This window comes from Urocampus carinirostris, chromosome 8, assembly GCF_059441175.1.
Source record: "Urocampus carinirostris isolate Australia breed hairy pipefish chromosome 8, RoL_Ucar_1.0, whole genome shotgun sequence".
In the NCBI taxonomy this organism is placed as follows: Eukaryota; Metazoa; Chordata; class Actinopteri; order Syngnathiformes; family Syngnathidae; genus Urocampus; species Urocampus carinirostris.
Window position 1 is genome coordinate 7517899 of NC_142356.1, and position 248706 is coordinate 7766604.

Below are 248706 nucleotides of genomic sequence, written 5' to 3' on the forward strand. Positions count from 1 at the left end.
AATCAGGCTCATTTTTCTGTTTTTTTTATAAATATAGTCTTTTCTTTTTTTTGTCTTCCGTATAGAACTCCCTTATTACCCAACACATATAGTGCTCTTTCCGTGTTTGTAAACAAGTGTGATGTAGGCAATCTGTGCGTGCATTGTTGAAGCAAAATGGAAGAATTCATGTCAGTTTATTGCAGCCCTTTGACAAAAGGATCACAGGAACTGCTCAAAAACTGTCAGCAAGATAGAAACAATTATAGTCACCAAAGTCAACAACCAAAATGTTCTTTTGATAGACGTAGTCAAGCTGTGTGTGCATTGTTGAAGCAGAATGGCAGAATTCATGTCAGTTTATAGCAGCACTTTGACACAAAAAGATCATAGATAGGAACTACTAGGAAATACCACAAGGTTTGTGCTGTCAGCAAGATTGAAACTTAGTTATAGTCACCAAAGTCAACAACAAAAACGTTATTTTGATAGACGTAGTCATGCTGTGTGTGCATTGTTGAAGCAGAATGGCAGAATTCATGTCAGTTTATAGCAGCCCATTGACACAAAGATCATAGATGGGAACCACTTAAAAATACCACAAGGTATGTGCTGTCAGCAAGATTGAAACTTATAGTCACAAGTCAACAAAAACATTCTTTTGATGAACTTAGTCAAGCTGTGCTTGTATCGTTGAAGCACAATGGCAGATTTCATGTCAGTTTATAGCAGCCCATTTGACACAAAAAGATCATAGATAGGAACTGCTCAAAAACTGTCAGCAAGATAGAAACAATTATAGTCACAAGTCAACAACAAAATTGTTCTTTTGATAGACGTAGTCAAGCTGTGTGTTGAAGTAGAATGGCAGAATTCATGTCAGTTTATTGCAGCACATTAACACAAAAAATATTGTAAATTAAAGATAGGAACAGCAAGATAGTGGCTTTATTTTAGTCTAAAATCCAACAAAAAAACAGTCTTAAACGGTGTTGCATTTTTCTCTCTCAGGGTGCTGGTAAATCGAAAACTCTGTCTCAACGGAGCTTGAAAAATGCTTGAATTTTGCTATTAAAAGGTGTACGAACCCTGTCTTAAGCAACCGCGGGGGGATACAAGTTTAAAGTTTTGTTGATATGGGACACAGGTTCTGACATTTTTTCTTAATACAAATACTTTACTAAATCTTATCACAATGCGCCGAAAAATGAGGCGGTTTGGCGTTGTCAAATATATGATGTGGCTTTCTCAAAGTAAAAAATAAATAAAATATATACATATATATATATATTGCAATTTTGGCTCTTTGTATCCAGAAGGTTCCCGACCCCTGCTCTGTAATATGTATTATGCTGTACTCAGGATTGTGTAGGGTTACTTTAACTTGATTACTTTCAATTACTTTTGGATGACTCCAATACCAAATATGCTAATAAAAGACAAAAGAAACTAAATATGAATGAAATGACTAAATTTTGTGCAAGCTTGGGGAGTAACGGAATTCATGGAACAACAAAAATGATGTTGGCAAGCTGTTTGGATTTATTTTCATTTTGTTTCTGTCGCATTTTATGTTCGTTTTGCCGGAGATCAAAGCCAGGAGACAAAGCTTACCACGTGTTGTGAATCATCATTTTATTCATATTTAGTTTCTTTTGTCTTTTTTTTTTAGCATATTCGCTATTGGAGTAATCCAAAAGTAACTGAAAGTAATCAAGTTAAAGCAACCCTACCCAACCCTCGCTGTACTGCAAATGGGACTCAATCCAAGATGGTCTCTACTTTTCGATGACTAGAGACGATACCAAATCAAAACAGTGTTGCATCATGGGAGTTTTCGCTGCACGGAACGTCGTTTGCCGATTTCGACGATCCTTTTGATGAAATGTCTTTTTCACTTTTATCAAACAATGAGATGTTAGCATGCACGAGAAGTATCTGAACATGGTGCTTGCGCATGCCACAAATCCATTATCACTTCATACATGTGATCCATGTTTTCAGCATTTGATATGTCGGCACTTTTTCTATGATATTGAAAAAAAGGGGTGGGGAAACTCATGGAGTCACGGGCCGCATTAGGGTAAAGATTTTACATAAGGGGCCCCGGCAAGCCCCCCAGAAAAAAATGGCTGATGTGTTAAATGGTTTATATATGCTGATACAGCAGGAGAGGTTTTAAAGTCACGGCCCGGGGGACGATTGTGTGCCCCCAGGAGGATAGTTTAAGGCTCCTGCCTTTATATGAAAATTAAAGGGACAGTGTGATCTATTTTCCCACTAGATGTGGTTGTATTCTAGTGCTAAAAGCAGAGCGGAAGAACACCAAATCTGGAGACTTGAAGTGAACAAAATACACCTTATTAGCAGTGTCTGAAACATCTGCCTGGAAGCCCAGGGCGTGCATCTTTTACGTCGGGCGTAAAACTTACAAAACCTCTCAGCCCAGGTGGCCGACAACTTTATCAAGAAAAAGACCCCCTCGAAAGATTTTCGTTCAAATCAGACGTTTGCTTTATTCCGATTTCGAAATCTTCGTTGGGTTTGGAAATTTCGGAATTTTCGGCAGCCAATTAGAAGCCTGTATCGAATAACTTTGCTTCCAGACTCTCCTGAACATTATAAGGTCGTGGCTTTGCGTATCTCTTTCCAAAGTAGACTGAGAACACCAAAAAATGTATAAGTGGTTGGGAATCGAGCCAAAACCTCAGCCCCAGAAGAAATATTCAAAAGAAGCTAACACAATTTATGACGCTACAAAACGTAAACGTACATTAAAAGCATCGTTTTTATTTCTAAATTTTCAGACGGGATGGAATGGTAGCTTGTTTGCTTTATTCTGATTTCGGAATGTTCGTTCGGTTTGGAAATTTCGGTTGGTCTACAGCCAATCAAAAGCCTGCCTTGAATAACTTCGTGCATCCGGACTTTCACGAGCGTTATAAGGTCGCACATTTGCATATCATTTTCCAAAGTAGGCGCACAGAGAACACAAGAAAAATGGTTAAGTGGTTATCAAGCCAGAACCCCAGCCCCAGAAGAAATATTCAAAAGAAGCTAACACAATTTATGACGCTACAAAACGTAAACGTACATTAAAAGCATCGTTTTTATTTCTAAATTTTCAGACAGGATGGAATGGTAGCTTGTTTGCTTTATTCAGATTTCGGAATGTTCGTTCGGTTTGGAAATTTCGGTTGGTCTACAGCCAATCAAAAGCCTGCCTCGAATAACTTCGTGCATCCGGACTTTCACGAGCGTTATAAGGTCGCACGTTTGCATATCATTTTCCAAAGTAGGCGCACAGAGAACACAAGAAAAATGGTTAAGTGGTTATCAAGCCAGAACCTCAGCCCCAGAAGAAATATTCAAAAGAAGCTAACACAATTTATGACGCTACAAAACATAAACGTACATTAAAAGCATCGTTTTTATTTCTAAATTTTCAGACAGGATGGAATGGTAGCTTGTTTGCTTTATTCTGATTTCGGAATGTTCGTTCGGTTTGGAAATTTCGGTTGGTCTACAGCCAATCAAAAGCCTGCCTCGAATAACTTGGTGCATCCGGACTTTCCCGAGCGTTATAAGGTCGCACATTTGCATATCATTTTCCAAAGTAGACGCACAGAGAACACAAGAAAAATTGATAAGTGGTTTTCAAGCCAGAACCTCAGCCCCGGAAGAAATATTCAAAAGAAGCTAACACAATGTATGACGCTACGAAACGTAAACGTACATTAAAAGCATCATGGAAAGAGGATTTCATGTGGCTTGTAGCAAACATTGCATGAATGAAGATGAGTAAATACTGATGGCAGACGGAAAACAGCGATGTCATATACATGCAATGAATGTTATACGTAGATTTATAATAAACTATATTTTAAAGTGTTGTTCTGTTATATATTCTGATTATCAATCCTTAATACTTTGCAACAATGTTTTTTTTTGCGAACAGTCATCTTATTGCGTTTCAAGTTGTGAAAAATTGGTAACTTTTTGTCACGAGTTTCAGAAACTGATTATATATAATTGCAATTACCCAAAAATGTTGCCATATTTGAATATTTTTATGGGCCACACAAAAGAACACGTATTTATTATTAATAGTAGTTTTTTAACATAGTGTATAAATATATAATCTGACCATTTTGATTTGTGCCAGATTAAAACTCCGTATGTTGCCCCTGGGCCAGTGTTTGCCCACCCCCTGTTTTTTGGTCATGTACTTTTTTAGAGTTTTGTATTAAAGTACACCGGCTACTCTGGGATACATCACAAATAATAATACTAAAAATGATGGTTATCATAAAAACTGGCTTATATGGTTATATCTATTTTGTTGTTGTTGCTGAAAGTGGACAGAAAGCTCTTGTCAAGTGATGTACTCTGGATTCCAAGAAGGATTTATGATTATTTTGTATCGTTTTTAAATTATTACGTTTAATAATGTGTTTGCACTTTTTGGTTGTTCTGTAGTAAAACCCCTTTTCCCCCATTCTTTGGAAGGATAAAATCATTTTTGAAGAACTAAACTCTCGCTCTTTTTTGCTCTTCTGTGCTTTGTGTTTATGCTTAAAGGGACAGTGTGTATTAATTGATCACTGCTTTTCGTAGTGAAACTGAAAATGAGTGCTACAAAGCACAAATTACAGAGTCTTAAAGTGACCAAACTGTCACATTTTCCTCACATTTTTTGAGGGGGTGCAGTGCTTTTGCTAGGCTTTTTTTTTTTTTTTTTCAAGCACCCGTAGTAGCAAAATGGCCGACAATTATATCAGTTCCTTTTAGACGAGATTTATGTTGTGTCAAATCAATGCAAATTGGTTTATCCACAAAAACAACACTTAAACTGAAAATGAGTGCTACAAAGCACAAACTACAGAGTCTCAAAGTAATCAAACTGCCACATTTTCCTCTCATTTTTTGGGGGGGGGAGTGTGCAGTACTTTGCTAGGTTTTTTTTTCTTCATTCGAGCACCCGTAGTAGCAAAATGGCCGACAATTATATCAGTTCCTTTTAGACGAGATTTATGTCAAATCAATGCAAATTGGTTTATCTACGAAAACAACTTATTCATATAATAGTTATTTTTTTCAAATCAATGTTTTTAATGACGTTTTTCTACTACTAGGAGGCATGTAAAAATACACACTGTCCCTTTAAGAGGGGAATGTTTTTATTCGAGTTGAAGTTTTCTCATTAGGGTGACAGCTTGAGTTTTTCTGGAGTAAATTAAATTAATTTAAGAGGTGTACATTCTCCCAACCCACTAATCACGCTCCATAAATCATCACGTTTGAAAATATTTTATTTTGCTTTATATTCAGGGTTGGGTAGGGTTACTTTTACTGGATTACTTTCATTACTTTTGGATTACTCCAATACCAAATATGCTAATAAAAGACAAAAGAAAGTACTGGTAAATATGAATAAAATGACCAAATTTTGTGCAGGCTTGGGGAGTAACAGAACACATGGAACGGCAAAAATGATGTTGGCAAGCTGTTTGGATTTATTTTCATTTTGTTTCTGTCGCATTTTATGTTAATTTTGCCGGAGATTAAAGCCAGGAGAGAAAGCTTACCACGTGTTGTGAGGCATCATTTTATTCACATTTAGTTTCTTTTGTCTTTTATTAGCATATTTGGTATTGGAGTCATCCAAAAGTCATTGAAAGTAATCCAGTTAAAGTAACCCTACCCAACCCTGCATTTTATGTTCGTTTTGCCGGAGATCAAAGCTAGGAGAGAAAGCTTACCACGTGTTTTGAGTCATCATTTCATTCATATTTAGTTTCTTTTGTCATTTATTAGCATATTTGGTATTGGAGTCATCCAAAAGTAATTGAAAGTAATCCAGATAAGGTAACCCTACCCAACCCTGCATTTTATGTTAGTTTTGCCGGAGATCAAAGAGATCAAAGCCAGGAGAGAAAGCTTACCACGTGTTGAGTCATCATTTTATTCATATTTAGTTTCTTTTGTCTTTTATTAGCATATTTGGTATTGGAGTCATCCAAAAGTAATTGAAAGTAATCCAGTTAAAGCAACCCTACCCAACCCTGCATTTTATGTTAGTTTTGCCGGAGATCAAAGAGATCAAAGCCAGGAGAGAAAGCTTACCACGTGTTGAGTCATCATTTTATTCATATTTAGTTTCTTTTGTCTTTTATTAGCATATTTGGTATTTGAGTAATCCAAAAGTAATTGAAAGTAATCCAGTTAAAGTAACCCTACCCAATCGTGTTTATATTATGTATAAATATTGAATCTCTATATGCAAATATTATGTTTATCAGGGGAACAGAATGCATTAGCTATTTAGCATAGGTTACTATCCTCCGCCATTGAGTAATTTTCCTTCGCGAATGGATTCATGTTGTATTCCTTTTAAAAGCCTAGTGTGCAGTATTTGACCACTAGATGGCACTGTTGTCTAATGTGAATAAGAACCAGTGCCACGGGAATGAACAAGACGTCAGACTAGAAATACAAATTTCTCGACCTATGATTTTTTTTTTCCAATAAGAATTAACGTTGGTATGAAAGTTCGGGTAGTTGTGCTTTTTTTAGTCAATGTTTTCTATTTTTTCTTTTTTTTTTACTGGAAGTGTTTTGTACCGCCAAGAAGCACTAGATACTACACACTGTGCCTTTAAGAAGGTCTTCTGGTGGAAATAGCGGTTGTATGTGCCAATGCAAGTGATGCAGAAGACAATGACCTTCATAATCTGCAACTAAGTAGCGAAATACCACGCACAGTTTCCTTTTTTTAACATGTCACAGTACCCGTTACCAGGAAGAGTAATTGAGCTCCAGTAACACTTTCATTAGTAACACCAACCAGAGGTGGGTGGTAACAAGTTACATTTACTTGAGTAAGTTTTGGGGCCTTTGTACTTATCAGAATATTTTGAAATCACTGTATATTTGATTTTTACTTGTAGATTAATGGAATAAAACCGCACTCTTACTCTGCTACATTAAACCCGTTACTCACATTTATTTAATATTATTATTTTTGTGACGCCCTTAATCACAAAATGTCTCAAAGGACTGCACAAGTTACAATGAGACCATCCCCTGATCTAAAACCTACATAAGGGCAAGGGAAAACTCAAAAATATCGGCATAAAGAAACTGAAGAAAGCTTGAGAAGGGGCCTCACAAGTGATAGTCCCCCTTCCAGGATGACCAGGGTGCAATGGATAGATAGATAGATAGATACTTCATTCATCCCCGTAGGGAAATTCACACTTCCAGCGGCATCCTTTTGTTGTTGATTAACGGATTAACAGGATGGCCTCAGGGTGCTGTGTTGTAGTTTAGATATAGCGGAGTAGATGACGTCACACGCTAGGCCAAAAGTTCAACGTCCCTGCAGCAGATGGGAATCTTTGTGCCCAGGGTTACACCGCCTCAGGTTCACGTAGATAGCGAGTCCGCCTCCTCTGCTTCCCGCAGGCTTTTGTGTCTCTATCTGTCCTAACAGCGCTGAAGCCGGGTAGCTCCACGTTAGCGTCCGGGATGCTAGACGTGAGCCACGTTTCCACAAAACACAGCAAACTGCACTCCCTGTACGCTTTGATTTTTTTCACCAGCACATTCAGTTCATCGGTCTTATTTGGTAGCGAATTCACATTTACGATTATTATGGATGGTACCGAAGGCTTATAACGCCACTAGCCGCTTAGCCCACACCTTAGCTCCGGCTCTGCATTCACGATAGGGCCCCCTCATCACGCCGGCACAGGAATTCAGGGCAAGGAGTTGATTCCTCGAATAAACGCATTTTTGTGCATTAAAACCCATAGGATAGAAAGTAATCCAAAGTGTAGTTGTCAAACGGGACGAAAAACACAGAAGATAGAAGCAGACGCTTAAAACAATAAATCACAAAAAGAGCGAAAGGCTGCTACTCGCGGCGGCGCCTAAGATCGAAACAGATTTAAATAGATTTAGCATTGGGTAACAGCACACAAAACCTACCGAGCATCGATCAAAAAAAAATGGAATTTCACTTTACGACCCCCCGCCTCAGAACATCCAATCATGGGGTCTACTTTCCATCACCTTAATCTACATAATGCGATCACAAAGACCGCCATCCAAGGCCAATGCGACATCCGACAAACATTCCCTCCACTTTCAGCGGTATCGCCGTCGCTGTCCGTAACCGGCGGTGCCGCCGTGGTTATTTCTCGCGGCGTTCCCACGCAAAGGCCGACGTTTCCTTCCCTGTCTACGGAAGACAGCACCACTCTTTCTTCGCAGCAGGAACTCCGGTAGGAGGCTACGATGACCTCCTTGCCCATGGTCCCGACAGCCGGCACGGTATCCAGGGTGCCATTGCCTTCCAAGACCGTGACGTTGGCTATGCCGACTCCGTTCACGCCGTCGGTGATGTTGACGCTGAACAGCCACCGGGTGGAGTCGCACGCCGACGAAGAAGAACAGTTTCCGCTTATGCGAGCTGCCTCGCACATCGGGGGCAGGACGTCGGTCACCTGGAGACAGAAAATCACCCCGAACTCAAAACTTAAACTGTAGACCTGACTTGGACTTTTGTGTCCAGGATGTGAAACTTGTGTTGGACTTAAAATTTTGGAACTGGTCTCATCTCATCTCATTAGCTGCACCGCTTATCCTCAGTAGGGTCGCGGGGGTGCTGGAGCCCATCCCAGCAATTATTGGGCAGTGGGCAGAGGACACCTTGAACTGGTTGCCAGCCAATCGCAGGGCCACAGGGACAGACAACTCGCTCGCCCATTCACACCTAGGGACAATTTGGACCGGCCAATCCACCTGAAATGCATGACTTTGGAATGTGGGAGGAAACCGGAGTGCCCGTAGGAAACCCACGCAAGCACAGGGAGAATATACAAACTCCGCACAGAAAGTCCGGTGGCTGGATTTGGACCCACACAGGAGGTTCCCAAAGACTTAGAACTGTGTCGCGCACGCGCTAACCACTGCGCCGCCGTGCTGCCCTGGTGGACAGGTCAAGAACTCCAAATTCAACTTGCGACTGAAGGATTGCATACATTTTACTATAAAGGATTTCATATGATTAAATACAAGTTACATTTATCGAGTGCAATGAAGATTTTCACCGGGTAGGCTGAAGTTCAATGACAGGTCACGCTGTTCCAAATGCGCAATGTTTTGGCTGGTGAATTTTGATAACAGGCAGGGTTGGGTAGGGTTACTTTAACTTGATTACTTTCAATTACTTTTGGATTACTCCAATACCAAATATGCTAATACAAGACAAAATAAACTAAATATGAATAAAATTATGACTCACAACACGTGGTAAGCTTTCTCTCCTGGCTTTGATCTCTTTGATCTCCGGCAAAACTAACATAAAATGCGACAGAATCAAAATGAAAATAAATCCAAACAGCTTGCCAACATCATTTTTGCCCTTCCATGTATTCCGTTACTCCCCAAGCCTGCACAAAATTTTGTAATTTTATTCATATTTAGTTTCTTTTGTCTTTTATTAGCATATTTGGTATTGGAGTCATCCAAAAGTAATTGAAAGTAATCCAGTTAAAGTAATCCTACCCAACCCTGATAACAGGACTCTGATGAAGGACGTCAGGCATTGTTTTGATAAGCGCTCTGGTGTTATGAGTTTTTCAGACATCGAGGCGAGAGGGTGGACCCTACGTGGGGGTTTTCCTGGCACGCCCATGGGAGGAGCCGAAACACCAGCTTGCGGAAAAAAACGTGGGCAGAGGAAGAAAGGCAGAAGGAAGTGAGAAGATCGAGAGAGAAGGCTTGACGGAGACTCGAGCGACACTAATTCGGCTAATTCGATGGATTTCACTTAGTCAAATTATTAAAGAAATGCCGGTCCCTTGTCATTATTTTCCCATCAAGAAACGAGCGCGTATTGTTAGGAGAGTGCAGGTTGTGTTTGGTTAATGGAGTCAGGTAACTAATTAGAACAATTTGGTAAACGACACATTTTAATATATTTAATTCCTGACACGACCAAAATTCGTGGACCTGACTTGGACTCATGTGTCAAAGTATTGTGACTCACATTGCACTGGGAAGCTAAAAATTGGACCTGGACTTGAGACTTGACTTGCTACCTAAATATGTGGACCTGCCTTGGACTTTTAACTTGTCTTGGATTTGGAAAACTGAAAATTAGATCCTGGACTCATGGTCAATGGGTCAGAGACGTGAGACTAGCAACCTGAAGACGTGGACCTACTGCAACTCAGACTTGTGTGTCAAAGCTTCGGGACTTGTGTCAGATCTGGAACCTAGAAACTTGTGTTATGGGTGAATGAGTAAAAGACATAAGATTAAACTTACAATATAAAGACCTGGACTTGTGTGTCAAAGACTTAAGATTTGAGATCGATTTGGAAACTAAAAATTGGACCTGGACTTGAGACTTGACTTGCAAGTTAAAGACGTGTACCTGACTTGGACTTGTGTGTCAAAGATTTTTAACTTGTGTTGGATTTGGAACTGAAAATTAGATCCTGGACTCATGCTCAATGGGTCAGAGACTCGAGACGAGCAACTTAAAGACGTGGACCTACTGCAACTCAGACTTGTGTGTCAAAGCTTTGAGACTTGTGTCAGACCTGGAACATAGAAACTTGTAATATGGGTGAATGAGTCAAAAACTTAAGGTTAAACTTGCAACCTAAAGACGTGGACCTGACTTGGACTTGTGTTGGATTTGGAAACTAAAAAACTAGATCTTGGACTCATGGTCAATGGGTCAGAAACTTGAGACAAGCAATCTATAGACATGGACCTACAGTAATTCAGACTTGTGTGTTAAAGACTTGTGAGTCACTTGGGCTTGTTAGCTAAAAATTGGACCTGGACTTGAGACTTGACTAGCATCCTAAAGACCTGGACTTGACCTGGACTTGTGTGTCAAAGATTTTAAACTTGTGTTGGATTTGGAAACTAAAAACTAGATCCTGGGTTCATGGTCAATCAAAGCCATGGACCCGACTTAGACATGTGTGTCAAAAACGTGAGGGTTACATTAGATTTTAAACTAAAAATTGGATTTGGACTTGAGATTTGACTTGCAACCTAAAGACGTGGACCTGACTTGGATATGCATTTAGAGCGGCAGTGTCCTAAGTATGGCATTGGGGGCCATTCGACCATTTCTAGCAGCCCACTGCATGTAGTGAAAATAAAACCTGGAACAGTATTATGTCATACGGCAGAAAGGTTTTCTTATCATGGGAAATATTTTTATAAGTTTTGGTTTTGGTTCTGACTGACCCGGCCTTCGCAGACAGCCACGTTTCCGGCGTTGTCCACGGCAACCAGCTCGACCGTGTTTGCGCAGCAAGAGGCCTGGTAGTCTCCCTGGACCACCTCTTCTCCGCTATCCCGGACCAAGGTGCTGGTACGAAGGGTCCCGGTCCCTTGACGAACGGCGAGGCTGGCGATCCCGGTTCCGTTGACTCCGTCCCTCACTTGGACCACGAAGACCCACTGGGAGAAGGCGCAACGCGATCGGTCGGCCGGGCAGTTGGCAAACGTACGGACTGTCTGGCACAAGGGCCTGGTGAAATCGAGGACCTGCAGACGTGGAAGGGAAAGATTCGAGACCTGTGTTTGACTTGGAACATAAATACTTGGACCTGGACCTATGGGTGAATGGGTCAAAGACTTGAGACTTGTCTTGCAATCTAAGGAATTTGACTAATGAGTCAAACATTTGAGAAACTTGGAGTAGACTTGGAACTTGATTTGTGTGTCATTGGGTCAAAGACTCACAACCTAAAGCTGTGGACCTGACTTGGACTTGTGTGTCAAAGATTCAAGACTTTGTGTTAGACTTAAAAGACTTAAAAGACGAGACTTAAAATCAGAAGCCTCAGACCTAAATCTATGGGTCAAAAACTTTTCAATTTTATTTGCAACTGGGATTAGTGAGTCAAAGATTTGAGAAACGACTCGCAATTGTGGGTCAAAGACTTGAGAAATGTCTTGGAATTGGATTCTGAAGACTTATGGCATACTTGGTTCTGGACTTCCAGGTCAAAAACTTGAATGTTGACATGCTAAAGACTTGGACCTCTGGGTCAAAGATTTGGGAAACGTCTTAGACTTGGTTCTAAAGATTTAGAGTGGACTCAGACCTGGACGCATGAGTCAATGGATCAAAGACTTGTAATTTCTAACCTAAAGACGTGGACCTGACCTGGACTTGTGTGTTGAAGATTTTAGACTTTTTGTTGGCTTTAGAACCCAAAACCTTGAACCTAGTTTATTGGTCAAAAACTTGACATTTTAATTGCAACCTAAAGGTTGGACTTAGTGAGTCAAATATTACAGAAATGTCTTGATCTTGGGTCTTAAAGGCGTATGGCAGACTTGGTTCTGGACTTCCAGGTCAAAAATTTGAATTTTGACATGCAACCTAAAGGGGCCAAAGACTTGGGAAACGTCTTAGACTTGGTTCTAAAGATTTAGAGTGGACTCAGACCTGGACGTATGAGTCAATAGATCAAAGACTTGACTTGGACTTATGTGTCGAAGATTTTAGACTATTTGTTAGACTTAAAACCAAAAACTTGACATTTTAATTGCAACCTAAAGGTTGGACTTGAGTCAAAGATTAGAGAAATGTCTTGGTCTTGGGTCCTAAAGACGTATGGCAGACTTGGTTCTGGACTTCCAAGTCAAAAATTTGAATATTTACATACAACCAAAAGACTTGGACCTGTGGGTCAAATATTAAGTAAATGTCCTAGACTTGGGTCTTAAAAACTTGGCCCTGGACGTGTGAGTCAATGGGTCAAATATTTGTAAACTGCAACCTAAAGACATAGACCTGACTTGGACTTGTGTGTCAAATAATTGAAACTTGTGTTGGACTTAAAAGCTTGGATCTGGACTTATATGCCAATGGGTCAAAGACTCTAGATTCAACCTGCACCTGACTTGGACATGTGTGTCTAAAACCTGAGAGTCACATTGGACTAGAAAGCTAAAAGTTTAGACCTTGACTTATGAGTCTATCAAAGACTTTGAGAAATGTCTTGGACTTGGTTCCTTGAGACTTGGATTAGACTTTGACCTGGATTTATGAGTCCACAATCAAAGACTTGAGACTTACAACCTACAGACCAAGACTTGTGTGTCAAAGCTTTGAGCCTTGTGTTGGCTTTGGATCTCCAAAACCTGGACCTGGACTTCTAACTCAATGAGTCCGAAGACTTAATGCTTTACTTCTGGTCTCACCTGAGCCACAACGGAGAACCTGAGGACCACAAAGTTGACGTCGGTGGCATCTTCGTTCTCCGCTTCAATGGTTAGCGTCACGATACTTCCGGATATTGCGTTTTCCGGCACGGCGAGCCCGACGCTGCCGTTAGCTTTTCCTCCGTCGCCGATGGTAACGGTCGCCGGCGCCGATATATTGAAACCGCGATCGTCGGTAGCCAGCATCCTGAAGGTCCCGTTTGCCATTTCGTCAGGGAGTCCTCCTTGGGTGGCGGTGACGGTGAATGGAATGGCGATGGCGGATCCCGGTTCGATGCTCGGGGAGCTGACTTGAGCCTAAATAGGACAGAATTTGATTTTTATTTTACTATTACTGTATTACTATTCCGTCATTTAAAGAAATAAAATACGTTTTTTCCTGTTTCATATCAATTTTTTAATTACTCAATTATTTTTCGTAATGCATATATAATATACAGTATAAATATTTATATCTCATATTTTCTTTGGTTCTTTAACTCGTTTTTAAAAATACTTTTAAAATGACGTTATTCATTGTTTATTTGTATTTTTTTAATAATTATTTTGCTGTATTTTGTTGTGTTGGAGTAAAAAATACATTGTTAAAGAAGCAGTTAAATGAATATAAAACTTATGATTTTTCTATTTAGATATTTTCATTATTTATTCATTTCTTATGAAACGTTTATCACTTTGGCTTTAAATGTACAATTTCATTCAGAATAATTTCTGTGCAAAAAACATCTACAAATATATACAGTATATATATATATTTTTTTTTTTTTAGATATTTATTATTATTATAATTGAAACTTATTTTGGAATATTCTCCACTAAAATGAAAAAAATTAATGAGCAAACATTTTAAAGAATATTTGGCCTCATTTTTGTTTATTTGTTGATATATTTTTATGTATTTTATTTAATGTATTTATTTTTAAATTTTCGCTAGGACTTTTTTTTTTTTGTATATTTTTTTTAATAAAATAAAAAATGAGAACAAATTTATACAAATATTTTATTTTTATTTTTTTGTTTATACATATGAATGTTTTTTTTACACATTATATAGCCATGTTGTAACTTGAAATTAGAAATATAATTAACAATATTTTTCAATAAAATCAAAATGTACAAAATAAATGACCAATAATATTAACAATATTAATTAAACAATTGTGTTTCAAGAGTGAATAGATTTGTATGTGTTTTATTTATTTATTAATAATTAAAAACGACTTGGAATGTAAAATTTGTTTTGGAAAACATTTGCACGAAAATACCAAAAATACAATATCTATCTTTTATACATTTATTTTTATTTCATTTTTCAATTATGCATTCTAGATATTAATTACATTACCTGCATACTTATTTTAATATTTAAAAAACAAATATATTTTATTCATTTAATATAACATCAGATAGAATTTATAAAATATAAACATTTAGTTAAAAACAAACCAAAATTCAAATGAATAATCCCATACCAAAACCAAAAATCCAACAAAAAAAACATGGAACTTTGGACGTACAACGACAGAGATGTTAGACGTGGTTATTTGAGTGGAGGCCTGCCGCTGGAACATGTTCGATATCAGGTTTCCGTCTTCTCCCGTCAATCGGACCACAAATTCCCCGACCGGAACCTGATTGAACCTCACCACGTAGTCACCACCTCCTAATGACTGAAACAAACAAAAACATTTCTACCGGCAATTTCTGGAGTCAGGATCGGCGGATTTGTCTGGTTGAATTTAATTAAAATACTATATTTTGCGCAGAATGAGGCGCACCAGATAAAAAGGCGCACCCTGCAAAAAATTGTCCTTTGTCTTATATTAGGCGCACCAGACTATTAGGTGCATGGAATTGAAACTACAGTGAAGCAGGAAATACTATATTTTTTTGTGCGCATATTATACACTTACGGGATATATTAATGCAAAGATTGATCAGTCCACATTTGTCGCTGACCAAAATCACAAAACATTGTATACAATGGAAATCGAACCCGAGACACGGTGGTAAGAGAAACCTAATCACTGGACCACAATTTATACATGTGCATTATATGGTATACTACCGTATTTGTGCAATGATAGATCATTTGAAAACATCAATCACCAAAATCACAATACATTGTATATATATCGGAAATCAAACCCAGGACACTGGGGTGAGAGCGCCGAAACCTAACCACCGGAACACTATGTATACGTGTGCATTAAAAGGTATACTACAGTTTTGTGCAATGATTGATCATTTGAAAACATCAATTACGAAAATCACAATACATTGTATATATATCGGAAATCAGACCCAGGACACAAGGGTGAGAGCGCCGAAATCTAACCACCGGACCACTATGTATACGTGTGCATTAAAAGGCATACTACAGTATTTGTGCAATTACTGATCATTTGAAAACATCAATCACCAAAACCACAATACATGATATTGCCATTTTGATCGATTCTCTGTGTTAATAAATTGTGTGTGTTATTTTAATAAATTTTTAGGGGAATAGTAATTCATATCAGAACTCCAAGAACTCAAAGTAAAGTGATTATTTTTTTTTATCAGTGTAGGAATTTCTAGTATCCTTCAGAGAAGAAAAAGGTTTATGGTGGCGCACAAGCAACACCTAGAGGCAAATTTATTAACTTTTTGCAGAAAAGAATAATCCGTTTCAATCCTACCAATTTTCAAAATTAAAGCTAGGAAAATCCCTACAATGCATTGAAAAAATATATATATTTGTCATGCACCTGCAAGGCTCCGTTGATCTCCATCGGGCCAGAACCGTCGTACAGTGTGACCGCGCCCACTCTGACTCTCTCGTTTTCTGTTGTCGTGACAACCATAGTTGCGTTACCTCCTGGGAATATGCACAAAAGTGTCAAACGTAAAATGTCACTGTCGGAAAAATATCAAACTATTCATATTATTTCCTCTACGAATAGTTTTGATTATGTTTACAGGACAGAAAAGAACGAAACGTATTGTTCTTGAAACATGTGGAACGCATAGTAAAATGGAAAAGTGCAGGATAATTGACGGTGCTGAAGTCAGCTCAACCGCATTGATAATAAGAAAAACTCAAACAAGGAAATATAAAAAATTTTCAAAATAAAAATGAAATCAAAAAATTGTCATGATTACCGACATGCACCTGTGCCCTCTCCTTTGGCGCCAACTGCCTCGGACTCTGATTGGCTCCCTGTCCCTATTTAAACCCACTCCTATCTGTCCCCTGTTGTCAGTCCGTCTGCAAAACTCAGTTTACACTAGGCAAGCCTTTTTTGACCCTGACTCCCACCTGTCCTGTTTTTGCTCCCGTCTGTATACGGCTACGACCCGTTTTGATCCTGACCACGTCTGCTCTCCTGTCCCGACTTACGACCCGTTTTTGATCCCGACCACGTCTGCTCTCCCGTCCCGGCTTAGGACCCGTTTCTGACCCGACCACGTTTTTGCTCTCTTGTCCCGGCTACTGACCCGTTTTCCGTTCCCGACACCGCCATCGCTCGCCACGGAAGTCCTACTTCCGCGTTCAGAGCGACCTGCTTCCCTCGTCCAGCGATCATCGGATCATGGGGGCAACCCTTTCCTTTCTTCAAATAAAACTGAGAGAAACGTAACGCAAGTGGGTCCTGTCTCTGTTCTGGTCCTGACAATAATGAAATATTATCCATATATACTATTCTATTAGGCAGCACGGCGGCGCAGTGGTTAGCGCTTGTGCGGCACAGTTCATGTCATGGGAACCTGTCGTGGGTTCAAATCCAGCTCCAGACTTCCTGTGCGGAGTTTGTATGTTCTCCCCGTGCTTGCGTGGGTTTCCTCCGGGCACTCCGGTTTCCTCCCACATTCCAAAAACATGCATTTCAGGTGGATTAGCCGGTCTAAATTGTCCCTAGGTGTGAATGGGCGAGCGAGTGAGTTGTCTGTCCCCGTGTGCCCTGCGATTGGCTGGCAACCAGTTCAGGGTGTCCCCTGCCCACTGCCTGGAGATGGCTGGTATAGGCTCCAGCCCCCCCGCGACCCTAATGAGGATAAGCGGTACGGCTAATGAGATGAGATGAGATGAGACTATTCTATTAAACTGTATTCATTATATTATTTATCGATTTACAATTATATTTGATCCTATTTTATCTATCACCTTTTTTGATGGTTGACAATATTACCCGGTTTGTTTTCTTTTGTTGGCAGATTATTTTTTCCATTTCAAGTATTATTTTTAGTATTTTTTTACCGTTATATTTTAAGGAAAAATGTTTTGGTTCTCCACCAATTCTGTGTGTGACTTCTGACCTGTGAGAGGACGTCCCTCCTTCAGAAAGAAGTCTGCAACAGGGCCTTGTCTTTCTTCCACGAGGTTGTAGATGAAGTTCACTGGACTTTGACCTGATGTGAAAGACAATATTTTACTTGCATAAATATATGGTATACATATATATATATATATATATATATATATATATATATATATATATAACAGAGAAAAAAATAGAGATACAGGGAAAGGAAGTGGGAAGAAAGAGTAAAACGTGAAGGAGAGAAAATGAGCAAGAAAAAGAGAAAAGAGATATTGAGAAAAAGAGAAGATTTTTGTTATTATTTTTATTATTGTTTGTTAATGCAACATCCTTTTCAGCCTGGTCATCCTGGAAGGGGGATGACCTCAAGTGCGGTCCCTTCTCAAGGTTTCTTCATTTTCCTCATGTTGAGGTTTTTGAGTTTTTCCTTGCCCTCATGTAGGTTTTAGATCAGGGGATGGAGTCATAATAGTCTGTAATAGTCTGTGGTCTGTGCAGCTCTTTGAGACTCCTTGTGATTGGGTGTCACAAATTAACATGACTTGAGGTTTTTGAGTTTTTCCTTGCCCTCATGTAGGTTTTAGATCAGGGGATGGAGTCATAATAGTCTGTAATAGTCTGTGGTCTGTGCAGCTCTTTGAGACTCCTTGTGATTGGGTGTCACAAATTAACATGACTTGAGGTTTTTGAGTTTTTCCTTGCCCTCATGTAGGTTTTAGATCAGGGGATGGAGTCATAATAGTCTGTAATAGTCTGTGGTCTGTGCAGCTCTTTGAGACTCCTTGTGATTGGGTGTCACAAATTAACATGACTTGACTTGAGGTTTTTGAGTTTTTCCTTGCCCCCATGTAGGTTTTAGATCAGGGGATTGTGTCATGATAGTCTGGAATAGTCTGTGGTCTGCACAGCCCTTTGCGGACTCCTTGTGATTGGGTGTCACAAATTAACATGACTTGAGGTTTTTGAGTTTTTCCTTGCCCCCATGTAGGATTTAGATCAGGGGATGATTTAATAATAGTCGGTAATAGCCTGTGGTCTGCACAGCTCTTTGCGGACCCCCTTGTGATTGGGTGTCAGAAATTAACATGGCTTGACTTGAGGATTTTGAGTTTTTCCTTGCCCTCATGTAGGTTTTAGATCAGGGGATGGTGTCATAATGGTCTGTAATAGTCTGTGGTCTGTGCAGCCCTTTGAGACTCCTTGTGATTGGGTGTCAGAAATTAACATGACTTGACTTGAGGTTTTTGAGTTTTTCCTTGCCCTCATGTAGGTTTTAGATCAGGGGATGGAGTCATAATATTTTGTAATAGTCTGTGGTCTGTGCAGCTCTTTGAGACTCCTTGTGATTGGGTGTCACAAATTAACATGACTTGACTTGAGGTTTTTGAGTTTTTCCTTGCCCCCATGTAGGTTTTAGATCAGGGGATGGTGTCATGATAGTCTGTAATAGTCTGTGGTATGCGCAGCCCTTTGAGACTCCTTGTGATTGGATGTCAGAAATTAACATGACTTGACTTGAGGTTTTTGAGTTTTTCCTTGCCCTCATGTAGGATTTAGATCAGGGGATGGTTTAATAATAGTCGGTAATAGTCTGTGGTTTGCACAGCCCTTTGCGGACCCCTTGTGATTGGGTGTCAGAAATTAACATGACTTGACTTGAGGTTTTGGAGTTTTTCCTTGCCCTCATGTAGGTTTTAGATCAGGCGATGGTGTCATAACAGTATGTAGTTTGCAATAGTTTGGAGTCTGTGCAGCCCTTTGAGACTCCTTGTGATTAAGGGCCAAACAAATAAACTTGACTTGACTACTCAGTTGCACTCTCTCGTCAGTAACTTACGGTGGATAGATATTCCAATGATATCATCACATGCCACGTTCACTTCCACCAACCTGTAACCTTAACTGCATAGGGAGCGTTGGAATTCACGTCTAATTCCCAAAGTCCGGTCGGAGCGCTTTCGTCGAGATTGAGTCGCCGGAGGTTACCGGCCGAGCTCAAAGACGCCAAAGGGCCGCTCGACACGCTGGAGTTCTGAGTCACACCTGCCGAAATGTTGCGGAGAATCACAATTAAAATCGTCTTTATTGTCTTTGATAACAACATTGTGTAACTGTTTAAATCCAAGCCAAAAAACACACTTCTACTCTAAAGCATATGAACAGGGTTTCGTAGGGTTACTTTAACTGGATTACTTTCAATTACTTTTGGATTACTCCAATACCATATATGCTAATAAAAGACAAAATAAACTAAATATGAATAAAATGATGACTCACAACACGTGGTAAGCTTTCTCTCCTGGCTTTGATCTCTTTGATCCCCGGCAAAACTAACCTAAAATGCGACAGAAACTAAATGAATTGTGCCCTGCGATTGGCTGGCAACCAGTTCAGGGTGTCCCCTGCCCACTGCCCAAAGATAGCTGGGATGGTCTCCAGCACCCCTGCGACCCTACTGAGGATAAGTTCAGATAATGGATAGATAAATCGTATTACTTACTTATTACTTATAACATTTATGGCATGTATGTGATATCGCTGTTTTCCACCTGTATTTACTCATCTTCATTCATGCGATGTTTGCGTTGCGTCGTCTTCTACAAGCCACGTGAACTCCTCTTTCCACGAAGCTTTTAATGTACGTTTACGTTTTGTAGCGTCATAAATTGTGTTAGCTTCTTTTGAATCTTTCTTCTGGGGCTGATTTTGGCTTGATTCCTAACCACTTCTCAATTTTTCTTGTGTTCTCTATGCGTCTGTATTGCCAAACGAACTGAAATTCCGAAATTTCCAAACAGAAAGAAGATTTCGAAATGGGAATAAAGCAAACGTTTGATTTCGAAAAAAATCTTTAAAAAAGTTGTCGGCCACCCGGGTGGAGACGTTTTGTAAGTTGTACACCTGACATAAAAGATGCATGCCCCGGGCGTCCGGGCTGACGTTATTTCAGACACTGATCACACAAATAAATCGTTAAAAAATCATGCATTGTGATTTCTGGATTTTTTCTTTTTTAGTTTATCTCTCTCACAATGGTTATGCAGCTACAAGGAAAATTTCAGACCCTTCTATGATTTCTAAGTGGGAATTTTTTTTTTGTTTTTTCTTGAAAAAGTTGTCGGGCACCAGGGCAGAGATCTTATGTAAGTTGTACTCCCGACGTAAAAGATGCCGGGCGTCCGGGCAGACGTTATTTCAGACACTAGAATAGGCAATTAACATGACTTGACTTGAGGTTTTTGAGTTTTTCCTTGCCCTCATGTAGGATTTAGATCAGGGGATGGTTTGATAATAGTCGGTAATAGTCTGTGGTCTGTACAGCCCTTTGCGGACTCCTTGTGATTGGGTGTCACAAATTAACATGACTTGACTTGAGGTTTTTGAGTTTTTCCTTGCCCTCATGTAGGATTTAGATCAGGGGATGGTTTATTAATAGTCTGTAATAGTCTGTGGTCTGTGCAACCCTTTGAGACTCCTTGTGATTGGGTGTCACAAATTAACATGACTTGCTTTGAGGTTTTTATTTTATTTTATTTTATCTAAAAACGTTTGCAAGTTAGCACTTGGAGATTAGCCGACGTCATGCTAATGTTTGTGTACATGATAGATGCGTGTTCTGCCCAGCTACCTGCAGAGCTATTGAGGTTGAACGTGAGAGCTGAATCTCCCGTGATAGAGATGATTATGTTTTGTAGTGAGCTGTCCACCAGGAAGGAGAATCTTTCAGGCTGGCTGCTTACTTCTTGGAAAACGGTAACCTGAAAAGGAATAAATGTACAGTAAATGAAATAAAATGTAAAAGAAAATACAGTACAGTATTCTGTCCTGCATTCTGATTGGCTAAACAGTTTCTTAGCTTATTAATAGTTGATAGTAAGCATTGTTTCAGTGTATAAGAGTATTTCATTGTATACAAGTGGTGGGTTGCGTGGTTTGAGGTGTCCTTGGAAGTTTAAAATGAGATGTTGTACTAAGCATGTGTTAATTTCAAAAATGAATGGAATTATTCATAAGCGGTTAACATATGAAGAAGTATTTCATTGTAATTATGTATTTCCTATTTTAGTCATAGTATTTACAGTCTAGTGACCAGCTCGGTGGCCTTGGGGGTATGGCTCCCGCCCCGAGACTGGGAGGTTATGGTTCAAGCCTCGGCCGAGTCATGCCTAAGACTTAAACATTGGTACACGTTGCCTCCCTGCTTGGTGTTCGGCATTAGGGGTTGGAATTGGGGGGTTTAGTCACCTAATGACTCCCAACATCTTAGTTAGGTTGAGCGAGGGGGCCGGGAATCCCCTCCTCTGAATCAATCTCCCAAAAAGAGTCAGAAATGACTCTAGCCACCTCCCACTAGGGGGATATGGCTGTGGTATATATAATATATATATAATAAATGTGTTAATAATGCCCCACTGAGTTCAAAGAGCCTTTATCGATTTTTCCCCACCATGCTTATCTGCTCTTATCTTACTTTTACCCTCTGTGGTTAGGCCACAGAGCACATTGAGGTAAAGGTAAGGAGGTGGGGGAATGGGGGCGAGGAGGGTCATTTCACACGCGTGCTTGGGGTTTTCTTTTATTCCAGGATGAAAATGGTGAAAGTAAGAAAAGGACTGTTTCAGATAATCCAAATGCCAACCCAAACCCCTCCAAAAGAGTTTATTCGAGCGCGTCTAAGAACTTCACAAATCTGTGCGCGCAACAATATCTTATAATGATGAGTTCCGCCAGGAGATGGCATCAGTAAGTAAAATATTTTGAAGTTACGGACACCACTTTTAACGATTAAAACAATGAAGGTTTCTATTTTACAGATTTTGCCTATCTATGATTCAACAAGGAATTACTGCATGTAAATATATCTACAGGATGCACAATTACTTTTTATCCTACGCAAACCAATAACCGATAAAATCCTGATAATCCGATAAACAATAAAGTTTCTGTCATGATGGCTGATTATTTTCACCTGTGCCCATTTGTTTGGCACCGGACGCTGCTGGCCTCCTGATTGGTTCCCCGTCCTACTTAAGCTCTGTCCCGTCACTAGCCTGTTGTCAGTCCGTTAGCGAACCTCTGTTTCTACAAAGCAAGCATTTTGACTCTGACTCCCGTCGGTTCCGCTTTTTCACCCGTTTTCCACTCGTCCGTTCCTGATTTCTCCGTTTGTCTCCGACTACGACCTGTTTTTTGACCCCGACCACGTTTTGATCTCCTGTCCCGGCTAACGACTCGTTTTTTTTTTTTTTATCCCGACCACGTTCTGCTCTCCTGTCCCAGCTATCGACTTGTTTTTTCCGTCTACTACACTACTATCTCCCGCTCCAGAAGATCCACTTCCGCATTCGGAACATGTTCCGATTGTGTGAGTGGCTTGCTTCCCGCGTCCGGCGAGCACCGGATCGCGGGCGCTGCCTTTCCTCTTTATCTCAATAAACTGGTGATTAACGTTACGCATTCCGTTCTCGTCGTGACAGTTTCTCTCTTGGAAACTGATACAAATAACTTTCTTTGGAGTAATCTGTGAATTAATCATCGATGGGTATTATCCAAGACCGCAGCATCTCTGTGATTGTCAAAGTTAATATCGTTCGCTAGCTCATAGCATCCATTTGCTGTTGAAGTAGGAGTGACTACTTAGCTTGCTAGTTAGTAGCATCAATCGGCTTACAATCTTGGAGAGCTTTATTATTTTTTAGCTTACTACCTTGATTTTGTTGGTTCATTTTATCTCAATTATTGATTTAACTTTGTTTGCTAGCTTTAGCATGGATTTATTTATAAGCTAGTTGCCTAAACTTTGTTTGTTAGCATTAGCATTTGTTTATTCTTATTCTTATTGCTATTTTTTGTTCTGTTTATTAATCATCTTTTTAAAATTTTCTTTCTTTCTTTAATTGAGTTAGTATTTTTTTTAATTCGCTTCCCCCCAAAAATGAAAAATAAAAAAGAATGAAAAAAAACTTTTAAGAGCAAGTAAAATAAAATATGATGTATAAAAAAAATCTAAATAAACAATTGAAATAAAATCAAATGAAAACCTGCTCAAAATTTCTTGTAGTTTTATAAGTAAGTGTCTCATATTTTTTTATTGACAATTACAATAACATTACACAGCTGTCTCCGAAACATAGTGTTAGAGAGACGAGAATTTTATTCATAAATCAATTAATAATTACTTTGTCACTAACAACTATAATGAAAATATGTATTAAGGAGTACATATTGTAGAAAATGCAAAGGATTATGGGTATTGCGTGTTCATGATGCGAAAATAGGTCACTTTTAGACATGATACGAATAATCCAACACTTGCCTTGGCCAAAAAAAAACATTACTTATTCTTATCAAGTAGCATTAACTTAGCTGTCCGCATTAGTAGCTATGATCAATAAAAATGAATATAAAAATGCTACATTAGGCGGATTCAATTGGCCAATTATGGTTGTGATGGTCTCTCATTTCTCCATTTACCGTTGCAGCTTCTGAAGAATCCGCAATAACGCTCGTAGCCAGTCTAAGATCGGCCTTCCTGACTTCAATGGTTTGACCTCCAGAGGCTCTGGCAAGGTCACGGTAGAGCTGAGCATCCGATTGGCTCACGACTCGTCTGCGCCGACTCGACAGAACGTCCGTCAGCACGAATGTTACCTGAAAATAGTTTCGTTAAGAACACCGGTTATAGTTGTACATTGAGCGTTGTGGTAAATACCGTAAATTCCGGACTATAAGCCGCTACTTTTTTCCCAAACCTTCAACCCTGCAGCTTATTCAGTGATGCGGCCAATTTATGTAATTTTTTCTACAAGTTCGGTATGTTATTTTTAACAGACTTGTTTATTGTGTTGCGAGCGGGTAGCTAGTAGCGTTTTGCTACCCTTCACTGGCACGGTTTGGGATGAAAGTTATAATATTATAATTAAAGCTTTGAAAACTCTCTCGGTGTACCATCTTTCTTTTTTTGTATTTATTTGAGACACTTATTCTGATATGTTTTGTGAATTAAAAAAGAGGGGCGGAGAAAACGCGGGCTGACGGGAAGTGGGGTAAAGGTGAGTGAGACCTGTTGTCGCGGCGGACAATAGTGGATATATATCTTTCCCACCCTTACCTTTGGCAATGTAGACTTTTTTTTCCTTGGATTAGTTTCAACAGGTACCCGGACTGGTCTGCATCAAACGTTAAGTACCGGTATCATTTTCCGTTCATTTTACCGGCTGTGGTTTTTGGACTGTGTAGTTTATATTCAGTTACAATCGTGGGACTCATGGCCGGGTTTGGGCTAATTTTGTGATAGTGTTACAAGTTTTAACGTGGGCGCATGCGGCTTATATACAGGTGCGGCTTGTGTAAGTACAAAATCGGTTTTCCTCTCAAAATATGGTGGTTTATAATCAAGTGCGCTCTATAGTCCGGATTTTACGGTAAATATAATACTTGAATGCAGATTTATTGTAACTTGTTTTATAATTGACAAAAACACAACCTATAAAACACATTTACAAAAAAAAAAAAATTGGATTTGTTTGCTGACAATACTGTAATTTTTCACATTTTGAGAGACCAAACGGCCAAATTTTTTAATAGAAAATGGTAGAAAATTGTTTAGTTTACGAAATTAACAATAGAGAATTGTCATGATTCATCTGTGCCCGCTCCTTTGGCGCAAACTGTCTCGGACTCTGATTGGCTCTCTGTCACTATTTCAACCCATTCCTATCTGTCCCCTGTTGTCAGTCTGTCTGCGAACCTCAGTTACACTAGACAAGCCTTTTTTTTCGATCCTGACTCCTGTTTTTTGCTCCTGTCTGTCCATTTTTGTCCCCGACCACGTCTACTCACCTTTCCTGGCTTACGACTCGCTTACGACCCCGACCACGTTTTTACTCTCCTGTCCCGGCGACTGACCCGTTTTTCCATTCCCGACACCGCCATCGCTTGCCACGGAAATCCCACTTCCCCGTTCGAAGCGACCTGCTTCCCGCGCCCAGCGATCACCGGATCGTGGGGGCAACCCATTCCTTTCTTCCAAAAAAACTGAGAAACGTAACGCAAGTGGGTCCTGTTTCCGTTCTGATCTTGACAGAGAATAATAATTGAGTTTTGTAGATTTTGGTTTGAGAAAATGTTATAGAATAAATCTAATCTATTGTTCTTTTCTTGGTTTACAAAGCCTCACATTATAAGACACATTTAATTTATTAAGTTTTATGTCAACAAAATCTGACTTTGTACAGTATAATTGAAAACAATTGCATGGAATCCACTCTCGGATAATTTTCCTTTCAAGGAATATTTTATGTATTTTTTGTAGTTTTCTTTTTAAAAATGTTAACGTTAAGTAAAATAAAACATAAATGTAAACACATGAACGTCCCGAAAAAACATTTTACCTTCTAGTATATTTTCCCCTTTTTAACAATCCCCCCCACCCTTTTTAAATTTATATTTTCTGCACATTTTTCTGATAAAGACTATTTGATCTATTATGAATTATTCCAAGGAGGATTTTACTTCAAATATTTAGGTTACTGTATGACAAAAATAATTTGATTTAATATTATAATTTGATATTAATATTAATAGATGCATATTTAAAAACATTACATTTATTCCGTTAAATAAATTATTATAATATTTTAAAATGAATATTTATTGTATAATGTACTAATTTTATCATAATGCATTTGTTTTTCATAAATTAATTTATTGAATGGACGAAGTCTTTGTTGAGGAAGAAATGTGAAACCGGAAGTTCATTGCTTGTCCGGAAATCAGCACCCAGCACTGCAAAATAGATTTTCGGTTCTTCTATTTCGCTCAATTAACGTCTGTATGTAAAAATGTCTTTAATAAAGATGTATTAAACTCGATTTGTAGTGAATTGTATGTTCTTTTTAAATTTTAACTGTATGGCAATCACGACAGGTAGCCTCGATTATTGCCCAGTGTTCTTGTGTCTGATTTTGTTAGCAGTATGCTACTAGCGAGCAATCATTTTATAAACTGGATTTGTATTGTCTAATGTCCTCATTATCCCGCAATATCCTCTAATTTATTACTATTTTTAATCACTTTATTTGATCTTGGTTAGATGGCATTAGTGCCCTATCTAATGGACGAAGTCTACATTGTTTAAAATGACTCAGAGCACATAAGAAAACTTAAAACCGGAAGTTAATCGTTCGTCCGGTAATGAGGCGCTAACACTACGATGACGATTTCCGGTCCTCCATTTTAACTCAATTTATGTACGTAAGTAAAAATATCTGTAATAATAAAAAATATTTAAAAAAAAAACGAAGGCTAATTTGTTGCTGAGTTTTGGTTGTTTGTTGTTAGAATAAAGTCAACAATTACGGCTAATTGTTAGCATGGGCTAATTCTGTTGTAGTCAACTGTACTGTGTTCATGTATTTGATTAGCGGGGAATGCTAACAGTGGGCTAAAATAATCTGTCGGATTTTGTCATTCCAAAATATCCAATCAAAGCTAACTTCCACATTTAATACTCTGAGATTATTATTTCATAAACAACAAAAATTCACACTCTGAAAATTAGTTTATGAAATTAATGTCACGACCGCTAATTATTAGCATTGGCTAATTGTACAGTGTCCATGGCTCTGATTACATAATGTTTAGCTAAATATAAGGCTTTTTTCATTCAAATTCATTCTACAAATACTACTACTTTTGAGATTATTATTTCATACAATATACTTATTTTCCCACACTCGAATTGGTTTATGAAATTTGAATTGAATGGCATAGGCTTGACTGTCAATTTCAGTTTTGATTGTTTACAACGAGATTAGACCTGGCACTGCAGAAAAAACATAAGAAAACTACTTAAGGTAAAAAGAATATTAGGATAAGTAGGCAATATTTACAAGGTTGTGATTGAAGACTGGCCTAAATTGTAAATGCATCAGGAATTAGTGCAATGACATGAGTAGCCAAACCGTGCCAAAAATAGCAATAAATGTATATGACTATATATATATTTTTCTATACATAAGCAATATATATTTTTCACGGTTATGTGTAGTCAAGTCAAGTCAAGTCATTTTTATTTGTATAGCCCTTAATCACAATAAGTCTCTAGTAACCGGGGTGGAACTGAATTTCAAAAAATGCTTACCACAGACTTGGTGCTCTCAATGAGAGCAGTGATGGTGTTCTTAAGTTCTGCGTCTTTTGCAGGTGCATCAGTGAAAACAAATATCTCTGATGAGGATGGAGCAGTGGTGAGAGCAAGCTGTTGGCCAGAAATGGTACATTTTGCTTCACAATTATTTTCCATTTTGAAGAAATCGCATGTAAGCCGAGTATTGTTGCATTTTGTGATGTATAATATTAGGGATGCTCTCAGTGTTCTCGTTTGCCCACGCCCCTGCGTCCTAGACGCATTATTTTTGCTGGGGACGCATTGCGTCCCCGGGATGCAACGTTTTTGACACCAAATTGTCATTATTACCCAATTACTTTTTTTTTTTTTTAACAAAGATTTACCGCACTCCAAACTTTTCGTCAGGCAGATCCGCCATTGTTGTTTTGGTCTCGCGCCGATCTCGGCAAACGAGACCTCGTTGCTTCGAGATGACGTCATTGTTGTGGCGGTTGTCGAGTGAAAGAAGTATGCCTCCGAAAAAACAGTTGGTATTAGGTGCAAATCAACAAAAAATTGGTCATTTCTTCAGTGTCGGTAATAAGTTAAACATAACACAGAAAGTGGTAACACCGGCAATAATTCCGGCTCGAAAAAACGGCGGAGAAATTCTTCAGAAGACCGCGAAGGCAAGGAAAACACGTGTTTTGAAGCGAACGATTTGACGAAAGAAAATAAACAAAAGAATACTAGCAAGAAAAGGACTTTTCTGCCAAAATGGACTAAATTATATTCCTGGTTACGCGACGAGGAGGATGATAACGGATTGGACCTTGAGAAGGCATTACAACTATGGCAAGACCGCAAACCACGAAGAATATATGAACTTAAAAATCTGAAGCTATAACTGTTTTGTATTACCAATTAACTGTGATGATTAAAACTTAATGAAAATATAGAATAATATAATTATTTCAGCAATAATATTTTGTATAATGTACAATATTGTTGTGGACTGAAAAATCTTGAAGTGATAACTGATTTGTATTACCAATAGACTGTGATGATTAAAACTGAATGAATATATAGATTTATATTATATATTTGTCACCGATTTACAATTTCAACCGCGATAACACTAAATTTTGGGGACCCATAGATCTCTGTTGGGACTCAGATTTATGAGCATGCTAGTCCCTGGGACCCATCACTTTTCACAGGTAAAATGAACACTGTGCTTTGGAATGAAAATTTGGGGCCGAAACCCAGGTTTTGTGTGGGTTTCAGACGAGGGGATGCTATAATGGTGGTCTGTGTAGCCCTTCAATACTCTTTGTGGTGCAGGGTAAACATCCATAGATTATTCATTCGGAAAGAGGGAAATCATAGTTTAAGGGGCTGTAGTAAATTCATAATCCCAAAGGTGAGAACCACCAGGAAAAGTTTGCGTGTGTCTGTGTGTGGAGTCAAACTTTGGAACAATTTTCAAGACGAGATCAAACAATGTCCAACTATTCACTATTCATTTAAATACAAAAAAAACATTACTGGCGGAATACAGAGATTAAAAAAATGGGGTATGAGTGATACGAGAAATTGGGAATAGTGCGTCCAGAACTATGGTTAAATTTGTGTTATTGTTGCCATTGTTGTATCATAACTGTTATTATTAATATTATTACTATTGTTATTATTATAATTGGTGTATTTAATTGGGAAGATGAAGGGGTAGGGAATATAAGCATTTGCTTCTTACTACCCCTTTTTGAACATATTATGTAACATTATTTTGTTGTTGAGTTATTGCTTTTGTTGTTTTTATTTTAATGTTCGAAATAAAGTTTTCATTCATTCATTCAGGGTCAGAGTAACACATGAAATTTTGACAAAATGTCTTGCTGGTAAAAGCTTGGCAGAGCTCCTCTATTTCCTTCTCATGTGCAACATGAAAAGTATAAATAGACATGCCCCCAAATCAAAGCCAGCTTCACAAGGCTCGCCTCACTTTTGAAGTGACGTCATCAGGACGACAATTCGGTACATCTCTGGTTCAAAATATTTTATGCACCTGAAGTCCAGCCAAACTCATCTCTGGGTTGTCGCCTCCGCCGTTGGCATTCAGCTGATTGAGCCGTTGTCTGAATATGTCTGGATCTGTCGTCACTAACGCAGGTCCCACATCTGCAAAAAAAGATGTATTTTGTGTTACAGATTTATATATAGGCAGCACGGCGGAGCAGTGGTTAGCGCGTGTGCGGCACAGTTCTAAGGTCTTGGGAACCTCCTGTGTGGGTTCAAATCCATCTACCGGACTTCCTGTGCGGAGTTTGTATGTTCTCCCCGTGCTTGCGTGGGTTTCCTCCGGGGCACTCCGGTTTCCTCCCACATTCCAAAGACATGCATTTCAGGTGGATTGGCCGGTCCATATTGTCCCTAGGTGTGAATGAGCGAGCGAGTTGTCTGTCTCTGTGTGCCCTGCGATTGGCTGGCAACCAGTTCAGGGTGTCCCCTGCCCACTGCCTGATGATTGCTGGGATGGGCTCCAGCACCCCCGCGACCCTACTGAGGATAAGTGGTGCAGCTAATGAGATGAGATGAGATTTATAAATTTATATATTTTTTATCAAACATAGCAGTAAGGCTTTCATTGTTTAAATAAGACTATTGGTTCAAATAAAAAGGAAATAACAACCGTAATAAGATATGCCCTTTGCAAAAGCTAACATTTCATCACTACGGAAGCTAGCTTGTCCTGGTGGTGCTTTTAGCACTTAACTTACCTCACATAACTGAACCCTGCAAGTGATGATCGCCCTGTCCTTTCATGAAGACATCTTTCACTTTTCTATTGTTTCCTTCTCAATCCGCTTATGCTAGTCACTAGTCTGCAGGCTATGGATCACGTCTAGCTGCTATTGTTACTGTTTTATTCTTCAGTGCCACCTGCCTTCCACAGCTGAGCCCTTCTTTTTTTGATGGTTGCTGAGTCCTGCTATTTGGGCATTTTGCACATTTTTCTCCACTGTTTCCTTTTCTAGCCACTCACATTAGGTACTTGGCTACAGGAAATGGCTCACCTCTAGCCTATATTGTTATTGTTAGCTTCTTCAGCTTCAAGTTCTGTGATTCAGGCTTCTGGCGCTTATTATTGTTACATTTTATTTTTACATTGTTCCCCTTCACTTGTATCTTGTTCCATGATTCAGGGTCCTGACGCTTGACAAATTATGCTTTGCACTTGCAATCTCTTACTTGCTTTTTTTCACAGCTTCTCCCGATATTGGTTAAAAGTGGCCAAATACACAAGTTCCGATCAACTCCGGCTATTTTCTATTTTCGGCTGGTCCAGGTGTATTCAGCTCACCAAGTCTTCTGTTCTGTCCTATTCTATTCTCATCTCACCTCATCTCATTAGCTGCACCGCTTATCCTCAGTAGGGTCGCGGGGGTGCTGGAGCCCATCCCAGCAATCATCGGGCAGTGGGCAGGGGACACCCTGAACTGGTTGCCAGCCAATCGCAGGGCACACAGGGACAGACAACTCGCTCGCTCATTCACACCTAGGGACAATTTGGACCGGCCAATCCACCTGAAATGCATGTCTTTGGAATGTGGGAGGAAACCGGAGTGCCCGGAGGAAACCCACGCAAGCACATACAAACTCCGCACAGTAAGTCCAATAGCTGGATTTGAACCCACATAGGAGGTTCCCAAGACCTTAGAACTGTGCCGCACACGCGCTAACCACTGCGCCGCCGTGCTGCCCCCTGTTCTGTTCTGTTCTGTTCTGTTCTGTTCTGTTCTGTTTTGTTCCGTTCCGTTCCGTTCCGTTCCGTTCCGTTCCGAGTTTTAACAACCTATATTCGTAAATTATTATACTCTGTCACTTTAATCTTATGTATTGACTACTAAAACCATTGTTAACTTGTGTAACAAACGTACTAAAACACTCTTGAGTCGTCTTAAGCCCGTAGAGGCAAAACGGTAAATTTTGTGGCGACGCAGCCTACCTGGATCATTGAAGGGTACCAATATGTAGGCCGTGGGTTCCCGCAAGCTTCCCCTCCTTTGGTTTATGATTTCAAAAGCCACTCTTCTGGCTTCGTTGATGTCTTCGGTCATGCTGCCCGTGGTGTCGATTACATAGCACAGCACGGTTGACTGGGAAAGGCCCACCAGTCTGCGGCGATACGAAACAAAAGAATATGGAATAGGTTCTCAAAATGTCGCTTTTTCGTGCCGTCTTTTACCGTAGAAAGTTCCTGTCTCCTGAAGCTAATCGGATGTCCTCCAGAAGATCCATAGATGCATTGACAGCCAAATTGGCTGCTTTAAAATGAAGGTAGCCGTGACGAGAACCAATCAGGTCCTTATTGATGCCCCCGATCGGTTCACGTTCACCTGTCCGGTCCGGAGGGTCTCCGTAGCTGCATTTTCCTTGAAGAAAAAGAAGCTATTTAGTCTAGCGATTTAGTTCATGTGATTTAGGACTTAAATGGTCCTAAATGTTAAAAAAAATCTCAGCGTTCCTCACAGTTACCTTCTGGCTTTTCTGTGGAGAACGGATTAAAGTAGCCAGAGGTGAGAAGACCTTCCACCCGCACCGGAAACAAAATGTTGTTCATGCAGTTGTCTCCGTTACAGTTTCTGCAGGTGGACGTATTAAGATCTGCAAATAAAAATGAGTAAAAAAGCATTTTTAGCAGAGCCATCATTGTTGCGTTCCACTGTTTTCAGTAGGGATGCGTTATAACATTTTTTTCCCTGTCGACAACCAATAAAATCCTGCTTTTGAAGACCATTACCGAGAACTAAGAATACTTCAGATCTTGACATATAAGCTTTTAGTCACTCTTCCGCCCCTCTCTGTGTACTACCTGAAATCCATAATATAAACTCACTTTCACTTTTCAAAAACCTAAGTGAAAACCCAGCTACTCTGGTCGGCTTATGTTTTTTAATTGGTAGCCATATATTTTGATTTTAACATTGTTTTGTTATTCCTAGTTTTTAGTTACCGTAAATTCCGGACTATAAGCCGCTACTTTTTCCCCAAACTTTCAACCCTGCGGCTTATTCAGTGATGCGGCCAATTTATGTCATTTTTCTAACAGCCGCCAGCGGCGCGCGAGTACCAAAGGTAAGATTTAGACCGGTGGAATATATCCGCCGAGGAAGACTGCAACTTCTTGGCTTGACTAGCGGCGAGAAATCTTTCACTAAAACTGGCCGCATGCGAAAGGCAACTTTTTCGCAAGTCTGCCAGTGGATCCTGACAGCGTGGGGCAGCATCAAAAAATCCAACATCACAAACGGGTTCCGAAAAGCCGTGACGGAGAGGAGGGCACACCAGCGACGGTGACCGCCCGAGTGAGGCTGCGGGAGTGTGGGACGACGTTTATATGACACTGTTTCTTTCCGACACTGAGGAAGACGACTTTGATGGCTTCAGTTGTAAGGAGGAAGATGAGGACAGTTTATCGTGATTTTTACAAGTACGGTATGTTTTTTCAACAGACCCGTTTACTGTGTTGCGAGCGTGTTGCTAGCGTGTTGCTACCATTAACTGCCCTTTCAGGCACCGTTTGGGATGAAAGTTATATTATTATTATTATTATTATTAAAGCTTTGAAAACTCTCGGTGTACCGTCTTTCTTTGTAAATATGTGTAACCGATGTATAATATGTATTTTCACCTGTATATATTTGTAATGTATTTATTTGAGACACTTATTCTGATATGTTTTGCAAATTAAAAAAGAGGGGCGGAGCAAACGCGGGCTGACGGGAAGTGGGGTAAAGGTGAGTGAGACCTGTTGTCGCGGCGGACAATAGTGGATATATATTTTTCCCACCCTTACCTTTGGAAATATAGACTTTTTTTTCCTTGGATTAGTTTCAACGGGTACCCGGACTCTGCAGGTCTGCATCAAACCTTACATAGTATAGTATCATTTTCCGTTCATTTTGCCGGCTGGGAATTTTGGACTGTGTACTTCAATGAAGGACATTTAGTTTCAACCGCGCGACTTGAAGTCAAACGTACGATTAGCCTGGGTTAGCTTTAAGTTTACGTTAAACATTCAGTAAACATTCAGGGTGTTGGAACGGATTAAAACGATTTACATTATTTTTAACGGGAAAAATGATTTCGGTGATCGAACAAATCGGTTTTCGAACAGGGTTCTTGAACGGATTATGGTCGAGAACCGAGGTTGCACTGTATAGCCTAATGAGGAACCGAAATGCTTTAAATTTTCTAACAAGTAGTGTCGGCTGATTGAATATCATAGTGTTGCATCAAGTGGCTACTATATATTGTTATTGATCGGGCTATTAACGGTTACTTCATATTTGGCAGTCGACAAATGTAATACCTGCCAAATTCTCAAGAGGTTGGTCAGGTAAGATCAAAACGTCGTAAGGCTCCGTGTTTCTCAACTCCACCCAGTCGCTGCGGCTGTAGAAGTCCTTTCAAAACAAGATTTTCATGCACATATTTTAACCATATTGTTTTTCATATTGTAGGAGCCAAAATGTATTGGTATCATTACCTGCTATTCTTGTTTGTCCATGTAGTGGTGCTCATTTATTTGTATGTGTATCAAGGTAGGAACACTTGTATTGTCAGACAGGTATCCGACCCGGAAGGCCGTGAGATTTTAATCGCTAGCTATTTTAAGTTTAGCTGTTGTCCCTTTGGCCCGTGTTTCTTTTGGAATTAGCATTTAACGGAAGTCAAGTAGAATAAAAATGTTTGTTTTAGTTAACCAAGCCCTCCTTTTTGGTTGGTCATGCACAATATTGATTTTTTATTTTTTTTTCATTTTACCTGAAGCGTATGAAGCACGACTCCGAGGATCAAACGTCCTGCAACAAAGTTCTCCATTCTCACACTGGCCTTCACTGCAGACATTCCTTAAAAAGTACAAAGGGAAGAGAGTAAGTGAAAGACTTCATTGCACGTGCTTTCCCCCCCAATTCCAGTTACTACACCTGACTGCAAGAAATACATTCTTGATTGATCTACTGATTACAGCTATTATTTTTCCTATTTGACTTTGTTTAATGTTTACTTTTCAATTGAAATAAGAAAAGAAAAATACCTAAATTGAGAAAAATGATAAAGGGTAGCTACTTTTGCTAATTTTAGGATTAAAAAAAAAACCCCGCACTACCTGTTCAGAAATAAGAAAATGTATGCACAGTGAATTGTTTGCATGGCAAAGATTGTTGATTTTGCACGTAATATTTGTATTTCATGAGAAAAAATTGTAAAAATGAAACATATTTTTCAGATTCCCCCGCAAAAAAGAAAGAAAAAAAATCAGAAAAAGCCATTTAAAATGGGCATAACTTTCTGCCTGGGGAATATTTCACTTCACTGCAAGAAAAAACAAAGTTCTACCGGCACATACTTGTGAGTATTGTTTTTCATATTGTAGGAGCCAAAATGTATTGGTATCATTACCTGCTATTCTTGTTTGTCCATGTAGTGGTGCTCATTTATTTGTATGTGTATCAAGGTAGGAACACTTGTATTGTCAGACAGGTATCCGACCCGGAAGGCCGTGAGATTTTAATCGCTAGCTATTTTAAGTTTAGCTGTTGTCCCTTTGGCCCGTGTTTCTTTTGGAATTAGCATTTAACGGAAGTCAAGTAGAATAAAAATGTTTGTTTTAGTTAAATAGTCTCATTACTTCCAGGTGACCTATTAACAACAATAAGTGTCCCCAATCACTTCAGGTAACATTTAGTGTGTCAGTGTTGCTCCACCCGGCGTATTAGATATCTCAGTAGTTCTACAACACTTTTTTGAACATTAGTTTTAAATGTATTTTTCAGGTAAATTAAAAAATAAATGTGGAAAAATAGCAGAGGGTAGATCATTTTTGGGATTTTACAAAAAAAAAAATCGAGAAAAAATACAGGAAAAATCTTCTGCCAGGTGTTCAATAAAATTTCACTTGGAAAGATGACCATCTTAACTATTTTACTTTCTATTAATCCTTAAATTTCTTAATGATTTTTTTTTTACAGTGAACCCTCCTTAAAACTGTTCTCTTTTCGCGGTCTTGCTACTTCGCTGATTTGTAGCGTGCGTTCTGATTGGCTAAACAGTTTCCCTGCTTTAGTTCACATTGATGATTGAAACTATTATTTGACAGTGCACGTTACTTTTATATTTTAATAAAATGCTTAAACTCATGAAAATGCTTTATTCTTCTGTTTGAGTGTATAACAGAGCGTTTAATTGTAGAATAAATGAAAACAAGGTTTCTTCTTCAGGATGTTGTTTTTGGAATGTAACCCCTGCAATAAACAAGGTCCCATTTATTACATATTTATCCAGGAGTACCATGCCTGATTTTGTTATAAACAATGTTCACTACATCAATATGAAAATTAAGACAATTCCTAAACTAGTTCACTGCATAGAAATGTGGTCTTATTAAAAATAGAGTAGATAGCACCATCTGACGGTTGTAATAGATTACAGTGGGACCCCGCTACTTCACGGGTTCAGAGCTTCGCGGGTCTAAAAAATAATAATAATAAAATGAAAAAAAAAAAAAAGAACACTTTTTTTTGTTACTTTAACTGGATTACTTTCAATTACTTTTGGATTACTCCAATACCAAATATGCTAATAAAAGACAAAAGAAACTAAATATGAATAAAATGATGACTCACAACACGTGGTAAGCTTTCTCTCCTGGCTTTGATCTCTTTGATCTCCGGCAAAACTAACGTAAAATGCAGGGTTGGGTAGGGTTACTTTAACTGGATTACTTTCAATTACTTTTGGATTACTCCAATACCAAATATGCTAATAAAAGACAAAAGAAACTAAATATGAATAAAATGATGACTCACAACACGTGGTAAGCTTTCTCTCCTGGCTTTGATCTCTTTGATCTCCGGCAAAACTAACATAAAATGCGACAGAAACAAAATGAAAATAAATCCAAACATTTTGCCAACATAATTTTTGCCGTTCCATGTATTCCGTTACTCCCCAAGCCTCCACAAAATTTAGTCATTTTATTCATATTTAGTTTCTATATCTATCTATCTATCTATCTATCTATCTATCTATCTATCTATCTATCTATCTATCTATCTATCTATCTATCTATCTATCTATCTATCTATCTATCTATCTATCTATCTATCTATCTATCTATCTATCTATCTATCTATCTATCTATCTATCTATCTATCTATATCTAATATCTAGGTATTACTCAGTGTCCTCGTTTGCCCGCGTCCCTGCGTCCTAGACACATCATTTTTTGCTGGGGACGCATAGTGTCAAATCAACGTGCGTCCCCGGGACGCAACTTTTTCGACACAAAATTGTCATTATTCCCCGATTACTTTTTTTTTGTTAGCAAAGATTTACCGCACTCCAAACTATTTGTCAGGCAGATCCGCCATTGTTGTTTTGGTCTCGCAGTTCGAGTTTTCGTCTGCACGCCGATCTGCTTCGAGATTACGTCATTGTTGTGGCGGTTGTGGAGTGAAAGAGAAGTATGTCTCCGAAAAAACTGTTGGTATTAGGTGCAAATAAAAAAAAAGTATTTTCTTCAGTGTCAGTAATAAGTCGAAACATAATACAGAAAGTGGTAACAACGGCAATAATCCCGACACGAAAAAACGGCAGAGAAATTCTTCAGAAGATCGCGCAGGCAAGGCACGTGTGTTGAAGCCAACGATTTGACGAAAGAAAATAAACAAAAGAATACTCCTAGCAAGAAAAGGACTTTACTGCCAAAATGGACTAAATTATATTCCCGGTTACGCTATGAGGAGGATGATAATGGAGGCTACATGTTCTGTGATCCGTGCACTCAGCAACACAACAACACCAGCTTATGAAAGTGCATCTTACCAAACAATTGGACCTTGAGAAGAATATATGAACTGACAAATCTCAAGTGATTAAAACTGCATGAATATATAGACTAATATTTCAGCAATATTATTTTGTATAATGTACAATATTTTGTGAACTGAAAAATCTGAAGTGATAACTGCTTTGTATAACCAATAAGTGTGATGATTAAAACGGAATGAAATGATAGATTTATATGATATATTTGTTGCCGATTTAGAATTTCAACCTCGATAACACTAAATTTTGGGGACCCTTAGATCTCTGTCGGGACCCATAGATTTTTGAGCATGCGAGTCCCCGGGACCCATCACTCTTCAGAGGTAAAATGAACACTGAATTACTGTATATTTTCTGCAGTGTTTATCACGACAGTCCCCATGACAGCGAAGACGGTACCTTGCGTGATGACTCTACGTCCTCCCGGGAAGGCCTCGTCGTTGAAATGTCGCTCCGGACTCAGAAGTAAGTCTAAATCCACAAGTCCGTTGAGAAAGTTCATATTGGAAATTGCTTCAGTGAAGAAGCGACTGGACAAAATTGTGCTCGAAGAGTTCATGGAGGACGCGCAGGCCTGCTGCACTTGGTCGATTGTTAAACTGTCATCAATCTGATGGGAAGAAATATAGATTTTGACACTGCAAAATCCTAGAATCCCTCGTTTTACACCGGGGTAAAAAGAACCAGAAGTAAAAAGCTTTTTTTATTTTACAAATAATAAACAAATAATTTACGACAGTATACACTAAAACAAAAAATAACCCCCTTTTTTTTTTTACAAATAATAGTATTGTTTTTTTAAATTGTTTTCATTTTTTACAAGTTACTAATTTACTTTCAAATAATAATAATAAACAGGAAGAATTTTTAGCCAATCAAAATGCAGAACATGATGCACAATGCGAAGCGAAACCGTGAAAGGTAAACTGCGTTTTAGAGCGGGAGTACTGTACATATTTACCAGTACTTAATGAAGCTTACAACAATGAATTAAAATTATTAAAACAATTTGAAAATAAACAATTGAACTGTGTTTAAAATAAACAAAATGATTTAAGGCAAATTTACTAACAAAATAGTGAAATAAAAATAATGTGAATACATGGAGGATTATCTGCCACTGATACTATATATATATATTTATATATCTCATCTCCCGTACCGCTTATCCTCATTAGGGTCGCGGGGGAGCCCACTCCAGCCATCTCCGGGCAGTGGGCAGGGGACACCCTGAACTGGTTGCCAGCCAATCGCAGGGCACACAGGGACAGACAACTCATTCGCTCATTCACACCTAGGGACAATTTGGACCGGCCAATTCACCTGAAATGCATGGGAGGAAACCGGAGTGCCCGGAGGAAACCCACGCAAGCACGGGGAGAACATACAAACTCCGCACAGGAAGTCTGGAGCTGGATTTGAACCCACGACAGTTTCCCATGACATGAACTGTGCCGCACAAGCGCTAACCACTGCGCCGCCGTGCTGCCCATATACATATATCTTTCGGTTTTTGTCTCTATTTTTTAGACAGGATGGAATGGCAGCTTGTTAAAAACGTTTGCTTTATTCCGATTTCGAAATGTTCTTTCGGTTTGGAAATTTCGTTTCGTTTGGCAATTTGCATACTCTGCAGCCAATGAGAAGCCTGCATCGAATAACTTCATGCTTCCGGACTTTCCCGAGCGTTATAAAGTTGTGCATTTGCATATCATTTTCCAAAGTAGACGAACGGAAAACTCAAGAAGAATGGATACGTGGTTAGAAATCAGGCCAAAACCTCAGCCCCATAAGAAATATTCAAAAGAAGCTGACAAAATTTATGACGCTACAAAACGTTAACGTATATAATAAAAGCATCGTGGAAAGAGGAGTTCAGGTGGCTTGTAGCAAACATTGCATGAATGAAGATGAGTCAATAGAGGTACATACTGATGGCAGATGGAAAAAAGCGATGTCATATCCATGCAATGAATGTTCTAAGTAGATTTATAATAAACTTCATTTGAAAGTGTTGTTCTGTTATATATCCTGATTATCAATCCATCGTACTTTGCAACAATGTTTTTTTTTTTTTTGCGATTCGTCGTCTCTCTTGTGTTTCAGGTTGTGAAAAGTAGGACAGGCAACTTTAAGGCTGGGCACACACCTTTCAGAGTTGTCTGACCTGGTGTCCGCTAACTTTTTCTCATGATTTTCAGACACTTGAGATTATATATATATATATATATATATATATCAATTTACCCCAGGGGATTTCTGATCAAAGCTCTCTTGTTTGTCATTTGGTCTGTCTGCATTCCTATAGTCAACATGTCACAGACATGTTAAATTTCCACAACAGGTTTTTAACATGCCAGACCTCTGTGCGTTTCCTTAAAATTTCCTTCTCTATTTTTCTCTCTTTGGCTTCCTCGAGTCTGAGATGGGTGGACCTACATTGGTATTCACAAAACCAGTAACTAATCTCAACCCGCAACTATTTTCGTACAGGACTCTCAGAAAATGAGAATATGGTGATGAAGTTCTTTATTTTCTGTTATGCAATTATAAGTCATGTAAAATGTCATACAACTCGGATTTCTTACATATCAACTGAAAAACTGCAAATCTTTTATTGTTTCGATCTATCTCATTTTGGCCCAAACGACAATATTAGAATATTAGGACAGAGTATACTAGTATGCTATAAACCAGGGATCTCCAACCTTGTTAATGCCGAGACCTCCTTTTTGTTACTAATTTGCGCAAAGGGCGCCCAGTTTGATACGCATTTCTAAAATATCAATTTATCCTGTTATTACTATGTTATTACTAGTTTATAAGTCAATTATTTGAAGTAGGGTTTCATAGATTCCCTAGATATTACTAGAAAATTCCAATAACCCAGCACTGGTGAGCAATTTTCTGAGCAGGTCCCCGGGCACTTTTATATATTAATATTAAAACAATCTAAAGCTTGCAATTGCTTATTTGATTTGTAACGATTACAGAATGTATGATTTTTTTTTAAATGCATTACGGAAAATAAAGAACTATGGCACAATTTTCTCGTTTTCCGGAGATTAAAATAAGAGATATATTTTATTAAGCATGCACGCTAATTATCAGGCCGATAGTTATTGATAGATAGATACTTTATCCACACTTCCAGCAGTATCCTTGTGTTGAAAAATAAAATAATAGAATAAAAGATATAGAATACAAAAATACCCTGTACAATGTGTTGATATAGAGTATTTATGCTACGAAAAATACACACTGTAATAAAATTAGTGTAATATGCAAATGTGGGGGTGGGGTTTAATGTGGGCTTTTAATCCCACGGGTGGGGTTAAAGAGCCTCAAGGCATGAGGAAGAAATGATCTCCTCAGTCTGTCCAGATAACGGGCGAAACTGTTTTCAGCCCATTAGCAAAAAAAATAGATAATTAGTCATTTTTAACAGTGAAGAAGCTTTTAACAGCTAAGATAATGCCAATTAACAAGAATGAGTGGTATATTTCTCATGGCCAAGGCATGTGTGATTTAAAGTAATGGAGTAATCATAATTTTGTCTTGATTCGGATACATTTTTTTTAAATCAGGGGTGTCAAACATGCTGGCCGAATCAAGGCCCACCAAGGGATTGCACTCGGCCCAAAGACGATGCTGAGAGAGTACAAGATAAAAACGAGCTATGATATGTCAGCTTGATGTTGCCAAAGCCAGGCGCCACTCACAAAGACACTGTAGTACTCACTCTCTCTGAATCTCTGTCTCTCTCTCTCTCTCTCTCTCTCTCTCTCTATATATATATATATATATATATATATATATATATATATATATCTCCTGCTTTGTCTTTCTATTCTTTTTCCCTCTCTTTTAAATCGTCTCTCTTTCTTTCCCTGACTATTTCTTCTTTCTTTCTCTTTCTTTTGTTCTTTCTTTTTCTCAGTCTCCTTCTCTTTTTCTCTTTCTATTTTTTTCATCTGTTTCGTTCTCTTTACTCTCTTTTTTTCTCATCTTCTCTCTCTTTTTGTCAGTCTGTCTCTTTCTGTCAGTCTCTCTCTGGCTCTCTCCTGCTTTGTCTCTCTCTGTCTCCCTCTTCGCTCTCTTTTAATTCTTCTCTTTTTCTTTCCCTGACAATTTCTTCTTTCTCTCTATTTTGGTCTTTATTTTTCTCTGTCTCATTCTCTTTTTCTCTCTTTCTCTCTATTTTTTCATCTGTTTCATTCTCTTTTCTCTCTTTTTCTCTCATCCTCTCTCTCTTTTTGTCAATCTGTCTCTTACTGTCAGTCTGTCTTTTTCTGTCAGTCTCTCTCTCTCCCTCTTTCTCTCCTGCTTTGTCTCTCTGTCTCCCTCTTCTCTCTTTTAATTCTTCTCTTTTTATTTCCCTGACTGTATTTTCTTCCCCTCTGTTTTTCCATCTGTTTCATTCTATTTTCTCTCTTTTTCTCTCATCCTCTCTCTCTCTCTCTCTCTCCCTCTCTCTTGTCATTTCTCTTTATTCTATTAGTTATTTTTGGCTGTGTGGCCCCTTAGCTAAAATAATTTTGACACCACTATATTTAAAAACAGCACCATACAAAAATTGAAGAAGCAGGATTTATTCGAGCGCCAGTAGACAAGAAAAGATTATCGCGCATCCCAACCTTTCACCCGATCATTCGAAACTCCGCGAGCACCCGTCGCGACCGGCATTTTTCAACTTACAGTCAGACTGAAGTTCCGTCCCTCTCCGGCGGCCAGGTCCCGGCAGACCTCAGCCGTTTTCCGAAGAACCGCCCTGGAGGTGATCGCTCGGTGAGTGAGAGACTCCCCATCGGACGCCAAAAACGGTTTGAAGCTTTGAGTTTGTCCTGCTAAAGCCAAGACCACTAACAGCAGCCACCAGTAATTGCCACTCATCGTGAGTGCAAACTGAAATCACAAAAGGAACCTTTTTAAAATCGAGTCTTCATGTTGTAAATATCATACCTGTCAAGCTTCAGGGCTCCATGTCCTTACAAAATAATCTTACACCACATTTTTTATTTATGTCGTTTAACATATTATATCGTACATGTGTTTCGTGATATCATATACACAGTGTAACCTCGGTTTTCGAACGCCTCTCAGTGTGAACAATTCGGAGTCCGACCAAAAATGTAGAGAAATTCTTGCTTCGAACGCCGGTAATGCGCGAGTATGTACGCTAGGGTGCCATGCTGAGCGTGTACGAAGTGTTTTAGCCCCTTATTATGCCTCCGAAGAAAGTCAGTGCAAGCGGCAAAGTTGCTACAGGTGAAAAAAGAAAAGTAGTGTGTACAACTATTGCATTTAAGAAAGAAATAATAGCCAAATATGAAGGAGGTGCGAGCGCCTTCTGCTGACCACCACAAAGGTAAGAAATCCTATTCACAAGATTACGATACCGCGAACGTACGATTAGCCTGGGTTAGCTTTAAGTTTACGTTAAACATTGAGGGTGTTGGAACGGAGCCCAACATTGAGGGTGTTGGAACGGAGCCCCCTTTCCAATGAACCGCTCACCACTTGTTGTGGAGACCCGGGTGCTAAATGACTTGTAAACGACCTGATTTTTTTATTTTTACACGTTCGTGTTAGCGTAATCTTTCGTACGGAAGATTACGATAACGCGAACGTACGATTAGCCTGGGTTAGCTTTATGTTTACGTTAAACATTCAAGGTAAACATTCAGGGTGTTGGAACGGATTAAAACGATTTACATTATTTTTAATGGGAAAAATGATTTCGGTGATCGAACAAATGGCTTTTCGAACAGGGTTCTGGAACGGATTATGCTCGAGAACCGAGGTTCCACTGTATTGTTAATGAACATTTTGTTGTGAGATACTGAGTTGCTCGACATGAATGAGGTTTATTATAAAAGAAGTTCAAAAATGAAGTTGCTTGGACGTTCTCTGTAGAAGGAAAAATTACATGCAAATATAATTAAGTAGAATAATAAATTTCCTATTACAAATTAATTCATTTTCTGCATTAAATTATTGTTGGTAATATACTCATTAAAGGGATCACCACAAACCTGTCTTTTTTCATTTTCTCCTTTTATACTTCCTTTTTTTCTTAACTTCTTTATACAACATAATCATTTGTAATATAATGCATCAAAGCAAGTGAGCCGTTTGACAACCGGCTCTCTTTAATGAGTTGAGCCGAAAAAGCTGGTTCTCTAAAAAGAGACGGACTTCCTTTCACTACATCAAACCGCTCGCTTCGTTTGTAACGAAAAAAAACTATATCGAGATAGAGGCTACCACGGCGAACTCGTTTGACTTGATTGATTTGCCGTTTCGTGATAGTCGGTGTACACCGGATGGTCCCCATAATTGACAAAGTTGCGTTTTTCCGTACGGATTTTCTCGTACGTCGTACGCGTCTTAAAATGCATAATAAACGTACGGCAAAAACGTACAGGTTGACAGGTATGAAATATGAAAAAGCAAACTCACCTCTATCTGTTGAAGCGGTAGAGGATTCAGATTTTGAAACGCTTGGACGACATGGCGATGCCTTAGCGATCCTCCGAGCCGTCAGTCTTTGGCTGTTAGATGAGGTGAACTCCAAGTTCACTCTCAACAGACGCCTTGAATGTGAATTGCGTCACGCAGATCACGCCCTCGCTTGTCAACAACACCGTCATTAGCTAATTAGCTATAACAGAATCATTTGAGACAAAGTGAAACCTTGAAGGCTGGGGTGTGGCTCACCCCGTTGAGGAACTATTCATAAGGAAGTAGTCCTGCCGTTTCGTTTTGGGAACCACATTACAAAGATTTCCAACAGTGGCCTTGCAAACTACGACCTAAAATTCACCAGCTACACGACAATCTCACATTGCAATCCGTATGGATCGATGTCGGGAGTCTACTGTACTACGTTTTGTCAGGAACCGGAACAGGATCAGGACCCAAATGCGTGATGTTTCTCACACGAGCTTTTATTTTACGGGAAATGGACGTCATGCACATTAGGCAAGAGTCTGGCGTGGAAAGACCGGAAGCCAGAGACCGACGAGATCGATAACGAATCAGGATAACGAAAATAAACAGGAGGAACTAGACGGGAACAAAAACTGGAGAAACTAACAAACAGGACAAAAACAGACGGAAACAAAACTGGAACCCGAAACTAAGCAGGACAAAAATAAACGGGAACAATACTGGACTTCAAATACCAACAGCAACCAATTGCCTGACCAGATATCGGACAGATGGGGTGGATACCGGACAGGATTGATATTAAAACAGGGTATCGAGATTAAACAGGACAAACTAGACGGGAACTAAAACTGGAGAGATTAATAAACAGGCAAAAATAGACGGGAACAAAACTAGAAACCGATATTAAACCGGACAAACTAAACGGGAACAATACCCTACAGGAAATACCAACAGGACCGAGTCAGAACATACGTCTTGCGGGGCAGAGGTTCGATGACGAACTGACAAAGGAAGAGTGAGAGCACTGGGCTTGAATAGACGGAAAGCCAATCCGTCAACGAGCAGCAGATGGCCCCACACGGGCGGGGCCAAGTGGGCGCCCTGGCAACCGAGGCAAGTTTTCTTGATGCAGGATTTCTTTGTTAAACTGATAGCAAGTATACACAACAAAACAAGATTAAGCACCATCTTTATTGGGAGAATTATGTTGATGCTAGATTGCAGAGTGAAATCCATATACAGAACACCCAATTTGCCAATACAAACAATGAAGTTAAAGAATGAAAATAGCAATGATTTTAGCAATAGTAAGGCATTTCCCGTCATATAAAGACCCCGTTATTTCCAAAGTAGAAGCACTAGAACAGTGATCCAGAGATCAAATGAACTGCTCAAGATGTTCCCTCCATTGGGCGTAGTATTCATGATCACACCCGGTACAGTTGAGGTAGGTACTCTGGTTGGTACTCCGGTCGGTGCTCTGGTAGTCTCATCGGGGCTGGACTCTCTTATTGTAACCCCGCAAATTCCGACATTCCCCACATTGTCCACCAGGGACAGCTCCACTCCGTCTTCGCAGCAGGAAGACCGGTAGCTGATCAAGGTGAGGTTCTCGCCATCAGGCCCGACCGCCACGCTGGTGTTGAGGGTACCGTTTCCTCCGCGAACGGCGATGCCGGCAATGCCCGTACCGTTAACGCCGTCTGTCACTGTTGCGTTAAATTCCCAGTTTAAGGAGTCACAGGACGAGGAGGAGGAACAGTTTTCGGTTGTACTGACGTCCAGGCATACTGGTCTGGTAATGTCGGTCACCTGGAGGAAAAAAAAGGACATTAAACCCTTTTTTTCGCGGGTGGTACGTTCCAAAACGTCCTGCGATAGTCAAAACTCGCCAAGTAGAACCTTCATTCATGCACTTATTGTCAAGAACCAGAACAGGAGGAGAACCCAAATGCGTGACGTTTCTCACACAAGCTTTTATTTTACGGGAAATGGGGCAGTCATGCACGTTAACCCAAACGCCAGTGATTTGGCGATCGTTGGGCGGAAGACGTAAGGCAGCTGTCTGGTGTGGAATGACAGGAAGCCAGAGATTGATACCGATTGCCCGAGCAGATATCTGACAGATGGGTGTGATACCGGACAAGACGGGGCAGACAGGATTGATATCAAACGCTGGAGATCGAAATTAAACAGGACAAACAAGACTGGAACGAAAATGGAAACGGATATTAAACAGGACAAAATAAATGGGAACAATACCGGACAGGAAATACCAACAGGAAACAGGACAGAGTCAAAACCCACGTCTTTGTCGTGATGGACTGACAAAGGTAGATTGAGAGCACTGAGCTTTAATAGAAGGAAAGCCAATCTCTCAATTAGCTACAGCTGGCGCCACACAGGCGAGGCCGATTGGGCGCCATGGCAACCGTGACATATATATGTCAAAAAAAATAATTGTATAATCCTATAAAAGGACTGCATGTAACATTAGGTGCCTCATTATGGTAAAAACTCTTTAATTGAAAATAAACAATATTAACTTTGTAAAATAAGCAAAAAAAATACACGAACTGTAATATAAAAGTGCATTTTTAAAAACTCGTAGGTCAAGAAATTTGTATTTATTTCACATAACTTGAGTCTCACCTAGTGGGGGGGAAATAGAAGAGCAATGGTATGGTTTGGTTGTAGTTTTGCACGCTTTCTTGTGCCTTTTCACACTTGTTTTCGGTTGCACTTCACAATACAGCCACGTCTAGTGGTCAAATATACACACTATCCCTTTAATATGAGTTCAGCCCATGCATATTAGTGATTCGTTTTTCACTGATTGATTGATTTTAGCGTTCATTTTTGATGTTTTTTTTAATTTTTGGATCTTATTTTGAGTAGCAAAAATATATGTCATTTTCTTCATGTTGTCCTCAGGTTTTTGAGTTTTTCCTTGCCCTCATGTAGGTTTTAGATCAGGGGATGGTGTCATAATAGTCTGTGGTTTGCAATAATCCGTGGTCTGTGCAGCCCTTTGAGACTCTTTGTGATTAAGGGCTATACAAATCAACATGACTTGACGTCTCGTCTCATCTCATCTCATTAGCTGCACCGCTTATCCTCAATAGGGTCGCGGGGGTGTTGGAGCCCATCCCAGCAATCATCGGGCAGTGGGCAGGGGACACCCTGAACTGGTTGCCAGCCAGTCGCAGGCCACACAGGGACAGACAACTCGCTCGCTCATTCACACCTAGGAACAATTTGGACCGGCCAATCCACCTGAAATGCATTCCTTTGGAATGTGGGAGGAAACCGAAGTGCCCGGAGGAAACCCACGCAAGCACGGGGAGAACATACAAACTCCGCACAGGAAGTCCGGTAGCTGGATTTGAACCCACACAGGGAACCCACAAAGACCTTAGACCTGTGCCGCACACGCGCTAACCACTGCGCCGCCGTATGTCATTTTCTTCATGTTGTCCTCAGGTTTTTGAGTTTTTTCTTGCCCTTATGTAGGTTTTACATTAGGGGATGGTGTTATAATAGTCTGTGGTTTGCAATAATCTGTGGTCTGTGCAGCTAGAGACTCTTTGTGATTAAGGGAAATACAAATAAACATGACTTGACTTGACTCATCCTGAGGTTTTTGAGTTTTTCCTTGCCCTCATGTAGGTTCTAGATCAGGGGATGGTGTCATGATATACTGTGATTTGCAATAATCTGTGGTCTGTGCAGCTAGAGACTCTTTGTGATTAAGGGAAATACAAATAAACATGACTTGACTTGACTCATTCTAAGGTTTTTGAGTTTTTCCTTGCCCTCATGTAGGTTTTAGATCAGGGGATGGTGTCATAATAGTCCGTGGTTTGCAATAATCTGTGGTCTGTGCAGCCCTTTGAGACTCCTTTTGATGAAGGTAATACAAATAAAAATGACTTGACTTGACTCATCCTGAGGTTTTTGAGTTTTTCCTTGCTCTCATGTACGTTTTAGATCAGGGGATGGTGTTATAATAGTCCGTGGTTTGCAATAGTCTGTGGTCTGTGCAGCCCTTTGAGACTCCTTTTGATGAAGGTAATACAAATAAAAATGACTTGACTCATCCTGAGGTTTTTGAGTTTTTCCTTGCTCTCATGTACGTTTTAGATCAGGGGATGGTGTTATAATAGTCCGTGGTTTGCAATAGTCTGTGGTCTGTGCAGCCCTTTGAGACTTCTTTTGATGAAGGTAATACAAATAAAAATGACTTGACTCATCCTGAGGTTTTTGAGTTTTTCCTTGCTCTCATGTAGGTTTTAGATCAGGGGATGGTGTTATAATAGCCTGTGGTTTGCAATAATCGGTGGTCTGTGCAGCCCTTTGAGACTTTTTGTGATTAAGGGCTATACAAATCAACATGACTTAACTTGTTATCCCAAAATAATAAAACTACCTGATGAAATTACAGGGTTCCCGTAAATCTTTGAAAAGTCTTAATAGGCATTGAATTCATTATTTTAAAGTAAGGCCTTAATTGGCATTTAAATGTCTTAAATCCAATTTTTGAAAGTCTGTGTTTTTTAGCAGGAACATTTAAAATGTGATTTAAAAATAGAATTAAAATAAATATTTCTTTAAAATAGCCTCTAATTCACATGTTTTTTCGTATTGTTTGTTCAACTGTGTGTGTTTTATCAGCTTGGTCTTAAATTTGATTTCAACGATTGAAACGTCTTGAATTTAACTAGCCTTAAGTTCTAGGAACCCTGAATTACTTGCCTGTTCCACTCATCATTTCACTTTGAACTTTATGGTTTCAGGTATAACGTGTTGCGCAAGGTTATTCCTTTCTTTCTCTTTCTTTTTCTAACAATAATGTGCCACCTACTGCAAAAACGTTTGTTTTTTCTTCCGGTTTTTCTTTAAATTATTATCCTAAAAATAATCGTTTTACTTCAGGACACTCCATTTAACGTCACATGACACTTTGTCGCCATCACGTGGACGTTATGGAAAACTGCATTTACTTTTCAGGCAGAGGTCAGCAACCTAAAATGTTGAAAATGCCATATTGGTCCCCAAAAATAAATAAAAGCGCTATAAATGCCTTATAGGGAAGGAAACACTTTCATCCTGGAAGGGGGATGAGCTCAAGATTTCTGCATTTTCCACATGTTGAGGTTTTTGAGTTTTTCCTTGTCCTCATGTAGGTTTTAGATCAGGGGATGGTGACATAATCGGCTGTGGTTTGCAATAATCTGTGGTCTGTGCAGCCCTTTGAGACGCCTTGTGATTAAGGGCCAAACAAATAAACATGACTGTAAATCTATATCCATTGAAAAACGATATAAATCTTTCCAGTTTGTGTTCCTACAAAAACCATATATTTTTCCATCATCAAACCTTTTTGAAACAGCGATACAGCAAGCGATTACTGTATTTGGAAAAACAATAACATTAGAACCCTGGGATATGGCGATAGCGTAAAGACTGCGAACATGGGTGATACAATACTGGATTATTTTTACTATAATTACTAGCAATGGGGCCTGAGACTTGATGTGATGCTAAATTGAGAAGCAAATACAAGATAACCATGGAAACAAAACTTGTAATGATCAAAAAATCTAAAGAAGTCACACAAATCAATGACTTTCCCTAATTTGCTTGGTTTTAACCAATCGACAATCGGGATTAATATTAAAAATCAAGAAGCGATTAATTCAAGTTATGACAATCCTTTTTCAAATCAGAAGTTTTCAAATCAGTTTCCTTTTTTTTAATCCGTCATTGTCGTCTCTTCCCCTATTTTCATCCACCTGCTACTCCACTAGACATGCTTCTCATAGACTGGACCAGAGTGCACTCTGATTTTAACTTTGTTTTGAACCTCTTTAGCTCTATTTTTCAAAGTCCGAATACTCGGTCTGTTCCAGAAAAAGAATGCGTGGCAAGACATCATAATTGTCTTTCGCTTTTAGAGCATGTTTGGAAACAAGTGTGATGTAGCAAAGTTGCGTGTGCACTGTTGAAGCAGAATGGCAGAATTCATGTCAGTTTATAGCGGCCCATTTTAGACTAAAAGATCGTAGACAGGAACAGCTCAAAATAGCACAGCAAGGTAGCGACTTTATTTTACTCATAAAAGTCAACTATGAAAAAAAAACCATTCTTTTGATCAACGCTGGATTTCTTCCTTTGAAGGTACTGGGAATATTTTCAAAAATGGGCCTTGAAGGTGCTTAAAAAGTGCTTGAATTTAGCCATTTAAAAAGATGCCGTATCCCCGGGTTCTGGGTGGGTGTGTGGATCCCTCTACCACTATGTTCGTAGGTGGGGTATTTCCTGTCTTGGGCAAGTACAGCCTGGCGGGGCTCATCCCTCTCCATGTCACAGTTGCTATGGCGGCCAATTGGTCCCCTTCGTGTGGCGCCAGGTTCTGTCACGGTTGCCATGGCGCCCAATTGGCCCCGCCCATGGACACCAGCTGAAACGCGTTGACAGATTGCTCCCTGACTACTTAAACGCTGTCTTGTGAGTCGCCTGGTGTCGGAGTGTCTGCGAAACTCCTGCTAATTTCTGTTGTGACACGTCAAGCCCTGTGAATTCCAGTTTTTGCCTGTGTTTTACTCCAGTTTTGTTCTCGATCTGTTTGATTTTGACCACTTCCTCGTTCCGATCAATCTACTTCTGCGACCAACGACCCCCGGTTCGAGTGTGCGCTCATTCCTCTTCTCCCCAATAAACCATGAGTAACGTTCCGCGAGTGGGTTCTGCTTCCTGTTTCCTGTCCTGGTCCTGACACTCCAGGCCATCAAATTTTTCAACCCGGTTTCGAACCAGGGACCTTTCGCGTTCTAGGTTCTATGTTAAATATACTTGTTGCTTTTGTCTTACCTCAGCGTTGACTGAAAAGCGAAGCACGGCATAGTTGATGTCCTGGACGGTCCCGTTTTCCACCATGATGGTGAGCGTCACGTCCGAACCCGACTCGGCGCTTTCAGGAACAGTTAACGTCACGGTGCCGTTGACTTTGCCGCCGGGCTCTGCCGGCGCCTCCACGGATAGGGGCGCCGTGGTTCTGTAGCCGCGGTCGTTGTTTGCGACCACCTGTAAAATCCTGTTTCCGCCGGCTTGCGTCGTGACAATGAAGTTGATGGAGACAGCGGAGCCGGGTTCTATATTGGTGCTGTTTGCTTCAGCCTAGAGAAGAAGAAAACATTTTGAAGTAGATTTTATGTTTTGTGTCCCTTACGAAGAGGGGTGTCTATTTAGAGGTCAGAGGAAATGATTGGATCTATTCGCTGGGTTCGTACAGGTGCTTGAAATCCTTAACATTGCTTGAATTTTGTTATGTTTCTGTCATGATTACTCATTGCACTCACCTGTGCCCGCTGCTGGTTACCTGATTGGTTCCCCCTCCTATTTAAGCTCTCACTCGCCCTTTGTCAGTCCGTCAGCGAACCTCTGCTTCCACAAGGCAAGCACTTTGATTTCGAATTTTCGGTCCCGTTTTTTTAATCCGTATACCACTCGTCTGTTCCTGATTCCCCGTTTGTCTCCGGCTACGACCCGTTTTTGACCACCGACCACGTCCTGATCTCCGACCATGCCCTGATCCCCCGCTCCGGCTATCGACACGTTTTTTTTCCCGTTTGACCGCGCTACGATCCACTTCCGCATTCCGAACACGCTCCGATCCCGTGAGCGGCTTGCTTCCCGTCCAGCGAGCACCGGATCGCTGGCGTTTGTTTTTCCTCTATATCTCAATAAACTTGTGAGTAAATGTTACGCATCTGGGTCCTCTTCAGTTTCTTGGTAGCCTCGGTCTATAAACCACGTATTAAATGAAAAAAAAAAAGAAATGCATGAAAATGACGGTGACACCCCTGCTCTATTGGCTTGTCATTATGGTGTTATGACACAACTGTTCGCATCCAGAAGGACAGCTCTATTTAGAAAAAACGTCTCTTTTGGCTCGGCTCACTGAAAAGAGCCAGCTCTTTCAGCTCCCCAGATTTTTATTTTTTTTATGATATATTATCAAAATAATAAATATTATGCACAAAATTATTTAGTAATTAGTAATTTCATGTGCATGGTATAACTGAGAATACATGACATAAAAAATATTCACTGATCTACAAAAACTAATTTGTAAATACAAACAGTTTCTAGTTTTTTTCACAGTGAACAGATTTTAAGTTGAACTCAAAAATATAATCTTAAAAATACAGCGTTAAGATAACTAACACGATATTAACGAAATTAAATGCTGGTTTATGATGAGCATTTACCATAACACAGGTGTTTGTGGTAGGCAGGGGGTGCAGTATACGTATACTTTTTTTAATACGTTTTTTTTTTTCATCATCTCAAATGTGTAAGTCATAAAACAATTTTTGTAGGGGGAAAACATGAAAAAAAGACAAATCTCATTTTTCTCATTTTGCCACTTATCCAGAGCGTCTCGGTCACTGATAGGTAACAATAACGTCATCGGAGATTGCTAATGAAAATGAAGTTATTAAGGAATAATGTCATAGTTGCCATGGCGCCCAATCGGCCCCGCCCGTGTGGCCCCAGCTGCGGCTTGTTGACAGATTAGCTTCCCTTCTATTTAAGGTCAGTGCTCTCACTCTCCCTTTGTCAGTCCGTCAATGAACCTCTGCACCCGCAAGACGTGGGTTTTGACTCGGTCCTGTTTCCTGTTGGTATTCCCTGTCCGGTATTGTTCCCGTTTATTTTTGTCCTGTTTATTATTCTCTCCAGTTTTCGTTCCCGTTTAGTTTGTCCTGTTCAATTTCGATCTCCAGTGTTTGATATCAATCCTGTCCCGTCCTGTCCGGTATCGACCCCATCTGTCCGATATCAACTCGGGCGATTGGAATCGATCTCGTCGGTCTCTGGCTTCCTAGCATTCCTTGCTAGACCGCTCCCTAACGTGCATGACTCCCCATTTCCCGTAAAATAAAAGGCTTGTGTAAGAACGTCACGCTTTTGGGTCCTGATCCTGTTCTGTTTCGTCAAGAAGGAATGCTAATCTGAGCAAATCACCAAATTTGGGCTTCTTGACACCTTTGGGCCACATCCGGCCCACGGGCCACTATAATGGCCCGGCAGATAACTCTCAAACTACAGATCCCATAATGCAACGCTTCAGCTGCCTGCAAAACGTCTTGGAAAAGCTCCCACATCACTCGAGTTAGCAATAGCCTGACGAGCGCAGCCATTTTTAAAACTATTTACTGACAAAGAAGACCAGTCGAAAAAGGAGACCTGACAAGTGCATTAACAGTCATTCTTTAGTTTTAGGAACACCAAGTGGCTAACTTCTATCTATTGCAATATAATGGAAGACTAAATGGAAAAAAGCAAGGTGACTATTCTGTTGCTGTGGCCTACGCGGATGCTAAACCCTCACGATGGCCGAGCAAACAGTTGATTCGGAAAAAAGCGCCTTTCAAATCCGATGGGCTTATAGATGTTTACTGAAATTCCCGGTTAACCTATTTGCTAATGTGACCGTATTTAGGGAATATCATGTAGAACGGTACTACAGAACAAAACATTAGGATAAACTGAAAAACCAGAACGGAGAGCAGAAGATACAGAAAGTTGAAGAGTTAAAGTAGAATCTGAACATCCAGTAGATGTTTTTCACCAAACAGGATCCTGTCAGGAACCAGAACAGGATCAGGACCCAATCGCATGACGTTCTCACACAAGCCTTTATTTTACGGGAAATGGGGAGTCATGCACGTTAGGCAGCCGGTCTGGCGTGGAAAGACGGGAAGCCATAGACCGACGAGATCGATAACGGATCAGGATAACGAAAATAAACAGGAGGAACTAGACAGGAACAAAAACTGGAGAAACTAACAAACAGGACAAAAACAGACGGAAACAAAACTGGAACCCGATATTAAACAGGACAAAAATAAACGGTAACAATACCGGACTTGAAATACCAACAGTAAAAGAGGACTGAGTCAGAACCCACGTCTTGTGGGGCAGAAGTTTGTTTGACGGGCTGACAATCGAAGCAAGAAAGCGCTGAGCTTTGTATAGACAGAAAGCCAATCTCTCAACCAGCCGCAGCTGGCGCCACACGGGCTGGGCCAATTGGGCACCATGGCAACTGTGACACACACGGGCAGGGCCAATTGGGCACCTTGGCAACCATGACAGATCCTGAAGTGAAAAGCACAATTTTTATTTAAATTCCCAATTTTTGTATAGCTTCGACAGAAGATAATTTTATGGAGACAGAAGATAATTTCATGGAGAGCGCTGAGCTTTATATAGACAGAAAGCCAATCCCTCAACCAGCCGCAGCTGGCGCCACACGGGCTGGGCCAATTGGGCACCATGGCAACTGTGACACACACGGGCGGGGCCAATTGGGCACCATGGCAACCATGAGAGATCCTGAAGTGAAAAGCACGATTTTTATTTAAATTCCCAATTTTTGTATACTTTCGACAGAAGATAATTATGGAGTGCAAAATATTTTAAGTCATTTAATATTTAAGTTTGTTTATTCTGGAAAAATATTACTGTTATTTTTAAATTCAAATTTATTTTGAAAAAAGCCTTAAGTTTAAGTTTATTCAATAAAAAACTATTTTGCTCGGCCCAGGACCTAATGTGTGGTTTGAGTTTTGGACCTCTATGTAATTGAGTTTAACACCCCTAGGTTACACAATCATTTCATGACCAATTAAAAACGTGCAGATGTTTTCTTCCAAGATTTTTGTTCCAAATAAAACTCTTTTAAATGAATATATAACTAGTTTGTTCTCACCGTCACTGAGATGTTGGAAGTCTTAATTTGAGTAGAGGCCTGCCTCTGGAACCTGCTCACAGTTGACCTAGAAGATGGCTCTCCATCCAGGCCTCTCAGTAGAACGATGAAGTCTCCTCTTGGAAGGTCATTGAATGTCACCAAGAACTTCAAATCTCCTACTGACTGAGGAAGCAAAGACAGATGGATTCAAAACCACACAATGGATCTATATCTGTGCGTCTATCTAGCTCTATGCATTCAGATCCATGCATTTACCTCTATGTATATAGCTTTAGCTCTCATCTATTTAGCCCAATGCATCTAGCTTTAGCTCTATCTCTATGCATCTACATGCAATTTTAGCGTTACGCCAGCTATATCTATCTAGCTCTAGCTCTGGCTCTAGTTATAGCTATGTAGCTCTAGCTTTCTAGCTCTTACTAGTATTATTTTTTTAAGATCCACTCCATTTAGCTACGTATATGCATCTAGTACTATTGATTTAGTTCAATGAATTCATTTAACACAATGGATCTACATCTGTGCGTCTATCTAGCTCACAGGTGTCAAACAGGCGGCCCGCGGGCCAGATCAGGCCCGCTAAGGGATTGAATCCGGCCCGCGAGACAACGCTCAGAGAAGCGCAAGAGAAAAACAAGCTGCAGGTTGAAATATGTCAACTTGATGTTGCCAAAGAAAGGTGCCTCGAACAAAGACACTGTACTTGTATTTCTCTCTCTTTCTCTCTCTCTCCCTCTCTTACTCTTTCTTTCTTTTCCACCCCTTTTCTCCCACTCTGTCCGTCTCTTTCACTCTGTGTCTCTCTTTTTCTCTTCCTTTGTTGCTCTTTGTCTCTTTCTCTCCGTGTCTTTTAACCTCTTTTGCTCTAACTTCCTTTTTCTTTTTCTCTCTCTCTCTTCATACCCTTCGCGCTTTCTTTTCTCTCCTTCTGTCTATTCATTTTTCTTTGGATTTCTTTCTTCCTCTCCCTTCTTTCCCCCCTCTCTCATGACTTTTTATCTTTTGTTTCTCACGCTCTCTCCCTCTTTCTCTCTTTCTTTCTTGGTCCCGCCCTCTCTCCTTTTTCCTCCCTCTCTCTCCTTTATTTATCTCTCTTTTTTTTTTCCCTTTAATCTACTAGTCCGGCCCCCGACAGAATGTTTGTTCTATCGTGTGGCCCCCGAGTTAAAATGAGTTTGACACCCCTGTCTTAGAAAATGTTGCTCTCATGGCATCATGCTATTGGTTGAACTACCTCCCACAATGCCTTTACCTTTCTTCATTCAGTTCAGAATTTAGTGTGCTTTATACAGACTTTGCGAGTCGGCGATACAATACTTGTTTTATTTTAGTGTCCCAGGATCGCAGTGATGCTAAAGGGAGAAGCAAAACTTGTATTGATAAAGAAATACAAAGGCACATCAATACCTACCTTCGCTAAGCTTCATGGCCATAACCAATTGACAATTGGGACAATTGTCAAGAATAAGAGGAGGAATAAAGCAACTAAGTCTTCTGAGGAAATGACAATCCTCGCAAGGGGGAAATTCTAAAATCAATTTTAATTCCGCATCCACCCACTAACCCCACTGTACCAGTCATGTTACAACAAAAATTTAAAAAAAACATTTTCCTTCTCATGTGTTTTTATAATGTTATTTAACCATTTTCATAAGTAGTACGTACTTTCTATATATTATTTGTATTATTTTATCTGGTGTACCTGGGCGGCATTACTTAAATACCATTGGTTCCTATCCTGTACTATATGGTAGGTTAACTCTTACGGCTTAAAGTCACAACCTGAGGGTCTACTGTCATTTGATACCTCCCTGGGTGTGACCTCAGCTGATTTCACTCATGGCCACTAAAATATTTTGAGTTTAACGCTCTATTTAGAGCCCGTGTTTTGTATCAAACATACCTCCAACGTTCCGTAAACCTTCCTTGGGCTTGAAGTGTCGCACAGTGCGACTTGTGTGACATTAATGCTCTCGCTTCCCGTCGCTGTGATCAGCAGGGTGGCATTACCATCTGAAAATCAAATCCAATTTTATTGCCAATTGATTGGAACGGAAGAAAACAAAAGACCGGAAAAAATGATACCTGAAAGCGGACGGCCTTCCTTCTGGAAGTAGCCTCCATGGGCTCCATCACGGATCTCCACAACATTGTAGAGGAAGTTAATTGGACTTTGACCTGATGATAACAACACAATGCAATACATTTTCACAATGGTCACGATTTGCATAAAACCATACACTTGTTAAAGGTAATCCCAAAATCTTAAACGACCAGATTGTGAGGAAATAGTACATTATACATCAACTAGATTACTTTCAATTACTTTGGATAATAATATGATGACTCACAACACGTGGTAAGCTTTCTCTCCTGGCTTTGATCTCTTTGATCTCTGGCAAAACGAACATAAAATGCGACAGAAACAAAATTAAAATAAATCCAGCTTGCCATCATCATTTTTGCCGTTCCATGTATTCCGTTAAATCCCAAGCCTGCACAAAATATAGTAATTTTATTCATATTTAGTTTCTTTTGTCTTTTATTAGCACATTTGGTATTGGAGTAATCCAAAAGTAATTGAAAGTAATCCAGTTAAAGTAACCCAACCCAACCCTGTACAGTGAAGAAAAGAAGAGTATTATTTCTCCCACTTAGAAATCATAGAGGGTCGAAAATCTTCCTCGTAGGTACATGTCCATTGTGAGAGAGATAAACTAAAAAGAAAAATCCAGAAATCACAATGCATGATTTTTCAACAATTTATTTGTGTGATCAGTGTCTGGGATAAAGTCTGCCTGGACGCCCGGGGCGTGCATCTTTTACGTCAGGCGTACAACTTACAAAACGTCTCCACCCGGGTGGCCGACAACTTTTTCAAGAAAAAAACCCCCCATCTCAAACGTTTACTTTATTCCGATTTCGAAATCTTCATTCGGTTCGGAAATTTCCGTTCGTTTGGCAATTTGCATACTCGGCAGCCAATCAGACGCCTGCATCAAATAACTTCATGCTTCCGGACATTCCCGGGTGTTGTAAGGGCGTGCATTTGCATATAATTTTCCCAAAGTAGACGCACAGAGAACATAAGAAAACTGAGAAGTGGTTAGGCCAAAACCTCAGTCCCAGAAGAAATATTCAAAAGAAGCGAACAAAATCGATGACGCTACAAAACGTAAACGTACATTAAAAGCATCGTGGAAAGAGGAGTTCACGTGGCCTGTAACAGACGACGCAACGCAAAGTGTTCTGTTATATATTCTGATTATCAATCCTTAATACTTTGGGTTTTTTGGGCAATTTGTCGTCTTATTGTGTTTCAAGTTGTGAAAAATGGGGTAGGATACTTTATGGCTGGGCAGGCAACTTTTCAGAGTGCTTAAAGGTACAGTAAATGGTTTATTTGTTCTTTTACCGTCAACTTTTTTTCATGAGTTTCAGACATTGGTGTGATATAGCTGCAAATAAGTATTTGAAAACTTAAGAAAAGGTGTCAATCGAAAGGGAAGCGTCAAACTACCATAATGGGAATAATTTAACGAGCCTGTTTATTTGTAATCGGAGATAACGTGACAAAACGATCGGATTCCAAGAGGCAACGTCCAACGAAGCAGAAATGTTTATCTGCTGGCATTAACTCCAGGCTGGTCGACCCAAAAGCAAGCAGAGAAGCAGCCAGGCTAACCAGGAACCCAAAATAACCAATGCAAAGCCGGCCGAAAACAAATCAAAAAACACGGAAAAACAGGCACTAACGCCAGGCTGGCGAACCAGAAAACATGCAGTGAGCAGCCAGGCTAACCGAGATCCAGCAACAAAAAGCGGCAATGGATATGGCAAAACCGTCCGGGAATAACCAAACCAAGGGACACAGCACTAACACCAGGCTAGCCGATCAAATAACACGCGATTAGCAGCCAGGCTAAACTGAAACCAACTACAAATAGTGACAACAGCTATGGCTAACAACGTGTATTTGGCCGAGAATAAATAAACCAAGGAACATAGAAAAAGTGGCGCTAATGCTAGTCTAGCTTATTACAAAACACGCTGTAAGCAGTCTGGCTAACCGGGAACAAAAATGAAAATCGGCAACGGCTACAGTGATAAATACGAAGCTGGCTAGGAATAAACCAAGGGACACTGCAAAACCCGCGCTAAGACCAGGCTAGCTGATCAAAAAACAAAGGGTGAGCAGCCGGGTTAACGGGGAAGATCAACTCAAGATTGCCACTGCGTCGGCCAATCAAAAACACACAACGTAGAGCCAAGTAGAACAACACAGCCAATGAGCGCCAACCGGAAGAAACAAAACAGGAAAGCCCTTGGCAGGCCTGACGCTAACGGAGCTAGCCATATAAAACTCTACCAACAGCGACACACGCGGCAAAAAACAGAAACGAGAAGCCACAATCGCCTGCCCACACGCAGAAATGAGTGGTATGCAATTGCTGTCTGTTTCGGAGCTGGCCTCACATGTTGTGTTAATGGGATTCCCCAATTTTCTACTACCTACCTGTGACCTTAACTGAGTAGGAGTCGGATGAATTTAGCTCTATTTTCCACAGTCCCGTATCGACATTGAAGAGCTTCAATCGTCGAAAGTTGCCTGTCTGGTTCACAGAAGCCAGCGGTCCACTGGCCATACTGGAGTTCTGAGATACACCTGCAAAGGTGAGAACGGGGTAGTCTATAGCCACCCAAAACATTTGGTGCACTCAAACAAACCAACAAACAAACCTGTGGAGCTGGTTAGGTTAAAGGTGAGTGATGGGCTCCCCGTGATGTAGATAGTTACGTTGAATAGTGAGCCATCAAGGTCAAACTCAAATTCAGAAGAACTTCCAGAAGTCTTATCTGCTTGAAAGACCGTCACCTGAAAGACACGTTTTCATACAGCATCATGCTATTAGCTGAATTACCTCCCACAATTCCTTTCTCTTTTCATGTAGTTCGGAAACTCGAGTGTTTTGTACAGACTTTGTAAGGGGTGTTATAATAATCTATTCTTATTCATGTATTCCCTGTGGGTCCCAAGACTTGCAGTGATGCTAAAGAAAGAAGCAAAACAAATGAAAAGCATGGAAATGAAGGCCACGATTGTCAAGAAATATGAAAAAAACAACAATCGTAACCCTCACGAAAGGGGATGTGGCCGTAACCGATCGATGATCGAGACTATTACTAAAAATAAAGAGGCGATTAAAGTAAGGAAATCTAAGGAAAAGACAATCCTCTAATCCAATACTTTTAATATTAATTTGCAGTCTCCGCTCCCCTGTGCATCCACCCACTAATTCCGCTGTACCAGCTCTAGTGTCGTCAAACGAAAGGTAAATCAGATATTCATATTTACTTTACACTTCCATTTATTAATTATATTATTGAATCATATATATGTTTATTACACTTACCATGTGGATCCATGTAAAACACGCACCCCAAATGTTAAAAATTCAATATAAAATCTTCAACTTTTTCTCTGCCTAAACTTTGCAAATCTGGAACTGAACCGGGGTTATAATATTGCTAAGAAGAAGAAGAAAAAAAAAAAAAGTGTCAATTACAATCTTTTAAAGTAGATGGCGATAATACCCTGTTCGATCTCTTTTACCTGTTCAGTCAATCGAAGCGTTTGAGAGGGACCATATCTCATTTTATTGTGATTTTGTTGGTTCTATTTCTTTTTTCAGCCGATATGAATGAGTCCCAAGCGAGTTGGTGATAAGGGGAAGGAAAAGTAGAAAACAGTGACAACTACGATCAAGTTGCAGAAGGAAATAATCGCAAAACACGAAAATGGTGTCTGAATGTCGGCCATTGAAACGCTGCTTAAAGGTACAGTAAATGGTTTATTTGTTTTTTACCAGAATATTAGAATATATGACTTACATGATTTGCCCGCTCCTTTGGCGCCAACTCCCTCGGACTCTGATTGGCTCCCTGTTCCTATATAGACCCACTCCTATCTCTCCCCTTTTGTCAGTCCGTCTGCAAACCTCAGTTAACACTAGGCAAGCCTTTTTTCGACCCTGACTCCCACCTGTTTTTTGCTCCTGTCTGTCCCCCAGCTTTGACCCGTTTTTGATACTGATCACCTCTACTCTCCCGTCCCAGCTTTCGACCACTTTTTGTCCCCGACCACTACTACTCTCCTTTCCTGGCTTATGACTCGGCCCTGACCACGTTTTTGTTCTCCTGTCCCGGCTACTGACCCGTTTTTCCGTTCCCGACACCGCAATCGCTCGACACGGAAGAACCACTACCGCGTTCTGAGCGACCTGCTTCCCGCGTCCACCAATCACCGGATCGTGGCCGCAACCCTTTCTCTTTCTTCCAATAAAACTTGTGAGAAACGCAACGCAAGTGGGTCCTGTCTCCGTTCTGGTCCTGACAAGTATACATGGTACTTGCAGTTGTTTTGGTTTTGCGAGTCATTTTGTTTATAAAAAAAGTGATCTAGGCTTTAAACTGCACAATCCTTTCATTGGATAAAATTGGTAATTGGAAAAGTTTTCTTGATTTGGGTTCGAGCCTTATCATTAGCTAGGAACAGCGGCTCCTCAGGTCAGACTAGTTGAAAACCAACATTATAGATTACATCTGAAAGGGCCAACCACAATTGTTATTGTTTGAGTTTTAAAAGCGCCGACCAATCAGAGGCAAGTTTTAATGATAGCACAAGGCTAAACTCCGTAAACATAGTCCCAGAGTCAACAAACGAGAAGGAAACGAAGCTTGCACCGAAGAAGGGCGGTACATCACTTGTTTGGACCTATCCGGCACACCTTACCTTGATAAAAATCAAAATCCTTTTTTTAATGTCCTTCAAATTCTGATACATCATCGGCCACACCTAAGAGGTGTTTCCTTTCTATTTATATCTTTTAGGACGACGACCTAAAAACAGATTTGTGGAATCTCTGAATTATCCTTTCAGAATATTACCACAGCGCTGCCCGAGGAGTCCTCGATGACACTTGTGGCAAAAGCCAGATCCGCCTTGCTGACTTCGATGGTTTGACCTCCACTGGCACGTGCAAGGTCACGGTAGAGCTGCTCTTCTGTTGGGCTCAACCTTCCCAAAAATGGCGGACCTACGGGGCTTCTTCTGCGCCTGGCTAAGACATTTGTCAGCAGGAAGGTCACCTAAAGGCACCATGGAGATAAGAATGACAGATTTAGGCACAATTTTAGGAGAACCTACATTCACGCAACAATTTATGCACACTCGTTTCTTGATGGAAAAGATGAACAAAAATAGCCGACATTTTCACACGGGGGCAGATTTAATTTCTTTATTAATTTAATTAAGTGTACTCCATCGAAAATGGCCGAATTAGTCGAATCAGTGTCGTCGGAGTCTATGTCAAGCCTTTTCTGAAGTCCTCCAGCTTTTCTTTTCTCGGCCCACGGCATTCCGCAAGATGGTGTGCCGGCTCCTCCCATGGGAGTGCCAGGGAAGCCCCACCTCGCCTCAACGTCTGGAAAACTCAAAACAGCAGAGCCTTTCTCCAAACATTGCCTGCCGTCCTCTGTCATCAGGGCCCCTCCGCGTCTGGATGCGCTGATTATCTTATCAGCCTCACGTCCCATTCCCGCCATTCCTGTAAACAATATTTTCTACCAGACCAGGGTGCCCTGAACTTTCACTGCTCATTGAACTTTAGCCTACTCGGTGAAAATCTTCATTGCACTCAATAAATGAAACTTGTATTCAATCGTATGAAATCCTTTATAGTCAAATGTATAAAATCTTTCAAAAGTTTGGATGAGAATACTATACGAGCTGATGCTGGCGGTAAGCGGTCACGAGCAGCTTCTAGTGGTCGTCTCTGGGACTGCTCATGAACTGTTTTTTCCTTTCTATCGCAAGCAAGATTTTTGTCGCAAATAAAACTCCCGAAATTCTCGCGTTTTGAGGTGCTCGTATAAAGACGTAGCCCTATATGCAGGGTTGGGTAGGGTTACTTTAACTTGATTACTTTCAATTACTTTTGGATTACTCCAATACCAAATATGCTAATAAAAGACAAAAGAAACTAAATTTGAATAAAATGACTAAATTTTGTGCAGGCTTGGGGAGTAACGGAAAACATGGAACAGCAAAAATGATGTTGGCAAGCTGTTTGGATTTATTTTCATTTTGTTTCTGTCGCATTTTATGTTAGTTTTGCCGGAGATTAAAGCCAGGAGAGAAAGCTTACCACGTGTTCTGAGTCATAATTTTATTCATATTTAGTTTCATTTGTCTTTTATTAGCATATTTGGTATTGGAGGAATCCAAAAGTAATTGAAAGTAATCAAGTTAAAGTAACCCTACCCAACCTTGCCTATATGACATTTTGCTGGAAACACTCACCACAGATTTTGTGCTCTCGATGAGGGCTGTGACGGTGCTTTTCAGGCTCCTATCTTTTGCTCCTGCGTCAGTGAAGACAAATATTTCAGAAGAAGGTGGCGCAGCTGTCAGGGCAAGCTGTAAGGAGGAAAAAAAAATCTTAAATGATAAGTACCGTATTTTCCGCACTATAAGGGCGCACCCCCAAAAAATAGTTTTTGGTCCTATATTTTCCATACATAAGGCGCACCGGATTATAAGGCGCTACAATGGAAACGTCAACAAAACAGTCAGATAGTTCAGTCCAACTTATTACCCCCTTAACATTCCCAAAGCTTGCAAAGAAGCAGACATGTACGGAAACAGTGTCCCCAATCACTCAAATGCATCGTTCCAAATTTCATTCAGAAGGTAAAAGTCTTGGGATTCAAGAAATGCCAAACATTCCTTAGTTTCCATTTTATTTTTTGCTGGCAAAGTAAGAATTTTATTGTGCAGGGAAACGGGGTTCGTTACTGTGCATATGATAATAAACACTTTGAATTGAATTTAGTTTAAAAATTGACTCATCACAGAAACATCAAGATCGTTCTAAAACAAGATACCGGGAAAATATAAAGCCGCATAGCTCACCTAAGTTCTCTTGCAGCCATCACGTTCAATAATGATACGTAACCATGGTCTTCTTACAACCGTGAGTGTAGTAAATCCAGGAAAGTAAAATATTTACAAATACAGAATAGTAAAAAATGTTTTCTCTATTCCGTAGTGCAACCCAACGTGCGATTCACATTCATCTTTTTCGGCCAATCGCAGGCTTTGTTTTGCCCCTTTAGCCTATGCGAGCCTGTAAATGATAAAAAGGATCCGCCCCCTTTACCTCCGAATAACTTTAGCCGATAGTGATCGATTCAAATGGTGATTGACACATTGGTTAGGAAATGAAACGCCGGTATATAAATCCCAGCATACATCGCGGACGACTTCGCCTTCGGGGGAAAATCGAGTCGGCGGCTGCTTGCCTTAGTTGCAAGACTTTGCGACTTAATATTGATCCATATATAAGGCGCACTGTATTATAAGGCGCATGGTCAGCTTTTGAAAAAAATAAAGGCTTTTAGGTGCGCCTTATAGTGCAGAAAATACGGTATATTGAACCTTCGATATAACACGGTTCGTTTGTCACAGTACCGGAAATTCTTTGATTTGCATGGTGCATTGTGTTCTGCATTCTTATTGGCTGAACAGTCTTTTAGGGCCGCAACTACCGACGATTTCAATCATTGACCAGTCACCGACTATTGAAACAATTAGTCGTAAATAAAAAACACAAAACGTTTCTATCACTATAGACCAAAGTCAGGTTTGTTAGCAGCACTAGAACGGTAAATAAAACATATGATGTGCATTTTGTCAAGTACATTCAGTGTTTAACTGCAAAGTCTGCAACAAAAGTACATAAAGATTCTCAACGGATTAAAATCAAATGGCTTGAGCAACTGACCATTCTCGTTTTTAATGTTTTACGAAGAACGTTTGTTTTTCGGACTATATTAATTCATTTTCTAATACTTATATTTTGTCGGGAACCGTCTAGCACAGGAGTGGCCAACCCGGTCCTCAAGAGCCGCATGTTTTGTGTTATGATTACCGATGTGAATCACCTATGCCCACTCCTTTGGCGCCAATTGTCTCGGACTCAGATTGGCTCCCTGTGCCTATTTAAACCCACCCCTATCAGTCGCCTTTTGTCAGTCCGTCTGCAAACCTCAGTGAATACTAGGCAAGCCTTTTCGACCCTGACTCCCGCCTGTCCCTTTTTTGCTCCCGTCAGTCTCCGGCTACGACCTCTGTTGATCTTGACCACGTCTGCTCTCCTGTCCCGATTTACAACCCATTTTCGATCCAGACCACGTCTGCTCTCCAGTCCCGGCTTACAACCCGTTTCTGACCCGACTACGTTTATGCTCTCCAGTCCCGACTATCAACAGAAAGATCCACTTCCGCGTTCAGAGCGACCTGCATCCCGCGTCCAGCAATCGCCCGATCGTTGGTGCAACCGTTTCTCTTTCTTTACTAAAACTTGTGAGAAACGTATGTAATTGTGTCCTGTTTCCGTTCTGGTCTTGACAGGTTTGGATTTTGGAGGTTTCTCTTCCCCCAACTCAGGTGATGCAACCGTCCCCTGTGCTTTCTCTTCAAATATTGGTGCATCACCGTGGTACTGCTATGATACGCGAGGTCAGCTTCAAAAACTAGTTTTGGCACTCGTACTTGATGTTAACTGTCATTTCTGTATGTTACTGCTCAGGACAAAGATGCTATCGTACACGAGGGACACAGCAGGGATATGTAGCGATGCCTCACTCTGTTGAAAAAACGTGTCTGGTGAATATAGTCGACAATGGAAATCATTGTCTACTATTTGTGTTATTGATTTTCGTCAACAACATCGACTAATTGTTGCAGCCCTACAGTCTTTCTATGTGACAAAAGGCAGCTTAAAATGGTGTTTGGTGTGCAAAGATTTAAAGATGGTTCCGTCACGGAGGCAATGGTGCACAATTGGCCATGTGGTGCCAGCTGCGACTCGTTGACATATTGGCTTCCCTTCTATTTAAGCTCAGTGCTCTCACTCACCCTTTGTCAGTTCGTCAACGAACCTCTGCTCCGCAAGATATGGGTTTTGACTCTGTCCGGTTTCCTGCCCGTGTTTCCTGTCCGGTATTTTTGTCCTGTTCATTATTGATCTCCAGTTTCATTCCCGTCTAGTTTGTCCTGTTTAATTTCGATATCCTGTTTTGATATCAATCCAGTCTCTCCCGTCCTGTCCGGTATCGACCCCATCCGTCCGATATCTGCTCGGGCAATTGGTATCGATCTCATCGGCGTCTGGCTTCCTGTCCTTCCACGCCAGACGGCTGCCTAACGTGCATGACTCCCCATTTCCCGTGAAATAAAAGGCTTGTGTGAGAAACGTCACGCAATTGGGTTCTCATCCTGTTCTGGTTCGCCTGGAAAAAGGATATTTCGTTTCGGTTCCATTCAGTTGAATTACGATTCGGTATGAAGTGAGTTCAGTTTGTGATGAGTCATTTTATTTTTGTTTTTTTCCATGACTGATTTGAATTAATGTTGCTAAACCGGTCTTATACGTGTGCAGGTTTTTCACACCTTCCTCCGGTGCTATGAAAATTGTGATAAGTGACAACCCAAAGAATTCTATCAATTTTTTAATTGAACGTAACTACCTGCAGTCCACTCAAGCTCAACTCCAGTGTGTCACCGCCTCCAGAAGCAGTCAAGGCGTTGATCGCGCTTTTGAATTCGTCTGGATCCGTGGTTTTTAGCAGAGGTCCAACACCTGCCCAAAAAAAAATAAAATAAATGCTTTACCATTATTATTCCGTGCGAAAATTTCCAATAAATCTAAACCATTAAGGGATTTGGGTTCCAGAGATTCTAAAACATGTGCTGTTGAATTTTGCTACAACTGCAGGCTTGTAATATTATTTAAGTGGAGTCCAGAGAGCAGAGAATTACAATTATTTAAACAAAAGGAAATAAACACCAAGAGGAGGTAAAAGAACCTAAAAATCGACCCTAAAATGAACAAGTAACCAAAGCAGTGATTTTAAAACATGCGTAATATTGTTTTGCACAGTTTTTGTCTTGCGATATTATTTTTGAGGAGTCCAGAGAGAAGGGATTTACAATACTCTAAGCAAGTGGAGATCAAAATGCACGGGAAGCTAGCGCAGCAATTTTAAAACTGGTGTCATGTGATCCACCCCCCTGGCCCACTTAGCGCATATGCTGCTGAATTTTGCAACAACCGCTGCTAATATTCTTCACAGGTGTCCGGAAAGCAGGGAATTATAATCCTCTAAACAAGAGGACAAGCACCTTAAAGTCAACCCCGAAACGCAAAGGTATCCAAAGCTCCCATTTTAAAAACAGGTGGAATATGAACCCACCCTGTCACGACCAGCACACAGGGTAGACCCAATCGCGTAACGTTTTCTCACAATTTTATTGAAAGACAGAGGAAGGGCTGCGCCCACGATCCGACGTTCGCTGGACGTTTCAGGGCAGCCCTTATTGCCTCGCCCCAAAACATAAAAACAAGATGCAGGGAGATCTTGACGGGAGAGGGAGAGCCGTTTATTTATCTTCGTCAGTGTCCAAAACAGAGTTCTCATTCGTCTATGAGACAATCAGCTTTTTTATACCCTCAGACAACATCTCATGTTGCTTAGCGCGTCCCCTCGCAATGACGCACTTGTTTTTTCCTCAATATGCATGGTTTCTGGGAATTGACAATGTTTTTCAGAATGTTTTCGTCCTCTTTCGATTCTCCAAAGTTACACAATTTCCAAGAAAATCGTTGGGGTCGGCCTGACATCTAAACTCCTATCAGCTTGCCAGGGGAATGTCGTTATTTCGCAAGCTAATCCAAACCGAGCGGGTGTTTTTATTAATAACACTTGCTGACATCTAAACTCTGGAAAAACAAGCCTGGAATTTCCCGTTTTAAACTGTGTTCTCCTTATGTCAAGCTCGACTCCCAATAAACCACAACAAACGCGGGAAGCAAGTCGCTCTTGGACTGCGATCCAAACACGGAAGTGGATCTTCCTTTGCGAGCGATAGCGTTGTCAGGGACGGAAAAACTGGTCGGTAGCAGGGAGTGGGAGAGCATAGCATGGTCGGAAACGAGTCATAAGCCAGGACGGGAGAGTAAAGGTCATCGGGATCAACAAGAGGTCGTAAGCCGGGACGGGAGAACAGACGTGGTCAGGAGCAAAAGAGGTTGTAGCCGGAGATAGACGGGAGCAAAAATGGGACAGGTGGGAGTCAGGGTTGGAAAAGACTTGCCTAGTATACACTGAGGTTCGCAGACGGACTGACCACAGGGGACAGACGGGACTGGGTTCAAATAGTGAAAGGGAGCCAATCAGAACCCGCGGCGTTTGGCGCCAAATGAGCTGGCACAGGTGATTCCAATCTGTAATCATGACACATCCCCCTGAATTTTGCAACGGCTGCAGGCTTGGGATATGGTTTTTGGGAAATCCGGAGAGCAGGGAATAACAATCATCTAAACGAGAGACGATAAAACCATGCATCTGCAGGCTTAATTTGCAACTCTAACAGCCATTGCAGCAAGTTTTATGACAAAATTGGGGTCATGTCAAGTAAGTGTGTGTAACTGCATGCCTGGATCATTGAAAGGAACCAGAATGTAGAACGGAGGCTCCTCTGCAGTTCCTCTCTTGCTCTCGATGATGTCAAAAGCCACCCTCTTCGCTTGGGCGATGTCGTCGCTCATACTGCCAGTGGTATCGATGACAAAGCACAGCACAGAGGACTGGGAGATGCCCATCAGTCTGCAGGAATGCAAGACAAATAGCCGATAGTTGTCCTCCTCTTTGTCCTGATCTCATCCTGAAACCAGCAATTGTTTGGAACCTTACCGTAGAAAGTCCTTATCTCCGATGGCTCTTCTGATGTCCTCCAGGAGCTCCATAGTAGCAATCACTGCCAAATTGGCAGCTGGAATGTGAAGCGAGCCATGACTGGATTCAATGTCATCCTTATTAATGCCCCCTTCTGGCGGCTGGCTGCTCGTCCGGTCGAAAGAACCTCCGTGGCTGCATTTACCTTAGTGCACAAAATGAGATTGTCAACTCACATCTCAGAGTGCTGTGACTGTACACCCGGGGATATGGCATATACTGAAAAACAACAGAGACTGTATGTTGAAGGTGCTGTATCTGAGTCAAATCAACCTGAAACCTGTCACGGTTGCCATGGCGCCCAATTGGCCCCCGCAGTGTGGCGCCAGCTTCTGTCACGGTTGCCAGGGCACCCAATTGGCCCCGCCCATGAACACCAGCTGAAACTCGTTAACAGATTGCTCCCTGTGACTACTTAAACGCTGTCCTGTGAGACGCCCTTTGTCAGAGCGTCTGCAAAGACAAAGGGTATCTCACAAGCCCTGTTAATCTCTGTTTTCCCTGTGTTTTTGCCCTTGTTTCGTGAAGCCCTGTGAATCTCCATTTCTTTCCTGTGTTTTTGCTCCTGTTTTGTCGGAAACGAGTCGTAATCCAGGACGGGAGAGTAGACGTAGTAAGGATCAAAAATAGGTCGTAATCCGGGACAGTGGAGCAGACGTGGTCGGGATCAAAACTGGTCGTAGCCGGAGACAAACGTGAGCAAAAACAGGAATGGCGGAAGTCGGGGTCAAAAAAAGCTTGCCTTGTATCAACAGAGGTTCACAGACAGACTGACAACAGGAGAGTAACAGGACTGGGTTTATATAGGAACAGAGAGCCAATCAGAGCCCGCAGCAGTTGGCGCCAAATGAGCGGGTTTCGGAGCAGACCTTATTGCCTCGCCCCAGAAATATAAAAACAAGATATAGAGGAATCTTGGCAGGAGAGGGAGAAGCCGTTTATTTCGTTAGTCAGTATCCAAAACAGAATTCTCATTCGTTTAAGAGACAATCAGCTTTTTTATAGCCTCTTGAGCAAAAACATTCTTAGTGCGTCCCCTCACGTTGACGCACTTGTTTATCTCAAAATGCACGCTACCAGGAATTTACAATGTTTTTTCCCAGAATGTTTTCGTCCTCTTTCGATTCTCCACAGTTTGACAATTTCCAAGAAAATCGTTGGGGTCAGCCTGACACATCCAAATTCCTGTTCCAAGCTAAGCAGAATGTTATTACTTGGCAAGCTGACATTTAAACTGGGGAGAAACAAGCCTGGGATTTCCTGGAAGCTCAACACGGGCATAGGTGATTCACATCGGTAATCATGACATTTTCGCCAAAGAGCTACCTTCCGGTTTTTCTGAAGAGGTGACACTGAAGTAGCCAGATGTGAGAAGCTTCTTTTCCAGCACGTCAGGCAAACTGTTGTCCTCGCAGTCTGGTTCTGTACAACCTCTACATGTTGGAACATCTGAGCCTGCAAAAGTAATGAGGGAATGATCAGAATCATCGCATCCAAATGTTGATTCCATATTGATTTTGGACAATAAATAATTGCCTCTTAGTCAAGTCAAGTCATCTGTCCTACCTGCTAGGTTCTCCAATGGTTGATCGGGTCTGATCAAAGCACCGTAAGGGCGCGTGTTATTCAACTCCACCCAATTGCTGTGGCTGTAGAAATCCTTGAAGTACATTAGTGTATTAATACAATAGCTAACACTTTGACCGTGCCAGTTGTTTTTATATTAGCATTAGCATTAACGGCTTCCCAAATTAATTATATCTCCAAGCAAAGTCATTGCTTAATTCACCTGCAGAGTGTGAAATATCTGTCCAAGTGTTAGACGTGCTGTGATGAAGTTGGCCCGTTTGACTCTGGCTTTCACGGTAGACACACCTGTTTAGTGAAACAAGACCAGAAAAATGTTAGAGGTAAATTTAAGGAAATGTAGTCATCAACAAATGAACCCAAACCACAGTTCCAAACTGTCACAAACCAGGAACAGAGACAGGACCCAATAGCGTTCGTTTTATTAAGAAAGAGAGCAGTGCTTGCATCCACGATCCGATGACCGTCGGTCAAGGGTAGCAGATGGCAGGAACGCGGAATTGGCACTTCCTGTCGTTGACAGCGAGAAACAGGTCGATGGCCAGGACGGAGGAGCAAAAGCAGAAACGGGTCCAGAAAAAGGTCGGCAACAGGTATCCGGCAGGAAAACAGGGCAGGATAATGTTGGAGAGTTCAAAAGCTTGCCTAGCTAATATCATAGGTTTGCAGACGGTCGGACGCTGGTAATAGGGAGCCGGGGGGGGTTTAAAAAGTGTCAGGGAGCCAATCAGCGACCAGGGCCGCTGGCGCCAAAGGAACGAGCACAGGTGCCTCGCATCAGTAATCATGACACAAACCACAAACAGAACCCGCAAACCCAACCTAGCTTGAACCTCAAGCCAGACCAACAAACCCAACTGATGAACCCAACCCGACAAAAAACCCAACCCAAACTGCCCTACAAACCCAACTCTACCAACAAACCTATCCCATCAACCCTACACAACCAACACACCCAAACCAACCCACAAGCTCAACCCAACTTTTCAACCAAACCAACTATCCCTATCCTACTTACCGAAACAACAAACCCAACAGATTAAACAAAACCCAAACAGACCCGAGTCAACCCACCAACCAACTTACCCAACCCAACCAATAAATACAACCTAAACCAACCCAACCCTACAATGAAAACCCACCCCACAAACCAGACCTAACCAACAAACCATATCCCACCCTACCTAACCCAGCCAATAAGCCCGATCTAACCTGGTGCTACTCTACAAACAAACCCATCCCATAAAACCAACAAACTAAACCAAACCTTAAATCAAACCAGAAAACCCTACCCTGCCTACTCGACCAACAAGACAAATCTATTTCACCCAACCCCAACTCACCAACTCAACCCACCAATCAACAAACCGAACCCAACCAATAAACACAACCTAAACTGACCCAACTCTACCAACAAACCCAACCCACAAACCCAACCAACAAATATGACCTAAACCAAACCTCAAACCTAACCAACAAACACAAGAATTATTGTTACATTGCACTGTTTTTCTTCATTGCATTATTATTATTATTATTATTATTATTATTATTATAACTTGGACCCATTTTTCTAAGCACTATGTTGTATGTTGCCTATTCATCCTGATAGTCTTTTCTCTTTTTTCTCTTCAACGTCTTTATATGACATGTTTTACCCTGGGTGCCATGTCTAATCTCAATGCCAGGGTTGGGTAGGGTTACTTTAACTTGATTACTTTCAATTACTTTTGGATGACTCCAATACCAAATATGCTAAAAAAGACAAAAGAAACTAAATATGAATAAAATGATGACTCACAACACGTGATAAGCTTTCTCTCCTGGCTTTGATCTCTTTGATCTCCGGCAAAACTAACATAAAATGCAGGGTGGGGTAGGGTTACTTTAATTGAATTACTTTCAATTACTTTTGGATTACTCCAGTACCAAATATGCTAATTAAAGGCAAAAAAAAACTAAATATGAATAAAATGATGACTCACAACACGTGGTAAGCTTTCTCTCCTGGCTTTGATCTCTTTGATCTCCGGCAAAACTAACATAAAATGCAGGGTGGGGTAGGGTTACTTTAACTGGATTACTTTCAATTACTTTTGGATTACTCCAATACCAAATATGCTAATAAAAGACAAAATAAACTAAATATGAATAAAATGATGACTCACAACACGTGGTAAGCTTTCTCTCCTGGCTTTGATCTCTTTGATCTCCGGCGACAGAAACAAAATGAAAAAAAAAAAAAACAGCTTGCCAACATCATTTTTTCCGTTCCATGTATTCCGTTACTCCCCAAGCCTGCACAAAATTGAGTCATTTTATTCATATTTACTTTCTTTTGTCTTTTATTAGCATATTTGGTATTGGAGTCATCCAAAAGTCATTGAAAGTAATCCAGTTAAAGTAACCCTACCCAACCCTGCCTGTTGCATACCATGTTTGGCAACCTTGATATAAATAACAATAAAGACAATTCTAATTCAAGTCTACAAAAAAACCCCACCATCCCAACCAACCAGCAATCTCAACCCAAACCATCCCACAAACCCAAACTAACACAAACCTAACCAACGAACCCAACTCATGCACTACCTGACCCAAACGACATAAACCCCTTGAAAAATCTTTGAAATCACTTTGAAAAAAAAATCTCGGCCTACTCTTAAAACTAATTCATCCGTCATTTGACTGAGAATATTACCTGAAACATCTTAAAAAAAGGGGGCGGGGACTAGTGCATGGTTTGAGGGTATGTTCAAGTCAATATTTGAAGTGTCGGAGATTTTTGAGCAAAGCGTTAACAATAAAGTTCAAATGAATCAATTACAGCAGGCTGATGCGCTAGCAGCTAAGAATACAATTCGGGTCATAAGGTCCGTACAGCTATGATTTAGTATACTTTACCATTCCTCTGTATTTTTCTTAGATTTTATTTTTCCGGTTGTTTTTGTTTACCTGATTGGACGTGTGGGAGATAAACTCCCAAGGGGAGGATATGTTGTGGAATAAAAGTAGAAACATCTGGAAGGTGCGTAACTGACAGGACTTTGGCCGGGTCAGGGCGACTCCAACTATTTGCTTAACTGATAAGAATTTGGACTCCAACTATTTACGTAACTGATGAGAATTTGGCTGGGTCAGGGCAACTCCAACTATTTCTGGGAAATCGCTGACCGAACACAGTATAAATGCCACTGTCGCCCGGACAAGTCGGAGAACACGACTGAATGTTTGGATGAAATAAACAACGTGTCCCCTCTCATTTCAACTCTCTCTGGTCTGTTGTGTATGTTTTGGGGCGGGACTGATAAACGTCTTGTTTCGAAACAACCTGTTGATAAAATACTTCCCAAACAGGGAAACACAATTTAGAAGAACACAGGAATGGTACATGGTCTGCATTTATAAAACGCTTTTCAAGTTACTTAAAAGCACTTTACGATGTGCTTCACACTTACCCATTCACACACACACTCACACGTCAGTGTCTAGAGGAAGCCATGCAATCTACCTACCTGCCTATCGGGGCCAAACAACTTTTTTAATGATATATTTTCATCCGGGCAGCACGGCGGCGCAGTGGTCAGCGCTTGTGCGGCACAGATCATGTCATGGGAACCTGTCGTGGGTTCAAATCCAGCTCCAGACTTCCTGTGCGGAGTTTGTATGTTCTCCCCGTGCTTGCGTGGGTTTCCTCCGGGCACTCCGGTTTCCTCCCACGTTCCAAAAACATGCATTTCAGGTGGATTGGCCGGTCAAATTGTCCCTAGGTGTGAATGAGCGAATGAGTTGTCTGTCCCTGTGTGCCCTGCGATTGGCTGGCAACCAGTTCAGGGTGTCCCCTGCCCACTGCCCGGAGATGGCTGGGATGGGCTCCAGCCGCCCCCAACCCCCCCCCCCCCCTCCCCGCAACCCTAATGAGGATAAGCGGTACGGCTAATGAGATGAGATGAGATATTATCATCCATCCATCCATTCATTATCTGCACCTCTTATCCTCAGTAGGGTCGCGGGGGTGCTGAAGCGCATCCCAACTATCTTCGGGTAGTGGGCAGGGGACACCCTGAACTGGTTGCCAGGGCACACAGAGACAGACAACTCACACCTAAGGACAGGTTTTGGATCGGCCAATGAACCTGACATGCATATTTTTGGAATGTGTGAGGAAACCGGATTGCCTGGAGGAAACCCACGCAAGCACAGGGAGAACATGCAAACTCCACACAGGAGGTTTGATCTCATGACCTCAGAACTGTGCCGCACACGCGCTAACCACTGCGCCGCCGCGCTGCCCTCCTCTAATCCAATGCTTTGAATATGAATTTGCAGTCTCCGCTCCCCTGTGCATCCACCCACTAATTCCACTGTACCAGCTCTAGTTAACTCCACACAGGAAAACTTGTAACCGCTCAGCTGCCATGCCGCCTGATATATTATCAATAACAATGAAAAAATGATGCAACAAAATTCTTTCGTAATTCGTCATTTCCCTGAAAAACGCACGAAATATGAATGAAAATATTCGCAGATCCCCCAAATTTGTAAAATAGAGAACAATTAAAGCTGTACCTCGCTTGATCACGTTTCGTCCACCGTCGAAGCTCTCGTCGTCAAAATGGCGGACCGCACTCAACAGGAATGCGACATCCACTTCGGCGTTGCTCATGTACATATCGATAATGGCACCGGAAAAGTAGATTCTGGACAGAATTGAACCGGATTCTTCCGAGGACAAGCAAGCTTCGTATACTTGGCCGGCCGTGAGACTGTCGTCAATCTGGGGGGACAGGAAGTCATGTTTTAGAGCAGGGGTGTCAAACTCTTTTTAACTCGGGGGCCACACGATACAACAAGCATTCTGTCGGGGGCTGGACTAGTAGATTAAAGAGAAAGAAAAAGAGAGATAAAGAATTAAGAGAAAGAGGGAGGGAAAAGGAGAGAGGGCGGGACAAAGAAAGAAAAAGAGAGAGAGGGAGAGAGCGTGAGAAACAAAAGATAAAAAGTCGTGAGAGAGGGGGGAAAAGAAAGGGAGAGGAAGAAAGAAATCCAAAGAGAAATAGAAAAACAGGAGAGAAAAGAGAAAAGAAAGTGTGAAGGGTATGAAGAGAGAAAGAGAAAAGAGAGAAAAGGTAAAAAGAAAATTAGAGCAAAATTAGTTAAAAAAAACACAAAGAGAGAGAGAGAAAGAGAAAAAGAGAGACACTGAGAGTGAAAGAGACAGAGAGTAGGAGAAAAGGGGTGAGAGAGAGAGAGAGAAAGAGAAGGAGAGAGAGAGAGGGAGAGAGAGAAAGAAAGACGGGAGAGAAATAAAGACGAGAGAGAGAGAGTGAGAGAGAGAAAGACAAAGATGAGAGAGAGCGCAAGACAGAAAGAGAGAGAGAGAGAGACAAAGATGAGAGAGAGAGAGAGTGAGACAAAAACAAGAGAGAGAGACAGACAGAGACAGAGAGTAGGAGAAAAGGGGTAGAAGAGAGAGAGAGAGAGAGAGAGAGAGAGAGAGAGAGAAAGATGAGAGAGGGACAGAGAGAGAGAGACAAAAAGAAGAGAGAGAGACAGAGAGTAGGAGAAAATGGGTAGAAGAGAGAGAGAGAGAGAGAGAGAGTGAGAGAGAGAGAGAGAGAGAGAGAGAGAAATACAAGTACAGCGTCTTTGTTCGAGGCACCTGGCTTTGGCAACATCAAGTTGACTTATTTTAACCTGCAGCTTGTTTTTTCTTGCGCTTCTCTGAGTGTTGTCTCGCCGGCCGGATTCAATCCCTGAGCGGGCCTGATCTGGCCCGCGGGCCCCCTCTTTGATACCTGTGTTTTAGAGCGTAGGATTTCCCCAATTTTCTTAATTTAAAGCCTTACTGTGGAATATTTGACCACTAGATGGCACTGTGTTGTCTGGTGCAAGCAAGGACGAGTGCCACAGAGCACAGTGTGGCTACAACCTAAGTGAGGGTGTAAGAAATACAAATTTCTCAACCTATTTGATTTTTCTTTGTAATGAAAATTAACATCGATACGATAGTATTCAAATCAATGTTTTATAAACAGGATGAAAGTGTTTTGTACCACTAGGAGGCACTACATATTACACACTGTCCCTTTAAGGGTTTGTGTCAGGCACAGTAGTCTTCCATGACACGGCGATCCCACCGTATGTTTTAACTTCATAGTGTGTAATTTCATGAACCGGACCAGGATCAGGACCCAAACGCGTGACGTTTCTCACACAAGCCTTTTATTTTACAGGAAATGGGGAGTCATGCACGTTAGGCAGCGGTCTGGCGTGAAATGATAGGAAGCCAGAGGCCGACGAGATTGATATCAATTTCCCGAGTAGATATCGGACAGATGGAGTCGATACCGGACGGGACGGACAGACAGGATTGATAATGAAACTGGATATCGAAAATAAACAGGACAAACTAGACGGGAATGAAAACTGGAGAGAATAACAAACAAAACAGAAATAGACAGGAACGAAACTGGAAACCGATATTAAACAAGACAACGATAAACGGGAACAATACCGAACAGGGAATACCAACAGGACCAAGTCAAAACCCACATCTTGCAGGGCGGAGGTTCGTTGACGGACTGACCAACGATGAGTGAGAGCACTGAGCTTAAATAGACGGAACGCCGATCTGTCAATGAGCCGCAGCTGGCGCCACACCGGTGGGGCCAATTGGGCGCCGTGGCAACCGTGACAGTGTAATACGATGTTTTTTCAGACCCTCTTTTTGGAATTTTCCATACTATACGACAGGGGCCATGGGCCTTTTTGACCCAAAGAGCCATTACAGCAAAAATTTTTGGATTTTTTTGAGAGAGAGCCTCACCATATATTCAACAAAACTGCTAAACCTGGTCTACAGACAAAAGCTAATTCCTCAGCACATTTTATTTCAATGTGTAACAGTTGTGTCCCATATCAATATAAATCTACTACCTAAAATTTGTCTCCCTCCTTCAATTACTTTAGACTGTTGAGGCGCATTTTTGTCCCAAACAATGGTTTCAAAACGAAGTGCGAGCAAAGTTTGTTTATAAAAATGTCACAAAATTCTGCAAACGAGGATACCAACGTGTGTACCTTCAGTGCAGCTTGCGTGCGTCCTGTCCTGTGTACAGCTCCGCCCATTCCTCTCACCCAATCAAATTGTACTGTTGAGTCCGTCAACTTTTTTGAATATCTGTGGTAAATATCTGCTCTGAAACTGTTTGTGCACCGCGTAGCGCTCAATGCAACCAATTGTCCATACAAGGTATCGAGCGGAGAACGGTATTTCCAGTTATTCCCTCGTTATGTTACCAATTCTTGTCTATATCTACACCTGTAACCTAAAGACTAGAGCATTTATTCATTCATTCATTCATTAGCTGCACTGCTTATCCTCAGTAGGGCCGCGGGGGTGCTGGAGCCCATCCCTGAACTGGTTACCTGTCAATCGCAGGGAGCACAGAGACAACTCACACCTAGGGACAATTTGGACCTGCTAATTAACCTGACATGCATGTTTTTGGGATGTGGGAGAAAACCCACGCAAGCATGGGGAGAACATGCAAACTCCACACAGGAAGGCTCTTATGACCTCAGAACTGTGCCGCACATGCGCTAACCACTGCGTTGCGTGCTACCCTGTATACTTAATTTTTTTTATATACTTAAAATTAAAACAAATAATAGAATTTAGCGATATACATATTACTTTTTAAATCATGCTTTAGTTAGATTTTCAAAATAAAACAAAATAACATTTTGTAAAATAAGAAAAATAATCCATAGAATTTGCCAAATTGGCCATATATGTTTGACCTATTCATCTTTGAAAAATAATAAAAAGAAATTCATTGGTAAGTGTGTGATTTTGTGATTTCGATAGGCCATCGTGATTTTCTAGGAAATTCAAAAACTAAAACCAATGTAAAGGAAGGGTTTTATATTGATGTGTTCTTACTGGTATAAAATCATTACCATGATCAGTTCCATATATTTTACTTGCATTTTTTTACTAATCAGCTTTTAAATTATTGTCACGGTTGCCATGGCGCCCGATTGGACCCGCCCGTGTGGCGCCAGCTGCAGCTTGTTGACAGATTGTCTTTCCGTCTATTTAAGCTCAGTGCTCTGACTCTTCATTTGTCAGCCCGTCAAACCTCTTCCAAGCAAGACGTGGGTTCTGACTCTGTCCTGTTTCCTGCTGGTATTTCCTGTCCGGTATTGTTCCTGTTTTTGTCTTGTTTATTATCGGTTTCCAGTTTCGTTCCTGTCTATTTTTGTCCTGTTTATTATTCTCTCCAGTTTTCGTTCCCGTCTAGTTTGTCCTGTTTAATTTCGATATCCTGTTTTATTATCAATCCTGTCTGTCCCGTCCTGTCTGGTATCGACCCCATCCGTCCGATATCAACTCGGGCAATTGGAATCGATCTCGTCAGTCTCTGGCTTCCTGTCTTTCTATGCCAAACTGCTGCCTAACGTGCATGACTCCCCATTTCCCGTAAAATAAAAGGCTTGCGTGAGAAATGTCACACGTTTGGGTCCTGATCCTGTTCCAGTTCATGACAATTCTATAAATTATTTAAAATCTAAAAGTTAAAAGCTAAAAGTCTGTTGCGCTTGACTGAGCCTGTTTTAATCCAATTCCTAATTGTCAAATGTGTAACAACATAGTACCGTATTTTCCGCACTATAGGGCGCACCGGGTTATAGGGCGCACCCCCAAAAAATAGTGTTTGGTCCTATTTTTCCATACATAAGGCGCACCGGATTATAAGGCGCTACAATGGGAACGTGGACAAAACAGTCAGATAGTTCAGTCCAACTTATTACCCCCTTAACATTCCGAAAGCTTGCAAAGAAGCAAATACGTGTCTCAGACAGATACGGAAACAGTGTCTGTACGATGTCACTCAAATGCATCGTTCCAAATATCATTTGCAAGGTTAAAGTCTTGGGATTCAAGAAATGCCAACCATTCCTTAGTTTCTATTTTCTTTTTCGCTCGCAACTTTACTGTGCATATGACAATAAAAACTTGGAATTGAGTTTAATTTAAAGAAAGACCCATCACACAGACATCGAGATCACTCTGAAACAAGATACTGGGAAAATATACAGCCGGAGTAGCTCACCGAAGTCGTTGCGTTCAATAATAATGCACAACCATGGTCCTCTTATATCCGTGAGTGTAGTAAATCCAGGAGAGTAAAATATTTACAAATACAGAATAGTAAAAAATGTTTTCTCTATGCCGTAGACAACCAAACTTGCTATTCACATGCATCTTTTTCAGCCAATTGCAGGCTTTGTTTCGCCCCTTTAGCCTATGCGAGCCTGTACATGATAAAAAGGATCCGCCTCCTTTACCTCCGAATAACTTTAGCCAATAGTGATTGATTCAAATGATGATTGACACATTGGCTAGGAAATGAAACGCTGGCATTGTCATGTCTTGCATGGTCGCCATGAAAACCAGCTGGCCCCGCCCCTTGACACCGCCTGACACAGATTGTCTTAATGACGTGTGTGATTCATAAGGGCTGGTTTTAGGTCTGCCGGTCGCGAGATCATTATTCTGTTCTGCATCGTTCTGTTTTGCTCTGTTCTGTTCCGTTTGATTCGAGGAAGATCTGTCATGCCCGTTTGTTCCGAGTTAGTGCCTTAAGCCTGTTTTGTGAGTATTACCTAGTCTGAGTTTCTGATTGCCTGTAAGCCTGTTTTGGTTTTGTTTTTGTCCCTGCGTGTTGGACAACTTTTATTGTCTAAATAAAGGTAACTGCTTATCTGTACATCTGTTGGTTTTGTTTGACTTTTTTGCACTACTGGCAGTTCTTTATAGCTAGCCACCCCTTGCACATCCGTTCTCCAGTGTTATTGTTATTGTATACTTGTTTACCTGACTGCCCATTTTGAACATCTGGTTAGCTGCTCCTCTTGCACTCTTTGCACTACTGTGAAATACTATACATAGCCATAATTATTTAGTATAATATTAGTACTCAATACTCCAACTCAATACAACATTTTATTTATATCTGTACATTCAAGGAAACTGTGCGGGTCAGATGTATCGACATTTCGTTCTGTACTAGAATGACAATAAAGTAGATCTGAATCTAAATCTGAATCTGATCGTTACGAAACTCAGTTCACACTTCTTGCCTCCCGGTCCGGTTCCTTGACAGGCATATGTATCCCAGCATACACCGCGGACGACTTCGCCTTTGGGGGAAAATCGAGTCGGCGGTTGCTTGCCTTAGTTGCAAGACTTTGCCACTTAATATTGATCCATATATAAGGCGCACTGTATTATAAGGCGCATGGTCAGTTTTTGAAAAAAATAAAGGCCTTTAGGTGCGCCTTATAGTGCGGAAAATACGGTAGTCACATTGTAATAACACGATACTACTTTTTGTCACCCCATTAAAAGAAGTTGCTTTCAAAGTAGCGTATTTTCCGCACTATAGGGCGCACCGGGTTATAGGGCGCACCCCCCAAAAATAGTTTTTGGTCCTATATCTTCCATAGATAAGGCGCACCAGATTATAAGGCACTACAATGGGAACGTCGACAAAACAGTCAGATGATTCAGTCCAACTGATTACCCCCTTAACATTCCCAAAGCTTGCAAAGAAGCAAATACGTGTCTCAGACATATACGGAAACAGTGTCCGTACGATGTCACTCAAATGCATCGTTTCAAATATCATTCGGAAGGTTAAAGTCTTGGGATTCAAGAAATGCCAACCATTCCTTAGTTTCTATTTTCTTTTTCGCTCGCAACTTTACTGTGCATATGACAATAAACACTTGGAATTGAGTTGAATTCACTCAACTCATCACAGCAACATCAAGATCGTTCTAAAACAAGATACCGGGAAAATATAAAGCCGCATAGCTCACCTAAGTTCTCACGTTCAATCATGATGCGCAACCATGGTCTTCTTACAACCGTGAGTGTAGTAAATCCAGGAGAGTAAAATGTTTACAAATACAGACTAATGAAACATGTTTCTTTATGGCGTACTTTAGCAAGGTTGCTATTCAGTCATCTTTTTCGGCCAATTGCAGGGTTTGTTTTGGCCCTCTAGCCTATCCGAGGCTCCGAATAACTTCAGCCAATAGCGATCGATTTAACGGATGATTGACACATCTTTTTCGGCCAATTTCAGGGTTTGTTTTGGCCCTCTAGCCTATCCGAGGCTCCGAATAACTTCAGCCAATAGCGATCGATTTAACGGATGATTGACACATCTTTTTCGGCCAATTGCAGGGTTTTTTTTGGCCCTCTAGCCAATCCGAGGCCCCGAATAACTTTAGCCAATAGCGATCAATTCAAATAATGATTGACACATTGGTTAGCCAATGAAACGCCGGTATATAAATCCCAGCATACACGGGGAAAATCGAGTCGGCGGCTGTTGCGTAAGTTGCGAGACCTTGCGAATTTAATATTGAGCCATATATAAGGCGCACTGAATTATAAGGCGCATGGTCAGCTTTTGAAAAAAATTAAGACTTTTAGGTGCGCCTTATAGTGTGGAAAATACGGTAATAAGTCAGAGGGGGCCAATATTTGTGCAATGTCTACTTTTTGAAATGTTTTATTTGTTTTAGAATTGTTTTTATGGAGCCTGAAATATGGCAATAGGTCCCAACCTTCTTGGGGGGCAATACTTTTGCAAGGCACTGTATCACGGAAATTTTTCCCTTGAATTGTATAATTGTACTTCTCATAATAATCCCAGGGCAGCACAGCGGCGCAGTGGTTAGCGCGTGTGCGGCACAGTTCATGTCTTGGGAACCTCCTGCGTGGGTTCAAATCCAGCTCCAGACTTCCTGTGCGGAGTTTGTATGTTCTCCCCGTGCTTGCGAGGGTTTCCTCCGGGCACTCCGGTTTCCTCCCACATTCCAAAGACATGCATTTCAGGTGGATTGGCCGCTCCAAATTGTCCCTAGGTGTGAATGAGCGAGCGAGTTGTCTGTCCCCGTGTGCCCTGTGATTGGCTGGCAACCGGTTCAGGGTGTCCCATGCCCACTGCCCGATGATTGCTGGGATGGGCTCCAGCACTCCCGCGACCCTACTGAGGATAAGCGGTGTAGTAATGAGATGAGATGAGACAATAATCCCAACATTTCTCAATTCTTACAGTCAAACTGAAGTCCCTTCCCTCGGCGGCGGCGACGTCGCGGCAGACCTCGGCGGTTTTTCGCAGCACCGCCCTTTCGGTAATGTCAGCGTGCGAGATGGATTTGTCCGATAACAGAAGAGGTTTGAAGCTTAGACTTGGTCCCGTGAAAATGAAGATTGTGGCCAGGAGTGCCCACTTGGTCCGCATGATGAAGACCCTGAAATCACAAGAGTTTTAGAAACAACGGAAACAACGGGTCAGTCGCCGGGACAGGAGAGCAAAAACGTGGTCGGGGTCGGAAGCGAGTCGTATGCCAGGAAAGGAGAGGAGACGTGGTCGGGGTCAAAAACGGGTCGAATCCCAGGGATAGACGGGAGCAAAAAACAGGTGGGAGTCGGGGTCCAAAAAAGGCTTGCCTAGTGTTAACTGAGGTTCGCAGACGGACTGACAAAACGGGATGGATAGGAGACAGGACCCACCTGTGTTGTGTTTCTCACAAGTTTTATTGGAAGAAAGAGAAAGGGTTGCGCCCACGATCCGGTGATTGCTGGACGCGGGAAGAAGGTCGCTTTGAATACAAAAGTGGATCTTCTGTAGACGCGGTCAGGATCAAAAACGGGTCGAAGCCAAAGGACAGACGGGAGCAAAAAACAGGTGGGAGTCAGGGTCAAAAAAAGTTGCCTAGTGTTAAACTGAGGTTCGCAGACGGATTGACAAAACGGGACGGATAGGAGACAGGACCCACTTGTGTTGCGTTTCTCACAAGTTTTATTGGAAGAAAGAGAGGGGGTTGCGCCCACGATCCGGTGATTGCTGGACGCGGGAAGAAGGTCGCTTTGAATGCAAAAGTGGATCTTCTGTGTGATGGCGGTGTCAGGAACGGAAAAACGGGTCTGCAGCTGGGACAGGAGAGCAAAAACGTGGTCGGGGTCGGAAGCGAGTCATAAGCCAGGAAAGGAGAGAAGACGTGGTCGTGGACAAAAAGAGGTTGAAAGCCGGGACGGGAGAGTAGACGTGGTCAGGATCAAAAACGCGTCGAAGCCGGGGGACAGACGGGAGCAAAAAACAGGTGGGAGTCAGGGTCGAAAAAAGCCTTGCCTAGTGTTAACTGAGGTTCGCAGACGGATTGACAAAACGGGACAGATAGGAGACAGGACCCACTTGCGTTGTGTTTCTCACAAGTTTTATTGGAAGAAAGAGAAAGGGTTGTGCCCACGATCCGGTATTGCTGGACGCGGGAAGAAGGTCGCTTTGAAGGCAAAAGTGGATCTTCTGTGTGATGGCGGTGTCAGGAACGGAAAAACGGGTCTGCAGCTGGGACAGGAGAGCAAAAACGTGGTCGGGGTCGGAAGCGAGTCATAAGCCAGGAAAGGAGAGAAGACGTGGTCGGGGACAAAAAGAGGTTGAAAGCCGGGACGGGAGAGTAGACGTGGTCAGGATCAAAAACGCGTCGAAGCCGGGGGACAGACGGGAGCAAAAAACAGGTGGGAGTCAGGGTCGAAAAAAGCCTTGCCTAGTGTTAACTGAGGTTCGCAGACGGATTGACAAAACGGGACAGATAGGAGACAGGACCCACTTGCGTTGTGTTTCTCACAAGTTTTATTGGAAGAAAGAGAAAGGGTTGTGCCCACGATCCGGTATTGCTGGACGCGGGAAGAAGGTCGCTTTGAAGGCAAAAGTGGATCTTCTGTGTGATGGCGGTGTCAGGAACGGAAAAACGGGTCTGCAGCTGGGACAGGAGAGCAAAAACGTGGTCGGGGTCGGAAGCGAGTCATAAGCCAGGAAAGGAGAGAAGACGTGGTCGGGGACAAAAAGAGGTTGAAAGCCGGGACGGGAGAGTAGACGTGGTCAGGATCAAAAACGCGTCGAAGCCGGGGGACAGACGGGAGCAAAAAACAGGTGGGAGTCAGGGTCGAAAAAAGCCTTGCCTAGTGTTAACTGAGGTTCGCAGACGGATTGACAAAACGGGACAGATAGGAGACAGGACCCACTTGCGTTGTGTTTCTCACAAGTTTTATTGGAAGAAAGAGAAAGGGTTGTGCCCACGATCCGGTATTGCTGGACGCGGGAAGAAGGTCGCTTTGAAAGCAAAAGTGGATCTTCTGTGCGATGGCGGTGTCAGGAACGGAAAAACGGGTCAGTAGCCGGGACAGGAGAGCAAAAACGTGGTCGGGGTCAGAAGCGAGTCGTAAGCCAGGAAAGGAGAGGAGACGTGGTCGGGGTCAAAATGAGGTCGAAAGCCGGGACGGGAGAGTAGACGTGGTCAGGATCAAAAACGGGTCGAAGCCGGGGGACGGACGGGAGCAAAAACAGGTGGGAGTCAGGGTCGAAAAAAGTCTTGCCTAGTGTTAACTGAGGTTCGCAGACGGACTGAAAAAACGGGACAGATAGGAGACAGGACCCACCTGTGTTTCGTTTCTCACAAGTTTTATTTATATTGCTCCCACGATCCGGTGATTGCTGGACATGGGAAGCAGGTCGCTTTGAACGCAAAAGTGGATCTTCTGTGCGATGGCGGTGTAAGGAACGGAAAAACGGGTCTGCAGCCGGGACAGGAGAGCAAAAATGTGGTGGGGGTCGGAAGCGAGTCGTAAGCCAGGAAAGGAGAGAAGGCGTGGTCGGGGACAAAAAGAGGTCGTAAGCCGGGACGGGAGAGTAGACGTGGTCAGGATCAAAAACGCTTCGAAGTCGGGGGACAGACAGGAGCAAAAAACAGGTGGGAGTCAGGGTCGAAAAAAAGGCTTGCCTAGTGTAAACTGAGGTTCGCAGACGGACTGAAAAAAGGCGACAGACAGTAGTGGGTTTAGATAGGGACTGGGAGCCGCTGTCTAACGTTTAATATTTATTTTAGTGTTTACATTTTCAGTGAGTTTGTGTCAAGATCAGAACAGAGACAGGAGATAAAAATTGCCGGAAAAAAGTCCGCCCTAACATATCCCCGGCTAATTTGGTCTGGTCAGATTCCGATGTCAGGTAGGTAGGTAGGTAGGTAGGTAGGTAGGTAGGATGATGTCTAAATAGATGTCTAGATAGATAGATGTCTAGATAGATGTCTAGATAGATAGATGTCTAGATTGATAGATGTCTAGATAGATAGATGCCGAGATAGATAGATAGATGTCTAGATAGATAGATGGATGTCTAGATAGATAGATAGATGTCTAGATAGATGTCTAGATAGATAGATAGATAGATAGATAGATAGATAGATAGATAGATAGATAGATAGATAGATAGATAGATAGATAGATAGATAGATAGATAGATTGATAGATGTCTAGATAGATGTCTAAAAAGTTTGATAGATTGAAAGATGTCTAGATAGATGTCTGGATAGATTGATAGAAGTCTAGATAGATTGATAGATGTCTAGATTGATAGATAGATGTCTAGATTGATAGATAGATAGATGTCTAGATAGATAGATGTCTAGATAGATGTCTAGATAGATAGATGTCTGGATAGATAGATGTCTAGATAGATAGATGTCTAGATGTCTAGATAGATAGATAGATAGATAGATAGATAGATAGATAGATAGATAGATAGATAGATAGATAGATAGATAGATAGATAGATAGATAGATAGATAGATAGATAGATAGATAGATAGATAGATAGATAGATAGATAGATAGATAGATAGATAGATAGATAGATAGATAGATAGATAGATAGATAGATAGATAGATTGATATATGTCTAGATATATAGATTGATTGATAGATGTCTAGATAGATTGATACATGTCTAGATAGATTGATAGATGTCTAGATAGATTGATAGATGTCTAGATAGATAGATAGATGTCTAGATAGATAGATAGATGTCTAGATAGATTGATAGATGGATAAATTGATGGAAAGAGTTTGGAAATGGGATGATACCTGAGTAACAGAACAGTTTTTTCTACAACCAATACGGGTGGTTGAATGGATCCCTTAACCGTTTCCAGGCCAAGATGTATTTCCACGCGGTCTCGATAAATATACAGCAAGCAAAAATCTCACCTGTGTCACACTTGCTAACTGGTCCTGTGGCTTCGGTCGCAGCGGTCCGTCCTCCGTTGCTGGATCGTGTGATATGCGTGTTTCCATTATCTCACCTTGTACTTGAGGTATGTGTGTATGGGCGTGTGCACTCATTTCATTGGGTGCCCTCATTCTTGTACAGAAAGCGAAACTATTGAAAACAAAAGGCTGTCGTACTAATACTAGGAGCAATATAGTAGACGGAAAAACTTAAGCAGGCCCAAAAAAATCATTGGCTCCTCTCTGCCCAGCCTGGAGGACATTTCCGGCTTGCTATACCGCAGAGCCATCGTTACAGAGCTGACAAATACTAAGAATTTTGCACAGTGACAATGTCACGGTTGCCATGGAGCCCGATTGGCCCCGCCCGTGTGGCGCCAGATTCACAGATTGGCTTTCCGTCTTTTTAAGCTCAGTGCGCTTTCTCTTGTTTTGCCAGTACGTCAACGAACCTCTGCCCCGCAAGACGTGGGTTCTGTCACGGTCCTGTTTTCCTGTTGGTATTTCCAGTCCGGTATTGTTCCCGTTTATCTTTGTCCTGTTCAATATCGGTTTCCAGTTTTGTTTCCGTCTATTTTTGTCCTGTTTATTATTCTCTCCAGTTTTTGTTCCCGTCTTGCTTGTCCTGTTTATTTTCGATATCCTGTTTCATTATCTATCCTGTCTGTCTGTCCCGTCTTGTCCGGTATCGAACCCATCTGTCCGATATCAACTCGGACAATTGAAATCGATCTCGTCGGTCTCTGGCTTCCTGTCTTTCCACGCCAGAATGTTGTCTAACATGTCACGGTTGCCATGGCGCCCAATTGGGCCCCGCCAAGTGGTGTCAACTTCTGTCACGGTTGCCGGGGCGCCCAATTGGCCCCGCCCATGGACACCAGCTGAAACTCGTTGACAGATATCTCCCTGTCACTACTTAAACGCTGTCCTGTGAGTCGCCTTTTGTCAGAGCGTCTGTGAACCTCCGTTAACACTAGGCAAGCCTCTTTTTGACCCTGACTCCCACCTGTTTTTGCTCCCTTTTTTGACATGTCAAGCCCTGAGAATCTCCGTTTTTCCTGTGTTTTTGCTCTTGTTTGGCCAAGCCCTGTGAATCTCCGTTTTTCCCTGTCTTTTTGCTCCTGTTTTGCTCTGACCACGATCCGTTTGATTTTGACCACTTCCGCGTTCCGACCAATCCACTCCCCGCGACAAGCGATCTCCGGACCGAGTGTGCGCTCCTTTCTCTTCTCCCCAATAAACTGCGAGTAACGTCACGCGAGTGGGTTCTGCTTCCTACTTCCTGTTCTGGTACCTGACAGAACGTGCAAGACTCCCCATTTCCCGTAAACAAAAAGGCTTGTGTGAGAACGTCACGCGTTTGGGTCCTGATCCTGTTCTGGTTTCTGACAGACAAAGGTAAAAGTAAGAAATGGCATGTTTTAAATACAGTCCAAACGCCTACTGAAACCCCTAAAACAGGGGTGTCAAACATGCGGCCCGGGGGCCAGATCAGGCCCACTACGGGATTGAATCCGGCCCACGAGACATCGCTCAGAGAAGCGCAAAAGAAAAACGAGCTGCAGGTCGAAATATGTCCACTTGAGCCTCGAACAAAGACACTGTACTTGTATGTGTTTCTCTCCCTCTCTCTCTTCCTCCCTTTTCCTCTCTCTCTTTTCCTCCCTTTTCCTGGCTCTCTCGCTCTCCCTTTTCCTCTCTCTCTCTTTTCCTCCCTTTTTCTTTCTCTCTCTCTTTTCCTCCCCTTTTCTCTCTCTCTCTTTCTCTCTTTCCCTCCCTTTTCTCTTTCATTGTCCCACCCACTCTCTTTTTCTCTCTGCTTTGTCTTATTTTTTTCTCTCTTTTTCTTTCTCTCCAATATACTAGTCCGGCCCCCGACAGAATGTTTGTTCTATCGTGTGGCCCCCGAGCTAAAATGAGTTTGACACCCCTGCCCTAAAAAGTACTCGAATACACCGAAACGCAGCCAAACACAGTGAGCTAGTTTCATTTTGAGAACACGTGTTAAGTATTGGTATTTTGTGCATTTTATTGTCTCTCTTGCCGATAAACTGATTGCAGAAGAGTCAGCAATACGGGGTAGGCGACGTTAAAAATAATGAGAACTATAACTGATCTAAATCATCATCATTGTTTAGGGAGCTTGTTTTATTCCTATTTTAAGTATTTATTGTTGTTCGGATCGATGTTTTATTCATATTGTGGGTATTCTGGAATGTGTGGCAACAATGAATAGAGTTACTCCGGATGAGAAAATATTTCAGTAGTGAAATCATTCGGTGTTCGAAAATCGAGTACCCAGGTATCTCTAAATATGGTAAAACTGTTGGCAACGGAGGAAGGCTTATGATTACGGTTCGAGGATATTTCGAATTCCTACCTCGATTATACGAGGCAGTGTCACGGTTGCCATGGCGCCCAGCTGGCCCCGCCCGTGTGGCACCGGCGGCTCGTTGACAGATTGGCTTCCCTGCTATTTAAACCCAGTCCTGTCACTCTCCTTTTGCCCCTCCGGCAACGAACTTCGGACCCGCAAGTGGTGGGTTTCGACTCGGTCCTGTTCCTTTTGGTATGTCCTGTCCGGTATTGTTCCCGTTTATTTTGTCCTGTTTAATTTCGGTTTCCAGGTTCGTTCCCATCTATTTTTGTCCTGTTTGTTATTCTCTCCAGTTTTCGTTCCTGTCTAGTTTATCCTGTTTAATTTCGATATCCTGTTTCAATATCAATCCTCTCTGTCCCGTGCTGTCTGGTATCAACCCCATCCATTCGATATCAACTCGGGCAATTGGTATCAATCTCGTCGGCCTCTGGCTTACTATCATTTCACGCCAGACTGCTGCCTAACGTGCATGACTCCCCATTTCCCATAAAATAAAAGTCTTGAGTGAGTAACATCACGCGTTTGGGTCCTGATCAAGTTCTGGTTCATGACAGGCAGTGCACAAGGACCACACAACACCAAAACACTTATCGGGAGGGTTGGTTTATTGACTAGGATGGTTTCTGATACCGTGGCACGTGAATCGACGGAAAGTTTTGCGTTTAGAGCACAGGTGTCAAACAGACGGCCCAGATTAGGCCCGCCAAGGGACTGAATCCGGCCAGCGAGACAACACTCAGAGAAGCACAAGAGAAAAACAAGCTGCAGGTTGAAATATGCCAACTTGATGTTGCCAAAACCAGGTGCCTCTCATAAAGACACTGTACTTGTATTTATTCCCCCCCCCCCGTCTCTCTCTCTCTCTCTTTCTTTTTGTCCCACTCTGTCTCTGTCTGTTTCACTCTCTGTGTCTCTCTTTTTCTCTTCCTTTGTTGCTCTTTGTCTCCTTCTCTCTCTGTGTTTTTTAACCTCTTTTGCTCTAACTTTCTCTCTCTTGTTTTTGTCTCTCTCTCTCTCTCATCTTTCTTTCTCTCTCTCTCTTTCTCTCCCTCTCTTCCATCCCTTTTCTCCTACTCTCTGTCTCTGTCTGTCTCTCTCTCTTGTTTTTGTCCACTCTTTCTCTCTCTCTCTCTCTCTCTCATCTTTCTCTCTCTCTCTTTCTGTCTTGCTCTCTCTCTCGTCTTTCTTTCTCTCTCGTCTTTGTCTTTCTCTCTTTCCTTCTCGTCTTTATTTCTCTCTCTCTCTCTCTCTCTCCCTCTCGTCTTTCTTTCTTGTCTTTTCTTTCTCTCTTTCTCTCTCTCCCCCTCTCGTCTTTCTTTCTTGTCTTTTCTTTCTCTCTCGTCTTTCTTTCTCTCTCTCTCTCTCCCTCTCTCTCTCTCTCTCTCTCACACCTCCTACTCTCTGTCTCTTTCACTCTTAGTGTCTCTCTTTTTCTCTTTCTCTCTCTCTCTTTGTGTTTTTTTTAACATATTTTGCTCTAATTTTCTTTTTTCCTTTTCTCTCTTTTCTCTTTCTATCTTCATACCCTTTGCACTTTCTTTTCTCTTTTCTCTCCTTCTGTCTTTCTATTTCTCTTTGGATTTATTTCTTCCTCTCCCTTTCTTCTCCCCCTCTCTCACGACTTTTTATCTTTTGTTTCTCACGCTCTCTCCCTCTCTCTCTTTTTCTTTCTTTGTCCCGCCCTATCTCATTTTCCCTCCTTCTTTCTCTTATTTCTTTATCTCTCTTTTTCTTTCTCTTTAATCTACTAGTCCGGCCCCCGGCAGAATGTTTGTTCTATCGTGTGGCCCCCGAGTTAAAATGAGATGTGATGTTTATACCGGCGTTTCATTTTGGTCGCGCCGTAAAAATATTGTCAGACATTAAACTTGTTCGTGCTCTAGATAAGGTTGGGGACCCCTGATATACCGTATTTTCCGCACTATAAGGGACTCCTAAAAGCCTTTGTTTTTTTCAAAAGCTGACCATGCGCCTTATAATACAGTGCGCCTTATATATGGATCAATATTAAGTCGCAAAGTCTTGCAACTAAGGTAAGCAGCCGGCGACTCGATTTTCCCCCGAAGGCGAAGTCGTCCGCAGTGTATGCTGGGATTTATATCCCGGCGTTTCATTTCCTAACCAATGTGTCAATCATCATTTGAATCAGTCACTATTGGCTAAAGTTATTCGGAGGTAAAGGGGGCGGATCCTTTTTATCATTTATAGGCTCGCATAGGCTATAGGGGCAAAACAAAGCCTGCAATTGGCCGAAAAAGATGAATGTGAATCACACGTTGGGTTGCACTACGGCATAGAGAAAACATTTTTTACTAGTCTGTATTTGTAAATATTTGACTCTCCTGGATTTACTACACTCACGGTTGTAAGAAGACCATGGTTACGTATCATTATTGAACGTGATGGCTGCAAGAGAACTTAGGTGAGCTATGCGGATTTATATTTTCCCGGTATCTTGTTTTAGAACGATCTTGATGTTTCTGTGATGAGTCTATTTTTAAACTAAATTCAATTCAAAGTGTTTATTGTCATAAGCACAGTAAAGAACCCCGTTTCCCTGCACAATAAAATTCTCACTTTGCTGTCCACACAGTTGCCAGCAAAAAATAAAATGGAAACTAAGAAATGTTTGGCATTTCTTGAATAAAGTTATTAGCTAAAGTTATTCGGAGGTAAAGGAGGCGGATCCTTTTTATCATGTACAGGCTCGCATAGGCTAAAGGGGCGAAACAAAGCCTGCAATTGGCCGAAAAAGATGCATGTGAATAGCAAGTTTGGTTGTCTACGGCATAGAAAAAACATGTTTTACTATTCTGTATTTGTAAATATTTTACTTTCCAGGATTTACTACACTCACGAATATAAGAGGACCATGGTTGCACATTATTATTGAACGCAACGACTTCGGTGAGCTACTCCGGCTATATATTTTCCCAGTATCTTGTTTCAGAGTGATCTCGATGTTTGTGTGATGGGTCTTTTTTTAAATTAAACTCAATTCCAAGTTTTTATTGTCATATGCACAGTAAAGTTGCGAGCGAAAAAGAAAATAGAAACTAAGGAATGGTTGGCATTTCTTGAATCCCAAGACTTTAACCTTCCGAATGATATTCGGAACGATGCATTTGAGTGATTGGTGACATCGTACTGACACTGTTTCCGTACATGTCTGAGACACGTATTTGCTTCTTTGCAAGCTTTGGGAATGTTAAGGGGGTAATCAGTTGGACTGAACTATCTGTTTTGTCCACGTTCCCATTGTAGCGCCTTATAATCCGGTGCGCCTTATGTATGGAAAATATAGGACCAAAAACTGTTTTTTGGGGGTGCGCCCTATAACCCCATGCGCCTTATAGTGCGGAAATTACGGTAATTAATATCATTAAATTTCAAAATTACTCTAAACATCCAAGCATCTTTGATTTCAATCCAAACAGCCAAGCAACAGGATGGATACACAATTCTTCACAATTTATTTCCAAAGTGAGAGCGTGAAAATAGCGGTCCAGACCCATAGTGATGCGCTTATGACTCGCCCTCCGGCAGACACGGTGGTAGCATTCACGGTCTCTGTAGTTCCAGGTGCAACAGTGCTCGACTGTCTTACCTGGCCCACGCAAATTCCGACATTGCCCACATTGTCCACCACCGACAGCTCCACTCTCTCTGCGCAGCAGGAAGCCTGGTAGGACACCACAGTGACGTTTTCGCCACCGGGTCCCACCGTGGTGGTCATGTTAAGGGTGCCGGTTCCCTCTTGGATGGTGATTCTATCAATCCCGGTCCCGTTTACACCGTCGGTCACGTTGGCCACAAATTCCCATTGGGTGGAGTCACAGAGCACCAGGGATGTACAGTTGGCTGTCGTACTGACTTCCTGGCACAGTGGTCTGTTGACATCAGTCACCTGGAAATACAGTCGAGTAGTTATACAGTGAAGCTAAAGCACACATGTGACCTAACTACGTGACGACACCATGACGGACAATAGTGACCCGTAGTAAACAGTGGACAAGTCCAATAAACTGTGGCCAACAACAACAAAAGCAGATATACAGTGGAACCTCGCTAGTTCCCGGTTCCACTTTTGCGGGTTCAGAGCTTCGCGGGTCTAAAAAAATATACCTTACTTTCTCAATAAAAGCATTTATTGACTTGACGCCATTGAGCGTGAGCTTATGTCAACTGAGGACACGGTGTGGACACTCTTATTGTGAAGGGGAGGGGGAGGCCCTGACACAATGCTTAGTCATGGTGAGTTACCGCTTCACTCACCCCCACCTCCTTCAACTCCTCCCACCTCACCCCTTTCTTATGTGGCGCTCGTTTATCATGGAGGAACTCGGTGATGTAAGTATACTTTTCATCTCAAGTTTGACTTTATTATACCAAAAGCGAGCGGTTGTTTATACTACCTAAACACGGCTAATTGTGTGTGGTTTCGTGTATTTGTTGTAAAAGCCGTTCGATGCCGCTAGCTAATGTCACGGTCGCCGTGGCGACCAGTCTGCCGCGCCCCCGAACTCAAGCTGTAGCAGATTAGCTGATTGCTGGTCTGCTACTTAAGGCTGGGTTGTGGGTTTGGCGGGCGCTGGCTCATTACACATTCCCCGGTCTGTTATGCCTTGTCCTGTTTTTGTTTTTCACATTCCCCGGTCTGTTATGCCTTGTCCTGTTTTGGTTTTAAACATTTTCCGTCTGTTATGCCCTGTCCTGTTGAGTTCGTGCCGGAGGAACTCTGTATTGTTCTGTTTTGTCCCGGAGTATTGGGCGACTTTTATTTTGTTAAATAAAACTTATGATCGTCAACGCATATGAGTTCTCCCTTCCTGCCTCCTGCCTCCGTTCTGGTCCGGTCACCCCTTCCACTCCACCACGCCTCGTGACAGCTAAAGTATGTTGTTATTGTCAGAAAGTAGCTCTTTCACTTTCAATAAAATGAACACAGACCATTTTTTAACTGTTGTTTCCCAAAACGCTTCACAAACACTCCTCAAATATCACATTTTCACCGTTTTTCTTTTCAATATGTAACCGGTAGTGTTAACAAGCGAAATAAATGAAATAGCTGCATGTGGTTGAGAGCGGTTAATACAATCATACTGAATGGTTGGTAGTGGTTTCGCCGCAGTCCTATTCCGTGTAAATTGATGATGTAAGACATGGCTACACTTGTGGGTCATGTTTTGGTACATTCAGTTCCAGTGTGAAGAGTTCTGGATAGATCACCCAATAACTCCTTGCCATCATGCCAGCGATCACTTCGGTTTAATGGCGGGGGGGTATACTGTATACCTGGATACATTTTTTTAAGCATTTTTAAAGGGCCGCCGCTACTTCGCGGATTTTCAGTTTTCACTGATGGTCTTTGTCCCCATTAACCGCGATAACCGAGGGATTACTGTACTATTCAACGCCATTGACAATGACTAGTGAAGGATTTTATACATTTTACGATAAATTCAAGTTACATCTATTGAATGCAATGAAGATTTTTCACAGAGAAGGCTTAAGTTCAATGACAGGTCACGCCGTTCCGAATGCAAATGTTTTGTTTAGTTCTGTTGATAACTGGACTCTGACGGAGAAGGAAGGAAAGACGCAGGTGGCCAGGTACTGATTTGATAATCGCTCGGGGTCCAGACATCGAGGAGTCTCTGACCCGCCCATGGGAAGAGCTGACACGCCAGCTTGGGAAAAAGGCGTGGGCTGGAAGAACATCAGAAGATGGGAGAAGATTGAGGTAAAACGAGAGAGACACTAATTCGGCTAATTCGATGGAGTTCACTTAGTTAAATTGCCCGTCTTTTCGCAAAAAGAAACGAGCATGCATTGTTAGGTGGTGTTTGGTTAATGGAGTCGGATAACTAATTCGAACAATTTGGTAAAGGGTACATTTTAATAGTTTATTTCCTAACACTAGTCAAACAAATGTTGTGCAGCTGTCTGATGAGGTGGCTCACCTTGTCGGAAAGCACAAAGAGCGCTATTCAGACAAACTGAGGATAGCATTAGCTGGGCTAGCTACCAACCTATAGAGTCTTCCTCCTGTAATAGCCACACAACAAATCCTCCAGTCTGCCTGAATTCAGATTTGATATTTTTCATACGATCAAATACAAATTACATTTAAATGCAAAAGATATTCACTGGCTGAGCTGTGTGGCAGGTCATTGCGACCTAGTGGAGGATGATGTTTACAGAAAAACAGCAGGAACTGGGACAAAGGGCTGATATGATAATCAGCGCTTCCCGGCGCAAGAGGGGCCCTCGTGACACAGGGGTCCAGACATCGAGGCGACGAGGTGAAGCCCATGGGAGGAGCCGGCACGCCAGCTTGGGAGAGACGTGGGTCGAGAGAAGAACTTCAGAAGATCGGAGAACGAGAGGGACGGACGAGAGAAAAGGCTCGACGAAAGCTCGAGCGACAATAATTCGGCTAATTCGATAGAACTCACTTAGTTAAATACTTTAAGAAATTAAATCTGCCCCCGTGTGGAAATGCCGGTCTCTTGTCCGTCTTTTCACAAAAAGAAACGAGCATGCATTGTTAGGGCAGGATGTAGGTTGTGTTTGGTTAATTGAGTCAGATAACTAATTCGAACAATTTGGTAAACGATACATTTTTAATATACAGTGGAACCTCGCTTTTCGAACGCCTCTCAGTTCGAACCAATCGAAGTCCGACCCAAAATTTTGAGAAATTCTTTCTTCGCTGTTCGGTCAAAAAAATCGGAGTTCGAACGCCGGCAATGCGTGAGTGCGTACGCTAGGGTCCGATGCTGAGCGGCGTTTTGGGTGTAGATGGCTCTTTTCCTGACCAACTGTTATCGCGTGCGGACGTGCTTCGTTTTGCTTTCGCTTTTAATATAGGTGTACAAAGTGTTTTAGCAAAGTTGCTACAGGTGAAAAAAGAAAAGTAGTTCGTACAACTATTGCATTTAGGAAAGAAATAATAGCAAAATATGAAGGAGGTGTCCGAGTGTCTGATCTTGCCTGCGCCTTCTGCTGACCACCACAAAGGTAAAAAATCCTATTCATAATTCTTTTCTTTATCCTTTTTTTTAATTTTCACACGTTCATGTTAGCGTAATCTTTCGTACGGAAGATGACGATAAAGCGAACGTACGATTATTCTGGTTTAGCTTTATGTTTACATTTAACATTCAAGGTAAACATTCAGGGTGTTGGAACGGAGCCCAACATTCAGAATGTTGGAACGGAGCCCCCTTTCCAATGAACCGCTCACCACTTGTTGTGGAGACCCGGGTGCTAAATGACTTGTAAACGACCTGATTTTTTTATTTTTGCACGTTCATGTTAGCGTAATCTTTCGTACGGAAGATTACGATAACACGAACGTACAATTAGCCTGGGTTAGCTTCATGTTTACGTTTAACATTCAAGGTAAACATTCAGGGTGTTGGAACGGATTAAAACGATTTACATTATTTTTAATGGGAAAAACGATTTCGGTGATCCAACAAATGGGTTTTCGAACAGGGTTCTGGAACGGGTTATGGTCGAGAACCAACAGCGTCTTACCGTCCGTCACGGCTCTCATTCTGCCAGAGAAGACAACGTGACGTCACAGACAAAGGTTCAATGACCAGTAAACTGTTCTCCTACCTCTGCAGCAATCGAAAATCTAAGGACGACATAGTTGACATCCGTCGCCGCCTCGTCCTCCGCCTCTATGGTAAGCGTGACGTCTGTTCCCGATGCCGCGTCGTCGGGTATGGTTAGGGTCACGGTTCCGTTTCCTTTCCCTTCGCTGTCTGTGTCTATGGTGACGGAACTGGGCGAGGTGGTGTCAAAGGTGCGGTCGTTGGTAGCGCGCACCGTGAAGGTTCCGCTGGCCGTCTCGTTGATGACTCCGTTGCTCGTTGAGGTGACGGTGAAAGGCACGGACACGATGGAGCCTGGTTCTATGCTGGTACTGTTGGCTTCAGCCTGGAAGTGGGCAGGGTTGGTTAGGGTTACTTTAACTTGATTACTTTCAATTACTTTTGGATTACTCCAATACCAAATATGCTAATAAAAGACAAAATAAACTAAATAGGAATAAAATGACTACATTTTGTCCAGGCTTGGGGAGTAACGGAATACATGGAACGGCAAAATGATGTTGGCAAGCTGTTTGGATTTATTTTCATTTTTTTTCTGTTGCGTTTTATGTTAGTTTTGCCGTAGATCAAATAGATCAAAGCCAGGAGAGAAAGCTTACCACGTGTTGTGAGTCATCATTTTCTTCATATTTAGTTTCTTTTGTGTTTTATTAGCATATTTGGTAATGGAGTAATCCAAAAGTAATTAAAAGTAATCCAGGTAAAGTAACCCTACCCAACCCTGCAATTTATGTTAGTTTTGCCGGAGATCAAAGAGATCAAAGCCAGGAGAGAAAGCTTACCACGTGTTGTGAGTCATCATTTTCTTCATATTTAGTTTCTTTTGTGTTTTATTAGCATATTTGGTAATGGAGTAATCCAAAAGTAATTGAAAGTAATCCAGGTAAAGTAACCCTACCCAACCCTGCAATTTATGTTAGTTTTGCCGGAGATCAAAGAGATCAAAGCCAGGAGAGAAAGCTTACCACGTGTTGTGAGTCATCATTTTCTTCATATTTAGTTTCTTTTGTGTTTTATTAGCATATTTGGTAATGGAGTAATCCAAAAGTAATTGAAAGTAATCCAGGTAAAGTAACCCTACCCAACCCTGCAATTTATGTTAGTTTTGCCGGAGATCAAAGAGATCAAAGCCAGGAGAGATAGCTTACCACGTGTTGTGAGTTATCATTTTATTTATATTTAGTTTCTTTTGTCTTTTATTAGCATATTTGGTATTGGAGTAATCCAAAAGTAATTGAAAGTAATCCAGGTAAAGTAATCAAGCATCAATAAAACTGAGTAAACGAACGCTACTGGGTCCTGTCTCTGTTTCTGGCTTGTGACAACCACAGCACAATATCTAGCCGCAATGATGTTCCCTGGGGAACTGCAACTGCCTTTTTAGGTCGACTTTAATATTGCATTCACTGACCGGTGAGAAGAGCCTTCCCAAGTTTGATAGGTGAGGGTCTGTTTTTGCCAGCATTTTTGCCAGCCTTTGCAAAGTGAATGATGTGTCTTGATGGGGGAGCTGGGTGACTGTTTGCTATCTGTCTGCAAAGCTTTGACTATGTCTGCCAGCTTCTTCAGGACAGTATCATGCCGCCATCTGTAGAGGCCTTGGGACAGTGCTGTTTGGCAGCCCTAGAAGATGTGCTAAAGGCTAATGTTAATGGTACAGCAGAGGGGGTTGATCGCATCCCTGCCGAACCACAGGTGGAGGTTTTGGGGGTAGGGTGGTGTGATGTAGGTTGCCTGGATCAGGAAGATGAGCCTAGCTTGAGGGATCTTCCATAGGTCGAGCCAAGACATAGGCCTGACCATGAACCCTTCCCATGTTGTCCAGCTGCCCTGTCTGCTCTGGGAAACCGCTTTGACGGTATGGCGTTCCTACGCCTACCTTATCACTTCCGTCACAACCATGGTTTTCCTTTCCTGCCTGGAAGCCTTTGACCAGAAGAGGGAGGCATCGCCCCACCCGAGGCCTGCTCGCCCTACTTGGACCCTGACGATCATCTCGGGTGTTTTAGCTTGCCAACTGCCAGCTGGATCTCTTCTTCCGCCTTCCACCTCCTTCCTTTTCGAACTTTGGTGCGCGCTGCCCTAACCAGATGGTCGGAGGACTCTCTCAACGCCAAAACCATCCGGGCCTTCTCCTTCTTTCATCCAAGGCTGATGGAATGCAGCTGCACTTAGAGTATGTTCAGACCGAAGAGCCCCATGTCTGTGAGGCATCTTAGTAGTCCCTGCCACTTCCTAATAAAACAGTCTGCCAGCCAGTCCAGCTTGCTTGCCAGTGAGGAAGGGACCTCACTCATCTTCAACGGCCACATCATCTGATGTTATAGTATGTGCTGGTAACAACATACTTTGGATTTGCCTGGGAGCTGGTTCTGATGGATCCTGGCTAGGCAAGCTTCTTCTTCACAGCCTCTCCCGCCTGCTTGTCTGATAGCTCTGCTGTGTAGGAGCACCCCAGGCTTCGAATGTTTTTCTTTGATAATAGCGAGATCTTTTCTCCCCCTGCAGTGAAGATATATAGTCATCCCTGATACCTTTCCTTAGGGACAGGCTTAAACCTGCTCTGGAGCCACATATGGGTCTTTGGCATCTCTAATGGCTCCCTGGCACTTTTTCCATTTGATAATGGAAAAATAAGTGGTTTGAGTAGGATAGAACTGGAAAGTAAATACAGTTTTCCATAACCTCCACGCAATGACATCAAAGTGTCATGTAAAGTAAAGTGGATTGTGTTCGTTTAATCATTTGTAAAAAAAAAATAAAAGTTCTCTGACTGCGATGGTTGAGTTAGTCCTGTTGTTTGCATGCATACCCATTGGTAATCTGATTACTAGTGTGCAGGCGCAGTTGTCCTCATCGGGAATATATGTAACTGTATGTAGCATCCTACATGCCCACACACTTGTGTAAATATTGTGTAAATTATAACCTTTATCTTCTTTGTTTTCGTTTATCCTCACTGTAATATGTGAACCTGGAGTGCTACGTCCAATTTTGTTGTCACAATATGTTCTACCCATTTTGCAACAATGACAATTAAGGTATATTCTATTCTATTCTATTCTATTCTATTCTATTCTATTCTATTCTATTCTATATCTATTGCTCAAAGCACTGTGGGACTTGTTGCTTCCCCTTGCTGCATGCCGGTTTCCGATCAAGGGGATGCCGTGATTGTGGCCTCTGCAGTCCTTTGAGACATTTTGTGATTAAGGGCTATACAAATACATGTGACTTGACTTGTAGGAGAGACGAATGAAATGCGCAAACTTATATGTATTGTATATGTAATGAAAACCAGCTCAGTGGCCTTGGGGGTATGGCGCCCGCCCCGAGACTGGGAGGTTGTGGTTCAAGCCTCGGCCGAGTCATACCTAAGACTTAAACATTGGTACCTGTTGCCTCCCTGCTTGGCGTTAGGGGTTGGAATTGGGGGGTTTGGTCACCTAATGACTCCCAACACCTCAGTTGGGTTGAGCGAGGGGGCTGGGAATCCCCTCCTCTAAATCAATCTCCCAAAAAGAGTCACAAATGACTCTAGCCACCACCCACTAGGGGATATGGCTGTGGTATATATATATATTGTCTTCTTCTGGTAGAAGTTGATCTTACGGCCAGAGAAATGCTGGAAGTCTTTATCTGAGTGGAGCCCTGCCTCTGGAACGCGCTCGGGGTCGACTTCGATAACGTGCCGCTCTCGTCGCCTCTCAACCGGACCACAAAATCACCCGCCGGAATGTCGTTAAATGTCACCAGGAAGTTAGAATCCCCGAATGACTGTGGAGAAAAGGAAAAATTCAACGTTAACACAGCACATATGCCTGAAATGCGTTAAATCTGCATCCAGCATGAAGGATTTTATACATTTGACTATAAAGGATTTTATACGATTGAATACAAGTTACATTTATTGAGTGCAATGAATGATTTTCACCGAGTAGGCTAAAGTTCAATGAGCAGTGAAAGTTCAGGGCACCCTGGTAGAAAATATTGTTTACAGGAATGGTGGGAACGGGACGTGAGGCTGATAAGATCCGACGACGCAGAAAGGCCCTGATGATGGAGGCATTGTTTGAGAAATGCTCTCAGCTGTTTTGAGTTTTCCAGACATCGCGGCGAGGTGGTAGAGCTCACGTTGGGGCTTCATTGGCACGCCCATGGGAGGAGCAGGCACACCATCTTGCGGAGAGGCGTGGGCCGAGAGGAGAAGGGTAGAGGACTTGAAGAGAGGGCTTCCCAGAGACTCCGACGACACTAATTCGACTACTCCGGCCGATTTCGATGGAGTTCACTTAGTTAAATTGTTAAAGAAATTAAATCTGCCCCTGTGTGAAAATGTCGGCTATTCTTGTTCATCTTTTCCATCAAGAAACGAGCGCGCATTGTTGGGTGAATGTAGGTTGTTCTTGGTCAATGGAGTCAGATAACTAATTCGAACAATTTGGTAAACGATACATTTTAATAATTAATTCCCAACAAGCAAATAAGTGGAGATGATGTGAGTATTCCACTTCTGTAATCAGGGAGTTTTTCAGGCAGTGTTTCCCATACCATTTAAAAACCCTAGCAAGCAGCCAGGGTTTGATTGCTCCCCACCAGGGTCTCTTGTATTAAAAAGAAAAAAAATGTTGTTTTCCCATATTTCCCCATAGGAAGTGCAATTTGCTGTGTTTTACGGAAATGTGGCTCACGTCTAGCATCCCGGACGCTAACGTGGAGCTACCCGGCTTCAGCGCTGTTAGCACAGACAGAGACACAAAAGGCCGCGGGAAGCAGAGAGGAGGTTGACTCGCTATCTACGTGAACACGAGGCGGTGTAACCCTGGGCACAAAGATTTCCATCTGCTGCATGGACGTCGAACTTTTGGACTAGCGTGTGACGTCATCCACTCCGCTGTTGCTAAACTACAAACACAGCACCCCAGGCCATCCTGTTAATCTTTTAATAATCAACACAAGGATACGACTGGAAGTGTGAATTTCCCGACGGGGATGAATAAAGAATCTATCTATCTATCTCTCTATCTATCTATCTATCTATCTATCTATCTATCTATCTATCTATCCATCTAGACATCTATCTAGACATCTATATACCTATCTATCTATCTAGACATCCATCTATCTAGACATATATCTATCTATCTAGACATCCATCTATCTAGACATCCATCTATCTAGACATATATCTATCCATCTAGACATTCATCTATCTAGACATCTATATATTTATCTGTCTAAGTTTTCGACTAGCAATAATCGCGCCTTAGATAGACCTCATAGGCTACGATACTGCCTATCTAGACATCTATCTATTTATCCATCTAGACATCCATCAATTTATCCATCTAGACATCCATCCATCTATCTATCTATCTATCTAGACATCTATCTATCTATCTATCTATCTAGACATCTATCTATCTATACATCTATCTATCTATCTATCTATCTATCTATCTATCTATCTAGACATCTAGACATCTATCTATCTATCTATCTATCTATCTATCTATCTATCTATCTATCTATCTATCTATCTATCTATCTATCTATCTATCTATCTATCTATCTATCTATACATCTATCTATCTATCTATCTATCTATCTATCTATCTATCTATCTATCTATCTATCTATCTATCTATCTATCTATCTATCTATCTATCTATCTATCTATCTATCTATCTATCTATCTATCTATCTATCCATCTATCTATCACATGTTTTTATCATTTCAAATTGCGTACGCCACATAATTTTTGTATGTGAAAAAAAACCCCAAAATAATTTGTGCACTCCCCCGGACACGACCCCCTGGACTGTCCACCCACAAGGCTCTCAAATAATTCCTTGGGAAACACTGTCAGGAATGTCAGTTTTTCAGCGTTGACTGTGTCGTATTTGCTCAAGAAGGTTATCCGGCATACCTGCAAGGTACCGTTGACCTCAGTTTCCCCTGAGCTGTCAAACAAAGTCACTTCTGGATTCCGTACGTCGCCACTTCCAGCCATTGTGACCAGGAGAGTGGCATTACCACCTAAAAAATGCAGAATGAAACAATTATCTGATTAAAACGGGATAATGGTTAAATGAAATGAGATGATATTTGACCTGAAAGAGGACGTCCCTCCTTTAAAAAGAAGTCCCCATGGACTCCTTTATCGGATTCCACGAGATAGTAGATGAAGTCCACTGAACTTTGACCTGGTGTCGATATTTGCACTGGTCAGAAAAGGAAACGGAAACTCACTTTTTCCTAATCCTGTACTACTAACCTGTGACTTTAACAGAGTAAGGGTCATCGGAATCGACGTGGATTTTCCACTGTCCCGTTTCGCTGTCGTCGTTGAGGGTCAATCGTCGCAGGTTACCGGCCGAACTCAAAGACGCTAAGCTGCCATTAGATTCACTGGAATGCTGGGATACACCTGCGAAACAAATACCGTAAATTCCCGACTATAAGCCGCTACATTTTTCCCAAACGTTCAACCCTGCGGCTTATTCAGTGATGCGGCCGATTTATGTCATTTTTCTAACGCCCGCCAGCGGCGCTCGAGTACAAAAAGTAAGATTTAGACCGGTGGAATATATGCGCCGAGGAAGACTGCAACTTCTTAGCTTGTGCACAAATTAAATTAGCGTAGACATATCCTCATCATGCAAATTTAAAAAAGAAAGGCACATGACGCAGCTTTCGAGCTAAACGCAATCGAGCATTCCGATAAAGAAGGAAACGAGCTACTGCACGTAAACTTTGCGAGCGTGTTGCTAGCGTGTTTTTGAATAAGGGAGCGTGGGACGACGTCTATATGACAAAGTCTCTTTCCCATACTGAAGGAGGACGACTTTGACGACGTCAGTAATAAGGGGGAAGATGAGGACGGTTTACCGGGATTTCTACATGTATGGTATGTTTCTTTGAACAGAGCCGTTTACTGTGTTGCGAGCGTGTTGCTAGTAGCGTTTTGCTACCCTTCACAGGCAAGGTTTGGGATGAAAGTTATAATATTATTATTAAAGCTTTGAAAACTCTCTCGGTGTACCGTCTTTCTTTGTAAATATGTGTAACCATGTATAATATGTATTTGCAACTGTATATTTTTGTAATGTATTTAATTTAGAGACTTTACTGATATGTTTTCCACGGGCGAATCAAAAAGAAGGGGCGAAAACAACGGGGGCTGACGGGTGGTGGAGTAAAGGTGAGACGTGTTTGTGGACGCAGCGGACAATAGTGGATATATATTTTTCCCATCCTTACCTTTGGAAATATACATTTTTTTCCCTTGGATTATTTTCAACGGGACTCGGACTCTGCAGGTCTGCATCAAACCTTAAGTACTGGTATCATTTTGCCGGCTGTGGCTTATGAACTGTGTACTTTATATTCAGTTACAATCGCGGGACTCAGAGTCGGGTTTGGGTTGATTTTGTGATTGTGTTACATGTTTTCATGTGGGCGCATGCGGCTTATATACAGGTGCGGCTTGTGTAAGTACAAAAGCGGTTATCCTCTTAAAATGTGGTGGGTGCGACTTATAATCAGGTGCGCTCTATAGTCCGGGATTTACGGTAGTTACTGAAAATTCCGGACTACAGAGAGTGCTCCTTATTGAATGCTGCATGCAGAGATTCAGGTACCTTGACTCCACACACAGACACACACATACTTTTCCTGGTGGTTCTCACCTTTGGGATTATGAATTCACTCCAGCCCCTTACGTTTTAATTGCCCTCTTTCCATAAATTATTCATCCGGAAAAGAGGGAAATTATAAATGCGGGGTTGTTGTATCCCGGGGGTCTACAGTAGGAGGGGGAAAACACACATTCTTACCGGTGGGACTGGTTAGATTGAAGGTAAGGGACGGACTTCCTGTGACGTAGATCGTAACCTTTCGTAGTAAGCTATCCAAAGTAAAGGTTATATTTTCAGGCTTGCCAGGGTTCATCACCGTCTGAAAGATAGTCACCTGAAACAAAGCAAGTTTTTCACATTTCCAGCAGCATCCCTGAGCTGAGAACAGTACAATAATAAAGCAAAAAGAATACAATATACAAATACCCAGTGTGACGTGCAAATGCCCACTGTAGCGTGTTATATAAAATAACTAAATAGTGCTACACAGAATACATATTGCAATAAGATTCGGTAATATGCAATGTAGGTGGTGTAGTTTAATGTGGGCTTTTACTCTGCCGGGTAGAGTTAAAGAGCCTCATGGCATGAGGAAGAAAAGATCTCTTCAGTCTGTCCGTAGTACAAGACAGTGACAGCAGTCTGTCGCTGAAACTGCTCTTCTGTCTGGAGATAATGCTGTGTAGTGGATGCGATGGATTGTCCATGATATGATCGCAACTTTTTCAGTGCCCGTCTCTCAGCTACTGTTGTCAGGCTGTCCAGCTCTTTGCCCACAACAGAGCTCGCTTTCCTAGCCAGTTTATTGAGACGAGAGGCATCCTTCTTCTTGACGCTGCCTCCCCAACACGCTGTCGCATAGAAGAGGGCGCTTGCCACTACTGTCTCATAGAATATTTTCAGGAGCTTTTTGCAGATGTTGAAGGAGGCCAGCCTTCTGAGGAAGTAAAGTCGGCTTTGCCCTTTCCTACATAGAGCTTCTGTGTTGGCAGTCCAGTCCAGTTTGTTGTCCAGCTGCACACCCAGGTATTTGTAGGTCTGGACAAATTCTACACATTCTCCTTGGATGGTTACAGGAACCGGGTGAGTTCTGGTTCTCCTGAAGTCCACCACCATCTCCCTGGTCTTGGTGGTGTTCAGGTGCAGGTGGTTTGCGTCGCTCCATCGGACAAAGTCCTGAATCAATTTCCTGTACTCCTCCTCCTGCCCATTTCTGATACATCCCACGATCGCAGTGTCGTCGGCAAACTTTTGCACGTGGCAGGACTCAAGAGTTGTACTTAAAGTCCGATGTATATAGAGTGAATAGGAACGGAGAGAGCACGGTCCCCTGCGGAGATCCTGTGCCGCTAACCACGGTGTCCGATGTACAGCCCCCCTGTTTCACATACTGGGGTCTGCCTGTCAGGTAGTCAGTAATCCATTCTATAAGGTGTGAGCTAACTCCCATCTCTGTCAGTTTCCTACTCAGTAGCAGAGGCTGTATGGTATTGAAGGCACTGGAGAAGTCCAAAAATGTAATCCTCACAGCCCCCTTAGCCCTATCCAGGTGAGAGAGGGATCGGTGTAACATGTATAGAGGTAGTATGTATGTAACGGGTGTAGTAATAACTTTTGTTTTATTAAAATTCCTGCTGAAATATGTTGTATAGTTTTTGGTAAATGTCCTGCAATGATGAGTCCAACAGTGCCATCTGCTGGTATGGGGTGGGGTTTGGTTTTGGCTTCTGACATGTGACCGGGAGGCGGGGTTTGTTGGCAGTTTTACCAGAGAGAACCGCAATGGTAAGACACATATTTTGGTGCTCCACAAAATAAGTTAATTTTAAACGTTATAACCCCAGCTGACAAATCTCTCAACATGCACAGTAATGTGATTGATATTGTCAAGCTGTTTAGGTTTATTTTCGTTTTGTTTCTGTTTTACTAAATTATGAATTCCCCTTGTAGAGATGAAAGAGATCAAAGCCAGCAGAAAAGCTAATGTTGTGACTCATCCATTTGCAGGTAACTTGTACCCGTTTTTATACTCATTATTGTTTTTATTTCTATTTTCTCATATACATTAAAAAAGGATGATGTTGGTTAAAATTCAGACGAAAGAAAAATATGTTGAATCCATTGTAAACGTTAAAAATCCACTATACGATCTCTTGTTAAAAGTATCTTGTTAAAATGTAAAGATGTAAAAATGTATTTTCTGTAAAGTGAAAAGAAAGCTCTTTGATATGTTTTGTTGGCAGTCTTACCAGAGAAAACTGCAATGAGATCAAAGAGATCAAAGCCAGCAGAAAAGCTAATGTTGTGACTCATCCATTTGCAGAAACTGTAATAATAAAAACCTCATCATCCAGTCCAGCGTGAATGTGGATCTTTGGTGGGACACGTACACCGCGGTTACATGTATATTATCCATTTTAAGACGTGTACGACGCACAAGATAATCTGAACGGAAAAACGCAAATTGGTCAATGATGGGTACCATCCGGTAAACACCGACTATCACGAAATAAAGTCAAACGAGTTTGCCGCGGTAGCCTCTATCTCGGTATTATTTTTTGTGTTGCATAAGAAGCGAGCGGTTTGATGCTACTGTGCGCAGGCGTCTGCCGCCCGGGGATTTCCCATCATGCATCATTCCGAACAGGGGTTGATTGAATACATTTGAAATACACGTGGTCTTAAAAAACATCGGATTTCATGTGGTATTTGTGTAGTGAAAGGAAGTCCGTCTCTTTTTCAGAGAACCGGCTTTTTCGGCTCAACTCATTCAAGAGAGCCGGCTCTCCAACGGCTCACTTGCTTTGATGCATTATATTACGAATGATGATGTTGTATAAAGAAGTTAAGAAAAAAAGGAAGTATAAAATGGTTTAAATCCGGCCCATAAGACAACAGTGAGAGAAGCGCAAGAGGAAAATGAGCTGTAGTTTTAAATATTTCCACCGGATGCCACCAAAGCCAGGTAACACTTGCAAAACAATTGTGGTAGTATTTCTCCATTTCTCTCTGACTTACTTCTTTTTTATTTATTTCTCCCTCTTTTTCTTTCTCCTGTTCAGTCTCTCTTTCTCTCTCATTTTCTCTATTTCTCCCTCACTCTCTCTTCCTTTTTCTCTGTCTTGCTCTCTTCCTATTTTCTCTCTCTAATCTACACTTTAAATTCTCTTTCTTTCTATTTTTCTCTTTCTTTCTCACCCTCTTTCTTTCCCTTTTTTGACCTCTCTCTCTTTCTCTCTCCCTCTCACCTCACTTTGTCTCTTTTTCTCCTGCTGACTCTTTCTGTCGTTTCACTTCTCTTATTCTTTTTATCTTTCTCTTTTTTCACTTTCTTTTTCTCTCTATATTAATTTCCCCCTTCTTCTCCATTCATATCTCTATTCTGCTCTCTCTTTTTCTCTCACTGTTACTCTGTCTCCCTTGTTCTCCCTATCTGTTTATCGCTCTCTCTTTCCCTCTCTTTTTCTCCCTCCCAAAAATGATGTTGGCAAGCTGTTTGGATTTATTTTCATTTTGTTTCTGTTGTTTCTTTTTATGTTAGTTTTGCCAGAGATCAAAGAGATCAAAGCCAGGAAAGAACGCTTACCACGTGTTGTGAGTCATCATTTTATTCATATTTAGTTTCTTTGGTCTTTTATTAGCATATTTGGTATTGGAGTCATCCAAAAGTCATTGAAAGTAATCCAGTTAAAGTAACCCTAACCAACCCTGCATTTTATGTTAGTTTTGCCGGAGATCAAAGAGATCAAAGCCAGGAGAGAAAGCTTACCACGTGTTGTGAGTCATCATTTTATTCATATTTAGTTTCTTTTGTCTTTTATTAGCATATTTGGTATCGGAGTAATCCAAAAGTAATTGAAAGTAATCCAGTTAAAGTCACCCTACCCAACCCTGTTTGCACTTACCAGGGCGCTGGAGGTGGAATCTTCGATGACACTGGTGGCCAGAACAAGATCCGCCTTGCTCACCTCGATGGCTTGACCTCCAGAGACTCTGGCAAGGTCACGGTACAGTTGCGCGTCTGCTTGATTCAGCGCTCTTTTGCGCCGAGTGCTCAACACATCGGTTAGCATGAAAGTCACCTGGAAGGAAGACGGTAAGAAAGTCAACTTGGCACATAAAACCTATTTGGTCCTCACGATGGGTTGATTAACTCAAGGTTTTGTTTGGCGTAATGTAACCCGATCTCAGTGGTACGTCTTCATACGAGCACCTCGAAACATGAGAATTTTGGGATACCTAATCCAGTTCACCAGCAGTCCCAAAGAACCAAGGGGTGTCAAACTCATTTTAACTCGGGGGCCGCACGATAGCACAAACATTCTCTTAGGGGCCGGACTTGTAGATTAGAGAGAAAGAATGTGAGAAACAAAAGATATAAAAAGAAAGAGAGCGAGAAAGGAGAGAGAGCGAGAGAGAAGGAGAGAGCGAGAGAGATTGAGAGAGAGCGAGAGAGAACGAGAGAGAGCGAGCAGGAGATAGCGAGAGAGAGCGAGCAGGAAAGAGCGAGAGAGAGCGAGAGAGAGCGAGAGCGAAAGGGACCAAGAGCGAGTGAGAGAGCGACAGCGAGCGCAAGGGAGCAAAAGAGAGAGAGAGAGAGAGAGAGAGAGAGAGTGAGAGAGGGAAAGAGAGCGAGAGAGCGAGCAGAGAGAGAGAGAGAGCAGGAGGGAGAGCGAGAGAGCGCGAGCAAGAGAGAGAGCAAGCGAGAGAGAGAGCGAGCAGGAGAGAGAGAGCGAGAGCAAGAGAGAGCGAGCAGAGAGAGAGAGAGAGAGAGAGAGAGAGAGAGCAGGAGGGAGAGCGAGAGAGCGCGAGCAAGAGAGAGAGCAAGCGAGAGAGAGAGCAAGCGAGAGAGAGAGCGAGCAGGAGAGAGAGAGCGAGAGCAAGAGAGAGCGAGCAGAGAGAGAGAGAGAGAGAGAGAGAGAGAGAGAGCAGGAGAGAGGGAGCAAGAGAGAGCAACAGAGAGAGCAGAAGAGAGAGCGAGAGAGAAGGAGAGAAAGCGAGCAGGAGAGAACGAGAGAGAGTGAGAGCGAAAGGGACCGAGAGCGAGTGAGAGAGAGCGACGGAGAGCGAGTGCCAGAAAGCAAGAGAGAGAGAGAGCGGGCGAGAGAGCAAGCAGAGAGAGAGAGAGAGAGAGCAGGAGAGAGAGAGAGAGAGCAGGAGAGAGAGTAAGAGAGAGAGCGAGAGCAAGAGAGAGAGAGCGAGCAGAGAGAAAGAGAGCAGGAGAGAGAGAGAGAGAGCAGGAGAGAGAGAGAGAGAGAGAGCAGGAGGGAGAGTGAGAGAGCGAGAGCAAGAGAGAGGGCGAGCGAGAGAGATAAAGCAGGTGAGAGAGAGCGGGAAAGCGAGAGAGGGGGAAAGCGAGAGAGAGATTAAGAGGAACAGAGAAAAAGAGACAAGAGAGTGAAAGAGAGATAAAAAGTGAGAAAAAGGGAGGAAAAGGGTGAGAAATAAATAAATACAAGTACAGCGTTTGTGAGAGGCACCTGGTTTTGGCATCATCAAGTGGACATATTTCAACCTTTAGCTCGTTTTTCTCTTGCGCTTCTCTGGGCGTTGTCTGGCGGGCTGAATTCAATCCCTTAACGGGCGTGTTCCGGCCCGCGGGCCGCCTGGTTGACACCCCTGGTCTATACAAATAAACATGACTTGACACCACTAGGGTATCCTACCACCAGAGGGCCCCAACCAGGGCTTGAACTGGGCACAGTTGTGTCCATTCACCACACACCGTTAATAGGATATTTTGATATGCACACGTCGGTCGGACCATTGTCATTTCATTGTTTGTTTCTTGTGTTTCTTTGATACTTTACTCATTGCGGTTTCCATTTCCGTCGATTAAACTTTGTCAGGTTTGGTTTTTGTTAGTGGTTTACTTTTTGGACATTTTGTTAGTTGCTTTGCTCCCACTTCTTTGTTTGCTACTTTGGCACTGGTTTTGCAGCTACTTCCCCCACATGGGTCCATACACTTTAAACTAAACACGTCCCTTCTTATTGCCAACATAAGCTTGTCCAGTTTGCGCAAGCAAACTACTATGTGCAATAAAAAGGCTTTAGTTTTTGTGTGTACGTTCATTTCAAGTGAAGGTAACTGTCATGATGTGAAGCACCTGTGCCCGCTCCTTTGGCGCCAACTGTCTCGGACTCTGATTGGCTCCCTGTCCCTATTTAAACCCACTCCTTTCTTTCACCTGTTGTCAGTCCGTCTGCGAACCTCAGTGTATAATCGGCAAGCCTTTTTCGACCCTGACTCCCGCCTGTCCCGTTTTTGCTCCCGTCTGTCTCCGGCTACGACCCGTTTTGATCTTGACCACGTCTGCTCTCCCGTCCCGACTTACGAACAGTTTTTGATCCCGACCACGTCTGCTCTCCCGTCCTGGCTTACGACTGAATAAGATTACTAAATTTTGTGCAGGCTTGGGGAGTAACGGAATACATGGAACGGCAAACATGATGTTGGCAAGCTGTTTGGATTTATTTTCATTTTGTTTCTCTCGCATTTTATGTTAGTTTTGCCGGAGATCAAAGAGATCAAAGCCAGGAGAGAAAGCTTACCACGTGTTGTGAGTCATCATTTTATTCATATATAGTTTCTTTTGTCTTTTATTAGCATATTTGGTATTGGAGTAATCCAAAAATAATTTAAAGTAATCCAGCTAAAGTAACCCTACCCAACCCTGCATTTTATGTTAGTTTTGCCGGAGATCAAAGAGATCAAAGCCAGGAGAGAAAGCTTACCACGTGTTGTGAGTCATAATTCGTTTCATATTTAGTTTCTTTTGTCTTTTATTAGCATATTTGGTATTGAAGTAATCCAAAAGTCATTGAAAGTAATCCAGTTAAAGTAACCCTACCCAACCCTGCATTTTATGTTAGTTTTGCCGGAGATCCAAGAGATCAAAGCCAGGAGAGAAAGCTTACCACGTCTTGTGAGTCATCATTTGATTCCTATTTAGTTTCTTTTGTCTTTTATTAGCATATTTGGTATTGGAGTAATCCAAAAGTCATTGAAAGTAATCAAGTTAAAGTAACCCTACCCAACCCTGATTGCGCCCCCTTGTTAATGATTGCAAATCCTTTTTAATAAGCGATAATAAACCTTACAAACACAGTGTGGCGCCTATTTACTCACAGCATGACAAACTATGTAGAACACTATACCACTATAAGCAATCTACAATGATGTTGTCCTCTGCTGCTAGTGACCGAGACAATCAGGATTAGAGCTGTGGAAAACGAATCGTTTGTCAGGTACAGGTATGCGATCTGTGTGGAGTTTGCATGTTCTCCCCGTGCTTGCGTGGGTTTCCTCCGGGCACTCACCTCCGACTTGGTGCTCTCTATAAGTGCAGTGATGGTGCTTTTCAGGTGTGCGTCTTTCGCAGGAGCATCGGTGAAGACGAATATCTCCGATGAGGGTGGAGCAGCAGTAAGAGCTAGCTGTTGGACAGACATGGAATCGTCCAAAATGATACAGACTGCGGTTAGTTTTCGATTGAATACCGTAAATTCCGGACTATCAGCCGCTACTTTTTTCCCAAACGTTCAACCCTGCGGCTTATTCAGTGATGCGGCTAATTTATGTCATTTTTCTAGCGGCCGCCAGCGGCGCTCGAGTACAAAAGGTAAGATTTAGACCGTTGGAATATATGTGTTGAGGAAGACTGCAACTTCTTGGCTTGTGCATAAATTAAATTAGCGTAGACATATCCTCATCATGCAAATTGCAAAAAGAAAGGCACATGACGCCGCTTTCAAGCTAAAAGCAATCGAGCAGTCCGATAAAGAAGGAGCGAGCGTGTTGCTAGCATGTTTTGAATTAAGGGAGCGTGGGACGACGTCTATATGACAAAGTTTCTTTCCGACACTGAGGAAGACGACTTTGATGGCTTCAGTTCTAAGGAGGAAGATGAGGACGATTTACCGTCATTTTTAAGTACGGTATGTTTTTTTAACAGACCCGTTTACTGTGTCGCGAGCGTGTTGCTAGTAGCGTTTTGCTACCCTTCACAGGCACGGTTTGGGATGAAAGTTATAATATTATTATTAAAGCTTTGAAAACTCTCCCGGTGTACCGTCTTTCTTTGTAAATATGTGTAATCATGTATAATATGTATTTGCAACTGTATATTTTTGTAGTGTGTTTATTGGGATTTATTTTGGACACTTGTTCTGATATGCCTTGCACAGGCCAATTAAAAAGAAGGGGCGTAACAAACGCGGGGTGACGGGAAATGGGGACCGGTAAAGGTGAGAGTTTGTGGATACGGCGGACAATAGTGGATATATATTTTTCCCATCCTTACCATTGGAAATATACACTTTTTTCCTTGGATTACTTTCAACGGGACCCGGACTCTGCAGGTCTGCATCAAACCTTAAGTACCGGTATCATTTTCCATTCATTTTGCCGGCTGTGATTTTTCGACTGTGTACTTTAAAAAAAGACATTTAATCTCAATCGCGGGACTTACTGTCCGGACTGGGTTAATTTTGTGTTTGTGATACATTCTTTTAATGTGGGCGCATGCGGCTTATACACAGGTGCGGCTAGTGTAAGTACAAAATCGGTTTTCCTCTGGAAATGTGGTGCGGCTTATAATCAGGTGCGCTCTATAGTCTGGAATTTACGGTATATTTGTTCCCTTTGGTAAATTCACTTCCACTGTACCAGGAAAATAGCAGAATGACAAACATAACAATAAACTGACTGTTTAGAAGAGTGATGGCAGAGGGGATCAGGCTTTTCCCAAGGGGTCCCCTCCTGAATATTACATTTATTAATAATAATGCACTTTCTTTCTTACTTAAAAAAATAACTCATAGTCTGGTTGCGCGCAATACACGAGGTTTTACCGTATTATCGCTAACCCATGTTTGCAATTGTCAAGACCAGAACGGAGACAGAACCCACTTGCATAACGTTTCTCACAAGTTTTATTGGAAGAAAGAGAAAGAGTTGCGCCCACAATCCTGTGATAGTTGGACGCAGGAAGCAGGTCGCTCTGAACGTGGAAGTGGAGAGGGATGGCGGTGTCAGGAATGGAAAAAACGGGTCAGTAGCCGGAACAGGAGAGCAAAAACGTGGTCGGGATTGGAAGCAAGTCGCAAGCCAGGAAAGTAGAGGTGGTCGGGGACAAAAAAGGTTGAAAGCCGGGACGGGAGAGTAGATGTGGTCAGGATCAAAAACGAGTCGAAGCCAGGGGTCAGACAGGAGAACAAAACAGGTGGGAGTCAGGGTCGAAAAAGGCTTGCCTAGTGTTAACTGAGGTTCGCGGACGGACTGACAAAAGAGGACAGATAGGAGTGAGTTAAAATAGGCACAGGGAGCCAATCAGAGTCCGAGGCAGTTGGCGCCAAAGGAGATTCACATCGGTAATCATGACAGTAATGGGGTAATGACGTCGAGAGTATCCGGTATGTGGATCTCATTCAAAAAGGAATTGGGATTTACGTGATTATCACGGCGGCGCAGTGGTTAGCGCATGTGCGGCACAGTTAATGTCTTGGGAACCTCCTGCGTGCGCTCAAATCCAGCTACCAGACTTCCTGTGCGGAGTTTGTGTGCTCTCCCCGTGCTTGCATGGGTTTCCTCCAAGCACTCCGGTTTCCTCCCACATTCCAAAAACATGCCTTTCAGGTGAATTGGCCGGTCCAAATTGTCCCTAGGTGTGAATGAGCGAATGAGTTGTCTGTCCCCGTGTGCCCTGCGATTGGCTGGCAACCAGTTCAGGGTGTCCCCTGCCCACTGCCCGATGCTTGCTGGGATGGGCTCCAGCACCCCCGCGACCCTACTGAGGATAAGCGGTGTAGCTAATGAGATGAGATGGGGAGATGAGGTGATTATCAATCTTTGGTCACAGTACCAGAGAAAAATGTTGATATGTTTGATCTTGATTTCGAAATTCCTAGGAACGTATAAAAAAACCTATGCTTTGTGTGCGATAAGATGTTTCAGTACTCAAACAAATCTGTAGTGGAGTACTGTGTATGGTTCTAACCAATACAGATGCTTATGGAATGGATTACCTGCAAAAATATTACTCTTGTATCTACATTGTATATCCTTTTGTCACCTGCAATCCAGACAAGCACAACTCAGGGATGTCTCCACCTCCACTGGCAGTCAGCGCGTTAATGCTTTCTTTGAATTTGTCCGCGTCCGTCGTAAGTACGAGAGGTCCGAATCCTGCGAACGGTAACGTTATCACCTTCGACTCCGAATCGACGAAACGCCGATGAGTACCTGGGTCATTGAAAGGAACCAGTATGTAGGCCGAAGGTTCCTGCGGGGTTCCTCTCTTACTGTCAATGATACTGAAAGAAACTCGTTTTGCTTCTGCGATGTCATCGCTCATGCTGCCCGTCGTGTCGATCACGAAACACAGTGCGGAGGACTGGGAGAGGCCCATCAATCTAAAGGAAGGAGAGAGAATGGAAAAGAATATTTGGACTTTGTGCCTTGAAAAATATTCCATAATCCATTATCCCACTTCGCATACTGCTGGGAGTGGGGACCCGGCAAAGTGCATTTATTAGGGCCTGGTGTCTCTCGTTTGCAGTTCTGTCATTTACAAAGTAAACTGCACTCGTGCAGCCGTAATCCGTTATCTCCCGATCGCAAGTTGCTGCGAGTGCGGACCGGCATATCGCCTTTTTTTCGGGCCTGGCAACCCTTTTTGGTCGTTTATCTAATAAAGAGTGAACTGCACTTGTACGGCCGCGATCCATATTGGTCCGAGCGTTACACCAGAAGAGCGCACTTTTGTCATGCCTGGCAACTCTTTTTGGTCGTTTATATAACAAAAAGTGAACTGCACTCGTATGGCTGCGATCCATATTGGTCAGAGCGCTACACTGGCAGAGCAGACTTTTGTCATGCCTGGCAACTCTTTTTGGTCGTTTATACAACAAAAAGTGAACTGCACTTGTATGGCCGCGATCCATATTGTTCCGAGTGTTAGACTGGCAGAGCGCACTTTTGTCATGCCTGGCACCTCTTTTTGGTCGTTTATAGAACAAAAAGTGAACTGCACTTGTATGGCCGCGATCCATATTGGTCCGAGCGTTAGACCAGAAGAGCGCACTTTTGTCATGCCTGGCAACTCTTTTTGGTCGTTTATATAACAAAAAGTGAACTGCACTTGTATGGCCGCGATCCATATTGGTCCGAGCGCTACACTGGCAGAGCGGACTTTTGTCATGCCTGGCAACTCTTTTTGGTCGTTAATACAACAAAAAGTGAACTGCACTTGTATGGCCGCGATCCATATTGTTCCGAGTGTTAGACTGGCAGAGCAGACTTTTGTCATGCCTGCCACCTCTTTTTGGTCGTTTATAGAACAAAAAGTGAACTGCACTTGTATGGCCGCGATCCATATTGGTCCGAGCGTTAGACCAGAAGAGCGCACTTTTGTCATGCCTGGCAACTCTTTTTGGTCGTTTATATAACAAAAAGTGAACTGCACTTGTATGGCCGCGATCCATATTGGTCCGAGCGCTACACTGGCAGAGCGCACTTTTGTCATGCCTGGCAACTCTTTTTGGTCGTTTATCTAACAAAAAGTGAACTGCACTTGTATGGCTGTGATCCATATTGTTCCAAACGTTAGACTGGCAGAGCAGACTTTTGTCATGCCTGGCAACTCTTTTTGGTCGTTTATATAACAAAAAGTGAACTGCACTTGTATGGCCGCGATCCATATTGGTCAGAGCGCTAAACCGGCAGAGCGCACACGTCATGCCTGGTGAGGGATTTTATACATTTGACTATAGGATATAGGATTTTATACCATTGAATACAAGTTACATTTATTGAGTTTAATGCTGTAGTTATTTACTGACTGTGCCTTTATTCAATGAGCAGTGAAAGTTCAGGGCACCCTGGTAGGAAATATTGTCTACAGGAATGGCGAGAACGGGACGTAAGGCCGATAAGATAATCATCACATCCGACGATGCAGAAAGGCCCTAATGACGGAGGACAGCAGGCATTGTTTTGAGAAACGCTCAATGCTGTTTTGAGTTTTCCAGACATCGCGGCGAGGTAGTGGAGCTCACGTTGGGCTTCATTGGCACGCCCATGGGAGGAACCGGCACACCATCTTGCAGAGAGGCGTGGGCCGAGAGGAGAAGGCTAGAGGACTTGAAGAGAGGGCTTCCCAGAGACTCGGACGACACTAATTTGACTAATTCGGCTGATTCGGCCATATTCGATGGAGTTCACTTAGTTCAATTGTTAATGAAATTAAATCTGCCCCCATGTGAAAATGTTGGAGAGATGCAACTGTATTCATAATCGCTGAAGGATTTTATACATTTGACTATAAAGGATTTTGTACGATCGAATACAAATAACATTTAATGCAAAAGATATTCACTGGCGGGGCTGTGGTGCGAGGTCAGTGCAGCCTTTTGGAGAATATTGTTCACAGGAATGGCGGGAACGGGACGTGAGGCTGGTCAATCATTGCTGTGGGAGGGAGGAAATTCAAGAGCCACTTTTTAATATGGCATTTAATTGATCATTTTTCTTAATTTTAACATTTTACATTAATACATTTTACTTTCGGGCAGCACGGCGGCGCAGTGGTTAGCGCGTGTGCGGCACAGTTCTAAGGTCTTGGGAACCTCCTGTGTGGGTTCAAATCCAGCTACCGGACTTACTGTGCAGAGTTTGTATGTTCTCCCCGTGCTTGCGTGGGTTTCCTCCGGGCACTCCGGTTTCCTCCCACATTCCAAAGATATGCATTTCGGGTGGATTGGCCGGTCCAAATTGTCCCGAGGTGTGAATGAGCGAGCGAGTTGTCTATCCCTGTGTGCCCTGCGATTGGCTGCCAACCAGTTCAGGGTGTCCCGTGCCCACTGTCCGATGATTGCTGGGATGGGCTCCAGCACCCCCGCGACCCTACTGAGGATGAGCGGTGCAGCTGATGAGATGATATGAGACATTTTACTTTCTATTTCTGGGAAAACATACGGGAGCCAAAAAACAGGAGGAAATCAGAATCGGAGGGCTTGCCTAGCGTGAGCTGAGGTTCGCAGACGGACTGACAACCGGTGATAGAAAGACGGGGGTTTAAAAGTGACAGGTAGCCAATCAGCGTCCGAGGCAGTTGGCGCCAAAGGAGCAGGCTCAGGTGCCTCGCGTCAGTAATTATGACAACTATAGCATTTTAGCCAAAGCTAATTCTCAATGTCCGTTATCCCCATTCCAGGATGACCAGGCTGTAATAGATGATGCATTGGGTGCCAATTCATAAAACGTAGTCAACATAAACAATAAACGTAGGGAATGTGTGAGTTGTTCCTGACCAGTTACATCTCATCATTTGGAACTCTCTGTCATTATTGTGTTTAAACCGTACCTTAGAAAGTTCTGGTCTCCCACAGCTATCCGGATGTCCTCCAGTAACTCCACAGTTGCGTTCACTGCCAGATCTGCTGCTTCGTGGTGAAGCGAACCGTGGCTAGATCCCACGTCGTCCTTATTGATGCCCCCGATCGGATCACGTTTACTCGTTTCGTCAAAAGAACCTCCGTGACTGCATTTACCTTCAAGCACCAGAAACATAGGATTTTGTCCCTCCATCGTAGAGAGGCAACTTCTTACCAAGTTACCTTCTGGTTTTTCCGGTGAATGGAGGCTAAAGTATCCAGAAGTTAGAAGCCCTTGCTGCAGTACGTCCGGCAGAATGTTGTCGTCGCAGTTGCCATTCGTACAGTTTCTACAAGTGGAAATATTTGGGCCTAAAAGCAAATTGGGTTAGTGAACCACACAGTGCAATAGCGAGCAATCAAAGATACGGTTTTTAACATCTTTCAGAGATGGATCTCATAGGCTTGGCAGGGCTCTTTGTAAATATACAGCCGAGTTTTGTTTACAGAAGACCCCGGGATACAAAATGAACCCGTTCTGAGACAAAGTGTAGATGCTGTATAGTAGGGGATAGAAACCTATGCTAATGCGTAGTGAAGTCATATACTATTTTATACGCTGTTTTACTCCACTCATACTCAAAAATACTTGTTCTAAAATCTGACTTCAGTATTTGAGGGCAAACTCTGAGAGAAGGATGTCGTAAAACTGTGTTTTAGAATGTGTGTTTGGTTTCTGTTTGTGCAGATAACAATGATTTGTCACTTCCTGGATGGGGGGTTAGAATGTGTGTGTCGTGACCCATTCTGTCCTGGGGCCTCTCACCCTTTTCCCAAGCTTCAAAGGACAATTGGGATAATTGCATCAGCACGGCGCGGACCAATCAGCCAGAGGCTTGGTCACGGGGAGTGGACATTTGATCACCATGTGCCATAAAAGTGGGCAACTCGGAAGCCCTTGCCGCTCGCTGTTTTCCTACACACGATTGCAAGGAAGAAAGATCCGATGTGTTTAACTCTTTGATTCGGCTAAATAAATTAACAGGTGGACAATACTCGGCTCAATAACTTCTCCGGCTTCTGGACAGACTCCAACTATAAGGGTTTGGACAAGAGAAATGTCTTCGGAGTCAGATTATAGATGAGAAATGTTAAAACCTTACAGTAGCTAATGCGTAGCTAATGCGTAGCTAATGCGTAGCTAATGCGTTCAGGACCCCCGGCACCCCAGATAACAAAATAATACTACATTTTTCAGACTAAAGGCGCACCTCAAAAACAAATATTTTCCAGAATTTTAAAAGTGCACTTTATAATCCACTGCACTTTATACACTGGAACTACGTTAAATAAAATTAAAAAAATACATAATACAATTAAATGCTTCTAGGTCTTCGAAAGTTTTTAAAAACCTTCCATGTGACACACCAAATATGTATTCAGGATTCGCACCACCCCTACCCCCCCTTGACCTGTTAGGCAGTGTTCCCTCTAAGCTGCGCACTGCTCGCACATTCTCAGCGCACGAGAAAATCAATTACTAATTATGAAGCGACTTAAGTCAAAGTTACAGTGCATGAAGGTACAAATACACGGGTTCCCCTGACGTTGTGTCCTAAATGCGGTATTTTGACTTCGAGTCGAAGTAGAACGAAGTTGAGTAAAGTTAGTAGAGTTTGTCGAGAAGCGGCCTCTTCGGCTCGGCTCACTAAAAGGAACCGGCTCTTTCGGGTCCTAAACGACTCTTCGGGTTGTTTTTGCTTCTTTCATCCCAACGTGACCAAATGTTATGTAAAATTATGCACAAAATGACTCAAAGGAAGGGGGGAATAGAACAAAAAAGAAAGAATACAAAAATGAAAAAGTAGTGAAAAGCTGGGAAAAAAAGAAACAAAAGGAAGAGAAAAAAAGAAGGAAATATTTAGAAAAAAGCCAGAAAAAAAAAGAAAATAAAGAAACGTAGGAAGAAGTAAATAGAGAACAAAAAGAAAAAAGGAACAGGTCGGAAAAAATAAACACAATGAGATTTTTTTTAAAGAAATTAAAAAAAAAAGTAGAAAAAAACAGGGAAAAAAGAAGAAAAAGTTTGTGTTGCATTCAAATCATTTCCAATGATATCAAGTGAATCTTGTTGCCAAAATTGTACTTCCACTAAAAATGTGACTAAGTACAGTTCTGTATCTTACAACCGACTCAATAAGCCCCCAAAAATGTTCATATTATGCGACAAAATATATCAGGAAATAAAAAGAAATGCATATCTTGTGAAAGAATTGTAAGAACAAAACACGTTTGTAAGCATGAGTCAATTCATTCAAAAGAGAAAAATCATTTCGCATTGCTGGAAACTCAGCAAAATGTAACTTGATGTCAAATTTTGGACATGTTTGATCATGACTCAGTTGCCACACTTGGGATTGCTGTTGCTCACTGTTGTTTCAAGCGTTGCTCACCGATTTTGTGTGAACGCTCAAACCCGTACGAAACATGACAGGGAACATTGCTGTTCGGTATGCTATAGGAGCCCTGATTGTGTCGGAACCGGTTCGAAAACAGGTCACGCTTCGCTAGTTCTGTCGACTTACAAGTGACATTAAAGTTGACAGATGCTTTAAGAAGTTTTATTAATGTTTACAAAAGCATTCGAACAAAAGTAATCGTCGCTATGGGAAGCATGTCTGTAGAATAAACATGAAAATCCTACCTGCCACATTGTCAATGGTTTGGTCAGGTGTGATCAGGGCCTTGTAAGGAGACCTGTTGCCCAGCTCCACCCAGTTACTGTGACTGTAGAAGTCCTGTGAGTAATGGACATGGGAATTGTATCCGTTAGACCACAGCTGTCAGACGGGGGGCCCGCAGGCCAGATCGGGCCCGCTGAAGGATTGAATCCGGCCCGCCGGACAAGGCTCAGAGAAGCGCAAGAGAAAAACAAGCGGCAGGTTGAAATATGTCAACTTGATGTTGCCAAAGCCAGGTGCCTCGAACAAAGACACTGTACTTGAATTTCTTTTTTTCTCTCTCTCTCTCTCTTTTCCACCCCTTTTCTCCCACTCTCTGTCTCTTTCTCTTTCACTCTCTGCATCTCTCTTTTTCTCTTCCTTTTTTTGCTCTTTGTTTCTTTCTCTCTCTCTCTGTCTTTTTCCCTTATTTTGCTCTTACTTCCTTTTTTCCTTTTCTCACTTTTCTCTTTCTCTCTTCCTACCCTTCATGCTTTCTTTTCTCTTTTCTCTCCTTCTGTCTTTCAGGCCCGCTAAGGGACAACAAGCAGGGAAGCACAAGAGAAAAACAAGCTGCAGGTTGAAATATGTCAATTTGATGTTGCCAAAGCCAGGTGCCTCTCACAAAGACTCTGTACTTGTATATATTTCTCTCGCTCGCTCTCTCTCTCTCTCTCTCTCTCTCTCTCTCTCTCTCTCTCTCTCTCTCTCTCTCTCTCTCTCTCTCTCTCTCTCTCTCTCTCTCTCTCTCTCTCTCTCTCTCTCTCCTCTCTCTCTCTCTCTCTTCCACCCCTTTTCTCCCACTCTCTGTCTCTTTCTCTTTCACTCTCTGTGTCTCTCTTTTTCTCTTCCTTTTTTTGCTCTTTGTCTCTTTCTTTCTCTCTCTCAGCCTTTTTAACTTCTTTTGCTCTTACTTCCTTTTTTCCTTTTCTCGCTTTTCTCTTTCTCTCTTCCTACCCTTCACGCTTTCTTTTCTCTTTTCTCTCCTTCTGTCTTTCAGGCCCGCTAAGGGAAAACAAGCAGAGAAGCGCAAGAGAAAAACAGGCTGCAGGTTGAAATATGTCAACTTGATGTTGCCAAAGCCAGGTGCCTCGAACAAAGACACTGTACTTGTAATTATTTCTCTCTCTCTCTCTCTCTCTCTCTCTCTCTCTCTCTCTCTCTCTCTCTCTCTCTCTCTCTCTCTCTCTCTCTCTCTCTCTCTCTCTCTCTCTCTCTTTTCCACCCCTTTTCTCCCACTCTCTGTCTCTTTCTCTCTTTGTGTCTCTCTTTTTCTCTTCCTTTTTTTGCTCTTTCTCTCTCCGTCTTTTTAACTTTCCTAACTTTAACTTAAAGTGTGTTCCACTTCACGATTGTGTCCCAGTTATTGTTGATGCTTCACAAGAAAGGACAGTTTTAAATCTTTATGTTTGAAGTCTGAAATGTGGCAAAAGGTCACAAAGTTCCAGGGGGCCAAATAGTTTCGCAAGCCACTGTTTTGGAGAACTTGGAAACAGACTTTTTTGTGGAGCTGCGAAATACACGATTCACACGGATTTTTCTTTTTAACGGTACTGGATAAATTGAAATATTCGCTTTAAAAAGTGCTTGAATTTGGCCACAAATCCTTTTGAATCGTATGCTGGAAAAGACAGTCGGTTTGAAACTGGCCTGAAGTGTGTGGCAGATGCGTCCAAGGGCCCAGCGCCCTGAGAGGAAGTTCTCCAGTTTCACACTGGCCTTCACTGCTGAGACACCTGCACAAAACAGCGAAGGAGGGAAAAAACTGAAAATGATGCAATGACTAAGACAAAAAAGAAAGTATTGTGGTGAAAGATAGATAGATGTCTAGATAGATAGATGTCTAGATAGATAGATGTCTAGATAGATAGATAGATAGACCTCTAGATAGATGTCTAGATAGATAGATGTGAGTCCATCTAGACATCTATCCATCTATCTATCTATCTATCTAGACATCTAGATAGATAGATAGATGTCTAGATGTCTAGATAGATGGATAGATGTCTAGATAGATAGATGTCTAGATAGATGTCTAGATAGATGTCTAGATAGATGTCTAGATAGATAGATAGATAGATAGATAGATAGATAGATAGACCTCTAGATAGATGTCTAGATAGATAGATAGATAGATAGATGTCTAGATGGATAGATCTAGACATCTATCTATCTATCTATCTATCTATCTAGACATCTAGATAGATAGATAGATGTCTAGATGTCTAGATAGATGGATAGATGGATAGATGTCTAGATAGATGGATAGATGTCTAGATAGATGGATAGATGTCTAGATAGATGTCTAGATAGATGTCTAGATAGATGTCTAGATTGATGTCTAGATAGATGTCTAGATAGATAGATAGATAGATAGATAGATGTCTAGATAGATAGATGTCTAGATGGATGGATGGATGGATGGGTAGATAGATGTCTAAATAGATAGATAGATGTCTAGATAGATGGATAGATGTCTAGATAGATGTCTAGATAGATGTCTAGATAGATGTCTAGATTGATGTCTAGATAGATAGATGTCTAGATAGATAGATAGATGTCTAGATGGATGGATGGATGGATGGATGGATGGGTAGATAGATGTCTAAATAGATAGATAGATGTCTAGATAGATAGATGTCTAGATAGATAGATGTCCGGTATGCATCGTCACAGTTGTTTCCATCCATATCTGTCACGGTTGCCATGGCGCCCAATTGGCCCGCCTGTGTGGCGCCAGCTGCGGCTCATTGACGGATAGGCTTTCCGTATATTTAAGCTCAGTGCTCTCATTCTTTCTTTGTCTATCTGTCAACAAACCTCTGCCTCGCAAGACTTGGGTTTTGACTCGGTCCCGTTTCCTGTTGGTATTCCCTGACCAGTATTGTTCCCGTTTATTTTTGTCCTGTTTAATTTCGGTTTCCAGTTTCGTTCCTGTCTATTTTTGTCCTGTTTATTGTTCTCTCCAGTTTTGTTCTTGTCTAGTTTGTCCTGTTTATTTTCGATATCCTGTTTCATTATCTATCCTGTCTGTCCTGTCCGCTATCGACCCCATCTGTCCGTTATCTACTCGGGCAATTGGTATCGATCTCATCAGCCTCTGGCTTCCTATCATTTCATGCCAGACTGCGGCCTAACGTGCTTGACTCCCCATTTCCCGTAAAATAAAAGGCTTGTGTGAGAAACGTCACGCGTTTGGGTCCTGATCCTGTTCCGGTTCTTGACAATATCTGGTGTAAATCTATGCTTTAGCCAAGCCACACAGGAGCAGGTCTTGTAAACACACGGGACTTTTGCGATTGATCATCCTTAATTTAATGTTGAAAGTTCAATGCGGAAACAAAATCCATTTACGTAATGACGCCATTCCCATTTCAACAATGTAATCGGAATACCAGCAAAGGACATGGCTGCGGGGTTATTAGTCTGTCTCTAAGGATTATAACCATTCATTCGGAATACTACAGATATCCAATAACCCGTTTCCGGGACAGTAGAGCAAAACAACGTGGTCGGGATCAGAAACAAGTCAAAGGCCAGGTGAGGAGAGTAGGCGAGGTCAGGATCAAAGAACGGGTCAAAGCCGGGGAACAGACGGGAGCAAAAACAGGTGTGAGTCAGGGTCGAAAAAGCTTGCCTAAAGTAAACTGAGGTTCGCAGAAACGGGTGGGTTTAAACAGTGACAGGGAGGCAATCAGAGTCCGAGGCAGTAAATTTCAACCTTGTAATCGGAATACCCGCAAAGGCCAGGGATAAGGGGTTATTAGTCTGTCTCTAAGGATTATAACCATTCATTCGGAATACTACAGATATCCAATAACCTGTTTCCGGGACAGTAGGGCCAAACAACGTGGTCGGGATCAGAAACAAGTCAAAAGCCAGGTGAGGACAGTAGACGAGGTCAAGGATCAAAAAACGGGTCAAAGCCGGGGAACAGACGGGAGCAAAAACAGGTGTGAGTCAGGGTCGAAAAAGCTTGCCTGAATAAACTGAGGTTCGCAGATGGACTTAGAACAGGTGACAGAAACGGATGGGTTTAAACAGTGACAGGGAGCCAATCAGAGTCCGAGGCAGTAAATTTCAACCTTGTAATCGGAATACCCGCAAAGGCCAGGGATACAGGGTTATTAGTCTGTCTCTAAGGATTATAACCATTCATTCGGAATTCTACAGATATCCAATAACCTGTTTCCGGGACAATAGAGCAAAACAACGTGGTCGGGATCAGAAACAAGTCGAAAGCCAAGTGAGGAGAGTAGACGAGGTCAGGATCAAAAAACGGGTCGAAGCCGGGGAACAGACAGGAGCAAAAACAGGTGTGTGTCAGGGTCGAAAAAGCTTGCCTAGAGTAAGCTGAGGTACGCAGATGGACACGTTACAGAAACGGGTGGGTTTAAACAGTGACATGGAGCCAATCAGAGTCCGAGGCAGTAAATTTCAACCTTGTAATCGGAATACCCGCAAAGGCCAGGGATAAGGGGTTATTAGTCTGTCTCTAAGGATTATAACCATTATTTCGGAATACTACAGATATCCAATAACCTGTTTCCGGGACAGTAGAGCAAAACAACGTGGTCGGGATCAGAAACAAGTCGAAAGCCAGGTGAGGAGAGTAGACGAGGTCAGGATCAAAAAACGGGTCAAAGCCGGGGAACCGACGGGAGCAAAAACAGGTGTGAGTCAGGGTCGAAAAAGCTTGCCTAAAGTAAACTGAGGTTCGCAGAAACGGGTGGGTTTAAACAGTGACAGGGAGCCAATCAGAGTCCGAGGCAGTAAATTTCAACCTTGTAATCGGAATACCCGCAAAGGCCAGGGATACAGGGTTATTAGTCTGTCTCTAAGGATTATAACCATTCATTCGGAATACTACAGATATCCAATAACCTGTTTCCAGGACAGTAGGGCAAAACAACGTGGTCGGGATCAGAAACAAGTCGAAAGCCAGGTGAGGAGAGTAGACGAGGTCTGGATCAAAAAACGGGTCGAAGCCGGGGAACAGACGGGAGCAAAAACAGGTGTGAGTCAGGGTCGAAAAAGCTTGCCTAAAGTAAACTGAGGTTCGCAGAAACGGGTGGGTTTAAACAGTGACAGGGAGGCAATCAGAGTCCGAGGCAGTAAATTTCAACCTTATAATCAGAATACCTGCAAAGGCCAGGGATACGGGGTTATTAGTCTGTCTCTAAGGATTATAACCATTATTTCGGAATACTACAGATATCCAATAACCTGTTTCCGGGACAGTAGAGCAAAACAACGTGGTCGGGATCAGAAACAAGTCGAAAGCCAGGTGAGGAGAGTAGACGAGGTCAGGATCAAAAAACGGGTCGAAGCCGGGGAACCGACGGGAGCAAAAACAGGTGTGAGTCAGGGTCGAAAAAGCTTGCCTAGAGTAAACTGAGGTTCGCAGATGGACAGGTTACAGAAACGGGTGGGTTTAAACAGTGACAGGGAGCCAATCAGAGTCCGAGGCAGTAAATTACAACCTTGTAATCGGAATACCCGCAAAGGCCAGGGATAAGGGGTTATTAGTCTGTCTCTAAGGATTATAACCATTATTTCGGAATACTACAGATATCCAATAACCTGTTTCCGGGACAGTAGAGCAAAACAACGTGGTCGGGATCAGAAACAAGTCGAAAGCCAGGTGAGGAGAGTAGACGAGGTCAGGATAAAAAACGGGTCAAAGCCGGGGAACAGACGGGAGCAAAAACAGGTGTGAGTCAGGGTCGAAAAAGCTTGCCTGAATAAACTGAGGTTCGCAGATGGACTTAGAACAGGTGACAGAAACGGGTGGGTTTAAACAGTGACAGGGAGCCAATCAGAGTCCGAGGCAGTAAATTTCAACCTTGTAATCGGAATACCCGCAAAGGCCAGGGATACAGGGTTATTAGTCTGTCTCTAAGGATTATAACCATTCATTCGGAATTCTACAGATATCCAATAACCTGTTTCCGGGACAATAGAGCAAAACAACGTGGTCGGGATCAGAAACAAGTCGAAAGCCAAGTGAGGAGAGTAGACGAGGTCAGGATCAAAAAACGGGTCGAAGCCGGGGAACAGACAGGAGCAAAAACAGGTGTGTGTCAGGGTCGAAAAAGCTTGCCTAGAGTAAGCTGAGGTACGCAGATGGACACGTTACAGAAACGGGTGGGTTTAAACAGTGACATGGAGCCAATCAGAGTCCGAGGCAGTAAATTTCAACCTTGTAATCGGAATACCCGCAAAGGCCAGGGATACGGGGTTATTAGTCTGTCTCTAAGGATTATAACCATTCATTCGGAATACTACAGATATCCAATAACCTGTTTCCAGGACAGTAGGGCAAAACAACGTGGTCGGGATCAGAAACAAGTCGAAAGCCAGGTGAGGAGAGTAGACGAGGTCAGGATCAAAAAACGGGTCGAAGCCGGGGAACAGACCGGAGCAAAAACAGGTGTGTGTCAGGGTCGAAAAAGCTTGCCTAGAGTAAACTGAGGTTCGCAGATGGACAGGTTACAGAAACGGGTGGGTTTAAACAGTGACAGGGAGCCAATCAGAGTCCGAGGCAGTAAATTTCAACCTTGTAATCAGAATACTCGCAAAGGCCAGGGATACGGGGTTATTAGTCTGTCTCTAAGGATTATAACCATTCATTCGGAATACTACAGATATCCAATAACCTGTTTCCGGGACAATAGAGCAAAACAACGTGGTCGGGATCAGAAAGAAGTTGAAAGCCAGGTGAGGACAGTAGACGAGGTCAGGATCAAAAAACGGGTCGAAGCCGGGGAACAGACAGGTGCAAAAACAGGTGTGAGTCAGGGTCGAAAAAGCTTGCCTAAAGTAAACTGAGGTTCGCAGATGGAATTAGAACAGGTGACAGAAACGGGTGGGTTTAAACAGTGACAGGGAGCCAATCAGAGTCCGAGGCAGTAAATTTCAACCATGTAATCAGAATACCCGCAAAGGCCAGGGATACGGGGTTATTAGTCTGTCTCTAAGGATTATAACCATTCATTCGGAATACTACAGATATCCAATAACCTGTTTCCAGGACAGTAGGGCAAAACAACGTGGTCGGGATCAGAAACAAGTCGAAAGCCAGGTGAGGAGAGTAGACGAGGTCAGGATCAAAAAAACGGGTCGAAGCCGGGGAACCGACGGGAGCAAAAACAGGTGTGAGTCAGGGTCGAAAAAGCTTGTCTAGAGTAAACTGAGGTTCGCAGATGGACAGGTTACAGAAACGGGTGGGTTTAAACAGTGACAGGGAGCCAATCAGAGTCTGAAGCAGTAAAAAAACATACCTTTTGTGATGATGTCCCTCCCTCTCTGGAATGCTTCTCCATCAAAATGATGCTCCTCACTCGACACCGATACCAAATCCACGTTGGCGTTACTGAAGTACATGTAAGCAATGGAAGTATGGAACAAGACGCTGGACAGAACTGACGCGGTATCGTTGGACGAACAAGCTTCTTGCACTTGTTCAACCGTGAGAAGGTCGTTTATCTGCCAAACAGAAACAGAAAAACTGTTTTTCCAGCAGTTTGAGGTCCTAAAAATCCTGTCCTTACGGTCAGACTGAAGTTCCGTCCCTCTGCTTTGGCCATGTCCTGACAGACCTCGGCGGTCTTTCGGAGAATGGCCCTTTGGGTGATGTCCCGGTGGGAAGACGAGTTTCCACCGGGGGTAAAGAGAGGTTGGAAGCCTAGTGCCGGGCCTAGAATGGCAAAGACTGCAGATAGGAGCTGCAATACCGATTGGCTGTTTCTCATGATGATCTTGGGCGGGGCCGGGAAACCTAAAACGAAGAAACATAGGACAAAATCTTGGAAAAACTAGCAATACAGTAGACCCCAGGATACTCGGGTGTCTCAAAACCTCAAACTCTGCGATGTTTTGACTCCAAGATATCCGTCTGATATTGGTCGAAGTCAGATAAAATGCCGGTCTGCCACACTGCATTATGAAAATGCCCATGTTATATGCTGAATTACCTCCCATGATGCCTTTCTCTTCATTCAGTTCAGAATCTCGTGCGCTTCTTGTAATATTAGCCAGTTGTCAATTCATGTTTATTTGTGACACCCTTAATCACAAAGAGTCTCAAAGGGCTGCACAGACCACAGATTATTGCAAATGACAGACTATTGTGACACCATACCCTGATCTAAAACCTACATGAGGGCAAGGAAAAACTCAAAAACCTTAAAATGAGGAAAATGAAATTGTCGGTAAAATCCAATCTTCATTGGACTCTATTTTTTCACTTTGTGTGCCAAAGCTTGCAGCGAGACTACAGGATAACCAAAAACATGATAACCATGGAAACAGAGCTTGCGATTAACATGAAATACAAAAAAAGCACACCCATTGTTACCCTTGTGAAGTTGCATGGCCGTAACCAATCAACGATTGCTACTACGTAAAAACTATTGTTTTTCAAATTTTCTTATGTTATTTTAATGTTTTGATCCAGGGTACCCGGTGTTAGGAACGCATAAGCTAATTTCGATGGGTTTTCAACACCCGCTATACAGCAATTTAAATTTGCAATCCTATAAAATAATCAGAATTTCTTGGAAAGTAACCGTTCTTATTTATCAGAACATTTTGAGTTTATATTTAAAATCTCTCGAGAAAAATCAAATTTTCAGTGTCAAGCTGTGTAATGCAGTATTAAATTTATCTTAAGTCACTTTATGTAGTTAGCAATAAAATGATAACCATGGAAACGAAGCTTGCAATTATCAAGAAACAGAAACACCAAATACTACAAATCTTCTGTAATTTACTACGCCAGTTCATAGCAAATTACTAAATATATATTTTCTACGAAAACTACAAAAAAGAAATAAGAAATCAAACACTGTTCCTTTTTGTGCTGGAAATGTTTCTTCTTATAAAACCCTTGATTGTTACAAATATTTAACAGTATCTGTCTTGTACAATAAAGCTTCAGGTGCGGAAAACTGGTTGGTAGCCGGGACTGGGATAACAAGGCGTGGTCGGGGTCGGAAACGAGTCGTAAGCCAGAACGGGAGAGTAGACGTAGTCGGGTGACAAAAAGAGGTCGAAAGCCGGGACGGGAGAACAGACGTGGTCAGGATCAAAACGGGTCGTAGCCGGAGACAGACGGGGGCAAAAACGGGACGGGTGGGAGTCAGGGTCGAAAAAGGCTTGCCCAGTATACACTGAGGTTCGCAGACGGACCGACAACAGGGGACTGACAGGATTGAGTTTAAATAGTGACAGGGAGCCAATCAGAACCCGGAGCGGTTTGCGCCAAATGATTCTCATCGGTAACCATGACAGAAGAAGGCACATGCAATGTTAACGAACATGGCCGTAACCAATGGATGATTGTGACGATTACTAAAAACAAAGTGGCAATAGAAATGGAAAATATTTAAAGGGCATGACACCCGAAGTAAGCGGAAGTTTTAAAACCAGTATTTATTTCAATCGGTCGTCTCCTCCACCTCTGCATCCACCCGCGACTTCAACGTACCGGCTCTAGTCACGAACATAAGTAAAATACAATTTTTCATTTTCTGCTTATCCAATCAAACATACCGTATCATAGAATAAACATCCTCACCTGAAAATGCTCTTGTTCTCAGAAATCTTCAGAAGTTATGGCTGCTTGAATCTCCAGCATCAAGGCGGGTCAGTTGTGAAATGCCACTCGTGTGTTATCTGCGATTTTGTGTGCGTGTTGCGTTTGAGGCCCCATTGTTTTCTTGTCTTCAATTCAGAGACTGATGATAAAGGACTTTACCCACACCCTCTTGGTATACATTTTTCTAAGTATACACATCGCCGGATTACTATGTAGACTTTTGGATTTTAGTGCTGATTCATCATTCATTTCTGGTACTGTGAATTAAAGTACATTTTCAGGTCCTTAGCTCTGGTGTATATTAAATAGTAATAACTGAATCTTGACTTTATATATTGTTTCAAATAATAATAAAAAACATACGTATCTCAAATTATTGGTCCCCGTCCACGGAACCTTGGACGACCATTTTGTGAAGCTAGCTTGTCCCGGTGGTGCTTTTAGCACTCAATGACCACAAACTTTCCAGAGTCCCTGTGTGTGATCTTCGCTGAGCCCCATCATTCAGGCATCTTTCGCTTTTCCACCACTGTTTCCTTCTCTAGCCATTCATGTTGGCAGTGTCACAGGCAGGGTTGGGTAGGGTTACTTTAACTTGATTACTTTCAATTCCTTTTGGATGACTCCAATACCAAATATGCTAATAAAAGACAAAAGAAACTAAATATGAATCAAATGATGCCTCACAACACGTGGTAAGCTTTCTCTCCTGGCTTTAAACTCTTTGATCTCCGGCAAAACGAACATCAAATGCAACAGAAACAAAATGAAAATAAATCCAAACAGCTTGCCAACATCATTTTTGCCGTTCCATGTGTTCCGTTACTCTCCCAGCCTGCACAAAATTTAGTAATTTTATTCATATTTAGTTTCTTTTGTCTTTTATTAGCATATTTGGTATTGGAGTAATCCAAAAGTAATTGAAAGTAATCCAGTTCAAGTAACTCTACCCAACCCTGCATTTTATGTTAGTTTTGCCGGAGATCAAAGCCAGGAGAGAAAGCTTACCATGTGTTGTGAGTCATCATTTGATTCATATTTAGTTTCTTTTGTCTTTAATTAGCATATTTGGTATTGGAGTAATCCAAAAGTAATTGAAAGTAATCCAGTTGAAGTAACCCTACCCAACCCTGCATTTTATGTTCGTTTTGCCGGAGATCAAAAGAGATCAAAGCCAGGAGAGAAAGCTTACCACGTGTTGTGAGTCATCATTTTATTCATATTTAGTTTCTTTTGTCTTTTATTAGCATATTTGGTATTGAAGTCATCCAAAAGTAATGGAAAGTAATCCAGTTAAAGTAACCCTACCCAACCCTGACAGGGACAAGTTAGCTTCGCAAAATGGTCATCTGGGCTCCTGTAATAGTAAAATGGCCGCCAAACACATAAAAATAGATTGAACATCAGTTTCATCAACATCTTTTTCCAAGATCGACTGTCTTCTGACTTAAAAACCGCTGTCCAGGTTTCGAAGAAACTCGGTGAAAAGGGTGCGGCTGCCGGCATTGTTGGAAAATGTTCAGCCTACTGTATCGTTTTTTGTTTTTTTCTCGGTGAGGCAAAAAAAATAACCATGCCCTGTTGCAGCTATCAGGTATGTAGCGCACCTGAGTTATTGACGAACATGCTAAGAAAACACGGGTAACAAATGTGAAATACTTGTTAGCGTGTTGAAACTGCAGAAGAAGCATTCTAAGCTACTCAAACAATTATTTGAGACATTCTATTCAAACGCTGTGACTGATGGCTTTGTCCGAGGGATGGAGAAAGAATCCTACTCCCCGGTGAACAATACAGTAACTTGAAAATGAACAGTCACACAAAATGCATTTCTATTTAGGAGGGTTTGTTTTGTTTCCGTCTCTAATTGGTACATTTGGTTTTAATCAACTAATTGATTGTCAGAAAGCCAATTAAGAGAGAAAGAGAGAGAGAGAGAGAAACTGAGAGACAGAAACAGAGAGAGAGGAGGTAAAGAAAGAACAAGAGAGAGAGAGACAGAGAGAGAAGCAAAAAGAGAACAAGTGAGAGAGAGAGGGACAGGGAGGGAGAGAGAAGGAAAAAGAGAGAACAAGGGAGAGAGAGAGAGAGAGAGAGGAGGAAAAAGAGAGAACAAGCGAGAGAGAAAGAGAGAGAGAGATAAAGAGAGAGAGAACGAAAAAGAGAGAACAAGGGAGAGAGAGAGAGAGAAGGAAAAAGAGAGAACAAGCGAGAGAGAAAGAGAGAGAGAGAGAGATAAAGAGAGAGAACGAAAAAGAGAGAACAAGGGAGAGAGAGAGAGAGAGAGAGAGAAGTGAAAAAGAGAACCAGGGAGGGAGAGTGAGGGAGAAAGAAGGAAAAAGAGAGAACAAGCAAGAGAGAGAGAGAGAGCGAGAGAGAAAGAGAGAGAGAGAGATATATAGAGAGAGAACGAAAAAGAGAGAACAAGGGAGAGAGAGAGAGAGAGAGAGAAGTGAAAAAGAGAACCAGGGAGGGAGAGTGAGGGAGAAAGAAGGAAAAAGAGAGAACAAGCAAGAGAGAGAGAGAGAGAGAGTGAGAGAGAGAGAGAGAGAGAGAGAGAGAGAGAGAGAGAGAGAGAGAGAGAGAGAGAAGGAAAAAGAGAGAACCAAGGAGGGAGAGAGAGAGAAGGAAAAAGAGAGAACAAGTGAAAGACAGAAGGAAAAGAGAGAAAAAAGGAGAGAGAGAGAGAGAGAGAAGGAAAAAGAGAGAACAAGGGAGAGAGGGAGAGAGAGAAAAGGAAAAAGAGAACAAGCGAGAGAGAGAGAGAGAGGGACAGAGAGAGAGAGAGGGGGGGAGAGAGAGAGAAGGAAAAAGAGAACGTGAGAGAGAGAGAGAGAAGGAAAAATAAAGAACAAGGGAGAGAGAGAAAATGAAAAAGAGAGAACAAGGAAGAGAGAGAGAGAGGAGGAAAAAGAGAGAACAAGGGAGACAGAGAAGGAAAAAGAGAAAGCAAGGGAGAGAGAGAGAAGGAAAAACATTATTTTATACTATTTTACAGGAATAAATAATATCATATATGTATTTTCTTTTATTTTAACATATTTTCAACTAAAATAAATTACAGTTGTTTTACTTTATTGTATTTTCCCTATGGCTCACAAAACTTTCAGTGATGCTAAAGGGAGAAGCAAAATCATGACAACCATGGAAACAAAGCTTGTGATTTTCAAGAAATATAAGGACGGAACTCAAATTGCTATTTGCAAGGCCTTCGATCGGGACTATCATTAAAAGTAAGCGATTAAGGCCAGGAAATCTTCTAAGGACATGGCAATCCTCCCAAGTGGAAGTTTTAAAATCAGTTTTACTTATGCATCCACCCGCTACTCCACTCTACCAGCTCAAGCCCTTTTTTTCATAAAACAAGTAGACAAATTGTTTCATTTTAACAACATTTATTTTCAATGTATTGACATGCGTCGAGAAATTAGGTTACATATCGGGAATTGATTTTCTCCCGATGTTTCTTCACGATACCGAAACCGTCTCCGATACAAATAACGATAAAAATTGTCATGACGACGCACCACAATCCTCCCGCCGGCGATGCCGATATCCTATGCGCCGTGTTTTTTCGCACGTCGTGCACGCAGTGGAGGTCGCTCTCCAACGCGTACGTAACATCGCAACCTCCTCGAAAAACTTCGTAAACTCAGAAAATATTCGTACGGAGGAACCAATAAGACCCGCCGATCCGACTCCAAGGCGGAGTAACGTCGGATATCGGCACCGAAACACGTCTTCATCGCGAAACACGTCGAATTTCTTTCACGAATGTTTTTAGCATATGTTGGGATTAAAGAAGCAAAAACAACCCGAAGAGCCGTTTAGGACCCGAAAGAGCCGGTTCCTTTTAGTGAGTCGAGCCGAAGAAGCCGGTGCTCGACAAACTCTACTAACTTTACTCAACTTTCGTATGCCGTTCCTCTAAATAGCGTGTCGGGTAACACGATGGGTTCCGGGTTGCAGACGTCGTCAACCTGTGGATAATGCTAAAGAAAAGCGGACAATGCTAGCTTAGCATTTATTCACTCGATACTTTTTCGGGATGCACGATAACTGTCGTTTCCCGGTAATGACCAATGAAACCCTCAAGCTGGAGACCGATACTTCTTACCGATACTTCTTACCGATACTTCTATTTTTTTTAACTCTTTTACTGCATTTTGTATTTTGGATATAAACTAGGCAAAAACAAATTATGATTTGTTTACCTAGTTTGTTTTCTTATTTTATTTTGAAAAAATGTCAGACAGGAAGTGATGTCACATAGGGAGCCATATTGGGTTTGTCTATATTTTCCATTGTCCTGTTCAACAGCAGGGCCGGACAGCTTTCGCTGGTTTACCCCTGCCGCGTCATACGGGTGCCCTGCCCATCCTTTGAAAAACAAACTGTACTCTTAGTCTGCTACGTTAGGCTACATCGAAGCGGTTATTACGCAACTTAAAGCACCCGAATTTTTTTGAGTCCTTCGCTGGTTTTTTGTTCTCTCCGGTGCCACCGTATACTTAATTTTTTACGATATACTTAAAATTGTTCTTATTTTACAATATTCTAATAAGTAAGAAAAATAATAAAATATAGTAATATACATATTATAACTTTTTAAATCATGCTTTAGTTCGTTTTTCAAAATAAAACAAAATTACATTTTGTAAAATAAGAAAAATAATCCATAGAATTTGCCAAACTGGCCATATATATTTGACCTATTTTTCTTTGTAAAAAAATAAAAAGAAATTAATTCGCAAGTGTGTGATTTTGTGATTTCGACAGGCCGTTGTGATTTTCTAGGAAATTCAAAAACTAAAACCAATGTAAAGGAAGGGTTTCATATTGCTGTGTTCTTACTGGTATAAAATCATTACCATGATCAGTTCCATATATTATACTTTTTTTTTACTAATCAGCTTTTAAATTGTTGTCACGGTTGCCATCGCGCCCAATTGGCCCCGCCCGTGTTGCGCCAGCTGCGGCTCGTTGACAGATATTATTATTATTAGATTGGCTTTCCGTCTATTTAAGCCCAGCGCTCTCACTCCTCCTTTGTCAGCCCGCCAACGAACCTCTGCCCTGCAAGTTGTGGGTTCTGATTCTGTCCTCTTTCCTGTTGGTAGTTCCTGTCCAGTATTGTTCCCGTTTATTTCTGTCCTGCTTAATATCGGTTTCCAGTTTCATTTCAGTCTATTTTTGTCCTGTCTATTTTTCTCCAGTTTTCGTTCCCGTCTAGTTTGTCCTGTTTAATTTCGATATCCTGTTTTATTATCAATCCTGTCTGTCCCGTCCTGTCTGGTATCGACCCCATCCGTCCGATATCAACTATTGGTAGCGATCTCGTCAGTCTCTGGCTTCCTGTCTTTCCACGCCACACCGCTGCCTAACGTGCATGACTCCCCGTTTCCTGTAAAATAAAAGCTTGTGTGAGAAACGTCACGCATTTGGGTCCTGATCCTGTTCCGGTTCATGACAAATCTTTAAATTATACAAAATTATACAAAGTATGTAAATTGTGCTTGACTGAGCCTGTTTTGATCCAATTCCTAACGATTAAAAGTGTAATAACATAGTAATTACATTGTAATAACATGATCCTACTGGTTCTGAAACCATATTTTGGTCACTTACCCCATTAAAAGAAGTCGCTCTTCCGTTTCCTTACTTTGGTTTTGCAGCCTCCAGTACCTCCTTCCCAATTTCTTTTAAATGCTATAAAATGAAAGTAAAAGGACAAAAACACAACATGGCGTTTGCCTAAACAAGTTTGTTTCGAAATACGTCGAGCTGTTTCGAAATACGTCGAGCTGGAAAGGCGGACTTCAGGTAAATCCTGTTTCCTGAGATTTTTTTTGTCTTCCTTTTTTTGCACGGTATGTTTCTGTCCTAGCAAGGAAAAGCGTGAAGAGGAATACTCATGGATATAAATGCATAAGCAAGAATTGACAAAATCCAACCTTGTGTTTCAGATTTAATGCCACAAAAAACATGAGGAAAACAAAATTCCTCACAAAACATGCGCCGGTTCTTTTGATTCTACTATCTGGTTTTGCTTTGTACCGAGACCCGTTTTTCATACTGTGGTGGCCTCAAGATCCTGCTCAGGTGAGTCCGCTTTAGAATTCAGTTTTTCAGTTTGGAAACGAAATCCAACAGAAATGGGTCCAAGTACTGGAGTTCTCCAGATGCGTACTGTCCCTTTAAGGTTTTTGTTGAAAAACTACATGTGAGAAATAGGCTTCAGATTAGGGTTTTAAACTCAATTGGGGGTTTCAAACTACAGTAGAGTGTAATATTTGGGCTTTAATGTCAGGACCAGAACGGAAACAGGACCCACTTGCGTGACGTTTACCACAAGTTTTATTGAAAGAGAGAGGAAGGGCTGCGCCTACCATACGGTGTTCGCTGGGAACGGGAAGCAAGTCGCTCTCGTACTGGGATTGTGATCCGAACGAGGAAGACAGAAAACTGGCCGGTAGCTGGTACTGGGAGAGCAAGACGTGGTGAGGGTCGGAAACGAGTTGAAAGCCGGGACGGGAGAGCAGACGTGGTCGGGGTCGGAAACGAGTTGTAAGTAGGGACGGCAGAGCAGACGTGGTCGGGATCAAAACAGGTCGTAGCGGGAGGCAAGCGGGAGCAAAAAACGGGACAGGCGGGAGTCAGGGTCAAAAAAGGCTTGCCTAGCATACACAGAGATTCGCAGACGGACTGACAACAGGGGATTGATAGGAGTGGGTTCGAATAGTGACAGGCAGCCAATCAGAACCCGCAGTGGTTGGCGCCAAATGAGCAGGCAGAGGTGAATCGCATCGGTAATCATGACATTTAAAGTGTATTTAGAGTTTCCGGCTAGGATTTATAACCAGGCTTAAAATTTCGGTTTGAGGTTTTAAACTGGATTTAAAGTTTCGAACTTTTTGAAACTTGAGTTTCGGCTTCAATTTAGGGGTTTAAAAACAAATGTAAGGGTTTTAAATTCAATTTAGGGTTTCCTACTAGGATTTAAAAGTAGATTAATATTAGGGTTTTAACGAGTATTTAGTGTTTCCAGCTAGGGTTTAAAACTAGGGTTTCTGCTTCAAATTAGGGTTTAAATCTTAAATGATGGTTTCCAACTAGGGTTTAAATCAAGGTTTCTACTTCAAATGAGGGTTTTAAACTGAAATTAAGCTTTCTAACTTGTGTTTAAAACTGGAGTTTAGGCTTCAAATTATGGTTTTGAGCTGGATTTAGGGTTTCAATCTTGGCGTTTGAAACTTGGGTTTCGGCTTTAATGTAGGGTTTTAAAAACAAACTTAAGGCTTTTAAATTCAATTTAGGGTTTCCTACTAGGATTTAAAAGTAGATTAATATTAGGGTTTTAACGTGTATTTTGGGTTTCCAGCTAGGGTTTAAAACTGGGATTTCTGCTTCGAATTAGGGTTTAAATCTTAAATGATGGTTTCCAACTAGGGGTATAAAACCTAGGTTTAATCTTAAAATTAGGGTTTTCCACTTAATTTTGGGTTTCAAACTAGGATTTTAAACTATAATTAGGGTTTCCACCTAGGGTTTAAAACCGGGATTTAGGCTTTATGTAGGGTTTTGAAGTTAATATTCGGGTTTTAAAATACATTTAAGGGTTTCGAAATAAATTTAGCGTTTCAAACTATGGTTTGAAACTAGGGTTTGGGATTTTTATTAGGGTTTTAAAGCCTTTTTAAGGTTTCCGGCAAGGGTTTGAAACTGGGGTTTCTGCTTCAAATAAGGGTTTTAAACAAAAATTAAGCTTTCCAACTTGTGTTTAAAACTGGAGTTTAGGCTTAAGGTTCTGAACTGGATTTAGGGTTTGAACCTAAGGTTTGGGTTTCATATCAGGGTTTTAAACCATATCAAGGGAATAGGGGGTTAGAGTTTCAAACTGGAATTAGGGTTTTAAATTGAAATGAGCGTTTCCAAATTGGGTTAAAAATAAATTAAAATAATGTCATGATTACTGATGTGACTCAGCTGTGCCCGCTCATTTGCCGCCACCCGCCATGGGTTCTGATTTGCTCCGTCAGTTTTTGAACCCAGTCCTGTCTGTCCCCTGTTGTCAGTCCATCTGCGAACCTCAGTGTATACTAGGCAAGCCTTTTTCGACCCTGACTCCCACCTGTCCCGTTTTTGCTCCCGTCTGTCTACGACCCGTTTTGATCCTGACCACGTCTGCTCTTCCGTCTTGGCTTACGACTTGTTTCTGAGCCCCATCACGTCTGCTCTCCCGTTCTGGCTTACTACTCGCTTCCGACCCCGACCAAGCCTTGCTCTCCTAGTCCCGGCTACTGACCCGTTTTTTCCGTCCCTGACACCGCCAACGCTCGCCACGGAAGACCCACTTCCGCGTTCGGATCACAATCCAAGTACGAGAGCGAATTGTTTCCCGCGCCAGCGAACACCGGAGCCCTTTCTCATTCCTCCAATCAAACTTGTGAGAAACGTAACGCAATTGGGTCCTGTTTCCGTTCTGGTCCTGACAAATACGGGTTTAAGCTTCAAACTAATAAAGTTTTAAACTGAATGTCATGTTTCCAACTAGATTTAAAACTCCAGTCTGGATTTCTATTTTTGGTTTAAAACTGATTTTAGGGTTTTCGTCCCAAACTAAGGTTCTGGACCGGAAACCCGGTTTTTAAAGCGAGTTTAGGGTTTCCGGCAATTTTTATAACTGTCCCGGGTTTCTCATTCCAGAGATGGAATCTAGTGCCTCTGGACATGGCGACGGAATCCATCGACGACAGGTTTGACGGCTGCCGCTCCGAAATCGCCGCCGTAATGGACGCCGTCGGGGCTTCGGAGCGCCGCAACGACAAAAACCTCCGATCCGCTTGGACCCGATCCCTAAAACTCTCGAAACCGTCCTCGCACGTGGATCTGAAACCGGAACACTCTGCGGTTCTGCACTTTTACACCGAGACCAGCGAGGTCCGCCGCCGTTTCGGCGCCCTGATCAAAGACGGAAAACGCAAATACGGCACTCACCGATTCCCGTTCCATTTTTTGTACTTCTATCTGACGGACGCCGTCCGGCTTCTGCGTGGGACTCGAACGTCCTGCGGGTCGTTTTACTTCCGGACCTCGGACCGCTACGAGCTCCGCGGGACCGAAATCCGCTTGGGGACTTTTGTTTTAGCAGCATCCAGGAAACAGGATTTTTCGTCCAATGGGAACACGTCTTGCTTTGAGATTCGTAGCTGCCTGAGCGCCGATGTGAGCTCATATTCGGCTGAGAATCGGGACGGAATCGCGTTAATTCCGCCTTACGAAGTTTTCTCCGTTACCGACGTCGTGAGGGACGATCCCTGGTGCGAAGTAGTTTACCGATTACGAAGTTCTGGAAAGTTCTGGAGCGATCTTAACTGTAGACTTGATCCTCAGCGAATCAGGACGTTTGTACCGTTTGTGTGAGGCTCTGGGTTTCAGGAAAATGAACTGAATATTAGTACTGACTCCAAATACTAGTATTTATTTTTTTTTACTATTGAAAACTGTAATAATAACAAAAGCAAAAACAATATTGATAAACTTAAATGTGTTGATGTGGATGTCACGATTCTGTCACTTGCCCTCACCTGGGCTCACTCTTTTAGCTCCAGCTGCCACTCGTTCCCTAAGTATCCCTCTCCCTATTTAAGCACTTCATTCTCATTCACTCTTGGTCAGTCCGTCAGCGAACCTCAACGCATGCAAGTCAAGCCTTTTTGACTCTGGCTCCTGTTTTGGTCCGGACCTGTTCCTGTATCCTGCCTGATTCCGTCCCCTGTTTCCTGTATCGATCCCTGACCACGCTTCGTTGTCCTGGCCCGGCTACCCAACTTGATCCGATCCACGATCCACGCTCCGTTCTCCTGTCCCGGCTACCCGACCTGCTCCGATCCACGTTCACGTTCTGCTCTCCAGCCACGGCTGTCCGTCTCTACACCTGTCACCGGCCGCGGGGTTCCTGTTCCACCTGCCCAGCGAGCACTGGATCGCTGTTTTTTCCTCTTTCCTTGATCCCCCCGATCCCTTGATAAAGTGTTATGTGGAACGTTACGCATTTGGGTCCACTATTTGTTCCGGTCGTGACAATGGATCAAGACCGAGAAACAGAAAGTCATTATCACAGCCCAGAAAATCATGGGCAGCTCTCTGCCCAACTGGAAGACAATGCCAGCTAATTCTAAAGTAATTGTGTAATGCTGCGTAACTTTATTACTTTATTACAAAATTTTGCGTTTCCAACTAAGGTTTGAAACCACAGTTTGGGTCTTTTATTAGGGTTCAAAGTATTTAGGGTTTCTGGCTAGGGTTTAAAACTGGAGTTTAGGCTTTAAATTAAGGTTTTAAACTGGATTTAGGGTTTGAAACTAGGGTTTGAGACTAAAGTTTGGGTTTCATATTAGGGTTTTATACAGTTTTAAGGGTTTACAGCTAAAGGTTTATACTAGAATTTCAGCTTCAAATTAGGGTTTTAAACTGAAATGAGAGTATTTCCAAACTGGGTTCAAAACGGTTTAAAATGAGGTCTTTGGCTTCAAATTGATAAGGGTTTAAACTAAATATAGGGTTTCCAACTGGTGTTAAATGTAGAGTTTACGCTTTTATTTTTGGTTTAAAACTGAGTTTTTGTCTTAAACTAAGGTTTTGGACCGCAAACTCAGGGTTTTAAAGCGAGTTTAGGGTTTCCAGCTATGTTTTTTATTATTTCTAAATGAAAAATATCGAAAATACTTCTTAAAATAATCAACTTTCGCTGGAAAATCGTATTCCTAATTATTTTTTCGTGTTCTTATTTCGTTCATAAGTTCTATTAAGGAATATCTTTTAGCGTGTCAATTCGGGTTTTAAACTGAGAAAGTGTCCTAATCCTAATTTCAAACCAGGATTTTAAACTGAAATTAAGGTTTTGTTTAAAGGTTAAAATCTAGGGTTTGAAACTGTTAAGAGTTTCACATAATGCCCTAAAATAGGAACCTCATATATTATCTAAAGAAATCTAAATACATAATACTATAATATAAAAACTACTAGAGAAATATTACTACAAAAATAGGTTTACAACATAAAAACTGAAAATTACACTAATAGGGATACTACAAAAATACTACCCCAAAAAAAACTACAGTAACACTGTACTACAAAGGCACTACAGAAATACGACAAATATACAACAAACATTTTCATACGGAAATTCAACAAAATACAACAGAGATAGTACAAAAATACTAGAAAATACTACAATCTTAAAACTTCTACGAAAATACTACATATATCCTAAAAAGAAATCTACTTTCGAAATACAACAAAATTACTACAGAAATATTAAAAAAAAGACTAGTATCAAAATACTACATAAAAATTACTTCAGAAATACTACAAAAATAGTACAAAAATAAAACTACAGTCACACTACAAAAAAAAATTACAGAACTTAAAAAAATACGAAAAAATAACCTTAAAAAAAACCTACAGTAATACTCCAAAACTAAATAACAAATGAAGTGCTTAAAACAGATACCTCATATACTTTTTTTTTGTTCTAAGTGTTTAAAAACCAATTTCATGAAACTGATCGATTTCAAAAGAAGTATTTGCAACAGTTAATGGCCGCTTTTTCTTTCTTTTCGCGTGATTTTTAAGCCAAGATTGCACATTGTTCGATCACCACTAGAGGGCAGAAAAGCACTGCACATAAATAGGTTTCAAAATAATGCACGAGTTGAACATTTTCATTTCCGCTCGCTTTTCGGTTTGAATAGCAAACCCAAGATTTGAAAAGATCACAACCTTTATTGTGAAAAGCATTCATTTGAATTATTCCATCAATCATTATTACAGATAAAGGTTCATCTCATCTCATTAGCTGCACCGCTTATCCTCATTAGGGTCGCGGGAGGGCTGGAGCCCATCCCAAACATCTCCGGGCAGTCGGCAGGGGACACCCTGAACTGGTTGCCAGCCAATCACAGGGCACACAGGGACAGACAACTCATTCGCTCATTCACACCTAGGGCCAATTCACCTGAGGCAACCCACGCAAGCACGGGGAGAACATACAAACTCCGCACAGGAAGTCTGGAGCTGGATTTGAACCCACGACAGGTTCCCATGACATGAACTGTGCCACACAAGCGCAAACCACTGCCCCACCGTGCTGCCCCAGTTCATAGCGTTTAAATGGACGGTGTTGACATTCACTGCCCCCTCGTGGTACAAAAACCATTCATTCAGTACAAGTACAATTATAATTATTAAATATGAGTATAAATATGTATTATTCTATATGTCTTTATTTGCTACATTAAACAAAATTGCTAATGGAAAGGAATATTTTAGTCATTGTATTAACATATTATTTTACTTGGCTTTATTTGCTAATACATTTGCTCATATCTATTTTTCTATTTGTACATTTGTTTTCTATAATACTTATTAGATTTGTTTTCAAGTTTACTATTTAATATATATGTATGTGAAAAAATATTGCAATCATATTTAATATTGAATATTTTTTCTCTTTATTTGCCATAAAACTTGATCGTCTATATCTGATACACAATTCTTTAAGTAAAAAAATGCACAAATAACTCTTAAGCATAGAATATGTATTTAAAAAAAAAAAAGGAAAATCCTTAAAGGGACAGTGTGTCATATTAAGTACCACCTAGTGGTATTGTAAAACTCAAAAAACAACATTGATTTTAAGACTACCAAAAAATACTAGAACTGTCATACAAATGTTATTTATGCATATAAAATATGTATATATATATTTATAAAAAAATATAGTTCGAGAATTTTTTTCTCCTTTTGTTTTTTGGAATCCCTACCATAGGTCGCCGCCATGTTTGTCTGTCAACTTGCTGCTACACGTTGCTCTGTGGCACTGATTTTTGTCTACATTCGACAATACAGTGCCATCCAGTGGTCAAATGAGTGGCTAGAAAAGGAAACAGTGGGGGGAAATATCTATCCATCTATCTATATATCTATTTCTACCTCTCTCACTCTCTATTTATATATCTCTCTCTCTCACTCTCCATTTCCCTCTCTCTCTCACTCTCCATTTCCCTCAATCTCGATCTCGTTCTCGTTCGCTATCTCGACCGCTATCTCGTTCGCTATCTCGACCGCTATCTCGTTCGCTATCTCGATCTTGTTCTCGACCGCTATCTCGATCTTGTTCTCGACCGCTATCTCGATCTTGTTCTCGACCGCTATCTCTCTCTCTCTCTCTCTCTCGATCTTGTTCTCGACCGCTATCTCTCTCTCTCTCTCTCTCGATCTTGTTCTCGACCGCTATCTCTCTCTCTCTCTCTCTCGATCTTGTTCGACCGCTATCTCTCTCTCTCTCTCTCTCGATCTTGTTCTCGACCGCTATCTCTCTCTCTCTCTCTCTCTCTCTCTCTCTCTCTCTCTCTCTCTCTCTCTCTCTCTCTCTCTCTCTCTCTCTCTCTCTCTCTTCTATCTCTTTCTATCTCTAGGGCTTTAAAAAGGTCAAATTACAAACAGGAAACACAACAATGATGAAAAAAGCTGAAATGTACAAAATGTATAAAGTCAAGGGGTTCAAAAAAGGGTCTTAAACCGAATTAAGGGTTTCCAAATACAGTACAGAACTAAAGATTGAGCCTCAGAATTAGGGTTTTCAAATAAAATCAAGTTTTCTGGCCATGGTTTTAAACTGATTTTAAGGTTTCTGACAAGGGTTTAAGACCTGGGTTTGGACCTCAATTTATGGTTGTAAAGTTATGAATTGGAGATAAGGTATCAAACTATGGTTTAAACAAGGGGTTTTGTCTTATAGTAGGGTTTTAAACTGGCTCTTGGGTTTAAAATTGGTGCTTGGACCAGGGTTTGGGCTTCAAATTAGGGTTTTAAAGTTATTAATTTGAGATAGGGTATCAAATTATGGTTTAAAACAAGGGTTTTTGTTTTATAGTAGGGTTTTAAACTGACTCTTGGGTTTAAATTTGTTGTTGTTTTAATGAGGGTTTGGGCTTCAAATTAGGGTTTTAAAGTTATGAATTTGAGACAGGGTTTCAAATTATGGTTTAAAACAAGGGTTTTTGTCTTATAGTAGGGTTTTAAACTGACTCTTGGGTTTAAAATTGTTTTTTTAACGAGGGTTGGGCTTCAAATTAGGGTTTTAAATATATGTTTCCCAACTATGATTTTGAGGTTAAAATGAGGGTTTTTATTGGGAAATCATGGTTCACGGACCCTTTAACCACTTGGGTCGTCGGGGAGACACTGAGGACACAACTGCTAACTTCTGGATTCTGTTCTCTTTTATTGATGTTACCCAATGCAAAATCCATTACACCCTGGTCATCCTGGAGAGGGGATAGCCACTTGTGAGGCCCCCTTCTCAAGGTTTCTCATTTTCCCTGTGCTGAGCTTTTTGGGTATTCCCTTGCCCGCATGTGGGTTTAAGATCAGGGGATGGCGTCATTGTAACGTGTGCAGTCCTTCTTGTGATTAAGGGTTTCACAAATAAATGGGACATGACTCGACTTGATTGGGAAATAGGGTTTTAAACAGTAGATACGGGTTTATATTGGGGATCAGGTTTCAAATCATGGTTTTTGACCAGATATTCAAACTTGGATCCAAACTAGCCTTAAAACCCTAATTTTTTTGCCTTTTCAGTACGGCAAAGCGCTCCCTTTGAGTTGGCAGAGGCTAACCGAGGACCCCACCCCGAATCCGGCGTACACCGGCTCGCCGAATCGCGCTTTGAAGCGATGGATGAGCTCCACGGCGTTTTCCATGACGGAATAAAACGCCAGGACGCCTCCGGCGTGGTCCAGGTAGACCCCGATCCGCGATGCCCGGGGCGCCGCGTTCAAGTCCCGGTCCGTTTTATCGTGCCAGGCGGAATAACCCGAGTCGGAGCAGAGCAGGCTCCAGGATTTGCTGTTATATCCCAGCAGGCTGTGCGAGTTTTTGCCCTTGCGGCTGATGCTCTTGTAGGCCACGCCCACCGAAAACTCGCCAGCCCACTCCGCCTCCCAATAGAAGCGAAAACCCGTCAGGGGTTCTTTGCACAGGACCTGAGAGAAACCGTCGAAGCGGTCCGGGTGCTCCGGGTAGAACTGGATGGTTTTCTTGCGGGTGACTTTCTGGTTCCCGTCAGACAGGAACAGTTCTTTGTAGGCCGTGTTGGGGTCCAGGGACAGCTTGCAGGCGTCTGAAGGCGGAGGTCAGGAATAAATAATATTATCCGGAAGAAAAATGATTTCGTAATGGGTTGGGGTTTGAAACTTGGGTTTAGGTGACATATTAGGGGTTTCCTATGCAGGAAGGGTTTGAAACTAAGATTTTGATCCGAATTAGGGTTGTAAAGAGAACCTAGGGTTTCTGGCTAGGGTTTCAAACAAGGGTTTGGCTTAAAACTGGTGGTTTTCACTAAAAATGAGGGTTCCCACTAGGGTTTGGGCTTGAAATGAGGGGTTTAAATTGAATTAGCAGTTTCTAACTAGAATTTTGCCCCAAAATAGGGTTCAAAAAGTAATTTAGGGTCTCCAAATAAGGTTTCAAACGAGGGCTGGGCTTGAAATTTGGGGTTTTAACTAAAAATAGGGGTTCCCACTAGGGTTTGGGCTAGAAATGTGGGGTTTAAACTGAATTACCAGTTTCCAACTAGAATTTTGCTCCAAAATTGGGTTTAAAAAGTAATTTAGGGTTTCCAAATCAGGTTTCGAACAAGGGCTGGGCTTAAAATGTGGGGTTTTAAATGAATATGGGTTTTTACAATTAGGGTTTGGGCTTCAAATTAGGGTCTTAAATCGAATTCAGGGTTTCTAACTGAGGTTTCAAACAAGTTTTGATCCGAAACTAGCATTTAAAAACTTATTTTGGGTGTTCAAGTTTAAAATTAGGGTTTGGGCTTCAAATTAGGGTTTAAAATGCTTGTTAAGGAATCAAACTAGGGTTCGAACCTGGGTTTTTGGCTTGAAATTAGGGTTTTAAACTCGAACTTGAATTCAAGCTTTGTATTAGGGTTTTAAATTGCAATTGAGGGTCCAACTCATGTTTAAAACAACGGTTTTGGCTTAAAATCAGGGTTTTAAAGTGAACCTAGGGTTTCTGGCTAGGGTTTCAAACAAGGGTTTGCTTAAAACTGGTGGTTTCAACTAAACTTAAGGGTTCCCACTAGGGTTTGGGATTGAAATGAGGGGTTTAAACTGAATTACCGGTTTCCAACTGGAGTTTCAAACCAGAATTTTGCCCCAAAATAGGGTTCTAAAAGTAATTTAGGGTTTCCAAATCAGGTTTCGAACAAGGGCTGGGCTTAAAATTTGGGGTTTTAAATGAATATAGGTTTTTACAATTGGGGTTTGGGCTTCAAATTAGGGTCTTAAATTGAATTCAGGGTTTCTAACTGAGGTTTCAAACAAGTTTTGATCCGAAACTATCATTTAAAAACTAATTTAGGGTGTTCAAGTTTAAAATTAGGGTTTGGGCTTCAAATTAGGGTTTAAAATGCTTGTTAAGGAATCAAACTAGGGTTCGAACCTGGGTTTTTGGCTTGAAATGAGGGTTTTAAACTCAAACTTGAATTCAAGCTTTGTATTGGGGTTTTAAATTGCAATTAAGGGTCCAACTCATGTTTAAAACAACGGTTTTGGCTTAAAATCAGGGTTTTAAAGTGAACCTAGGGTTTCAAACAAGGGTTTGCTGAAAACTGGGGGTTTCAACTAAACTTAAGGGTTCCCACTAGGGTTAGGGATTGAAATGAGGGGTTTAACTGAATTACCGGTTTCCAACTGGGGTTTCAAACTAGAATTTTGCCCCAAATAGGGTTCTAAAAGTTATTTAGAAAACAGGCGTCTGAAGGTGGAGGTCGGAAATAAATAACATTATCCAGAAGAAAAATGATTTCATAATGGGTTGGGGTTTGAAACTTGGGTTTAGGTGACATATTAGGGTTTTCCATTGCAGATGGGGTTTGAAACTCGGGTTTAAAGGGAACCTGGGGTTTCTGGCTAGGGTTTCAAACAAGGGTTTGGCTTAAAACCGGTGATTTAAACTAAACTTAGGGTTTGGGCTTGAAATGAGGCATTTAAACTGAATTACCGGTTTCCAACTGGGGTTTCAAACAAGAATTTTGCCCCAAAATAGGGTTTAAAAAGTAATTTAGCGGTTCCAAATAAGGTTTCAAACAAGGGCTGGGCTTAAAATTTGGGATTTTAAATGAATATAGGGTTTTACAATTAGAATTTCTAATTGAGGTTTCAAACAAGTTTTGATCCGAAACTAGCATTTAAAAACTAATTTAGGGTGTTTAAGTTTAAAATTGGGGGTTGGGCTTCAAATTAGGGTTTAAAATGTTTGTTAAGGAATTAAACTAGGGTTTGAACCTGGGTTTTTGGCTTGAAATGAGGGTTTTAAACTCGAACTTGAATTCAAGCTTTGTATTAGGGTTTTAAATTGCAATTGAGGGTCCAACTCATGTTTAAAACAATGGTTTTGGCTTAAAATCAGGGTTCTAAAATGAAACACGATTCCTGTTCTATATTAGGGTTTTTAAAGCGAAACTGAGGTTTTTCTAACAGGGGGCAAAGTCGGGGTTTAAACTTAGTTTAAGGTTTCCAACTAGGGATTAAAATTAGGTTTTGGTATTCAAATTAGGGTTTTAAATTGCTGTGAAGGGATCAAACTAGGGTTCAAACCTATGTTTTGGCTTCAAATTTGGGTTTTAAACTCAAACTTGAATTCAAGCTTTGTGTTAGGGTTTTAAATTGCAATTACTTCTTCACAGGCAGCACAGCGGCGCAGTGGGTAGCGCGTGTGCGGCACAGTTCTAAGGTCTTGGGAACCTCCTGCGTGGGTTCAAATCCAGCTCCCGGACTTACTGTGCGGAGTTTGTATGTTCTCCCCGTGCTTGCGTGGGTTTCCTCCGGGCACTCCGGTTTCCTCCCACATACCAAAGACATGCATTTCAGGTGGATTGGCTGGTCCAAATTGTCCCTAGGAATGAGCGAGCGAGTTGTCTGTCCCCGTGTGCCCTGCGATTGGCTGGCAACCAGTTCAGGGTGCCCCCTGCCCACTGCTCGATGATTAGTGGGATGGGCTCCAGCACCCCCGCGACCCTACTGAGGATAAGCGGTGCAGCTAATGAGATGAGATGAGATTTCTTCACAATGTGCGCGAGGCACCGGAAAAAGAAATTATTTTTTTAATGGTTATTGTATCAGTCTCCAAAATCTAAATGTTATGGGTGAGTTTACAAAATACAAAGCTGAAAATGACTCACATTTTAGGAAGTCCGATCTTGTTTTTGGCTCCTGAAAGTCCACCCTGTTGGGAACTGTATCAAAATACCAAACATCATTTTTCATATTCTCCATCTTGTATTTTTTTCACGAGTACCTTTCAACCGCCTGTCTCCATTTCTCGGCAAAAGGATGTAGACTGGAGTTTCGCCCACTGTCGAAAGGAAAAACCCCACGCGTTTATTTATCCTCTTTTATTTTGAAAGGACTAATGGTCTCAACCTGTCTTGGAGATTCGACCCAGTTCCTTCTTGCAGATGACGTCCAGATGTTCTTTCATTTCTATGGCGCTTTTGCTCATCTCGCTGAAGGAGAACTGAGGGTTGATGAGCACTTTGGGCACCATGGGTTCAGGAGGGATGGACAACGTCGGAAAATTCTGACCACATTTCAAAATTTGAGTTAAGAAAATGGGAAAAGGGGCAGCCAACCACACAAATAAACTCAATGGAGTGCAGTTCATACGGTGTCTAAAAATGTTTTCAGTCATTCTTTATGTCATGTCCAGCATGGTCGCCGTGGCGACCGGCTGGCCCCGCCTCCTGGGCACCGGCTGTAGTAGATCATCTAATCTGCGTGTGTGCTTTTTAAGGGCGGGTTGTGGGTTTTGCCGGTTGCTGGTTCATTGCGTTTTCTGTTCTGTTTTGCTCTGTCCTGTTTTGTTTGATTCGGAGGAAACCTGTGTTTGCACGTTTTGAGTAAAAGCCTGTTTTGTGAGTATCCCTAGTCTTAGTTCCTGTTTGCCTGTTTTTGTTTTGTTTTGTCCCTGAGTGTTGGACGACTTTTATTTCCTTAATAAAAGTATCTGATCTCCCTTCCTGCCTCCTGCCTCCGATCTGGTCCGGTCCCGTGACACTTTAGGGCATTTTCCCCACTATTTAACATCAACAACAAATTCTGTTTATTTATTTATTAGTTATTATTTTGCATGCACAAAAACCTAATAAATTCAAACTTTATGGTGTTCATGCCTGTCTGCTAAAAGTCATTTTAATGCCGCTCTGCTGTTGGTTTGCAGTTCTCCCACAATGCCTTTCTCTCTTCATTCAGTTGAAAATATCATGTGTTTCGTAAAGACTTGAGTCTGTGATACAATACTGTGTTTTTGTACTATATTCATTCGTTATGGCCCTGCGATTGGCTGGCAACCAGTTCCGGGTGTCCCCTGCCCACTGCCCGGAGATGGCTGGGATGGGCTCCAGCCCCCCCGTGACCCTAATGAGGATAAGCGGTACGGCTAATGAGATGAGATGAGATTCATTCGTTATAGTTCCAAGGCTTGCAGTGATGCTAAAAAACCCAATTTCATGATAACCATTGAAATGAAGCTGAAGATAATGAAGAAATAAGAAGAAGGCACATGCATCATTACCCTTACTGAAGAATATAACTAGCCAATCAACAATTGGGACTATTTTTAAGTATAAGGTGGTTATTAAAGCAAGGGTTTAGCTTTTAAATTTGGGTTTAAAAGCACATTTAGGGTTTCCAAATAGGGTTTCAAACTACGGGTTGGGATTCAAATGAGGGTTTTGAACCAAATGTAATCTTTATAGTTATGATTTCAAACCAGGGATGGGGCTTCACATTAGGGTTTAAAATTCAATTTAGGGTTTACAAATTGGGGTTTTAAATTGTGGGTTTCTAATTAGGGGTTTAAAACTAAGGTTTGGGCTTCAAACAACAGTTTCAAAGACAATAAAGGTTTCCTGGAAGGGCGTTATACTAGGGTGTAAATATATTAGGGCTTAAAAGTAAATTCAGGGTTTACAAATTGGGGGTTTAAACTGAATTGTGGGTTTCCAGTTAGGGGTTTAAAACTAGGGTCTGGGCTTCAAATAACAGTTTCAAAGAAAATAAAGGTTTCCTGTATGGGCGTTATATTAGGGTTTGGTCCTCATATTAGGGTTTAAAGGTTAATTTAGGGTTTCCAACTAGGGTTTAAAAATGATTTTGGGCTTCAAAATTGGGTTTTGAAGCAATTTTAAGGTTTCAAACCAGGGTTTAAGCCTTATATGAGAGGTTCTAAGTGAAAATAAGGTTTCCAACTAGAATTTGGGTTTCAAATTAAGGTTTTACACAGAGGTTGGCGTTTCCAACTAGAATTTAAAACTAGGGCGTGGGCTTCGAACAGTTTCAAAGAAATTCAATGTTTTTGTTTTAAAGCAAATTTAAGGTTTCTGGCTAGGGTTTCGAATCAGATTTTTTTGCCTCATGTTTGCAAATGGAAGGTATTAGTGAAATGTCTTAATGACATGACAGTCCTCACAGTTGGAAGTTTGAAAATCAGTTATGGGTGCCTAGAGAAGGAAACAGTGGACAAATCCACTGTCTTCTCCTCTTCTGTCTCTTGTTTTTAAACACAATTTCTCTCTGCATAAATACTGTAGATTCGATCTGCAACCTCAGTGTTTAAATCTAGGCTTAAAACACGCTTCTATTCTATAGCATATGAATAACCTATATTTTATGTTGACAATATCTGTGTATTACTTGCCCTCATGTGGGTTTTAGATCAGGGGATCGTGTCATAACAGTCTGTGGTTTGCAATAATCTTTGGTCTGTGCAGCCCTTTGAGACTCTTTTTGATTAAGGGCTATACAAATAAACATGACTTGACTTGCATCCACCCGCTACACTCGTGTACCAGCTCAAGTCAACTCACACCAAAGGAAAATAAAATTCCATTTGTTCTTTACTATTGTGAATATTAATAATGCCAGTCAATACTATATACTTACTATATACTGTTTTGGTTATGATGTGCGGTAGCGGAGGTGGCTCTAATTACTCACTTCAGAACAGATCCTGTGGATTTACTGCACTACCATCGAGAAACCTCGATGGTTTTTAACGATTTAATTCGTGTCAATCTCCAAGAAGAAGGCGAGCACCTGCAAGAAGTGTATGTTGTCCTGCGTCTCCAGGATGTGCCTGAGCTCGGCGTCTCTCCTCCCGAGTTCCAGGATCTCCTGCTCCAGACGTTCTACGTAGCCGTCGGCCTGCGTCATGGCCGCCTGCACGTTGGCGGCGATGAGCGTCCGCATCTCCGATTTCCAACGCTCGGCCGCCTGAAGCATCTCGTGGAAGGTCTTGTCGCTCTCCGCTTGGGCCCGTTGGCCAGAACTCTGTGGTAGAGCACGGGGTCAGCGGGCGGTGCCGAAGCAGATGACGGCGATGCTTACTTTCAGGACGTCCACGTTGTGCTTGAGTTCTTGGAGTTCTTTGGTGCGTTCCTGGATCAGGTGATGGACTTCGGATTGGGTCACCACCAGGACTTTCTGACGGCAGTGAAGAAGTGGAATCCTTTTTTGATCTATCTTTGATTCGTACATTCAGAATGACTAAAAAATCACTATGAGGATTAACATATGTATCTCAGGGTTGAGTAGGGTTACTTTAACTGGATTACTTTCAATTACTTTTGATTTACTCCAATGTCAAATATGCTAATAAAAGACAAAAGAAACCAAATGTGAATAAAATGATGACTCAAAACACGTGGTAAGTTTTCTCTCCTGGCTTTGATCTCTTTGATCTCCGGCAAAACTAACATAAAATGCAGGGTTGGGTAGGGTTACTTTAACTGGATTACTTTCAATTACTTTTGGATTACTCCAATACCAAATATGCTAATAAAAGATAAAAGAAACTAAATATGAATAAAATGATGACTCACAACACGTGGTAAGCTTTCTTTCCTGGATTTGATCTCTTTGATCTACGGCAAAGCTAACATAAAATGCAGGGTTGGGTAGGGTTACTTTAACTGGATTACTTTCAATTACTTTTGGATTACTCCATTACCAATTATGCTAATAAAAGCCAAAAGAAACTAAATATTAATAGAATGATGACTCACAACACGTGGTAAGCTTTCTCTCCTGGCTTTGATCTCTTTGATCTCCGGCAAAACTAACATAAAATGCAGGGTTGGGTAGGGTTACTTTAACTGGATTACTTTCAATTACTTTTGGATTACTCCAATACCAAATATGCCAATAAAAGACAAGAGAAAATAAATATGAATAAAATGATGACTCGCAACACGTGGTAAGCTTTCTCTCCTGGCTTTGATCTCTTTGATCTCCGGCAAAACAAACATAAAATGCGACAGAAACAAAATGAAAATAAATCCAAACAGCTTGCCAACATCATTTTGCCGTTCCATGTATTCCGTTACTCCCCAAGCTTGCGCAAAATGTAGTTATTTTATTCCTATTTAGTTTCTTTTGTCTTTTATTAGCATATTTGGTATTGGAGTAATCCAAAAGTTATTGAAAGTAATCCAGTTCAAGTAACCATACCCAACTCTGTATATTTGTATTTGTCTTGATTACTGCCTCGGACTCTGATTGGCCCCCTGTCACTTTTTAAACCCACTCCTTCCTGTCACCTGTTGTCAGTCCGTCTGCAAACCTCAGCTCCCGCTAGGCAAGCCTTACGACCCTGACTCTCTCCTGTCCTGATTCCTGTTTGATTCCTGGCTCCGACCCATTTTCTGCACTTGACTACGTTTTTGCTCCCCCGTCCCGGCCACCGATCTGTTTTTCCCCGCTCTCGACACTGCCATCGCTCATGTATACTACCCTTTTCCTTCCTTCCTAATAAAACTAAGAGAAACACACGCAAGTGGGTCCTGTCTTCGTTCTGGTCCTGACAGTATTTGGAGAATAAACCACATATTTCAGTATGTTTTGTAGTAAAATAATGAAAATAATAACCAGTAAAACACTATAAACAGTTATATTAAAAATATACCAATTTCAAGTTATCTTACAATTAAATAAGAAAAATATGATATTAATAGTTTTAATATACAGTGTAGCCTAATATTATAATTTACAATAGTTGACTAGAAAAACAAAATTAATCAACTCATTTTATTTTCAAATAAAGTAAAACATTAAAAACATAATATTTTATTTGACCAAACAATATATACAAATATTTTTCATGCACATATAAATAAATGACTACAAGTTATTTTATTAGAAAAAAATGCTTGTTTTTAAGTAAAATATAATGGTAAAATATTATATTAAATTAGAATATTTTTCTTATTTCACCAGGAAAAATTTAAAAATATTTGTGTGATTAGCAAAATAAATCACTATAAATTTTTTGGGGGGGAAATAAATGTTTCTTAACTAATTTTGTGTTTAAGAAAAATTTAATAGTATAATATTATATTTAATTAAAATATTTTTTTTGTTTTCCCATATGCATAAATCGATGCAGTTTGTGTTTTTCTCTTTAAAATAAAAAGTCAGCGAGAGAAAAGCTGTAAGTACAAAAAGGAAAGTTGACTGTGAGGGCTGGCACTTCCAAGACAAGTGGAAATCAGAGTAATAAGCAGGTAGGCGCGTTACATGGCTGACTCCCTGTTAGTGTGTGAGTGTGTGTGTGTGAATGGCTAGGTGTGAAGCACATTGTAAAGCGCTTTGGGAGTCTAAATTGATTTGAAAGGCGCTATATAAATGCAGACCATTTACCATTTCACCGGGAAAAATAAACAAATGTTTGTTTAGCAAACTAAATGACTATAAAAGATTTTAGTTGAAAAAACACAAATTTACAGTACAACGCGTAACATTTAATATTTCATTTTTAATTTAAAAAAATCTAATTTCAATATATTTCTGAGAGTTCTTATTTAGAAAAACCTCAATATACATTATTTTACTAACATATTAATTATTTTACTATACTGTATATTTTTTAACTGTATTTCATTCGCTATGGCTCCCAAAGACTCGCAGTCGGAGAGGCATGATAACCATGGAAACAAAGCTTGTGATTATCAAGAATTATGAAGAAAGCATTGGAATCGCTAGTCTTGCAAATATGCAAAGCTATGACCAATTGACGATCATTACTATTATTAAAATTAAGAGGCAATTAAAGCAAGAAAATCCTCCCACGGAGAGGTTTTAATTTTATTCCACCGTCTCCTCCCTTTCTGCATCCAACCACTACTCCACTTCACCAGCTCGAGTCAAAAATCCTTTGTCGAGGTAAACTCTAGACACAGAGGGAGACACATTTTCATATTTCCGTTACATGTTCTGACTCCTCCCCCCTTCTGCATCCACCCGCTACTCCATCGGACCAGCTCATGTTGTTTTTTTTTCTCGGCGTGTATATTTTATAACCTAACCTGTTTATCCACGCGTTCCTCCTCAGCCGACGCCACGTTGTGCCCCCGGTGCTCCCGCACGGTGCACAGCACACAAATGCACATCTGGTCGGAGCGGCAAAAGAGCTCCAGGCCTTTTTCGTGCTGGGGACAGATTTTCCTGTCCAAGTGTCCCGTCTCGTCCACCAATTTGTGTCTTTTGAAAGTGGAGGACTCGTAATGAGGTTTGACGTGCGTCTCGCAATAGTAGGCCAAGCAAACCAAACAGGATTTGACAGCTTTTTGCCGCCGCCCCACGCAGAAATCGCACAAAGACTGGCCTTGCATGTAAGGGAAGGGGGCCAGGTCCCGCAGGGGGCGCCGGGGTTCCCCCAGGTGCACGTCCGGGAGGAGGTCCCGCTTGAGCACCGGCCTGGGAGTGAAGGTGGCCCGGCACTGGGGGCAACTGTAGACCCCCACGTGGTCCCACTGGTCCCAGTAGATCTTGATGCAGTCCAGGCAGAAGGTGTCCCCGCAGGGGATGGTGCAAGGGTCTCGGGGGGCTTCGGCGCAGAGGGGGCACGGCATTTCAGGGGGGTTGGGGAAACTGGACTCGGCCATCTTTTTTTCCCTCTTCCTTTTAAGCGAGTCGGAAAATGAAACCAATAGAGGAGAAGTGACTCGGGAGAGCGTCAGGCCGGTTTTTAAGCTGACCTTTCCAAGGGGGAGGTTTTGTGTACACTTCAAACTCAAAAATCACACCAACCCCCATCCCAAAAAACGTACAGGTTCTCCCACTAATCCAGTTTAAAACATTCAGGAAAATACCTAAATGGTCTGCATTTCTATAGCGCTTTTCAAGTCAATGAAGACCTCCCAAAGCGCTTTACAATGTGCTTCACACTTAGCCATTCACACACACACTCACACACCAATAGGGAGCCAGCCATGCAACGCGCCTACCTGCCTATTACCGGTACTCTGATTTCCACTTGTCTTGGAAGTGCCAGCCCTCACAGTCAACTTTCCTTTTTGTACTTACAGCTTTTCTCTTAGTGACTTTTTCACACACACACTCACACACCGATAGGGAGTCAGCCATGCAAGGCGCCTACCTGCTTATCGGAGGCATAAGGGATTCAATGTCTTACCCAAGGACACTTCGACATTTAACACGGAGGAGCCGGGAATGGAACCTGCAACCTCTTGATCCCAAGACGAACGCTCTACCTCCCGAGCTAATGCTTTATGCTAATGCCTTATTTTTTCACTAACAATTGAGGGTTCATGGGGGAGGAGAGTTTAACATAAATGAGAACACCACCGTAAAACAAGAAACATTAAACATGACAATGCAGCAGCTTCTCTACTCAACCGAATGGTTGAGTGGTTAACAAGTCCTTTCTCAATGTTTCGTCATTTTACTCATGTTGAGATTTTTTTGTTTTTCTTTGCTTTTACTTTGACATATGACACGGAGGAGCCGGAAATCGAACCTGCGACCTATGGATCCTAAGACGAGTGCTCTACGATATTGCTAAGATACATATGAATAGTACTAATTGGCTATTTATTGACATTGCATAATAATTGGAAAAAATTGAATAGTCTTTATCGTCATTGTCATTGTAAACTGGGCATGAGATTAGACATGGCCCTCCGGGGCAAATAAGGAGACTTTAAAGGGACAGTGTGTCATATTTAGTGCTTCCCAGTGGTATAAAAAACATTTGAATATTAAGCAAAAATACATGAACTATCATAGCAATTTAGAAAAAGAGAAATGAATTGATATGTGCTTATTTTGAATACAATCTCAAAGATTTATTATCATTTAAATAATTGTTATTTCACTGAAAAATATTTTTCCAATTTTAAATAATATTTTTCTTACTTTTCCTGTTTATAATTGTATTTTTAACAATCTCACAAAAATGATATAAATAAAAATCATGTTTTGCTCCCCCAGCACGTCATTCTTGGGTTATTTGAAGTATATTTTTTGATATTTTTCCAGAAACACAAGATTGAAGGTTGTTTTTTTTCTAAAAAAACAAAAAAGGGAAATCTTTAACAGCAAATTTCAGAATTTTGTGTTCAATTCCAAAAACGAAGCAGCAGAAGGTGACAATAAAAAAGAGCTTAGAGGCTAACTGTAGCTTGCAACAAAGTGCCGAACATGAGTGGCTAGAGAAGGAAACAATGGATGCCAGAAACATGGAAACTCAGTGACTATCACATGCAGGGCTCAACTGTGAAAGACGAGTAATTGACACCGAACGACAAAGTGGTAGAAGCCAACAATATCAAATAGCGGCAAGCTGCATGCCTCAATCTGTATCCAAACAGCCCACATGAGTGGCTGAAGAAGGAAACAGTGGCAAAAAAAAGTCGAAGAATCACAGGACTTGGCAACGCTTAGCAGTGGAAGGCGAGTGGCACTGAGAGACAAATTTTCATTTTTTTACTAAATTTGAAAATTTGAAAAAACAAAATCCAACAAAATAATAATAACAACAAATAAACCTCCTTAAAATGAGAAAGAAGCATTTTGTGAACTGTAATAATTGGAACCTTTAGCTGCCTGTAAAACCAAAATTGTCAGCAAGCTCTCACTATCGTCGTCGTAACAATGTCAAAAATGATTGACGGTGAAAGTGCTTTTTCGAGTGACGCCGTTGAATAATTCACAACTGGAGGTCTTGCTAGCTTAGAAAGAAGCTGTAGCATTACGAGAAAACACGCTACGTAAGCTCGAAGGATACCCCTTGGCGGAATTCAGAAGCCTTTTTCCATTTTGACTTGCATTCGTTGGTCAGAGCTGGTGAAAGATCTCAAGAATAAATCAGGATGAAGTAAGCCTCGGGCCCTGATTCACAGAATTCAGCAACAGGAGTGGCTGGAGAAAGAAACAGTGAAAAAAAGTCAAGTATGACATGCACCAAATGTCATAACTTGGCATTTCGTTCTGTGTACATTGTTACACAGAATGACAATACAAGGAAATTATTATTATTGTTATTATTATGATCAGCTGTTGAAGGCAAGTGAAAATGAAGGACGATGCAATATTTTTTTGTGCAGGGCAGCTTAGAGTAATAAAAGCGGCAAGAAGCTAACATGGGTGGCAGGAGAAGGAAACTGTGGAAAAATAAGTGAAAAAATTACAGGACTCTGCGACATTCAGTTGTGGAAGGCAAATGAAACTGGAGGAGCAGCCTACTATAACAATAACAAGTGGTGAGTCGTAGCATGCAGCCAATTCTTTTACATGGGTGCCTAGAGAAGGAAACAGTGGACAAATGGTCAAAGAATCACTGGACTCTGAAACGTTCAGCTGTGGAAGGCCAGTGAAATTGAAGGACAATGTCATCTTTTTTGTACAGGGCAACTTACAATACCAATAGCGGCTCCCAGCAGGCCATAGCTTGCAGGCAAGAAACTTAACATGGGTGGCACGAGAAGGAAACTGTGGAAAAATAAGTGAAAAATCACAGGACTCTGCGACATTCAGTTGTGAAAGGCAAATGAAACTGGAGGACAAAACAGGAGCAGCCTACTATAACAATAACAAGTGGTGAGTCGTAGCATCCAGCCAATTCTTTTACATGGGTGCCTAGAGAAGGAAACAGTGGACAGATGGTCAAAGAATCACAGGACTCCGGGACATTCAGCTGTGGAAGGCGAGTGAAATTGAAGGACAATGTCATCTTTTTTTTTACAGGGCAGCTTACAACACCAATGGCGGCTCCCGGCAGGCCATAGCCTGCAGGCAAGAAACTATCATGGGTGGCAGGAGAAGGAAACTGTGGAAAAATAAGTGAAAAATCACAGGACTCTGCGACATTCAGTTGTAGAAGGCAAGTGACACTGGATAATAAAACAGGAGCAGCCTACAATAAGTGCCTAACAAGTGGCGAGTCGTAGCATCCAGCCAATTCTTTTACATGGGTGCCTAGAGAAGGAAACAGTGGACAAATGGTCAAAGAATCACTGCACTCTTGGATCTTCAGCTTTGGAAGGCAGGTTTCACAGGAGGACTAGGCAGGAGCAGTTAACAATGGTGATTAGCGGCAAAAGTAATAGCCTGCATCCAAGCGGTTAACATGGGTGGCCAGAGAAGGAAACAATGCGAAAAAAAAGAAAGATGCTTAAATCATGGGTTACAAGCACGACTTGCTGTAGAAGACGAGTGACACTGAAGGAAGAAGCACAAGCATTTAACAATAACAATAGTGACTATCAGCAAGCTGTAGCCTGCAACCAAGTGGCTAACATGAGTGGCTAGAGAAGTAAACAGTGGGGAAAAAAGTCAATTAACCTCAGGACTTGGTAGCGCTCAGCTATGGAAGGTGAGTGGCACTGAAAGACATAGCAGGAGAAGGTTACAATAAAAATAGCATCTAAAGTCTAACATTGCCTGGAACAAAGTGGCCAACATGAGTGGCTAGAGAAGGAAACAAAGGGGAAAAAAATGGATGCCAGGAACAGGGAACTCAGTGTCCATCACGTTCCGGGCTCAAAACTGAAAGATGAGTAATTGACACCGAACGACAAAGCGGTAGTAGCTAACGATAACAAATAGCAGCTAGCTGCAAGCCTTAACCTGTAGCTAAGCAGTTCACATAAGTGGCTAAAGAAGGAAACAGTGGCAAAAAAGTCAAAGAATCACATGACTTGGCAACGCTTAGCGGTGGACGATGAGTGGCACTGAAAAAAAAGCAGAAGAAGGTGACAATGAAAATAGCGTCCAGAGGCTAACCGTAGCCTGGAAAAAAAGTGGCCAACATAAGTGGCTAGAGAAGGAAACAAAGGGAAAAAAAATGGATGCCAGAAAAAGGGAACTCAGTGACCATCATGTCCGGGCTCAACACTGAAAGACCAGTAATTGACACCGAACGACAAAGCAGTAGTAGCTAACGATAACAAATAGCAGCTAGCTGCAAGCCTTAACCTGTAGCTAAGCAGTTCACATAAGTGGCTAAAGAAGGAAACAGTGGCAAAAAAAGTCAAAGAATCACATGACTTGGCAACGCTTTGCAGTGGAAGGCGGGTGCCACTGAGAGAAAAAACGGTAGAAGCTAACAAAAACAAATAGCCGCTAGCTACAAGCCTTAACCTGTAGCTAAGCAGCTCACATGAGTGGCTAAAGAAGGAAACAGTGGCAAAAAAAGTCGAAGAATCACATGACTTGGCAACGCTGTGCAGTGGAAGGCGAGTGGCACTGAGAAACATAGCGGTAAAGGCTAACAATACCAAATAGTGGCTAGCGGCAAGCCTTAACCTGTAGCCAAGCAGGTCACATGAGTGGCTAAAGAAGGAAACCGAGGCAAAAAAAAGTTGAAGAATCACAGGACTTGGCAACGCTTGGCGGTGGAAGATGAGTGGCACTGAAAAAAAAGCAGGAGAAGGTGACAATGAAAATAGCGTCCAGAGGCTAACCGTAGCCTGGAAAAAAGTGGCTAACATGAGTGGCTAGAGAAGGAAACAAAGGGAAAAAAATGGATGCCACAAACAGGGAACTCAGTGACCATCACGTGCCGGGCTCAACTGTGAAAGACGAGTAATTGACACAGAACGACAAAGCGGTAGTAGCTAACGATAACAAATACCAGCTAGCTGCAAGCCTTAACATGTAGCTAAGCAGTTCACATGAGTGGCTAAAGAAGGAAACAGTGGCAAAAAAGTCAAAGAATCACAGGACTTGGCAACGCTTAGCAGTGAAGGCGAGTGGCACTGAGAAACATAGCGGTAGAAGCTAACAAAAACAAATATGTGCTAGCTGCAAGCCTTAACCTGCAGCTAAGCAGCTTACATGAGTGACTAAAGAAGGAAACAGTGGCGAAAAAATCGAAGAATCACAGGACTTGGCAACGTTTAGCAGTGGAAGGCGAGTGGCACTGAGAGACAAAGCAGTAGAAGCTAACAAAAACAAATAGCGGCTAGCTACAAGCCTTAACCTGTAGCCAAGCAGCTCACATGAGTGGCTAGAGAAGGAAACAGTGGCAAAAAAGTTGAAGAATCACAGGACTTGGCAACGCTTAGCAGTGGAAGGCGAGTGGCACTGAGAAACAAAGCAGTAGAAGCTAACAATAGCAAATAGTGGCTAACTACAAGCCTTAACCTGTAGCCAAGCAGCTCACATGAGTGGCTAAAGAAGGAAACAGTGACAAAAAAGTCGAAGAATCACAGGACTTGGCAACTCTTTGCAGTGGAGAGGAGTAGCACTGAGAAACAAAGCGGTAGAAGCTAACAATAGCAAATAGTGGCTAACTACAAGCCTTAACCTGTAGCCAAGCAGCTCACATGAGTGGCTAAAGAAGGAAACGGTGACAAAAAAGTCGAAGAATCACAGGACTTGGCAACGCTTAGCAGTGGAAGGCGAGTGGCACTGAGAAACGAAGCAGTAGAAGCTAACAATAGCAAATAGTGGCTAACTACAAGCCTTAACCTGTAGCTAAGCAGCTCACATGAGTGGCTAGAGAAGGAAACAGTGGCAAAAAAGTTGAAGAATCACAGGACTTGGCAACGCTTAGCAGTGGAAGGTGAGTGGCACTGAGAAACGAAGCAGTAGAAGCTAACAATAGCAAATAGTGGCTAGCTGCAAGCCTTAACCTGTAGCCAAGCAGCTCACATGAGTGGCTAAAGAAGGAAACAGTGGCAAAAAAAGTCGAAGAATCACAGGACTTGGCAACGCTTAGCAGTGGAAGGCGAGTGGCACTGAGAAACAAAGCGGTAGAAGCTAACAATAGCAAATAGCGGCTAGCTGCAAGCCTTAACCTGTAGCCAAGCAGCTCACATGAGTGGCTAAAGAAGGAAACAGTGGCAAAAAAAGTCGAAGAATCACAGGACTTGGCAACGCTTAGCAGTGGAAGGCGAGTGGCACTGAGAAATAAAGCAGTAGAAGCTAACAATAGCAAATAGTGGCTAGCTGCAAGCCTTAACCTGTAGCCAAGCAGCTCACATGAGTGGCTAAAGAAGGAAACAGTGACAAAAAAGTCGAAGAATCACAGGACTTGGCAACGCTTAGCAGTGGAAGGCGAGTGGCACTGAGAAACAAAGCAGTAGAAGCTAACAATAGCAAATAGTGGCTAACTGCAAGCCTTAACCTGTAGCCAAGCAGCTCACATGAGTGGCTAAAGAAGGAAACAGTGACAAAAAAGTCGAAGAATCACAGGACTTGGCAACGTTTATAGACAAAGCGGGAGCAGCTAACAATAATAGCAGCTCGCCCACTAGTGGCAAATTTCTATTTTCTCATTCAAAGCACCCCTGGCGACGTTTGAAGCCGGTTCAAATCCCGTGGAGTGTCGCCTGCCGCCATTTATTCCACTTTAGCGCCGCGTTAACATGCGCGGGTGCCCTCATCCTGACGTCGCCTAATTTCTCTCCTGTTTATTTTGGAAACACGGGCCGACGGGAAAATCACACGGAAACTGCTCGGCATGCTGGGAAAAAAAAGGTACAATATCAAGAGCCCCAGGTCTGTGTTAAGTAGCGACCCCTAGTGGTGTAATAATACCATATTTATTTTTATCAGGGGTCTCAAAGTCAATTGAGTCGGGGGCCGCTGAAGCTAGGGTCTGGGTGAGGTGGGGCCTAATGGGGTTTTCCATTAAAAACAGTGCTGAGAAAAAGATGAAGCTGTTCTTAAAGGGACAGTGTTTTATATTTCTCCACTAGATGTCACTCTAATGGATAGTGCAAGCAAAAAGGTGTCCAAGGAAGAAGACAGACTACGGAGACTGAAAGTGAGTAAAAAGTAGCCTTGATCTTTCATTTTTTTACTTGATCTAAAAGAAAGATAAAAAGAAGGGAATATGGAAGAAAAAAGAAGTAAAAGAGGTAAAAAAGGAAAAGGAGAATATAAAAAAGTAAAGGAAAAGGAAGCAAAAAAAAGAAAGGGAAGAAAGAAATTAAAAAGAAAAAAGAAAAGAATGGAAAAAAAGAGTGATTTTTTTCCTTTTTTTACTCGGTGTATTCTTCTGTTCATTTTTCTTTTCTTTTTGTGCTTTTTCTTTCCTTTTTTATTTTCTTTTTTTCATTTCAGTTTTTTTTCTTTCTTTTTTTTTCTTCTTTTCAAAAGTAACATTATGCGTTTTGGTCCCTTGATCTTGTCCTGTTGCTGTTTTTAGTGTTTAATGGCGACTTAAGTTTCACATCGGAATCCTCCTGTCATTCAGGCCTCTTCTACCTTTTTCTACGGTTTCCCTCTCTAGCCACACATGTAAACCACTTCTATAGCTCGTCTACAGCCATTATCGTTAGCTTCTCCTGCTTTGTCCTGCAATGTCACTTGTCTTTGTCTTGCGTGGCGCAGACATAAAAGCGAACACCCAGGCATGTTCCACTGTTTTTCTCATTGTTTCCTTCTCTAGCCACTCATGTTAACCTCTTGGATGAAGGCTATGGCTCCCTGCTAGCTGCTATTAGTATTGTTAGCTGATTTTTCAATGTTTTTTGATGTCATTTGCTTTCAACAACAAACGAACATCACTAAATCCTGTGATTCCGCTATGTTACACTGTTTTTCTCATTGTTTCCTTCTCTAGCCACTCATGTTAGCCTCTTGGATGCAGGCTATGGCTCGCTGCTAGCTGCTATTAGTATTGTTAGCTGCTTTTTCAATGTTTTATGATGTCATTTGATTTCAACAACAAACGAACATCACTAAATCCTGTGATCCCGGTATGTTACACTGTTTTTCTCATTGTTTTGTTCTCTAGCCACTCATGTTAACCTCTTGGATGTAGGCTATGGCTTACTGCTAGCTTCAATTAATATTGTTAGCTTCTCCTACTGTGTTCTTTAATGTCACTTGCCTCTCAGAGCTGGTCACACAAGCGGAAATTTCAAAGTCCTGTGATTCAGGCACCTTGCGTTTTTTTCCACTATAACATTCTTTAGCCACCTATGTTAGCATCTTGGCAGCAGGCTATGACTGGTTGTTAGCTGTTATTGTCATTGTTAACCACTCTGTGTTGGGCAAGCAAAGCTTGATTTGTCATTCATTTGATTGCAGCTTCTGCCACTTGTAATCTTGCACTTTTGTGACTACTGTTTCATTCTCTAGCCAGTCACTTTAGCCACTTGGTTGCAGGCTATGGCTTGCCACTAGCTGCTATTTGTATTGATGCTGCTCCTGCTTTGTCCTCGAGTGTCACTCAAGCCAACATGGACATGTTCCCTGATTCAGGCATTGATTACTTGTTATTTCTTGCTTTTTTTCTACGGTTTCATTCTCTAGCCAGCCACTTTAGCCACTTGGTCGCTATGGCTTGCCGCTAGCTATTTTTGTTGATGCTGCTCCTGCTTTGTCCTTGAGTGTCACTCAAGCCAACATGGACATGTTCCCTGATTCAGGCATTGATTACTTGTTATTTCTTGCTTTTTTTCTACGGTTTCATTCTCTAGCCAGCCACTTTAGCCACTTGGTCGCTATGGCTTGCCGCTAGCTATTTTTGTTGATGCTGCTCCTGCTTTGTCCTTGAGTGTCACTCAAGCCAACATGGCCAAGTTCGCTGAGTTCCTTGATTCAGGCGTCTAGTGCTTGGGTTTTGTTACTTTTTTCGACTGTTTCATTCTCTAGCCAGTCACTTTAGCCACTCGGTCACTACGGCTTCCCGATGGCTGCCTTTTTTGTTGATGCTGCTCCTGCTTTGTCCTTGAGTGTCACTCAAGCCAACATGGACATGTTCCCTGATTCAGGCATTCATTACTTGTTATTTCTTGCTTTTTTCTACGGTTTCATTCTCTAGCCAGCCACTTTAGCCACTTGGTCGCTATGGCTTGCCGCTAGCTGCTATTTTTGTGGATGCTGCTCCTGCTTTGTCCTTGAGTGTCACTCAAGCCAACATCGCCAAGTTCCCTGATTCGGGCATCGATTACTTGTTATTTCTTCCTTTTTTCCTACTGTTTCACTCTCTAGCCAGTCACTTTAGCCAGTTGGTCAATATGGGCTTGCCGCTAGCTGCTATTTTTTGTTGATGCTGCTCCTGCTTTGTCCTTGAGTGTCACTCAAGCCAACACAGCCAAGTTTGCTGATTCAGATATCGATTACTTGTTATTTCTTGCTTTTTTTCCTACGGTTTCATTCTCTAGCCAGCCACTTTAGGCACTTGTTCGCAGGCTATGGCTTGCTGCTGGCCGCTGTTTTTGTTGATGCTGCTCCTGCTTTGTCCTTGAGTGTCACTCAAGCAAACATGGCTAAGTTCCCTGATTCAGGCATAGAGTACTTGTTATTTGTTGTTTTTTTCCTACGGTTTCATTTTCTAGCCACTCACTTTAGCCACTTGGTCGCAATGCCTTGCCGCTGGCTGCTATTTTTTTTTAATGTTGCTCCTTTTTTGTTCTTGAGTGTCACTCAAGCCAACATGGCCAAGTTCACTGATTCAGATATCAAGTACTTGTTATTTCTTGCTCTTTTCCCACGGTTTCATTCTCTAGCCAGCAACTTTAGCCACTTGGTCAATATGGGCTTCCCGCTGGCCACTGTTTTTGTTGATGCTGCTCCTGCTTTGTTCTTGAGTGTCACTCAAGCCAACATGGCCAAGTTCGCCGTGTTCCTTGATTCAGGCGTCTAGTGCTTGGGTTTTGTTACTTTTTCTACTGTTTCATTCTCTAGCCACTCATGTCAGCCACTTGGGTGTAAGCGATGCCTCCCTGTTAGCCACTTTTATTATTGTTAGTGGTTACTGCTTCGTCCTTCAGTGTCTAGTTACACACTGTAACTTTATAAGTCAGCAATAGCGTCAGTGGGATCGGTCAAGGTCTGAAGCAGTTAATCCAGAAGCAGAACAGAACCGGATCTGGATTCAACAATTTGTGTTTGCGGAACATTTACAACGGTGACAAATTTGTTTCGATGCAAACGTGCTTCTCGCTGGAGGCAAAGAGGTGGGCGGACCAAAGCGCATGAGTCACGGGGAGCATGTGGGCCGGCAGCCGGGACGGGACCGTGGAACGGACTCTCTGAAAAGCAGCCAGGGAGGAGGCGGGGCCGAAGCAGCAGATGTCGAGAGAGGAAATGGAAGCCCAAAGGAGGGCGGGGCCGACTTCTGCAGATGACGGCACAGATGGAAGGAAGGTTCTGTCCTGGAAAAAAAAAACACTAAGGAGCCTTCAATCTTTTAGAACGAATTGGGTCAGGGTTTTGGTTTTAGCTATAGTAAGGGTTTTGAGCAACTGGTAAGTTGTGTCTTGTGCTAGGGTTTTCTAGTTGGAGCTAGCACTAGGGTCAGAGTTTTGGTTTAACTTTGGAATAGCACTGATATATCCAATGGTAAGATGCCTATATTGTTCTCACAGGGTTGGTAGTTCAACCCCCAGTCGAGGCAGTACAAGTACTAGGGTTTAGGTTGAGGTTTTGATTGGAGTTTGGGTTAGGCTTCAATGATTTTACCATGACTGGTAGCTCAATGAGAAAACATTTTGATTCTTGCACACAGGGTTGGTGGTTTGATTCTCTGTCAGTTTGATTAAACTTCTAGGTTTACTGGGTTAGCGTTGAAGGTAAGATTAGCATTTTGGTTGAACATAGGGTTAGTGTTTTGGTTGGAGCCATGGTTTGGGCTTTGGTTAGGGCTTGGGTTAGGGTTGTGTTGGGAGATAGGGTTTGGGTTTTGGTTGGTGCTATGGTTAGAGTTTTGAGCAAAAGGGATATCACAACTGGTAAGCTATGTTTCTTCTGCGCACAAGGTTGTGGGTGCTTGGGTTATGCTAGTTGGAGCTAGCATTAGGTTAGTGTTTTGGTTTAACTTTGAAATAGCACTGATATCTCCAATGGTAAGATGCCTATATTGTTCTCACAGGGTTGGTAGTTCAACCCCCAGTCAAGGCAGTACAAGTCTAGGGTTTAGGTTGAGGTTTTGATTGGAGTTTGGGTTAGGCTTCAATGATGTTACCATCACTGGTAGCTCAATGAGAAAGCATCTTGATTTTTGCACACAGGGTTGATGGTTCAATTCTCTGTAAGTTCCATAAAACCTCTAGGTTTACTGGGTTAGTGTTGAAGGTAAGTTTAGCATGTTGGTTGAACATAGGGTTAGGGTTTTGGTTGGAGCCATGGTTTGGGCTTTGGTTGGAGCTTGGGTTAGGGTTGTGTTGGGGGACAGGGTTGGGGTTTTGGTTGGTGCTATGGTTAGGGTTTTGAGCAAAAGGGATATCACAACTGGTAAGTTATGTTTCTTCTGCGCACAGGGTTGTGGGTGCTTGGGTTATGCTAGTTGGAGCTAGCATTAGGTTATAGTTTTGGTTTAGCACTGATATCTCATGGTAAGATGCCTATATTATACTCACAGGGTTGGTAGTTCAACCCCCAGGGAAGGCAGTACAAGTACTAGGGTTTAGGTTGAGGTTTTGATTGGAGTTTGGGTTAGGCTTCAATGATGTTACCATCACTGGTAGCTCAATGAGAAAGCATCTTGATTTTTGCACACAGGGTTGGTGGTTTGATTCTCTGTCAGTTTGATGAAACTTCTAGGTTTACTGGGTTAGCGTTGAAGGTAAGGTTAGCATTTTGGTTGAACATAGGGTTAGTGTTTTGGTTGGAGCCATGGTTTGGGCTTTGGTTGGGGCTTGGGTTAGGGTTGTGTTGGGAGATAGGGTTGGGGTTTTGGTGGGTGCTATGGTTAGGGTTGTGTTGGGTGATAGGGTTGGGGTTTTGGTTGGTGCTATGGTTAGGGTTTTGTTGGGAGATAGGGTTGGGGTTTTGGTTGGTGCTATGGCTAGAGTTGTGTTGGGAGATAGGGTTGGGGTTTTGGTTGGTGCTATGGTTAGAGTTGTGTTGGGAGATAGGGTTGGGGTTTTGGTTGGTGCTATGGTTAGAGTTGTGTTGAGAGATAGGGTTGGGGTTTTGGTGGGTGCTATGGTTAGAGTTGTGTTGAGAGATAGGGTTGGGGTTTTGGTTGGTGCTATGGTTAGAGTTGTGTTGGGAGATAGGGTTGGGGTTTTGGTTGGTGCTATGGTTAGAGCTGTGTTGGGAGATAGGGTTGGGGTTTTGGTTGGTGCTATGGTTAGAGTTGTGTTGAGAGATAGGGTTGGGGTTTTGGTTGGTGCTATGGTTAGAGTTGTGTTGAGAGATAGGGTTGGGGTTTTGGTTGATGCTATGGTTAGAGTTGTGTTGGGAGATAGGGTTGGGGTTTTGGTTGGTGCTATGGTTAGAGTTGTGTTGGGAGATAGGGTTGGGGTTTTGGTTGGTGCTATGGTTAGGGTTGTGTTGGGAGATAGGGTTGGGGTTTTGGTTGGTGCTATGGTTAGGGTTGTGTTGGGTGATAGGGTTGGGGTTTTGGTTGGTGCTATGGTTAGGGTTTTGTTGGGAGATAGGGTTGGGGTTTTGGTTGGTGCTATGGCTAGAGTTGTGTTGGGAGATAGGGTTGGGGTTTTGGTTGGTGCTATGGTTAGAGTTGTGTTGGGAGATAGGGTTGGGGTTTTGGTTGGTGCTATGGTTAGAGTCAGACATGGGGACTTGAGACTTAGTGACTTGGACTCGAGTCGACTCGAGTCGCTGTTTTTATGACTTGTGACTTGACTTGGACTTGGCAATCTAAGACTCGGGACTTGACTTGACTTGAGCCACGATGACTTGAATGACTTGCGTGTTCATATATATATATATATTTCATTATTTAAATAATGTTGACAATTACAGTACGGGATGCGGGCTGAGAAACGCTCTCATGTCACGCCCACTCTGCCCATGCGCCACACACCTCCACGGCAACCACCTGAAGTCAGCATGTCTGCTCCGAGGGTAGTAACTTTTGGCTTCAAAAACTTCTGTGAAGAAGGTAAACGGCGAACAGCGCAGTGCAAATTTTGCAACGGGAAAATTTCGGACAGCCAGACCACCACCTCAAATTTCATCCGACATTTGAAGAGCCATTCTGCCCAGTAAGTGTTTGTCAGTGTTAATATCTGTTTGTCAATGTGTTAATATCTGGTGAGTTGGATGTTGGCTAATGTCTGTGAATATTGTCATTCACCCAGGTCATTTTATCCATACAGTTTAGTTGTAGGCAACTGGACTTCTAATTTGAGCTTGAGGAACTTCCATGAGGAACATCTACAGCTCAATCTCTAAAAAGTCCAGTTGCTTACTCTTTGGTTGTTAGCTAAGAGTGAGCGGCAGGGCGATTTAGCCGCTGCACAGGGGGGTTTCAGTTTATCATTGTGACATTCTTATGCAGAGACGAGAGGTTATCGTAACCTGCGTCAATGATGCTTCATTCATTTACTTTTATAAACATTGCAGTATGTTTGAGTAAAACGAATGCATTTGTGCTCATAGTGCCTCGTCTATCCTACAACGGGTAACGCAAAAGACAAGCCAGGCATATTGAGCTAGGAGCTACGGATAAACGGGCTGTCTAATTGAGAAAATAGGGTAGGCTAAGCGGTGAAGTTGAGAAGGACACGTGCACTGTACATGATCAAAAATCAGGGATGTGATTTGACCAAAGTGAAATTATCTGAAAATTAGGCGGGGGTCTGGGGGCCGCGGGCACCCAGCTAGGTCCAGGGCAGTGCCCTGGTGGGGGGAGAAGTGGGGCGAAGCCCCCCGGAGGTCATGGGTTTTCCGTGTTTTTAAGTACTTTCAATGCACTCAGATGACAAAGAAATAGACAAAACAACAGCATACATTTTCAATGTATTTTGAACTATCCCATATAAAATTACAGTTTAAGTCAACTCAAAATCAGTCACATTAAAAAACATTGGACTGCCTTTGCTATTAAAAACTATCACTGAGAATATCATCATATCTAACTCATGTGATTACTAAGTTAACACATAAATCATGTTGAAGAGTTCAAATTTCATGAACAAATAATTGTATCATGACCAAATGAAAAGTAACTCATATTAGAACATACCATAAATGTCTTTGTTATAGAAGAAGATGTTATCTATAAATGAAAGTACTGTAGTGGGTTGTACATAATTCACCCACGGAACCATTGTTTAGTTAGCGAGTTCCTAGGGGGACTCTTAATTCGGCCGGTTCTAGCCACTCTCGTGTTTGTTTTGTTATCGCCAGTTTAAATGTCATTAAAGCAGCTTTCGTTGGCACCTTTGTTTGACACTCCGCTTACGACTCCCGTCTCTGCTCGCTACATTGGATCACGTCGGGGTCACCAACATTTGTAGATAATTCCTTCTCTAACCAGTCCGATCGAAACTTGTTTTTTTACGATCTTAGCAATTTCTTTAACTCGCGGAGCATCTTTGCGTTCGATCTCGGACATCTTTCTTTAAACACTCGGCAAAAACGTGTGAGAAATGAACAATGGCATACTCCTACGCCTTTATAAGGAGCGCGTTTATTGGTCAACACGGAGACTTCAACCAATCGCAAGTACGTTTCATTTCAGTTACGGAAACACTAAAATGGAACGCTGTCGAGACGAAATCGTTTTTTTTTACCATTTAAAAGAATCGGAAATTTTAAAATTTTATTTTTGGAGCGAAAGCGGAATTCCGCGAATTAGCGGAAAAATCACATCCCTGAAAAATGTGTCTTTGCCTTAATGTTATAGTCTCAATCTGCATATAATTTGGAAGTGTTGGCAAAAGGGCACCTTCCACGATTGGGGAGAGTGTGGGGTTGGCGGCAGCTGCAGGGGGATCCGCTCTTTTTCACAGGCATGCTGATCGTACATAGTCAAGTCAAAGTCAGTTTTATTTGCCAGTTCCTTCAAATGTACTTGACATAAAACGGAATCGAAATTACGTTCCACACTGTCCTATGCGTAGACATTGACAACAATAAAGTGCAATAAAAGTGCAACAATAAAGCCTGGCTATCGCGACTATTAATAAACTGTGATAAACGTGTGATAAACTCATCACACGAGTTTAGTCTGGCCAACCATCCGAGAGGCTGCGTTGATCAAATGCCTCTGTGTACTACTGGACTATGCTACAACCAATCAGACTACAACGTCATCACGCTAAAACCGCCTCAATCGTGCAGGCTAGATCAAAAGTTATGCCAGTAGTCTCCAAATCAAATAGTGACAATAATGTTAATCCAATCTTATAATTAAGACCACTAAGTCGACAATTATGGAAGTTTTTTTTGTAGTTTTTTTTTAGTAACTTTTTAGTATAAAAATAAATATTAGCTCATTATTTTCTTTAAAAATTTTGATTTCATGGTTGGAAATGTTAAATAAATTGTTTTATTTATTAACTATCACATGGTTAAGATATACCAGCTTTATGAGCATAAAAAAGTAAAAAAATGTGGTAAAAGCTTCAGTTACAGTTGATTTGATATTAAGTAATATCATCCAGAAGATAGATAAAAAAAAATACAGAAAGTTTCAAACAACTGTTTTTTTAACCATATGTCATGATTTCATGTCTGCCCAACCATACAGGACATCTCATTCTTGTTTTTGCATCTGCTTCACAGATATGCAGAGTATGAAAGGACAAGAAACGCCTGCACTGATACTACACAGCCTGCAATATCACAGTTCATCCAGTCTCGTCCTCTGGAAGCATATTCAGCAAATCATCCCAAACAGAAGTCCATAACCAATGCTATTGTTACAGATCTTGTGATTGGATGTAGCATGCCCCTTTCAATGACGGAAAATAAACATTTCAGGCACTTCATGTCTGTGGTCGACTCCAAATACCAGCCTATCTGCCGCAGAACAATAACTTCAACAATAGAATCACTTGTTGCAGACATGCAAGAAAAGATCAAAGTGATTCTTGCTGGTGTAGACCATGTGTCGGTTACCATAGACATTTGGTCAGATAGGAGGATGCGCGGCTTTTTGGGAGTCACTGGCCATGTCTTAACAACCTCAGAAGGAGTCATGCTGAAGTCATACCTGCTGGCATGCAGCAGATTCAAGGGATCTCACACAGGAGAGCGCATTGCTGAAGCCTTTGATTCCCTGTGTGAGGATTATGGCATTCGGAAAAAACTCGACTTCATAATCTGTGATAATGCTGCGAATATGAAGCGAGCATTTTCAGTCTGTTTTCCGAAGGATCAAGATGACGAAGTAACCGATGATGACAATCTGGATGATGAAGAATTGTGGGAAGACCTCTCCAGAGGTGACTGGGAGACTGTGGACCGCACAATCAACAGAGGAAGCCCTAAACGTCAGCAATGCTTTGCGCATACTCTGCAGTTAGCTGTTGGTGATGGTCTCAAGGATGCACGGATCATGAACAGTTCCTTTGCAAAATGCTCCAAGCTTAGCTCTCTCTTGCATACATCCAGCACCTTTAAAGATGCGTTTGAGGAGAAGTTTGATCAGCGAGGGATACCCGCTGCTGTAAACACACGGTGGAATTCAACTTTCCGACAAGTCAAGGCAGTGCTCTCATTCAGTCACCAGGACTTGTGCAGTGTTGTTCAGAACACGGGACACAGTGAGCTGGTCTTCTCAATTAGGGAGTGGAACTTGATGAAGGAACTTTGTGATGTGCTACAGCCATTTGCAGAGGCCACTGATCTTACTCAGGGAGAGAAGATTGTGACGATTAGCTCTGTCCTCCCCTGTGTATTGTCTCTTAACCACCACTTGGAAAGACTCAAGCCGCAAGTGCGCTTCCTGGGAAGCATGATCCATAGCCTGCAATTCTCTTTGAAGAAACGGTTCCGGGGAATCTTCGTTAATGTGAAGATGTTGTCAGCTGCATCAGGGGAAGAGCTGCCATTTGCAGACCCAGTCTACATCAGGTCAGCTGTCCTGGACCCGGCTTTCTCCATGATGTGGCTTCAGCATGATGTGCTTGTCACCGATGATGTCAAGAATAACATTGTTGACATGGTAAAAGGTCAGTGGATTTTTTTTTTTTAACGTGATGTACACTTAGGCGTGTCACCATTATCAAATTATGGAAATGTAATTCAAAACAGTTATATGAGTATTATAATCCATTTTAGAGATGATTTTGCAAGCGTATCAAACTGTGGATGTTCAATTTTGAATAATGCTCATGAGATCTTACGCTTGCCCTTTTTTTTCTTTGTTTTAATTAGATCTGATTCTACGTGAGGTGCAACCTCACACAACATCCCAGAGTCCTGAATTCCTAGAGGAGGAAAGCGAAAGCCAGCAAGAAGACAGCACTGGCCTATTCTCAGGCTACAAAAAACGCCGCAAGCAGGACCCAACCACCAACCCAGAGACACAACTAAATAACTATTTTTCTCTTTGTTGTGGGCAGCCTTGTCTGTCCTTCTGGGACGCAAACAGGGCTGTCCTCCCTGCCCTTTTTCCTGTTGCAATGAAAGCTTTGTCAGTGCCAGCCTCAAGTTCCCCAGTGGAAAGAGTCTTCAGCCATGGTGGAATCATTATGAGACCCCATCGAGCTCGGCTTGCAGATAAGACCCTGTCTAATCTTCTATTTTGCAAATGCAATACCTTGTAAAAAGGGAATGACTGATGGATATACAGTGACTGAGTGAGTGAGTTAATTTGTGTCATTGTGAGTGAGTGAGTGAGTGAGTGAGTGAGTGAGTGAGTGAGTGAGTGAGTGAGTGAGTGAGTGAGTGAGTGAGTGAGTGAGTGAGTGAGTGAGTGAGTGTGTGTGAGTGTGTGAGTGAGAGAGAGAGGAGAAATGTAACAAAGTTTAATAATAATAAGCTATTTGTTTTAGCTGTTATTTGTTTCCTCATAAAAAGGGATTGACTTATGGATATACTGTTTGAGTGAGTGACAGAAAGCGTGTGAGAGAGAAATCTGCAAAGAAAAGAGCAAGAGAAATGTGACAGTTTAATCCTCTGTAAGTTAGTATTTGTTTTAGCTGTTATTGTTACTTTGTAAAAGTAAAAAAAAAGTAAAAGTTTGGGTTTCGATCTACAGATCACTTTTTCTGTCAATAAATACCAAATACTGACGATATCACTGTTTGTTTGAGTCTATGATGTATTTTACTGAACATGAGTATTTAGGATACAAATATTTTATTACAGGTTAGGCACATTAGCCAAGGATGATTACTTGATTTCTTATATATTGCCTTTCACTTTATTAAGATCAGATTCTGAAGCTAAAATTACAACAGTACGCCAAAGGTGACTTGACTTGGACTTGACTTGACCTATTACAGGACTTGACTTGACTTGACTTGACACAGCCTGTGACTTGACTTGACTTGACTTGCCCAAGAAAAAAATACTTGGGACTTACTTGAGACTTGCACATGTGTGACTTGGTCCCATGTCTGGTTAGAGTTGTGTTGAGAGATAGGGTTGGGGTTTTGGTTGGTGCTATGGTTAAGGGGCCGGTCACACAGACATTTACGGCTGAATCACGGCTAAAATTTTGCGTTTTTTTTTGCCCGTGGTTGCCCGGGATCGAAAATGCGCAAAATTTGACAACCCGCCGTTCGTCTGTGGTATGGCCGGAAAAAAGACGCCGGCGACTGTTCCGCTTCCTCTCATCGCGTCATTTGCGCGTCATTTCCGTGTTTAGACCACGTGTATAAATACTGCCGAGCAATCATAACAGCGAAGTCCCGCGAAGCTAAAAATAGCAAACTATGGCACCGAAGCACCAAGGACTACCACAAGAAAAAGTCAGCGTGGGAGATGAAAGCACAGGAGATCGGGGTCTCGTACATGCATCTGCATAACTGGTGGAAGAACGTCAAAGATTGGTTCGTAAAGCTATCCAAGAAGACGAGTGGCCAGGCAAAAAAGCAATTGACGGATAGGGATAAGTGGGTGCTGAAGAACATTGCCTTCTACAAAAGTAAGTACATGTTATCACATTTATTTTTTTGTAAAGACATTCAATATATTTGTACGCTTCAGTAAACTTCATGATAATACAGTTTATTAAAGTTCATTTAACTTTATTCCGAAACTAAATTGCAAAACTATATTCAAAAGGTATATTCTAAGAAATTGTTGAGGTGATTAAATGTATGCAATGTCTTAACATGTTTTAATGCAATATGTCAATATGCCATTATATTAAACAAATTTTTAACTTGTTTCAGGTTCGATCCACACTGAGGCTCCAGACACCCTCATCAATCTGCCACGTGCCTGCTGCCATGCGCTGCCATCACTGGAAACTCCTGACTCCATGGCAAGCCAGTCCAACATCCTGGAAGAGATGGAATTTGCAGCAGCGCAAGAGGGCTCGACCATGTGTAGTCGCCGGCGCAAGACCAGAAGGAGGGATGAGGAGAGCCTGGATGAGGAGGCCTGGATCCAGGAACTAAATTCCACCATGAGGGCCAACCAAGCACTGCTGGAGAAGCTGGTGGAGGAGAAGTGTCAGGCTCAGTCAGACCGAGAGGCCTTCATCCGCTTTGTTGCTGACACGCTCCGCACTGCTCCCCAGGAGCAGTTCTCTGCCATGAAAGATCTCTTCACGGATATTATGCGTGATGGAGGACAGAGTCAACATTACAGCAGGCGTGACACTCAAGGGCCTTCTTCATCGTGGGCCAGACCGGGCCCCTCAGCGTCTGCACCACCAGGCTGCACAGCCTCCTCACAGCCCTACTTCAGTAACAGCCAGTATTACCTGCCCCAGCCCAACTATGACCAGTACAGCCAGTGGCGGTATGGTGGTGTTTTTCTGCAGCAGCAGGCTCCCCAGCAGCAGCAGCAGCACCAGGAGGATGCTACGGAGTATGTTTGATATTTTTCTGTTACTGTGTTTTTCAGCTGTGGAAGATGGGCTATGTTATGCCTTGCTGTTTACTTTGCTGTTTACTTCATTACTTTTGATAATTTTGATATGATAATAAAGTTGTTGTTAAATTGTTAACAATTGTTTGTGTTTCCTTGGTAAATAAAAGGAAGTGTGTGAATTGTGTGCAATAAAAATGTGAAAAAAATATTACAGTAATAAAATAGTAAACCTCAAAAAACAAGAAATAATACTCAGATTAAGATTTATGTCTAAATTGAATGTTTAGTTATTGTCATTTCAAATTAGCCAATATGTTATTATTGTAATAGTTTATCATTTTTAATTTATTATCTTGTTATGAAATGTATTGTCAAGAAATAAAAATGGATTAAGACGAGGTCACTACGGTGACGGGGATCCATTTTCAAATCTTGACTGTGAATGTGTGGTCCGCAAATTGCGCTATGACCGTGCTCGTGATTACCCGCTGCTATTTATAGCGTCGTAACCACGCCCTGGCCGCGGCCATAGCACGTCATTTTCGCGTCATTGCCTCGTGTTGACCACGTGTGCGGCACGCGGTTTAACACGTTCTCAAACTTTTGAGCAGCTCAAAAGTTTTGAACGCGGCCGACCACGTGAAAACTTCCGACCGCGAGTAAAGCACAGCTCTATCTCGTCTATATGGCGGTCTCAAAACGACCAACAGCGCCCAACGGCATCTGCTTCACGGCCAGAAATTTCTGGTCGTGGTTCAGCCTCAACACGCTCGTGAAAGGCTGTGTACCCGCGCTCTGAAGAATTGAGCAGGGTAAAACTTTTTCGCGCTGCCACCCGCGCGCGAATATCCGAACTCGTGTTGAGCACCGCTGTATCTCGTCTTAATGGCGAACTCAATGCGTCCAATAACGTCCGCCTCAAAGGCAGAAATTTCTGGCCGTGATTCAGCCGTAAATGTCTGTGTGACCGGCCCCTAAGGTTTTGAGCAAAAGGGACATCACTGGTATCTCAACTGGTAAGATGTGTGTCTTTTGCACACAGGGTTGTGGGTGCTAGGGTTTTCTAACTTGGAGCTAGCATTAGGGTTAGAGTTTTGGTTTGACTCTGCAAAAGCACTTGTATCTCAGATGGGAAGATCCCTGTATTAGATTCTCAGGGTTGTCAGTTTGATCCCCAGGCAAGGCAAAACAAATTCCGCTCCGACTCAAACCTGCAGCTCCAACCAAAACCTTGCTTTAAGTTTGTATCCGAGTGAGTTTTGGGTGTGTTGGAATTAAATATCAAAATGTACCGTTTACCAAATTATTCAAATTAGTTATCAGACTCCATTAACCAAACACAACCTACATTCACGCAACAATTTATGCACGCTCGTTTCTTGAGGGAAAAGATGAACAGGAAGCCGACAATTCCACACGGGGGCAGATTTAATTACATTAACAATTTAACTTAGTGTACTCCATCGAAAACGGACAAATTAGCGAAGTTAGGCGTCTCTGGGAAGCCTTTTTCTCAAGTCCTTTAGCTTTCTCCTATTTGCCATCTTCTCCCTGCAAAATTGCGTGCCGACTCCTCCCATGGGCGCGCCAAGGAAGCCCCCTGGGCTTCACCATCTCGTAGAATAGTCCCGATGTCTGGGGTACTCAAAACAACAACGAGCGTTTCTACATCATCAGGGCCTTTCTGCGTCACCAGCGTTTGGATGTGCTGATTATATTATCAGCTTCACGTCCCGTTCCCGCTATTCCTATAAACAACATTTTCCACCAGGGTGCCCTGACCTCGCACCACAGCCCAGTCCTTTGCATTAAATGTAATTTGTATTCAATCGTATAAAATCCTTTATAGTCCAATGTATAAAATCCTTCAGTTGGAACTAGGATTAATGTTTTCAGTTGCAGCTCAAGCTAAGCATTTGTCAACAGTAGCTCAATGTGTATTCTCCCTGATATCTGCACACAGGGTTGCAGGTTAGATCCCTGTTCAAGCCAGTACAAATTTGAGGTTAAGTGGGTTAGTGTTGAAGCTAGGGTTTGTGTTTTGGTTGGACATACAGTTAAGATTTTGGTTGGAGCCAGGGTTTAGGGCTTTGATTGGAGCTTGGGTTAGGGTTGTGTTGGGAGATAGTGTTGGGGTTTTGGTTGGTATTGGGCAAAAGGGACACCGAGAAATGTTCTGAACCGGTTAATATATCTAGAATACACACACAGGGTTGTAGGTTCTGTAGTTATGAATTTTGGTTAAGCACTGTAACAGCCCCGGTAGCTCAAATGCTATGATGCCTAGCGATCAAACATCTTAAGGATTGTATGTTCAATCTCCCGTCAGGCCAGTACAAATTCTTGGGTTATGTTCCAGTTAAAGCAAGGATTAGGGTTTTAGTTGCTCCAACCAATAAAAGCAAATCTGAGAATGTCTATCAACTTGATTGGGATTTGAATCCAGAAATGAGTGAGTGAGATACAGGTAGCTTAGCGGTTAAGCTACCAACACTTCAAGGTAACATTATTACACTCACAGGGTTGTGAGAACCTCTAGGGTTATGGTTTAGGCTAGAGCTTGGGTTACGTTCAGAGTTTTGGTTATTCACACCGGTAGCTCAAATGGTCTGATGCCTGTGATCAATGCATAGGGTTGTGAGTTTGATTTCCAGTCAAGGCAGTACATTTTCTCGGGTTACGATTCTGGTTGCTCCAACAAAACGCATAGTCCTAGCATGTGTATTGCTTTAGCTGGGAAGCAAACCCCCAAATTTGTAACTCCAGTACAAACATCTGACCATTTAAGCTACCACTGCTATTACATATTGTAGCTAGCTCGCTCCTACACTGACCAACAAACAGTGGCTCCAACCCTAGCCACAGCAAAACCCCTAAATCCAACCCAAAACATAGGTCCAATGAAAACCCTTCCTAACCAAAACCCAACATCCAAAATTTGTACTGTATAAAACCCAAAACCTTATGAAGGAAGCCTACCAGTATTCTGACCCCAATAAAAACTAATCCTAGCCGTAACGAAAATCCTGACACAGGTTCCAACATTAACTAATAAAGGATTTTATACATTTGACTATAAAAATTTTTATATGGTTGACTCAGTTTAATGCAATGAAGATTTTCACTGAGTGGGCTTTAGTTCAATGTACAAGGTCAGAGCAGGCTGTCCGAAATGCACAATATTATGTCTAGGGAATTTTGATAACAGGACTCTGACGGAAGCCAGACATCAAGGCGCTGTGATGTGAGAACAACTGCTTGGCACGCCCATGGGAGGAGCCGAGACGGCATCTTGCGTGGAGACGTGGGCCGATAAGAGAAAGCTAAAGGACTTCAGAAAAAGGCTTCACACACACTCCAAAGTCGTCACTTCGGCCTTCTTCGATGGATTTAGTTTTGTTTGGGAAAATAAATCCGCCCCAATATGCAAATGTCGGCTTTCCCGATCATTTGTTCTCTCGAGAAACGAGCGCGCATGATTGTTTGGTGAATGTAGGTTGTGTTTGGTTAATGGAGTCAGATAACTAATTCGAAAAATTTGGTACATTTTTGATAATGGCTCCAACACCAGGCCCCTAACCCAAGGAATTGCACTGCTGAATTACTTTTGCTAGTTTTAAGTATTGTTAGGAATTAACTATCAAAATGTACCGTTTACCAAATTGTTCGAATTAGTTATCTGACTCCATTAACCAAACACAACCTACATTCATCCAACAATTTATGCGCACTCGTTTCTTGAAAGAAAAAATGACCAGGAAAGCCGACATTTTCACACGGGGGCTGATTTATTCACAACATCAGAACTAAGTGTAAAACAGGAGATGGCTGAAGTGACGTTGGAATGTGTGTGAAGCCTTTTTTCTGAAGTCCTTTAGCTTTCTCTTATTGGCCCACGTCTCCCCGCAAGATGGCGTCTCGGCTCCTCCCATGGGCGTGCCAAGCAGTTCTTTTCTGCCCAACGTTCTCACAACACAGCGCCTTAATGTCTGGCTTCTCAAAACAACGCCTGCCGTCCTCCGTCAGAGTCCTGTTATCAAAATTCGCTAGACAAAATATTATGCATAAGCACGGCGGCGCAGTGGTTACCGCGTGTGCGGCACAGTTCTAAGGTCTTGGGAACTTCCTGTGTGGGTTCGAATCCAGCTACCGGACTTACTGTGCGGAGTTTGTATGTTCTCCCCGTGCTTGTGTGGGTTTCCTCCGGGCACTCCGGTTTCCTCCCACATTCCAAAGACCTGCATTTCAGGTGGATTGGCCGCCCCAAATTGTCCCTAGGTGTGAATGAGCGAGCGAATTGTCTGTCTCTGTGTGCCCTGGGATTGGCTGGCAACCAGTTCAGGGTGTCCCCTGCCCACTGCTCGATGATTGCTAGGATGGGCTCCAGCACCCCCGCGACCCTACTGATGATAAGCGGTGCAGCTAATGAGATGAGATGAGATAAGAAAATATGATGCATTTCGAACAGCCTGCCTTGTACATTGAACTAAAGCCCACTCAGTGAAAATCTTCATTGCATTAAACTGAGTCAATCGTATAAAATCCTTTATAGTCAAATGCATAAAATCCTTTAGTATAAATGATTAATTCACTAAACTCGAAACTAAAATAAATCCCATAAATGAAGCTATCTTTTAACGCTTATAGGGTAAAACTTTTTGCTATGCAATACAAACAGGAGCAAAAATAGCTGAATAGCAGCATGTTTGATGGACGCTAACAGACAGAAGAACAGCTGAGTGATGTCATTCATGGCGCTGGGTGGTACTCCCCCCCCTTTCCTATTTTCCTCTTTCCACCCTCTCTGCACAGATGCCGTCATTGCTAAAGAGCTTTGGGAGTGGCAGAAGAGAGAGAAGGAAGCCGGGGAAGAAAAAAAAAAAGGAAAGAGCGAAAGCGGAGGACGAGAACGTGGAGCGGCTGCAGGCGATTCCCGGGAATATTTTTGTTTGAAAATTCTGCTGAGGAGCATCCTGCAGCGGCGGCAGGTACGATTTCCGGGGGCTGATAAGATCGGGGAACACACAGTTTATTTTCAATGTCAACAAACACAAATGACGCAGGTGAGGGTTTACGCTGACACCTGTTTTTCTGTTATATACATGCGCGTTCAAACTTTCTTGTTTGTTTGGTTCTGAAATATTCCAGCAGGCTCATTTCTGTGATTCTCAGAAATCTCTGGGTGTTCTAGAGCGTGTCCTATAAACAGAGACACCAATTCAAATTTTATAAAAGGATATACAGAAAAATAATCTGTGATAAATCATATAGGGAAACGGAAGGAAGTTTACTAGTTTACTAACTGAACAAAACATCAAAGGAAGAAGACACAGGGTATGTTGCAATACAAACTAGTTCAAACTGAACGAAACAAAAAATAAGGAGGACAGATGAAGGATAAAATAACTCCGTTGGGTTACCGACGTTATCCTGCATAAATAGCACAAAACATGAAAGGAAGACAACCTAAGAAACATTCTCAAACGTGGACAAAACAACAATGAGACTACCATGACAACAAAACCATCTCTGAATAAACACCAACATGACTGAAAGACAATGGAGGATGTGTTGTGACAGTAACTCTAATTGAACAAAACATTAAAGTAAGAAGACACAGGGTATGTTACAATTCAAAATAGTTCTAACTGAACAAAACAAAAAAAGAAGGAGGACAGAAGGATAGAACAACTATACCGGGTACCCGACATTAACTAGCTCAAATAGCACAAAACATGAAAGAAGGACACCCTAAGAAACATTCTCAAACGTGGACAAAACAACAATGCGACTGGCATGACAACAAAACCATGAAATAAAATCAGGTGGACTAACACTAACTGAATAAAACATAAACGGTAACCTAAAACAGGTTGGAAAAAGCTTTGAATGAACACAAACATGACTGAAAGACAATGGAGGATATGTTGGGACAGTAACTCTAATTGAACAAAACATAGAAGAAAGACAATGCATGTTATGTTGGGACACTAATTAAACAAAATAATCACAGAAAGGCACTACTGGATAGGTTGGAAAAATCAACAATACCTAACTGAACAAAACATGAAACAAAGACAATACAGTATATTCTGGAACACTAGCTCTAACCAGACAAAACATGGATAATAGACAACTGTCTCTAACTGAACAAAAACATGACAACAAACAATGGAGGATATGTTGAGGCAATAACTCCAAATTAACAAACCATCGAAGTCAACGCAGGTAATGGTAGAGCAAACTCAAATTCAACATAAACATAAAAAAGACAACAAAGAATATTTTGGAACATAAACTATCTTCCTGAACATAACATTAAACATAGACAATGTGAGATGTGTTTGAACACTAACTCTAATTGAACAAAACATGAAAGGCAGACAATGCAGGATATAGTGAAAAAACAACTATAAATGACTGAGCAAAACATGAAGAGGAGACAATGCAGGATATGGTGAGAAAAATAACTAGAAATACCTGAACAAAACATGAAAGGAAGACAACGCAGGATCTGTTGGGAAAAAAGTAACTGTAGTATAACACAATATTAAAGTAAAATAATGCAGGGTATGACTGACCACATCTTACTAGATGAAACGTAAAAGACAAGGCAGGATATGTTAAAAAACAACTAACTGTAACAGAACAAAACATGAAAGTAAGCGGACACAGATTATGCTGGCAAAAGTAACTAGCTCAACATTAACAAGACATGGAAGAGGATAATGCATAAAATAAACATAAAATAAAGACAAGGCAGGATATGTAAAAATAATAACTGTAACAGAACAAAACATGAAAGTAAGCGGACACAGATTATGCTGGCAAAAGTAACTAGCTCAACATAAACAAGACATGGAAGAGGATGATGCAGGAAATCTGCCATGACAGCAAGACCAATCAAATTCCGCTGGGAGGACCGAAACACAGACTATGACAAAAAGAACAGAACATGAAATATTAAGAAAGGCGACTGAATGTCAAATAAAAACATGGAAGAAAAACTGCTCAGAGCGCAATAAAAGATAGTACGAGGACAAAGAAGGCCCGCTGCAGACCGAGGGTCCATTTGGAAAATTGACTTGATTGAATTAAACTGGCCGTCGTCCAGGAAACACAAGTGATGGATGTGGCCATGAAAAAAAAAAAAAGGAAAAAAAAAATCTTGCTCGACCAAATAGACACGCCAATCAAATTGTTGCGCATTTTTGCAAACTTAGAGAGTGGCTAGAGAAGGAAACTGAAAAAAGCCCATCATACAGGAAACATAACAGTGATGGATGTGTCCATGCAAAGAAAAAAGAAAAAGAAAACTCTTGCTCAACTCAATCAACATGTCAATCAAATTGTTGTGCATTTTTGCAAATTCAGAGAGTGGCTAGAGAAGAAAACTGAAAAAAAGCCTGTCATACAGGAAACAGAACAGTGATGGATGCGTCCATGCAAAGAAAAAATTAAAATAAAACTCTTGCTCAACTCAATCAACATGTCAATCAAATTGTTGTGCATTTTTGCAAATTCAGAGAGTGGCTGGAGAAGAAAACTGAAAAAAAGCCTGTCATACAGGAAACAGAACAGTGACGGATGCGTCCATGCAAAGAAAAAAGAAAAAGAAAAATCTTGCTCAACCCAATCAACACGCCAATCAAATTGTTGTGAATTTTTGCAAATTCAGAGAGTGGCTAGAGAAGAAAACTGAAAAAAGCACGTCATACAGGAAACAGAACAGTGATGGATGCTTCCATGCAAAAAAAAGGAAAAAAAAAATCTTGCTCGACCCAATCAACATGTCGATTAAATTGTTGTGCATTTTTGCAAACTTAGAGAGTGGCTAGAGAAGGAAACTGAAAAAAAAACCATCATACAAGAAACAGTACAGTGATGGATGTGTCCATGCAAAAAAAAAAAAACTGAAGGCGATTTACACATCAATCAAATCCCCAGAAATGATTGCAAACTTTGAGAGTGGCTAAAGAAGGTAACAATGGAAAAAACTGGTGGATCATTGTAATTGTTTTCAAATCACATATTTTTAAAAATATTACTCGGTCATTGATGCAAAGTCCTGATGTTACCAGTCTCTTTTAATAAAAAAAAATACATAATTTGGCAAAATGTCCCATAATTACAATATAACACCACTGTTTCCTTTTCTAGCCACTCATGTTACCCATTTGGCTGCTGGCTATGGCTCACTGCTGGCTGTTATTGTTAACTGCTCCTGCTTTATCCTTCATGGTCACTCGCCTTCCACAGCTGGTCGTTGAAGCAAATTTAGCTGAGCTCCAGGAACCACTGTTTCCTTCTCTAGCCACTCATGTTTGCCACTTGGCTGACGTCTATGGCACACCACTAGCCATTATTGTTTGCTTCTCCTGCCTTGCCTTTAGTGTCACTCGCCTTACACAGTTGCTAATGCAAGCAAATATCGCTGAGTTTTGTAATTCTTTTACATTTTTTGGTTCACTTTTTCCTTCTCTAGCCACACATGTTAGCCACCTCGCTGAAGGCTATCTTCGCGAGCTGTTACTATAAACTGCTCCTGCTTCGTCCTTCAGTATCACTTCCACAGCTGGTCTTGCAAGCAAACATCGCTGAGTTCTGTGATTCTTTGTCGTTTTTCCCCACATTTTCCTTCTCTAGCCACTCGTGTTGGTCACTTGGCTGAAGGCTATGGCACGCAGCTAGCCATTATTGTTAGCTTGTCCTGCTTCATTTTTAGTGTCACTTGCCTTACACAGCTGGTCATGCAAGCAAGTGACAACAAGTTCCGGGATTCTTTAACTTCTTTTTTTTACTGTTTTCCTCTCTAGCCACTTATGTTAGCCACTTGGCTGCAGGCTATGGCTTGTTGCTGTTTTCAACCTCCTTGGAAAATGTACTTTTTGGTGTAGTTTTATATACATTTTCTTCACCTATCTTAGGTATTGCTGTCTAACTAAGGAGGTTTCTATATGTATCTTTAAATGTGATTGTATTTGATTCACTTTGGTTCAATGTGTATTCCCTGAGTTACAACTCAAATTTTAAGTTACTTTTATAAAATTTTTGACATGTTTGGCTGGCATCTGATTACTACCGCACCTAACGGCCATTTTGCCAGGGTAGCTCTTCCTAGCAAGCCATTTACCACACACAGCCGAGCCCTACATCTTTTACTTATTTCTCCACTGTTTCCTTTTCTAGTCACCCATGTTAGCCACTGATTCCCTGTGCAGCCCTTTGAGACGTTTTGGCAATAAACGAATTGGCCATTTTTTGTACATGTTTGCGAGCATGTCGACATCGGAGGTGAAAGCGACTTTCTACAAATTCGCCGTCCATCTCTTACTTATTTCTCCACTGTTTCCTTTTTTAGTCACCCATGTTAGCCACCGATTACCTGTGCAGCCCTTTGAGACGTTTCGATGATAAACGAATCTGCAATTTTTTTGTAAATGTTTGCTAGCATGTCGACATCGGAGGTGAAAGCGACTTTCCACAAATTCGCCGTCCATCTCTTACTTATTTCTCCACTGTTTCCTTTTCTAGTCACCCATATTAGCTACCGATTGCCTGTGCAGCCCTTTGAGACGTTTTGGCAATAAACGAATTGGTCATTTTTTGTACATGTTTGCTAGCATGTCGACATCGAAGGCGAAAGCGACTTTCCACAAATTCGCCATCTATCTCTTACTTATTTCTCCACTGTTTCCTTTTCTAGTCACCCATGTTAGCCACCAATTGCCTGTGCAGCCCTTTGAGACGTTTTTGACGATAAAGGAATTGGTCATTTTTTTTCATGTTTGCTAGCATGTCGACATCGAAGGTGAAAGTGACTTTCCACAAATTCGCCGTCCTTCTCTTACTTATTTCTCCACTGTTTCCTTTTCTAGTCACCCATGTTAGCCACCGATTGCCCGTGCAGCCCTTTGAGACGTTTCGATGATAAACTAATCGGCCATTTTTTGTACATGTTTGCCAGCATGTGGACATCGGAGGCGAAAGCGACTTTCCACAAATTCGCCGTCCATCTCTTACTTATTTCTCTACTGTTTCCTTTTCTAGTCACCCATGTTAGCCACCGATTGCCTGTGGAGCCCTTTGAGACGTTTCGATGATAAACAAATCGGTCCTATTTTGTTTATGTTTGCTAGCATGTCGACATCGGAGGCAAAAGCGACTTTCCACAAATTCGCCGTCCACGGCGATACCAAAGCCACGGGGACGGAGATGAACGGCAAAAACTTCGCCAAGCTCTGCAAAGATTGCCTCGTGGTGGACGGCAAGAACGTCACCACCACCGACGTCGATATCGTCTTCACCAAAGTCAAGTGAGGATTTTCAATGTCCGGAAGAACTGGGAATTTGTTGTCGAATCTTCCTGAAATAGAATATTGTTTACAGAAGAGTCCCTAGCTTACGATTTTTTCCACGTTAGAATGTGGAATACGATGTTTTTTCAGTCCCTTGTCATGCCGTTTTCCCCCTATATTATATTATAGTCACAAAAGTGAGTACATCCCTCACATTTCTGCAGAGTTTTTATGATAGCGTTTAATAGATAGATGTCTAGATAGATAGATAGATGTCTAGATAGATGTCTAGATAGATGTCTAGATAGACAGATAGATGTCTAGATAGATGTCTGGATAGATGGATGTCTAGATGGATAGATAGAGATAGATGTCTACATAGATAGATAGAGATAGATATATAGATGTCTAGATGGATAGATAGAGATAGATGTCTAGATGGATAGCTAGAGATAGATGTCTACATGAATAGATAGAGACAGATATATAGATGTCTAGATGGATAGATAGAGATAGATGTATAGATGGATAGATAGAGATAGATGTCTAGATGGATAGCTAGAGATAGATGTCTACATAGATAGATAGAGACAGATATATAGATGTCTAGATAGATGTCTAGATAGATAGATAGATGTCTGGATAAATGTCTAGATAGATAGATGTCTAGATGGATAGATAGAGATAGATGTCTACATAGATAGATAGAGACAGATATATAGATGTCTAGATGGATAGATAGAGATAGATGTCTAGATGGATAGCTAGAGATAGATGTCTAGATGTCTAGATAGAGATAGATGGATAGATGCCTGGATGTCTAGATAGATGCCTAGATAGATAGATAGATGTCTAGATAGATAGATAGATAGATAGATAGATAGAGATAGATAGATGTCTAGATGTCTAGATAGATGTCTAGATAGATAGATATATGTCTAGATAGATGGATAGATGTCTAGATAGATAGATGTCTAGATAGATAGATGTCTAGATAAATAGATAGATAGATGTCTAGATAGATATCTAGATAGATGTCTAGGTAGATAGATGTCTAGATAGATAGATGTCTAGATAGACGGATAGATAGATGTCTAAATAGATGGATGAATAGATGGATAGATAGATGGATAGATGTCTAGATAGATAGATGGATAGATAGATGTTTAGAAGCAGAAATGGCTCCAGAAACAGGTCGGCAGCAGGTATCGGGTAGGAAAACACAGGGCAGGATAATGTTGGATTGTACAAATCTTGCCTAGCTGAGAGCGTAGGTTCGCAGACGGTCTGACAGCCTTCCCTTGGGTTTAAAACGAGTCAGGGAGCCAATCAGCGACGTAGGGTTTTGATCGTATTAGCTGACTACTATGAGTTTCTAGCGCCCACTCATTTTTCACCACCACAGAACAGATTTATGTATTATCCCGGGGGTCTCCTGTATGACAAATCCCGGAAAAGATTGGAACACGGGGAAAGTGCCACGCTCCATTCCATCGCCTATTCTCCATCCCACGTTAGCGAAGGAAATCCGATCGTAAATCCGTGTGGGATCCTCGTAGCGACCTAGGTGTCTGGCTTTCCTCAGGTCCAAGTCGGCTCGTGTAATCACGTTTGAGCAGTTCGACGCGGCGATGGCTGAGCTGGCCTCCAAGCGCTTCAAAGGCAAGAGCAAAGAAGAAGCCTCGCAGCTCCTTTACGCTCTCCTGGTCGGAAAAGAGCCCGCCAACGCCGGAATTACCGTAAGTACGGCGCTTTTTGCTACGCTTTACCCTCCTTCACCAAAAAATTGGTGCCCCGGGTGAGGGAACGCAGAAGGGAGTAGCATACCTGTCAAGCTGTCGTATTTTCCCTTACAAAATACAAAATAATCTTACACCATATTTTTTTCAAACGTGTAGTTTAACATGTTATATTGTACATGTATTTCGTGGTATCATATACAGGGTTGGGTAGGGTTACTTGAACTGGATTACTTTCAATTACTTTTGGATTACTCCAATACCAAATATGCTAATAAAGTACGAAATTAACATTTCAATGTGGCACTCCACACCGAAAAGGTTGCTGACCCGTGGTCTATAGAGTCAGACTGACGGATACAAGAAAATGGAAACAATTTCAAGCACTTCGCCCAGAATTCAAGGATTTTCCTGACCTTGATCAGCATTTTCAAGGATTTCAAGCACCCGTACGAACCCTGCATAGTCTAGTAATGTGTTGAATGTGTCTATTAGAAAAACGTGTTTACGCTCCTGGAAAAGGACGTAACTAACAATGTCCGTTATATATATTCAGGGTTGGGTAGGGTTACTTTAACTGGATTACTTTCAATTACTTTTGGATTACTCGAATATGCTAATAAAAGACAAATTAAACTAAATATGAATAAAATTAATAAATTTTGTGCAGGCTTGGGGAGTAACGGAATACATGGAACGGCAAAAATGATGTTGGCAAGCTGTTTGGATTTATTTTCATTTTGTTTCTGTCGCATTTTATGTTAGTTTTGCCAGAGATCAAAGCCAGGAGAAAAAGCTTACCACGTGTTGTGAGTCATTATTTTATTCATGTTTAGTTTCTTTTGTCTTTAATTAGCATATTTGGTATTGGAGTAATCCAAAAGTAATTGAAAGTAATCCAGTTAGAGCAACCCTACCCAACCCTGCATTTTATGTTCGTTTTGCCGGAGATCAAAGAGATCAAAGCCAGGAGAGAAAGCTTACCACGTGTTGTAAGTCATCATTTTATTCATATTTAGTTTATTTTGTCTTTTATTAGCATATTTGGTATTGGAGTAATCCAAAAGTGATTGAAAGTAATCCAGTTAAAGTAACCCTACCCAACCCTGCATTTTATGTTAGTTTTGCCGGAGATCAAAGAGATCAAAGCCAGGAGAGAAAGCTTACCACGTGTTGTGAGTCATAATTGTATTCATATTTAGTTTCTTTTGTCTTTTATTAGCAAATTTGGTATTGGAGTAATCCAAAAGTGATTGAAAGTAATCCAGTTAAAGTAACCCTACCCAACCCTGCATTTTATGTTAGTTTTGCCGGAGATCAAAGAGATCAAAGCCAGGAGAGAAAGCTTACCACGTGTTGTGAGTCATAATTGTATTCATATTTAGTTTCTTTTGTCTTTTATTAGCAAATTTGGTATTGGAGTAATCCAAAAGTGATTGAAAGTAATCCAGTTAAAGTAACCCTACCCAACCCTGCATTTTATGTTAGTTTTGCCGGAGATCAAAGAGATCAAAGCCAGGAGAGAAAGCTTACCACGTGTTGTGAGTCATAATTGTATTCATATTTAGTTTCTTTTGTCTTTTATTAGCAAATTTGGTATTGGAGTAATCCAAAAGTAATTGAAAGTAATCCAGTGAAAGTAACCCTACCCAACCCTGATCATATATATTGTTGATTAACATTTTGTTGTGAGATCCTGAGTTGCTCGACATGAATGAGGTTTATTATAAAAAAAGTTCAAAAAAGAAGTCGCTTGGACGTTCACTGTAGAAGGAAAAAATACATGTAAATAGAATGAAGTAAAATAATACATTTTCTTATTCAAATTATTATTTCATTTTTTGGATAATGTTAAATTATTGTTGGTGATATACTGATTAAAGGGATCACCACAAACCTGTCTTTTTTCATTTTCTCCTTTTATACTTCCTTTTTTTCTTAACTTCTTTATATCTCATCTCATCTCATTACCTGCACCACTTATCCTCAGTAGGGTCGCGGGGGTGCTGGAGCCCATCCCAGCATCATCGGGCACAGCATCATAATTCTTAATATAATGCTTCAAAGCATGTGAGCCGTTTGAGAGCCGGCTCTCTTTAATGAGTTGAGCCGAAAAATTATGAATTCATTATCTGCATTAAAATATTGTTGGTAATATACTGATTAAAGGGATAACCACAAACCTGTCTTTTTTTCATTTTCTCCTTTTATACTTCCTTTTTTTCTTAACTTCTTTATACAACATAATAAGTCGGAATATAATGCATCAAAGCAAGTGAGCCGTTGGAGAGCCGGCTCTCTTTGATGAGTCGAGCCGAAAAAGCCGGTTCTCTAAAAAGAGACGGACTTCCTTTCACTACACAACTACCATGTGAAATCCGAGGCGGCAGACGCATGCACACAGTAGCATCAAACCGTTTGCTTCGTTTGCAACGAAACAAAAAACGATACAGAGATAGAGGCTACCGCGGCGAACTCTTTGGACTTGATTTATTTGCCGTTTCGTGATAGTCGGTGTATACCAGATGGTACCCATCATTGACAAATTTGCGTTTCTCTGTACAGATTTTCTTGTACATGGTACACGTCTTAAAATGCATAATAAACGTACTTTGTACGGCAAAAACGTACAGGTTGACAGGTATGAAGTAGGGAGAACTGATCTTGATAAATGTAGAAATAAATGTAGGAAATATAAATAAATACTTAGAAATATATGCCATAATATATAGATTTAGGTATAGTGTGATTCATTTGACATGAATAAAATATATTGGTTTGTTTATTCGGTGTGTCGTGTATTTCGGTAAGTATTTTGTGTAATTTAAATATTTTGGTATCCATTTTGTTGTGTTTTTTTGTCATTTATCTATTTCTATATTTATTTCATTGTGTCTTTTGTCATTTATTTTGGCGCTTATTCAGTTAGATATTCATTTTGTTGCACATTTTGTCTTTTATCTATTTTGTGTATTTTGTTTTGTGTTTTATTTTTTTTCTCTGAATTTATTTTGTCATATATTTGGTCATTTGTTTATTTTGGTATTCATTTTGTCGTGTATTTTGTCATTTATTTATTTCGGTATTTAATTTGTCGTGTATTTTGTTGTGTTTTGTCTTTTGTTTCAGTTTTTTTTTTTCTCAGATATTTTGTCATTTATAATTTGTAATATTCTTTCGTCTATTTTGTTTTGTGTTTTATCTTTTTTTCTCTGAATTTATTTTGTCATATATTTGGTCATTTGTTTATTTTGGTATTCATTTTGTCGTGTATTTTGTCATTTATTTATTTCGGGATTTAATTTGTCGTGTATTTTGTTGTGTGTTTTGTCTTTTGTTTCTGATTTTTTTTCTCATATATTTTGTCATTTCTTTGTTTTTGTATTTATTGTGTCGTGTATTTCATGTTTTATTTATTTTTGTATATATTATTTTTAATATTCTGTCGTGTATTTTGTTTTGTGTTTTATCTTTTTTCTCTGAATTTATTTTGTCATATATTTGGTCATTTCTTTATTTTGGTATTCATTTTGTCGTGTAGTTTGTCATTTTTTTTAAATTTATTAATTTTGTTATGTATTTTGTCGTGTAGTTTGTCATTTATTTATTTCGGTATTTAATTGGTCGTGTATTTTGTTGTGTGTTTTGTCTTTTGTTTCTGATTTTTTTCTCATATATTTTGTCATTTCTTTGTTTTTGTAATTATTGTGTCGTGTATTTCATGATTTATTAATTTTTGTATTTATTATTTTCAATATTCTGTCGTGTATTTTGTTTTGTGTTTTATCTTTTTTCTCTGAATTTATTTTGTCATATATTTGGTCATTTGCTTATTTTGGTATTCATTTTGTCGTGTAGTTTGTCATTTATTTTTTTTGTATTTATTTTGTTGTGTATTTTGTCATTTATTTATTTCGGTATTTAATTCGTCGTGTATTTTGTCTTTTGTGAGATTTTTTTTTCTAGTATATTTTGTCATTCATTCATTTTAGTATTTAATTTGTCGTATATTTTGTAGTGTGTTTTGTGTTTTTTTTTCGGATTTTTTTTTCTCGTATATTTTGTCATTTCTTTGTTTTCGTATTTGTCGTGTATTTTATGATTTATTCATTTTTGTATTTATTATTTTTAATATTCTGTCGTGCATTTTGTTTTGTTTTTTATCTTTTTTCTCTGAAGTTATTTTGTTATATATTTGGTCATTTGCTTATTTTGGTATTCATTTTGTCGTGTAGTTTGTCATTTATCTATTTTGGTATTTAATTGGTCGTGTATTTTGTTGTGTTTTTTGTCGTTTTTTTCCTAGATTTTTTTTGTTCTCGTATATTTTCCCCATTTCCCGTCAAATAAAAGATTGTGTGAGAACGTCACGCGTTTGGGTCCTGATCCTGTTCTGGTTCTTGACACTCTTACCCTGAAACCGAGGAGGACGATTCATATTTAGGGTTCACAAACAAAGACGATCAGATCCACCATAGTCTGCACGCAATTGATTTACCGGATTCTTTCCCTTCTTTTCGTTCAGAAACCGAAGAAAGTGGCGGCCGTGGACCGACTGACGGACACGTCCAAATACACGGGAACTCACAAGGAACGTTTCGACGAATCGGGAAAAGGAAAAGGAAAAGTGGGACGCGAGGACATCCCGGATAGCAGCGGCTACGTTGCGGCTTATAAGGGCAGCGGCTCCTACGACGAGAAAGTCAAAGAAGCGTAACGGGAAAGCATCATAGACGTAGAACGCACGCTTTCGTTTGTGCCTTATAGCGTAGAAGCAAAACGGCATGTGCTTTATTTTTGGAATGATTGAGTATTTATACGCAGGGTTGGGTAGGGTTACTTTAACTGGATTACTTTCAATTACTTTTGGATTACTCCAATACCAAATATGCTAATAAAAGACAAAAGAAACTAAGTATGAATAAAATGATGACTCACACCACGTGGTAAGCTTTCTCTCCTGGCTTTGATCTCTTTGATCTTCGGCAAAACTAACATCAAATGCGACCAGGGTTGGGTAGGGTTACTTTAACTGGATTACTTTCAATTGCTTATGGATTACTCCAACAACAAATATGCTAATAAAAGACAAAAGAAACTAAATATGAATAAAATAATGACTCACAACACGTGGTAAGCTTTCTCTCCTGGCTTTGATCTCTTTGATCTTCGGCAAAACTAACATCAAATGCGACCAGGGTTGGGTAGGGTTACTTTAACTGGATTACTTTAAATTGCTTATGGATTACTCCAACAACAAATATGCTAATAAAAGACAAAAGAAACTAAATATGAATAAAATAATGACTCACAACACGTGGTAAGCTTTCTCTCCTGGCTTTGATCTCTTTGATCTTCGGCAAAACTAACATCAAATGCAGGGATGGGTAGGGTTACTTTAACTGGATTACTTTCAAATGCTTTTGGATTACTCCAATACCAAATATGCTAATAAAATACAAAGGAAACTAAATATGAATAAAATGATGACTCACAACACGTGGTAAGCTTTCTCTCCTGGCTTTGATCTCTTTGATCAAAACTAACATCAAATGCAGGGTTGGGTAGGGTTACTTTAACTGGATTACTTTCAATTGCTTATGGATTACTCCAATACCAAATATGCTAATAAAATACAAAAGAAACTAAATATGAATAAAATGATGACTCACAACACGTGGTAAGCTTTCTCTCCTGGCTTTGATCTCTTTGATCTCCGGCAAAACTAACATAAAATGCAGGGTTGGGTAGGGTTACTTTAACTGGATTACTTTCAATTACTTTTGGATGACTTCAATACCAAATATGCTAATAAAAGACAAAAAAACCTAAATATGAATAAAATGATGACTCACAACACGTGGTAAGCTTTCTCTCCTGGCTTTGATCTCTTTGATCTCTGGCAAAACTAACATAAAATGCAGGGTTGGGTAGGGTTACTTTAACTGGATTACTTTCAATTACTTTTGGATTACTCCAATACCAAATATGCTAATAAAAGACAAAAGAAACTAAATATGAATAAAATGATGACTCACAACACGTGGTAAGCATTCTCTCCTGGCTTTGAGCTCTTTGATCTCCGGCAAAACTAACATAAAATGCGACAGAAACAAAATGAAAATAAATCCAAACAGTTTGCCAACATCATTTTTGCCGTTCCATGTATTCCGTTACTCCCCAAGCCTGCACAAAATTTAGTAATTTTATTCATATGTAGTTTCTTTTGTCTTTTATTAGCATATTTGGTATTGGAGTAATCCAAAAGTAATTGAAAGTAATACAGTTAAAGTAACCCTACCCAACCCTGTTCATACGGGGTCAAGCGACGACGCCATCGGAGAATTATATAGCATTGCTAGTGACGAAGAGTAATTGCATTACTCGAATTTTTTTTGTAATACAGTGGACCCCCGGAATACAACATGAATCCATTCTTAGAATAAAATTGCCGTACAGCCCTGGTACCTGAAGGATTTTATACATTTTACTATAAAGGATTTTATATGATTAAATACAAGTTACATTTATCGATTGCAATGAAGATATTCACTGAGTGGGCTTCAGGTCACGATGTTCCAAGTGTGGAATGTTTTGGCTGGGGAATTTTGATAACAGGACTCTACCGAAGGACGTCAGGCATTGTTTTGATAAACGCTGTGCTGTTTTGAGTTGCTCCAGACATCGAGGCGAGGGGGTGGACCCCACGTGGGGGCTTTCCCTGGCACGCCCATGGGAGGAGCCGGCACACCAGCTTGTGGAAAAAACGTGGGCCGGGGCAAGAAAGCAGAAGATCGAGAGAGGAGGCTTGACAGAGACTCAAGCGACACTAATTCGGCCATATATTCGATGGAGTTCACTTAGTTGAATTATTAAAAAAATTAAATCTGCCCCCTTGTGAAAATGTCGGCTATTCTTGTCCATATTTTCCCATCAAGAAACGAGCGCGCATTGTTAGGCCAGAATGTAGGTTGTGTTCGGTTAATGGAGTCAGATAAGTAATTCGAACAATTTGGTAAACGGTACATTTTAATATTTATTTCCTAACATACCCTAGATAAAAAAAATAGTATAACTAAGCACTACTTGTTTCTAATAGACATGGATGTGATTAAACCTTATATATAAATATAGATGTAAAGAAAAACATTTTTTTGCCTTTGGTGTGATGTGACTAGAGCTGGTACATTGGAGTAGCAGGTGGATGCAGAGAGGGGGGTAGACAGGGATATGAAAACGCAGCACTATTGATTGGTATTGTACAAAACACTACACATTTATCAATCTTTTTGATCGTTTGAATGTTTTTTTTTTTTTTTTAATTTCACGATTGTTGCTTGGTTACAGCCATTTTCCTTAGTGTAATAATATATGTGCCTTTTTCAGATTTCCTCATCAAGTCATGCTTTGTTTTCAAGCTCAGCATGTTTTTGCTTCTCTCTTTAGCATCACTGTAAACTTTGGTACCAGAAGCTAAAAAAGTCAAGTTTTTTTGTGTAGGATTCTGAACTGAAAGAAAGGCATAGTGGGAGGTAGTTCAGCCAATAGGATTTTAAAAGTTGTTGAACAATAGCAGCGAAGCATCTCAGGAATATTTTGTTGCCGATGAGGAAAATACTGAAAAACTTCCAGATGGTAACGTAGAAATATTATAAGCTAGGGACGCTGTAACCCGGGGGTCTACTGTATTCATTTACGATGTTGAATTCCCAAGAGAAGGCGAGAAGGATTTTCCCTTTATCACATTTTTATTGCATAGGCGCAAAGGAAATGTACTTTTTTTGCAGCGTGCCAGAGTTAAAAGCTAGGAAATGAGCTAATTTTCTTTAAGAGCTTCACACTTTAGCCTTCAAGTTGAGATAATGGATTGCGTAATACTACTTATGTGGATTTGAAATATGCGGAATGGAGTTAATTGGAATTATTCTAATGAAGTATAATTGCAATAAAGTATGAATTCAAAGAAGCTGTTATCCTTTTTTGTATTTTTTCCTTGCTTGACAGATTTATTATAAGCTGCTGCGTACTGTCTACTTACAATGAGAGCTGGTAGGTGGCTTACACTATATATGGACGGATACAACTGGGGATACAACGAAATGTGTATGTCCCATAGAAATCAATCAATACGGTACATATTATGCTTTTTCTTGTAGAGAGTTATGTGTTTCTTTTGTCTCTGTACTACAAGTCCCACAGTGCTTTGGGGCACACATATAAGGAAGTGATGCACGCAGGTACATTAATTCTTTTTTTTGCGCGATTGAATATATAGAAGAAATAAATAAAAAATACAATTTATAAATATGAATATAGAAAAATAAAACGAAAATAAATCACAAAATAAAGTTACAAATATTATAAAAAAAATTATATAAATGTTTCTTATTTACAAAGGTTCAAAATAGAACCATAATCGTTACTGTAAGCAAGCGGAATAAAAACAAATATTACTGTCACGGTTGCCGTGGCGCCCGATTGGCCCCGCCCTTGTGGCGCTCGTTAACAGATTGGCTTTCTGTCTATTTTAAGCTCAGCGCTGTCACGCTCCCTTTGTGAGTACGTCAACGAACCTCTGCCCCGCAAGACGTGGGTTCTGACTCGGTCCAGTTTTCCCGTTGGTATTTCCAGTCCGGTATTGTTCCTGTTTATTTTTGTCCTGTTTCATTATCTAACCTGTCTGTCTGTCCCGTCCTGTATTGACCCCATCCGTCCGATATCAACTCGGGCAAATGGAATCGATCTCGTCGGTCTCTGGCTTCCTATCATTTCACGCCAGACCGCTGCCTAACGTGCATGACTTCCCATTTCCCGTAAAAAAAAAAAGCTTGTGTGAGAACGTCACGCGTTTGGGTCCTGATCCTGTTCTGGTTCTTGACAATTACACTATTTAAAACAGAGATTGCTAGCATTTTTTATTTCCGATACAATCATTCTTCTTTGCAAGTGTGTAATAACTAAATATAGAATTGCAAACTTTTAATAAATGAAATAAAATGTCATTGCAAGCATGTGATAACTGAAAATAGAAACATTCTTCATGGCAGTCATATAATAATCCAAATAAATTAAAAAAATATTTAATACTTAAAATACCTGGAAATAGAATTTCAAGCATATGATAAGTAGTCAATATATTTATATATATATATATATATATATATATATATATATATATATATATATATATATATATATATATATATATATATATATATATATATATATATATATTAAGCCCACAGCAAAACAAGGGGTGAGTTGCTGTGCCATGTAACCCTTCATCAACATTCACTGGTTTACCCCCTCGGCATCATATGCCTTCACACCAGTCATTGTTAACTGTCCTACGCCATTCACAACTAGCACACACCCTGCACCGGTGTATTACCTAAAAATACAAGCATTCTGCATAGCAAGCATTTAACAGAAACATTTTCTCATTGCAAGCATAAGCATTCTTCATTGCAAGCGTATTTACTAAAAATAGCATGGTAAGTATTTTACAACTAAAATAAAAACAATAACGATATATAATAGCATTATTCATTGAAAGTGTTTAAAAAGAAACACTTCATTATTGCAAGCGTTTCACAATGAAACATACAAGCATTCTTCATTGCAAGCGTATTTACTAAAAATAGCATGGTAAGCATTTAATAGCTGAAATAAAAACAATAACGATATAAAATACCGTTCCTCATTGAAAGTATTTAAATGGAAACTTTTCATTATTGCAAGTGTTTCATAACGGAACATACAAGCATTCTTCATTGCAAGTGTATTTACTAAAAGTAGCATGGTAAGCATTTAATATCTAAAATAAAAACATTACGATATATATAAACGTTCTTCATTGAAAGTGTTTAAATAGAAACATTTCATTATTGCAAGCGTCTCATACGAAATATACAAGCATTCTTCATTGCAAGGGTATTTACTAAAAATAGCACGGTAAGCATTTAATAACTAAAATAAAAACAATAACTATATATAATAGCATCCTTCATTGAAAGTGTTTAAATGGAAACATTTCATGATTGCAAGCGTTTCATAACGAAATATACAAGCATTCTTCATTGCAAGCGTATTTACTAAAAGTAGCATGGTAAGCATTTAATATCTAAAATAAAAACATTACGATATATACAAGCGTTCTTCATTGAAAGTGTTTAAATAGAAACATTTCATGATTGCAAGCGTTTCATAACAAAACATACAAGCATTCTTCATTGCAAGCCTATTTACTAAAAATAGCATTGTAAGCATTTAATAACTAAAATAAAAGCAATAACGATATATAATAGCGTTCTTCATTCAAAGTATTTAAATGGAAACATTTAATTATTGCAAGAGTTTCATAATGAAACATAAAAGCATTCTTCATTGCAAGCGTATTTACTAAAAATAGCATGGTAAGCATTTAATAACTAAAAAAAATAAAATAACGATGTATATACAAGCGTTCTTCATTAAAAGTGTTTAAATAGAAACATTTCATTATTGCAAGCGTTTCATAACGAAACATACAAGCATTCTTCATTGCAAGCGTATTTACTAAAAATAGCATGGTAAGCATTTAATAACTAAAATAAAAACAATAACGATATATAATAGCATCCTTCATTGAAAGTGTTTAAATGGAAACATTTCATTATTGCAAGCATTTCATAACGAAACATACAAGCATTCTTCATTGCAAGCGTTTTTACTAAAAATAGCATGGTAAGCATTTAATAACTAAAATTAAAAACGATATATACAAGCATTCTTCATTGAGGTGTTTAAATAGAAACACTTCATTATTGCATGCGTTTCATAACGAAACATACAAGCATTCTTCATTGCAAACGTATTTACCCCGGTACTAAAAATAGCATGGTAAGCATTTACTAACTAAAATTAAAAACGATATATACAAGCATTCTTCATTGAGGTGTTTATATAGAAACACTTCAACATTGCATACGTTTCATAACGAAACATACAAGCATTCTTCATTGCAAGCGTTTTCACTAAAAATAGCATGGTAAGCATTTACTAACTAAAATTAAAAACGATATATACAAGCATTCTTCATTGAGGTGTTTAAATAGAACCATTTCATCATTGCAAGCGTTTCATAACGAAACATACAAGCATTCTTCATTGCAAGTGTATGCTCACTAAAAATTGTTTTCATTCTCAAATCATTCAAGATTTAGTTCATAGATCAAACTTTTGCAATGTAGCGTTTATCGCCAGTCACAAAATTTGGAATCCAGCTCGGAGGCCGTGCGGTCGAGTTACAGCCGAGTTCTCACAACAAATTCACGGTTGCTAGGCGACAAAACACATGAAAACAAGCCAACACCCTCGTGAAGGGAGCCAACTTCCGCTGCATCACTGCTGGACAAGGTTCAAGTTCATAAATTTGCCGCGTTTCACCCCAAAAAAGATCGTTAAAAAAAAGGACCTGCACCGGCTGTTATGAACTCCAAGGTGACCTATAAAAATCGAGTCCTTTTGGGGATTCTTTGTCATTCGGTTGGCGATCATTCCCGAGAGTGAGGCTGTACTTGTACACCAGACCCCTGCCTTACGGTGTGGAATAAGATGATTTTTCGAGAGACGAAAGACAGAAATGAGAAAAAGAGAGAAAGAGAGAAAAAAAGAAAGCAAGAGAGAAAGAAAGACAGAAACAAAGACAGAAAGAAAAAGAAAGAAAAAGAGAAACAGAGAAAGAAAGGAAAAAAAGAAAGAAACAATAACAAAGAGCAAAAGAAAGAAAGAAAAAGAAAGAAAGAAACAAAGAGAAATAAAACCAAAGAAAGAAAGAAAGACAAAAGAGAAAGAAAGACAAAAGAGAGAAAGAGAAAGAAAGAAAGAAGGAGAAACAAAGAGAAAGAAAGAAAGAAAGGAAGAAAGACAGACAGACAGAAAAAAAATGAGAGAGACATAAAGAGAGAGAAAGAAAGAAAGAATTAGACAGAGAAAGAAAGAAAGAAAGAAAGAAAGAAAAAAAGAAAGAAAATGAGAAAAAAATAAAGAGAAAAATATAGAAAATGAAAAAAAAGAGAGAAAGAGACTGAGAAAGAAAGAGACTAAGAAAGAAAGACTCAAAAAAAGAAAGAAAAAAAGAGAGAAAGAAAAAGAAAAACAAAACAAGAAAAAAAGAAAAAAAAGATAGAAAGAGACTGAGAAAGAAAGAAAGAGACCGAGAAAGAAAGAATGAAAGAAAAAGAAAGAAATACAAAGAAAAAGAAAAGAAAAAAAGAGAGATAAAGAGACTGAGAAAGAGACTAAGAAAGAATGAAAGAAAAATAAAGAAAAAAAAGAAAGAGGGAGAGAGAGAGAGAGAGAGAGACTGAGAAAGAAAAAAAGAAAAAAAAAGAAAAAAAAAGAGATAGAAAGAGACTGAGAAAGAAAGAGACTGAGAAAGGAAGAAAGAAAGAAAAAGAAAGAAAGAAAAAGAATAAGAGAGAGAGAGAGAGAGAGAGACTGAAAAAGAAAGAAAGAAAAAAGAGAGAGGGAGGGAGGGACTGAAAAAAGAAATAAAAAAGAAAGAAAAAGAAAGAAGGAGACCGAGAAAGAAAGAAAGAAAGAAAGAGACCGAGAAAGAAAGAAAGAGACCGAGAAAGAAAGAAAGAGACCGAGAAAGAAAGAAAGAAAGAAAGAAAGAAAGAAAGAAAGAAAGAAAGAAAGAAAGAAAGAAAGAGAAAAAAAATCCTCAGAATCAATTGCCATATGTTTCAGAACATATTAATGTTGTCTCTCACCCCGTATTGTATTTGTTCTAGGTTTAACGGACTGTATTGTTGCTAAAGAGTCATTTGATTGAAAGCATTGAAAGCAAGATGCTTTAACGATTAAGCCTAAAAATAAACTTGAACGGCTATCATTGATGAATCTGTCGTTTATAAAGACTATCAAGTAAACTTTCAGGCGATTGAATAAAAGCGTGTATATGCCTATAGCTTCGTTCTGCCAGCAGATGGCAGCATTGGTAAACAATTTGGTACCTTGACGGATCAAGTGAAAAAAAGGAGGGGATAAAGAAGGGCTGTCGAACTCAGGGGCCACGTGGTAGAATAAGCACTTTCACCCGGGCCACACTAGTCGGTTGGAAGGAGAAGGAGAAGGGAGAAGGGAGAAGGGAGAAGGGAGAAGGGAGAAGGGAGAAGGGAGAAGGGAGAAGGGAGAAAGGAGAGAGAGAGAGAGAGGGAGAAAGAGAAAGAGAAAGAGAAAGAGAAAGAGAAAGAGAAAGAGAGAGAGAATGAAAGAGTAAGAGAAAGAGAAAGAGAAAGAGAAGAAGGAGAGAGAGAGAGAGAGAGAGAATGAAAGAGTAAGAAGAGACAGAGAGCAAGGCAAAGAGAGAGAGGGAAATAGCGAAAGAAAGAAAGACAGGCAGAAAGGGGGGAGAGAAAGAAAGAGACGGAAAAGCAAAGTATAAAAAGAGACAGAAAGAAAAACAAGAGAGAGAGAGGGAGAGGGAAAGAGGTAAAGGAAAATAAAAATAAAAACGAGATAGAGAGCAAGACAAAGAGAGACAGGGAAATAGTGAGAGAAAGAAAGACAGGCAGAAAGAGGGGAGAGAAAGAAAAATAAAGAAAGAGAAAGCAAGAGAAAAACAAAGAGAGAGAGAGAGAAAGAGAGAGAGAAAGAAAGTGAGAGAGACAGAAAAAGCGAAATAGAAAACAAGAGAAAAAGAGAAAAAAAGAGTAATAGCAAAGAGAGAAATTCAGAGGGAGAAAAAGAGTGAAAGAGAAAAAAGAGGATTGGATTTGCATCTAGCTGTTAGCACTAACTTGTTAGCGTGGAGTCGTTAGCGTTAAAGTCATTAGTGGTTCGCGCCCCGGCCGAGTCATTCCTAAGACTTAAAAAGTGGTCGGCGGCGCCCTCTGTTGGCTGCGGCTGCATCGGCTCGCTGCAACGGGTCAGGTGCAATCGACATTTCGTTCTGTGTACATTGTTACACAGAATGACAATACAAGGAAATTATTATTATTATTATTATTATTAGCATGAACCCGTTACCATTTAGTCGTTAGCATCTACTCATTAGCATCTATTTGATAGTATCTATTCTTTGCATCTACTCCTTGGCATATAGTCGTTAGCATAAAATCATTAGCATCTATTTGTTAACTTGTCATTGACAACTACTCATTAGCATGTAGTCCTTAGCATGTAGTCATTGGTATTTAGTTGTAAGCATGTCGTCGTTAGCATGTGGTCTTAGCATCTACTCGTTAGCATATAGCTGTTAGCATCTGCTCGTTAGCATCTGTTCATGAGCATCTACTCATTAGCATGAAATCGATAGCAGATAGCCTTTAGCATGTAGCTCATTGTTTCTGTGCTGAGAGAAAGAAAGACAGGCAGCATCTATTTTTTGCATCTACTCATTGGCATGTAGTCGTTAGCATATCTCCATTAGCATCTACTTGTAATCTTGTTGTCATTGTCAACTACTCATTAGCATGTAGTCCTTAGTATGTAGTCATTGGTATTTAGTCGTAAGCATATAGTCATTAGCATGTACTCTTAGCATCTACTCGTTAGCATATAGCTTTTAGCATCTGCTCGTTAGTATCTGTTCACGAGCATCTACTCATTAGCATGAAGTCGATAGCAGATAGCCTTTAGCATGTAGCCCATTGCTTCTGTGCTCAGAGAAAGAAAGACAGGCAGCATCTGTTTTTTGCATCTACTCATTGGCATGTAGTCGTTAGCATATAGTCATTAGCATAAACTTGTTAACTTGTTGTCATTGGCAACTATTCATTAGCATGTAGTCTTTAGTATGTAGTCATTGGTATTTAGTCGTGAGCATATAGTCGTTAGCATGTACTCTTAGCATCTACCCATTAGCATAAAGCCGTTAGCATCTACTCATTAGCATCTATTTGATAGCATTTATTTTTTGCACCTACTCGTTAGAATGTAGTCGTTAGCATATAGTCAGTAGCATATTTTTGTTAACTTGTTCATTGGCAACTACTCATTAGCATGTAGTTGTTAGCATGTACTCTTAGCATCTACTCGTTAGCATATAGCCGTTAGCATCTGCTCGTTAGCATCTGTTTACGAGCATCTACTCATTAGCATGAAGTCGATTGCAGATAGCCTTTAGCATGTAGCTCATTGCCACTGTGCCGACAGCACTGTTAGCATTGACTTTCCCCTAGCTAAGCTAGCCCCAGCTAAAACAGGCTACAAGGACACGTAATGGCAAGTGGAACCATTATCTACCAGAACCACCATTGCTAACCGGCTACACGGAAGCATTTCAGAAAAGAAGCAGTCGGAAGAATTCTTCAAAACCTAGAAATGAAAATTGCTAGCTAGCTAGCTGGGTCCAAGTGTGAAAATTACCATAGGAACAGAAGTCAAGTGCTATTTTTAGACATACTAGATGGAATTTGGCACTTTTATTCCAATTTACATCCATTACCATTTGCGGCCACTCGATGGCGAGCTATCAATTTCCATAACTAGCCAAGCGTCAGATGCCTTAACTGATCGGGTCAGGAGTAAGAAACCTATGGCTCGGGAGACGCATGCGGCTTTTTAACGCTGCTGAGTGTCTCCCTGGCGCGTTTCCAAGAATGTTTATAACAATACAATAACAATTTTTGTCCTAACATGGTTTTGTAGGACAAACATGACAGAAAGACTCGACGTTTTCCAAATATGTAAAGAAGAGAAAAATTTAGTTTCTTTTGTCTTTTATTAGCATATTTGGTATTGGAGTCATCCAAAAGTCGTTGAAAGTAATCTAATTAAAGTAACCTTACCCAACCCTGCATTTGATGTTAGTTTTGCCGGAGATCAAAGAGATCAAAGCCAGGAGAGAAAGCTTACCACGTGTTGTGAGTCATCATTTTATTCAAATTTAGTTTATTTTGTCATTTATTAGCATATTTGGTATTGGAGTAATCCAAAAGTCATTGAAAGTAATCTAATTAAAGTAACCCTACTTAACCCTGCATTTTACGTTCGTTTTGCCGGAGATCAAAGAGATCAAAGCCAGGAGAGAAACCTTACCACGTGTTGTGAGTCATCATTTTATTCAAATTTAGTTTATTTTGTCATTTATTAGCATATTTGGTATTGGAGTAATCCAAAAGTCATTGAAAGTAATCCAGGTAAAGTAACCCTACCCAACCCTGCATTTTATGTTAGTTTTGCTGGAGATCAAAGAGATCAAAGCCAGCAGAGAAAACTTACCACGTGTTGTGAGTCTTAATTTTATTCATATTTACCGGTAGTTTATTTAGTCTTTTATTAAAAAATGTGGTATTGGAGTAATCCAAAAGTAATTGAAAGTAATCCAGGTAAAGTAACCCTACCCAACCCTGCATTTTATGTTCGTTTTGCCGGAGATCAAAGAGATCAAAGCCAGGAGAGAAAGCTTACCACGTGTTGTGAGTCATCATTTTATTCCTATTTAGTTTCTTTGGTCTTTTATTAGCATATTTGTTATTGGAGTAATCCAAAAGTCATTGAAAGTAATCTAATTAAAGTAACCCTACTTAACCCTGCATTTTATGTTCGTTTTGCCGGAGATCAAAGAGATCAAAGCCAGGAGAGAAAGCTTACCACGTGTTGTGAGTCATCATTTTATTCAAATTTATTTTATTTTGTCATTTATTAGCATATTTGTTATTGGAGTAATCCAAAAGTCATTGAAAGTAATCCAGTTAAAGTAACAATACCCAACCCTGCATTTTATGTTCGTTTTGCCGGAGATCAAAGAGATCAAAGCCAGGAGAGAAAGCTTACCACGTGTTGTGAGTCATCATTTGATTCATATTTAGTTGCTTTTGTCTTATATGAGCATATTTGGTATTGGAGTCATCCAAAAGTAATTGAAAGTAATCCAGGTAAAGTAACCCTACCCAACCCTGGTAATGGGCAAATCAAAAAGGGGGGATGATACGTGGCCCGCCTCCAAGGCTCCTTTTCGGATGCTGTGATTATAAAGTCGCGGCAATCACTTCCTCCTTTTATCTAAACGTGTTAAAAGCCTGCACGTGTGTTGGTATGCAACACAGTTGCAATTTGTGGACTGTGAAATGGAAGTTTAATAGGAGCTACAGCGCCCACCTGGGTTATTCACCTCCAGACAAATGCATAATACATACTATGCGCTCCTCACTCGAACGCACCACTGAAAAACAAAAGCTAGCTGCCTGTGTATGCTAATAGTCCGTAAAGTGGTTTTCGAGCAATTACATTGATACCTCGGTACTCGACTCGAATCCACTGAGGATTAGTCGTGGTGTTTATTTTTAGACATTCCTATTCATTCCAAAATACCCAAAATATGATATATGTCACAGGTGTCAAACAGGCGGCCCGCGGGCCAGATCAGGCCCGCTAAGGGATTGAATCCGTCCCGCGAGACAACATTTAGAGAAGCGCAAGAGGAAAACAGGCTGCAGGTTGAAATATGTCAACTGATGTTGCCAACGCCAGGTGCCTCGAACAAAGACACTGTACTTGTATTTATTTATTCCTCTCTCCCTCTCTCCCCCCTTTGTCCCTCTACATTCCTCTCTCTCTTTGTCCCTCTACATTCCTCTCTCTCTTTGTCCCTCTACATTCCTCTCTCTCTTTGTCCCTCTACATTCCTCTCTCTCTTTGTCCCTCTACATTCCTCTCTCTCTTTGTCCCTCTGCATTCCTCTCTCTCTTTGTCCCTCTACATTCCTCTCTCTCTTTGTCCCTCTACATTCCTCTCTCTCTTTGTCCCTCTACATTCCTCTCTCTCTTTGTCCCTCTACATTCCTCTCTCTCTTTGTCCCTCTACATTCCTCTCTCTCTTTGTCCCTCTACATTCCTCTCTCTCTCTCTCTCTCTCTCTCTCTCTCTCTCTCTCTCTCTCTCTCTCTCTCTCTAAGCTGCGCGCGTGCGCAATTGCGCACTGCTCGCACATTCTCAGCGCACAAGAAAATCTAAACAGCGCACAAAAATGAGGGCTCAAAATTACTAATTAAGAAGCGAATTAAGTCAACGTTACAGTGCATGAAGGTCAAAATACACGGGTTCCCCTGACGTTGTGTTCTAAATGCGGTATTTTGAAGTCGAACGAAGTTGAGTAAAGTTAGTAGAGTTTGTCGAGAACTGGCTTCTTAGGCTCGGCTCACTAAAGAGAACCGGCTCTTTCGGTTCCCAAACGGCTCTTCAGGTTGTTTTTGCTTCTTTAATCCCTACACGACCTAATATTATGTAAAATTATGCACAAAATGACAAAAAGAAGGGGGGGGGGGGGGAATAGAACAAAAAATAAAAAAATACCAAAATGAAAAAGTAGTGAAAAGCTGAGAAAAAAAAGAAACCAAAGGAAGAGAAAAAAAGAAAGACAAATTTAGAAAAAAGCCAGAAAAAAAGAAAAGAAAGAAACGTAGGAAAAAAGTAAATAGAGAACAAAAAGAAAAAAGTAACAGCTCTGAAAAAATAAACACAATGAGAAGTAGAAAAAAAAAAACACGGAAAAAAGAAGAAAAAGTATGTGTTGCATTCAAATAAATTCCAATGATATCGAGTGAATCTTCTTGCCAACATTGTACTTCCACAAAAAAATGTGATTAAGTACAGTTCTGTATTTTACAACCGACTAAATAAGCCCCCAAAAATGTTAATATTATGCGACAAAATATATCAGGAAATAAAAAGAAATGGATATCTTGTGAAAGAATTGTAAGAACAAAACACGTTTGTAGGCATGAGTCAATTCATTCAAAAGTGAAAAATAATTTTGCATTGCCGAAAACTCAGCAAAATGTATTGGATGTCAAGTTATGGACATGTTTGATAATGACTCAGTTGCCACACTTAGGATTGCCGTTGCTCACTGTTGTTTCAAGCGTTGCTCACCGACTTTGTGTGAACGCTCAGACCCGTGTGGAAAATGACAGGGAACATTGGTCTTGATTTTCAAAGACAATGGACTTCTGTCTCGCTAACACGGACAACTCAGGACTGGATTTGCGTCCCCGTGTGGGCCGGGAGTAACTTTGTGAAACAGGAAAACAGTAGAATAGGTCAAGTAGGCCAAAAGACGAGCAGGTACCGTACAGGTCTTTAATTCGCCTCCCCGCGGACTCCAAGGAAAAACTGTCAGGGATGAATAATAACATCTTCCTACACAAGCACGTTCTTGCCTCCATTTTGCGGCTAATTTCTGACACGGTAGCAGAACCTCCGGCACATAATAAGCGGCGGGTAAAAATAGCAGCACCGGATTTGCACAAATCCCAGATGCTCGCCTTCCACAAGATGCTAATTTCGTGTCGGGGCCACTCGCTCGAGCGCCAAACGAGATGTTTCCTGAAAAGCCGGAAAAAAAAAATAGGAAGCTGGTTTCTTCCTGGAGGAATGGACTTAGGTACTGATGAAGATGAGACCAATTTGTTGAAGAGAATTCCTCTCGCAGAGAATGCAGGAATCAATGTCGTCAGAGGGAGTGCTTGTTTATTTGATACAACAGTGTCACAAGAAAACTCAGCGAATCTCAGATATGCGTGGGTCTTTATAGTTTCAACATAGCACGTGTACCCGGTTTGGCCCCGCCCCCTTTCACGCTACACCCTTTCACGAGTACATGCCCAGGGTTCCGTCCTTATTTGGAAGTTTATGCCAGTTTATGTCACCTTGCCCTTTGCCGTTATCTATTGTCCTCCCTTAAGGAGGATTGTTTATACTAATTCGTCTGCCGAGACCTTCCCGAGATGTAAGCGACATTTCTCCCAACTGTAAGCAAGTCTTTCTACATTTCTTTCTAAATGTATGCAAACCTATTCTACGAATGCGAGTTTATTTTCTACAACAGTACGATTAAGCGTGATCATTATCGAAGGATAGTTACAGAAGCGATAAAGGACAAATACGATGTCACTTTTATATCATATTTATTTAATTCGGAATCTGATTTGGTGGTTACCTATTCGGCCAGCAGGTGGTGCTCACGATTCTCCCATAGCCCATTGTGTATAGCATTTATCTTGAAGGAAGAAATGCTCTAAACATATTTTATACACCGTATTTTCCGCACTATAAGGCGCACCGGGTTATAGGGCGCACCTCGAAAAAATGAAGATTTTCACCGGGTAGGCTGAAGTTCAATGACAGGTCAGGCCATTTCAAATGCGGAATGTTTTGGCTGGGAAATTTTGATAACAGGGCTCTGACGAAGGACGTCAGGCATTGTTTTGCTAAATGCTCGGTGTTGTTTTGAGTTTTTCAGACATCAAGGCGAGGGGGTGGACCCCACGTGGGGGGCTTTGCCTGGCACGCGCCTGGGAGGAGCCGGCGCACCCCTGGGAGGAGCCGGCACACCAGCGTGGGCAGAGGAAAAAAAGAAGGAAGATCGAGAGAGAAGGCTTGACAGAGACTCGTGCGACACTAATTCGGCCATATATTCGATGGAAATCACTTAGCTAAATTATTTAAGAAATTAAATCTGCCCCCGTGTGAAAATGTTGGCTATTCTTGTCCATCTTTCACCATCAAGAAATAAGCATGCATTGTTAGGAGAATAAAGTTAGCGTTTGGTTAATGGAGTCAGATAACTAATTCGCACAATTTAATAAATGGTACATTTTTATATTAAATTCATAACACAAGGAAAATTGAATGATTTCACAAGTCGTAGCAGTCTTAGAAGACGTGAACGAAGAAAGAAATTCGGTTGCAAAAATGACATTATTGATCCATAAACCCGGTTTGGATAATCAAGTCATTGAAATGATTGGGAATTATTTTTGAAACCAAAAAAGAAACATTAGCTAAATAGATTCAAAACATTTATCTTTCTCATTCAAATATATTTTCATTTTCTATAAAAGTAGTAGCACAACTTGGTTGTGTCCCCTCTCTACCTCATCATAATGCGCACGAGGCTATAGCTAACACAAAAGCATAAACAATAATTAACTTCATCAATTTAAAGCATTATTGTTCTTCATCGGAATATATTTCTATTTTGGATGTAAGTAATAGCACAACTTGGTCGTGTCTCCTCACTACCTCTCCATTATGTGCAACAGGTATCGAGAGCTCTAAGAATAGCTAACGTGAAACCCAAAACAAATATTAGCTAAATAGATTCAAAGCATTTATATTTATCTTTCAAATATATTTTCATTTTCTATAGAAGTAATAGAACAACTTGGTTGTGTCTCCTCTCTACCTTATCATAATGCGCACGAGGCTATAGTGAACGTGAAAGCATAAATAATCATTCAATTTAAAGCATTAATGGTCCTCATCAGAATATATTTCTATTTTCGATATAAGTTATAGCACAACTTGGTCGTGTCTCCTCTCTTCCTCTCCATTATGTGCAACAGGTATCAAGAGCTCTAAGAATAGCTAACGTGAAACCCAAAACTAATATTAGCTAAATAGATTCAAAGCATTTATATTTATCTTTCAAATATATTTTCATTTTCTATAGAAGTAATAGAACAACTTGGTTGTGTCTCCTCTCTACCTTATCATAATGCGCACGAGGCTATAGCTAACGTGAAAGCATAAAGAATCATTAAATTGAAAGCACTAATGTTCCTCATCAGAATATATTTCTATTTTCGATTTTAAGTAATAGCATAACTTGGTCGTGTCTCCTCTCTACCTCTCCATTATGTGCAACAGGTATCGAGAGCTCTAAGAATAGCTAACGTGAAACCAAAAACAAATATTAGCTAAATAGATTCAAAACATTTATCTTTATCATTCAAATATATTTTCATTTTCTATAGAAGTAATAGCACAATTTGGTTGTGTCTCCTTTCTACCTCATCATAATGCGCACGAGGCTATAGCTAACGCAAAAGAATAAACAATCATTAAATTTAAAGCATTAATGTTCCTCATCAGAACATACTTCTATTTTCGATATACGTAATAACACAACTTGGTCGTGTCTCCTCTCTACCTCTCCATCATGTGCAACAGGTATCGAGAGCTCTAAGAATAGCTAACGTGAAACCAAAAAGAAATATTTGCTAAATAGATTCAAAACATTTATCGTTATCATTCAAATATATTTTCATTTTCTATAGAAGTAATAGCACAACTTGGTTGTGTTTCCTCTCTACCTCATCATAATGCGCACGAGGCTATGGCTCACGCGAAAGCATAAACATTCATTAAATTTAAATCATTAATGTTCCTCATCAGAATATATTTCTATTTTCGATATAAGTAATAGCACAACTTGGTCGTGTCTCCTCTCTACCTCTCCATTATGTGCAACAGGTATCGAGAGCTCTAAGAATAGCTAACGTGAAACCAAAAACAAATATTAGCTAAATAGATTCAAAAAGTTTATCTTTCTCATTCAAAAATATTTTCATTTTCTATAGAAGTAATAGCACAACTTGGTTGTGTCTCTTCTCTACCTCATCATAATGCGCACAAGGCTATAGCTAACGCGAAAGCATAAACAATCATTAACCTAATCAATTTAAAGCATTAATGTTGCTCATTAGAATATATTTTCATTTTCTATAGGAGTAATAGCACAACTTGGTTGTGTCTACTCTCTACCTCATCATAATGCGCACGAGGCTATAGCTAACGCGAAAGCATAAACAATCATTAACTTCATCAATTCAAAGCATTAATGTTCCTCATTAGAACATATTTCTATTTTTGATATAAGTAATAGCACAACTTGGTCGTGTCTCCTCTTGACCTCATCATAATGCGCACGAGGCTTTAGCTAGCGCGAAAGCATAAACAATCATTAACTTCATCAACTCAAAGCATTAATGTTCCTCATTAGAATATATTTCTATTTTCTACATGAGTCACAGCACAACTTGGTCGTGTCTCCTCTCTACCTCTTCATAATGTGTGCGAGTCAAAAAATAGTCACCCCTGTTTCTATCCTTTTTGCTTAAATACCTCCCCAAAAATACTGATAAAGAAATGATAATGAGAAACTCATCCGGAGCTCCAGCTTCTAGCACGGCTAATAACCTAGCGGCGGCGCTAAGCTAATTACCCGTAGGGAGAACGGGTAATAATCAACACAAAATGAAAAAGTCATGCTAATCGTTATGCTAATTCCAGCTAGCGTGATGGCACAGCAGGAGAGAGGACTCGCGTTCTGGAAACTTTGGCACTTCATTGGCTTTTTTTTTCCTTTAGCGACCATTATCCCCCGTCGCTTTCTTCGTCGTCATTGTGTATTTTCCCGTTCCGTTCCCGTTTTCTCCGCTCGCTCAATCGCTTTATTAAGTCGATTAGTCTCGTTTATTGTCGGCGGGGTTCCCCGTCCTCGTGAATTTGTGCCCGAGATTAACATGTTTATTATGGCCAGGTTACGCTAGCAACCAGCCGTACGGAGTTTGCCATTGTGTGTATATATAATCGAGGAGCCTGATTAGGAGATAACGGAAACGGTGAGGTTGGGTTATTAACGAGGAGGATGGTAATGATGATTACGTGATAATGGTGTAATGGTGGAAAATGTCAAAAATAATTGGCTATAATAGGTCAGAAAAAGGCACAAAAGTGCCGTTTTTGCAAAATATCGTGGATGTCAGGACCAGAACGGAGACGGGACCCACTTGCGTAGCGTTTCTCACAAGTTTTTATCAGAAGGAAGAGAAAGGGTTGCGCCCACGATCCGGTGTTTGCTGGACACGGGAAGCTAGTCGCTCTGGTACTCGGATTCTGCTCCGAAACGCGGAAGTGGATCTCCCGTGGTAATCGATGGTGGTGTCAGGGACGGAAAAAAACGGGTCGGTAGCCGGGACAGAAGAGAAAAATCGTGGTCGGAAGCGAGTCGTAAGCCAGAAAGGGAGAGAAAACGTAGTCGGGGACAAAGAGAGGTCGGAAGCCGGGACGGGAGAGCAGACGTGGTCAGGATCAAAAATGGGTCGATAGACGGGAGCTAAAAACGGGACAGGTGGGAGTCAGGGTCGAAAAAGGCTTGCCTAGAGCTCACTGAGGTTTGCAGACGGACTGACAAAAGGGGACAGACAGGACTGGGTTCAAATACTGATCGGGAGCCAATCAGTTGGTGTCAAAAGAACTGAGTCACATCAGTAATCATGACAGTAGACGCCTGGGGTATGCCATTCCCACCTAAAGAAAATGTAATAAAGTGAGTTTGCGATGTAAAAAAAAAGAATGAGATAATGTCAAGTGCCGTCCCGTAGTAGGTCTAAATCAATTATCAATTAGTTGGATCCGGCCATCTCTGTCTGTCCCTCACCCCCTCATACACCCCCCCCCCCCCCCCCTCCGGAGGAAAACAAAGCCTATACAACAAAGACAGTTAAAACATCTTCTTTGTTCCTTTATCTCTTTGTTTTCCTTATCCTCATTGTAAAATGTGGTACTGGAGTGCCACGTCCAATTTCGTTGTCACAATTATATCCCATGTTGTAACAATGACAATAAAGGTACATTCTATTCTATTCTATTATTTAGAGCAGGGGTGTCAAACTCATTTTAACTCGGGGGCCACACGATAGAACAAACATTCTGTCGGGGGCCGGACTAGTGGATTAGAGAGAAAGAGAGAAATAAATAAGAGAAAAAGTGAGGGAAAAGGAGAGAGGGCGGGACAAAAAAAGAAAAAGAGAGAGGGGGAGGGAGAGAGCGTGACAAACAAAACAGGTAAAAAGTCATGAGAGAGGGAGAAAAGAAAGGGAGAGGAAGAAAGAAATCCAAAGGGAAATAGAAAGACAGAAGGAGAGAAACGTGAAAAGAAAGCGTGAAGGCTATGAAGAGAGAAAGAGAAAAGAGAAAAAAGGAAAAAAGGAAGTTAGAGCAAAATAAGTTAAAAAGACAAAGACAAAGAGCAAAAAAGGAAGAGAAAAAGAAAGACACGGAGAGTGAAAAGAGACAGAGAGTGGGAGAAAAGGGGTGGAAAAGAGAGAGAGAGAGAGAGAGAGAGAGAGAGAGAGAGAGAGAGAGAGAGAGAGAGAGAGAGATATTAAAGAAAAATATATTATTTACATTTGGTGAGACATGACTTGAGCTGGTCGAGTGGAGTAGCGGGTGGATGCAGAGAGAATTAACAGATTGAAATAAAAACTGATTTTACTTGCAAAGATTGTCAATATATCTACAGTAAATGTTCTTCTTTAATCACAAAAATCGTTTTTTGTTAATGTCTTATAATGGGAAAACTGTCATGAACCGGAACAGGAAGAGAACCCAAATGCCTATTATTTTATTATTATTTTATTATTCTACGGGAAAGGGGGAATCATGCATGTTAGGCAGCGGTATGGCGTGGAATGACAGGAAGCCAGAGGCCGACGAGATCGATACCGATTGCCCAAACAGATATCGGTCAAATGGGGTCGATACTGGACAGGACGGGACAGACAGGATTGATATTGAAACAGGATATCGAGATTAAACAGGATGAATTAGATGAAAACAAAAACTGGAGAGAATAATAAACGGGACAAAAATAGATGGGAACGATACCGGACAGGAAACGCAGGCAGGAAACAGGACCGAGTCAAAACCTACGTCTTGCGGGGCAGAGGTTCGTTGACGGTCTGACAAAGCGTGATTGAGAGCACTGAGCTTAAATAGAAGGAAAGCCAATCTGTCAAAAACGCAGTGAAGAAGGGCCCCAAAAACTCTCATTCTATACCTCTCGTGAAATCGTCGTAAGGGAGGGATGCTGTAAAGAAAATGTCCTACATTTTAAGGGAGACGATTAAAACCATTGATAAAAATAATATAATTTTAGAAACAATACTTATTTTTGTGCACCTTTTGTTGTTAATGTTGTTTCGTGGGGAAATTGTCAAGGCAACCTGGAATCTCCCCTTTGTTTCACGCATGCACTATAACACTAAAACTCACAGTCACTTCAGAAAATGGAATCACTCTAAATCACAGGCGTCAAACAGGTGGCCCGCGGGCCAGATCAGGCCCGCTAAGGGATTGAATCCGGCCCGCGAGACAACACCCAGAGAAGCGCAAGAGAAAAACGAGCTGCAGGTTGAAATATGTCAACTTGATGTTGCCAAAGCCAGGTGCCTTGAACAAAGACACTGTACTCTCTCTCTCTCTCTCTCTCTCTCTCTCTCTCTCTCTCTCTCTCTCTCTCTCTCTCTCTCTCTCTCTCTCTCTCTCTCTCTCTCTCTCTCTCTCTCTCTCTCTCTCTCTCTCTCTCTCTCTCTCTCTCTCTCTCTCTCTCTCTCTCTCTCTCTCTCTCTCTCTCTCTCTCTCTCTCTTTCTCTTTTTCTTTCCCTCCTTTTTTGTCCACTCTCCTATCTCTCACTTTCCTCCACATCTCTCTTTCTCACATTCCCTATGTCTCACTCTCTTTCTGTCCACTCTCTTTTTGTTTCCTTCTTTCTCTTTCATTCTTTTTTGCCTCTCCTTAGTGTCTTTTTGTCCTTTTCTTTCCCACCCCTCTGTCTATATCATGTTCTTTTATCCGGCCCTCGCGCTCTCACCATCTTTCCTTTTCTTTCTCTTTTTCTTTCCCTCCTTTTTTGTCCACTCTGCCATCTCTCACTTTCTCCACTCTCTCTTTCTCACATTCCCCATTTCTCCTCTCTTTCTGTCCCTCTCTTTTTATTTCCTTCTTTCTATTTTATTCTTTTTTGCCCTCTTTTAGTGTCGTTTTGTCCCATTTCTTTCCCACCCCTTTGTCTATATCATGTTCTTTTATCCGGCCTCTTGCTCTCACTATCTTTCCCTTTCTTTCTCTTTCATTTCCCTCCTTTATTGTCCACTCTCCTATCTCTCACTTTCTCCACTCTCTCTTTCTCACATTCCCTATGTCTCACTCTCTTTCTGTCCTCTCTTTTTGTTTCCTTCTTTCTCTTTCATTCTTTTTTGCCCTCTCTTAGTGTCTTTTTGTCCTTTTCTTTCCCACCCCTCTGTCTATATAACAGCTGTCAAACAGGCGGCCCGCAGGGCCAGATCAGGCCTGCTAAAGGATTGAATCCGGCCCGCGAGACAACACTCAGAGAAGCGCAAGAGGAAAAACAAGCTGCAGGTTGAAATGTCCACTTGATGTTGCCAAAGCCAGGTGCTTCTCACAAAGACACTGTACTTGTATTTATTTCTCTCTCTCTCTCTCTCTCTCTCTCTCTCTCTCTCCTCTCTCTTCTCTCTCTCTCTCTCTCTCTCTCCTCTCTCTCTCTCTCTCTCTCTCTCTCGCTGTTTGTCTCTTTCTCTTTTTCTCTCTTTTCCTCTTTCTCTCTCTTCCAACCCTTCGCGCTTTCTTTTCTCTTTTCTCTCCTTCTGTCTTACTATTTCTCTTTGGATTTCTTTCTTCCGCTCCCTTTCTTTCCCCCCTCCTCTCACGACTTCTCTGTTTATCTCTTTTTTTCTCTACGCTCTCTCCCTCCTCTCTCTTTTTTTGTCCCGCCCTTTCTCCTTTTCCTTCCCTCTTTCTCTTATTTCTTTATCTCTTTTTCTTTCTCTTTAATCTACCAGTCCGGCCCCCGACAGAATATTTGTTCTATCGTGTGGCCCCCGAGTCCAAATGAGTTTGCCACCCCATGTTCTTTTATCCGGCCTCGCGCTCTCACTATCTTTCCTTTTCTTTCTCTTTTTCTTTCCCTCTTTTTCCTTCTGACCCCCCTCTCCTGATCCCTCTCTTTTCTACGCTCTTTGTCTCCCTTGGTCTCTCTCCCTTTCCTTCTGCCTCCATCTTTATTATTTATATCTTATTATACAATAATTAGATTTTTACGGTATGATACAACTTCTTTGTTGTTGTCATTGGAAAAATGGAGAAATACAGTACATTGGAAATCTCTCTCACGGGGTGTGAGAGTCTATTTATTCCTATAAAAAAATCATACTTCCTTATAAACTATAATCACTTTTATTACATTTCTCACTTTGGGTCGAGAACTCAATATAAAGTTATATAGCTCCGGTAAATCAAACTCCTCAATAATTACAAAATGACATAAACAAAAAAAAAATAGCCGTCAAACTTCTAGTTCGATGATTGTAACCGGCAGTCCGTTAGCACCTCGCGTATTAGCTAACCCTTCTAAATGCTAATGAGAGGGCGCGTCTCAAGGGTCACTTAAGTCCTGAATCAAATATCCGATACATGGAAACTCCAAAACTCTCCATTATTTTACCGTATTTTCCGCACTATAAGGCGCACCTAAAAGTCTTAAGCTGACCATGCGCCTTATAATACAGTGCGCCTTATATATGGCTCAATATTAAATCGCAAGGTCTCGCAACTTACGCAACAGCCGCCGACTCGATTTTCCCCCCAACGCGGAGTAGTCCGCGGTGTATGCTGGATTTATATACCGGCGTTTCATTGGCTAACCAATGTGTCAATCATCATTTGAATCGATCACTATTGGCTAAAGTTATTCGGAGCCTCGGATAGGCTAGAGCAGGGGTGTCAAACTCATTTTAACTCGGGGGCCACACGATAGAACTAACTTTCTGTCGGGGGCCGGACTAGTGGATTAAAGAGAAAGAAAAAGAGATAAAGAAATAAGAGAAAGAGGAAGGGAAAAGGAGAGAGGGCGGGACAAAGAAAAAAAAAGAGAGGGAGAGAGCGTGAGAAACAAAAGAGATAAAAAGTCGTGAGAGAGGGGGTTAAGAAAGGGAAAGGAAGAAAGAAATCCAAAGACAAATAGAAAGACAGAAGGAGAAAAAAGAGAAAAGAAGGCGCGAATGGTAGGAAGAGAGAAAAAGAAAAGAGAGAAAAGGAAAAAAGGAAGTTAGAGAAAAAAAAGAGACAAAGAGCAACAAAGGAAGAGAAAAAGAGAGACACAGAGAGTGGGAGAAAAAGGGTGGAAAAGAAAGAGAGCGAGAGAAAGAAATACAAGTACAGTGTTTTTGTTCGAGGCACCTGGCTTTGGCAACATCAAGTTGACATAGTTCAACCTGCTGCTTGTTTTTCTCTTGCGCTTCTCTGAGTGTTGTCTCGCGGGCTGGATTCAATCCCTTAGCGGGCCAGATCTGGCCCGCGGGCCGCCTGTTTGGCACCTGTGGGCTAGAGGGCCGCAACAAACCCTGCAATTGGCCGGAAAAGATGTGTCAATCATCCGTTAAATCGATCGCTATTGGCTGAAGTTATTCGGAGCCTCGGAAAAGCTAGAGGGCCGAAACAAACCCTGCAATTGGCCGAAAAAGATGTGTCAATCATCAGTCAAATCGATCGCTATTGGCTGAAGTTATTCGGAGCCTCAGATAGGCTAGAGGGCCGAAACAAACCCTGCAATTGGCCGAAAAAGATGTGTCAATCATCCGTTGAATCGATCGCTATTGGCTGAAGTTATTCGGAGCCTCGGATAGGCTAGAGGGCCGAAACAAACCCTGCAATTGGCCGAAAAAGATGACTGAATAGCAAGCTTGCTAAACTACGCCATAAAGAAACATGTTTCATTAGTCTGTATTTGTATGTTTCTACTCTCCTGGATTTACTTCACTCACGGTTGTAAGAAGACCATGATTGCGTATCATTATTGAACGTGAGAACTTAGGTGAGTTATGCGGCTATATATTTTCCCAGTATCTTGTTTCAGACTGATCTCGATGTTTCTGTGATATCTATTTTTAAATTAAACTCAATTCCAAGTGTTTATTCTCATATGCACAGTAAAGTTGCGAGCGAAAAAGAAAATAGAAACTAAGGAATGGTTGGCATTTCTTGAATCCCAAGACTTTAACCTTCCGAATGATATTTGAAACGATGCATTTGAGTGACATCGTACGGACACCGCATCCGCACGTGTCTACGACATGTATTTGCTTCTTTGCAAGCTTTGGGAATGTTAAGGGGGTAATCAGTTGGACTGAACCATCTGACTGTTTTGTCGACGTTCCCATTGTAGCGCCTTGTAATCCGGTGCGCCTCATCTATGGAAGATATAGGACCAAAAACTATTTTTTGGGGGTGCGCCCTATAACCCGGTGCGCCCTATAGTGCGGAAAATACGGTAGTTTTAATCCCAAAAAATGGCCGCTGATATAACTCGCTGTCCTCCTTCGGTTCATACTTAATCGTCCGGCGACTCCGGCGAGGATGCTTCCGTCGTTAAGTCTCGCTGAGTGTTAAATGAAGCGCTCCTTTTTTGCATCAACAAGCGATTAGAAGCTGGGAAATGCTGTGCTCCATTCCGTAGGGGGGAAATACACTCGAGAGGCAGAAGTGATTGACGCCTCACTCGCCGTTATCATCGGAGGCCACTTGTTAGCCAAAATAATTAGCGCCGCTACATGATACTGTTCACTGGTTTTTGATCTAATCTTGCTTTGTTGGGAAAAAAAGCTGGATAACACTGGATGTGTTTAATGAGGTACACCACAAAAATATTCCCAGGTCCATTATCCCTGATCGCATGTTGCTCCAGACAAGGGACGGTGGAGCGTACTGTTGTCGGATCTGGGGACTTTTTTTTGCCGTTTTGTCCACCAAAGCGAGAACTGCACTCGTGCATCCGCGATCCATTATCCCTGGTTGCATATTGATGTGAACGGGGACCGGCATAGTGCTTTTTTGCCATTCACTCCATCAAAAAGGGAACTGCACTAGTGTGACACCGACGTGTTATCCCTAATCACATAATGCTAGGAGCGGATGCCTCGGCAGCTGTTTTGTGTTGTTACTGCGTTCTAAATTGTACAGCACTTGTGCTGCCGCAATCCATTACCCCCACAGGCATAATGGTTAAAGCAGAGAGAGGCAGGGCACACTTTTATCAGGCCTGTTGACCATTTTTGCTGTTATTTCCACTTTGAATGAACTCCACTTGAGCAGACGCGATCCATTATCCCCAAATGCATATTGTCTGTAGCAAGGACCGGCAAAGCACATTGTTGTCAGGCGTGGCAGCTCTTTTTTTGCTGTATTGTCCAACAAAAACTGAACTGACACGAGCGGGTGTGATCCATTATCACTGATTGCATAATTCTGCATGGACCAGTAGAGGGCATATTTATTGGGCCTGGTGGCTCTTCTTTCGTCGACATTTGCACCTAAAATAAACTGCACTCCTGCGGCCAAGAACCATTACCTTTAATCCCTTATTGCTGGACCAGCATCATGCCCTTTTCTTGGGAGGGGTTCTGTTCTGGCCAGTTACACTGATGTGGTCATTATCTTCGATCAACTGAGAACAGGGGTCAGGGGATAACTCGATTCGTTATCCCTAGTCAGCTATGGGTGAGAGCGGGGGTGGGTAGAGCATATTTGGGCCATGTTTTAGGCTACTTTTCTCTGTTCTTTCCACTCAAAATAAATGCACTCGTGCCGATGTGATCCATTATCCCCCTATTCCCATATTTCTGCAAGCGCGCACCGGCAGAAAGCCCTTTTGTTGCAAGGCATGCTTTTCTGGCCCACCTGAAACGATAACAACCTTCTGGCCGCGATACATTATCACTGATAGACTGGTGCTGAGAGCAAGGGTGAAGAGAGAAAATGTGTTTCTTTTTTACATTTTTTTCAGCCTAAAATAAACAATTCATGATTAGTCAATGGAGTCCTCCTTAAAGGGATACCCAAATTCTAAAACATGCAAAATGTGAGAAAATACATGTTTTCTGCGAAATAATTTTCTAAGAAAATGCCGTTTTATCTTTGACCTCTTGAGCTGTGAAGAACACAATCACCATATTAGTTTATGTGTTACTTAGGCAAAAAGGTTTTGAGTGTTTTAAGCCAAGTTTTAGCAGTTTTTGTGGAAAATGCATAGATTTCGCTTCACATGTGGGTGCAGCAATGATACAACAAATGGTTAGCAGCCAAAATGGGCTGAACAAACAAAAATACACAGAGCTAAAAGGGGCTAACACAGCCAGGACACAGCAGGCTAGCCTGCTGCTAATGCTAAACGGAATTGATTGGCAGAAAAACGGAAGGCTGGTCCACTGAAAACATGCAGTAAGCCGCCCAGGTATCTGGAAACCTACAACGAAAAACATCCACGGCAACAAACACGAACCCAGTCTGGAAAAAACAACAAAGGGCACAGCACTGCTAACGGGGCTAACCTAGACCAGACCAAACTGGAGGCCCTCGGGGGCCTGGAGATAATGGAAAATATTATCCCAATGGCAAGACACGTGACGAAAAACACAAAGAAAAAGTCACAAACAACTACCTGAAAGGAGGCGAAGGCAAAAAGGGAACCCACGCTGTACACAACGGCAGGTAAGCAGTGTCCAATTTTTTACACGAAATGAGCTCTGTGCAATGGCTGTTGACTACAATCGCCGTCTGTTTTTCAACAGGACCCGCCATTCTTAGTCTTTAAGTCTTTGATATAATCCGGATATATCTCTCACGGGGGTGTGAGAGTGTATTTATTCCTATAAATAGGTTCAGATAGGTGTTTTGTGCTAGCGGACTGCTAACAGTGTTAACCTAGACCAGACAAAACTGGAAGCCCTCAGGGGCCCGGTGATAAATAGATAATATTATCCCAATGGCAAGACACGTGAAGAAAAACACGAAGAAAAAGTCACAATCAACTACCTGAAAGGAGGCGAAGGCAAAAAGGGAACCCACGCTCTACACAACGGCAGGTAAGCAGTGTTTTCCAATCGCTGTTTGCTACGATGGCTGTCCCTGTCCCGGCTACTGACCTGTTTTTTCCGTCAACTTTGAGACTAAATATCACACTAAGCATTCTGTGCCTGACTAAAAAAAAAAATTATAAACCCTTTAAGATCTGAGGAAGGGTCTTTGATGAAGTGCAAAATTTTTCACTCAGATGTCGTCTCTAAAACAAACACAAAGTGACTCATAATCCAGTCCCTTTTTTCCCGACGCGGCCATTGAAGTACAGGACAAGAAAGTGTTTCGGGACCGAAAGCGGCGTCGGGAGTAGAAATCTAAGCACGGGTCAGCAAACACGCTGGCACTTTAATAACGGCGCCGCACAATCACGACTCTCTGAAGGGCATCTCGCACAACAAGACTCGCTAGGCCTTAAAGATAATTGGATGCAGCGGAAGACGATACAGGTGAGCTTGCTTCTTCGCCTTTATGGACCCGTCCCATTTTATTGACGCACAAAGGAAAATCGTCAAGGGACCGTTATAAAACGTATATAAATGCTGCTTTACTTCATAGGAGCGCTCTTTTGTGTAGCGCTCGTCGGCAAAGGCGGGTTTTGACAAGCTATTTAGATAAAAGCTCCATTGAGATTTGAGTCACTTTAGGATTCTATGTCATTGCGGTAACCTTACCCTGTTGCAAGAGGAGAGATGCTGGATTCCGATCCATTGGTTGATTTAGAGAAGAGACAGGTGAGGTGGCTCGGGCATGTCACCCTGAGGGCGTCCTGGGACATCCTGGAGGTACTGAGTCCCTCAGCTGGCCTGGGGACACATACGAGTAGATTTTTGACCCATTAATATGAAGTAAACAGCTCAGGTGGCTTGGGAATGTGGTTCAGAGAAGTGTCTTGGGCATATAACTCTGAAGCAAAGACTGGTTTTGACAAGCTATTTAGATAAAAGCTCCATTGAGATTTGAGTCACTTTAGGATTCTATGTCATTGCGGTAACCTTACCCTGTTGCAAGAGGAGAGATGCTGGATTCCGATCCATTGGTTGATTTAGAGAAGAGACAGGTGAGGTGGCTCGGGCATGTCACCCTGAGGGCGTCCTGGGACATCCTGGAGGTACTGAGTCCCTCAGCTGGCCTGGGGACACATACGAGTAGATTTTTGACCCATTAATATGAAGTAAACAGCTCAGGTGGCTTGGGAATGTGGTTCAGAGAAGTGTCTTGGGCATATAACTCTGAAGCAAAGACTGGTTTTGACAAGCTATTTAGATAAAAGTTCCATTGAGATTTGAGTCACTTTAAGATTCTATGTCATTGCGGTAACCTTACCCTGTTGCAAGAGGAGAGATGCTGGATTCCGATCCATTGGTTGATTTAGAGAAGAGACAGATGAGGTGGCTCGGGCATGTCACCCTGAGGGCGTCCTGGGACATCCTGGAGGTACTGAGTCCCTCAGCTGGCCTGGGGACACATACGAGTAGATTTTTGACCCATTAATATGAAGTAAACAGCTCAGGTGGCTTGGGAATGTGGTTCAGAGAAGTGTCTTGGGCATATAACTCTGAAGCAAAGACTGGTTTTGACAAACTATTTAGATAAAAGCTCCATTGAGATTTGAGTCACTTTAGGATTCTATGTCATTGCGGTAACCTTACCCTGTTGCAAGAGGAGAGATGCTGGATTCCGATCCATTGGTTGATTTAGAGAAGAGACAGATGAGGTGGCTCGGGCATGTCACCCTGAGGGCGTCCTGGGACATCCTGGAGGTACTGAGTCCCTCAGCTGGCCTGGGGACACATACGAGTAGATTTTTGACCCATTAATATGAAGTAAACAGCTCAGGTGGCTTGGGAATGTGGTTCAGAGAAGTGTCTTGGGCATATAACTCTGAAGCAAAGACTGGTTTTGACAAGCTATTTAGATAAAAGTTCCATTGAGATATGAGTCACTTTAAGATTCTATGTCATTGCGGTAACCTTACCCGGTTGCAAGGAGAGAGATGCTGCATTCTGATCCATTGGTTGATTTAGAGAAGAGACAGGTGAAGTGGCTTGGGCAAGTCACCCTGGGGGCGACCTGGGACATCCTGGAGGTGCTGAGTCCCTCAGCTGGCCTGGGGACACATACGAGTAGATTTTTGACCCATTAATATGAAGTAAACAGCTCAGGTGGCTTGGGAATGTGGTTCAGAGAAGTGTCTTGGGCATATAACTCTGAAGCAAAGACTGGTTTTGACAAGCTATTTAGATAAAAGCTCCATTGAGATTTGAGTCACTTTAGGATTCTATGTCATTGCGGTAACCTTACCCTGTTGCAAGAGGAGAGATGCTGGATTCCGATCCATTGGTTGATTTAGAGAAGAGACAGGTGAGGTGGCTCGGGCATGTCACCCTGAGGACGACCTGGGACACCCTGGAGGTACTACGTCTCTCAGCTGGCCTGGGGACACAAACATGTAGATTTTTGACCACTTGATATAAAGATAAACAGCTGAGGTGGCTTGGGTATGTAGTCCGGAGAGGTATTTTGGGCATGTAGCTCTCAATCATAGATGGGTTTTGACAAGGCATTTAGATAAAAGCTCCATTGAGATTTGAGTCACTTTAGGATTCTATGTCATTGCGGTAACCTTACCCGGTTGCAAGAGGAGAGATGCTGGATTCCAATCCATTGGTTGATTTAGAGAAGAGACAGGTGAGGTGGCTCGGGCATGTCACCCTGAGGACGACCTGGGAGACCCTGGAGGTACTACGTCTCTCAGCTGGCATGGGGACACAAACATGTAGATTTTTGACCAATTGATATAAAGATAAACAGCTGAGGTGGCTTGGGTATGTAGTCCGGAGAGGTATTTTGGGCATGTAGCTCTCAATCAAAGATGGGTTTTGACAAGGCATTTAGATAAAAGCTCCATTGAGATTTGAGTCACTTTAGGATTCTATGTCATTGTGGTAACCCTACCCAGCTGCAAGGAGAGAGATGCTGAATTCCAATCCATTTGTTTATTTAGAAAAAAAGACAGGTGAGGTGGCTTGGGCATATAACCCTGAGGACGACCCAGGACACCCTGGAGCAGCAGCGTCTCTCAGATAGCCTGGGGACACAAGTATCTTAATTTTTGACCCATTAATATTAAAGTAAACAGCTTAGGTGGCTTGGGTATGTGGTTCAGAGAAGTATTTTGGGCATGCAGCTCTAAATCAAAGACGGGTTTTAACAAGGCATTTAGATAAAAGCTCCATTGAGATTTGAGTCACTTCAGGATTCTATGTCATTGTGGTAACCTTACCCGGTTGCAAGAAGAGAGATGCTGAATTCCAATGCGTTGGTTTATTAAGAAAAAAAGACAGGTGAGGCGGCTTGGGCATATAACCCTGAGGACGACCCGGGACACCCCGGAGGTACTACGTCTCTCAGCTGGCCTGGGGACACAAACATGTACATTTTTGACCCATTAATATAAAAGTATACAGCTCAGGTGGCTTGGGGATGTAGTCCGGAGAGGTAGTTTGGGCATGTAGCTCTAAATCAAAGACGGGTTTTGACAGGGCATTTAGATAAAAGCTCCATTGAGATTTGAGTCACTTTATGATTCTATGTCATTGTGTTAACCTTACCTGGTTGCAAGAAGAGAGATGCTGAATTGGTTTATTTAGAGAAGAGACAGGTGAGGTGGCTCGGGCATGTCACCCTGAGGACGACCTGGGACACCCTGGAGGTACTACGTCTCTCAGCTGGCCTGGGGACACAAACATGTAGATTTTTGACCAATTGATATAAAGATAAACAGCTGAGGTGGCTTGGGTATGTAGTCCAGAGAGGTATTTTGGGCATGTAGCTCTCAATCAAAGATGGGTTTTGACAAGGCATTTAGATAAAAGCTCCATTGAGATTTGAGTCACTTTAGGATTCTATGTCATTGTGGTAACCCTACCCAGCTGCAAGGAGAGAGATGCTGAATTCCAATCCATTTGTTTATTTAGAAAAAAAGACAGGTGAGGTGGCTTGGGCATATAACCCTGAGGACGACCCAGGACACCCTGGAGCAGCAGCGTCTCTCAGATAGCCTGGGGACACAAGTATCTTAATTTTTGACCCATTAATATTAAAGTAAACAGCTGAGGTGGCTTGGGTATGTGGTTCAGAGAAGTATTTTGGGCATGCAGCTCTAAATCAAAGACGGGTTTTGACAAGGTATTTAGATAAAAGCTCCATTGAAATTTGAGTCAATACAGGATTCTATGTCATTGTGTTAACCTTACCCGCAAGGAGAGAGATGCTATATTTTGATCCATTTGCTCATTCAGAAAAGAGCCAAGTGAGGCGGCTCGGGCATACAACCCTGATGACGACCTAGGACACCCTGGAGGTACGTCTCTCAGCCAACATGGGGACACAAACGTGTAGATTTTTGACCCATTGAATTAAAAACAAAAGTGGCTCGGGTATGTGGCTGGAATAAGTGTTTTGGGCATGTAACTCTAAGGACAGCCAAGAACACACTGGAGGTGCTACGTGTTCACAGCGGGCGTGGGAACAACAAGGAGGCGTTCTTCGACCGATTGATGTAAAATAACAGCTGAGGTGGCTTGGGTATGTGGTTCAGATAGGTGTTTTTGTGCATTTAACAACCCAGGGCACACTGAGGGTACTACTTCTCTCACCTGGCCTGGGGTCACCCCATAATACAGATGAGGGAAATAGATGAAGTGGCTGGGGTCAGGGGAATTTTACAGGCGAATAAATGGTTCAGACTACTTCAGTAGAGCAGCACTTTTTCCCCGCTTTTATTATCATTCCAACACATATGTAACATCTTCCCAACCGCTACATAATTAGCTGTCAGTTCCCCGACCATAAACCCATCAGGAAGGCTGCGTTCTCCCCCCGGATCGCTTCCTGTCAGCATTTTTGACATGTTTTTTAGCACCTAATCAACTCGCCTCTTTCCCCCGAGGCGTTTTTGCCAGATGCCACAGGTGCATTCAAATCCCCGCTTTAATAAACAGAGGGGACGTTTCGCCTTTGTTGTTTCAAAGATGAAACGTGTCTTCGTGGGATTGAAATTTCAAGTAGAAATGAAGTGCTTTGGGAACGCCGAGACAGTCTAAACAAGAGGTGGGCAAAGTACGTCCTGGGGGCCACATGCGGCCCCGGCAGGCTATTTAATCCGACATATTTTGGGCTTATTTATTTTATAGTTTGTCAGAGCATTCTTTAAATGAGTTATCAAACTGTGTGTGCTACCACATGAGCAGATAATTAGTATAAAAACTTTGTGGAATTTTGCTGTAATTTAATATATTTTTTTTAATTTTATAATTTAATTTCAACTTTTTTTTTTTAAATCTGTTTTTTTTTATAAATAAGCTTCCAGTGGGGAAAAAAATATTTTTACCACGTTTTAACCTATTTATTTATTTATTTATTTAATTTTATGAGGCTCTTAAATATACTGTACTCACTCATGAGCAGTAATTCAGGAATATTATTTTAATTTTGTGTCTGTATTTTAAATTTAACATTTTTTTTTAAAGCAAATATTTTCTGCCAGGTAGATAATATTTTTACAATGTTTTAACTAATATTTTTTTGGGAAATATGAGAATAATTATTAAAATTAACAAATTACGAGAAATATTTTTACTTGATTTGACTTATTATTATTTTTGGCAGTGTAATCTTAAACAGTTCTATCCAACAAAATGATATTAAATATACTGTTAGCAGATGATGAGTATATTAAAAAATAAATGGTTATCTGCTGCCACCTACTGCTATGGATGTATACTACAATGACTCGACTTGTTTAAAATAAAATAACTGCACTGTTTTCAAATACCGTTTTTTTTTTTAAATTCCCGATAAGAAATACAGTCTGAAAATAAAATGACGAATTCAAATGAAAATCTGGGATAAATCAATCCATAGGGGCTCCACTTAAAGGGGCAGTAAGTTTTATTTAGTGCCTCCTAGTGGTAAAAATGTCTTTCATTAAAATAATAATATTGATTTAAATAGTGAGCAAAATACAGTAACTATCATATAAAAGTGTTTTTTATTTACCTGGGGGGAGAGAGAGAGATAGATGTCTAGATAGATAGATAGATAGATAGATGTCTAGATAGATAGATAGAGATAGATATAGATAGATAGATAGATGTCTAGATGTCTAGATAGATAGAGATAGATAGAGATAGATAGATAGATGTCTAGATAGATGTCTAGATAGATGTCTAGATGTCTAGATAGATGTCTAGATGTCTAGATAGATGTCTAGATAGATAGATAGTGGTCTAGATAGATGTCTAGATAGATAGATAGTGGTCTAGATAGATGTCTAGATAGATAGATAGATAGATAGATAGATAGATAGATAGATAGATAGATAGATAGATAGATAGATAGATAGATAGATAGATAGATAGATAGATAGATAGATAGATAGATAGATGTCAGGATAGATGGATAGATATATAGATAATGTCTAGAATCTAGACTCTAGATAGATGTTTAGAGGGATAGATGTCTAGATAGATAGGTAGATGTCTAGATAGATAGATAGATAGATAGATGTCAGGATAGATGGATAGATATATAGATAATGTCTAGAACCTAGACTCTAGATAGATGTTTAGAGAGATAGATGTCTAGATAGATAGGTAGATGTCTAGATAGATAGATAGATAGATAGACGTCTAGGTAGATAGATAGATGTCTAGGTATATAGATAGATGTCTAGATAGATAGATAGATAGATGTCTAGAGAGATAGATAGATAGATAGATGTCTAGGTAGACGTCTAGGTAGATAGATAGATGTCTAGGTATATAGATAGATGTCTAGATAGATATATAGATAGATGTCTAGATTGATAGATAGATTGATAGAGATATAGATAGATAGATAGACAGAGATATAGATAGATAGATAGATAGATAGATAGATAGATAGATAGATAGATAGATAGATAGATAGATAGATAGATAGATAGATGTCAGGATAGATGGATAGATATATAGATAATGTCTAGAATCTAGACTCTAGATAGATGTTTAGAGAGATAGATGTCTAGATAGATAGGTAGATGTCTAGATAGATAGATAGATAGACGTCTAGGTAGATAGATAGATGTCTAGGTATATAGATAGATGTCTAGATAGATGTCTAGATAGATGTCTAGATAGATAGATAGATAGATAGATGTCTAGGTAGACGTCTAGGTAGATAGATAGATGTCTAGGTATATAGATAGATGTCTAGGTATATAGATAGATGTCTAGTTAGATATATAGATAGATGTCTAGATTGATAGATAGATTGATAGAGATATAGATAGATAGATAGACAGAGATATAGATAGGTAGATAGGTAGATAGATAGATAGATAGATAGATAGATAGATGTCTAGATAGATAGATGTCTGGAAAGATTTCTATGATTTAGAGAAGAGACAGGTGAGGTGGCTCGGGCATGTCACCCTGAGGACGATAGAGATAGATGGATAGATAAATAGATTAATAGATAGATATTTTTTTCATGACATAATTGTCTGACATCTTGCTGCTACGGGTACCTTATAAACTAAAAACCTGGGGAAAGTTTGCCCCCCCCCAAAAAAAAGAAGAAAAAAAACAGCTTTGTGATCACTCTCAGTTTCATTCGTTTGTATTATTCCTTGTGATTTTTATCACTCGTTTTCGATTGTAAGACAAAATACAGCGGTGTATAGTGATCACATTATACACACTCTACCTTTAATTTTTTGGGGAATTAAGTCAGGGGCCTCGATCGATCATCCTGAGGGCCGCGGTTGGCTCCCTGGGCCACGAGTTTCGACACCAAAAGTACGAAAATTTTCGCTTGGCAACCCAAAGCCAGAAATCCCGCAGAGGTTTTTGTGATAATCGGCTTGGCTGAAACTCTTGGCAATACTAAGCGGCCATTGTAGTTTTTCAACAAAAGATTATTTTTTTTTAAAGCTTTTCTCTATGTCCTCATTTATGTTGTCTTTTTTTTTTTAACTTGAATTACTTTTTCTGTCCACTAGGAGGACTTTCTCTATCTTTTAGTTTTAATGAGTTATAAATTGTGTCTCGCCGCATGATCAATTTCCGGGACTAGACCAGATCAGTTGAGGACATTTACTACAAAGTTACAAAATAAATTCGTAAAGCAGAGTTAACTCAGGACAAATTGATTGTGGTGCGTGTTTAATTTACTCTGTTTTGTTGACGGGCATGTATCGGGGCACCTATATTGTTTGGCTCCTCCCCTTTTCTCCAGTATTTGTATAGAGTGTTTTTGTCTTTTCTTTGACTTGCTTGAAGAAATACGCAGTCATTGAATTACTGTTTGACTCCTCCCCTTTTCCTCTTAATTTGCATATACTGGTTTTCTCTGGCTAGGATAAATATGCTAACCTAAGCTTTTATCGCTAACTGGATGACTACGTTGCCCTACTCACTGGTCTTACTTTGGTCGGAACATTTACTTCTCTGTTCTGCATGGATGACTCATTTGAGTTTAATTTGCTCTGTGTTCTATTATACGACGGGCACGTATCGGGGCACCTATGTTGTTTGGCTCCTCCCCTTTTTTTTCTTTCTTTCTTTGCATTAAGTTTGTCCCCTTTCCTTTCACTAACTAGAATTACGCAGTCATTAAATTACACGCTGACCTGTTTGGCTCCTCCCCTTTTGCTCTTAATTTGCATATACTGTTTTTCTCTAGTTAGGATAAATATGCTAACTTAAGGTTTTATCGCTAACTGGATTACTACGTTGCCCTACTTGCTGGTCTTTCTTCTTCATGAATGACTAACTCTGTGTTTTTGTCATATGACAGGCATGCATCGGGGCATCTATATTGTTTGGCTCCTCCCCTTTTTCCCCTTTTCTTTCACTAGCTAGAATTACGCATGAATATGCTAACATGAACCGTTATCGCTCATTGTATTACTATGTTACCCTACTCACTGGTCTTACTTTGGTCGGAACATTTTCTTCTGTTCTGCATGGATGACTCATTTTTGTCTAATTTACTCTGTGTTCCATTATACGACGGGCACGTATCAGGGCACCTATGTTGTTTGGCTCCTCCCCTTTTTTAGAAATTATTTGAGTTTTTTTCTTTCCTTTCACTTGCTAGGAGAATTAGGCAGTCATTAAATTAAACGCTGACCTGTTTGGCTCCTCCCTTTTTTTCTTAATTTGCATGCAGTGTTTTTCTCTGGCTAGGATGAATATGCTAACATGAACCTTTGTCGCTAATTGGATTACTATGTTACCCTACTCACTGGTATCACTTTGTTCGGATGATTTTCTTCTCTGTTCTGCATGGATGACTCATTTGTGTCTAATTTAGTCTGTGCTTTATTATACGGCGGGCACGTATCGGGGCACCTATGTTGTTTGGCTCCTCCCCTTTTTTTTTCATTATTTCAGATTTTTTTTTTCTTTCCTTTCACTCGCTAGGAGTATTAGGCAGTCATTAAATTAAATGCTGACCTGTTTGGCTCCTCCCTTTTTCTTCTTAATTTGAATGCACGGTTTTTCTCTGGCTAGGATGAATATGCTAACATGAACCTTTATCGCTAATTGAATTACTACGTTACCCTACTCACTGGTCTTACTTTGGTTGGATCATTTTCTTCTCTGTTCTGCATGGATGGCTCATTTCTGTCTAATTCACGCTATGTTTTCTTATACGACGGGCACGTATCGGGGCACCTATATTGTTTGGCTCCTCCCCTTTTCTCACATGGACTTATATTCCCTCTCGTTTCACGAGCTAGAATTACGCCGTCATTAAATTACACGCCGACGTGTTAATCAAGCGCTAATAAAGTACTAATACACTCTTCGGGACTCTTTAATTACCGATAATAACGATATTCATGAGAACGTTAAGAGACGGACATCGGAATTCTCATTGATGACACCATTGCCATGTACTCTCACATCCTTCATTAATTCTCCGAGAGCGTTCGTCTTTAGCTCAAAGAGTGCGTGCGCGGAATAATAATCTTAGCGCCTTGTGTGCTATGCTAATGACGGTAACAGGGCCTTTGGATGCTAGGCTAATCGCGGGGAAACACAAACACGTGAGTTTTTTTATGCGGAATTGCCGACAGGCACTCGAGGGGCCGCCTCGTTTTGTGGGGGATCAAAGATGTTTGAGGGATTTTTTCAGGGGGGGTCTTTGAGGCGACTGTTCGGCTGAATTTCGGGTGTAAGGAAGGCTTAAATACAAAGTGATTGGCGTTCTTACCCCGTGAATATTTTAAGGTCCAAAAGAAGACTCGTTTTGGACACCCGGTTTAATTTCGGATGTTTCGAAGAACCTCAAAGAGACGTCTTTGATAGACTAGTGTGGCGCAAGAAGAGTTCATGACTAGTTAAAATGTTATATTTGCAGGATTGGGGAGTAACGAAATACATGGAACGGCAAAAATGATGTTGGCAAGCTGTTTGGATTTATTTTAATTTGGTTTCTGTCACATTTTATGTTAGTTTTGCCGGAGATCAAAGAGATCAAAGCCAGGAGAGAAAGCTTACCGCCTGTTGTGAGTCATCATTTTATTTATTATTACAATATAGCAGCTTTATAGAGTTTACTAAAGATTTGAAGCTTTAACCCGGTTAAAACTTTAAAACGTGTTTTACACCTGTCAAACATAGAGCAGCTTTATAAAGTTTACTAAAGAGTTAAAGCTTTAACTCAGTTAAAACTTTAAAACATGTTTAACACCTGTCAAATGTAGGAGTAGCCTTACAAATTTTACTAAAGAGTTAAAGCTTTAACTCAGTTAAAACATTAAAACTTGTTTTACACCTGCCAAACGTTAGAGCAGCTTCACAAAGTTTAAGAAAGAGTTAAAGCTTTAACTCAGTTACAAATTTAAAACATGTTCAACACCTGTCAAATGTCGGAGTAGCTTTTCAAAGTTTACTAAAGAGTTAAAGCTTTAACTCAGTTAAAACTTTAAAACCGGTTTTACACCTGTCAAATGTTAGAGCACCTTTACAAAGTTTACTAAGGAGTAAAAGCTTTAACCCAGTTAAAACTTTAAAACCTGTTTTACACCTGCCAAACGTTAGAGCAGCTTTATAAAGTTTACTAAAGAGTTAAAGCTTTAACTCAGTTACAACTTTAAAACATGTTTAACACCTGTCAAATGTAGGAGTAGCTTTTCAAATTTTACTAAAGAGTTAAAGCTTTAACTCAGTTAAAACATTACAACCTGTTTTACACCTGCCAAACGTTAGAGCAGCTTTACAAAGTTTACTAAAGAGTTAAAGCTTTAACTCAGTTAAAACTTTAAAACGTGTTTAACACATATCAAATGTAGGAGTAGCTTTTCAACATTTACTAAAGAGTTAAAGCTTTAACTCAGTTAAAACTTTAAAACCTGTTTTACACCTGTCAAACGTTTGAGCAGCTTTACAAAGTTTCCTAATGAGTTAAAGCTTTAACTCAGTTAAAACTTTAAAACATGATTACCACCTGTCAAATGTAGGAGTAGCTTTACAAATTTTACTAAAGAGTTAAAGCTTTAACTCAGTTAAAACAGTACACCTGTTTTACACCTGTCAAACAATAGATCAGCTTCACATCGATAACTCTTGAGTTAATGAGTTAAATCTTTAATGCTTTAACATAGTCCACATTTTAAAGATAAAACCCACATGGTAGAACATTTCTACACTGATAACAGATTATTTGAAGGGTTAAAGCTTCACATTAGCTCCACATTGTTAACTGATGAGTTAAATCAGAGTTAAAGCTTTAACTTTGGTAGCAATTCATTACGTTTATACGTATTTAATAATCCCTTCCTATTACCTGGTTCAGCATTCACTATCTTCACTGTGTAAATTTGTGTATTATGGATACATCGAATAATGTGATCAGCTAAGGATCAAGATCTAAAAAAATGTGCCCTACTTTCCTCATTTTCATATGTGGCAAAATTAATCCATTCTCCAAACTTTGCCCGCTTGCTAGCAGCTGCTACAAAAATGAGGTCGCTAAGACGTTTTCAAAGGGAGGCTTTGACACGGCGTCAGGCTCGCAATCCTTTTTACTCGGCGGGACGTCCGGGCTTTGTACGATTCCGATTATGGCAAACCTCTCGAGAGCGCGCAACGAGAGCGTGTTTTGTCAGCCCACAAAACATCGTGAATCTTAATAGTGTTACCGTAATCCCTAATTTATCGGGGATAATGGGTACCAGACCCCACCTTCGCTATAGGCAAAAATCTGCAAAGTAGCCCCTTCCCATTGGCTTACTGGAAAAAGATCCTGCGGTCTGATGAGACAAAAATGAGTCGATTTGTCTTAAGTGGCGGCAAAAGTAGAAACGTGTTTGTGCCGTCAAGCATGGTGTTGGGAATGTCATGGTTTGGGGCTGCATGAGTGACACTCAAATTGGGGTGCTGCATTTCATTAAGGGAAACACAAACTCAAAGTGTACTGTGGGTGCCTCAAGTCAAGCATGGTGTTGGGAATGTCATGGTTTGGGGCTGCATGGATGATACTAGGGTTGGCGGTTGCATTTCATTGACGAAAACATGAACTCAAGGATGTACTGTGAAACACTGGAGCAGAGAACGATCCCCCACCCCAGAAACTGGGTCACAGCCTGACACTGACCCCAAATAGACTTCTAAGATGACCAAGGCTTTTCTAAAGGGGATAAAGGTAAAGATCTTGAATATCCTCCAGCTCAATCACATGGAGAAGTGGAAGAGCATTTGAATGGCAATTTGTGAGAGTCTAGTGAAATCCATAGCAAGGAGGATTCAAGTGTTTCTACAAAATTATACTGGCCACACAAAATATTCACACTTTAAGAACTTTTACTCAAGGGTGCACTCACTTTTGGTACTAAGGCCCTAGCTACGAATGGCTATATAATGAGTTTTGGGAGTGATAATATAACCTGACACTGCTATCTAAGTGTTACACGGACTACCTTTCATTGTGTCAAAGCAGAAATGGAAGGGGTGTACTCACTTTAGTGACATACTGTAATCAAAAGATAAATGATTTGCATTAGTGTCATGTTTCATGTGAGGGTTCGTTGGGTGGATTGTTGCCTAATTGGCCTTTGCCCCCTTGGACCATGCAGACAAAGACATTTCGTTACCATAATCAATAAACTGCAAAATCGATCATTTTAATCTAAAATACAATATGTTTATTAAGAATGAATATTGCTTCCGTCATGATAAATGATACTGGAAACAAAAAGAGACTATTTTGGAAACTTAATTCGTGTGGAAAACCAGCTGCTGGCCGAATCGGTAACCACCGAATTAGATTCTGAACCAAATAAATAGAATTGAAATATATTTGCACCATTGTTAAAATGCCAGCCTTCGCTCGTCGCAATAGTCAACCGGGGATAATGGATCACAGCCGCGTTGGTGCTGTTCATTTGAGGCGAAAAGAATTAAAAAATTGCCCAAATGAGACAAATTTGGGGGCAGCACAGCGGCGCATTGGTTAGCGCGTGTGGGAACCTCCTGTGTGGGTTCAAATCCAGCTACCGGACTTCCTGTGCGGAGTTTGCATGTTCTCAGCGTGCTTGCGTGGGTTTCCTCCGGGCACTCCGGTTTCCTCCCACATTCCAAAGACATGCATTTCAGGTGGATTGGCCGGTCCAAATTGTCCCTAGGTGTGACTGAGCGAGTGAGTTGTCCGTCCCCGTGTGCCCTGCGATTGGCTGGCAACCAGTTCAGGGTGTCCCCTGCCCACTGCCCGATGATTGCTGGGATGGGCTCCAGCACCCCCGCGACCCTACTGAGGATAAGCGGTGCAGCTTATGAGATGAGACAAATCTCTTGGCCCCTGCTCTCAGTAACAGCTAATTGGGGATAATGGATTGCAGCCACATTTGTGCATTTTATTTTAGGCTGGCCAGTACAGTATGCCACATGTCAAAAGTGCTTCTGCCAGTCCCTGCTTGCAAAAATGGTCAACCAGGCATAACGGATCGCGCCTTCATGAAAGAAGTTCGCTTTTAGTGGACCGAATGACAAAAAGAACTGCCAGGTCCAAAAAAGATATTCTCTGCCAGCTACTGCTAGAAAATATATGCGGGATAATGGAACAGGGCTACACTAGTGCAGTTCACTCTTTGGTAGACAGAATGCAAATAAGAGCCACTACGCATGACAAAAATGCAGTTTGGCGGCCCTTGCTTGCAGCTATATGCGATCGGTGATAACAGATTGTGCTAGCAAAGCCGCTGTTCACTTTAAGCAATACGAACAGAAACAAAGAGCCGACATGCATGATACATATTTGCTTCTTAGGTTCCCCGCTCTCGACCAGGGATAATAGATCGGTAACAACTTTGGACTAACAGTATCAGTTTGATTCTAGGTGGGCCAGAACAACACGCCTCCCGACAAAAGTACTTGGCTGGTACCCGCTCACAGCAATATGTGATCGGGGATAATGGATCACATCGGCACGAGTACAGTTCACTTTGTGATGGGCAGAAGGCCAAAAAGACCCCACCGGGCCTTATGTAAGTGCAGTCTTCCGATCCCTGATCGCAGTAAAAAGTGATCAAGGATAATGGATCCCAGCTGCACAAGTGCAGTTCACTTTTGGGTGAACAGATCTGCAAAAGAGGCCACTAAGACTTGAATTGGATTATTGTGCTTGTTTATATTCAGTTTCCAATCGGATTATTATGTTATCGTCAGGTCTTTTCACCTTACATCTCTGAATAAAACTCACAATGAGAGACAAGGGACATTCGATTCAGCTCATGCGGAGATGTAACCAGTTCTAGGCCTGATCCTCATCTTTTTTTTTTAATCACACCTTCGTAAACGGGACATACATGAAACAGACTAACATAAAAATCCAGCTCGACTCTACGGACAAATGGTCGATTGTCTTGAGTAGATCACAAGATGATAAGACTCTTTGAAGGAAATAATGATACTCAGCTTTAAATTCTCTAACGCACAGGTGTCAACCAGGCGGCCCGCGGGCCAAATCAGGCCCGCAAAGGGATTGGATCCAGCCCGCGAGACAACACTCAGAGAAACGCAAGAGAAAAACAAGCTACAGGTTGAAATATGTCAATATGTCTTGATGTTGCCAAAGCCAGGTTCCTCTCTCAGACTGTACTTGTATTCCTCTCTCTCTCTTTCTCTCTCTCTCTACTCTTGTCTCTCTCTCTTTCTCTCTCTCTACTCTTGTCTCTCTCTCTTTCTCTCTCTCTCTACTCTTGTCTCTCTCTCTTTCTCTCTTTCTCTACTCTTGTCTCTCTACTTTTGTCTCTCTCTCTCTACTCTTGTCTCTCTCTTTCTCTCTCTCTACTCTTGTCTCTCTACTCTTGTCTCTCTCTCTCTACTCTTGTCTCTCTCTCTTTCTCTCTACTCTTGTCTCTCTCTCTTTCTCTCTTTCTCTTTACTCTTGTTTCTCTACTCTTGTCTCTCTCTCTCTCTCTCACCCCTTTTCTCCCACTCTGTCTCTTTCACTCTTAGTGTCTCTCTTTTTCTCTTTCTCTCTCTCTCTTTGTGTCTCTTGTGTTTTTTTAACTTATTTTGCTCTAATTTTCTTTTTACCTTTTCTCTCTTTTCTCTTTCTCTCCTCATACCCTTCGCACTTTCTTTTCTCTTTTCTCTCCTTCTGTCTTTCTATTTCTCTTTGGATTTCTTTCTTCCTCTCCCTTTCGTTCCCCCTCTCGCACGACTTTTTATCTTTTGTTTCAGACGCTCTCTCTCTCTCTTTTTTTCTTTCCTTTTCCCGCCCTCTCTCCTTTTCCCACCCTCTTTCTCTTATTTATTTTTCTCTCTTTTTCTTTCTCTTTAATCTACTAGTCCGGCCCCCGACAGAATGTTTGGTCTATCGTGTGGCCCCCCGAGTTCAAATGAGTTTGACACCCTTGCTCTAAGGCATTATACATTCACAAGAATGCTATCAATTATGTACCCGACGACACCGTTGGCCATTATCCGGTAGAACCCCTGAAAGAATTTCACGGACCATTAGGGACAGATTTAGCACTTGACACCTCATCAAGGAATCCACAGAGACGACGTATTAATTAGCATAGCGCGCTATTGCGCACGCACAAACACGGATGCTAATAACTCAAAGAGTACTTCTGAGATGGTAATCCCGACGTATTAATGAATAGATAGGTAGGGCGATGCCCAGCTGGTGGAAAGTGAACCGTATCCTTGAAATTTGGATTGAAGACGACAAAATCTGTATACAGAATATAAAATGTGGTAACAATAACAAAAGAAAAGGAAAAAAACATGGTAACTGCAGATTAAAAACAAAGGGCATGTGCTGCCTGGATTTAAATTAATAAAAGTGCAAAGTAAAAAGGGTAAAAACGATAAAAACATTAAACAAGAGAAAGGAGTGAGATTGGATCCTGATGTTGTTTTACTGTTGAATTTTTTGTGAACAAAATATTTGAAGGGTGGTTGCCCATTTCTACTTGACCAGTTGTTTCAGGTTACAGGAGTTGGATTTTTTTTATTTTACACTGCAGTGTTAAACGCACTTTAGATTGTTGAACTTATGTTGTGCAAAAATACTTGAAGTACAGTAGCATCTCTCTCTCTCTTTTTCCTTCTCCCTCTCTCTCTCTCGCTCTAGCTCCCTCTCTCTTTGTCCCTCTATATTAATCTCTCTCCCTTTCTCTCTATATTACTCTCTCTCTCTTTTTCTCTATATTACTCTCTCTCTCTTTCTTTCTCTGTCTCTCTATATTACTCTCACTCTCTCTTTCCTTCTCCCTCTCTGTCTCTCTATGTTACTCTCTCTCTTTCTCTCTGTCTCTATATTACACTCCCTCTCTTTCTCTCTGTCTCTCTATATTACTCTCTCACTCTCTTTCCTTCTCCCTCTCTCTTTGTCCCTCTATATTACTCCCTCTCTCTCTCTTTCTCTCTCTATATTACTCTTTCTCTCTCTTTGCCTCTGTCTCTATATTACTCTCTCTCTCTTTCTCTCTGTCTCTCTATATTACTCTCTCTCGCTTTCTGTCTCTCTATATTACTCTCTCACTCTCTCTTTCCTTCTCCCTCTCTCTTTGTCTCTCTATATTACTCTCTCTCTATATATATATATTTCTCTCTCTCTCTCTTTGTCTGTCTCTCTATATTACTGTCTCTCTCTCTTTCTATATTACTCTCTTTCTTTCTCTCTCTCTCTCTCTCTTTCTCTCCGTCTCTCTACATTACTCTCTCACTGTCTTTCCTTCTCCCTCTCTCTTTGTCTCTCTATATTACTCTCTCTCTATATATTTATATATTACTCTCTGTCTCTCTATATTACTCTCTCTCTTTCTCTCTGTCTCTCTATATTACTCTTTCTCTCTTTCTGTCTCTCTATATTACTCTCTCACTCTCTCTTTCCTTCTCCCTCTCTCTTTGTCTCTCTATATTACTCTCTCTCTCTATATATATATTACTCTCTCTCTCTCTTTGTCTGTCTCTCTATATTACTGTCGCTCTCTCTTTCTATATTACTCTTTCTTTCTTTCTCTCTCTCTCTCTCTCTCTCTCTTTCTCTCCGTCTCTCTACATTACTCTCTCACTGTCTTTCCTTCTCCCTCTCTCTTTGTCTCTCTATATTACTCTCTCTCTATATATTTATATATTACTCTCTGTCCCTCTATATTACTCTCTCTTTCTCTCTGTCTCTCTATATCACTCTCTCTTTCTCTCTATATTACTCTCTCTTTCCCTGTTTCTCTATATTACTCTCTCTCTCTTTCTCTCTATATTACTCTCTCTCGCTCTTTCTCAATGTCTCTCTATATTACTCTCTCTCTCTTTCTCTGTCTCTCTATATTACTCTCTCTCTTTCTCTCTGTCTCTCTATATCACTCTCTCTTTCTCTCTATATTACTCTCTCTTTCTCTGTTTCTCTATATTACTCTCTCTCTCTTTCTCTCTATATTACTCTCGCTCGCTCTTTCTCAATGTCTCTCTATATTACTCTCTCTCTTTCTCTGTCTCTCTATATTACTCTTTCTCTCTCTCTGTCTCTCTATATTACTCTTTCTCTTTCTCTCTCTATCTCTCTCTGTCTCTATATTTCTCTCTCTATATCTATTTCTCTCTCTATATATATTACTCTCTCTCTCTCTGTCTCTCTCCCTCTCTCTCAGATGATGACACGGGAACCTAGATGTTAGGATTAATCACGTGAGGGCTCAAATATATTCTCAACATCAGTTTGACCGATTTGATTCATCTGTTGTGGAAAAGAATATTGGATAATATATATGGTGGTAAAAGGAGACCAGATTGAAATATGAAAAAGCAATAAAGTGTGTTTTAGCGTACACAGAAACGTTTTCCACCATATTTGTTTTCCTAGCGTTTATCGGTCCTCCCCTCGGTCACGACCTGCTCATCCGTCATGCTGCTCGTGTTCATATTCTTATGCTTCTCTCTGCGACCTCGGGCTCGGCCTCTCACAAGATTTCTAACACAATGGAGAGCCACAAATACAGTGGGCTTGCAAAAGTATTTGGCCCCCTTGAACTTTGTCACATTTCAGACTTCATACATAAAGATTTAAAACTGTCATTTCTTGTGAAGCGTCAACAATAAGTGGGACTCAATTGTGAAGTGGAACACACTTTATTGGATATGTTCAACTTTTTTAAGAAATAAAAAATGAAAAAGTGGGTGTACAAAATGATTCAGCACCATTGAGTTACTACTCGGTAGTGCCACCTTTTGCTGCGATGACAGCTAAAAGTCGCTCAGGGATATGTCTCTATCAGTTTTGCTCATCGAGAAAATGATATTTTGGCCCATTCCTCCTTGCAAAACAGCTCGAGCTCAGGAAGTTGGATGGAAAGCCTTATTTTCAGAATAATAAATTCAATGCCTTTTAAAACTTTTCAAGATTCCGCGGGAACCCTGTATATACCCAGTGTTCTGGTTTGCCCGCGTCCCTGTGTCCTAGACGCATCATTTTGGCTGGGGACGCAACGTTTTTGACACAAAATTGTCATTATTACCCAATTGTTTTTTTTTTTAACAAAGATTTACCACACTCCAAACTTTTTGTCAGGCAGATGCGCCATTGTTGTTTTGGTCTCGCGCCGATCTGGGCAAACGAGATCTCGTTGCTCCGAGATGACGTCATTGTTGTGGCGGTTGTCGAGTGAAAGAGAAGTATGTCTCCGCAAAAACAGTTGGTATTAGGTGCAAATCAACAAAAAAATGGTCATTTCTTCAGTGTCGGTAATAAGTCGAAACATAACACAGAAAGTGGTAACAACGGCAATAATTCCGGCGTGAAAAAAAGGCGGAGAAATTCTTCAGAAGACCGCGAAGGCAAGGAAAACACGTGTGTTGAAGCGAAACGATTCGACGAAAGATAAACAAAAGAATATTCCTAGCAAGAAAAGGACTTTTCTGCCAAAATGGACTCAATTATATTCCTGGTGACGCTATGAGGATGATGATAATGGATTGGACCTTGAGAAGGCATTAAAACTATGGCGGGACAGCAAACCACAAAGAATATATGAACTGAAAAATTTGAAGTGATAACTGCTTTGCATTACCAATTAACTGTGACGATTAAAACGGCAAGAATATATAAATATTTCAGCAATATTATTTTGTATAGTATACAATATTGTGAACTGAAAAATCTGAAGTGATAACTGCTTTATATTACAAAATTAACTGTGATGATTAAAACTGAATGAAAATATAGATTAATATAATTATTTCAGCAATAATATTTCGTATAATGTAAAATATTGTTGTGAACGGAAAAATCTTGAAGTGATAACTGATTTGTATTACCAATAAACTGTGATGATTAAAACTGAATGAATATATAGATTTATATGATATATTTGTTGCCGATTTACAATTTCAACCTCGATAAGACTTAATTTTGGGGACCCATAGATCTCTGTTGGGACCCGTTTTTGTTGAACTATTGTTACAATGCACTATTCTTCTTCATTGCATTATTATTATTATAACTAAGGCCGATTTTTCTAAGCACGATGTTGTAATTACTTTTCTTGCCTATTCATCTTGAAAGTCTTTTTTTTCCTCTTCAAAATCTTTATACTCCATATTTTACCCCAGAGTGCCATAGCCGATCCAGTCGCCTACAATATTTCACAACGTTGATATCAATGGCAATAAAGACAATTCTAATTTACTCAAACTCCCTGCAGTGAATGTCTTTCTTATTACGCACTGTCACTTTATTACCTGCGATGATTACTGAGAACGGATTTCTGCGTGTAGCCATGATTCATCATAAAAGCCAGCTTTATTTTTAGGCAACGACGACGTCGATAGGACTCCGAATCGTGTTTAGTGTCCCGGGAAAAGAGCTTTTTTTTTCGTAGAGGGAAAATAAAACGGTGGAAGCAATTTGCCCGGAAGTAGCTAATCCTCGGGCGCTGGATGGACGCCACACCGACTTTGGATGGAACAAACAAATTAAAAAAAAAAAAAAAAAAAGAAAGAAAGAGAATAAAAAAAAAATTGTACAGTGGGACCTCGGTTATCGCGGTTAATGGGGACCAAAACCAGCCGGGAAAAGTGAAAATTCGCAAAGTAGCGAAAAAACAAACAAAAAAAAACTGTTTTTATTATTTTATTTTATTATTATTATTTTTTAGACCCGGCTAATGGGGACCAAAACCAGCCGCTTCAAAAATGCTTAAAAAAATAAATAAATAAATAAATATATATTTTTTTTTATTATTTTATTTTATTATTATTATTTTTCAGACCTGCAAAGCTCTGAACTCGCGAAAGTGGAACCATGAAGTAGCGACGCCCCTTAAAAAATGCTTGAAAAAAAAAAAAAAATCTTTATATATATATATATATATATATATATATATATTTTTTTTTTTCAATTATTTTATTTTATTATTATTCTTTTTCAGTCCTGCGAAGCTTTGAACCCGCGAACGTGGAACCACGAAGTAGTGACGCCCCTTAAAAATGCTTAAAAATAAATATATATATATATTTTTTTTATTATTACTATTTTTCAGACCTGCGAAGCTCTGAACCCGCGAACGTGGAACCACGAAGTAGCGACGCCCGTTAAAAAATGCTAAAAAAAAAAAATATATATGCGGCGCAGTGGTTAGCGCTTGTGCGGCACAGTTCATGTCATGGGAACCTGTTGTGGGTTCAAATCCAGCTCCAGACTTCCTGTGCGGAGTTTGTATGTTCTCCCCGTGCTTGCGTGGGTTTCCTCCGGGCACTCCGGTTTCCTCCCACGTTCCAAAAACATGCATTTCAGGTGGATTGGCCGGTCCAAATTGTCCCTAGGTTTGAATGAGCGAATGAGTTGTCTGTCCCTATGTGCCCTGCGATTGGCTGGCAACCAGTTCAGGGTGTCCCCTGCCCACTGCCCGGAGATGGCTGGGATGGGCTCCAGCCCCCCCGCGACCCTAATGAGGATAAGCGGTACGGCTGATGAGATGAGATATATATTATCATTTTTTAGGCCCGCCAAGCTCTGAACCCGCAAACGTGGAACCGCGAAGTAGCGAGGTCCCACTGTATTGCATTATGTTTATTATATTGTTTTCTAGTCCTGCCATATTTAAAATATTGTGCAGAAGTCTGGGGCAATCATTACAAAAGTTGACTACAGCCCCTTTTTATCCTCCAAAAACGTCCAATTAGAACCATACACAGGGTAGGATATCGAGATCATACTCATATTTTATTCCTGCAGTCCAAATGATCAAAATTAGATGATTTAGTAATTTTTTCACTGCACAACTGCTATCAAGGTCAACAAAAACATGGGAACAGAAAACATCCAAAAATGATTCAGATAGATAGATAGATACTTTATTCATCCCCGTAGGGAAATTCACACTTCCAGCAGTCTACCCCGTTGTTTATTAACAGATTAACACACGAGGTGGTGTATCCCTGGACACAAAGAAAAGATTTCCATCTGCCGCAGGGATGTCGAACTTTTGGACTAGCATGTGACGTCATCCACTCCGCTACAAGCCATTCGGAAAGAGGGAAGTTATAACTTAAGGGGCTGTAGTAAATTCATAATCCAAAAGGTGAGAACCACCAGGAAAAGTATGTGCGTGTGTGGAGTCAAACTTTGGAACAATTTACAAGACGAGATCTAACAATGTCCAACTATTCACTTTTTCAAATATGAATACAAAAAACATTACTGGCGGAATACAGCGATGAAGAAAATGGCGTAGAGATTGGAAATACTTTACCACTATAGTTAACCTTGTTGTTATTGTTACTATTATTATATCATAACTGTCATTGTTGCTATTGTTGTTATTATCATTGGTGTCACGATGATTTTTAGTGACTAGTAGGATTATAACGTTAATAGATGGGTACTACGATGATTAGTGTATAAAATATGTGACTATCATTATAATTATTGATATCTGACCTATGTAATATCTGTATCCATGAGACTTTGTTATATTAGTGTCATGATTGCCGAAGAGAAGACACCCGTGGCAATCTCTGATTGGATGACGTTCTCTTCTTAAGCGGTCTGCAATCAGAGGAGGACGTCAGAGCGTACTTCCGTCTTCCTAAGTGTTTCGCCAAATTACTAAGTACCAAAGACCACTCTCCTGTTTTGATTCCTGCCTTCGGTTCCGACCTGTTTCTGCCCCGCGTTACGATCTACTCTCCTGCCCTGGCCATTGACCTGCCAGCTAAGACGTATTGATTCTGCCTACCTGTCATGGAACTGCCGTTCCGTCCAACGCTGCTAGCGACCGACAACCATCGGCTTCCAAAGCCAGCTCTGTCAGCTCAATCCAATAAAGATTCCTTTAAAACAAACGCAAGTTTTCATTCATTCACTCATTCATTATTATACTTGAAATATAGAGTATAATTAGTGTTCTCGTTTGCCCGCGTCCCTGCGTGCTAGACGCATCATTTTTGCTGGGGACTCAAATCAACGTGCGTCCCCGGGACGCAACTTTTTCGACACAAAATTGTCATTATTACCCGATTATTTTTTTTTTAACAAAGATTTACCGCACTCCAAACTTTTCATCAGGCAGATCCGCCATTGTTGTTTTGGTCTCGCGGTTCGAGTTTTTGTCTGCATGCCGATCTCGGCAAACAAGTTCTTGTTGATTTGAGATGACGTCATTGTTGTGGTGGTTGTCGTCGAGGGAAGGCGAAAATCAACACAAAATTGGCCATTTCTTCAGTGTCAGTAATAAGTGGAAACATAATGCAGAAAGTGATAGCAACGGCAATAATTCCGGCACGAAAAAACGGCGGATGAATTCTTCGGAAGATCGCAAAGGCAAGGAAAACACGCGTGTTGAAGCGAACGGCTCGACGAAAGAAAATAAACAAAAGAATTCTCCTAGCAAGAAAAATACTTTTCTGCCAAAATGGACTAAATTATATTCCTGGTTACACTATGAGGAGGATGATAATGGAGGCCACATGTTCTGTGATGCGTGTACCCAGCGTGACAAAAAAACTGGATTGCATCAATCATTTCACAATACGAACTTTCAGAAAAGCACATTGGATCGGCACAACGACAATGAAAACCACAAATTAGCTATGGAAATTCCGTTGCTGCAGGAAGAGAGAGGCAAGTATGAACGGATACGACATCAAAAAGAAAACTTGCTTTCACTGCTAAAAATATTTAAGTGGATGGCAGTATTTTCAGTATTTTGTATAATCTACAATATTGTAAACCGAAAAATCTGAAGTGATAATTGATTTGTATTACCAATAACCTGTGATGATTAAAACTGAATAAATATATAGATTTATATGATATATTTGTAGCCGATTTACAATTTCAACCTCGATAACGTTAAATTTTGGGGACCCATAGATCTCTGTCGGGCCCCATAGATTTTTTTAGCATGCGAGTCTTCGTTCTACTTCGACTCGACTTCAATGATTATAGCAATAAGAATAATGCTATAATAATTGTTTGTGTAGTTTATTTGAAATTACATTTGATCTGTAAATCAAATCAAATTGGACTTTTTAGCCAATGAATGTCACTCAAATTGTTGTATAAAAGCATTCAGTGTTCATTAAGATGATAAAATCTCCTTCTTTTCCTCCACCCATCACTTTTCAGAGGAAAAATGAACACTGGTATAATTCATAAAATGTATGTGATTTTGACTGTCCACACAGGCACTTTTGTTGTCGCCTCTATTCCCCCCATGCAATCACACGTTGCTAAATTGGGTCCGGGCTATTTTGGACATCACCTTTCGACCGCTAGCCGTTTTGTGTCGGGGCCGGCGCTCTGCTTCACGACATTCCCTAAACGCATCGCTCCATCTTTGCATTGATCCTTCCCGCAGACTCGACTCGTCTCCGAAAGTTTTCTCGTTCGTTTGTACGAGCGTGCCCTTTTGCAGGGATCGACGCTGGGCTACAACAAATGTGTTATCCTGGTAATTACCAGAAAAGACAAACATAACTCTGTGGGATGTTTTTGTGTGATTTGGGGTTATTAAAACTAGGGGTGCGTAATAATTAAGACAAGTCATGTTTATTTGTTTGGCCCTTAATCACAAGGAGTCTCAAAGGGCTCCACAGGTCACAGATTATTGCAAACCACAGACTATTATGACACCTTCCCCTGATCTAAAACCTACATGAGGGCCAGGAAAAACTCAAAAACCTCAGTGAGAGTCAAGTCAAGTTTATTTGTGACACCCTTAATCACAAAGAGTCTCAAAAGCCTGCACAGACCACATATTATTGCAAACCACAGACTATTATGTCATCATCCCCTGATCTAGAACAAACATGAGGGCAAGGGAAAAATTAAAAACCTCAATCGAGTCAAGTCATGTTTATTTGTGATGCTGTTAATCACAAGGAGTCTCAAAGGGCTGCACAGACCACAGATTATTGCAAACCAGAGACTAGTATGACACCGTCCCCTGATCTAAAACCTACACGAGGGCAAGGAAAAACTCAAAAACCTCAGTATGAGTCAAGTCAAGTTTTTTTGTGATGCCCTTAATCACAAAGAGTCTCAAAGGCCTGCACAGACCACATATTATTGCAAAATACAGACTGATATGACACCATCCCCTGATCTAGAACCAACATGAGGGCAAGGGAAAACTCAAAAACCTCAGTCGAATCAAGTCATGTTTATTTGTCATGCCCTTAATCACAAGGCTCCACAGACCACTGATTATTGCAAACCACAGCCTATTATGACACCATCCCCTGATCTAAAGCTGACATGAGGGCAAGGAAAAACTCAAAAACCTCAACATGAGGAAAATGAAGAAACCTTGAGAAGGGACCGCACATTAGGTCATCCCCCTTCCAGGATGACCAGGCTGCAATGTCATGATTACTGATGCGAGGCACCTGTGCCTAAATGATTGGCTCGCAGTCACTATTCAAACCCTCGTCTATCTGTCACCTATTGTCAGTCCGTCTGCGAACCTCAGTTTACTCTACGCAAGCTTTCCGACCCTGACTCACTCCTGTTTTGGCTCCTGTCTGTTTCCCGGCTTCGACCCGTTTTTGGATCATGACCACGTCTACTCTCGTCTACTGACCTGTTTTTTGCCGCTCCAGACACCGACATCGCTCTTCACGGAAGTGCAATCCTTTCCCTTCTTCCCAATAAAACAGAAATGTACGCAAGAAGGTCCTGTCCCTGTTCTGGTCTTGACATGCAATGGATGTTGCGATAACAAATAATACACAGATATCGTCAACGTGAGACATAGGGATTCCATAAGCTAGAGAATAGAAGTGTGTTTTAAGCATAGATATAAACAGTTCCACTGAGGTTGCAGGTCGAATCTCAGGGGGAAGAGAATTCCACATTACTAGTATATTATACTAGTATATTCAAGATGGCGGCGCGCACGAGTGCAGCGGCTTCAGTGTTCTTTTATCCCTCATCTTTTCCTTGATCTTCTTTGTTCCTTTATATTGTGTAAATCATAACCTTTATCTTATTTGTTTTCTTTTATTCTCCCTGTTAAATGTGAAACTGGAGTGCCACGTCCAATTTGGTTGTCACAATATGTTCAACCCATTTTGTAACAACGACAGTAAAGGTATATTCTATTCTATTCTATATATAGTAAAAAAGCCTTTCCAGCAGCTCCGTGTTATTTCGTACTTTTTGTGATTTATTGTTTTAAGTGTCTGCTTCTATCTTCGGTGTTTGGATGACTTTCTATCCTATGGTTATGGGTTTTAACGCACAAAAATGCGTTTATTCGAGGAATCAACTCCTTGCCCTGAAAAATTCTCGTGCCGGCGTGATGAGGGGGCACTATCGTGGATGCAGAGCCGGAGCTAAGGCTAAGCAGCTAGCGGCGTTGTAAGCCTTCTGTACCGTCCATAAACATGGTAAATGTGAACTCTCTACCAAATAAGACCGACAAACTGGCTGTGCTGGTGAAAAACGTCAAAGCATGCAGGGAGTGCCGTTTGCTGTGTTTTACCGAAACGTGGCTCACGTCTAGCATCCCGGACGCTAACGTGGAGCTACCCGGCTTCAGCGCTGTTAGGGCAGAAAGAGACACAAAAGCCTGCGTGAAGCTGAGAGGAGGCGGACTCGGTATCTACGTGAACACGAGGCGGTGTAACCCTGGGCACAAAGATTTCCATCTGCCGCAGGGACGTCGAACTTTTGGCCTAGCCTGTGACGTCATCCACTCCGCTGTTGCTAAACTACAACACAGCACCCCGAGGCCATCCTGTTAACAAACAAAAGAATACTGCTGGAAGTGTGAATTTCCCTACGGGGATTCATAAAGTATCTATCTATCTATATTTAGTAGTTAGCATTTCCTGAACTAAATCACAATACTGATGATGCATCCCTAGTACAAAAAAATACTCCATTTTCCACACCAATGTTATTCTTGCCCACTCACAACAAGTTATATAAACCATTTCTGCGCTTAGCGGCCCACTCAATATTTCAGCGAGCACTGCGCAAGACAGATAATTCATGCAATTTTTGGCCCCCCTGCATGTGTCTCAAGGGTCTTTTAGTCACTTAAAAGTAAATTAAATCCACTCGCAAACATTCGTATGCGCGTGGCAAATTCGATTTCTGACAGGCTGGAACAATTTATTTCCGAGTTTTTTTTTGGGGTGTCGCCATCGGAGACTGCGGGAATAAAACGAATCATGGAGCGCTGTGATAATAACAGGAAATAATGACTACTCGTTTAATTGCACTTGTTTCTATTAGGGCTCAACTGATGGGAGTCAAAATAAAGGAAATATAAACAAAGATGACATTTAATTATTCAGACAAGTATTTGAAAGCGTTTTACCTTTTAGGAATGAATGAATGAAAGAAAACTTGATTCGAACATTAAAATAAAAGCATAACAAAAACAAAATAATGTGACATAATATGTTCGAAAAAGGGTAGTAAGAAGTAGATGCTTATATTCCCTAACCCCTTCATCTTCCCTATTAAATACACCAATGATAATAACAACAATAGGAGTGTTCTGGTTTGCCCGCGTCCCTGCGTCCTAGACGCATTATTTTTCCTGGGGACGCATCGTGTCCAATCAACGTGCGTCCCCGGGACGCAACTTTTTTGACACCAAATTGTCATTATCATTTTTTTTTAACAAAGATTTACCGCACTCCAAACTTTTCGTCAGGCAGATCCGCCATTGTTGTTTCGGTCTCGCGGTTCGAGTTTTCGTCTGCACGCCGATCTCCAGTTCGAGTTGTGTAGTGAAAGTCCGTTTCTTTTTAGAGAAGCGGCTTTTTCGGCTCAACTCATTCAAGAGAGCCGGCTCTCAAACGGCTCACTTGCTTTGATGCATTATGATGTTGTATAAAGAAGTTAAGAAAAAAAGGAAGTATAAAAGGAGAAAATGAAAAAAAAAGACAGGTCTGGGGTTATCCCTTTCATCAGTATATTACCAACAATAATTTAACCATGTCATGATTACTGATGTGACTCAGCTGTGCCCGCTCATTTGGTGCCAATTGCCGCGGGTTCCGATTGGCTCAGGATCAGTATTTCTACCCAGTCCTGTCCGTCCTCAAACCTCAGTGTATACTAGGCAAGCCTTTTTCGACCCTGACCCCCGCCTGTCCCGTTTGTCTCCGGCTATGACCTGATTTGATCCTGACCATGTCTGCTCTCCTGTCCTGGCTCACTATCTTTTTTTGTCCCCGACTATCACCAAACGGCAAATCAATCAAGTCAAACGAGTCCGAGTTGTGTAGTAAAAGGAAGTCCGTCTCTTTTTAGAGAACCGGCTTTTTCGGCTCACTTGCTTTGATGCATTACATTACGAATGATTATGTTGTATAAAGAATTTAAGAGAAAAAGGAGAAAATGAAAAAAAGACAGGTTTGTGGTGATCCCTTTTAATCAGTATATTACCAACAATAATTGAATCCAGAAAATGAATTCATAATTTGAATAAGAAAATGTATGATTCTACTTCATTCTATTTGCATGTATTTTTTCCTTCTACAGTGAAGGTCCAAGCGACTTCATTTTTGAACTATTTTTGATGATAAACCTCATTCATGTCGAGCAACTCAGTGTCTCGCAACAAAATGTTCATTAACAATATATATGATAAGGAAACACATGTACAATATAACATTTTAAACGACATGAATAAACATGTTTTTTGTATTTTGTAAGGGAAAATGCGACAGTTTGTAAGGGCATGGAGCACACTCAATTTTCGGGAGCCATAGATCTCCGTTGGGACCCATAGATTTTTGAGCATGCGAGTCCCCGGGACCCATCACTTTTCACAGGTCAAATGAACACTGCAATAGTAATAATATTAATAATAACAGTTATGATATAACAATAGCAACAATAACAACAAAGTTAACCACAATCTCTCGTCTCACCTATTTTCTTCATCTCTGTATTCCGCCAGTAATGTTTTTTTGTATTTAAATTTGAACAAGTGAATAGTTGGAAATCGTTTGATCTCGTCTTGTAAATTGTTCCAAAGTTTGACTCCACACACAGACACGCACATACTTTTCCTGGTGGTTCTCATCTTTGGGATTAGCCCCTTAAATTATAATTTCCCTCTTTCCGAGTGAATAATTTATGGATGCTTTCTGGCACTATGTTTTTGTTTTGTTTTGGTAAATGAAAGGAAATCAAAAATTATAAAGCCATGGCATTATCTAATATAATTTTCCCTTTTAGGTGTATAATATCAAGAATATTAAAAATAAATATAAAGCCTAACATTTAACCAATCGGCCAGTTATTTAAAATGATTTTACCTCTTTCACTTTTTAAGTTAGCGATACGTAGAATACTGAAATCAAAGATAAGGAAAAACACATTTAATTTATCAGACAATTATTGAATAGAAATTTACCTTTTGATCTGACT

At 41.2% G+C, this 248706-nt stretch overlaps 7 protein-coding genes, 1 long non-coding RNA gene and 1 pseudogene across 11 annotated transcripts; 4 read left to right on the forward strand and 5 right to left on the reverse strand.

Annotated features, from left to right (window-relative positions):
* Positions 1 to 6575: 6575 nt before the first annotated feature.
* On the reverse strand, positions 6576 to 42459 carry LOC148360611 (von Willebrand factor A domain-containing protein 7-like). The gene is made up of 18 exons (XM_088341487.1): positions 42265 to 42459; positions 37966 to 38176; positions 34501 to 34586; positions 34046 to 34139; positions 32209 to 32337; positions 31919 to 32105; positions 31679 to 31848; positions 29738 to 29850; positions 27703 to 27819; positions 24033 to 24209; positions 21187 to 21316; positions 19449 to 19601; positions 17554 to 17646; positions 16005 to 16114; positions 14769 to 14921; positions 13231 to 13548; positions 11260 to 11562; positions 6576 to 8489 (listed from the first exon to the last, which is right to left on the reverse strand). Exons 1-18 carry the CDS (start codon positions 42457 to 42459, stop codon positions 8052 to 8054), a joined length of 3177 nt encoding a protein of 1058 aa, XP_088197613.1. The 3' UTR covers positions 6576 to 8051.
* On the forward strand, positions 34970 to 42449 carry LOC148360612 (uncharacterized). Its single transcript, XR_015851079.1, has 3 exons — positions 34970 to 35088; positions 37927 to 38031; positions 42301 to 42449. It is a non-coding gene; the product is annotated as an uncharacterized LOC148360612 (long non-coding RNA).
* A 2732-nt stretch (positions 42460 to 45191) lies between the features above and the next one.
* On the reverse strand, positions 45192 to 86479 carry LOC148360613 (von Willebrand factor A domain-containing protein 7-like). 4 transcript variants are annotated; one of them, XM_088341485.1, is made up of 19 exons: positions 86384 to 86468; positions 84780 to 84914; positions 82393 to 82591; positions 74822 to 75029; positions 70455 to 70540; positions 70232 to 70325; positions 69992 to 70120; positions 68624 to 68810; positions 68367 to 68536; positions 66398 to 66510; positions 63168 to 63284; positions 61754 to 61954; positions 59546 to 59681; positions 59322 to 59471; positions 56891 to 56983; positions 56709 to 56818; positions 54803 to 54967; positions 50893 to 51198; positions 45192 to 45831 (listed from the first exon to the last, which is right to left on the reverse strand). In XM_088341485.1, exons 3-19 carry the CDS (start codon positions 82579 to 82581, stop codon positions 45358 to 45360), a joined length of 2928 nt encoding a protein of 975 aa, XP_088197611.1. In that variant the 5' UTR covers positions 82582 to 82591; positions 84780 to 84914; positions 86384 to 86468; the 3' UTR covers positions 45192 to 45357. The 4 variants fall into 4 exon arrangements, with proteins under 4 accessions (XP_088197611.1, XP_088197608.1, XP_088197610.1 ...); XM_088341482.1 differs by lacking the exon at positions 84780 to 84914 and having other exon boundaries at positions 82393 to 82593; positions 86387 to 86479; XM_088341484.1 differs by lacking the exon at positions 84780 to 84914 and having other exon boundaries at positions 86384 to 86471.
* Positions 86480 to 92240: 5761 nt separating this feature from the next.
* Positions 92241 to 129955, reverse strand: LOC148360614 (von Willebrand factor A domain-containing protein 7-like). The gene is made up of 18 exons (XM_088342997.1): positions 129730 to 129955; positions 127703 to 127929; positions 127433 to 127637; positions 121800 to 121885; positions 120134 to 120227; positions 117673 to 117801; positions 117420 to 117606; positions 114299 to 114468; positions 114129 to 114241; positions 111376 to 111492; positions 107959 to 108135; positions 104252 to 104387; positions 102691 to 102843; positions 102527 to 102619; positions 102343 to 102452; positions 100025 to 100189; positions 96414 to 96737; positions 92241 to 92691 (listed from the first exon to the last, which is right to left on the reverse strand). Exons 2-18 carry the CDS (start codon positions 127901 to 127903, stop codon positions 92257 to 92259), a joined length of 2895 nt encoding a protein of 964 aa, XP_088199123.1. The 5' UTR covers positions 127904 to 127929; positions 129730 to 129955; the 3' UTR covers positions 92241 to 92256.
* On the reverse strand, positions 101595 to 101722 carry LOC148360615 (U4 spliceosomal RNA; annotated as a pseudogene).
* A 5663-nt stretch (positions 129956 to 135618) lies between the features above and the next one.
* On the forward strand, positions 135619 to 139304 carry LOC148360616 (GPI-linked NAD(P)(+)--arginine ADP-ribosyltransferase 1-like). The gene is made up of 2 exons (XM_088342998.1): positions 135619 to 135852; positions 138457 to 139304. The coding sequence occupies exons 1-2, from the start codon at positions 135736 to 135738 to the stop codon at positions 139171 to 139173; spliced, it is 834 nt and encodes a 277-aa protein (XP_088199124.1). The 5' UTR covers positions 135619 to 135735; the 3' UTR covers positions 139174 to 139304.
* A 2885-nt stretch (positions 139305 to 142189) lies between these two features.
* On the reverse strand, positions 142190 to 154798 carry ftr84 (finTRIM family, member 84). The gene is made up of 7 exons (XM_088341488.1): positions 154190 to 154798; positions 151215 to 151310; positions 150924 to 151157; positions 148251 to 148407; positions 148126 to 148182; positions 148010 to 148063; positions 142190 to 144940 (listed from the first exon to the last, which is right to left on the reverse strand). Exons 1-7 carry the CDS (start codon positions 154766 to 154768, stop codon positions 144396 to 144398), a joined length of 1722 nt encoding a protein of 573 aa, XP_088197614.1. The 5' UTR covers positions 154769 to 154798; the 3' UTR covers positions 142190 to 144395.
* A 16541-nt stretch (positions 154799 to 171339) lies between these two features.
* LOC148360618 (zinc finger BED domain-containing protein 4-like) lies at positions 171340 to 172877 on the forward strand. Its single transcript, XM_088342905.1, has 2 exons — positions 171340 to 171955; positions 172161 to 172877. Exons 1-2 carry the CDS (start codon positions 171340 to 171342, stop codon positions 172550 to 172552), a joined length of 1008 nt encoding a protein of 335 aa, XP_088199031.1. The 3' UTR covers positions 172553 to 172877.
* Positions 172878 to 179593: 6716 nt separating this feature from the next.
* tppp2 (tubulin polymerization-promoting protein family member 2) lies at positions 179594 to 194776 on the forward strand. Its single transcript, XM_088341489.1, has 4 exons — positions 179594 to 179761; positions 184913 to 185089; positions 186657 to 186810; positions 191336 to 194776. Exons 2-4 carry the CDS (start codon positions 184914 to 184916, stop codon positions 191525 to 191527), a joined length of 522 nt encoding a protein of 173 aa, XP_088197615.1. The 5' UTR covers positions 179594 to 179761; position 184913; the 3' UTR covers positions 191528 to 194776.
* Positions 194777 to 248706: the final 53930 nt, after the last annotated feature.

Bases quoted from the DNA above. Each gene is read 5' to 3' on its own strand.
- tppp2 (XM_088341489.1), top strand. From the start codon at position 184,914: ATGTCGACATCGGAGGCAAAAGCGACTTTCCACAAATTCGCCGTCCAC. The intron at 185,090-186,656 runs GTGAGGATTTTC...GGCTTTCCTCAG, and splicing joins ATCGTCTTCACCAAAGTCAA to GTCCAAGTCGGCTCGTGTAA. The intron at 186,811-191,335 runs GTAAGTACGGCG...CTTTTCGTTCAG, and splicing joins CCGCCAACGCCGGAATTACC to AAACCGAAGAAAGTGGCGGC.
- LOC148360618 (XM_088342905.1), top strand. From the start codon at position 171,340: ATGAACAGTTCCTTTGCAAAATGCTCCAAGCTTAGCTCTCTCTTGCAT. The intron at 171,956-172,160 runs GTCAGTGGATTT...TGTTTTAATTAG, and splicing joins CATTGTTGACATGGTAAAAG to ATCTGATTCTACGTGAGGTG.
- LOC148360616 (XM_088342998.1), top strand. From the start codon at position 135,736: ATGAGGAAAACAAAATTCCTCACAAAACATGCGCCGGTTCTTTTGATT. The intron at 135,853-138,456 runs GTGAGTCCGCTT...TTCTCATTCCAG, and splicing joins GGCCTCAAGATCCTGCTCAG to AGATGGAATCTAGTGCCTCT.
- LOC148360613 (XM_088341482.1), bottom strand. From the start codon at position 86,470: ATGGAAACACGCATATCACACGATCCAGCAACGGAGGACGGACCGCTG. The intron at 68,811-69,991 runs GTAGCTCTTTGG...TTGTGCACTAAG, and splicing joins CTCTTCAGAAAAACCGGAAG to GTAAATGCAGCCACGGAGGT. The intron at 45,832-50,892 runs GTAAGACAAAAG...TTTTTCCTCCAG, and splicing joins GCTTTTCAGTCAACGCTGAG to GTGACCGACATTACCAGACC.
- LOC148360614 (XM_088342997.1), bottom strand. From the start codon at position 127,903: ATGAGAAACAGCCAATCGGTATTGCAGCTCCTATCTGCAGTCTTTGCC. The intron at 127,638-127,702 runs GTAAGGACAGGA...TCTGTTTGGCAG, and splicing joins GACGGAACTTCAGTCTGACC to ATAAACGACCTTCTCACGGT. The intron at 114,469-117,419 runs GTACGGTTTAAA...TCCTTCCTTTAG, and splicing joins GGAGACCAGAACTTTCTAAG to ATTGATGGGCCTCTCCCAGT.
- ftr84 (XM_088341488.1), bottom strand. From the start codon at position 154,768: ATGGCCGAGTCCAGTTTCCCCAACCCCCCTGAAATGCCGTGCCCCCTC. The intron at 151,158-151,214 runs GTAAGCATCGCC...GCTCTACCACAG, and splicing joins ACAACGTGGACGTCCTGAAA to AGTTCTGGCCAACGGGCCCA. The intron at 148,183-148,250 runs GTTGAGACCATT...TCCTTTCGACAG, and splicing joins GGGTCGAATCTCCAAGACAG to TGGGCGAAACTCCAGTCTAC.
- LOC148360611 (XM_088341487.1), bottom strand. From the start codon at position 42,459: ATGAGTGGCAATTACTGGTGGCTGCTGTTAGTGGTCTTGGCTTTAGCA. The intron at 34,587-37,965 runs GTACCGTCTTCG...GTACTTTTTAAG, and splicing joins ACGTAGAGTCATCACGCAAG to GAATGTCTGCAGTGAAGGCC. The intron at 11,563-13,230 runs GTGAGACCAGAA...CCACGTCTGCAG, and splicing joins GGTTCTCCGTTGTGGCTCAG to GTCCTCGATTTCACCAGGCC.